At 42.2% G+C, this 288,358-nt stretch overlaps 1 protein-coding gene across 3 annotated transcripts; it reads right to left on the bottom strand.

The window, feature by feature from the left end:
• Positions 1 to 71,512: 71,512 nt before the first annotated feature.
• stard8 (StAR-related lipid transfer (START) domain containing 8) lies at positions 71,513 to 269,240 on the bottom strand. Of its 3 annotated transcripts, XM_048544637.2 has the most exons (17): positions 269,124 to 269,240; positions 239,075 to 239,186; positions 232,550 to 233,247; positions 201,563 to 201,596; positions 130,686 to 130,757; positions 125,354 to 125,435; positions 118,576 to 118,639; positions 108,787 to 110,135; positions 103,133 to 103,306; positions 100,059 to 100,218; positions 94,485 to 94,683; positions 92,472 to 92,682; positions 87,594 to 87,708; positions 86,688 to 86,909; positions 82,179 to 82,396; positions 76,386 to 76,562; positions 71,513 to 75,736 (listed from the first exon to the last, which is right to left on the bottom strand). In XM_048544637.2, the coding sequence occupies exons 3-17, from the start codon at positions 233,108 to 233,110 to the stop codon at positions 75,622 to 75,624; spliced, it is 3,753 nt and encodes a 1,250-aa protein (XP_048400594.2). In that variant the 5' UTR covers positions 233,111 to 233,247; positions 239,075 to 239,186; positions 269,124 to 269,240; the 3' UTR covers positions 71,513 to 75,621. The 3 variants fall into 3 exon arrangements, with proteins under 3 accessions (XP_048400594.2, XP_048400595.1, XP_048400596.1); XM_048544638.2 differs by lacking the exons at positions 201,563 to 201,596; positions 232,550 to 233,247; positions 239,075 to 239,186; positions 269,124 to 269,240 and adding an exon at positions 181,171 to 181,573; XM_048544639.2 differs by lacking the exons at positions 201,563 to 201,596; positions 232,550 to 233,247; positions 239,075 to 239,186; positions 269,124 to 269,240 and adding an exon at positions 141,640 to 141,755.
• Positions 269,241 to 288,358: the final 19,118 nt, after the last annotated feature.

The following is a 288,358-nucleotide window of genomic DNA, read 5'->3' as shown; positions in this document are numbered from 1 at the left end:
CTGGATGAACACAACAGGCCCAGCAGCATCTCAGGAGCACAAAAGCTGACATTTTGGGCCGAGACACTTCATCAGAGAGGAGGATGGGGTGAAGGTTCTGGAATGAATAGGGAGAGAGGGGGAGGCGGGCTGGAGATGGAGAGAAAAGAAGATAGATGGAGAGGAGAGTATAGGTGGGGAGGTAGGGAGGGGATAGGTCAGTTCAGGGAAGACGGACAGGTCAAGGCGGTGGGATGAGATTAGTAAGTAGGAAATGGAGGTGCGGCTTGGGGTGGGAGGAAGGGATGGGTGAGAGGAAGAACAGATTAGGGAGGCAGAGACAGGCTGGGCTGGTTTTGGGATGCAGTGGGGGGAGGGGAAGAGCTGGGCTTGTTGTGTGATGCAGTGGGAGGAGGGGAAGAACTGGGCTGGTTTTGGGATGCAGTGGGGGGAGGGGAAGAGCTGGGCTTGTTGTGTGATGCAGTGGGAGGAGGGGAAGAACTGGGCTGGTTTTGGGATGCAGTGGGGGGAGGGGAAGAGCTGGGCTTGTTGTGTGATGCAGTGGGAGGAGGGGAAGAACTGGGCTGGTTTTGGGATGCAGAGGGGGAAGGGGAGATTTTGAAGCTGGTGAAGTCCACATTGATACCATTGGGCTGCAGGGTTCCCAAGCGGAATATGAGTTGCTGTTCCTGCAACCTTCGGCTGGCATCATTGTGGCACTGCAGGAGGCCCATAATGGACATGTCATCGAAAGAATGGAAGGGGGAGTTGAAATGGTTCGCAACTGGGAGGTGCAGTTGTTTCTTGCAAACCGAGCGGAGGTGTTCTGCAAATCGGTCCCCAAGCCTCCACTTGGTTTCTCCAATGTAGAGGAAGCCACACCGGGTACAGTGGATGCAGTATACCACATTGGCAGATGTGCAGGTGAACCTCTGCTTAATGTGGAATGTCATCTTGGGGCCTGGGATAGGGGTGAGGGAGGAGGTGTGGGGGCAAGTGTAGCATTTCCTGCGGCTGCAGGGGAAGGTGCCGGGTGTGATGGGGTCGGAGTGCAGTGTGCAGCGAACAAGGGAGTCACGGAGAGAGTGATCTCTCCGGAAAGCAGACAAGGGTGGGGATGGAAAAATAGCTTGGGTGGTGGGGTCAGATTGTAGATGGCAGAAGTGTCGGAGGATGATGCGTTGTATCCGGAGGTTGGTGGGGTGGTGTGTGAGAATGAGAGGGATCCTCTTTGGGCGGTTGTGGCGGGGGCGGGGTGTGAGGGATGTGTTGCGGGAAATGCGGGAGACGCGGTCAAGGGCGTTCTTGACCACTGTGGGGGGAATGTTGCGGTCCTTGAAGAACTTGGACATCTGGGATGTGCGGGAGTGGAATGTCTCATCCTGGGAGCAGATGCGGCGGAGGCGGAGGAATTGGGAATAGGGGATGGAATTTTTGCTGGAGGGTGGGTGGGAGGAGGTGTATTCTAGGTAGCTGTGGGAGTCGGTGGGCTTGAAATGGACATCACTTACAAGCTGGTTGCCTGAGATGGAGACTGAGAGGTCCAGGAAGGTGAGGGATGTGTTGGAGATGGCCCAGGTGAACTTGAGGTTGGGGTGGAAGGTGTTGGTGAAGTGGATGAACTGTTCGAGCTTCTCTGGGGAGCAAGAGGCGGCGGTGATACAGTCATCAATGTAACGGAGGAAGAGGTGTGGTTTGGGGCCTGTGGAGATGCGGAAGAGGGACTGTTCCACGTAACCTACAAAGAGGCAGGCATAGCTGGGGCCCATGCGGGTGCCCATGGCCACCCCCTTTGTCTGTAGGAAGTGGGAGGAATCGAAAGAGAATTTGTTGAGGGTGAGGACGAGTGCGGCTAGGCAGATGAGGGTGTCGGTGGAAGTGGACTGGTCGGGCCTGCGGGACAGGAAGAAGCGGAGGGCCTTGAGGCCATCTGCATGCAGAATACAGGTGTATAGGGACTGGACGTCCATGGTGAAAATGAGGTGCTGGGGGCCAGGGAATTGGAAGTCCTGGAGAGGTGGCGGGCATGGGTGTTGTCACAGACATAGGTAGGGAGTTCCTGGACCAGAGGGGAGAAAATGGAGCCCAGATAGGTGGAGATGAGTTCGGTGGGGCAGGAACAGGCTGAGACAATTGGTCGACCAGGGCAGGTAGGTTTGTGGATTTTGGGAAGGAGATAGAAACGGGCCGTGTGGGGTTGGAGGCTCTGGGTGGCAGGTCCCCTGAGGTTATGAGGTCATGAATGGTGTTGGAGATGATGGTTTGGTGCCCGGTGGTGCGGTCATGATCAAGGGAGCAGTAGGAGGAGGTGTCGGAGAGTTGCCGTTTGGCCTCGGCGATGTAGAGGTCAGTGCGCCATACTACCACTACGCCACCCTTGTCTGCAGGTTTGATGGTGAGGTTGGGGTTGGAGCGGAGGGCTGCCCGTTCTGCGGGGGAGACGTTGGAGTGGGTGAGAGGGGTGGAGAGGTTGAGGCAGTTAATGTCTCGACGGCAGTTGGAGATGAAGAGGTCAAGGGAGGGTAGGAGGCCTGGGGGTGGTGTCCCTGAAGGTTGCAGGAACAGCAACTCATATTCTGCTTGGGAACCCTGCAGCCCAATGGTATCAATGTGGACTTCACCAGCTTCAAAATCTCCCCTTCCCCCACTGCATCCCAAAACCAGCCCAGTTCTTCCCCTCCCCCCACTGCATCACACAACCAGCCCAGCTCATTCCCTCCACCCACTGCATCCCAAAACCAGCCCAGCCTGTCTCTGCCTCCCTAATCTGTTCTTCCCCTCACCCATCCCTTCCTCCCACCCCAAGCCGCACCTCCATTTCCTACCTACCACCTCATCCCGCCTCCTTGACCTGTCCGTTTTCCCTGAACTGGCCTATCCCCTCTCTACCTCCCCACCTATACTCTCCTCTCCACCTATCTTCTTTTCTCTCCATCTTCGGTCCGCCTCCCCCTCTCTCCCTATTTATTCCAGAACCCTCACCCCAGCCCCCTCTCTGGTGAAGGGTCTAGGCCCAAAATGTCAGCTTTTGTGCTCCTGAGATGCTGCTTGGCCTGCTGTGTTCATCCAGCCTCACACTCTATTAACATGGAAACTTACTCTGGAACAATGACAAGGGGTTGGAGATAAGAGAAAATAATCACCATTTCGGAGCCCATTTCTTGTATTTTTATTTCAAGAAATGTGCAGAGAAATCCAGTTGTTTTGTTCCTATTGTTTATCAATTATTTAAATCATTACCCAGTCAGTCAGCATTATCCAAAGTTTAGCATTGGGAGTCTCAATTGCTCTCGCTGTAGCACAGTGCAATCTGTATGCATTCAACTTGCCCCATTTGTTCGTATTAATAATTGATAGATAAATATCATAACCCATTTCTTTTGGCTATTTTTCCATCTCATATCTGCAGGACTCTTGGGGTTGAACTGTTCTTTTCCCACTGAGGTATAAGATCTGTATATTTTAAGAAAAGACCATGTAGCTTTTCCACATGTAATATGAGCTCTGTGTAGTGTGCAATACTCCTTATTGTCAGGTTATGAAGATATTATCTTTGAAAATCTGAGAACTGTATTTACAATTAACCTAGACTCATGGGATGGACATTTTTATTTTTGCTGGATGTGGAGGGTCCTCTCCAAAATAAAAATTAGTATCTTAACTATGTCTATCATTCTTCACCTGCGCTATACAGTCCTGATCTGCGACTGCTTGATGAAATATATACGGGGAGATTTTATATTTATTTAGCTTATGCTATGCTTAACCTGAAAGCTTGATGGAAGAACACAACTAGAGTTTTTGTTCTGTCACTAGTCTGACTGTCCCGTTAGCTTTGGATGGGACAGAGTTGAGTAAACTGAATGATTAACCCTAAGTCATAACCTTAAGGAGGTTTGATGTGATATTATAAGAAATGTTCTACTCTACAATTAACCCACGATTTGTCTGTTTTAGTGTCTCTTTCTACAATTTTGCTTGGCCTGGAAGTACTTGACGATTCGGCATTTGAAATTAGGAAATGTTCCATTCTGCAATATTATCATTCTTAACCTGGATGAATTCAAAATTCAAGGAGAAAGTATAACTTTGAAAACAAATCAACCATAACATTTTGGGTTTCATATTTAATCTCTAAGGTGTAATAGTTCATGCTGACAGATAGAAGTTACTCATCTTCATATAAAATATGAATTAGCAAGTCAGGATTAAACCTAAAAAAATTTTTCAATTTATTAGATGCAATTATGGATATTCAAGACCATCTTGGCAGTTCATTTTTTTTTAGCCAGTTAACTATAGAGATTACAACACAGAAAAATCAATCCCCTGGCAGCTCTCTGCAATAGCAAATTAGGTAATCATATAACCACCCTACCCATGTGGCCGATAGCATTACACTCTGTTTATTCAAAGATTTGTCACAAGATCACTTAGCATGCAGGTTTGTTACAGCAGTTAAACTATTTTTGTTATAGGAAAACACTGCTATGCTGTTTCAGACTACATGCTACAAATTAGCCTGACAATGGCAATGAATCACATGGCTATATCCTGGTTAGTTGCTTATTCTTATGTTCTCACTTAAAGTGATATCATAATAGGAGCCAAGTCTGAGTGTGGGTGGGGAGGGGACAGTGAGTGGACCTGAATATCAGTGTGAGGACACTAGGAGAGCAAGTAGGGGAAGGAGGCTGATGACAATGTGTACATTGTAAGGAGAGAGGTACTGAAGGCTGTAAAAGAAAATTTTATTTGATGTTTTATGTGGCAAAGTGATCAGAATTCGTTAACTTCATTTTTCATTTGTCACATTTTTGATTGGAAACTCCTGGCCTCAGTCAACATCTACAAAAGTTAGATCATTCAACCTTGTCACATCAGGTTCTTTCATGTTTCCAGTATCTGAATCAATCAATTGAAAAAGTACTTATAAAATGGATGAGGAGAATTCCCTGAAGCCAATAGCAATAGAGCTTGGTTAATTTTCATTATGCATAAAAAGAACCTTATCAATGTTCCTTTGGTGCATCAAATCTCTGATACATTCTAGTTTGAATGATCACGTGAGGAGATGCGTTAGCTCGGGAAAAGTCACTGAGATATGAAGTATATGTGAATGAAATCATTCACTACCCAGTAGTTTGGTGATGCAGAATTAATTTGTATGCACTCCTCTTGAAGCACAGTTGGACTTCTAGAATTCAGTTTTCTGACCCTAATAAACTTGAAATTAGCAGAACAAAATGAAAGAATACTGGAGCGTTTTAATTGCATGCTTTTAACTTTTAAAAAGGGTTGTGAAGCTCATTCTCAATAAGCTACCCTGTGCCAAGTAGTTAAAATTTGAATTTTGGAAACATTGTCTGGGCAATTTGCTTAAATAAATCAACAAAAGAATCTTATGTATTGATTTCAACTTGAAAGATTGAACAATACATGCTCATATATATCTTTGATATTTCTGTTAACAACCTGCAGAAAAAGCTTAAAACATTTGACACAATTCAGAAGGCAATGTTACAATGTGATCACATCATATCATAAAGAAATTAGCAACAATGGGAAAGGAGATCTTGAAAATCAATAAATAGCCCTAGAGAAAAATCTCACAAGGACACCTCGAAGAAACAAAATCATTTTGATGCCTGATGTCATGTACGAGTTTTTCTTCAAGTCGCTTTTAGTTCTTTTGCTAATTATCATGGTATCTGTTCCCTGGATCTCAGCTCTTCCAGCAATGAGAACTGAAGGTTTTGCCTTTACTCTCTCTTGATACCTCACAATTTTTGATACTTCTCTCAAATCTCCTTTATCTTCTTTCCTTTCAATCTTCCCTTGAAGAACCCCATCTTCCCCAATCTACTTACATAAGAGAGCTCCATCACGGTACCAATCTCTTGAACGCTTTCTGTAGTGTCCCTAGAGTCTTTACAGACTTCCCAAACTGAATTCCAGAATTAGATGCACTACTACAGTTGAGGCTGTTTTATAAAGGTTCACCAAAAGAGATACCCAGAACCTCTGTTTTTAAAGTTCAGAATCCCATATGCCCTTTTAACTGTTTTCACAAACTGCAATGCCACCGTTGATAAGTGTTGACATATATCCCTTGTTGTCTCTAGTCCTGTTCTTGATAGAATTGTATTTTTCAGTTTGTATTGCCTCCCCGTGTATTCTCAATTGCCTCACACTTCTTGCAGCTAAATTTCATTTGCCACTTGTGTGACCAATCTCCTGTTCAGTCTGTGTCCTCTTCAAGAGTATCACTATTCCCCTCATAATTGACAATACTTCAAAGTTATATACAGTGTTTCTTGCATTATCGTACAATATACATAAGTTTAACAAAAGGGTGCAATTTTGAATGGCAAAACATTCTACACTTTCATGGAGTTAGATGAGAACTGTAGGCTCAAGAACACATGCCCACTTGCTTTGCCAAGAAACCAAGCAAAACCCATGTGACTCACCCTGAGAAAGAAAGAAAAATCGAGCCAGCAGCACCTTTAGGTTGTGAATCATGTACCTCTCCACAGTAGACATTGAAGCTTGAGGATTATATTTCCTATGTTGCTCATTTATTTGGCATTTGTACAGCTCCAGAGAGCCAAAAAGGCCAAGATGTAAAACCATGTTAAAAGCTCAGTATTCCAGCAAATTTCTGGGTGGGATCCACAATTGTTGCATTTGATCATTTCTGTCTTTTAGCAGCTACAATGCAAGATTCGAACACAATGATGGTACACTGATGAATTTCATGAGCATAGGTTCTAAGCTCACCCATGTCTATTCTTTGCATGTGATTGCCACCAAGCAGAGTTACAATGTCAACACAAGTATTTTCCAAGATTACTGGATAGTTTTCAGGTGTCATTAACTTGGCTAAGTTTTTCCACCACCAATTCTAAGGTGTAGAAATTAATTGCATGTTTTTGGTTGCTGTCAAAGTTAATATTGGGGAATGCAGGATTATTCAGAGATGAAATATGAGCTATTGAAACATTAGCAACTTTTTCATTCTGTTTACGTACGATCTACTTAATAGCATTGTCGATTACCTCAGGTTTTAATACCGTACAGCTTGCCTGCCCCAAAGCAACATGCTTGGCATTTTGTTTATTTTGTAAATAGATATAATTCTCTTGACAGCAGAAATTCTAGCATTGAGAGTTCATAAAATGAGCTAAAGGACTCTTTGATAGCACTGGCCATTTTGCATCTCAAGCTAAAATTCCCCAGCTGGATTTCCCCTGCCAGGTCACCAATGCTTGTGTACAAATAGAGGTTGGATAAAGCAATGATACTACGACCATAGCCTTCTGTCAATTCCCTGTGCAATGTTTAATCATACATCTGAACAAAGCTAGCCTTCAGGCAAGAGAGCTCATCTGCAATTCACGGGAAAAAAACCCCTCAATTTTGCTTTTTACCAACAGAAGGGGGGGAAATCCAATAATTGCAGTGATTTTTTAAAAATATTGGAATCACTTTAAAAACACCCCATGAGAATTCAGAATGATATATCTTTGTCATTGGGTCCTCGCTGCCGAAAATTGTTCAAACCAATTATTTTTTTTTTCACTTCCATCATTGTGTTTTTAATCTTCGAAGACTGAGTTCTCTCCTAGGTCAGCTACCATGAGACTGACAGCATTAGGAACTGTCCTGGGATCAGTATTTTTAGACAGTTCTAACCTTCACTTTCCCCCATTCAATCATAAACTGCATCCCTGCCTTATGTTCAAGATACACCATTACATTTGATTAACAATAGTAACAAAAAAGTTTGAGGTGTGTTTCTATAATGTGTGCGCATTATGTGACTCAAATTTGTGAACAGTAAAACCAATATCATGTTTAGATATTTGAATGTATTATGATTTATATTTAAAATAGATATATTCCCAAAGCATTAGTCCTTCCATTAAGCAACCTGAATGCTTTACCTTTAAAGGAGGTCACTAACATTGTCCCATTAGTAAAATAATGTATTAATTTCACTACCTGATTTCAGTGGGTAACCTTGTTTAACTTTAACAGACTAACTCTTCCACCTTCTAGCTTACAGCTAAGGGGAGAACCTCAATCCAGTTTGCTGCCTTTTCACATCTTTTTGCCTGAAGGTCTGTGTAGCCTACTGTTAACAATAATCAGATTGCTGTTTAGGCAATTCAATCTTTTTATCTCCCATTTCACAGACAAAAGAAGATATCAAAGGGTTTTTCAAGTGAGAGTATAAGAGCTGTTTTCCGATTATCCAAACAAACTAATGAATCATTTCTTGGCTTAGAAACATAGGAACAGGACTGGACCTTTCAGCCCCTTGAGCCTGATCCATCACTCAATGACGTCATGGCTGATCTGTGCCCTAACTCCATACACCCACCTTTGGCCCATATTCCTTATTACCTTTGCTTAACAAAGGTTTATCTATCACAGATTTAAAGTTAACCCAGCATCCACTGCCATTTGTGGAAGAGAGTTCCCAACCTCTACCAAGTTGTGTGTGTAGAAGTACTTCGGAACATCTCTCCTGAAAGATCTGGGCCTAATTGCCAGGCAATATACCCTATTACTAGAATCCCCAATCTGTTGAAATATTTTATCTTTATCTACCTTGTCTTTTCATGTTAATGTTGATCAGATCGCCCATTAACCTTCTATGTTGTTGAGAGAAAAGGTCTAATTCATAAAATATCTCCTCAAAACCTATCTACTGAAGTCCAGAAATCATTCTTGTAAACTTTATTTGTACTAACTGCAAGGCCAATGCATCCTTCCTAAGGTGTGGTGCCCAGATCTTCTCACAGTGCTCCATGTAGGGTCTTACCAGAGTTTTGTATATTTACTCACTGGGTAAAATAACTTCTCATTGTCACTCTCCACAGGGGCTGATATCCCATCAACAAGTCAACCTTTATTTACATGTGGAGCATCCTTGACACGAATCCAGCATCTTCAGAGCCAGCTCTCAGAGTGAGCAGAACCTCTGACACTCCTGTTTATATCAGTCAGCCAGGGCTCCCTGATTGGACCAGATTAGCAGCCCCCATCAGGGAATTCATAAACCAAAGGTCCACCTAGCTGACCCCATGACAATCACTACAACATCAGAGATGTTAACTATAAAGTATTAAAATAAATAATGTAATTTTTTTCTAACTGCAATACACTAATCTGTTACAAGAAGTGATGACATGTCACACGGTCTTGCCCTCTTATATACACACTTGTGGTAAATTGTGTTCCAATATTGTTAGTGTTTTCCTTCAGCAGATTCTGTATTAGCCAAAAAAAAACAAAATAAAGATAAGTGAGATAGGTAGGGACATTTACTCCCAGGACGGGTAAGAGAAGTGTTCAAAATTGTGAAAGCCAATACCAATATATCTCCAATTTGCGGTTTTAACAGAGAAGAGTTGGGATTTAGGTAATTAATCTGCTTTCCAGAAGTGAATCCTTCATCTGAATATTTTAATGAGGCTGTGTTTCTCAAATTTTAGTTGGATTTTAAATGTCAGGGTTACATCTGAGTTTCCAAAGTCTTGAACAATCAAGCAGTTGAAAGAAAACAAGAAAGGCTAGATCCAAAAGATAAGTGTTTTCCCAAACATTGTTTGAAAGGACAGACAGGAGGAAGAGGGGCACTACCCCTCAGCTGCCAAGCTACCCTTCTGCACTCTACAGAATCAGACATCCACAACCCACATCAGGCCCACACAATTTCTCCAAGGCAGCCTCTGAACTATCAAACCTCCAATTGTTCCGCAGCCATCACTTCTCTACCGTTACCTTTAATCCACAACTTCTCTGTGGGCATTCACTCACAAGGAGTTACTTTTATTGGTGAATCTTTAAAAGTGACTTGTATCATCATAATCTTAAAAAATCAAGTTGTCAGTCAAAGATCACAACATAATATCACTTTGAACTGGTTGGACCGAAGGGTCGGTTTCCATGTTGTGTGTTTCTATGACCATTATTATGTCTATCACTAAATGAGCCCAATTACAAACATCTTCCCAGATACTATCACAGAAATAGAATAAATGGTGCATTTTGAAGTTGCAAACCTCTAAGAAAGACTGTTGTATTCTATCGAGAACAATGTTCAAAATCCCATAAAAAATAAATTTCCCCATGTGCAGGGTCAATCCAATTTGTTCGTGGAAGCATTAGCATCCTTCAAGCAGTAGTTCCCAAATATTTTTGGTTGTGTAGCTTTACTCAGGTCTATTGGGCAGAATCTCATAGGGGCCTGAACAACATGGGTAATCGTGATAAAGCTGGGACAATTTCATGAGAAGTTGGGTGAGAAATTTCTCAACGTTGGGGTCGACTTGTCGCATTTTCAAACAGAATTAGAAGTGCTGAGGCAAAAATCTCACTAGGCAGCAGCAAGATGCTTATGAATGGGGATTATCATCTGTTAAAGACATCATCAACAATGAATGGCATCTCATGAATAAGCAGCTTCCTTCCTTACCATTGGCTGCAAGAAGGCTAGACGTCAACATCTTCTGACATGAAAGTCAGAGTGTTACGTGGTGACGTCAACATCTTCTGACATGAAAGTCAGAGTGTTACGTGGTGACTTTAGTTCGCCGTGTCCTCATCCATCTTGGACACACCACGGGTGCCGGCATCCAACCCTCATGGCACCTCTCCAGTTCACTTACAGAATGAGTTTGTATGTTAAATCTGCACTTTGCAGAGCACCAGTATTGAAGTGCTGCTGCAAGGACCCTGAGCACAGGGACAGGCATCAACATGCTGAATTGAATCAGGCTGCAGCTCAGGGCTGCTTACTTATTCTCTTAGTATTCACTCACTTAACACCTACCTGCATGCTCACAGCATCCTTGTCATTGCCTTACCTGTTAACATTTTGGTGCTTCAACCAAAGACTAAACACTCACAAAATTGCCGTGCTGGCTGACTATTTAGTGCAAACAGAGAGCCAGGCTGCCTATCATACTTGTCAGTAGTGATCAGCTCAGGAGGTGGTCACCATGATGTATGGTACTGTGAGAGATCAAGCTCACATCTAAGAATAAGCAAACTGCCTGCACAGCAAACGCAGTGCATTATTTTTCATCTGACGTCCCTCGCTCAAAGTATTTTGGGGCGCCCTCCATTAAGTCAAAGGTGACCTATGGGGGTCTCTCAGTCATGAACCAGCAAAAACATCAGGACAGTGAATTAATTCATGTCTGTAAGATCACATCAGTTAATTCTGTTCCCCAATGATGATGTGGCTTCCCCAGGAGCAGGGTGTCAATGACTGTACACACATGGTATTGAATATGCTGTAATACAACACTACAGAAGCAATGTTGTTCTACTCTGTTTGGAATCCATACCGTCCAGTCCGTCATGTCACTGCTTGAGGACATTATTGAAGATTGCTTGGAGACCAGATGGCTTGTTCATTTTTGTTGCTATTCATTCATATGCAACCATTGAAGAAGAGTTTAATTGATTTGAAAATGTTAGAGTAGTTTCTGGTTTTGTTCTGTATGGGTTTGAATATGGGGTCTAATTCTAAATGCTTGTTGATTGCATTATGTGTTGAGAACCAAGCCTCTAGGAATTCCCGTGCATGTCTATGTTTGGCTTGGACTAGTATGGTTACTTTGACCCATTTAAACTGATGGTTTTCATTGTCCAAGTGTACTGAAATTAAGGACAACTCATTGTATCATTTTGCTGAAAAACCAGAAATGCTAGTACTCTCCGTAATGGATCGGGCAGTATAGGTTCCAAGTGGAGTAGAATAACATCGCTTCATCAGAGACATCACTGATAATGTTACCTAGCATGGCGACAAAATGCCTGAATGAAAACAAACTAGCTCAGCGAGCAAGTCAACAACCTCACCCACAACCCGAGCTATAAATTATTGCTAAAACCTTCAAGGCAATAGAGCAAATTTGGGATGATATGGTATTAAATCTTGCCGGGCTTCACAGACAGAAATCATCTGTGAAATTCAATTCAATTGGTACTTAACCAAAATTTCATAAGATTCAGCCCAATAAGTTTTTGTGTACCCTTACAAGCAGTTTCTTCTATTTAAAATGTCCCTGCCAATGGCCAAAATGTTTTAAATCATTATAATTACATAGTACATGTAAATATGCCTAGAATAATAATAATTTACTTACCATTAATGTAATTATATGAGCTTGTTTATTGGGGCATAAGCACATAAATTTGGGAAAAATGGATGACAATTTCAGATACAAATTGTTTTCAGCATACTTAACTGTGACACTACTTTGATTTCATTCCACTGAGTGCCAAAGATCCAAATGAATACTATGGCAAGCAGCGTCAGAACTTCATCAATGCTGTCTGATGACTGAGAATAATCTGCTTGCATTTGGACCCAAAAATCTGCCAATTGCTTTTGATAAAACTCAATCTCGTTGCACCATTAGTTGCTAAGTTCAGGTGGTTCTCATTATTTTACAGTCAGGTTTTATGATGTTGGAACTACAGGAAAGTTTGAGAACGGGTAGCAAACACTGTTCTTTGTTTTATCCATCAGTAGCCGTGCTTGATATTACTTTTAAGACCATCCTACAAATTTAGCCCATTAGTTGTCAGGATTTGTGCAGACTAAGAAATATTTCAATGTTCCTGTCCTCCACATAAGGAGGCCAAACCAGCTTTTTAGTTTTGTCCTGACCAATAAATATTGTCACCTTCAGTTCTTGGAGTCCAATATTCATTTAGATGATGGAAAATATCTGATAAGTAGCCCTGAAGTTAGAGGCAAGGTGTGTCATCCAGATATGCAGAGAGTGGGCATGGGTCATTTGTGAAGAACAATTTCAGCTCAAGCACATTTCAAAGAACCTGATCAATATTTTACCACAGGAAACTCAGTGAATGTCCTTGTGACCTAATAGATTAACATGCTCATTTCTTATTCATCATCGAAGGGATTGGATTTTATTAAGTTTATTCTTACAGAAATGTCTAGTACTTCCCTTATGCTGGCTGTCATGTTCTTAGTGGCAAGCTGCAAATCACCCAAGTTGCATTTGGGATGAGTATTTTCACACACATCACCATTCTACAATGCAAACATGTCTTGAGTTAGCTCCAGCAATGCAGATTCCAACATCCTTTGACCACAAAATTCCATGTTCAATGATGAAGAACTGATTGAAAATATGTGCAGCTGCTGTTCAATTAGGCAGTAATTTACAAATTAAAATGCTCTCTTTGTACTGGCCCTTCATATATTTCACATAAGCTAAGAGATCAGCCAGGTTTGCAGAAGTCTCATCCATTTGCTGAGCAAAATACTTGTTGCTAATTGTTCAGTTTACTAACTGAACCAGAAAGCATACACCATGTCATCAATGTTGCGTGACAATGGTACAATTCGAATGGATAGTTGTGATGCTTGCAGCTTAAGTCTCATCACTGGTAGTTTCTCTTTAACTCATCCTGTTAGCCATCTGTTATTTTCCATGTAGTTAATTTACCCTCTATAAATAGAAAAATATACAACCGAAAATCCTCTAATGGGACAAGCTGTTTGGTGCCATATTGTATACTCATTAGATGCAGACAGTACATATTTATGCTCTACATTCATTGTACTTTTATTGATACATTTGAAAATAAATAGATTCAGATTTTACTTGTCATGTGCACTCAAATACAGAAATACAGGAGTACTGCGAAAGTCTACAAAGTAACCGTTATCCGGTACTATCTCAGTATACAAAAGACAAGATTAAAAACAGAAGCAGAAATAAAAGAAAGAGCCAAAAAGAAAGTAAACATCTAGATTGCTCTCTGCCTCTGCCTTAAGTCCTTGCTGCCAGAGAAGGAAAGCCACAAACTCCATCCCTCAGCCTGTGAACACTCAGATGGCCCAAATCCCTGCACATTGCTGCAGCCCGATCACCACCACCTTTGCTATTTGGTACGTGGGCCCAACCACAGCCTGGAGACATCCCACCGCTGACGGAAATATAATGCTTTAACAGTGAAGAAGCTGAATGCTAAATTCTGATCACCATGTTGTGAAAATGCTCGGTAGTTATACAGTAAATAAAGTGGTAAAACAAAGTCTGCTGTTACACAATTTCTCTTGAGTACCCCCGAGAGATATCTGCTGTACTCACAAGGATACAGGTATTCCACTTTGGTATCCACTGTTTTAGAAGATTATTGATGATTGCTTGGAGACCAGATGGTTTGTTCATCTTTGTTGCTATTCATTCATGCACAACCATTGAAGAAGAGTTTAAATGATTTGAAAATGGCAAGAGGCACAGAAGTATATGGTTCATAGCAACTGAAAGCAGCTGAGCAAAGAGTCAATTTTCCAAGATCTGAAGCACATTTAAGTATGATTGTGCAATGGATATCAGTTTTGAGAATACATGAAAATCTACAAAAGTTGATGTTGCTGCTGCTCTTTTTCCATATGTTCATGAAGCTTGGGCATCACTGGTTAGGCCAGCAATTATTACCATCAGTAATTTCCCTGGAGAAGGCAGTGGTGAGCTGTCTTTTTGAACTGCTGCAGTCAATAGTGGATAACAAGGTGTAGAACTGGATGAACACAGCAAGACAAGCAGCATCGAAGGAGCAGGAAAGCTGATGTTTTGGGCCTAGACCTTTCTTCAGAAAAAAATGTGGGTTAGTTACACACACAGCTGCTAGCAAAGCAATTTCCAGGACTTTGACCCAGCAACAATGAAGAAGTGGCAATATACTTCCACGTCAGGATTGTGTATAACTTGGAGGGGAACTCCCAGGTGATGGTGTTTTCATGTATATGCTGCCTGTTTCCTTCCAAGTGGCAGATATTGCTGGTTTGGAAGGTTCAATCCGAGGAGCCTTAATGAACATTACACAATCATCAGCAAAAATCCTTATTTCTGACCTCATTGTGGAGGAAAAGTAATTGATGAAAGAACTAAAGATGGTTAAGTCTTGGATACTATCCAAGCAAACTCTGGCAGTGACGTCCTGGAGCTCAGTTGGTTGACCTCTAACAGCCACAACCATCTTTCTTTGTTATAGGTTTGACGCTAAGTAGTGGAGTGTTTTCCCCCAAATCCCATTGGCTGTACTTTGGCTGGGGCTCGATTATACAGTGGATCAAATGCTGCCTTGACAGAAGAAAAGTTACTCACAAATCACATCTTCAGTCCAGTTTTAGACCAAGACTGCAATGAGTTCAATAACCCAGCAGTATTTGCCTCTTGAGAGCACTGTTGATAATTGAACACTTTGCTGATAATTGTGATGAAAGATGCATTATATATCTACTATTATCATTTGAGATTTGGATTTTAAGATAAAAAACAAATTAATTTTGATCAGATCTGTGAAAATTTGTTTAAAATAAATTAGAAATCATTTGTAACAGTGGCACAAATGCATAACTTCCAAGAAGACATGACACTTCAGTTAAGTCATTTGCATTTGTGGTGTTAATGGATGAAATGTATGAACTGATGAGTTTATGGCAGGACAAGAAAACAGATCACAGCCATTAGTTTTATTTTGACTTCAGAGCAGAAAATTGAAGGTTTCATTTGAGAAGAACCAGTCATCCAAGCAGATCTGATGTTAGTTTGTGAATCATCCAAATTGTCATAGTATGTAGAAGTGTTCCAACTATCCAAACTGAAAAGAGGTTTAGGCATCAGGTTGAAAAAGCTTAATCATAGAATCCCTAGAGTGCGTAATCAGGCTCTTTGGCCCAACAAGTCCACACTGACCCTCACAATATCCCCCCAAAATGCATCCCCTTAATCTACACATTCTGAACGCTACAGGTAATTTTGCATGGCTGGCCTGCACATCTTTGGACTGTAGGAGGAAACCGAAGCAAGCCCACACATACACAGGGAGAATGTACAAACACCACACAGACAGTTCCTCAGGGGTGGAATTGAACCCGGGTCTCTGATGCTGTGAGGCAGCAGCCACTAACCACTTATTCACCATGCAGCACGTCAGACTTGTGAAGAGATTGTAAAACTGTCTCGGCAGTCCAAAGTAAAGAACTCAGAAGCATAAGTTAAGTAAAAAATGAAAGATTTGAGTAATGTTTCTCTTGAATGTCAGTATCTATAATGGATATTACTAGAAACCTAGCTGAAATTTTGGTTTGCTGTCTCTGTTAATATTTTCTAAACTGTATTATTTATACAGAATTTTTGTGCAATAGACTTGTGTTCTCTTGTTTGGCTCAATTGTCTAGATGGTTGACTTGTGAAGCAGTGTGATACCAACAGCATGGATTCAATTCCCATCATCAGTTGAGGTTACCATGAATGACTCTTCTCAACCTCACCCTCCCTGAGGCATGGTGGCCCTGAGATTAAATCACCACCAGTTGTCCTTCTAGAATGAGAGAGCAGCCATATGGTCTGGTAAGACTATAATTACATAACAACAACAACAACCTGCTGCAGTTTCAGCCTAACTTCCCTTTACACTCTTACCGCCCACTGTCACTTCCATATGTCTGTCAACATTGCTACCATGTGGTAATGTGATACCTACACTCTTTTGAGTGAATAGCATAACAGAACATAACTACATACAGATGGCACCAGTGCCAGGGATCCAGAACCTAGTAGTTGCAAGAACATCAGTCTATGGCAAGTGCAAGAATACAAGGAGCAGAGCCTTATAGTGTATTGGCGCACAGGTAGTGAGGTGAGATTGGGATGATGGTATGAGAAAGCACACTAGGCCTTACAGAAAGAAACCCTCCATAAAACACACCAAAAATGATACTTAGGCCTGAATCTTACCAGAAATTAACTAAATCCTGAGTGATTTAATGTCAGTAAGATGAAGATTCAAAATAGAGAGGCTGTGGAAGAAGAGTTTCAGGAATGCATGTTAAGAATAACTGAGCTGTGTGAGCAGTTTGGTTAGGGAGCACATGAAGTGTTGTTAACTAAACAAGCTAGCATTAAGTGATTGTGAAGGTTTGTGCGAAGGAAACCAACCACTGCTGTGTCACCTGAAGAAGGACCTCTCAAATGGAAAACAGAAGAACTTTCACTGAGGTCGAGTATCTAAAAGGTTGTTGTTGAGGGTGAAAAGATTAAATATTTATTTCTGATGTTTGAAATTAGAGTTTTCAACAAGCTCTTGTATATTTTGAAATAGTTGATTTTTATTTTGTGTTCTATAAAATTTAATATTACTTTGTTAAAAGCACATTGGCAGCCTCCTGTGATCACGTTCAGTGTCTGACAACCAAGGTAAACAACCTGCAAAACTAACATATATGGTCTCATAAGCAAGAATTCACTCTGGGATCTGACTTTTCCTGTATTACAATCACCTGAATCAAAACACAAGTGGCTTTAACTTTTTCTTAGTATCTGCTCCTGCCTTCGGCACACAGTGCCTTGTGAATCCTGATTTTGGGTAGTTTTTGAATCAATCTCATTTAACACAACTGGAGTGCCCCACAACATGATGGACAGTATCCTCAGTGTGCGAATGGGATTTCTGTGACAGGTAGATTGGTAGGAATGAGAATAAGTTGGATTTTCTCTCTTGCTGGTTCCTTCAGAACATTCTTCAAGACCAACCTGGCACCAGTATGTTTTATGAGTCACCTAGTTGGGTAAGTAGTAGAGCCCCCAATGTTGATGGGCATTGAAGTCTTCTATACTGCGTACACTTTATGGCCTTGCTCCAGTCTTTACTTCTTCCAGATGAGATCCAACATGGAAAATTATAGTAAATCTGCAGACGGTTTCCTTGCCCATGTTTGAGCTAGTATCATGAAACATAATGAGGTTTAGATCAAATGTTAAGGACTCCCGGGAAACTCCCTGCCAAATGTGTACGACAATACTATGCCATTTGAAACATTGAGCCAAGTAAGAGTTCTAGGAGGAGGGGACATGTGTAGAAAAGAATATTTGGATCTTGATATAAATGTCTTCAACCCAAACTGCTCTAATTTGCAGTATCATGCCCGATGTTATCAAGGGCTAAAAGTGCTAATTGGATTGTAGAGATGTGCCCATCAAACAATGATTCATATTAAACAAAAACCCGTGGATTAGCTATATATTTAAGGAGTATTTAGCCTATATTTTCTGTATCAAAATGACCTACACCAACTGCTCCTAATTATCTGAAGCCATTTGTCCGTGTCATAACTTTCCCTCTCAATTTACTTAGAAGTCAAGCTAGAGTTTGGAATGAAAGCCTGAAACATTTTGTTTTTCTTTAATTTTGAAATTGTTTTACTTGGCTAGCGAAACACCAGAGTGCCCTCCCTTATTGGCAGACAGCTTGCAGGGGTCAATTCATAGAGCCACAGTGGGAACGAAAGCCAAGTTCCTGAAAATGTATTCAGGAAAGAACAGGAACTGTAGTGTTGATGTTTTTCAGTCAACGAGTAGACATTGAAGGGAAAGAAATCTATAACATATTAACTAATTTGTGATCTTAAGAGCCCTTTTTTGGTTACATATCATCTCACCTTGTGGTATATTTCTGTTGCATTTTGTCTCAAGGAGGTTACTGTGAAATGTTATTTTATGAGGCTAGTCACTACTGAGTGCTTACTTTAATGGAAGATTAATATGATGTGCCCATGTTCTTTTTCCTTTATTCATTCAAGTGATGTGGGCATCACTGGCTAAGCCAGCATTTACTACTCATCCCAAATTTCCCTGGAGAAGGTATGCTGTGTCTTGAATTGCTGCACCCCTTGGGATATGGGGATATCCACAATACAGCTCTCTTTATCTCTGTCTTTCTCTCACACACACATTCTCTTCTGCTCTTCCTTAGTTTAGAAATTAGAACTGCTAATATGAGCATGCAAAAACTAAACATATAATATAAAAATTCACAAATGGTAATTTTAATGTAGATGCTTATTAATTTAAAATTTTAAAAAGTTGATATCTTTATTAAAATAGTGGATAGAGAAATGTCATTCTACTACATGCACATTTTATTCATCAATAGATAATTTGTAACCTTTTACTTCTGCCTCCAACTCTGTTTCTGTCTCTGTCTGCATCCCCGACTTTGCCTCTATCTCCCTGTCGTTTCCAACACTGGAATACAATTTCTCCAGGTTTTCCTGATCACCTGCCATTTTAGTTGAAGACTAAGGCAAACACTAGAGGAAGGGCAACTAAGCTGATATTCCACCAAATTTACAGCAGGTTAGGAGAACACCTGCCAAAGGTCTACCATAGTATCTCTTACTAGTGATTTCCTCAAAGCCTTTCCCAATTGACCAATATAACTTCAACTAAAAATCAGTAGAAACTCCATCTGTGTGGTATATTTGAGGTTTTCTCCAATATATACCCAAAAAGATCAAACTTGCCTCACTAATCTCAATTTTTCTTTGGTCTCCCATCTTGCTTTCTTGTTATTTTAGGTATGGCTCTTTTATTTCTGTCTTCCTGTGAGACCATTTCTTTACCTGTCAATTCTGATATCTCAGTCTTAAATTTAATTACATATTGGACAGCATTTGTCACTCGTTTCCCTGCAGAAAGCACCAACAGATCTACACTCTCTAATTATACTGTAATCATTTGAAAATCACTAAAAGTATCTTCTCAGTTGTGAACATAAAGTCATGTTGACCTCCAGTCATTTTTCAGACTCCATGCTTGGACATGACAGAAGGCTGAAACATCCATTGCTCCTCCAGAAAATTACGTCTGAGCCAATGAGAAATCTTGAAAACTTTCAGCTTACTCAGAACTGCACTATTTCTTGTTCCTGTGCTTTTGATTCACAGCTCCTCAAAGACCTAGAGGCCAGGAAAAAAAGGCAGTTTCAAGAGGATTATTGCAACAGTTTATATTCATTCACATATTGCAAAACCAGATTATAATAGCAACAGCTTGTGTGTATATAGCTCCTTTAACATAATAAAAAGTCCTAAGATTCTTCACAAGAGAATAATCAAATGAAATTTGGTGACAAAACATGTATGGAGTTACTCAGGCAGATAACCAAACACCCATTCAAAAAGGGTTTTAAGAAACTTCTTTAAGAAAGAAAGAGAGATGCAGAAGTTTAGTGAAGGATTTCTCGAACTTATGACCTTGGAGCTGAAAGCATGTCTGCCAGTGATGGAGTAATAAAGAACTTGGGGATACTCTGCAGATTTAAACTGGAAAGGTATGGAACATCAGAAAGTTTTGGTGTGGAGAAAATTACAGCTATTGAAAGAAGTTAAAAAAGGGAAGAACTTGAAAATAAGAACAATAAATTTAAAAATTAGGATTTTCATGACCTGAAGACAATATTGGCTGACAAATACAAGTGTGTTGGGGCGTGAGAGATGCATGCAAGTTAGAAAAAGGGCAACACAGTTTCAGATGATTTGAAGCTGAGGTAGGAAGTAGAAGACCAGCCAGATGTCCATTGGAATTAAAAGCTGTTGCCTGATAGGTTGTGATGGATGTCTTCTCACTGCTTTCGTCTTAACTCTAACCTATAACTCTCATTTTCTCCATTACTTTTCTTGATTCTCAATTTTATCAGTATCGCTGCTATCATAGCTCTCTTAATTTTCTATCTTTCTGTATTTAAGCTCTAAATGTACACTTTGACACAAGTCATATCCTTCCTACATTTTCACGGATTAAAATCAGGATTAATTGCAACACCTCCCAAGCTCCCATTAAAATCATAGTTTGCTCATTCAACCAGAGGGTTTGAGATGTTTATATTTTTGACGACTTAATAGAGAAATTGACCATCTAATGTATAACATGATTTGAGTTACAGTCCTGAGACTGTGCTGCAAATAACTAGAATTATTCTTATTGCTGATTAGAGAAGTTAAGGAATCATCCAAAGGATATCAATCTGATCACTACCCTGTGACCTTACTGAGATATGCAAGTGGTTAAGGACAGAATGGGTCCTTCTCTCAATGTCACCAATCCTGTGATGTATTTTTATCCAATTTAACACATGACAAATTGTCATTTAACTCATGGATGGAAGACACTGCCAGCATTATATTCTAACACAAAACAGAGCCAGAGGTTTTGGGGGCAAAAAAAAAGAAAAACGTATTCCAATCTGGCAATGATGATGCATGGTGTAGTATCACTGCTTGACATCACTCTTAAGTGGTCATATTCACTCAAGTCGATTAATCATTTGAGCATTTTGCCTTATTCACTGATGGTCTTTGGTCCAGCCACTTATCTGCCTTTGATGTTCAGTTCTGATGAATATTTCATCCTCATGCATTTTGTCAAATTCTCTTTGTAGCCTCACAGCATGATCCCCCTCCCACAGGTCAATAGAATCATCTCTAGAAAAGCATGTGAATTTCAAAAATGTTGCTTAACCATTTTTAATTGTGAGAGTATGCTCTTTATTCCTGAAAAAGCGCATGCTTTTGTTAAAAAAAAAATTTAAAACCTCAAGTCTTTCACACTTCTGAAGTTTTCTCTTATGGAGTGTTGACTTTTTTTTGTTTATTCACTCACAGGTTGTGGGCATTTCTGGCTGGGCCAACATTTATTGTCCATTACAACTTGTTCTTGAGAAGGTGTTGGTGAGCTGCCTTCTTGAAATGCTGCAGTCTATTTTGTGTTCATGCTTCACAAAGCCATTAGAGAGTGTGTTTCAGGATTTTGACCCAACAATATCAAAGGAATGGAGATATATCTCTATATCTGGATGGTGAGTGGCTTGGAAGGGAACTTGCAGTGGGTGGGGATCCCATGCATCTGTTGCCTTTGTTTTTCCAGATGATAACGGTCGTGGATTTGGAAAGTGCTATCTGAGAAGTGTTGGTAAATTTCAACAATGCATCATGTAGTTGGTGCACATTACTGTCACACAGCGTCAATGGTAAAGGGACAGAATATTTGTAGATGTGATGCCAATCAAGTCGGCAGCTTTATCCTGGATTGTGTCAATTTCCTGAGTGTTATTAGAGTTGCACTCATCCAAGCATCCAAGGTGTATTCTATCACACTGCTGGCTTGTGCCAGGTAGGTAGTGGACAGGCTCTGGGGAGTCAGAAATTTGCTCGCTGCAAAGTTCTTAGCCTCTGAGCTTCTCTTCTAGCTACAGTATGTATACAGCTCATCCACTTCAGTTCTGGTCAATAGTAACCGATAGAATGTTGATAGTGAAGCATTCAGTGATGATGATGCTATTGAATGTCAAGGTGTGATGGTTAGATGCTCTCCTGTTGGAAATGGTCATTGCCTGACACCTATGTAGGGTGAGTGTTAATTGTTATGTGTCAATCCAAACTTGGATATTGCCCAGACCTTGTTGAATTTGAATATGAGATAGTAGGAACTGCAGATGCTGGAGAATCTGAGATAACAAGGTATAAAGCTGGATGAACACAGCAGGCCAAGCAGCATCAGAGGAGCAGGAAGGCTGATGTTTCAGACCTACATCCTTCTTCAGAAATGGGGCAGGGGAAGGGTGTTCTGAAATAAATAGGGAGAGAGGGGGAGCCGGATAGAAGATGGATAGAGGAGAAGATAGGTTGAGAGGAGACAGACAGATCAAAGAGGTGGGGATGGAACCAGTACAGGTGAATGTAGGTGGGGAGGTAGGGAGGAGATAGGTCAGTCCAGGGAGGATGAACAGGTCAAGGTTAGTAGGTAGGAGGTGGGGGTGGGGCTTGAGGTGGGAGGAGGGGATAGGTGGGAGGAAGGACAGGTTAGGGAGGCGGGGATACTGGTTTTGGGATGTGGTAGGGGGAGGGGAGATTTTGAAGCTTGTGAAGTCAAAATTGATACCATTGGACTGCAGGGTTGCCAAGTGAATTATGAATTTCTGTTCCCGCAACCTTCCGGTAGCATCGTTGTGGCACTGCTGGAGGCCGAGAATGCACATGCCGTCTGAGGAATGGGAGGTGGAGTTCCTCTCAAAGCCACTCACCTCCCAGTCGCGAGCCATTTCAACTCCCCCTCCAATTCCTCAGATGACATGAGCTTGGCTAGAGGTGGGGCAAGTTCTGGAGCACATGTCTTCAGTTCTATTGTTGGAATGTTGTTGAAAACTGAAGCCTTCACAGTATCCAATGTCTCTAACCATTTCTTAATACCATGTGGGTTACAATGGCTTGGCTGAAGTCTGAAATCTGTGATGCTGGAACCTTTGGATGAGGGATATGTTTACCTGTAATAGTGTCCTGCGAGCATCAGAACCCCTTAGACGTCTCAACCAAGTGGTAATTCTTTCCATCTAACAATTGACAGTGGGACTACAAACTTCATTCGCATTTGCACAGAGGCAGAAATGAATTAGAAATTGGGTCATGAGACCCTAAGAGGTCTGAAGAGGCTGCCCATTGCTAAGTCAAATTGCACAGAATCCCTACTTCAGAGTTCCAAAATAAGACTACAAAAAAACATTTATTCAGCCCTCATCCCTCACATCCCCTCACTCTCAAACATTCCCAATACCTGGTCCATGTCAACCCATACCACGCAAAGCCCTCTACCCAGTCTCATTGATCCTTATACCCATTACTTCACTCTATTCACCTCGATCCAACCTCCAAGGCCCCTTATTCCCTCGGACTACTCTCTGCACAGTGGCTGCTGTGTGTCTCATCGACACAATGCAGCAACTGCTGTCATTTCATACCTGGAAGATCAAAAACAGCAGGTACATGGGAACAATATCATCTGCAAGTTCTCCTTGAAGCCATACAGCATCCTAACTTGGAACTGCATCACCACTCTGTCACCGTGGCTGGGTCAAAATCCTGGAATTCCCTCAGTAGCAACACTGTGCGTGTCCCTCCACCCCAATGACTGCAACAGTCAATGAAAATAGTTTACCACCAGCTTCTACAGCACAATAAACTATTTACTCTGAAGGAATGTGAAAAAGATACCCCTTTATCCACCCCCCAAAGCCCATCCTACTACCACGTCAACTTAATGTCAATTCATACTTCCTCCCTTTCTCTCTTCACCTATGATGTCAACTCAATTATATCTATAAATACTCAAGCACTTCTTTGAGAAGGTGACCAAACAGGTAGATGAGAGTAAACCAGTTGATGTGGTGTATATGGATTTCAGCAAGGCGTTCGATAAAGTTCCCCACAATAGGCTATTGTACAAAATGCGGAGGAATGGAATTGTGGGAGATATAGCAGTTTGGATCGGAAATTGGCTTGCTGAAAGAAGACAGAGGGTGGTAGTTGATGGGAAATGTTCATCCTGGAGACCAGTTACTAGTGGTGTACCGCAAGGGTCGGTACTGGGTCCACTGCTGTTTATCATTTTTATAAATGACCTGGATGAGGGCGTAGAAGGATGGGTTAGTAAATTTGCAGACAACACTAAGGTCGGTGGAGTTGTGGATAATGACGAAGGATGCTGTAGTTTGCAGAGAGACATAGATAAGCTGCAGAGCTGGGCTGAGAGGTGGCAAATGGATTTTAATGCAGACAAGTGTGAGGTGATGCACTTTGGTAGGAGTAACCGGAAGGCAAAGTACAGGGCTAATGGTAAGATTCTTAGCAGTGTAGATGAGCAGAGACATCTCAGTGTCCATGTACACAGATCCTTGAAAGTTGCCACCCAGGTTGACAGGGCTGTTAAGAAGGCATACAGTGTTTTAGCTTTTATTAATAGAGGGATCAAGTTGCGGAACCAAGAGGTTATGGTGAAGCTATATAAAACTCTGGTGCGGCCGCACTTGGAGTATTGTGTACAGTTCTGGTCACCGCATTATAAGAAGGATGTGGAAGCTTTGCAAAGGGTGCAGAGGAGATTTACTAGGATGTTGCCTGGTATGGAGGGAAGGTCTTATGAGGAAAGGCTGAGGGACCTGAGGCTGTTTTCATTAGAGAGAAGAAGATTGAGAGGTGACTTAATTGAAACATATAAAATAATCAGAGGATTAGATAGGGTGGATAGGGAGAGTCTTTTTCCTAGGATGGTGACGGCAAGCACGAGGGGGCTTAGCTTTAAATTGAGGGGTGAAAGATATAGGACAGATGTCAGAGGTAGTTTCTTTACTCAGAGAGTAGTAAGGGAATGGAACGCTTTGCCTGCAAGGGTAGTAGATTCGCCAACTTTAGGTATATTTAAGTCGTCATTGGACAAGCATATTGACGTACATGGAATAGTATAGGTTAGATGGGCTTGAGATCGGTATGACGGGTCGGCACAACATCGAGGGCCGAATGGCCTGTACTGTGCTGTAATGTTTTATGTTCTATGTTCACACAGGAGAAAAACAAAGTTCTGTTACTTAAAATTCTATATCACAGACTACACTCTGTTGAAAACAGAAGTCTTATTCATAAAAACATATTTTGAGAGCTCTTGACAGTTCTTGAGAAGTTTGACAATTCATGAAAGTTGTTGACAAGATATATAGAGCATCTTTACAGTTCCAATGTGCTAATATATCTTTTAGGCACAATTATCGCTACTGTTAATAATCCCAAAAATTACCTGACCTCCTCGCTTCAATGCAAGCTGAGACTCACTATGCCCACCCCTTCTAAAGCTGTCCCAGAATCATATCCATCGGAGAGGTAAGATATCCTGCCTACCCAAATGTATCCACACATTTTAGACCTGCTTTGGATTTGACACGACATCCTTATTCCAACCTCAGTGGAAGAAGCTGGTAATCTAAATGTTTTTCCTGATATGGCAATCCTCAGCAGAAATTGCTGGAAAAATACAACAGGCCTGACAGCATCTATGGAGAGAAAGTGGAGTTAACATTTCCGTCTGGTGACCCTTTTTCAGAATTGATAATAGCCTGGGAAAGTTTGGTAGAAATGCCGAAAATGGGATGGGGAAGTGGGAGGAGTAAATGACAGATGGAAATAGAGCTCAGAGATAGAGAACAACACTTGGGGCAGACAAAGGAATGGGTAAAGGTCAGCCTGGAGGAGTCAATAAATGGGCATCATTAGTAGCTGACAATGGGTTGTTTGTGCTAGCAGCCGATGTGATGACAAGGCCTGGTGTGTTGGGGTGGGGTGTAGAAAAATTGGAAAGGGTGTCCAAGCTCTAAAATTATTGAGCTTGATATTAAGTGCAGAAGGCTTCCCAAGCAGAAAATGAGATGTTGTGCTTCTGGCTTTTCACTGAGCTCTGCTGGAGCACTGCAGCAAGCCTGAGAGAAAAATGTGGTGTGTTGAATTGACAGGCAACTGGAAGCCCAGGGTCAGTTTTGCGGATGGAACATAAGTATTGTTCAAAGCAGTCACCCAGTCTATGTTTCATTTCCCAACTGTAGAGCAGACAACACTGTCAGCTGCAAATGCATTACACTGGATTAAGTGAAGTGCAGGTAAACTGGAAGATGTATCTGCGATGGTAGGGATGGAGGAAGTAACCCAGCAGTTGTTATATCTTCTGTGATTGCATGAGAAGGTGCTGTGGGGGTGTGGGGAGATATTCAGCATGGGGGAGGGATGGACAGCCAGAGGCAACGGTCCCTGTAGAAGGCTGACAAGAGAAGGGAGGTGAATATGCATCCGGTGGTAGCATCCGGTGGAGGTGGTGGAAGTGGCAGGTAATGATCCCCTTGATGTGGATGCTGGTGGGGTGGTAGGTGAGGACAAGAGGAACCTATCATTGTTATAGGAGCGAAGAGAGGTGGTGAGGGCCAAAATACACGAGATGGGTCAGACATGACCACGGGCCCTGTCAACTATGGTGCTGCGGAATCGTCAGTAGAGGAAGAAGGTGGACATTTCACAGGATCCCTTGCAGAAGCTGAGATCATCACAAAAGATGGAACGTAGACAGAGAAACTGGGAGAATGGAACAGAATCTTTGCAGAAAGCGAGCTGTGAGGATGTATAGTCAAGATAGCTGTGGGAGTCAGTTTTTCCAGTAATTTCTGTTTTTGTTTCTGATTTCCAGCATTCATAACTCTTTTTTTTTGGCAATCTTTGTGTTGTCCCTTGTAACATGAGAAACTTGTTGTGGATGATGTCATATTGAAAGATCCATGAACAAAATTGGACACAAAGCCACGAGAAACGAGTGACAAAAAGTTTGGAGAAAGATGTATACATTTGGAGCATCTTAAAAGTTAAAAAGAGAGGCAGAGAGACCAAAAGCTTTCGGATAAAACCGACAGAGCTTGGACCTAGTTGAAGGCACAGGCGTCACTGACAAAGAAATAAAATGGTGTTTATATAAGGAAGTAGAATTAGAAGAGTATGAATGTGTAGAGAGCTTGAGAGCTGGAATAGGTTAGAAAACTAAGGCACAAGACCTCACAGATATTTGAAACAAGGATAGAACCTTGTGTTTAAAATATTGCAGGATGAGGTAGCAACCTAGTTGGTGAGTACATGGGTGAACAAGACTTGCTGTGATTTATGATATGGGCAATGGACGTTTAGATGAATGCAAAGTGATTTATGCCAGAACTTAGGTAGTGGGCCATGAGAGCGTAAAAATATCCGTGCCTCAAGTAACAAAAGTACAGATGTGGGTTTCATCAGCAGATGAGCTGAGACCAAAGCAGAGTCAGGCAACAGTGAGTGAATAACCAAAGGGAGGGATGGTAATGGTTTAACTGAGGCCAAGAACATCAAAGGAGAGCTGAGACTGTACATGAGAACATCAATAAATGCAGAAATATTTCAGTGAACAGCGGGCCAAAGTCTAGATAATTCAGAATTTGAAAGAGGAACTATAAATGACTTGGGGGAGAGCTTTATCCAGAGATGATCACAGCAGCAAGTGTTGTTAGAAGGGGGAAAGGGAGTATGTTTGGACAGAAATGTAAAGAATAGGTCATTTAACATAATGGGATTAGAGAGCATATGTGAAATAGTGAGATCAAAGAAATGGCCACAACATTGGCTTTGTGAGTTTATGTATGACAAAAGATTAGGTGAGGTTGAGGGAAAACTGAACTGATAAGACTGATGAGTGAACTGGAAGTGAAGTAACCAAGAACGAGAAATCCCTTAATGGAAAAAGTAATGAAAGTGTTTTAATGTAATGTTTGATGTGGTATTTGGGCAATAGAGAATAACAGATGAGATTTATGTAATGATATGAGATGGTCAAAGAAAGTGAGCGTTCCAGAGAAGTGGCAGGACAGTCTAAAGTCTGATTCAATGATTTTTTTTTATTCATTCATGGATTGAGGGCATCGCTGGCCAGGCAGCATTTATTGCCCATCCCTAATTGCCCAGAGGACAGTTAAGAGACAGTAATTTACCACTCATCCAGGTTTCAATCAGGTCATGCTATGTATACAAGCATCCACAATAAACTCACGGATGGCATGGGTCTTGTTCTAAAGTAAAAGAATATTCTGGAGGAAGATGTGGAGCAGAGGAATGATTTGCTGTCAGAACTCGGACAGCTCAATGTGACAAAAAGGGAATTGACAAGAACAGGTTCCAGTTTGTGAGCAGATCAGTGGGAGAATTGAGTGAGGCTGTCAAGATTGATTCTCACAAAGAGATAGCATAGGGCACCTCGGTGGTCCTTTCGGAATGTGTCCAAAGACACACAGAGGGAAGACATAGGCTAATCTATGAGGGAGGCAAGCTTGGTACTACAGCACAACAGCTGGAAAATCTAGGAGAGCTGAAGGGTTTGGATAAGGATTTGAACATATAGTGCATTCAGGATGAGAAAAGAAGAAAGAAATGTGGCAATGTCAGAGGTGGGAGAGATTGATGGACAGGGGTGAAGAGAAAAGAAGAAAAAGATGGGAGAAAGAAAATGTTAGCATCATTGTGGAACAAATTATTTTACGATCCTCCACGTACCGTTACAAAGTTATGCTTGCAAGTGACATAAACTATATTCCATTATCCTTCTTAACTTGCACCACAGAAATAAAAGTGGAATTTGTTTTAATGGAGAATGCTCAGTATCATGCTCAGTTCTATGTGAAGGTTGGCCATTCATCTCCAATGTTCACTGCCTACAATGCCCACCTCTCCCTAGGGTCAGTGGATAGTGATTAGCAACAGTAACTGAATTAATTTTTCTCCTTATTTGTTAACCCAAATATTTTATCTTTGGCGACAATTGACCAACTCAGCACAGAACAGGGATTAAGCCTAGGATCTAGCTGAATTATTGGGCCAGTAACAATTTGACTGGCACATTTACCCATTGACTCTTTGCTCAAGAATTTCCAAGTGCAACAGTTTAGCATGTACACTCGTGTAAAGGAGTGATATGCTGAATTCAACACACCAGTGCATGGAAGAAAGAATTATATGTATCATTGGAGTAATGGTATGTTCAGCATGTCACTGATTTCCTGTGTGAGAATGCATCAGACTCAAAAATGAATTAGCAATTTCTACACGGTCTAATTGTAATTGCATGAAATTCTCATACTTTGTCCACTTGAACTGTGAAAGCAGTACAATTATGGACTCAGTCCTTCAAATACAGCTTATGTTTAGAAATTCAAAGCACTGATTTGAAGAGCTGATGTTATAAGTCTGTTACTGGTGATAGCAACAGTGGTGGTGGTGATAATTAAGGATGTTAAATTAGAAACACACTGAAAGCATTCAAAAGATGGTTTTGGTTTAAGTTTCATTTTCACATTGATGCTAATGCATATTAAAATCCTCAGCAGCAATGCTACTGCACAATTAAACTGATCGGCCATTTTCCGATCACCAGTCATATTGGTACATGAATGATTAAAAACACTGATGCTGGGAAATCAGTTCTGCATATTCCAGATGCCATACTGAAGCAGAAGTTACTATTTTAGAGGCTCCTTCCATGTCATGAAATTATTTTAAAATATTTTTAAAAAGCATTAAACAAAAGGAATTCAATTTGATCCATCAGGCCTGTTTCTTTTCTACATAATGTGCTTCACCATTACATTATTGCTCCCTAATCGTCAACATTAATCAGGTGAAATCCAAGGATTATTAGTCCATCATCATATCGCTTCCATTTCTGGCATTCTGCCATCTGTTCAACCCATCCCTCAACTCCAGCCTCAGCAATACAGGATTATCCTGGTTGACGTATTTGACGTTTCTTTCTTCCTCCAAATCTGACAAAAGCTGTTTAAGCTGAAATGTTACCTCTTTCTTTCTGTGGAGATGCTGCCAGACCAGTTGCTCATTTCCAAAATTTTCTGTTTTTATATTCAGTGTTCCAGCATCCACAATATTTCACTTTTTAAGTCCATATCTGTTCCTACAATCTTTAATCTTATTCACAGCCTTTTTTTTTTGGTTTGATAACCATTATCAGAAAAGTAAAATTCATCAGGCCTTCAACTTCTAATCTCACAGATTACCCTTAAACTCCCTGAATCAAGTTCTCAGTGTGGCACACGGCAAGGTCTGCCTGTTGTGCTTGAGAGAGCCATTAATACTGTCAACTAGCAGATCCATCATCACACTGTGTAAATACAGCAATCTCTATCTCAGAACTGCTCAAATGATTGATTTTTCTTTCTTCAGTTTGTAATGGACTTTTTAAAAAAAAGTAGCTGTCATTTTCACTGAAATATATAGCACTTTGATTGCTGGATGAGTGTTTCTACAGCAAGGCACTGAGGGTGACTGAACAAGCATTCCTCAATTCATCATCTAAATTACACCATGCACTAAGCTGGCACACTGCAGCTCAAGTCAGGGCTTAGCGACTATTTCAGCAATTATCTACGTAGGCATGTAATTGTGCTGATCAAATTGATTATTTTTAAATGTGTCTGGTCATCACTGAATTACTTCTTCCACTCAACACACAGGGAGAATGTAACGTAGCCCGTTCAGAAAATAAAATACTGAGATTTTTGCTGGAATGGTCAACCTCAACAGTGATAGAATGTCATTTGGTCCAGCCAAGCGTTGTACAACAAAATTGAATACAAGAAGGGATACAAATCATGAAATTTCATACAGGAATACTAACATGGAAGGATATGGAAGATTGTAATGCTGTACAACATGTGTGAATTTAGTTCACTCGGATGCTGCTTTAATCATCAGCATTCTATAATTTGGGAGAGCATGGGAAGGGTTTTTGCCCAATCAAGCTCCATGCAATGGGATCAGAAAGTGATTTGTTTGTTAGGATTTTATACAACGCGAGTGAATTAGAAATGTTTGGATTTTGGGATTCTATAAAACAGGAGTGAATGTGAGATTTGAAGACAGAATATCAGCAACTAGTGCTGATCCAGTACATACAGCTGTCTAAAAGTACTTTACCAGGCTGCATAAAGGCAACATATATGACCATGGAGGAGCAAAGCAAACAAAATCTTTTAAAAATGGGATAAGGAAAGAAGACACAATTGAAAACTAGAGTCTGATGAAGCTTGAGAAATCAAGGAAGGAGGCAATAATGCAACGTGATATAAGGAGGGTTACCAGAAGACCAGACACAATGACTAAAAGAACAAAAACTGCAGCTAAAACAGGTATTGTGCAACAATAAATAGATCAGTGTAAGAAGAGCAGAACAGACATTTGTGAGCTAAAGCTGGCATAGGTAGCCAAAGCCTGGGCAATGGAGGGATTTGCATTGATGACAAGGGTAACATGGGCAATTTTAGCTCATATTGCCAGGTGGAAACAGATGATAGTGAGTTAGCTGAGGACATATTAAGAGCAGTAAGTACAGTTTATAAATCCGAGGGTGTAAACATGAGTCATGCTCTCATACTGTGAAAGTATTTGAGACTCCCTGTAATATTTTCTGCAGGGACTTTGGATCATCCAATCAGAAGAACAACTGAAAGTAGAGGATGGTGAGCGACAGAGAAGAGAGTAATAAAGGCAGACTGGTTGGTTAGCCAAACAGGCTTGAGTATCAAAGCTGGAAGAAGCATGTTGAATGATCCTTTCAGTCAAACAAAGGTAAAAATACATATAAGAAGGACTGAATGAGTACTACATAAGAATTATATGAATGCCAAAGTAAAAATTGAAACAGCTATGACAGAAGTCATGTCATCTTAATAATATGGTAGAAAGAATACTGCACATGAAATAGCTTGATTGTATAGGATGCCTCTACTCTGTAAGTCTTTTAAGGGATGATTGTACTTTGTCTGTAAATGGCTACAGCAGCCTTATGGGTAACAGTAGAAAACAAAAAATCAGCCAGGTTAAAGTGTGTCCTTGTAATGGAATATGCTCATTTTTTCTAAGCGGTCATTGCACCTGAATGAAAACCCTGAAAGATCTCCTCATTAATGCATTCTCAATACAGATAGATAAATTATTTTAAAGGTTCCTGTTGTGCTGCTCATGGCTGACTAAATTAATTGATGCACCATTCACTACACTGGAAAAAACCCTATGGTCAGAAGAATGATATTGATACTGTGGTATCATAGTCATTTCACTGTCTCAAACTCCATACGGGTACCTCACTGCTGGAAGCACAGAATTAGGTAACTTATTATAGAAAATCAAAACACATTGCAAAAATTTATATCAGTGGAGTCCCAAGAGACCATAAGGTATAGGAGCAGAATTAGGCCATTCAGCCTATCAAATCTGCTCCACCATCTGCTCAACCACATTGTTGAATGTTTCTCATTACCATTCTCCTGAATTCTCCCTTTAACTTTCAATCCCTTTACTAACCAAGAACCTATCCATTTCAGTCTAAATATATTCAATGACTTGGCCTCTTCAGTCTTCTTCGGAAATGAGTTCCACAGACTTATCACCATCTGCCTGAAGAAACTCCTCTTCACCTCAGTTTTGATGAGTCTTTCCTTCACTCTGAGACTGTGCCGTCTGGTCCTAGTCTGTCCTACTGGTGGAACATCTTCTCCACATCCACTCGATCCAGACTTCGCAGTATACTGTAAGTTTCATTCAGATCTCCCCTCACCCTTCTAAACTCTATTGAGTAAAAACCCAGGCTCATCAACTGGTCCTCACATGTCAAGCTCTTCACCCTGGAGTCATTCTTGTAAACCTCCTCTGAATCCCCTCTAAAACCAGCACATCCTTCTTCAAATACCGGCCCAAAACTGTGCACAATATTCCAAGTGCAGTCTGACCACAGCCTTATGCATCTCTGGTCTTGTATTCTAGCCTTCTCAAAACAAAAGCTAACATTGCATTTAATAAAATGTGAGGCTGGATGAACACAGCAGGCCAAGCAGCATCTCAGGAGCACAAAAGCTGACGTTTCGGGCCTAGACCCTTCATCAGAGAGCCTCTCTGATGAAGGGTCTAGGCCCGAAACGTCAGCTTTTGTGCTCCTGAGATGCTGCTTGGCCTGCTGTGTTCATCCAGCCTCACATTTTATTATCTTGGAATCTCCAGCATCTGCAGTTCCCATTATCTCTAACATTGCATTTGCTTTCTTAACTGCCAACTTAACATGCAAGTTAATCTTAAGATAACCATGAACCAGGACTCCCAAGATGCTTTAGTGATCCAAAACCTTTCGCATATAGATGATTGTCTGCACCTCTATTTTTCTTACCAAAGTATAGAAACTCACACTTTGCTACACTATATTCCATCTGCCACTTCATTGCCAAATCTTCTAGCCTGTCCATGTCCTTCTGCAGCCTCCCTGTTTCCTCAACACTACCTCTCCCTCTATCTATCACAGCATCATTTTGCTTTCTGCCAGTCATCCAATCCTCTATCCATGCCATTGTCCATAACACCATAGGTTCCCTTCTTACTTAGGAACTTCCTGTGTGGCACCTTGTCAAAATTGTTCTAAAAATCCAATAGTATATGTCTACTGGCTCTCCTTTGTGTAACTTGCTGGTTACCCCTTCAGACAGATTTGTCAAGCATGACCTCCCACTGATAAAGGTGTGAAGACTCAGCCATATTTTACCAAGCACTTCCAGGTATTCTGCAATCGCATCCTAAATAATGGAATCTAAAATCTCCCAACAATCAAGATCAGGCTAACCGGCCCATAGTTTCCTATCTTCTGCTTCCCTTCCATCTTAAATAGGGGTGTTACCTTAGTCATTTTCCAGTCATCTGGGGACTTTCCCTATCTACCAGTGATTCCTGAAACATCACCACCAATGCCTCCACAATCTCTTCAGTTTTTGCTTCAGAAACTCTGGGGAGTAGTCCTTCTGATCCAGGTGATTTATCTACCTTCAGATCTTTCAGCTTCCCCAGCACCTTCTCCATTGTGATGACCACTACACTCACCTCTGCCTCTGACTCTCTTGAAGAATGGTATGCCATACCAGCATACCATATCTTCTGGTATGCTGTTGGTGTCTTTGACTGTGAAAATGGATGCAAAGTACTATTCACTTCCTCCGTCATTTTTTTGTTTCCCATTACTTTTTTTCTCCTGCCTCATTTTCTCGTAGTCTAATGTCCATTCTTCCTCTCTCTTACCTTTCAGATTTCTACCAAACTTTTGCAACCTTCTTTTATATTCCGAGATCACTTACCCTCATATTTCATCCTCTCCCCCCTTATTTGTTTTTAGTTATCATCTGCTGGCTTTTAAAGCATTCCCAATTCTCTGGTTTCCCACTAGTCTTCACCACATTGTATGCTTTTTGTTTTGCTTTTATGCTGCCCCTGACTTTCCTTGTCAGCCATGGTTGCCTCATCCTCCCTTTAGTATATTTCTTCCTTGGGATGAATTTCTGCTGTGCCTCCTGAATCACTCTTAGGAACTCCTGCCATTACTGCTGTAAAATCTTCCTTGCTGGGTTCCACTTCCAATCAACTCTGTCCGTCTCCTCGCTCATGTCTTTGTAAGCTTTATAGCCAACCTTAGAAGAATTATTGCAACATAGAAATTAATGACACACAGAGATGCTGAACAGGGAGCAAATGCTTTTGATTGGTTCTTGGGAAATTTGAGACATTGAACAGAATCCAATAAGGGCCTGAGCAACATGTGCTATGGTGAGATGGCAGAATCAGACAGAAGTCCTGCAAGGCTCATCTTGTTCCATCTTTAATGGTTTCAACACACAGGGTGACAGGTTTCTTGCTAGGCAGTGGTGAGTTGCCAACTGATGGGGACGGTTGTAATTTTAATACCTTGTTAACAGCCCAACTCACCTCAATAATACTCACCTTTCTATCTTATCAAATACAACAAACTTACTTACTAAGAAAACTTAACATAAAATTCAGAGCTGCTTGTTCTGAAGTACCTCCAGGGTGTGTAGGACCAAAGAGCATCTCAGGGTACAATCTGTGGCAGCCTCCAATGGTCCTTGATCTACAACCATTGGCATCGGCATTTGCCAGCTCCTTACCTCCTCCTTAATGCACTTGCAGACCACACACAACACAGAGACCTGCACTGCAGGGGGCACCAGCAACTAGCATTGAAAGACTGCAGTGAGGACATTCTGCATGCGTTCACACGGACCCAGCTCATGCACTGAACCAGGCTGCAACTCAGGGCTGCTTCACTGCTTTCAGAGGACTCATTCATTTAGCACTTACCTGTGTACTCTCAGCGTCCTGCCATGCCATGCCATGCCAATTGTTGCAGTCGCAAAACCAGACAGCTTGCTTTAATGGCAGCAGTGTTCAATCAAGGGGCGTACATCTTGCTATATGGGCCTGTGCAATGTCAATCTCACAGCTCCCCCAGTTTATGCAGCAAACATTTGCATGTGCAGCAAGCAAGTAAACAATCACGTCTCAAGTTTTAGGCATTTGTCCTTCCTGAAGTCCAGGGAGGCATCCATTAGCCAGTAAGTCAGGAGCAGCCTCTTCACACTAGCCTAGGTGATTGGCCACATTCAGATGTCCAGTTTGGGTATTTTCAATTGGGAGTCCATGATTCTACAATCTGGGCTGTGGGTCTTGGTGAGTCTATAAAGCTATAAGATCTAGAAACAGAATGAGCAGAGGCGCACTGTTCCATAGACAACATTGAAGAGGGAATCCTAGGGAATTTAAAATTTGAATCTGATATCACTTGAAGAGAACATTAGACTCATTGTGAGTCCTGACCCAGAGAAAATGGCAGAAAGCAAGAATCATTGGGAAAATTCAAATTGGGACCTGGCACACCTCTACTCTGGCCCTCGCAATCAGGTTTTCTGTGACTCTGGAGACAGAAATTCAGCCCAAGAATCTTTAACAAAAGTGAAAGATAAATATACTTCCTGTTTGTGCTATTTAACCAATAGTAAGATGAGATCCATTATGGTTGTGTCAATTCAACAACACTGCTTTACCATGTAAAAGGACAGGGGTTACCAATTCAGAATATAATGAAAAGTATCACATATCAGGTACAAATAGGTCTGCACATGGTCCTCCACTCTATTGAAAACTGTGTGTGTCATATCCAGTTGGGTTTATCAAAAGCATTATTAAAATTGCACTAATTCAGTGTGTGCTCTTCCCCCAACAATCATCAACTGATCTTACATCTTCAATCTCTCTTCTAATGTCTGCTAAAGATATACCCATCTTGCTACAAACGCCCATCAAAACCATGTTAATTATTGATGCCATCTTCACCCTGGATGACCCAATGGAATCGCAAAAAAGTTTGTAATGTGCTTCATCCAAGGAATTTTCATTTATTTATCAAAAAAAGACAGTAAACATTTAATTTTTGGATTCACATTATAAACTCTGTCTCCTCACCTAGATCTCAGGCTTTTAAAAAGCTACAGGGAAGAACAGCGTAAGTCACATGTCTTAAAATTCCATTACCTGCTACAATGAAATTTGAGAATGATTAATTTCAGACAATTAGGATAACTTGTCCTAACCATGGGCCTAGTGTCCAGTAGAACCAAAATAAGCTAGGATTTGAGTTGTATGGCTTTTAGACAATGCCCCTGTGGGATAGCTTCCTAGGCCCTCACCTCCATCTGTTCAGTTTGTTTACTGTATCATGTTGCCTGACTTAGAAAACAAAATACAATGTGATTTGCGGCTTTAACACAGGCACATCTTGCCTTACACCTTTTTGAGGAAGGCTTAATTACTGAGTGTGACGGAAATGGTGTCCAATTGCACCCAGACCAAGTGCTGTAGGCATTAAACTCAAACACACACACATACACAAGTAAAACAGGGGAATTACGCCTAGCTATCAGCAACGGTTTAGTTCAGATTAAAGCTCGCAATTTTTTTTAGTTTTGATCCACCTCCTGTAAGGTAGTCACTTCCCTCAGCATTAACGAATAGAGACTCAAAACTGGGTTTCATCTCAGCCCAGTTTAGACCGCAATGATCTTGTCATATTTGTCTGTGAACACATCTGAACCTGCCTCAAAATCAAACACAAAGACAATATTGCAAAAAGCCATCTTCATAGAAGCAGAAATTGCAATTCAGATGTTAACATGAGCAGAGGTTAGATTCAAGGCTATCGCATTTTAGATAAACTACACCCAGTACATAAGTTCAGAGAGATGTTGCATTGCTAGTGGATCATCATTATGTCTGCAGAACTGAGTCATTTAGTCTCAGAGGATCCAACGTTCATCCCTGATCTTAACCAGCACAGGATGCACAAAAGTTGACCTTGGCATCTTAATGATGTGGTTCACTAATACCACAAGGACTATAGAGGTTCAAGCAGTCAGCTCGCTAGCACCTTCTCAAGACTAATAAGGGGTGGATAATAAGTACTGGACCAGCCTGTGACACCCACATCAAATACATGTATAAATAAAATGTTTGCTCTCCTGGGCCTATCCCACTGTATCTATTGGAAAATACACATGTAGGGAATCAAATGGAACAAGGCTGAGCCAGGCCAAATGACTGTCAACAGATATTGTCCAGATCAGCGTTTGGGAGAAAAGCCAGAACGCTGATTACCATGAACCTTTACTCCAACATTACAGCACCTTCAGGAGAGTGTGATTAAGGGTGAAACATCAGAGGGAAAATTTGAAGTACAATAAAAGACGATCAGTTATATTTATGAACTGACAACAACTGAAATGAACACGGGAATCAGCTTACTTTGCTATTTTGATTCGCTTCCTGTCCCTTATCTTTTCTCTGTATTAGCTTTATATTCATTTTAGCTCCATGGAACCAGGTTTAGATCCAGTTTCTCTTCTGGATATTTGAACAGAGGTACCACCTACTTCATCAGACTTCAACCTATTCCAGGAAAAATAGAATCCATAATGGTCTTCAAAATATTCCCAACCCAGACATGCTTAGTAGATGTGAATTAAGCACGTAAAGGACTGCAATTGGTCTGAGTACAGGAAGTCTTTACATTTTTCCTCTCTTCCATGGCCAGAAATGGGTGCAACAGTGAGGCAGGAAAGGACAGATTTGCTTCTTTGTGCTTGAGGGCAAATAATTTTCAGAACAACTCAGAGGATAATCAGTGCGAAGGACTGCATGCCTGCAACAGAAGTCGCCAATTACCATCCGTATGTCCAGCCAAAACTTATTTAGGACAAAGTGCAAAAGACAAAGATTTTCTACAAAATGCAATTGAAATTCTAATTGAAATAGTTTTGCCTTAAAGAAATGAAAACTTTACAGTTAGCAGTCTAAGTTTAATGATGTTGCACATTTTATATCTGTCTAAAACATATGCGACATTAGCCAATTTAGTGAAGCTGAGACCACACCTAATCTGCACTAGAAAGGGAGCCATTGCTAAATTAGTGGCTTTTTTCCCAGGTAATCTTGCCTGCTGTTGAAATTGAAATAAGACCCCACCATTTTTTTCAGACCTGTACCCTACATACACTTCAGCATAGTTGGTGCTCATAATGTACGAACTCTTGACTGGTAATTCCAATTGTTGAACAGCATCAAGAATGTCCCCAGACTTGGAAAGTATTTAGTATTTTTTTAGCTGCTGCTGGATTGTATCGCCTAACTTCAGAAAACAAATTGACAGTCATGATTCACCCTGTCCCTGCCCCTCTCAATTGTCTCCCCAATCCATTCCTCCTCTCAGACATAGGGTCTGGGATTCAGCACAGTCTAATTATCCTTGTTTTGCCAACAGCCAAAAAAATCAGGCTTCAAAATGTTTTACTTTCCACTCATACTAAAGGTTTGTCACATACAATCAATTACTTTGAAGCACAAATTCTGCTGGCCTGACAGGAGGCCGTCCCCATGTTCCCAGTTTTTATTCAAACAAGAGAAGACCTACCCATGCCTGATCTATCACCAGGAGGAAATTAACGCAGATAGTGGGACAAATTTGCATAGGGATTGCGGTGAACAATTAATCTGTGTTCATTCATCATGTTGCAGGCAGAGGTTATTGCTCTTTGAAACTATTGGTGAATGCAGCCAAAGCTGTTCCCTGGCTGCACAAATCAATCAGACACTCAGTGTCCTGAATGACTAGCAGTATTTAACTCACCATTTGTGGGGTTACATCTCTCCCAATTGAAGCTAATGGAAACAAAGTGTGAGAGACACAAAACAACCTGTCAATTCCCATGACCTCTGCTAATATTATTGCCAAAAGTCAAAATTACCTCCAGTTAGTTATATTTAAGGAACATGAAATACAATTAGCAAGTGATGGGGCTCCTGTGGTGCGCTAGTAGTGTCCCTTCCCATGAGCAAGGAGGTCTGGCTTCAAGTTCCGACTGCACCAGAGTTCGATGTTAACACCTCCAACAAGGTTGACTAGAAAATGTTTACCATAAGTAAGTGGTAAGGTGGGTTACAAGTCACCAAAAAGGATTGGGCTTGCTTGGCATACTTTTCCTAAAAACAACTCTATAGCCGTATTCCACCCACTACCTGCAACACCACCCACCCCACCACCCCACCCACCCCACCACCCCACCCACCCCACCACCCCACCCACCCCTCCACCCATTTGAGTGGATTGTTATTGCCCAATAATGTACTCCCTTTAGCGAAGGGAAAGAAGAATAAATGTGCAGAAAGATAGAGTTAATAAATGATTATCTGCCCTGCCCAGTGTTCATCTGTTTTCAAAGAACTTCCTCCCATTTCAATGTGTGTCCTTTGTAACCTTGAGCTCAAGCCAATTACAAGCCTCCCCTCCAAGTTTACAGCTGGTTTAAATAAGAACATAAGGGGTAAAGACTGCAGATGAAAACACTCCGATCCCAGGCCAGGATCACAACTTCCACAAAAAGATAAACAGTTTGGGTATTACAAATCCTCTTAACCCTCTCAATACTGCAAGACCTTTCCAGCTTTCAAAGTAAACACTACAATTGTTATCATTAAACATCTGCACAATAATTATGTCATTTTCTCCCAAGCTTTTCTCCTCCCTCCTCCTGAAGGTATAGATCTTTACTGGGACAGCATTTTGTAAATGCTGGCAGTTCTCCAACATTGCATTCAAGCTATCATTCTTTATACCTGAACCCAGGCAGTATGGCCTATATTATTCTGTTCGAGCAAGAATCCCACTAGACTGGAAGGGGTACTCAATAGAAATTGAGCAGACAGTTAGCCTGGTCAATAACTTACCTGCTGCAATCCCATTACTTCCCCATGTGCTGTACTCTGACGCTGCTCTCCTGATCGAATGAGAATCTGTGTGATAGTCAGCAGGGCAGCATAGTGCAGGGGACAGATGAGATCAAAATTGTTTCCTGGGACCCAGAAAAGATCAGGAGTCCCAGTGCAGGTCTCACAAGGAAACTTTGGGTCTTCTTTATCCCAGGCTCTTTACTCCTTTCCTGCCTGCAAGTCCACCCTGAAGCACTTCCCAACAACTGGCCCACAGGTTGAAGGATACATCGTTTTGAGCAATGAAAGGTGAACATTTACCCCCTGACATCCTGGTCCGGCTCACCAGCTAGCTGCTGCATTCTGGCAGGAAGCATTACCAGGAGGTCAACGTTCGGGCCCTGGAGTTAGTTATCTCCTAAGTCTCAGATTGTGAAGCCCTGGGCAGTTTTCCATTCTCTTCAGCCACCTTCCAACATGGCTCCTGCATTGTGTTAAATTAATCCCCAGAGGGAAGGTAAATCTCCACCTCCCTCCAATTTCGTGGCATGAGATTCTCCTATGTTCTTTTCTTCACACACACCTTCACACCCGATATTCCAGAAGGTGGAAGTCGCTTCACTTTTGTTCTGACAGAATGTTAATAAAACCTGGGAGCTAGATAATCTCTAATGATAGGGTCTTGCACTTAAATAGAAACATAGAAGATAGGAGCAGGAGGAGGCCATTCGGCCCTGTGTCTGTAACACCATCCTTCATGATCACGGCTGATTGTCTAACTCAATAGCCTAATCCTGCTTTCTCCCCATAACCTTTGATCCCAGTCACCCCAAATGCCATACCTAGTCGCCTCATGAATACATTCAATGTTTTGGCATCAACTATTCCCTGTAATAATAAATTCCACAGGCTCACTGCTCTTTGGGTGAATAAATGTCTCCTCAGCTCTGTCCTAAGTCATCTACTCTGAATCCTCGTTCTGTGACCCCTGGTTCTGGACACACCCACCATCGGGAACATCCTCCCTGCATCTACCCTGTTAGATTTTTTTAAGTCTCAATGAGATCCCTGCATTCCTCAGAACTCCAGCGAAAACAATCCCAACCTAATACTTCACCCAACACTAAATTAAACCCAATAGACAAAGACACACAAAAAAGTTAGTTTTAAACAAAGTTCTGGCAGGCACGTTTTCTAAGTAGCAGATAAGTTGTGATGAAGTTTATAGTCATCTATTCTCACACCTCTGGTGGCAGATGTAAATGGGCCTGCACTGAGGTTAAGATGCCATCACACTCATTGTTTCACCATTAACTAAAATGTATCCAGAATCCTCGACATAGCACGTTCTCGACATCTGAACGCTATAAGGGAACACAAAAACAAAGCTTGAGCAGTTTCGTACATTCCGGTACAACCTGAAAATTTCGCTGCTCTACGGTAGTGAAACTGCAGGCTTACAAGCCAATATACCAAACCATGTACAAGGGCTCCCCCCTGTGGATCTAGTAGGATACAAACCAAAGACCTCACACATTCAGCAGCTAGGTCGTCCTGAGTTTAGTCCATTGCACCTCCCATCTACTCTGCCCTCTGGGTTTCAATCTTGTAAATATTAGCAAAAGCCTGTTTATAATCTGAGTTATCGTTTAGAATATTCTCTAGGGTCAAATGTTTCTTCCAGAAATTGTTTGTGGCTCAGTGAACATTTCTGATGCAGCCAAGACAGAAAGGAATTTACAGAGTAGTCACACACTCAGAGCACAGAATTGTTGCATAAATACACCTGAGCTCTTTCTGAATGCATCACTTCTTTTAAATCTCTGACTGACCATTTCCCCATCTGTGTCTGTTAAACACTGTTACCTGAAACTAACTGAGTGATATATTGCTCATCTCTTAACACCTAATATTGATATCATGGAGCCTGTTGAATAATTGCAGCAATGAATGTCAGCTTAGCTCAGTTAGTAATTGAATCACAAGGCTGTATGTTCAAGACCCATAATAAGACTTGAGCACCATAATCTAGGCTGACATTCAGGGCACTGTTGAGGGAGTGCTGTGCTGGTTGAAGCGTTCTCCCCTTAGATAATAAATCAAAGTTTCATCTGACTGTTCAGGTGAATGCCAAAACTCCATGTTGCTACTCATAGAGAAAGACAGGAAACCATTGCTGGTTGGTCCCATTATACAGAAAACATCATATTCAAGAGAATGAAGGTGGGGTTTGTTGGGCATTGGTCAGTGGGATGGGTGGGGAAGATAGGTGGGAGAGAAGATGGGCAGATTGTGTCGAGTCAAGGAGGTGGGGATGATAGGGACGGTTAGACGTGGGATGATGCCGGGGGTGGGGAAGTTTTACAACTGGTGAAATCTATGTTAAGGCCATTGGGCTGTAGGTTCAAGAGGTGGAATATGAGCTGTTGCTCCTCCAGTTTGCGAGCAGCATTATTGTGACATTGAAAGAATCCCGGATGGACATATCACCCAGGGAGTGGGAGGGGAGTTAAAATGATTGGCAACCAGAAAGAGTTGTCGTTTGTCTCATACAGAGCGCAGATGCTCTACAAAACAGTGCCCCAAGTCTGCACTTGGTCTCAGCAATACAAAGGAGGCCACATCAGGAGCAATGGATACAGTAGGCCACGTTAGAGGGTGTACAGGTGAACCCCTGTCAGATGTGAAAAGCTTGCTTTGGTCCTTGAATGGAGGTGAGGGGCAGGTGTAGCAATTCCTGTGTTGCAGGGAAAGGTGCCAGGGGTGGTGGGGTTTGCAGGGAGTGTGAAATGGATGAGTTAGTCACAGAGCAAGCGGCCCCTATAAAAAACACTTAGGGTTTGGGGAGGAAAATAACTCTTTGGAGGTGGGGTCGGATTGTAGGTAGCAGAAGTGGTGGAAAATGATATGGAGGTTGGTGGGTGGTATGTGAGGACCAGAGGATTTGGCCTTTATTTTGGTTGGGGGGGTGCGGATTTGAGGGCAGAAGTGCAGGAAATGCAAGAGATGCAGTTGAGGGCAATTTTGATCACTGGAAAGATGATGTTGTGTTTCTTGAAATAAGAGGACATCAGGGATGTTTGGGAGTGGAACGCCCCATCCTGCGAGCAGACATGGTGAAGGTGGAGAAATTGGGAGTAGGGGATCACGTTCTTGTGAAAAGGTGGGTGAGAGGAGATGTGGTGCAGGTAGCTGTGGTAGTCGGTGGGGTTGAAATAGGTATCAGTGTTGAGGCAGTTATTAGAGATGGACACAAAGAGGTCCAGGAAGGGGAGGGAGGTATCAGAGATGATCCAGGTGAACTTAAGGTTGGGGTGGAAGGTGTTGGTGAAGTGGATGAACTGTTCGAGCTCCCCGTGGGAGCACAAGGCAGCGCTGATACAGTCATGAATGTAACGGAGGAAGAGGTGAGGGATGATGCCAGTGTAACAGCGGAAATGTGAATGTTCCATGTATCCTACAAAGGGGCAGGCATAGCCTGGACCCATGCAGTTGCCCATGTCCACCCCCTTTGTCTGTAGGAAGTGGGAGGAATTGAAGGAGAAGTTGTTAAGGGTAAGGGTGAGTTTTGTTATGTGGATGAGGGTGTTGGTGGAGGAGGAGGATTGGTTGAGCCTGCCAGAGAGGAAGAAGCGAAGGGCCTTTAGGCCATCCATGTGGGGAATGTAAGTACACAGGGATTGGATATCTGTAGTGAAAATGAGGTGTTGGGGGCCGGGGAATTGGAAGTTTTGGAGGAGGTGGAGGGCGTGGTTGGCGTCCTGGATACAGGTGGGGAGTTCCTGGTCTTGGGGGGGAGACACAACTGAGTCAAGGCAAGCAGAGATAAGTTTCATGGGGCAGGAGCAGGTGGAGACAATAGGTCAGCTGGGGCAGTCAGGTTTGTGGATTTTGGGAAGGAGATAGAAATGGGTGGTGTGGGGTTGGTGAACGATGATGTTGGAGGCTGTGGGTGGCAGATCACCTGAGGTGATGAGGTTGTGAATGGTCTGGGGGATGATGTTTTGGTGGCTAGGGATGGGGTCATGATTAGGGGGTGGTAGGAAGAGGTGTCAGAGTTGGCTCCTGGCCTTTGCAGTGGAAAGGTCAGTGCGCCATACCACAAGAGCACGCCCCCTTTATCGTGGGTTTGATAGTGATGTTAGGGTTGGAGTGGAGGGAGCAGAGAGCTGCACGTTCTTTGGGGGAGAGGCTGGAGTGAGTGAGAGGAAGGGAGAGATTGAGGCAATCAATGACATGACTGCAGCTGGAATTGAAGAGATCAACAGAAGGTAGGAGGCCTGGGCTGGTGTCCTGGAGGAAGGGGTACGTTGGAGTTGGGAGAAGTTGTCTGTAGAGGGTTAGTTAGACTCTCAGTCAAAGAAATAGGCAGGGAGGTGGAAACGGTGAAAGAAGTGTTCAACATCCAGCTGTGAAGGGAATTCATTGTCATGTGGTCGCAGGGGAAGGAAAGGAATCAAAAGTACCCTCAGCTGCATCGCTTGCATTCCCCACACTTCTGCCCTCAAACCCGCTCCCTCCAACTAAAATAAAGACAGAATCCCCCTGGTCCTCACATATAACTCCACCAACATCTGCATCCAGCGTATCATTCTCTGCCACTTCCACCGCCTACAATCCAACCCCATGACCAAAGAGATATTTCCCTCTCCACTAGAGACCACTCACTCAGTGAATCCCTCGTCAGCTCCTCAGTCCCCAGTAACCCCATCACCCCCGGCACCTTTCCCCGCAATCGCAGGACGTGCTACACCCACCCCCACACCTCCACCCAAGACCTAAAGCAAACCCTTCACATCAGATATGGCTTCACCTATACATCCACCAACTTGGTCTCTTGTATCCTTTGCTCCAGATATGGCCTTCTCTACATCGGTGAGACCAAGCGGAGGCTCGGAGACCGCTTTGTAGAGCACCTACGCTCTGTACGAGACAAACAACAACACCTTCGGGTCACGAACCATTTTAACACCCCTCTCACTCCCTGGGTGACATGTCCATCCTGGGCACCCTCCAGTGTCACAATGACATCACCTGCAAACTGTAGGAACAGCACCTCATATTCCACCTCGGGAGACTACAGCCCAATGGCCTAAACATAGGATTCACCAGTTTTAAAATCTCCCCACCACCAGCCTCATCACATATTCAAACATCCCTCTTATACTCGTCTCCTTGGCCTGATACATCCTGTCCATCTCCTTCCCCACCTATCCACCCTACCCTTCCTGCTGAACAATCCCCACTACCCCCTACCTGCATCCAACCTATCAGCAACACACCTACCTTTCCCCAGTCCTACCCATCCTCCATCTCGCCTCCTTGACCTAACACATCTGTCCATCTTCTCGAACAAAAACCAAAAGAACTGCGGATGCTGTAAATCAGAAACAGAAGTTGCTGGAAAAGCTCAGCAGGTCTAGCAGCATCTGCGAAGAAAAAAAGAGTTAACATTTCAGGCCCGGGGACCATTCCTCTGAACTGGAGGCTGTTCTGAGTTTCGGTCACTGGACCCAAACCATTAACTCTGATTTTTCCTTCACAAATGCTGCCAGACCTGCTGAGCTTTTCCAGCAATTTCTGTGCTTGTTTCTGTCCAACTTCTCTGGCACCTATTCACCCCACCCATCCCACTGACCAATCCCATCACTCCTTACCTGCATTCGCCTATCACCATCCCACCTACCTTCCCCAGACCCATTCTCCTCTCTCTATTTATTTCACAGCTCCCTTTCCCCTTCCCATTTCTGAATAAGGGGTCGAACCTGAAACATCAGCTTTCTGTTCCTCTGATGCTGCCTGGCCTGCTGTGTTCCTCTAGCTCCACACTGTATTATGTCTGATTCCAGCATTTGCAGTTCTTGGTATGTCCGAAGAGAAGATATGTGTCCCAAAGATTTTCCAGGTATTTATTTCAGGAGAGCTGAGAATTTTCTTGGAATCCTGATAAAAATTCCACTCTCAGCAAACGCTACTAAAAGTAGATTAGCTCGCCAGGCAATCGTCTAATTGCTATTAGTGGTATCGTTCTATGAGTCAAAAAAAACACAACAGCGCTCATTGCACTGCACTCACTGATTGAATCTCACTGGAACAAGCCAGATGTGTACACCCAGTACAGAAACTATTTCCTCTGGTGCCGGAATCTACAACAAGGGGGTACATTTTAAAAATGAAAGCCAGAACATTTTCCAGTTAGAGCACAAAGCTATTTTCTCACCCCCACAAAAGAAGCAAAGTGGAAATCCGGAATTCTCCTATCCCCAAAGACTGTGGAAGTTCAGTCATATGAAATATTCACGGCCGAGATGAATAGGCTGTGATTGGGTATCAAGAGATATGGACCAAATGTGAGTAAGTGGAGTTAAGGTGCTAATCAACCTTCAATGACAGAACAGTGTAAAACAATCTAAATGGCCTCTTCTTGTTCACATTCCCATGCTTCTGCTGCACTCCATGCACTGCTGTGGTACCTTCCACAGGTACCCACTATCATTCAATTCCTCACTCAAAAATAAAACAGTGTATCAGTGGGATATTTAAGCGCAGGTTGAATCACAATAAAGATGGCTGTTGTTCTTGCCGGCTGTTCACACGCACACGAATAGGAATCTGAAGGAAAGTGGCTTTTTGTTTCCATATCACAGACCGGAGTGGGGGGTTGTTTGAGGCTAATTGTAGCACCTCATTGGCTGAGATCAGCTGAATCTGCACAAACCAAGTTGGAATTAGGACTTTCCTGCCCTGAGGGGCTTAGTTACTCACAGGGCAGTCAGGAAAGCTCCAGTGTTTCATTTTTTTTAGACATTTGGTTTATAAAACATTTGGCAGTAAATGGATTTAACATCTGGTAAATGAGTTCAGTATTCCAATGACATTTTAATGTCTAAAGTCCTTGACTAGGCACAACTTCATATCATATTTTCCGAGCAATTTGAATAGTTTAGACGAAACAGAAATATTAACTGTAGGAAATGGTAGGTGTCGCATTAAAATACTCCTGCAGTCTTTTGCCCAACAGTAAAACTGCTGGCATCTGTTATAAACCAGGATGGTGTGTGCCCCCACCCAGTTCCATCCCTGAAAACCCAATCTCACTCAATCCCTGTGAAGTACATTAGAAATGTTTTGCCCAGCTTTATTTCCTCTTTCCATTAACCTCCTTCCTGTCTGAGAGACATTGTTCCCCTCACTGGGATAGGTGCTCACAGGAAGCCCACATCCTCTCATCCCTTAGTCAAGGACTAACACATAGTGAGTAGGTATTTATTAGACAATGCAGGTGTCAGTGCAAGGGCTGATATTATTAGCCACATATGTCCCTACATCAGAGAAGGTTGAGAAGAGGTATGATGGAGGTGTTTACCATCCTTAATAGTTTTAAGCAATGGGACCAGCTTCTAACTGAGAACAGTCATCACAAAGCTTGTAGTACAAAGGCGCCATCTTATGGTAGAGCATAGAACAGCAGCTTGAGGAGCCCAGATTTAGAGATGGAACTTAAGAGATGGAAAAACGAACTGCAGATGCTGGAAATCAAAAAACTAAAACCCTGAGGACTGTTTCCTCCTGGACACCCTGGTCCACTCCTTCTTCACTCCCAACATTCCTCCCTGCAGCCCCATGGCACCGTCTCCTGCATCTGCAGAAGGTGTAACACCTGCCTATTTATTTCCTCACTCCCCAGTATGCCAAGGGCCCATACACACCTTACAGATGAAGCAACACGTTAACTGCACCTCTCACAATCTAGTGTACTGCATTTGCTGCTCACAGTGTGGTTCCCTCTACAGTTGGGAAACAAAGCAGAGACTGGGTGGCCACTTCATAGAACATCTACGTTCTATCCACAGAAGAGACCGTGATTTTCCAATTGCCTGCCACTTTAACACACCAGCTCATTCCCTTGACAACATCTCTGTCTTACGCCTGCTGTAGTGCTCCAGTGAAGCTCAGCACAAGCTGTAAGAACGACATCTCATTTTCTGCTTGGGTGCAGCCCTCTGTACTCAATATCAAAATCAACAGTTTTAGGGCCTGAGGCACCTTCTCCAACAACCTCACTCCAACCCGTACCCAACAGGCCTTGTTATCACATGGGTTGCTATTATACACAACCAATTGTTAGCTCCTGTTAGCCCCTTTTAGTAGCTAGACTGACCTTCATCCATTCTTTGGTCTGCTTGACTGTTCTCTCTCTTGGGGCTCTATTTCCACCTATCATTTACTACTTATGTACTGCCACCCTTCCCCACACCCAACACTTTCTTCTGCTTAAAAAAAGGAACTCTTTCCTAGCTACCATCAGTTCTAAGGAAGGGTCACAGGGCCTGAAACATTAGCTCTGACTTCTCTCCAGAGATGCTGCCAGAGCTGCTGAGCATTTCCAACAATTTCCATTTTTGGTACTTACAGATGGAGATGGATTGATACATAGCAGTGATGGCCGAAGGTAGAGACAGACAGACAGACAAAAGAGAGGAATGGGCTAACTTAAAGAGAGATGGTGAGAAGGTCAAAGATTAGGACACAAGGAAAAAAGATAGAGCTGGTTTCAAACACGAGGATTTGAATATTTAATAATCCCATTGTCCAGTCAAGGTGATGCAAGCAGAGCACAAATTTCATGGCGTTTGCATATAACTCAATGTTAAATATGCTGCTGACTGGCTGTTCAACCATGAGTTCATGTGCATGCTGAAGCAGCAAGGGTAAAACTAGGCTGCACTGCTTAAAGAAGAGGTGTATTCTGATTGCAGTACAGTACGTGGTGAAACTGTCTCCAAAAAGTCTCTGAGGAACAGGAAATGGATTAGACCAGAAAAGGACTGACAAATTCGCCAATGAACCTCTGAAGGCGTTAGCTCTGCTGGGGTTCAGGCAAAAATTATGAAAGGGATGGAAGTGGTTGATCGCAGCTTCATTCGAGGAATGTAGCCCCATGGACCTGCATACAGATCTGAAAAAAGCTTGGTGGCCTCACAGAATTGGCCAAAGTCAGTGATTGCAACCTTTCACCTACATATCTAACACCAACCTCACCCACCACTCATTGTACCACAGCCAACTCATGCACACACAGCAATCTTTAACTATTAAGACATTGTTAGGAGGAACAGATATAGGCTACATCTTAAATGGTGGAAGGTTAGAAAGTGTAAGTGAACAAAAGGACCTGGATGTCCAGGTCAATGAAGGGTAATGTGTAGGTGCAGCAAACTATTGTAGAATGTTAACCCTTACTGTAAACAAATTGCAATACAGAATTAATGAAGCCTTGCTTCAATTACATAGAACTTTGGTTAGACTGCACCTTGGGTGCTAGTGCAGATTTGGTCTCCTTATTTCAGGAAAGAGATTATTGCCACAGAGGTTTGTTAGATTTTTTCTGGAGAATGGCAAGACTGTCCTACAAAAAGTCATAGGACACACTCAGCCTGTATTCTCTAGAGTTTCAAAAAATGACTGGTTATCTCACTGAAACTTACTAAATACTTAAAGGTATAGACAGGGTCGATGCAGGGATGAGGTTTCACCGGTTCTAGAGTCTAAACTGGGAGGAGAATTCAAAATAAGAAGAAGCATAGGAGATAAGGATGAAAAAAATTATCCTATTTATTCATTGGGTTATGAATCTTTTGAATTACCTATCCCAGAAAATCCTGTTCTATTAAGTATGTTTGAAGTAGAGATTGACAGATCTCTGAATAACAAAATCAGCAAAGGATCTGACGATGGTTTGGGAAAATGTATGAAATTGGATGATCAACCATGATCATGTTGATTAGCACAGTAAGCCTGATGGGCTGAATGGCCTACTCCTACTCCCATGTTCCTATCTTCAGCTGAGATGAGATGTTCCCAAATCCACAATGGCTCCCGTCCAACCTGAGGAATCTTCCTCTCTTTTTTGGTCCTCTTGCTCCTTTATGATTCAAGACGCGTATGTGAAGTCTCCTCCCCTTATGTATTGCCATTTGTACCTCAGTGTTGCACAGAGAACTGAGAGCTGTGCACCAAGGTTGTCCAATCTAGGAGTATCCTAATGTGATGGGATTGAGAGCAACATTAATGTGATGGCCAAAGACAGCACTGTCCTTGGCCTGCTCTTTAACTGCAGGTCCAGTGGGAGAAGACCCAACAGTTCAGTTACCACCTCTTTGATGAATTGTAGCCACCTCAGGCACTGTCCCTAGTTACAAAGCAAGTGGAAGCAGTAGTTTCTGAGAATCCTAGATGGGCACTGACTGCCCACGCTATATCCCTGTCACTTTGCAGCCTTAGAATATCCTTCTGACTCCAACAATTTGTGACAGCCCCTTGAACAATCCAATATATGTTATGTCCCAGTAACTTGGCAGCTATAACAATGTTAAAAGTACCTGGTGCCTTTAAGCTGCTTGAGCAGGGGTCCCACACACGGACAACAGACTGGGAGTGTTAGCAGAGGGTGGTAACATGACCTGCCAATTCCGACATGGAAGTTCAGGCAACAAATCAGAAGTGGACACTGAGTGATATCACAGTCTGCTGTTTCTGAAGCTGGTACATGCCTGGCATTCCAAACAGGTAAGACATTGGACCCATGCTGGAAGTGGCTGGAAGCATTTCACCCACTTCTTTGACCTTTTATTCCAATCCCCTAATGTTATTCCATACCCAGTAAGATCACGTCTGTGTTTCTTGTCACTGGGCTGAAAATTTCAAGTTTATCGAATCTTTCCTCACATCTCAGGTCTCTTACACCAGGAGTCAACATAGAGTTACAGAGTCACACAACATGGTAAGAGAACCTTTGGTCCAACTCATCCATGCTGACCTCGTTTCCCAAATTAAATTAGTGCTGTATGTCTGCGTTGGCCTATATCCGACTAAATCTTTCCTATTCATGTACCTGTGCAAATGTCTTTTAAATGTGAAACTATACCTGCATCTATTACTTCTTCTAGCAGTTCATTCCACATACAAGCCATCATCTGTGTGAAGAAATTGCCGCTCACGTCCCTTTTAAATCTTTAGAACATAGAACATAGAATAGTACAGCACAGAACAGGCCTTCGGCCCACGATGTTGTGCTGAACTTTTACCCTAATTCTAAGGTCTATCCACCGCTACCTTATACTATAATCCATATGCCTATCTAATAGCCGCTTAAATGCCCCTAATGAGGCCAACTCCACTGCCATCTTTGGCAATGCATTCCATGCCCCGCTCACTCTCTGAGTAAAGACCCTACCTCTAACATCTCCCCTATATCTACCTCAAATCTTTCTCATTGTCTCCCCTATATCTTTCTCCTCTCACATTAAAAATATTCCCTACCCTAGGGAAAAGACCTTTGCTATTCATCTTAGTATTCCCCTCATGATTTTATAAAGATCTATGAGATCTCCTCTCAAACTCCTAGACTCCAACGAAAAAAATCCCAGCCTCTCCAATATAACTCAAACCCACCAGTCCCAGCAACAAACTTGTAAATCTTTTCTGAACCCTCTCCAATTTAATATTATCTTTTATATTTATCAGAAAACAGTTTTTCCAGCACTGACTCTTGGAGAATCTCAGAATCAACCAGCATCCAGTCCAAAAAAACACCCATCTCCACAGCTCATAAATAACAAGAACTGCAGATGCTAGAGTCAGAGGCAACACAGTGTGGAGCTGGAGAAACACAAAAGGTCAGACAGCATCAGAGGAGCAGGAAAGCTGACGTTTCAGGTCAAGACGCTTCTTCAGAGCATTTCCACAACTCTTTTTTGTCCATAAGCATATCGAACCTGACCTCACAGCCTGTTCTCCATTGTATCCAACACTTGAATCTGTCGACTTTGCTCTTGGGAGCTGGATGGGTGACTCAGGTGCTTTTTGAGATGAACCTTTTCCAGTCCTCTGGTATCTTTCCTGTGCCCAGACAAGATCAGAGCAGCATGAGCAGCTGTTCCATTTTCTCCACTCCAATTTCCTTTTACATCCTGCAAGGCAACTGATCCAGACCATGCCATTTTCTACCCGAGGTATACTAGCCCATTCAGTATATGTAACTTACACCTCGTCCATTACTTCTACTGTCTACATTATTTCTGGTTTGAAGAATTCACCTGTAATGTATAATGGTTTCTTCTATAGTTTCATCACATTCTCTAATTCCTTCGCCATCCTAGCTTTGGTTTTCCTACCTTCTATCCTCAACGGGAAGCACAAGCTTGTAGCCAAAATATCTTTGCAAACAAAAGTCTAATACATTGTTTTTTCTATTCATTGTTGGTTCTATTTTATCTGGTTAGATTCACTTGCATCTCATCAAAATTGGTTGTCTTCCATTTTTAATTTTCTACTTTAGATTGTTCCTGACTCTTCTCCATTACAAAACTAAACCTTGTGATCACTTTTACCTAAATGCTCTCCCACAGACACCTGGTTGATTTGGCCTTCCATATTTCCTAGCGCCAGACCTAACAATTGCTCCTCCCTAATTGTACCAAGAATATATTGGTCAAGGAAATTCCACTGATCGCATCTCAGAGATTCCTCCTGCTCATTATACCTTAATTTAGCATTATCATAATCAATATTTGGATAATTAAATTCCGTCAACATGAGGATGCTATAGTTCTTGTCCATCTGTGATTTCCCTGAAGACTTTCTTCTCCAGCTTTCTCATCACTTGTAAGCTGATAGGGTACCCTTCACTCATGTGATCATATACTTTTAGCCCTGATGAAATGGATACCAACCTTACTCCCCAAAAGATACGAAATTATAACACCATTAAACCATATGATATAGGAGCAGAATTCTGCCACTCAGCCCATTGAGTCTGCTGTGCCATTTGATCATGGCTGATATGTGTCTCAACCCCATTCTCCTCTCTTCTCCCCATAACCCTTGATCCCTCACTAATCAAGAACCTATCTATCTCTGCCTTAAAAACCCATGTGTGACAATGAGTTCCACAGATTCATCACCCTCTGGCTGGAGAAATTCCTTCTCAATTCAATTTTAAAGGGTTGTCCCTTCACTCGGAGACCATGCCCTCAGGTACTAGTCTCTCCTACAAATGGAAGCATCTTCTCCATATCCAGGCATCTCAGTACTCCATAAGTTTCAATTAGTTCCTCCCTCATCCTTCTAAACCCATTGTGTGCAGACTCAGAGTCCTCAATCACTCCTCATACGACAAGCCCTTCATTCCTGGGATTATATTCGTAAACTTTCTCTGGATTCCCTCTAAGACTGGCTCATCCATTCTTAAACATGGGGATCGAAAACCCACAGTATTTTCCAAATGTTGTGTGATCAGAACGTTATACAGCTTCAGCAGTACATCCCTGATCTCGTATTCTAGCCCTCTAAAACAAATTCTAACATTGCATTTGCCTTCCTAACTGTCAATTGAATCTGCATATTGGCCTTAAAGGAATCCTGAACTAGGACTCATAATTCCCTTTGTACTTCATATTTCTGAAGTCTTCTTGTACCAAAGTGCATAACCTCATATTTTCCCACATTGTATTTTGCCTACCAATTCTTTGCTTACTCTCCTAGCCCATCCAAATCCTTCTGCAGCCTCCCTCCTTCCTTAAAACTACCTGTCCCTCAACCTATCCTGGTGTCACCGCAAACTGAGGAACAATGCTGTCGATTATCTGTCCAGATTGATAATGTATAACGTGAATAGATATGGTCCCAACACTCACCCCTGTAGGATGCCGCTAGTCAGCAGCTGCCATCATCAAAAAGACCCCTTTATCCCCATTCGGCCTTCTGCCAGTTAGTAAATCCTCTGAGAGTGCCACTACATTGCCATTAACATCAATAGCTCTTATCTCATTTAGCAGCTTCCTTGCCAACAGCCTTCTGAAAATCCAAACTGATCACATCCACTGATTCTCCTTTGTCAAACATACTCATTATTTCCTCAAAGAATTCTAATGGATTTGTCAGGCATGGCCCCCCTAGATGAAGCTGTGCTGATTCCATCCTATTTTGCCACGCACTTCCAAGTGGATTGCAATCTCTTCCTTAATAATGGCCTGTAACGTTTTATCAACAACCAAGGTCAGGCTAACCGGCCTACAATTTCCCATCCCTGACTCCCTTCCTTCTTAACAGGGCTGTTGCATTGCCATTTTCCTGCACTTAGGGAACGTCCCTGATTCATCTGATTCCTGAAAGATCACCATCTCACCGGCTTACTCCTTATGACCCTGGAGTATGATTCATCCCGTCCAGGTGATTTAGCCCCCTTTCAACTTCCCCAGTGCTATCTCCTTAGGGATGACCATGAAACTCACCTCTACGCTCTGACTGTTAAAGTGCTGGTACGCTACTGGTATCTTCTATCACGAAGACTGATGCAAAGTAGTTATTCAGTTCCTCCATCATTTATTTGCTCCCTACTACTACTTAGCCAGTCTCATTTTCTAGCAGTCCAATGTCAATCTTGCCTTCCTCTTCTCACTAAACTTCACAACATTGTATGCTTTTGCACTGACTTCCCTTGTCAGTCACATTTGCCTCATTCTCCCCTTATTATACTTTGACTTTCTTGGAATGAATTTCTGCTGTGCCTCCCGAATTACCTCCAGAAACCCCTGACATGCTGCTCCACCATCTTCCCTGCTCAGCTCCCCTTCCAATTAACTCCGGCCAGGTCAACCATCATGTCTTTAAGGTTACCTTTACTCAATTGTAATACAGTTACATCTGATTCTAGCTTCTCACTCTCAAGCTGCAGGGTGAATTCTTTCATATTATGGTCACTGCCCCTTTGGGGTTCCTTCTCCTTCAAGGTCCTAATCAAGCCTGCCTTATTACTCATCACCAAATCCAGCATTGCCTGTTCCCTAAGTGGCTCTAACTCAAGCTGCTCTGAAAAACCATCTCATAGGCGCACCACAAATTCCTTTTCTTGGGATCCACTACCAACCTGATTTACCCAGTCCATCTGCATATTGAAGTCCCCCATGATTATCATAATAGTGCCTTTCTTACTGCCTTTTCTATCTCCTGATTTATTTTCTGCCTGACATCCTGACTACTGTTAGGAAGCCTGTATGTAACTCTCATCAGGGCTTTTTCTCCTTTGCAGTTGCTCAACCCTACCCGCACGGATTCTACACTTTCCGAAACCACATCAGCTCTTGCTATTGATTTAATCTTATTTCTTTCTAACAAAGCAGCCCTACTTCGTCTGCATACCAGCTTTTCTCTGGGCATTTAGGTCCCAACCCTGAGCCCCTTATAACCACGTCTCTGCAGTGCCTACATCATCATACCCACCAATTTCAATCTGCACTGCAAGCTCAGTTCCCTTGTTTTATATACATCGCACATTTAAGTGCAACACCCCCATCAGTCCTGCATTGGTTGCCCCCATCCCTAATCTCATTGCTGTGCCCTTACCTGCTGTGTCCGAAGTTAGACTCCTGACCTTTCCACATTCGATGCCCTATTCCTTATTTTGGCTGCTTTAATCACTTCTCCTGATCCCTCCTCTCTTTCTGAAAGTGAAATTTCTTCCCTAATTAGTACCACCACCCTACCTTCCATTTATCCTCACCGATCTTTTCTGAATACCTCTATCCTTGACTTTTAAGCCACTTTTTCACTATTGTCACTGCAGCGTATTACTATATGGCTAGCTGTGCTTGTACTTCACCAGCCTTAACCACTCAAATAAAAGCAGAATGCTGGGTTGGCTGCTGGAAATCTGAAACAAGCACAGAACATTGTGGCAAAACTCAGCAGGGCTGGCAGCATCTGTGGAATATTAATATGCGGTATATTAGTGAGACCCTGTGGACGCCACAACAATGAACGAATGGACACCGTACAGCAATCAGCAGACAGGGAATGCTCCCTCCCTGTCAGGGAATAATTCAGCGTTCAAGGACATTCAGCCTCCACTCTTCAGGTAAACAACCTGCAAGGCGGCCTTCTAAATACATAATAATGCAGAATCACCTAACAGAAACTGATAGCCAGCTTCCATAGCAAGGAAGACAGCCTCAAGCGTGATCTTGGGTTCATGTTGTGCTACGTATGACCTCCCCCCCACCACACTGTTCTGCATCTGTAAAATCTTCCTTACTGTCCTGTTTTGACACCACCACCTTGATAAATTATTATGGTCTCTCTATGTTATTTGGTTTGTACAATTTTGGATTGCTTATTACTTTGGTTAGACACTCGACATATGGCTCTTACACCTGTCATGTCATGCCAGACATTTGGTTTGCCTCCGGCATCACTTTACTTTTTAATTTCTGACTCATTTAATCAGATTATAGGTCATTGCTAGGCTTGTTATTCAGCTTTTAACACTTTACTCACACCGTCTGACAGTTTTGATCACCTGCAGAGACTTACTATTCGATACTCCACTCACACTATTTGCATCATATTTTGATCTCTCTGGCTATAAGTTCCATGTCTGTGTGCTTCTAGCTCATTTCACCCAATGAAGGGGCTACGCTTTGAAAGCGTATGATTTCAAATAAACTTGTTAGACAAAAGCCAGTGTCATGTGACTTCTGACTTTGCCTCAGTCCAACACGGGTACCTCCACATCATGGATACCTTAAATCTATGCCCTTTAGCTATGGACTCCCTTACACTAGGAAAAAAACCTTAGCTATTCACCTTATCCATTCTCCCCATGATTTTACAAACCTCTATCAGGTCACTCCCTCCGCCTCCAACACACCAGAGAAAATAGCTTCAGCTTATTCAGCCTCTCCCTGCAGCTCAATCCCTCCAAACCTACCAACATCCTTATAAATCTTTCCTGCACCTTTTCATGTCTCATGGCATCCTTCCTATAGCAGGGAGACTCGACCTGAATATAATATTATAAAAGTGGCCAAAACAATGTCTTGTACAGCCGCTACATGACTTTCAAACTCCTCTACTCAATGCCCTGACCAATACTTCTCTTATTCCACCATAGTCTTCTCAATCCAATATGATGTCATTTCCTTTTCTTGAAATAGTCAAGACACTCTTTCCTTGTTTTTTTAATTCATTCAGGGGATATGGGCCTTTCTGCCTAGGCCAACATTTATTGCTTATTTCTAATTGCCCTTGAGAAGATAGTGGTGAGCTGCCTTCTTGAGCCACTGAAGTCCTTATGCTGTAATTGACTCATAATGCTCTTGAGGAGGAATTCCAGGATTTTAACCAAATGGCAGTGAAGGAACGGTGATATATTTCAAGACAGGTTGGTGAGTATCCTGAAGGAGAACTTACAGGTGGCAGTGTTTCCATGTATCTGCCCTTCTAGATGATGGTGGCTGTAGATTTGGAAAATGCTGTCTAGTGGGACCTGGGTGAGTTATAGCAGTGAATCGTCTTGAAAGTGTGTGCTACTGTTACTGTGTCTCAGTGGTAGATGGGGTGAATGTTTGTGCCTGTGGTGCCAATCCAATGGGCAATCATTTCTACTGATGTGCAGTACAAATGTTACTTGTCCCATGGCTAGATACTTCATGGGATTTTTATGAGTCATTATGAGTAATTTATTGTCACATATATCTACAAAGATACAGTGAAAAGCGTTGCCACAAACGGGTACCATTTTGAGTTACAAAAAGAATAAAAAGAAATTGGATAAATAGAGATAGTAGGAAGTGCCAATGCTGGAGAATCTGAGATAACAAGGTATGGAGCTGGATGAACACAGCAGGCCAAGCAGCAGCATCGGAGGAGCAGGAAGGCTGAAGTTTCGGGTCGAGATCCTTCTTTAGGAAAAGGATCACGACCCGAAACATCAGCTTTCCTGCTCCTCTGATGCTGCTGCTTGGCCTGCTGTGTTCATCCAGCTCTAAACCTTGTTATTGGACAAATAGAATTCAGATTCTGTCCAAGGGATGTTCAAACACAGCTCTAGGGCTTCTGCAAAGTCTCTGCAAGGCATCCCAAGCCTCAAGGAGTCCCTGTGTTTCAGGCCTACTGTAGCCAAAAGTCCCAGCTCCAGACACCACCACTGCCAGAGATGGCTACCCATCATCTCCATGGACGATAACTGGCCAAGTCCAAGAGTCCATGCTTCAGGCCCACCACAGCCAGGAGTCCCTGCACCAGGCACCATCACCACCAGAGCTGACAATCCACCAAATTGCGCCAAACTCTCCACAATGTCAGGAGATGAAGAAAAAGGAGAAAGAGAAAGATAAGACAGGAGAGAAAGAGAAGGAAGTGGCCTGCCTGGAGCAGGCAGGCTCAGGAGCCTTAATGCTACCTATCATGCCAATGCTGCCATCTTGAAATTCTGGGCCTGAAACGTCAGCTTTTGTGCTCCTAAGATGCTGCTTGGCCTGCTGTGTTTATCCAGCTTCACACTTTGTTATCTTGGATTCTCCAGCATCTGCAGTTCCCATTATCTCTGATCTTGAAGTTATTGCTGTGTTTGGACTTGGACTGCTTCAGTATCTGAGCAATTAGAGTGGTGTTAAAATTTCAGCAATCATCAGTGAACATTCCCACTTCTGACCTTACTTTGGAAGGAAGCAGGTCAAGATGCTTTAGCTGAGAATACTAACATGAGGATCTCATGCAGAGATGTCCTGGAGCTGAGATTACTAGCCTCCAACAACCTCCGGAACGCTAGGCATGGCTCCAACCAGCAGAGAGATTTCACGTTTCCCATTGGCTTTAGTTTTGCTGGTGCTCCTAGATGTGAAACCATGTCAAATGTGGCTTTAATGACAAGGACAGTCATTCTCTGGAATGTCAATCATGTCAATTACTTTCACTTCTGGTATTCAGCTCTTGTCCATGGGCAAAAGGCTGTAATGAGGTCAGGAGCTGAGTGGCGCTGGTGCAACCCAAACTGGGTGTCATTGAGCAGGTTATGCTGAGGTTGTGTTGCTGGATAGCACTATTGATGACACCTTCCATCACTTTACTGATGATCAATAGTATGTTGATAGGATGGAGATTGGCCAGGTTGGATTTGTCCACTTTTGGTGTAAAGGACGTGCCCGGGCTATTTTCCACATTATTTAGTTAGAATTGTAACTGTACTGGAACAGCTTGGTGAGGGAAACAGCAAATTGCAGAATATAAATGTTCAGTACAATAGCAGGAATGTTGTCAGGTCTTTTGCAGAACCCAGCGCCACCAGTTGTTACTCGATATCGCAACTTGATTGGCTGATGTCTAGCATCCGTGATGCTGGGGACCTCTGGAGGAGGTTGACGTGGATCATCCACTCAGCAAGTCTGACTGAATGTCCCTGTAAACACTTCAGCATTTTCTTTTGCACTGATGTGCTGGGCTGCTTCATCTTTTGAGAATAGGGATATATGTGGAGTCTCCTCCGTGAATCATTTCATTGTCCCCCACCATTTACAACTAGATGTGGCACGACTGCAGAACTTTGATCTGATCCATTTTTAATATATTGGCTCACTCCAGCACTTGCTGTTTATGCTGTTTGGCATGCAAGTAGCCCTGTTTGGTAGCTTTGTCAGGTTTACACTTCATTTATAGCCAGGCCTGGTGCTGCTCCTGACATATTATCCTGTATTGTTCATTGAGCCAGGGTTTCACATGATGGTAACTATAGAGTACAGGATATTCCAAGCCATGAGGCTGCAGATTTCATTGACTACAATTCTGCTGTTCCTGATGGTCCACAGTGCCTCATTAAGGCCCAGACTTGAGTTGGATCCATTCAAAGTCTGTCCTATTTAACATGGTCATCCACACGACTCAATGGACAGCATCCTTAGTGTGATAACAAGACTTAGTCTCCACAGAGACTGTGCAGTGGTCCCTCTTACTGATCCTGTCATGGACTAGTGCATCGGCAGTAGGCAGATTGTTGAAGGTGAAGTAAAATATATTTTCCTTTCATTGGTTCCCTCACCAAATGGCTCAGACCCAATCTACCAGTTATATTCTTTGTGTCTTGACTGGCTTTGTCAATAGCATTATTGACAAGCTACACTTGGACATTGAAGTTCCCCACCCAGTAAATCTTGTGGCCTTGTCACCCTCAGTGCTTCCTCAATGTTCACCAACTGAGGGAAGGCAGTGCATCATAATCAGCAGGAGGGATTCCATGATCATTGTTTCATCTGGTGTCATGAGACATTATTGAGTCTGGATTCAATGTTCAGGTCCTCGGGCAACACTCCCCTGAATGTATAACCATTGTTTCATCTGTCCTACTGATGGAATGGGACATACCCAGCAATGGTGATGGCAGTGTCTGAGAAATTTTAGGTCAAGTACCATGGTCAGACAAGTGAGAATGACTATGTCATAAACAAAATCAGAAATTGCTGAAAAAATTCAGCGGGTCTGGCAGGATAAGTGGAAAGAAAGCAGAGTTAAGGCTTCAGGTCCAGTGACCCTTCTTCAGAAAATGACAATGTTATTTTGTTGCTTGTCTAGTCTGTGACACGGCTCTCCCAATTCTGGCACTAGCCCCCAGATGTCAGTAAAGAGGACTTTGCAGCATTGACAGGACTGTGTTCGTCGCTGTCATCCTGGTGCCTTAGCCGTTGCCAGGTCATCCACCAGATTCATTTCATTTTTTAAGTGGCTAGTGCTCTTTTTAAAGACAACCTAGCGGCTTGCAAGGCCATTTCAGTGTATAATTAAGAGTCAACATATTGCCATGGGTCTTGAGTCATCTGTAGGCCAGATCAGGTAAGGATGACAGATTTCCTTCCCTGAAGAACATTAGTGAAGCAGATGGGTTTTCACACTAATTGACAATGGTTACACTGTCATCATTAGTTGCCCTTGAGAAGGTGGTGATGAGCTGCTTTCTTGAACGCCTGCAGTCCATCTATTATAAGTAGGTTCAAAATGCCAATTCAAATTTCTTTTTTTTTCAATTTCCCCTCTAATTTGTAAAGTCTAAGTCTAGGACCCCAACACAATCCCTCTGTATATTGTTGGTATTTTCAAGTACAACTTCTGTCTCTCTCCCTTCCTCTTGCAGCATATTTTTCACCATTTCTGTGGTATCACTTACCTGGTGGCAGGGAGTGTGACATTGATGATGACACTTAGAGAAAGACCTGCCTGGCCCTATCCCCCATCCCCTAACAATGAAATCTTGGAGATCTCCAATGATTTTAATTTCTTCTTTTTGCTGGTCCTTTATGTGCAGTTTCTTGCCTATTTGTGCCATGGTGTGGGCTGCATTTTATTGAGATGCCACCATTCCCGACAGTCTCCGATGCTGATTATCTTGGGTTACACACACTATGAAGACTCTTGTAACTCCTGCCTCTTCTAGCTCTCCTGGATTGCCACTCATGTACCATCTTGACCCACTTCCTGGAGAGTACAATCCAGGAAAACCTTACCCTCCCTGAGGCACAACAATGGCTTCAGCTGTCACTTCAGCACAGAAACCTGAGCTCAAATTCAAATGTTTAAAGATACTTCCTACACAAATGACCAGCTATGACATGTGGAATATCCTGGAGTTTCATTTTCAGCAGAAATTGCAAACGAGTCTCAGATGTCAGACCTTAAACTAAAAATATGCACTATTCCCTCTGTTAGAAACTAATTAGCATTTTGTTTTAAGTATTTGAATTAATGCTTCTGGATCTGATCGGTGCTATTGCTCTCATTAACTCATTTACCTCACACTGAATGAAATGTTTAGTTTTCTGTCTCGAGTTTGACGTAATGCCCTCGTTTAGAGAGGAACAGAGAAATGCTTAACAAACACTCACTTATCTGTCATCCAGTGTTGAGATACCAATTATTTTTCCTTGATAATAGTCAGTCTGCTTAAAAAAAAACCGGAAGAACTGCAGATGTTGTAAATCAGATGCAAATTGTCTCTGGGGAGACATATTATCACTGGACTGTTAATCCAGAGACCTGGACAACAATCTGGGAACCTGGGTTTGAATCGTGCCACAGCAAATGGTGGAATTTAAATTCAATTAAAAGAGAATCTGGAATTAACAGTGTCATGATGACCATGGCTCCATTGCAGATTGTCAGAAAAACCCATTTGTTCATTAATGGCCTTTAGGGAAGGAAACTGCTATCCTTACCTGGGTCTGGCCTACATGTGACTCCAGACCAACAGCAATGTGATTGACTCTGAGCTGCCCACTGGGCAGTTAGGGATGGACAATAAATACTGCCTGGCCAGTAACACCCTCATCCTGTGAATGAATTAAAAAAAACAGAAGTTGCTGGAAAAGCTCAGCAGGTCTGGCAACATCTGCGAAGAAAAATCAGAGCTAATGTTTCCAGTCCAGTGACCATTCCTCAAAACAGATGGTAACTAGGAAAATGTTGGTTTATATGCAGAAGAGTAGGATGGGGGAGGGGTTCAGGAGTAAACAGTAGGTGGGGATAGAGCCCGAGAAGAGAGAAGAACAGTTGGACAGACAAAAGGCACAGATAACAATCTAGCTAGGAGGGTGAATAGCTGTTAATGGAGATTGTTAGCGGCTAACAAAAGGTGGTGAGTAACGGCAGACTATGTGATAACAAGGCCTGGTGTGTGGAGTAAGGGACTAGGACATGGGAGAGCTCAGGCCTAAAATTATTGAACTCAATATTGAGCCCAGAGGGCTGCAGGGTCCCCAAGTGGACAATAAGGTGTTGTTCTTCCAGCTTGCGCTGAGCTTCGCTGGAGCACTGCGGTAAACCTGAGATAGAGATGTTGGCCAGGGAACTGAGTGGTATGTGAAAGTGAGATAACAAGGTGTAGAGCTGGATGAACGCAGCAGGCCAAGCAGCATCAAAGGAAATTTTCTGAAGAAGGGCCTAGGCCTGAAACGTCAGCTTTCCTGCTCCTCTGATGCTGCTTGGCCTGCTGTGTTCATCTAGCTCTACACCTTGTTATCTCAGATTCTCCAGCATCTGCAGTTCCTACAATCTCTGGTATGTGAAAGTGGCAGGTAACTGGAGTCTCAACATCTTTCTTGCAGGAAGAACATAAATGTTCTGCAAAATGGTCACCCAGTCAGTCTGTATGATGTGCTGAGTGCCTTATACCTCGTCTCATTCCCACTGTTGCTGATGAATAAATATAGAAAATCAATGACAGCAAGTGCCTTTGGAAGCTCTTTCACGCAATCCAGATTGTTTTCATCCTTCAGGAATCTATTAAGATTTACTAATGAGAAATAACTTCAAAGATTAGGCAAGTTAAACAGCAATGACCACAAAAGCTACGCAGCTTAAAACTATCACCCAGTTGCTGGGTGCAGTTGCCATGCTTCACATCAGGTGGCAGCAGAGATCCATTCCTGCTTTTGGGAAAGTAGCCTTTCCAACAGGCTCAGGCTAGAGCCAGAATGGCAGGCAACAATCGCATTGTCAATCTGTTTCTTGGCTAAGTCTGAGTTGCGTCAAGTGTTTTGGAGAAATTCCCATCACAAGGCCTAGCAAGCTCTCTGACATCTCTCTGGCGTACTGACCTCTACATCGCCGAGGCCAGACGCCAACTCTCCGACACCACCTCCTACCGCCTCCTCGATCATGACCCCACACCCGAGCACCAAACCATCATCTCCAACACCATTCATGACCTCATCACCTCAGGGGACCTCCCACCCACAGCCTCCAACCTCATTGTTCCCCAACCCCGCACGGCCCGTTTCTATCTCCTTCCCAAAATCCACAAACCTGCCTGCCCTGGTCGACCCATCGTCTCAGCCTGCTCCTGCCCCACCGAACTCATCTCCACCTATCTGGACTCCATTTTCTCCCCTTTGGTCCAGGAACTCCCCACCTATGTCCGTGACACCACCCACGCCCTCCACCTCCTCCAGGACTTCCAATTCCCTGGCCCCCAACACCTCATATTCACCATGGACGTCCAGTCCCTGTACACCTGCATTCCGCATGGAGATGGCCTCAAGGCCCTCCGCTTCTTCCTGTCCCGCAGGCCCGACCAGGCCCCCTCCACCGACACTCTCATCCGCCTAGCGGAACTCGTCCTCACACTCAACAACTTCTCTTTTGACTCCTCCCACTTCCTACAGACTAAGGGGGTGGCCATGGGCACCCGCATGGGCCCCAGCTATGCCTGCCTCTTTGTAGGTTACGTGGAACAGTCCATCTTCCGCACCTACACAGGCCCCAAACCCCACCTCTTCCTCCGGTACATTGATGACTGTATCGGCGCCGCCTCTTGCTCCCCAGAGGAGCTCGAACAGTTCATCCACTTCACCAACACCTTCCACCCCAACCTTCAGTTCACCTGGGCCATCTCCAGCACATCCCTCACCTTCCTGGACCTCTCAGTCTCCATCTCAGGCAACCAGCTTGTAACTGATGTCCATTACAAGCCCACCGACTCCCACAGCTACCTAGAATACACCTCCTCCCACCCACCCTCCTGCAAAAATTCCATCCCCTATTCCCAATTCCTCCGCCTCCGCCGCATCTGCTCCCACGATAAGACATTCCACTCCCGCACATCCCAGATGTCCAAGTTCTTTAAGGACCGCAACTTCCCCCCCACGGTGATTGAGAACGCCCTTGACCGCGTCTCCCGCATTTCCCGCGACACATCCCTCACACCCCGCCCCCGCCACAACCGCCCCAAGAGGATCCCCCTCGTTCTCACACACCACCCTACCAACCTCCGGATACAACGCATTATCCTCCGACACTTCCGCCATTTACAATCCGACCCCACCACCCAAGACATTTTTCCATCCCCACCCCTGTCTGCTTTCCGGAGAGACCACTCTCTCCGTGACTCCCTTGTTCGCTCCACACTGCCCTCCAACCCCACCACACCCGGCACCTTCCCCTGCAACCGCAGGAAATGCTACACTTGTCCCCACACCTCCTCCCTCACCCCCATCCCAGGCCCCAAGATGACATTCCACATTAAGCAGAGGTTCACCTGCACATCTGCCAATGTGGTATACTGCATCCATTGTACCCGGTGCGGCTTTCTCTACATTGGGGAAACCAAGCGGAGGCTTGGGGACCGCTTTGCAGAACACCTCCGCTCAGTTCGCAACAAACAACTGCACCTCCCAGTCGCAAACCATTTCCACTCCCCCTCCCATTCTCTTGATGACATGTCCATCATGGGCCTCCTGCACTGCCACAATGATGCCACCCGAAGGTTGCAGGAACAGCAACTCATATTCCGCCTGGGAACCCTGCAGCCATATGGTATCAATGTGGACTTCACCAGTTTCAAAATCTCCCCTTCCCCCACTGCATCCCTCAACCAGCCCAGTTCATCCCCTCCCCCCACTGCACCACACAACCAGCCCAGCTCTTCCCCCCCACCCACTGCATCCCAAAACCAGTCCAACCTGTCTCTGCCTCCCTAACCGGTTCTTCCTCTCACCCATCCCTTCCTCCCACCCCAAGCCGCACCCCCAGCTACCTACTAACCTCATCCCACCTCCTTGACCTGTCCGTCTTCCCTGGACTGACCTATCCCCTCCCTACCTCCCCACCTACACCCTCTCCACCTATCTTCTTTACTCTCCATCTTCGGTCCGCCTCCCCCTCTCTCCCTATTTATTCCAGTTCCCTCCCCCCATCCCCCTCTCTGATGAAGGGTCCAGGCCCGAAACGTCAGCTTTTGTGCTCCTGAGATGCTGCTTGGCCTGCTGTGTTCACCCAGCCTCACATTTTATTATCAAGCTCTCTGACTGTTCATTCACAAACTGGCTACTTGTCCAGCACAAAAGCTGATGTTTTGGGCCTAGACTCTTCATCAGAAAAGGGGGAGGGGGAGAGGGTTCTGAAATAAATAGGGAGAGAGGGGGAGGCAGATTAAAGATGGATAGAGGAGATAGGTGGAGAGGAGACAGACCGGTCAAAGAGGCAGGAATGGAGCCAGTAAAGGTGAGTGAAGGTGGAGAGGTAGGGAGGGGATAGGTCAGGTCGGGGAGGACGGACAGGTCAAGGGGGTGGGTTGAGGTTAGAAGGTAGGAAATGGGGGTGCGGCTTGAGGTGGGAGGAGGGTATAGGTGAGAGGAAGAACAGGTTAGGGAGGCAGGGACGAGCTGGGCTGGTTTTGGGATGCAGTAGGGAGAGAGGAGATTTTGAAGCTTGTGAAACTTGTCTATCTCCTCTCCACCTATCTTCTCCTCTATCCATCTTTGATCTGCCTCCCCCTGTCTCCCTATTTATTTCAGAACCCTCTCCCCCTCCCCCTTTTCTGATGAAGGGTCTAGGCCCGAAACATCAGCTTCTGTGCTCCTAAGGTGCTGCTTGGCCTGCTGTGTTCATCCAGCTCTACACAGATTCTCCAGCATCTGCAGTTCCCATTACCCCGGCTACTTTACCAAACTACTTTGCCACTATGACACAGTAAGAACCACCAAAGCTGGAGTCAGAGATAACAGTGTGGAGCTGGAGGAGTACAGCAGGCCAGGCAGCACCAGAGGAACAGGAAAGCTGATGTTTCGGCTCGGGACCCTTCTTCAGAAATGGGGGAGGGGGAAGGGAGCTGTGAAATAAATAGGGGGAGGAGGAGTGGGGCTGGGTAAGGTAGGTGAGATGGTGATAGGAGAGTGCAGATAGGGAGTGGTGGGGATTGGTCAGTGAGATGGGAGGAGTGGATAGGTGGGTGAGAAGACGGACAGGTTGCATCAGGTCAAGGAGGCAGGAATGGGGGGGAGGGGTGGGTTGGACATGGGATGAGGCTGGGGGTGTGGAGATTCTGAAACCGGTAAAGTCCACATAGAGACCATTGGGCTGTCAGGGCACAAGGCGCTCCTCCAGTTTCTGGGTTGCGTCATTGTAACACTGGAGGAGCACTGGAGGGTGGACATATCATCCAGGGAGTGGGAGGGGGAGTTGAAATGGTTCGCGACCGGAAGGTGTTGTCATTTGTTGCAAACGGAACGCAGATGCCGTACAAAGCGGTCTCCAAGCCTGAGCTTGGTTTCCCCGATGTAGAGGAGGCCACATCGGGAGCTGCGGATGCAATAGACCACATTGACAGATGTGCAGGTAAACTCCTGTCTAATGTGGAAGGTTTGTTTTGTGCCTTGGATGGAGGTGAGGGGGGAGGTGTAGGGGCAGGTGGAGCACCTCCTGCAGTTGCAGGGAAATATGCCGGAGGTGGTGGGGCTAGCAGGGAGTGTGGAGCAGATGATGGAGTTGCACAGAGAGCAGTCCCTGTAAGAGACAGATAGGGATGGGGAGGGAAATATATCCTTGGTTATGGGGTCGGATTGTAGGTGGCGTAAGTGGCAGAGAATGATACGTTGGATACGGAAGTTTGGGGTGTACTTTGTGAGGACAAGAAGGATTCTGTCATTGTTTTTGTTGTGGGGAGAAGGTGTGAGGGCTGAGGTGCAGGAAACACAAGACATGTGGTTGAGAGCATTTTCGACCACCAAAGGTGGGGAGTTGCTGTCCTTGAAATAGGAGGACATCTGGGACGTTCAGGAGTAGAACGCCCCAACTTGGGAGCAGATGTGGTGGAGGTGGAGGAATTGGGAGTAGGGGATCGCATTCTTTCAGGAAGATGGGTGAGAGAAGGTGTAATCCAGGTAGCTGTGGAAGTCGGTGGGTTTGAAATAGATGCCAGTTTCAAGGTGGTTACCAGAGACAGAGATGGAGAGGTCCAGGAAGGAGAGAGAGGTATCAGAGATGGTCCAGGTGAACTGGAGGTTGGGGTGGAAGGTGTTAGTAAAGTTGACGAACTGTTCAAGCTCCTCTTGTGAGCATGAGGCAGCACCAATACAGTCATCAATGTAGTGGAGGAAGAGGTGGGGGATAGTACCAGTGTAGGTACGGAAGAGGGACTGTTCCACTTTTATCCATAGCTTGGGCCCATGCGGGTTTCCATGGCCACCCACTTAGTCTGTAGGAAGTGGGAGGAGTTAGAGGAGAAATTGTTGAGGGTAAGGACAAGTGTGGTTAAGCAGATGAGGGTGTCAGTGGAGGGGAACTGGTTGGGCCTGTGGAAGAGGAAGAAGCAGAGGACTTTAGGCCATCTGCATGGGGAATGCACGTATACAGGGATTGGATATCTAAATCTAACGGATATATATTGGATATCTAAAGATGAGGAATTGCAGGCCAGGGAATTGGAAGTCTTGGAGGATGTGGAGGGCATGGGTGGTGTCCTGGATCTAGGTAGGGAGTCCCTGGACCAGTGGGGAGAAAACAGAGTAAGCAGAGATAAGTTCAGTGGGTCAGGAGCAGGTAGAGACAATGGGTTGGCCGGGACAGTCGGGTTTCTGGATTGTGGCCTGAGCCATTCCCAGAACAGCTGACTACTCAAAAGTTACCCACCAAAAGACTGGCATCCCTTACACTAGCACCACCTTTGAAATGCTGCTGTGCACCCTGTTTCTAGCAGTGCTGCACCTCTAGAGAACAGCAAGTCATGACTGGGAACACAGCTCACTGTGGACACCATCAGCACCAGGCTCTGCCTGATCACCAGCTACCCCACCCCGAGTCGAACTCCCAACACCTCCCCACCCCCCGAAGAGCCATGTCCCCTTTTACTTTATACAAGCCCAACAGCCCATTTCAAACTATTCCCCTACCATGTAGTGACCCACTACATTGAACTTCACTTAGAACCATCCGCTCCCCCCTCCAACCGCTTTCCACCACCCACCCCCCGCCGCACCCTGGGCACCTCTGTTCCATGATAATGATGCCCATCCTGGTTCTCTATGCTACCCTGAGGAAGTCACGGTGCTGGCTATCGTCATTAACTTCCCCCCTTCGGTAGCCTGTCATACCTTCTAATGTTGTTCCACAGACCATCCTCCCCGATATAGAAATTTCCTCCTATCTTTACCCCCACCGTTATAAATGCCACTGCTTTCCACCCTTCCCAGCCGTGATTCCCCAATCCTTTGTGGCAGTTTCCCCCAATTGCTGCCTCTACAGCCCCTTCCTGGAACATTCCTAAAAGATCAACAGAAGGCCTTCCAGGACTACATGCACTCCCGACCTCTGACCAAAAAACAAAAGCAGTCCTAGATATGCCTGACCACTGTGTATGCAGTTTAGTGGCTAATAATATAGTATCCCTTAACAACTTGTGCTCTCCCTCAGGATTGATTCTGAACATCTCTCAGACTGTCCTGACAGATGCCCTGACTGAGTATCCCAGGAGGGTGACTGACCCGCACTGTCTGCACACTGTTCCCGCAATTGATGATACCAGGGCCCCAAACAACAGCAGCCTTCCTTTGACTGGACTGATGACTAGCACTCACCAGTTTCTGACATGGCTATTTGGTGGAATTAACGTGCAATGTGTTTGACACACAAGCAGCTGGCATGTACTGTAGATATTAATGTGCCAGTGTACCCTTCGTCAAGATGACTCCACCCCACCCCTCCTACCCTGATCCCTACGAACAAGCATAACATCCCAGACTGCCTGTGTTCCTGCACCACAAAGAACTTCAATATCACAGCAGTAACCAGAACTAAAGGCTGTCAATCAGCCAATGTACAGCAGGCAATGCAAGGTTAATGATGAATTTGCCACGTGCTTGCCCTAGTTTCCATTAAAGCCCTTTTTATGGACATCTAGTTTGTTAAGATAGGAAACTGAATATTGATAGGGTGAGTTGGACCATTAACAAATCTATTTATATGTAGGTAAAAGGAATGTATACAAACATTGCACCAGCTGCAGATTGTATAATACTATACTTCCCTTGTAAATTTAAAAGCTGTGCAGAATTTCTTTCTGAATTGACAACTGCTGAGCTCTATCTCACTCACATTGGAATTTCTGATGACAGTGGATAGGCACCTCTACCACAGACAGATATAAATAGCATTTCAAACAGTTCCAATGCTGACTGGCATGGTTACCAGACCCTTCTATGAATGCCTGCCATTGGAGGGTAAATAGAGTTTTCCAGGAATCATACCCAACTGCAGTGGTGAACCTCCTGACCCTTGGGTAAAGGAGTGAGCCTTTAAATTCCAAATTCATATCTCCACTGATGCCAAAGGGACCCAACATTTGTCCTGGGTGAAGACCTTCATTGGGCCTACCCTGGTCCACTGCCACAGTGGGCTATTCACTGTGCCAATGCAATGGGACTCCTCCAACAGAGTGCCCACACCAGAGTCTGACTCAATATTGTCATTACGATCCTAAGGGACAGACAGGGAGAAGCTCCTCCCTAACAAGGCTGGCTGGAAACCTCAGAGCAGAGACAATGGTACAACCATTGTTCATAACTTTTCCAGGGCAACTCAAATGAGGATTACAAACTTTTTTTTAACAACTTTAATGTTAATTGACTGTTCTACTAGGACTGGATTTTCGTTTTAATGTAGGCCTGAAATCGTAAGGCAAAAGCTCACTCTGCAGAAGTAAAGCACGGTGAAGCCAATTGTTGAATTTTAAAGCCTTAGTTGTAGTGGGAAGGAAAAAAGCTTTTGATAAGTTTACTGTGAGGAAGTATAAAAAGGGCAAAAAAAGTTAATAAATAAAGAAAAAAACTGGCAAATAGTTTAATGAGATGAGGGTGTTGCTGGCTAGGTAGCATTTATTGTCCATCACTAATAGCCCAGAGGACAGTTAAGAGTCAACCACATGGCTGTGGGTCCGGAGTCACATGTAGGCCAGACCAGGTAAGGATGGCAGGTTCCTTCCCTAAAGGGCACAAGTGTTTTTCCCGACTATCAGCAATGGAGTCACAGTGTCCATTAGATTCTTAATTCCAGATATTTTATTGAATTCAAATTCCATCTACTGTGGTAGGATTTGAACCTAGGTCCCCAGAACATTATCAGGGTTTCTGGATTAACAGTCCAGCAATAATACCACTCGGCCATCACCTCCCTCTAATTGCACCAAGTCAAAATCATCCCCACTGAAGGAGATCGAAAATTACAATTAAAATCCCATAAAAAATAGGTTAGAATAGTTGACTGTGAAGTCACTCTGTTTTAATGTATTGAACAATGCAGAGCAAAGGAACCTGCACTCCTCACTAATTTTACTTGCTTTTGACAGCAGCTAGGATTACTGTTGTCCCCACAGCACCACACAATTCAGATTTCTTACTTTCACGCAGACCAGGTTAAGAATTTTTCCAACCACGTTATTGCAATGTCAGGAAGCTTAGTTAAAATAAGTAGGCAAAACATTTCAGACATTGTAATTTGAAGTGATATTTATTGAAATGATATGTACATTTGACAAATTGTCAAAAATATAAATTTTAATACACAGCATAATTTTTGTTTTAAAAAGTTCATACAAATGCTTCACATTGGATAGATTTTATAGAAATACAATATATACAGTTGGCAACAAAAACTCGTAACAAGTTAAATACCTGAGATCAAAAATATTCAATATTAAATAGAATCTGTGCCATTATGTATCTCTCAAGGTCTTCCAATCCATGAATACTCAATCACACACATTCCCTCCGCATTACTATAAATCACTGGGCACAGGTAACATCTATTAACACACAAGAACCTGTGTTGCACATATGCATTCTTCATGTCTCTCTTCTCTCAACATAAGAACACAATGCCTTGATATAAACAAAGATACAACTAAATAAATTGAGGGTTGCTCTCCACATTTTTCCAACCAATGATCATGATGAATGGAAAATTATATAAAACATACTTCTGATTTCCAAAATACTCTCCTGATGGATTAGGCTGTTTGCCTGAAGCACAACCCTGTAATAATCACCCCAATAATGTTGGTTAAACAGCATTCTCCCTGACATCCCCATACATAATGCCTTTTGGGTTTTTTCTTCACCATACAAAGAAAAATTGGTATCTTCAGAGGTCAGAGAAAGGAGCTTTGAATACAAGAAACCAGGAATTCGAAAAATGTTCATTCTGCCACCCTATGTGAAGCTTCTGCAAACCTTTAATATTTTGTTATGGCCTATCCAGCCTAGTCATTCCATCTCCTGATGAAAAGGCCTGTATAAATATTAAACAAACACAGGGAATGCTGGAGAAACTCAGCAAGTTTGGCTGCATCTGTGGAGAGAGAAACAGTTAACGTTTCAAGTCTGGTATGATTTTGGTACGCTGCCAGACCCACAGAGTTTCTCCAGCATTCTGTTTGTTTCAGATTTCCAGCATCTGCAGTATTTATACATTGATTCCCAAAAGGGAATCAGTCAGAACTCCAGAATATTTAACCATTTATACGTCATATATCTTTGCTGCATTTCTTGGTTTGACATATCAATGATTCTATCAGTTTGCAAGTCATTTTTACAGTACTTAATATTTGATTAGAAGATGAAGGTACATACTTTGAGTCTCAATGCAGACCTTATTATGAGGCTCACCAGTGAAATTTCTATGCTACATTTCTATTCATGAAGATAAATAGTTTTTGCAGTTGGTTGCTGTAACACATCTGGGTTGCAGATCATTTATACTCACATCACTGCTTGTTGTTTTATTTATTTCCTTTCCCACACCCTTCCTGTTCCAGCGTCCTATGACAAGCATATTCCATCTTTTAAAGTCAAGAGCAACACCTCCCTTCCAACCCAAAATAATTTATCCCTGCCATACTCAAAAGAACAGCTTTGTTGATCTTGCGGTGCATTGTCATTTTCTGGCTCATAAATTGTCTCAATCTTGTGATACAGCTAAGAATTGCTATAAAAGGCTCATCATTCAGATTTTCAGTCACAACACAACTCAAGCAATTGTCATATCTCTTTTACCCTAGGACTTGAAGTCAACTATTATCAAGTCCTGTTAAAAAAAAACGCCTGCAAAAAACCTTTAGATAGTGATCAAAATCTTATAACTGGCACCAACTTTATTCTTGTGATTAAGTAAAAATTTCGCAATAAGTGGTACGTGGAAGAAATGTAAAGATAAAATGTGAAATGTCGTAATTGAAAAGTGAAGATTTCTGAAGAAGTTTAATTTTGCTTTCTTCTTTAACAATTAAAACATGAAACTGTTTCACCAATAGTTCAGTAACATTCAAGCAAGAGACCACACTAACTCTAGAATAAAACAATTTCTTCTATTCTCTAAAAAGTTGACATTGTAATGTCCACTAAATTGGATCCACTGATTGAAGACATGACTGTTCAGCTTACGAAGCATCATCTGCTCACCATGGTATCATTCACAAATTTCTAATGCTCCTTCAACAAGGCTCCTCAAGGTCAATGCAGACGCATGAATCATAGACACCAAAGCTAAAAGGATTTAAAAGGTTTGCAATGCAACAGAAAAAAAAGTGTCTGAATAGAATGTAACAATTAGTAGTCAATGTTAAAATGTTGGCATTCCAGCCAAACTATCATTCCACTTTGCCATAAATTGGACATTTCTTCGGTTTCAGTCAGGCTCATTGGTGTTGCCAAGGTGAAGTGAGTGTGCTGGACCACAGAGAAAGGCAAATACTAACAACAGAGCTATAGAGCAGCACAATCCATACATCAACATCATGATAATACAAATGTCAGATTACTTCCAATACTGCACAGTGACCAGCAGCAATTAGTCTGAAATCAAAGCACCGGGTAATGACAATGCAATGCATGTATCTACCTTGACTAGAAATAGCATCAAACTGATGCAAAAGAAAATAGTGACAAACATTCTTAGACACACCAGACAATATAAATTAAACACATTGACTTATTTGTAGTTGAAAGGATTGTTTGTCTTAAACTGCATTTTAAAAATCATGGTTTTTACATCTATTTTAAATCAAATTGTATTTTTAGTAAGTGGAAATGGAGGATTATTATCAGAATAGCCCGGATTAAAAATAACCAGTAATGTTCATATGCTATCATATCCACTGGGTTAGACATCCAACCAACTAGGATGTATCAAGCTCTTCCCTTGCATGGTGCTAAAAGTCCTCAAACAAAATTAATACAAAAGCTACCATTTACAAGGATTATATCATGGAAAATAATAAATTGGAATGGAGGGTGTTAAACCTAGTAGTATGGGATGCTAGAAATTTCATCTCTTTATAGATCTAGAGTGGAATGGCCTATCCAGACTAGTTAAAACAAAATAAAATTTGATAATTAAAATAAATTCAAAGCAGAGAAATAAATATTGAGGGAAATCACACATAAGTTCCATCAATGCCCTCTTATGAAAGGCTTCCAGTGCATCATTTGACATTGTTACTCTATCGTGGCAAAAGAATGGAGCACATCTAGAGTTGCCAATTCTGGTCGGAATATTCCTGGAGGTTGCATCATGATTGATCTAGTTAAAACTTATTCCTGTACTCCCTTGCAACATCTTCCCACGAACAACTGGAAAGGGAACAAACTGGATTTATCTGGATTGTCAATGAGACAGTCTTCCTCCTACTTCCAGCTCCAATCTTTTATATAACTAAGACAAGAAGTAGTCTATGTAAATGCTAGGTATTTACACAGTACAGGTTCACAGTGCACTGCGTCTTGTTAACTATCTTATTTGTGCAGCAACTCAATGTAGTGCACTACAGAAATATGCAAGGTCAAGTGTGAGCATGAGATTATAAAAATAACCTCAAATGGTATAAATGTTTATTCTTGACACAGCAAGAACCTACAGGCAAGACAGTCAGCAGCAACCCACACAAGTTCCCAAAAACACCATTCTACTTCAGCTCAGCAACCAATTCGCACACCCTCCCATCAACATCCCCAGCACTTCCCCATACACAGTAAACACTTCTCTGAAAGTTAACAATCATACACCTCTCATTTCCTTATTCCATTGTTTAAGGGTCTCCACTCCAAATTGCAAGACATTTCCTTGCATTTATCTTTTCTGCTAACTGAATGTGTTGGTTGAGAATATCATTGTGAACAGATTTACAGACATTGAACCAGTCCAAAACAGTAAACTTTCAAAACTTTGAACACAAATCGAAATGAGACCTTCCTTTACCCCAGATGTAGGGGTGCAAGAATGCCGCAGCAGTTAATGGATTACAACCATACAAATAGGCAAAAGATTAAAACCAAGACACTAGACAGAGGAACAATGTCTTTTTTAATGCATCTCACCGACTCATTTCTACGTTGATGCTAAAAATCTATCAATATAAATGATCAAATAACAATTACTTACTTTGAGTAATGTCAGGAATGATACCTTTGCACAAAGTATGGTAGTGGCCAGGAAGTAAATATTTGGATATTATAAAGGGATAACAGAAAAACTCATATTGTAAATAAACACTGAGCAGGCTGAAGATTTCTCGTGATGCATCTCATCTGGTTAGGGTAGATAGAAGATTGACCATTTAATGCCAGTTGTGAAGAGAGAATATTCATTAAATACATCTTTCTTTTGCTTGCAGTGTCAACTCATTTCATATGTAGACCCCGTGAATTTTGTGCCAGAAAAGAATCCCGTATTCTAGCAACTTCTACCGCACAGAGGTACCCAGATACCTTGTTGTACCATTCTGGAGTCCGACCCCTTACAGGAAAGAAAAGGAAATGAACGTAACAAAAGTCAACGTGGAAAAACTATTCAGTCCATCAGTCACCTAACTCTCCTATTATAATATTCAGCTTGATTTCAAACATCTCCAGTAGCTATCACTGCTACTCCAAGCAAATTATTCTAAACATTTTGTGTAAAGGACTACTTACTTGAAATGAAAGTGTACCCTATTAACATTCCCATACCCTGAAAAGGTCCCTATCAGCCTCCTCTTTGTAGAAAACAGTGTACTTTATACAATACACAGATCAAAATAGAAGCTTTCTTCAGTAGCTGACTGGAGCAGAATTTTCATGAGAACTGTCTGATGCCCCATATGCAGCACTGCCACCCAAGGTGAAAATTTGTCTTAATGGGAAACTGGTATTGCATTATTTAATTCAAGGTTAGACTTGAGGTTTTCAGTTGATCAAAATAGCTGTTATAGACAGAGCATTTTTCACTCTGTTTAGTAGCCCACATGAGAATTCTTGAAACTTAACCAACTAAGGCGCTTGGGTCTGTATAAAGGGTAACCCCAGTGACTAAGAATGAGAGCCACCAGGACAGCTCTCTCTCGACTGATGCTCACAATCCTGCACAGTTTAATCTCAGAATGGAGGAAACAATGTGAAACACATACCTCAGGTCCGTCCTGGAGATGTACGTGAGTCTAGACCGGCCTGAGCCGCAAGCCTCAACCAGGTACTGTGAGTTCAGGACTACTGCTCTCACACCGCCTTCTAGGTGCACTGCATCATGCTCAACAGAAACTGCTACCAGAACGCATGCTTCCTTCAGTAAGTCAGTCCGCCATGCCCTACATCCGAGATAAAAAAAAACATACATTGTGACAGTGGATTGGACACTGTGCTATTAACCCTAAAAATTCATCACAAAGTAAATACACAAAAGTAAACTGTAGTCATTGGCTGTAGAGACACCATATAAAGCAAGTTTGGTGCTTATTGAGAATGTGCCAACATGATGCAATGACTGGTAGAAATCACTCAATAAGAAAGAATGAGACACATTACACCTGAGTGGTGTGGGCTCAGTCAGAGAAACATCAAAGGTAGGAGCAGCAGGAGACCATTCAGCTCCACCATTCATCATGATAACGGCTGATTGTCCAACTCAATTGTCTAGTCCTGCTTTCTTCCAATAACTTTTAATCGTATTTGCCAATGCCAGTTGGAGTAATAGTTAACAAAATACACACTCTATAATCTGTTATTACAGTTAATCAATTCCTAGATGATTAGAATGTTTCTGAATATACAAGTATACTCAGGTTAGTCGCTCGGCAATAAGTTTTTAGTGAATCAAACAAAATGGGAAGTATCCTGCTATGTAAAGCCTTTAATTTGTAACTTAATCTTGGTGGTACCAGTAGATATCCATGGGTGGTATCAGTAATAAGAGAGAGAGATACAAAGAGCAGATTTTTCACATTTCTCCACTGAACATACTGAATTGTCTGAACAGCCAGCCAGACAGAACTGCATTTTCATAGCAAGAAGTCTGCCTAATATTCCAACCAGAAATTTCAGTGTTAAGAACATTAGAATAGATTTTTACTTTTAAATATGTTATGTCCAGCAATCAAAATATACTTGCAAAGAAACGGAAAAATCTGTAAAATGGGCTTTTAAAAAAACTGTATCAAATGTGCCTTTGTTGAGAAACACAGAAGCTAGGAGCAAGAGCAGGCCATTCAACGCCTCATACCTGCTCCTACATTCAATATGATCATTGTTGATCCTCTACCTCAGTGCCATATTCCCACTTTCTCCCTTTACTTATCGATATCTCTAAAATCTAACAAAAACCTTTCTTGAATATATTCAGCGGCTTGGCCTCCACAGCTTTCCGTGGTAAAGAATTCCACAAGTTAACTATCCTTTAAATGAAGGATCTTTTCCTCATCTCAGTCCGAGAGAATCTGCCTCGTATCCTGAGACAGTGCGCCCTGGTTCTAGATTCCCCAACCATGGAAGCAAGGAAAACTTCATCCTCCCTACATCTTGTCTGTCCAGTTCCATTAGAATCTTGCACTTTTCAATCAGATCCCTTCTCATCTAAACTCTAGTGAATATTGGCCCATTCAAACCAAACTATCCTCATAGGACAGCTCTGCCAACTCCAGTGTCAGTCTCATGAACCTCCACTGTACTCCCTCTATGGCATGTATATTTTGTTCTTGGGTAAGGAGACCAAAATTGCACACAATACCCCAGGCATGGTCTCACCAAGTCCTTGTATAACTGCAGTTCACATCCTTACTTCTGAACTCAAATCCTCTTGCAATGAAAGCCAATATATCATCTGCCTTTCTAGTTCCTTGCTGTACCTGCCCATCTACTTTTATTGACTAGTGTAAAAGGACAGCCAGACCCCTTTTGTGTGCCCACACTTGCCAAAATATCACCATTTCAATAACACTCTTCATTTGTAGATCTAGCCACAATGTAATGCATCTGCCATGTGTTTACCAAATCACTGAACATGTCTGAATCATCTTGAAGCCTCCACACATCCTCCTCATGACACTCAATCCACCCAGGTTTTGCATCATCAGCAAACATGGAATTGTTACATTTGGTTCCCTCATCCACATAAGTTATATTTATTGTGAATAGCTGAGGGCCCTCTACTGATCCTTGAGATACCCCATTAGTCACTGCCAGCCACATGGAAAAGATTCATTTATTCCCGCACATTGTTTGGCAACAATTTCTCAATCCATGAAAAATATATTACTCCCAGAATGAGAGGAAGAAGAGGTTACTTAGCGAAGATACTCAAACTCTGATTCTCAGTAATTGCATAAATGAAGCTGAAGGATCAAAAACTGTGGGGAATCAAAACCTGGGCTGAAGCTTGAAGCTGAGGTGAAAGAGAAAGAGTGAGACAAAGACCCAACCCATTTTGGGGAACAGCTAACAACAAGAGCCCGAGGCTGAAGACTACCTTTGGAGAGTAAGGAACAGGATCAGATATTGAAGGATATCCGCAAACAATACTTTCAGAAACAGGGCTGAATTACTAAGCATTAGTTTTAAATTAAACAACTAAAGTTAAAAAACTAGTGGTCAACAGGTGAATGCCAAGATCCAACAAAAGTCAGAACTCAGGCAGAGGCTACCAATTTAGACTTACTATACATGGCATTGACACACAATTTCTACACTCAGACATTTTTAAAATATGCTCCTGGTAGCAGAATTACATAATCAAAGCATAGGAGGAGACCATTCAGACTTGTGTTATCCAATCATACCTATTCAACTGCACTTTACCCAAAGCCCTGCAAATGTTTCCAATTCAAGATGCCTGTCTGAAATTTACTGTTGAATCTGCTTCCACCACCCATCCAGATCATAAAGTGATCAGATGGATGGGATCATTGGCTTAGCCAAAATGACACCAGAAGCTAGAATCTTAAGGTCCCTGGACCTTATTACAGGGGGAATTAGAAAAATTCCCCATCTCTGTCCTAAAACGGAAACAGACTTATTTCTTAAATATAAAAACAGTATCTTCTAGTTCTAGAGTCACCCACATCTTTTCCACATTCACCTTGTTTGAATGCTCAGGACCTTACAGGCTTCAATCAAGTACCTCCTCGCTCTACACTCGAGCGGAAGTGAGCCCTTCAGTCCAATCCTTCCGCATAAGACAAGCAATTCATGAAGTTAGTCTAGTAAACCTCCGCTGAACCACCTTCAAAACATTTAGATTCTTCCTAAAAAATGGGGATCAAAGCTGCACACCAGATTCAAGATGCGGTTTCACCAACATTGTGTAGAACTGAAATAAAACTTCACTTAAAAGTTAAATTTCTCTTATTAAAAATTGACATTCCATTCATAACTTTCTGTATCTACATATCAACCTTTTGTGATATGTACTGGCAATATCTACGCCTCTCTGTACCTTGGATTTCTGTAGTTGTTCTCCATTTAATTACTACCTTTTTAAAATTTTCCTGTTTAACAAAGTTAACATCTTCCCCACATTCTACTCCATCTGCCAGACTTCTGTCCATTCACACAATCTATTCATATCTATCTGCGTCTTCATGTACTTATTACAACACACTTAACGGCACTGGGGAGCATGCTACTTGAAAAGGTGGCATGCAGTAGTAGCTGCTGGAGATGAATATTTGCAGTAGCATAAAAGAACAGATGGTTTCAAATATCAGAAATAAAATTCCTAATTCTGCTGAGTTAGCAAAAACTAACAAAGGCCTACCAACCCATTTTAATGTTCCCCATTCATATTTTTATGGACTTCCAGAAGGCATTTAACAAAGTCCCACATAAGAAACTGTTAACTAAGGTAAAAGCCCATGAAATCGTGGGAAGATTACTAACATGCCTAGGAAATTGGTTGATGGCAGATGACAGAATGTAGAGATATTGCGTTAAGTACTCAAATTGGCAGGATGTGACCAGTGGGTGTCCCACAAAGGATCTGTGTGATTTCCGCATGGAATACTTTCCAGATGACATAAAGTTAAACATAGTGGGTGATGTCCAAAGTGGCTTTGAGTTTAGGTGCACTGATTTTTAAAATGTTATGAACAGGTGCAGAAAATAATCAAGAATGTTAATGGAATTCTGGCCCTTATGTCTAGAGGACTGGAGTATAAAGATGCAGAAATTATACAGCAATTATACAAAACTCTGCTTTGACCTCATCTGAAGTAGTGAGCAGATCAGGGCACCACAACTTCGGAAGGATATACTGGCCTTGGAGGGAGTGCAATGTAGGTTTACTAGAATGGTATCTGGACTTCAGGAGACAAATCATGCACAGTGATTGTACAAATTAGGCTAATTTTCAGGAACATGGAAGGCTAAGGGGTGATCAAAATCTTAAAGATTTAAACATGAAAAGTCAGGATAAATAAAGATAAATTATTTCCATTAGTTGAGGTTTCAAGATCTAGCAGTTACAATCTGTGAATCAGGGCCAGACTGCTCAGGATACCTATAGTTTTGAAGCAGGCCATTCAACCCTTACTGACTCTCCAAAATGCATCTCACCTAGACTAACTCCAAACCCTATCCCTGTAATCCAGCACTGGCCATGGTTAATCCATACAGCCTGCACATCCCTGGGCACCATGAGCAATTTAGCATGGTAATCCACCCAACCTGTATATCTTTGGAAAGTGGGAGGAAACCCACAGAAATGGGGAGGATGTGAAAACTCCACACAGACAGTTATCCAAGGGTGAAATTGAACCTAGGTCCCTGGCGCTGTGAGGCAGCAGGGCTAACCACTGGCCCACCATGCTGCTCAAGAGAGATGTTAGGAAGCACCTCTACACACAGAGGGTGATAGGTGTTTGGAACGTTATTTTACAAATGGCAGTGGATGCTGGATCAGTTGTTAAGCTTGAATCGGAGATAGATAAATTGTTGATAAGCATGGGCCACCGATCAGCCATGATCACTTTAAACGGCATAACAGGCTCAAGGGGCTGAATGGTCTACTCCTGCTCTTACATTATGTTCCTAACAATCCTCTCTAATATTGGCATTTCAAAATGAGACTGCCTCAAGATTACAATAACATTGTACAGACTTGCTGTATATTCCGCTGAGTTTGCAATGCTAATGGATATTGTGACTGAAGAGTTTAAAATGCCAAAAGAACCTAAGATCCACCACAATGTAGTGAAAAACAAACAGAACTGCTGATAATTTGAATCCTAAGCAAAACCTGAAGCAGTTTAAACTTGCATATATTTAATGAGGAAATGCTTTCTGACACTAAAGTAAAAGGCACACACAAGGTAACTTTATTCAAGATCATTAACAAAAATAAATGTGTTTTTGATTGATTATTTAAACACCAAGTCTGCCATTCATATACATTTTTTTGGCAGCCTCTGCATCTTTAGGAAGACATTATAAATATGCTCACAAAGATTTTCTCAAGTCACTTGATCCAGAAGAATCATAAATGTACTCAATGAGAAAATACTGAGCAGAGGAAATCATTCACATAGCATGCTTGGCCTTGGGCCCAAATCTAATTATTCTCATTCAAAAAAAATCTGTACCCAAAGACGTACAAATTTCTCTCTGGCCATTGAACCCACTGCAAACTATTCATAACCACAAAATGACTTATGAACATAAAACATGTTTCAACAATTTACTCTAACTAATTCCTATCATATTGATCCTACACATATGCTGAGAAATAAACATCAAGCAGCTTAACTGCTTTAACTATTACGACAATGTAACAATTACATTTTATTTGATTATTTTATACATAATATTCAGGAGATTGCAACAATTACAAGGTTGCTCAACATTCCAATTAAGAGTATTTGTGAATTACAATGCTACACTTTAGACATGGACAAATTTTCATGAAGGACTACTGCTGACCCAGTACCTAGTCTCACCTCAGAACAACAAAGTCTCGCCTGGGATGTGGTGCCATGCTGTCCAGAACATAATGGCAGATCTCCATATTTTTATCCAATTGCTCCACAACATTTACGACCAGGACATCATCATCCCAAAGGTGGCGTTCTCTTAGCAGACGGTTTAATACAGAATTAGGAGTTGCTTCTATCTCGGTTGCCACTTTCCATAAACGAAGGGGATGTCCATCACCAACCTACCAATGCAGGGTAGATCAGAAAAAAAAAGGAGTTAGTATATTACAATGTGAGAATGTCATTCCCTTGCTCTGTTAGGCAGGGAGCCAAAAACAACAGCATCCCAAAGGTAATTGGAACTGCAGATGCTGGAGAATTCCAAGGTAATAAAATGTGAGGCTGGATGAACACAGCAGGCCCAGCAGCATCTCAGGAGCACAAAAGCTGACGTTTCGGGCCTAGACCCTTCATCCTAAAGGTATTTTTTTTTAAAAATCAGGGAATTCCAAGAAATATCCTCATGAAAACTAGCAACCAAATTTGTTATAAGGAGCTGTAGAGCTGGATGAACACAGCAAGGCCAAGCAGCATCAGAGGAGCAGGAAAGCTGATGCTTCAGGCCTAGACCCTTCTTAGAAAAAAACAAATTTGTTTGATCATTCCTATTTCGAAACTACTCCCTAGCCCAATTCCAACATTCCCACTCTACCAATACTTAGATCACTTCTCCATGATATTACCTCATACAATAAGGAAAACTCTGCTCTATCACCCAACCACATCTAATTAAAGAAACCACAGGATTGTGCAATATTGGAGGAAAAGGTGCATAAAGTTGCCAAAGAAAATGGTAAGTTTGGGGATTTTGATGATTGTTGAATTCTGTGAAGGAAGATCTTTAAAAAGAATTAAAGAATAAATAAAATGAAAATGAATGAAAACAAACTGAAAAAGCTTCCACGGGGATGTGAAACAGCTTAGCAAAAACAAACATGAGTCCATTACAAGCAGAGTTAAGAGAATTTATAATGGGAAATAAGAAAATGGAGAAACAAAACAAACACTTGGTTTCTGTCTTCACAAAAGGAACTTACAAAAAAACTCCCAGAAATAATGGAGAATCTGACAACTAGTGTAAATTATAAACTGCAACTTATTCATATTGGTTAAAACAATTAATAAGACCTGATTATCTACAGCAATGTTGAAAGAGGTGCTTATAGACATAGTAGATGAATTAGAGATCATCCTTCAAAATTCTAGAGACTCTGGAATGATCTCTGCAGATTGGAAAGTCATAATTGCTATTTGATCCTATCCATGCTACTATTTAAGTGGAAGGGTCAGTGTCATCATGAAACTATGAAAAAAGATTATATTTTACAAACTTCAAGTTTTTCTTGAGGATATAACAGAATAGATAAGAGGCAGTTGACGGAGGTGGTGTATTTTTTCAGAAGTCTTTCATAAAGTTCCACACAAAAGGATGGTAAATAAATATACAAATATTTGAGATAAGGGAGAATATAGTGGCATGGATTGCAAACTGGTTAATGGACAAAATACAGAAGTAAATGGGTTCACTGCCAGGTTGGCAGGCTGTGATTATTGAGTTAGCACAGGATCAGTGCTTTGCACCCACCCCTCACCCTGCTATTCATGATCTAGATCAAATGACCAATGATCAAAATTAAATGTAATGTTTCCAAATATGCAGATGATATAATGGGGAGGTAATAAGTTTTATATATTAGTCACCCAAAGTTAACATGCAGGTGCAGCAAGCAGTAGGAATTCACATGGTATGTTGCCCCTTATTATACAGCTAATTGAACATTGGACCAGAGATGCCTGACTGTAATTTCATAAAGTCTCAGTGAGACCATGGAGTTCCTACTATCTCTGGAGAAGTAGTGTACAGTTTTGGTGTCATCATATAGGGAAAGATGATTCTGATATAGAAGTAGTGCAGCAAATGTTCACCACACTATTCCTGGAATGAAGAGAATGTCCTTGGAGAAAAGATTAAATAGCCTGGCTGATATTCTATGAAGTTTAGAAGAATCTCATTCAGACATAGAAAATTCTCACAGGGATCAACAGGGTAAGGCAGTAAGAATGCTTCCTCTACCCGAGGGGTCTACCACCAGGGGACACAGTCTCAGGATAAAGGCAAGCCATTTTGAACTGAAACAAGGGAAGCTTCTTCACTCAGAGGATGGTAAATCTTTTGAATTCTCCATCCCAGCCAGTTTTAGAGGCTCAGTCATTGAATATGTTCAATGCTGAAACTGATGGGTTTTTTTAATTGTTGAAATCTAAGTAGTATGGAGATAGTGCAAGAGAATTGTTTTGAAGCAGATGAGGAACAATGGTGAGTTCAAAAGTGCTGCATGACCTACTCCTGCGCTTATGTACTTATGACTTATATAATGCTTCAGTAAAAAGCAGCTCCAGATGTAAGACATTAATCACATAGCTTTGCAAATTGTTAAATTTGTTGCACTGTCTGAAGGCAGGCATGAACAGCTACAAGCAACTGTGTTACCAATAATCCTCCTCACCAACTATTTCAGTCACAGATTTGATGATTCAGTGGAACACTTTAACTTGTGATACCAAATGGGATAGTTCTGCTCGGCTAAACTAACCAACCTCATTCTTAATCGTAGAACAGAAAAAGTCTGGTCCCTTACGTATTCACTATCTACAGACAATTTTACTTTCCAACAGCCCATGATTTTATCTAGAGGATTACACATCCTTAAAAAAAATCAATCAGTGGCTGAGATCACAATGTCTAGCCAGATAGATTAGCAAGAAAAAGCTGGAAGTTGTTTAAACACACTTTTATAGAACAGAATTATTTCAGAATTATTATTATAAATAACCAGCAAATACCACACACATTTATCTCTTAGGCAGACTGAAGTTTTTAACCGATTTCCTCTTTTCTGTTAGTTTCTATATAAATCATTTGACCCAAAGCTCTGCTGTTGGTTGAGACAGTTGCACAGTCATCAAAATTTTCCCAAAAAATCCAGCAATTGCAAATACTTGTGACCAGTGATTAAAGAAATTGCACAATATTTAGCTGTTAGAAAAGCTAATGAATTGTCACATCAGCCTCTTGAGCTATAAAGGAAAAACTGAATCAGCCTGGGTGACTACTGAAGCGCATGGTTGAGTGGATGTGTGGTTGAGTGGAAAACAGATTGACTATAAAACTGATCCACCCCTAAAGTGAATAGCCTACAGACTTTTGTCTTGCTGAAGGGATGGGAGTGTTGCCCTGCAAGGTCAATGTTTACCACCAATTCCTCACTGTCGTTAAAAAGGTATCAGCACTCAATCTGAACACCGCAGGAAGCTGAGAAAAGGTACTCTGGTTTGAATCTGGCTCTTCAGGACAGAAGCAGGAAAATGGAGGTTAAAATGGATTGAAGTTTTAAAAAACTGGCTGACATATTTAAGCGGTTGGTGTCATCTTTCGGTAGAAGCATGGGTTTCAAATTAGAACTCTAGGCAGCTCAGTGGAATTGGCAATCCCAGCAGGAAAGGGTTACCCACACATATCTCAGCCAGTACAAGGCAGCATTGATAAACTTGAACACATTTGCAGTCAAGGTTGGTGTGTGGCATAGGGAGACTAGAGGGCACAATATACACAATCCGAACATTTAGTCCTAACATTTATGAAGATCATTTCATAAAATACAGATCACATTAACACTAACATACAATTTTTAATTCTATGGAAAGCAAGAAACAATTTTATGGTATAACATTCACTATCATTTTAAGGAAATAAATCTAAAGTACTATCATAACAGTAAAGTCACCATTGACCTATCAAAACACAGGACTCCTCTCTCATTAGAAAGAGACCACTGATGGTAATTTAATCGGAGGGTCAACTGGTCTCAGGCAATGGGACAGGTTGAGAAGGACAGTCCTTCATGGAAACCTCAGGAATTGAACTCACTCTGTCAACATTACTCTGCATGACAAAAGTGGGTGGCATGGCGGTTCAGTGGTTAGCACTGCTGCCACACAGCGCCAGAGACCCAGTTTCAAATCCACCCTTGGGTGACTGTGTGCAGTTTGCACATTCTCTCAGTGTCTGCACAGGTTTCCTCATTCAGGCCAGGTGGATAGGCCATGGGAAATTGCCCATGGTGTCCAGGGATGTGTAGATTAGGTGGGCCTGGATGGGATGCTCTGACCCTCTGTGTGGACTTGCTGGGCCGAAAGTGCCTGTTTCCACACTGTCAGGATTCTATGATCTATGAAGCCAACTGGCCCCTATAAATGGCAAGCACAAAATTAGGTTATACATTCATGTGAAGATATAATTCAAGTGTAAATGAAAGTCCATTTTTTTTTTGTATTTTGTCCACTCCAGTCCAGATAGAGCAACCATTTGGTGAGTAAAATTTGGCCTAAACCTAGCCCTGAAAGCACATTCAATGTACTGTAAGATGTCTATTCATTTCAAGAGTCTAAATTTGAGAAGTTTCATTAAAATACCTTCTTGTAAGAAAGTTCGGTGTTCACAGGTCCTTGGATGTTGGTCCAGCCTTTGAATTTTTCCCCAGCGTCCCTTAATAAGTCCTGGATAATGTCTTCCATGCAGATCATATAGTCCTTATCCCTGCCTTCATGATGTCCCCTGAATCCTTCCATGGGCAGAGGATGTGCATCAACTGCAATATAAGAGTTTCGGGACTGCACCATTATATCATGTGGGATCTGTCAAAAACAAAATCAATAAAATTTTCAAGGGTCAAATTAATGCTCCACTAAATACTTTGTCTAGATTTGTGATAATCCTTTGTATAAATGCTGCAAGTACTTTATCTTAAAAAGTGTGCCTAATATTTAACGATATAATGACAAAATTTGTTGAGATTAGACATTGAGCCTTTCTCACAGTCATAAAGACATACATATTCCTTCAATTTTTACAAAAGCAATGAAAACACTTAAGACAAAAAATTCTCTAAGCCATTTTAAGTTACACATAGCAAGAAAGCTTGCAGAACAACAGATAACCACGTTAGGATACCCACTTTAATTCAACCTGTCCGAAAAGGCAGATCTGGGCCTCCCAATATTTCTTGGTTTCTTTACCTCTCACCAAACATTATTAAAGACTCACTGTTTACACTGATTGTTTCCCTTCAATAGGTTACTCCTTAGGATGGAGGAACTATTTGAGGAAGAAGAAAAGCAGGAGCAGGAGACTCGGAACAAGGACAAGCAACTGGTTCCCCTGTTAAAGTGTAGCCAAGGGGAACCACTCAGAAAAGGACATACCCACACTACACAAATACAACAAATTTTACACATTTCGGTTCTAATCGTTTCTTCATCATTCTCTTTCACTCCCAAGTGTTGTCAAAAGATTCAAAGTATGAGCCCCTTTGTTTGTACCTGGAATAGTTTCTTGCACTCTGCAATCATGTGACCCAATCCCTCAGTTGCTGCCAGATTTTCATTGAGGTCCCTCTGATCAGGTTTGCTCAGTACACCTCTTTTTCGAATCACCCTACAAACAAGGTCAAGAAAAAGAAATCTTAAGATGACCCATTAACGTTACATAACAGATAGGCGCATAAACTTCACTATTTTTGTCTCGATCTGCTGTGTCACAGTCCCACAGAAAGCAGCTAAACAGATGTAACATTGAGCTACGAGGCGAATCTTCATGTTTTATAGTAACCAAATTCACTTCGGCAATGGAGATGAAGGTTGACTCGCTGATCGAGACTTTAGTTCTGCAGTGACACAGATCTCTTTTTTGTCTGTTAATGTTTCTAAATGCTGCGATGTTAGTCATTATTTCCAAGATCAGCAAAGGCAACAAATTGAAAAAGGAAATCCTTAAGGGCGGCACGATGGCTCAGTGGTTAGCACTGCTGCCTCTCAGCACCAGTGACTGGGGTTTGACTGTGTGTGCTTTTTGCACATTCTCCCCATGTCTGTGTGGGTTTCCTCCCACAGTCCAAAGGTGGATTGGCCATGCTAAATTGCCCAATATCCTGGCAATGTGCAAGTTATGTGGGTTAGCCATGGGAAATGCAGGCTTACAGGCTTAGGAAGGTGGGTCTGAGTGGTTTGTTCTTTGGAGAGTCACTGTGGACTTGATGGGTTGAATGGCCTGCTTCCACACTATGGGGATTCTATGATCCTATGAAGGGTGGTGATCTCTGGATTATTATTGGAACTTCATGCCAATTGACAGAGGGCACATAAGATTCGAGAAATGACTATGTAGCTTGAAGACTGGTGTGGGAGAATTGGGTTCCATTCGGGTGGCACAGGTTTCTGTACAGTGTCATACTCATACAATACAGAAATAGACCAACTACATTTCCAAAATTAGTCCTACTTCCCTGAGTTAAGCTAATATCCCTCTAAACCTTTCCTATTTATGTATCTGCCCATATATTGTGTACACTGCAACTATACTTGCATCTACCACTTCCTCTGGCCATTCGTTCCACATACAAACTACCCTGTGTGAAAACATTGCCCCTCAGGTCCCTTTTAAATCATTTGCTTTAAATCTCACCTTAAAAATATAGCCCTCATATGAACTTCCCAACCTTAGGGAAAAAAGCCTTTGGTATTCACCTTATCTATGCCCCTCACGGCTTCATAAACCTCTACAAGGTCGCGTCTAAGCCTCTTATGTTCCAGTGGAAATGTCTCAGCCTATTCAGCCTCTCTTTATAACTCAAACCCTCCATTCCCAGCAACATCCTGGTTAATCTTTCATGAACCCTCTCAAATTTAATATCATCCTTGGTTAATGACTTTAAAAAACTGCAGATGCTGGAATCCGAGGTGGGCAAACAGGAGGCTGGAAGAACACAGCAAGCCAGGCAGCATCTGGACGAAAGCAGCAGTCAATGTTTCAGGTATTATCCTTCGCCAAGCTGCCTGGCTTGCTGTTTTCTTCCAGCCTCCTGTTTGTCTACCTAATATCTTTCCTGTAGCAGGGCACCAGATTTGCACACAGTACTCCAAGAGGTGGCCTCACCAACATCTTGTACAACCTCAACATGACATCCCAACTTCTATGCTCAAGGTCTGAGCAATGAAGGTAAGCATGCTAAATGCCTTCTTAACCATCCTGTTCACCTGTGATGCAACTTTCAAAGAACTATGTACCTAAAACCCTAGGTCTCTGTTTGACAACACTACTAAAGGCTTGACCATTAACTGTATAATTCCTTGTTCACTTTACCAAAATGCAATACCTCGCATTTATCCAAAGTAACTCCATGTGCCACTCCTCAAACTATTATAGGGGGCTATATCATTGGTCTGCATCTGAAGCTTGCTGGACTGGTTTTCTAGAAAATCATACAACTAGGTAAGTATGAGAGGGATTTAAACTAAACAATGTGGACAAAGGATCAAGTCTGGCTAGATGTGACAAATTAAAATTGCAGTAGGAGATCAAACTAGTAATGTCGGAAATAAAAGGTCAGGGAATGGCATGAATAGACGGAAAACGAACCTATGACTATTTCAATGGTTGAGGCTTGATGTTACAAAGACAGCAAGAAGACAAAACCAAAGTCTCCATATTTCAACATGCATTGCATTCATAACTATGTAAACAAATTTATAGCACCAACTGAACTAGATTATGATGACCTGGAGATAAATGTGGAGGCAGGGTTGTACGTTGACATGGATTCGATCATGAATATTGAGGGATGTAAGACAATCAGGAATAAAAGAATCTGAGTAAATGTGGAAGGGAGGTACAATGCAATAATTAGAGGTGACCTTGATTCAGGAGATAGAGATGTAGAATTAGTTTCATTGGAGCAGTAGGGGAATTAAGTTACTAGTGGAGTGGTCTACAGGCCACCGAACTATAACCACAATGTTGAATAAAGCATACAAGAATAAATAATGGGTGCTTGTGATTGATGTGAACTAATGGCCAATTATTAAGGATGATGGCACTCTGCCTGCGAACAAATGTGATTGGTTGTCAAGTAGCTGAATAGCTTGGGCTATGAACAAGACAGAGAAGCCAGTCAGACCAGATGAGAAACCAAGAGGTGTGGAGCAGCCAGAAAGCACTCTGCAGTAGAGAGATAATGGGAACTGCAGATGCTGGAGAATCCAAGATAACAAAGTGTGAAGCTGGATGAACACAGCAGGCCAAGCAGCATCTCAGGAGCACAAAAGCTGACATTTCGGGCCTGGACCCTTCATCAGAGAGGTTCTCTCTGATGAAGGGTTTAGGCCCGAGACGTCAGCTTTTGTGCTCCTGAGATGCTGCTTGGCCTGTTGTGTTCATCCAGCTTCACACTTTATTATCAACCACTCTGCTGTAATACACTTTAAACCAGAAGAAAGCAAGCTTATCTTTCCTTCAGCCAATGTTGAAAGGTGTGACTTTGAATCGGGCAAGTCAGAGACCTTTCATAAATAAATCAGCATCCTGTGCCACTTGCTGAGCCAAAGACTTCTCCTCACCCTTTCTTTTCCAGAGTGCTTCCACTAGTCTGCAACAGCCACAGAACAGATCTTGTGAACAAAGACTATGGAACAGTTTTTCTAGCCTTCCCTCTAACCGTTTTTTTGTCCCCCACCGTTTTTATTTGTCTGTGTGCATAGGGGGTGTATTTATAAAAGAATTAAGATTTTTATTTGTTAAGGTTTTTAGTTTAGTTTGACCATTTACAGTAGCTAGAATCTAATTAGCAGTCCTAAATAGCATTTCTTGCTCCGTACTTCTTATCAACCTAGGTCAGAAAGTAAAGTAGTTTGGGAATTTTGCATATTTCTTTTAAAAAAATTTAACTTTACTGATGACTCTGGGAATAGCCAGACTTATTTTGCAGTGCACACCCTCAATGAATCGTGACATGGAAAATTCCAGAAGTAGGGGGTATTGTTTAAAAATTAGGCATTACTCTTTTAAGACCCATATTTTTCACTAAGAGGGTTACTCAACTGTTGAACTCTGCATTAGAAAGCAGCAGTAGCATGGGTCATTGAATATTTTTAAACTGATAGTTCATAGCCATTGGGACTGAGTGGTCTAATCCTGCTCTTAATTCACATGTTCGCATATGAAAGGCATGGGAGACAATTTAGTTCTCATGCTCATTTGCAATGGCCCACTGATATGCCTTTGGATTTACAGTCTAGCTTTTTACCATCTATTTCCTCTCTTCCTTAGTTCTCTGTCTTCTCCACATCTTTCACTTTCTTTTGCATTATTGGAGTTAATTCATGGAGGATAATTTGAATACAGCTCAGATGAGGAAAATGAAATAGAACAGGGTGGTAAATTGATGTCCTTTAGTTTTATTTCTGGGGTACCAATGGTCAAAAGGCAAACAAGCAGATAGTTATAATGTGAATATTGTTTCTCTAGTAATTGTTCAGCCTCCAACTGGTAAGAGACTTTTCTTGGTCACTAACACCTTCTCGCTCGATTCAAAGTCAAATGACAGAGCACAGCTACAAGACCTAAACTCAATCTAGCTCCACAATCCAAAGGATCGCCAAATTACTAAGGCATCATCCTCCAAGTGACATGTTAAAACAACCTCCTCTCTATTTGTTCAAGTTGGCACCAAACATCCCATGTCATATTTAAACAAAAGCAAAGGTGTTCAGTGTCTAAAAGCAACAACCCTCCCTCAAGCAACAAACAGATTTGACTATGATAATAAAATGTGAGGCTGGATGAATACAGCAGGCCCAGCAGCATCTCAGGAGCACAAAAGCTGACGTTTTGGGCCTAGACCCTTCATCAGATCAGATTTGACTGCTCATTCATTTCATTTCTATCTGTGGCACAAAGCTAATTTACAACAGCAGGCTCATTGTCAACACCAACCAGAAATCATGTATTCCAGTGGTAATCATTTGTGGATCAGGTTTTTGGAAATATGGCCTTTTGTCAAATCACTATTATTTTCAAAGCTTACATTTCGTAATTTTATTCACAGTCAACCTAGCATTACAACATGGCTCTTCATAATATTGAAGCCTGACCATAAACAATTGACAAAATAACAATCCCAAAAATCCCCTTCCCACTCACTTTTAATACCAGTTTTTGCCACTAGAAATGAAGGTAGAAATGTCAGTCCAAACATGATGCTAACTATTTCTCATGGCTCTGATCCTGCTACTTGCCCAGAATATTGGAGCCATCAGTGAAGCAGAAAAGACTTCATCAGCCCTCAACCAAACACATAGAGATCACTGGAATGCTCACTCCCAAAGAAATTTAATAATGAAATGACTGGGAATTGCAAAGCTCACCTTGGTGAGGAAGCTTCTTTTTTTGGCACATTTAGATGGAACAGTGATGGAGCAAGACAGACAGCCAGATTTCCAGCAGTCATTTGGTTCTCTTGCACTGACGCAATGTCACTCAAGAAGTACAATAGCGACTGAAGTACCTCACGGTTCTCATCTGGCAACAGCACAATTGCAGCCTGAAGGGCTTGGAGGCGTTGGTCCCTTGGAACATCTGAGACACACAAATGAGGAATCACACAAGGAACACTATATTGTTGCTAATTTAACATTTGAAAAATTCTAACTGAAACTCCTACCACAGTCTTAAGTACTATCGAAAGGACTAACTTCATGTAAAGAGTGAGGGCATAACTTTTTTTAAAACTTTATTCGAGGATGAAGACATCACCGGCAAGGCAGGAATTTATTATCCACCCATAATTGCATACAAAGTGCAAACAAATAGCTTACCAGACCGTTTCAGGGGGCAGTTGTGAGTCAACTACATTACTTTGAATGTATAATTACATCTAGGCCAGAATGAATAGATAGACCTAGGAGGACACCAGTGAACCAGATAAGTTTTTGCAACAATCCAATAGTTTGGTGGTCAACTGATACTAGTTGTTTCTTTTTCAAATTTCAGGTTTATTTCCTTTACTGAATTTAAATTCCCCAGTTGTCTTGATTGGATTTGAATGCATGTCCCAGAGCCAATGGTCCACTTATCCGGACTAGCAATCCAAAACTGCACTGTAGCAACTTCCCAAGGTTCCTTTGACACCATCTCCCAAACCTAAGATCTCTACCCTTTAGGCAAAAAGCCATAGACATAAAAGAACACCATGACCTCCAAGTTTCTCTATCAGTTACACTCTAACCCAATTTGGAAGTACTTCACTGCTCCTTCATTATCAATGGTGCAAAACCTTGGAACTTCTAACCAAACAAATATTGCTAAGTGACTACCTTCACTGCACAAACCAGTAATTTTCCCCATCGTCTTCAAAACCAGTAAGAATTCACCAATAAATAGTTGTCCTGTCCCCGCATCACATAAATGAATTTTTAAAATTCTCAAAAAATCTATGCACCAGATGCCATCACAATAATTGTAAACATTAAACTTGAGGGTATGTTTAGTTCTTGAGATTCAGAGCACCTCAAAAAAGTCCTGTCTACAGTGGTGGGGTAACAGGTTGATGATTTAAACTGGTAAACAGACTCATCATTAGAAGTGATGGTCCCACCATCATAAAAACAGCTCAACTTCAGGGATCTGGATAGCAAAACAAGTTAAGTACTGGAATTACAAAAAATTGCATCTATGTAACACCTTTCATCACAGCCAGGTGTCTCAAATGACTTTAATTATTGAATATTGCCCAAGAAATCAGGAGATAACTTCCTGATCTTCTTCAAAATACCGCATCGGGATCTTTTACATTCTTCTGAGAGGACAAAATAGCACTTTGGTTTAATGTCTGTTCCTAATGATGCAATCTGTAAAAATGTACTGAAGGAGTGCTGCAACAGTGAAGAGTCATATTTGAGTTTTGTGCTCAAGTTCACGAGTGGGACTCGAACTTTGCGACCACTGAGTCACAACTGATACACAATAACTCTGTGTTATGATAGCCAGCTGAACTGGCAGAATGGTATTCTCTTGGCCATGTGATCTACACGAATGGAGTATCTCATTGTACTGAATCATCGCAGCACAGTTTCTAATGGGCATGGTCCAACTGAAAAATTTGGCAGTACATGAACAATTTCTTTCATAAAGTAGCAGGTACAAAACAGAAATCTCACTTTGGCACAAAAGGTGCATTCTGGTTTCAATGTAAAGGAAGCTTGCTCTGCAGATTCCTGAGCTGTTGTCAGCATGAATATACTTACATTGACTCTTGGTAATCTAAATGGGAAAGGATTTTACTCCTCAGCATCATAATAAAACTCATTTACTGAGAATAAAACATTATAATACATAAGAAGGAATGTGGAAAGATGCATTTTTTTTCCTATTTCACTCACATTGATAGATCTGCAGAAATGTTTCTGTCAGTTTGTTGGTGAAGATGGGCTCTGGGAGGTCCCGGAAATATTGCTTTAACATGTCTGCTACGTCAAATGTTGACTGACCATGGTAATTAACATTGTCAGGGCTGTTTTCATTCATTTGCCTCAGAGCCTGGATTCGAGATTTTACCCCTGACTTCCTGAAGATGCCAACCTGTTGAGAAGACAAATAAAAATGTTTCATTCCCATACATACATTTCAAACCATTCTTGAGTAAGACATTTTCTAACTATACAACAAAGGCCAACATTCATTTCAAAAGAGGTATCCGATATCCAGTCATTACAACAGAAAGGACATGCTGCAAGACTGCAGAGAACCATCCATGTGAAATAAATTAGACAGTAGTATATCAGAATAAAATGTCTGGACCTGTCACAGAGAAGAAAAGGACACAATCTAAATGAAAAGATAGGGATTTGGGCACTTACATCATCAGTGGCTGAACCAGTCTAGCAGACAGCTGCAGGTTCATCTGAAAGCCCAGCATAAAGGTGCAAATAGCACGAGGGTGAAATGACTTAAAAATACATACCAAGGTAATTAGATTACTGTATCTTAGCCACTTCTTTACTGGTTTAGTGTTAGCTGTTCCTTTTTAAATTGTAATGGGAACAAACTAGACAAATGAGATCTGATAACCCACAGCTGAAAGCAGGTACCTGAATAAATACAATGTACTTATGACCAGCCTCACGGTGTCATGCCACTTCTGTGATTCTGTAGCTGCCTACGAGCAGTGAAACTACTAAACTCAATACCCTGCTCCATCTAATGGCAGGTAATTGGCAAAAAAGGCAAATGATTTCCGGCTGTTTCTCTTCAAAGTAATTTCTCCCAGTTCCTCCTCTGGTCTTTGTGAGTCACTCATTTGGACTCCAATTAAGATGTACACGTCCAAAGCTCAGTCTGGGTCATTCACAGCACAGCCACTTGGAGATATATAAGTTTCGCCAAATGACGGACTTAAGAGGGCAACCTTAGGGGTTTATAAAATCATGAGGCATGAGTAGGGTGAATGGGTAAGGATATTTTCCCTAGGGTGGGGTTGCGGGGGAGGGGGAGGTGAGGGAGTCCAAGACCAGAGGGCATAGGTTTAAAATGACAGGGGAGAACAAAGAACAAAGAAAATTACAGCACAGGAACAGGCCCTTTGGCCCGCCAAGCCTGCGCTGATCCAGATCCTCTACCTAAACCTGTCATCTATTTTCTAAGGATCTGTATCCCTCTGCTCTCTGCCCATTCATGTATCTGTCCAGATACATCTTAAATGATGCTATCGTGCCCACCTCTACCACCTCTACTGGCAATATGTTCCAGGCACCCACCACCCTCTGCGTAAAGAACTTTCTCGCTTATTTCCCTTCAACTTTTCCCCTCTCACCTTGAAATCATGACCCCTAGTAATAGAGTCCCCCACCCTGGGAAAAAGCTTCTTGCTATCCACCCTGTCTATACCTTTCATGATTTTGTAGACCCCAATCAGATCCCCCCTCAACCTCCGTCTTTCTAATGAAAATAATCCTAATCTACGCAACCTCTCTTCATAGCTAGCACCCTCCATACCAGGCAACATTCTGGTGAACCTCCTCTGCACCCTCTCCAAAGCATCCACATCCTTTTGGTAATGTGGCAACCAGAATTGTACGCAGTACTCTAAATGTGGCCGAACAAAAGTCCTATACAATTGTAAAATGACCTGCCAACTCTTGTACTCAATACCCCGTCTGATGAATGAAAGCATGCCATATGCCTTCTTGACCACTCTATCCACCTGCCTTGCCACCTTCAGGGTACAATGGACCTGAACACCCAGCTCTCTCTGTGCATCAGTTTTCCCCAGGACTTTTCCATTTCCCGTATAGTTCACTCTTGAATTGGATCTTCCAAAATGCATCACCTCACATTTGTCTGGATTGAACTCAATCTGCCATTTCTCTGCCCAACTCTCTAATCTATCTATATATCTATATTCTGCTGCATTCTCCAACAGTCCCCTTCACTATCTGCTACTCCACCAATCTTAGCATCATCTGCAAACTTGCTAATCAGACCATCTATACCTTCCTCCAGATCATTTATGTATATCACAAACAACAGTGGTCCCAACACGGATCCCTGTGGAACACCACTGATCACAGTTCTCCATTTTGAGAAACTCCCATCCACTACAACTCTGTCTCCTGCTGCCCAGCCAGTTCTCTATCCATCTAGCTAGTACACCCTGGGTCCCAAGCAACTTCACCTTCTCCATCAGCCTAGCATGGGGAACCTTATCAAATGCCTTACTGAAGTCCATGTATATGACATCTACAGCCCTTCCCTCAATCAACTTTGTCACTTCCTCAAAAAATTCTATCAAGTTGGTAAAACATGACCTTCTCTGCACAAAACCATGCTGCCTATCACTAATAAGCCCACTTTCTTCCAAATGTAAATAGATCCTATCCCTCAGTATCTTCACCTGCGGCTTCCCCACCACTGACGTCAGGCTCTTTAGTCTATAATTACCTGGATTATCCTCGCTACCTTTCTTAAACAAGGGGACAACATGAGCAATTCTCCAGTGCTCTGGGGCCTCACCCATGCTCAAAGATACTTGTCCACCCTAATGCCCTTTAGAATACTCAACACTTCCCCCCTCCTTATGCTGACTTGACTTAGAGTAATCAAACATCCATCCCTAACTTCAACATCCGCCATGTCCCTCTCCTCGGTGAATACCAACGCAAAGAACTCATTAGGAATCTCACTCATTTTCTCTGACTCTTCGCATAACTTCTCTCCATTGTCCTTGAGTGGGCCAAACGTTTCTCTAGTTACCCTCTTGCTCCTTATGTATGAATAAAAAGCTTTAGGGTTTTCCTTAACCCTGTTTGCTAAAGATATTTCATGACCCCTTTTAGCTCTCCTAATTCCTCGTTTCAGATTGGTCCTACTTTCCCGATATTCTTCCAAAGCTTTGTCTGTCTTCAGTCACCTAGACCTTATGCATACTTCCTTTTTCCTCTTTGCTAGTCTCACAATTCATCTGTCATCCATGGTTCCCTAATCTTGCTCTTTCTATCCCTCATTTTCACAGGGACATGTCTGTCCTGCACTCTAATCAACCTCTCTTTAAAAGCCTTCCACATATCAAATGTGGATTTACCCTCAAACAGCTGCTGCCAATCCACATTCCCCAGCTCCTGTTGAATTTCACTATAGATGGCCTTCCCCCAGTTTAGAACTCTTCCTTTAGGACCACTTTTGTCTTTGTCCATGAGTATTCTAAAACTTACAGAATTGCGATCACTATTCCCAAAATAATCCCCTACTGAAACTTCAACCACCTGGCCGGGCTCTTTCCCCAACACCAGGACCAGTATGGCCCCTTCCCGAGTTGGACTATTTACATACTGCTCCATACAACTCTCCTGGATGGTCCTTACTAATTCCTTTCCATCTAAACCCCTAACACAAAGTGAATCCCAGTCAATGCTGGGAAAATTAAAATCTCCCATCACCACCACCCTGTTGCTCCTACATCTTTCCATAATCTGTCTACGTATTTGGACCTCTATCTCACGCTCGCTGTTGGGACGCCTGTAGTGCAGCCCCAACATTGTTACTACACCCTTCCTATTTCTGAGTTCTGCCCATATTGCCTCACTGCTCGAGTCCTCCATCGTGCCCTCTTTCAGCACAGCTGTGATATCCTCTTTGACCAGTAATGCAACTTCTCCACTCCTTTTACCTCCCTCTCTATCTCACCTGAAACATCTATATCCTGCGATATTTAGTTGCCAATCTTGCCCTTCCCTCAATCAAGTCTCAGTAATAGCAATAACATCATACTCCCAGGTATTAATCTAAGCCCTAAATTCATCAGTCCAAAGATGTGCAGGCTAGGTGGATCGACCATGCCAAATTGCCCATAGTGTTCAGGTATGTGTGGGTTATAGGGTAATGGGTCTGGGTGGGATGCTTCAAGGGGCGGTGTGGACTTGTTGGGCTGAAGGGCCTGTTTCCACACTGTAGGGAATCTAATCTAATCTAATCTAATCTGCATTATCTACTACACTTCTCACACTAAAGCGAATGCACCTCAGACCACCTGTCCCTTAGCGTTCATCATCTGCTCTCTGCCTACTCTTCCGCTTAGTCACATTGGCTTCATTATCTAGTTCCTTATAAGCTTTAGTTACTACATCCTTACTGTCCACTAATCTCCTCGTTTGGTTCTCATCCCCCTGCCTCATTAGTTTAAACACCCCCCAACAGCGTTAGCAAAAGCACCCCTAGGACGTTGGTTCCAGTCCTGCCCAGGTATAGACCATCGATTTGTAATAGTCCCACCTCCCCCAGAACTGGTCACAATGTCTCAAAAATCTGAAGCCCTCTCTCCTGCACCATATCTCAAGCCACTCATTTATCCTGCCTATTCTTTCATTTTTACTCTGACTAGCACATGGCATTGGTAGCAATTCTGAGATTACTACCCCTCAGGGCCTACTTTTTAACTTGGCTCCTAACTCCCTAAATTCTGCTTCTAGAACCTCTTCCCATTTTTGACCTACACCACTGGTGCCTGTATGCACCACGACAGCTGGCTGAATGATTTATAAAAAAAGACACAAGGGGGTAATTTTTTCACAGAGGGTGGTGTCTGTATGGAATGAGCTGCCAGAGATGGTAGTGGAGGCAGGTGAAACAACAGCACTTAAAAAGACACCTGGATGGGTATATGAAAATGAAGGGTTTAGAGGAAGATGAGCCAAATGCTGGCAAATGGGACTAGGTCAGATTGGGATGTCGAGTCGGCATGGACAAGTTGGACTGAAGAGTCTATTTCCATGCTACATGTCTCTGACTGAGAAATTTCTCTCTTCCTGCCAAATTTAGCTCATGATTTACTAAGAATGGAGATTGTCAGTTCATCATGTCAAAACTCATGTGCAACACCTTCTAAAATACATGCATTTGAACAGCACATGTTGCACCACTGCACAATTTCATTAAGAAATTTTCATCACCAGAGCCTTGCCCAGCATGAAACGAAGGTGTCAACAATGTAAGGTTATCACAGCGCTTATCAAATCTATGAAGGAACAGCTGTAACTATTAATAACATTTCCCCAGTATTCCCTACAATTTTGTCACGACTTTTCTGACTCTCCAGTAATATGGAGTTTCTCGGGGATCTAACTGAAACGAAATTTAAGGTTATCTTGTTCTACGTTGCAAAGAATAGTGTCAACTATTCACAACACTGCTAACAAAAACAGACCTCAAAAATTCCAGAAGCCATCTGATTACCTGAGATTGTGGATCTCATCACAGAGCACCACTACCACCCCCAATTCCCCCACCACACCTGCTCCCCTCCCCCCCCTCCACCCACAAATGGTTCAAGCATCCAGCGAGAAAACCCTCTAAACCTCTTGGTGTCCTGTTCTGAGTAACATCAACCCAGAAAGTAAACCAAACAGAAACCTCTTTGAGACATTACAACAACTTTGTCTTGGCATCAGAACATTAAAACCCACCTGGCCCATGCACTGGCTGCGTAGGTAGCGCATGGCTTGCTGGATGCTTTGAGGGATTGGTTGACCTGACCTCTTCACATTTACAATTGGTGGAACACCAAACACATTCTTGCTTCTGTAATCTGGTTCCTTGCTCCTTTTCATGAACTTGGGAACACCCCTGTCAAAAAGGACAAGAATTAATAATATACCAAACCCTGTCTGCTGATGACAATATTTAAGAGTAAAATTACAGTCAGTCTAATTATTGACAATTTTCAATGAATTTGTTCTTTTTAAATTGTTTCCTCTTAGCCTCATGATCTAAGGTGAAATTAATGCTTTGAATGTTTCAAACAGAAATGGACCATTCTTGCATTTTCTATTTTTTTCTGAAAATTATTTGTTCATTTCTCCTAAATTGGGTCCAAATTTCCTCCTGGCCAAGCGCTCAATAGATATCTGTTCAGGCTGAGCCAAGGCCAGATTTAATGAAGCCTCTCATGGACTAAGAGTGCCACTAGATCATCGCAATATGTAGAGATTTATGTCTGCGACAGAAAGTGGTACATGGCAGCAGGCCTGTGCAACCCAATGGTCTTTTGGAAGCTGAAACCAAAGTATTCCACTTCCCTATCATCATGTCAGCAAATCTGCCTGAATGGATTCACTGAACATCAAAATAGAAATATTATATACATTTCTAGGAGGAGCTAGTCAGCTATTAGTGTGGGTCAGTTCTACAGCCAATAGCCATGAAGTATATACGTACTTACTATCCCTTAGGAGCTAGCAATTTCTCTTAACTATTAGTTAACTACATTAACAACCTTAAACTGATGTAGACTTATCATATTATTGTGAAATAAACTACCTATTACCCAGGCATGTGCCTCTTCTGCTCAAGACTTAACATGGTTAACTCTTCACCATTCAATATTAGTAATCTCTCCAGAGTCAGTGGCAGCATATTTATCCCAAGAAGGTCTCATTGCAACTAACTACCAGTAGCAAGCATCTCTCTGGAGTTAGGACTCACACAGAGACAGAAAGAACTGCAGATGCTGGAGTCGGAGGTAACACAAGATGGAGGTGGAGGAACACAGCAGGCCAGGCAGCATCAGATGAGCAGGAAAGTCGATGTTTCGGGTTGGGAGCCTTCTTCAGAAATGTATGAAGACCCAAAAAGATCTTTCTTTTTGAAGAAGGGTCCTGACCTGAAATTTCCTGTCTTGTCAACTTTCCTGCTGCTCTGATGCTGCCTGGCCTCCTGTGTTCTGCCAGCTCCACACTGTGGTACCTCTATGGAGTTAACTTTTGCTTAGACCTATCTGAGACTCCCAGTACAATGCTCAACACCAGTTATTTGCATCTAGTGTTCCTCCTCTGTAACTACAAAGGCACTGAAGTAGGACATTGAATATCCTATTCTACTTGGTGAACATCTGAACTCTGGTTCAGCACCTACCATAGATGAAAATTTAGTTCTACCCACTTCACCCAATTCTTACTTCACCCTCTTTCCCGACTTCAAGAGAAAAATTTTGAGGTATCTGGCAAGTGACCAATTCATTATCAATCATTTTGCAGTGCTACCAAAGTTGAATTTCACACCCTAAATCTTGCTTTAGGCTTTTGATTTCTGTATCCGGTCCTCCAGTTCTCATTTTGCTTTCCAAATTCCTTCCCTTTGTTTACCTTTCTTCACAGTATACCGCTCTTGTTTTGTTTTTGCACAAAGAATTTCAATCTGTTTCCACCCTTTGTGAGTTTTTAAACTATTCACCCAGAGCCCCCAGCCCCACAACCAAGCTTATTATCCACATTTCCTCTCCTCGCTCACTGCTGTCATATGATATAACCTACATCCATTCCCACAGCTGCAAGGAGGAAACCATCTGCAAAGTTTGGAGGACCAAAGGCTGCAGTTGGACTACCTCCAAGACCTGTGGATTCCTGTTATTGTGTATTCTGTGTCTGGTTACAGTAAGTGTGACAAGACAATAACAGGATTCACTTCTAATCGGATGCTTTTTTATCTTCAAGGAAACATTAAGGATGAATCTTCTTGATCACTAGTATGCAGCCCAGTAACAGTGCACTACCACCTCCTGAAATTACTAAATAGATTCCAGTTATCGAATGCACAAGGGAGGGGCTATTTTGGCAATCTATTAACGCAAAATATCTGATTTTGCTTCAGCTCCAAGGTCACAAGTTCAAATTCTGCTGAATACGAATGGGTTGTTCGAAATGGAACATGGACCACAATTCTAACAGAGGCAGAGTCAACCTTACACCATTCTCAGACATTTCCTGGAGGCTGGATTCACATCCTTAAAGGAAGGAATTCTGGCAGCTTAATTTCCATCTGACCTGTCGACCAAAGCATGACAGGCCCAAACCAAAGACAACAACAAAACAATCACAATCTCACAATGTCTCAAATGAATATAGTAGATAGAACTAAGCCCACCACAGAAGTCTTACATGCCTATGCTGTGTTGAATGAAATGATATCAACTGGGGTGACTACAAAAATGCTATAATTGATTAAGCAGAGCAGAAAAATATAATACACTTTATCACTTTGCTGAGAACTGTGCCTGCATGACATTCCTGAATAGAGGGGCGAACACTGAGTACTTAGCAGTTTCATGGATGAGCATGCCTTACAACAGCCCTCATAATCAACTAGCCAATTTTCTGAACTAGATTCTTGGCTACAAGTAACTTCTGGCAATATGCTTTTTGACAAAGAAACCATTTAAAACCATCAACTGAATTTCAGTCTGCAACTCATTGATTTTTAATTCCTTTGCATGGAATTATCTGCATGTTAGATTTTGTTACAGACAATTAATATTGTCCTTAATAAGAAATCTAAATGTCACTTTTCACATTTGTTTTGAACAGCATACAGTTCATATCTAATCAGAACCAGTAACAGATTTAGCTCTGATACAGTACAAGCAGTGGAGAGATAAACATTGCAATTTCTCTCCTGACCAGAGAGCCCACAAGAATAGGACAAATATAGCAAGTGAGAAAAAAAGTGAGACCCCATTTTCGCTGCATGAACTTTGGGTACTGACCAGTTCCAGCCCTGCTTGTTACGGACAGCATATCTTTCCATGATGGCAGTCAGGCGCAGTAAAGAAAAACGTTGCAGAAGGTTCAGCTGAGCTGCTGACTGTCTGTTGATTTCCAATGAGGCAGAATTCAGGCTTGGGCGGTGGGAGTTCTGGAAACTGTGCCAGCGAAGCTTCCTGTGGAACAAAAATGCAGCTATTAAGTTGAGCTACCAGATACTGAGGCTGCCAACACATGCAAGATAATCAGGATCAAACTGCCAGCGTAAATCATAGAAGGCAAACAATGCAAACCTCTGTCACTGACCATATTCAAGCATGGAAGGCAGAGGAAAGCTCCCAATTTAAATATTCCAGGTGAGTTCCTGGATCATTACAGGGAGCAAAGCAGAAGTCACAGACAGTCGTGATACCAGCATGAAGACAGACTGCCACAAAGCTTTTCAGTTCCCTTACAAAAGGATCTATTTTTCCCAGGCATTGTCATAATTAAACTATGTCCAAACCAGCTTACTTTCACATTACAATTTGATATTGTGCCCCTTTCTGAACTGGTGCAAAACTCTTTCTGTTACGCTCAATTTACTTTGTGTGCAGGTTAAGTGAAAGTGAACTGCCAGTCAGAGAGGGATGAAGAATAACAGAATAATTTTACTCCAATTGCAATGCACATCTGACCAAGCTTTGGGAACAGGGGAGGCAGTAAACATAATAGTTGCATCAAGGCACCATGTCCTTATTTAATAACCTTGCAAGGAAATGCATGTTAGAAAGCCATGGTTACAACAATAAAATATTAGTTCTGCTCACTCTACACACACGAGCTAGGCAGGCCACTAGGAGGATCAGTACTTGGACTTGAGCTACTTACTAAAGGAGTTAACTAGAAAGTGAAATAAGCCTTTAGACCTTCTAGATTTGACCGTAGAACAGTAAAACCACTCACGCAGATGGAGAAATCTCAACGGCCAAAACAAAACCCAGTAAGTCATCAGCATCCTGGGGGTTACCACTGACCAGAAACTGAACTGGTCTAGCCATATAAACAGTGGCCACAAGAGCAGGTCAGAAGTTGGAACTCCCACAAGTAATAACTCATTTCCTGACTCACCAAAGCCAGTCCACTATTTTTAAGACAAGTTAGGAACTTGACGGAATACTCCCCACATCCCTGGATGGGTGTAGCTCCAACAACACAAGAAAACTGGCAACATCCAGGACAAAGCAGCCCACTTGACTGGCGCCACATCTACAAGCATCCAAACCCTCCACCACCAACACTCAGTACCAGCAGAGTGCACTATTCACCAGATGCAAAAATTTACAAAGGCACTTTTGAAACACCTTTTAAACCCATTACTACTATCTAGATGGACAAGGGAAGCAGGTACATGGGTACACCACATCACACAAGTTCTACTCCAAGTCACTCAAAATCCAGATTTCAAACTACATCACTGGTCCTTCACAGTCACTGGGTAAAAATCCTGAAAATCCCTTCCTATTAACATTGTGGGTCTACTGCAACAAATGGACTGCAGCAGTTCATGATGAAAGCTCTCCTACACCCTCAAGGCAATTAAGGATAGGCAATAAATTCTTGCCTAGTCAAAGGCCACACCCCATGAATTAATAAAGTTTTGTTGAGCTGTGTTTGCTCTTCATTAAGAAGTAACTCATTTTTAATCCACACTAACTTTGACCCAACTGCAACAATTCCAGTTCCTCTCTTATACAGACTCCAACAAAACAGTGCAAATCCTCAACTCCATCTCAGAATGCTCAGATGATGCACTGATATGTTTGGAAGGGAGCCCTCTGGTCTCCCAACAGCTATCTCTGTATGGCCTAATGGCTTCAGAAGGAGGCAGGAAACAGAATACATTTGTATTGAAGAGTTATGGCTGTTCCCAGGAGCCCTTCGAGGATAGTTGTGATCATGATGATCGCTCGGATGGGACTGCCACCCAGTCCTTCAAAGCAGAAGTCCTCTTCCAGTGGACAGCAGCTGGAGATGACAAACCAGAACATCCTTAAATCAGCATCGGCACAGGCAGACAGTTGAAGCAAATGACAGCATGGCCTGTAGGTGCAAGGTCTCATAGTTCTCCCCTACCTCCATGGTCAATCTTCACCTGTTTTTGCTTCCGCTGGAGGTTGTGCAGCACCCAGTGGGGTTGTCAGTACTGCTGGGTTTGCTGACAAGGTTGTATCACAGAATCCCTATGGTGTGGAAGCAGGCCATTCAGCCAGGCAAATCCACAGTGACCCTCTGAAGAGCATCCCACCCAGACCCATCCACTACCCCATCCCTATAACACTGCATTGACCATGGCTAATGCGCCTAGCGTGCACTTCCCTGGACACTGTGGGCAATTTAGCACGGCCAATTCACCTAACCTGCACAGCTTTGGACTGAGGGAGGAAACCGGACCATCCAGAGGAAACCCACACAGAAATGGGAGAATGTGCAAACTCCGTCCCGACAGTTGCCGAGGGTGGAATCAACCCCAGTTCCATGGCACTGTGAGGTAGCAGTGCTAACCCCAGCCACTATGCCACCTCGGTTGTAACAGAAATCTTTGTATCTTTTAACATTTTCTTTGGAATAGTGTTAAAGCCAAAATTATGCCAATAACAGCATGCTCCATGTAAGGTCTGTGAGCAAGAAATAAAAGCGAAATCTAGTCCACATCACACACCATGTCCTTGAATACTTACAAGTCAATGCTCATAAGTTTCCATTTCTAAATGCTTTTCTAATTACAGTGGCTTAGCTGATAGGACAAGCATACAATTATTAAGCACAAAGTAATGATGATTGTTTGAGAGAATAATCTTTTATTTTGCTTTCAAACAATATGAATAACCTACTGAAAAAGAGACAAAATGAAGCCAGGTGGGTAACACTACTGAAGGCATGATTACTGCCAGGTCTTAAATTCATCAAGTATTATTCTGTTCAGAGAGATAAAAAGCAACTAACTCCATGTACTTTCCACAAAGTCAGTCACTTTGTATTATTGTGCTGTTAACTTTCAATCGAACTTTGCAACTTTGTTTCTGCACAAGTGACATGCACATTCTGCCTGTGATGCATGAACTCCCCTCCCATCCTTCATGTTCCCTTTTGACTTGCACTCCTGTGGGTCCTGTGACCTTTCAGCCATCACCCAACCCCCTCACTCGCTTTTTCCAGGTGAGCCTTAAACACAACTATTAATACATGCCTACTTTACCCTCAGAGTCCTTGACTTTAGAATTTTGTCTCTCTTTTTTGGCCCTACATCTAGAGGCCAGAGTTACTGTAGCCAATTTGAGCCCTTCTCCATTCCAGAGCTCTCAGTTCCTCGCCAACTCACTTTGAGCTCCCAAACTATTTTCAATTATCCCTATCACTGTCACCCTTTCCCTCAGCACCCCAGTACATTAAAGCCTGGAGTTTCCCATTTATCCTTGGTCACCATGGACTTCTCCCTGATGGTCATCCTGTCCAATAGTGATGAAACATTCGAGGCCTAGGCTGACACGGTTGGTTCTGACTGACCACAGTTCACCGTCTGGAATGGCATCTCAACAGCATCCTTAAAGGCCTATCTGTAATTCCCCCAGCTGCTTGTATAGGACCTTTTGGGCTGACTGCAGCCTGATCCCCAGACAGTAAAGAACATGGGTTCTCAAATGTGTAGGATCAGTGACCGTAGTCAAAACCCCGGAAGCCTCCAATTAAACAGTAAAGTGAATGAGTGGCAAGACAGCAGGTTAAGAGCCCTAAGATACATCCAACATAGATGCATGAGATGCGTGTTCCCCATGTGCACAGGTCTACCTGGCAGATGCATGCAAGTCATGTGTCCCTGATCTCCAATGTAAAGTGTTTGAAGGGACAATATGGCACATGAGTAGGCCAGGAAAAAGCATGATGAGGTTGGTGGCTTGCTGATTCCAACTTATATAAAAGTTCAGACAATGGTAGACACAACGCTTGCAGATTTTGGGACAAAATACCACAGACGCTGAAAATCTAACACTAGCACAAACACAGGAGAAACTCAGTTCTGAAGAAGAATCACACCAGACTCAAAACATTAACTCTATTTCTCTATCCACAGATGCTGCCAAACTTGGAGTTTCTCCAGCTTTATGTTCATTTCTCCAGCTGAACTCCTTCCTTCTTGTTCCAACACAGGGAAGTGGCAGCCAATTGCTGTGCCATAACGGATGTTTTGAGCATAGGTCAGGATCCAGATATTGTCAAAACATGTTTACATTTGAAAATTGATGAATTGATGCAAATTACAATTATGAAAATCTGTACAAATATTCAGAAAGAATGGGATACAAGAAAGCTTTGCATTCTGAGAGTACATCATTTCATTCAAAGACTTCTGAAAATGTTTCAGAGTTCATGTACGGTGACTGCAGCTATGAAGACAAATGCAGCAACTACTTTCCATCCAGTAAAAATTTGTTCTTTTTATATCTGTTGTATAAGATAATTCATTTTCAACAGCTTTTGTGACATGAATGTTGGACAGAGCAAATTTTACTTTGAGAACTTCAACCGAACTACCAAAACAGGATCTCAATCTATCATCTTATTTGAGGAATAAAATAGCAGTGATCAAACAGAATATCAATTTCCAGTCTTTTTTTTTGAAACCAGGAACAATTTTAATCACAAGTGACACACAGATGATCTACTTCTAATGACACAACACAAAGTCTCAATCAGATTTGTCTTTGCGCTGTCAAGTTCAGTCCTGCAAATCTCCCACCAGGTATTCTTTTCTCGTCTCTACCCAGACAACGGACAATACCTGAGTTGCAAAATGAATACCCCCAAAGGTGGCACAAGATTGTGCACAATGATCCAAGTACAATATCCAGTCTTTCTGAAGATCCCCCTTCCCTCAGAAGGGAGAAAAGGTCAGTAAATGACACGGTCTTCAGAAGCAGACCAAGAGTTCGGATTTAAAACCAAAACAAAACTGTGCATGCTGTAAATCATAAACAAAAACAGAAATTGCTAGAAAAAGCTCAGCAGGTCTGGCAGCATCCGTGAAGAAAAAAAAAACATTTAACGTTTCAGGTCCAGTGACCCTTCCTCAGTTCCCGAAACTGGACCTGAAACGTGAGCTCTGATTTTTTTCTTCACAGATGCTGCCAGACCTGCTGAGCTTTTCCAGCAACTTCTGATTTTGTTCAAGAGTTTGGATTCCTTATCTGTACAGAGATAACTGATTTCAGCCCAGGCTGATAAGGACAGTACAAATAAGTTCCTTTAAACTGGGACAGTGTGAAAGTACTCGAGCATTAACCCCACTCCAAAGCAATTCTTGTCGTGAAAGCTTCAGTAATAGTAACTAAGCATTTATCCGAGGAATACATCAGAGGTGACTTCTTCTTCTCCTTATCCAATGCTCTCACACGTACGATTACAAGAAATTTGAAAATTTACAATGTTTAAAAATCAGAAGGGTTTTATAGCAGACTGGAGAACATCTACTGCCACCTTCAGGGCAAACCAGTGATGAGCAATAAACTTCCCTAATCTTCTGAGGTCAGTATCACAAGTGAGTGACAAAATAATCAAACATATTGTAACATATTGATGACCCAGACAATACATCAAATAAAAGTTAGAGATAACTAACCTGTTTGGTCGGGTTAATGAAGCCCCTACTCCAGAATCTCTCCGCTCCCTGATCTCTATCTCTTCAGTTTCAATTACAGAATTCCCAGTGCTGTCAAAATCACTTGCAGAGGTCCCCACGTCAGACATAGAGCGGTCTTCAAAATTCAGGCCTGGCAACGGAAAAACTGTCTCACCTGTAGAATCAGATTCTGTGTCATTAAATTCTGTGTCATTAAATTCTGTGCATATAGTTTTTGACCAGAGGCCCACAGACTCCTGTAACCCATTGACATGCTTCAGAACGTCATCTAATTGTTTGAAGAGGTCCTCACGCCCAGCTGCATCATTGTATGGATGAGACTCAGGCACATTATCATAAATACTCTGCTTGCTCCCAATGGAGCTACATGAACCCCTTCGTCCCTGAAGCATGAGTCCTTGTAAGTTGCTGATGCTACTGCATGCAGACATTCCAAAGGACAGATTTTCTGATTTCCAGTTCACTAAATGATCATCTGCACCTGGACATAGGCTTTCTATGGAAAGGGCTTTGGGAAAGGTCCCTACTTTGTGGTTTGCCGGGATGCGGACAACATAGTCTTCATGAGAATAAAGCTCATCTTTTCTGTTATGGTTGGAGGCCATAAGCCTAGTTTCACAGTTCTCCAAGAATAGTCCACTCTGCAATATGCTATGGCTGCTTCGAGAGTTGAAGGCCTTAGTGTGTTTTCTGTGCCCAGAGTCAACAAGAGGTGCAAAATTAGATCGAGATACATCCTCTATTAAGCCCTTTGGGGTCTTATTCAGTGTTTTCAAAGGACTGGTGGTCTGTAAAGGTTCATTCTGCTGTTGTGATACTGTCCTGACACTTCTTCGTTCTTTGCTCTTTGAAAGGGTTTTGTCTTTACCCCGAAGCGTTCTAAATCGAAGAGATTCAATTCGTCTCAGAAAGCTCTTAGTCCTGTGTTTCCTGGGGTTCTCCAAGAAGTCTAGCGTAGTTTGTGTTCCAGTGGAAACAAAATTGTCACTTGAGCAATCATTATTCTTTTGTGTTGCTTGAGAATGAACCATCTCAACACTCCCTGGACTTTCCTTTGGTTCCAGCTGACTGCCTGAATAATGACCTAACAACTCATCTTGGATGCTCCCAGCACTGCCGTTGCTGCAATGCTCAGAACAAGCCTCAGGATCACTAAGGTCAGACAACATACTCTCCCGACTGGCTGACTCCTTCATTGTCGAGCTCAGGATCTCAGCGCGGTTTGACAGGAAGTCAACAGTTGTCAGCCGAGACCATCTTTTGCTATCTTGCTGAAATGCCCAACGATCACTGATTGCACACAGATCATCTTCTTCAGAATCATCACCCTAGAAAAATAATGCCACAGTAGTTACAAATAAAGTCACATGAGGGGAAAAGCACAGAAGAAAGCCCTGCCTTTAATTGTGCTCCACCCGGGTCCCAAATACCAATTGTACCACAAATGCTGCTCCATTTCCCTTCTGCAGCAGAAAACACAATCATGCCTCACAGCTTAGTGGTATCTGTACCTGGCTATTTTTGGAGATAACAGCAATAAAAATCACATGAAGGTGAGACCTTTGCACTCATTTCTTTTAACAATTGCAGATGCAAATCGCTTTGACATATTTTGCGTCAACTAACTCAAGGAATAGACGAATAGAGTTCACAGAATTTGTTGTTTCTAATAATTTGTACTACATTGACTGTGAAACATTTTAGCATGTCCTGAGGTTATAAAACTGCTTTTGTCTTCAATTTTTGTTTTGTTATTATTGCTTTGCAGAATGTCATTAGAGATGGAGATCACATTCAGTACCTTGTTACCTTGCACTCCATAGTCTTTTGCGATGTGTTTTATTTGATACTACATTTGGGCAACAACCATAAGCCCTCCTTGGACAGCTACTGAAAATCATTTGTCTCCCCTTTCTTGAACCACTAAACAAAAAATCTCTCTTTACCAGACAGCAGGAAGCTCCCCTCCTCCCGACTGCCACCACACCATAAATAAAGAGAAACCTCAGTCAAACCAGGCAGTTTGACTTTCATGCTATCATCTTAGCACCCACATGTGGTTTTCCTCTGTCTCACCTAATAGCTTGGCGGAACAATGCCATGTCATCACTAACTCATGGCAGAGCAATCTACTGAGGCAGGTGCTGAGCTCTTGAGATGCTGCCAGTTAATTTTGAATGTTTTTGGTGACCCAACCTAGCAAATCAAAGGAATACTTGATTAAGTCTGAAGAGGGACAATAAAATTAACATCAAATCTTCCATACATCCTACTTTCAGGTCTTCCATCACTGTCATTCATCGATGATCTTTGCCATGGTTGGTAATTATCCTCTATGCCAAAGTTAGATTTGAATGGAGAATTTTTACACTGGCACAATAACCTGGGTGGGAGAACTCCTTGTGATCTGCAGGTGGCCAATGAGTGTATGTCCTATTACACAATCCAGGGAATCAGGTTAGAGGACAAGAGATAGGGCACCTTCAGACGGGTAAGGAATTAGAGGGTGTAACAGTGACATTAGGTTAGAACTCAGGATGTGGAGCAGGGGTTCTTTATTTCTGGTATAAGACTCAGCAAAGAGATGGTCAGTGTGAAGGAGACTATAGCTTGAGAGAGACAAAAGGCCAAATGAGTGCACTGCCAGAAATTTGGTTCAAAGTGGAAATTCAATGGTATTTCCTTGTCAAGTTCAATTTTAAAACTAAACTTAGATTAAAACAACAGCCTTTAGATTCTTTTTCATTCAACCTATTATGACATGCCTGAAGCATGGTGGGACTTGAACCCAGGCCTTCTAGCTCAGAAACAGGGAAACAATAGCCTTCAAGTTATAGCAGCTCAAATAAAGAAAGTAGTTTCTAACTGCGGGAGTGAGAATTCAAGCACCTAAACTCGTCTGTCTAAATGAGGTAGTGGTCGCGGCAACTAAGAAGCAACGGAGTAGATTCATATAAGAAAGGTATTTCTTGCACCACTCAGCGAAGAAGGAGCATGGTTCACGTGCAGGAGATCTCAGCTTCAGGCCGAATCAATATACTGCTGGAAATTTGGTTCAAAGTGGAAATGTAAAAAGGGGAACACACATTGGTAATAGAGATAATAGGAACTGCAGATGCTGGAGAATCCAAGACAACAAAGTGTAGAGCTGGATGAACACAGCAGAGCAAGCAGCATCTTAGGAGCAGAAAAGATGATATTTCTGGCCTAGGGCCTTCATCAGAAAATCTAAAATCAAAATTTTTCTGATGAAGGCTCTAGGTCTGAAACATCAGTTTTTCTGCTCCTAAGATGCTGCTTGGCCTGCTATGTCCATCCAGCTCTACACTTTGTTGTCTCTAACATACACTGGTAGTAGTGTATAGGACTCCAGCAGTGGTTTTATGGGTGGACAGAGAATGAATCAGGTGACAACAAAGGCATGTTTAAAAAAAAGACAGTACAGTAACAATGGGTGACTTCAACCTTCATAGAGATTAAAAATGTCAGATTGGCAGAGATAGCTATGCCAAAGAATTTACAAAATGTATTTAGGACAGTTTCTCAGAACAACATATTGTGAATCCAACCAGGGTTAAAGCTATTTTGAAACTGGTGATGTGTAATAAATGTTTTGAGAACAAAAGATCACCTCGGAAATAGTGATCATAACATGACATAAATTTACCAATTTAAGGGGGTCCATCTTCTCTTATTAATAACAGAGACATGGGTTTCTCATGGGCTGGAATGGTTGCTGGATATTCCAGGGTTTAGAACATTTAAAAAGAATAGGGAGGGGGGAAAAAGAGGAGGGGGTGTAGCACTACTAATCAGAGAGGGTATCACAGCTACAGAAGCTTCCATTGTCGAGGAAGATCTGCCTACTGAGTCAGTATGGGTGGAAATTAGGAACAGCAAGGGAGTAGTCACCTCGTTAGGGGTTTACTACAGGCCCCCCAATAGCAGCAGGGAGATTGTAGAAAGCATAGGTCGACAGATTTTGGAAAAGTGTGCACGCAGTAGGGTTGTTGTAATGGGTGACTTTAACTTTCCTAATATTGATTGGAACCTCCTTAGAGCAGAAGATTTGAATGGAGCTGTTTTTGTAAGGTGTGTTCAGGAGGGTTTCCTAACGCAGTACGTTGACAGGCCGACGAGGGGAGAGGCCATTCTAGACTTGGTGCTCGGAAACGAGCCGGGGCAGGTATCAGATCTTGTGGTGGGAGAGCATTTTGGTGATAGTGACCATAACACTCTCTCATTCTACATAGCTATGGAGAAGGAGAGGATTAGGCAGAATGGGAGGATATTTAATTGGGGAAGAGGAAACTATGATGCGATTAGACACGAGTTAGGAAGCATGGACTGGGAGCAGTTGTTCCATGGTAAGGGAACTATAGACATGTGGAGATGGTTTAAGGAACAGTTGTTGGGAGTGATGAGTAAATATGTCCCTCTGAGACAGGCAAGACGGGGTAAGATAAAGGAACCTTGGATGACGAGAGCGGTGGAGCTTCTAGTGAAAAGGAAGAAGGTAGCTTACATAAGGTGGAGGAAGCTAGGGTCAAGTTCAGCTAGAGAGGATTACATGCAGGCAAGGAAGGAGCTCAAAAATGGTCTGAGGAGAGCCAGGAGGGGGCACGAGAAAGGCTTGGCAGAAGGAATCCGGGAAAACACAAAGGCATTTTACACTTACGTGAGGAATAAGAGAATGGTCAAAGAAAGAGTAGGGCCGATCAGGGATAGCATAGGGAACTTGTGTGTGGAGCCTGAGGAGGTAGGGGAAGCCCTAAATGAGTTTTTTGCTTCTGTCTTTACGAAAGAAACGACCTGTGTAGTGAATGAAACCTTTGAAGAGCAGGTGTGCATGCTGGAATGGATAGAGATAGAGGAAGCTGATGTACTGAAAATTTTGTCAAACATTAAGATTGACAAGTCGCCAGGCCCGGATCAGATTTGTCCTCGGCTGCTTTGGGAAGCGAGAAATGCAATTGCTTCGCCACTTGCGAAGATCTTTGCATCCTCGCTCTCCACTGGAGTCGTACCTGAGGACTGGAGAGAGGCAAATGTAATTCCTCTCTTCAAGAAAGGAAATAGGGAAATCCCCGGCAATTATAGACCGGTAAGTCTCACGTCTGTCGTCTGCAAGGTGTTAGAAAGGATTCTGAGGGATAAGATTTATGACCATCTGGAAGAGCATGGCTTGATCAAATACAGTCAACACGGCTTTGTGAGGGGTAGGTCATGCCTTACAAACCTTATCGAGTTTTTTGAGGATGTGACTAGTAAGGTTGATGAGGGTCAAGCTGTGGATGTGGTGTATATGGACTTCAGTAAGGCATTTGACAAGGTTCCCCATGGAAGGCTCATTCAGAAGGTCAGGAGGAATGGGATACAGGGGAACTTAGCTGCTTGGATACAGAATTGGCTGGCCAACAGAAGACAGCGAGTGGTAGTAGAAGGAAAATATTCTGCCTGGAAGTCAGTGGTGAGTGGGGTTCCACAGGGCTCTGTCCTTGGGCCTCTACTGTTTGTAATTTTTATTAATGACTTGGACGAGGGAATTGAAGGATGGGTCAGCAAGTTTGCAGACGACACAAAGGTCGGAGGTGTCGTTGACAGTGTAGAGGGCTGTTGTAGGCTGCAGCGGGACATTGACAGGATGCAGAGATGGGCTGAGAGGTGGCAGATGGAGTTCAACCTGGATAAATGCGAGGTGATGCATTTTGGAAGGTCGAATTTGAAAACTGAGTACAGGATTAAGGATAGGATTCTTGGCAGCGTGGAGGAACAGAGGGATCTTGGTGTGCAGATACATAGATCCCTTAAAATGGCCACCCAAGTGGACAGGGTTGTTAAGAAAGCATATGGTGTTTTGGCTTTCATTAACAGGGGGATTGAGTTTAAGAGTCGTGAGATCTTGTTGCAGCTCTATAAAACTTTGGTTAGACCGCACTTGGAATACTGCGTCCAGTTCTGGGCGCCCTATTATAGGAAAGATGTGGATGCTTTGGAGAGGGTTCAGAGGAGGTTTACCAGGATGCTGCCTGGACTGGAGGGCTTATCTTATGAAGAGAGGTTGACTGAGCTCGGTCTCTTTTCATTGGAGAAAAGGAGGAGGAGAGGGGACCTAATTGAGGTATACAAGATAATGAGAGGCATAGATAGAGTCGATAGCCAGAGACTATTTCCCAGGGCAGAAATGGCTAGCACGAGGGGTCATAGTTTTAAGCTGGTTGGTGGAAAGTATAGAGGGGATGTCAGAGGCAGGTTCTTTACGCAGAGAGTTGTGAGAGCATGGAATGCGTTGCCAGCAGCAGTTGTGGAAGCAAGGTCATTGGGGTCATTTAAGAGACTGCTGGACATGCATATGGTCACAGAAATTTGAGGGTGCATCCATGAGGATCAATGGTCGGCACAACATTGTGGGCTGAAGGGCCTGTTCTGTGCTGTACTGTTCTATGTTCTATGTTCTATGTTCTAAACCATAAGAAAACGGAACATGAGTAGGCCATTTGGCCCCTCAAACCTGTTCAGCCATCAACAGGATCCTGGATGATCTGACATTGCTCATATCTACTTTTGTGCATTTTCCCCATAATCCTTGGGTTTCCCTACTGGTCAAACATCTACCTATCTCACCTCTAAATATATACAAGGATTCTGCTCCCCACAGCTTTTTGCGGCAAGGAGTATCAAAGACCCTGAACCCTCAGAGAAGTTCTTCCTCATCTCAGTCTTAAATTGGTGCCCCTTTATTCTGAGACTGTGCCCTTTGGTCCTAGGCTCTCTCATGAGGCGAACATTCTCTCAGCAGTTACCCTGTTAGCCCTTTAAGAATCCTACATGCTTCATAACATCACTTCTCATTCTTGAGTTCCACCGAAACCATCCCTGTTTAGCCTTTGCTCAGAAGACAATCCTTCCAAACTAAGGGTCATCCTAGTGATTTTTTTTATGGACTGCCTCCAATGAAATGATATCTTTCCTTAAATAAGGGGAACAAAACTGCTCACAGTACACCCAAATGTGATCTCACCAATACTTTGTACCATTGCAGTCATACTTCCCTACTCTGATTCTCCAACCCCCTTGAAATAAGGGCTAATATTCCATTAAGCTTCCTGATTACATGTTACAACTATGTACTAGTTTTTTTTTGTTTCGTGCTTAAGTACCCCCAATGTCCTTTGTGCTGCATGTTTCTAAAGTTTTTTTAGGTTTGGATTTTTTTTTGTTATCCTTTTCAAAATGAACAATGTCACATTATCCCACATTATACTCTCTTTTTAACTTTGCGCTCACTTACTTAACCTATCAATACCTCTCTAAACCTTATGGTTTGCATTCCTCTCCCAACCGGCTTTCCCACCAACTTGTGTGTATAACAGCACTAAGCTTTAGTAAAAGGGGTGATTACAAGGGAATAAGGGCAGACCTAGCTGAAAAGGATTTAGCAAGAGATAGTAGGAACTGCAGATGCTGGAGAATCTGAGATAACAAGGTGTAGAGCTGGATGAACACAGCAGGCCAAGCAGCATCAGAGGAGCAGGAAGGTTGATGTTTCGGGCCGAGACCCTTCTTCAGAAAAAAAGTCTGAATCAGAATGCAGAAATCATTTTTTTCTGAAGAAGGGTCTAGCCCAAAACGTCAACCTTCCTGCTCCTCTGATGCTGCTTGGCCTGCTGTATTCATCCAGCTCTACACCTTGCTATATCAAGGATTTAGCAAGGTCATTTGAGGAATAATAGCAGATGTTTAAGAAAACAGTTCATGGCTCACAGCAAAGATGTCTCCCAATAAGAAAGGGGGTGGTCTAAGAAGGGGATAAAACTGTTAACCCACAAAGTTAAGGATAGCTCAATGTATGTTCTTCTTTTAATGTGGTGAAGATGAATGGTAAGTCAGAGGATTGGGAATGTTTTAAAACTCAACAAAAGACAACAAAACGAACTAAAGAGAGAGAAGATAAATTTAAAGATAAGTTTGCAAGTAATGTCAAGAAGGACCACAACAGCTTCCTTAAATATATAAAAACAGAGAAGTCCAAGTTAACATTAGCCCCTTAGAGAACAAGGTGAGTAATGGGAACCAGGAAATGGCACAGGAGTTGAAGAATACTTTGCATCAGTCTTCACAGTAGAAGACACTAATAGCATTCCAAAAACGCTGAATAATCTGGGGGCAAAAGGAGGAGAGAAAATAAATAATAATGACCATTAGAGAAGAGGTCATTAGCAGGGCTAAAAACTGATAGGTTCCCTGGACCTGATCGGATACATTGAAGGATATAAAAAATCAGCAAACTTTTCTCTAACTGGCACCCTCTGAACCAGCACTCTTGATAAACTGGCAAAAGTTATATACCTCAAATACCGGAAGCTTGCTGTATTATGATCTCCGCAATGTCTGAGTAGTCAGTTAAGAATGCAAGTGAGAAGGCTCTCTGCCTGTTGTCTTATAGAAGGCAAAGTTGTACAATTATTTAAGTGATTTATGTTCTATGTATAACAGGGATATACATACCCGCTACATTACTTAGTGTGTTTTTACATTGCTCAAGTGGTCCACATTATCAACAGTACACTCCTGATCCCATTGGGACCAGTTAATAAAAGAGATAGCAGAAGTAATAATACTTCAAGAGGAATTATATTCTGGAAACATCCCAGAATATTGGAAAGTTGCCAACTTAACACCTTTATTTAAAGAGGGAAGGAGGGAAAAGAAAAAAAACAGGTATTTACAAGCCAGTTAGCATCCATCATGGGAAAACATTAGTCTATTATAAAGGATGCAACAGAGGATTTAAAAATAAACAATACAATCAAGCAGAGTTTGCATGTCTTCATAAAGAGGAAAATATACCTAAAATTTATTAGGACTCTTGGCAAAAATAGGGAAGGCAAAGTGGTGTGAATGAGATGAAGGTTGCAAAGAAATATAAAACAATTAAGCAAAAGGGCAAAACTTGGCAAGTGGATTATATTGTGGGAAAATGTGAGGTAATGTACTTTGGCAGGGAGAATAAATGGGCTGAATATTATTTAAATACAGAAAGTTACATCAGACAGGGATTTGGGATTCTACATGCACAAATCACAAAAAGCTAGTATTCAAGTTCAGAGGGTAATAGGGAAGGCAAAAGGAATGTTTGCCTTTATTTTAAAAGGAATAATGAATAAAATAGGGTGGTCTTGCTAAAACTACACAAGATATTTGGCATAACACAGCTGGAATATAACGAACAGTTCTGGGCAGAAATGAGGAGGAATCTCTTCTCTCAGAGTAGTGAATCTGTGGAATTCTTAATTGCAAAGATCTGTAAGACCGTGCTGTTAAGTATATTCAAGGTCAAGACAGATTCATTTTTTATCAGCACGGGAATTAAGGGTTATGTGGAAAGGCTGGAAAATAGACTTGTGGATTATCAAATCGGGCATAATCTCATTGAATGGTGGTGCCGACCTGAAGGGCTAACAGGCCTATTTCTGCTACATCTTATGGCCTAAACCATTGGTCTCTAGGCTCTATAAAGTGATGTATTCCTCATGGAAACAGGATTCAGGCAGTATCATTTACACCAGACGCTTCCCCTATCAAAACTTTTTCTCTGAAAAAATATTAGCCAATGCAGCTATGTCAAATTATGCAAAACAATATGAAAAAAGTCTGTCTCATTTTCAAAAACTTTGTAACTGGCAACTAGGCCTCTAACCATAAAAAAAACAGAAAAGTTGTTGCCAGGAAGAAAAGTGACCAGTAAAATTATTCAAGAATGCTTACCAACTTCCTGTTGATATTGACATCAAGCCTTATAGAAGCATACTTGTTTAGGGTCATCAGCCGCCTGAGGAGAAACAAAATTAAATTGAGCTGTTTTATCCACATGTCGGATTCATAGTATCAACTTTTCAACCTCATCTATAAATCCTTCTTCAAACTCAGGTTTATTTGCCAGGGTATAAAATGTAATGTCAATCAGCAGCCTCACTCCTGTAGCACTGACATTTCCTCCACAGCAACTCCCCCGATCTTTTCATGTAGATTTCCTCTGTCCTCTCCTGATGGTGTTGACTCTGTACAATTAAACAGTACCAGCTGTCTTCCAGCACCTAGCCTCTGTTTCCACACTCAATCAATGGATAAACACTGAATTGGGTCATAACTGAAGCCTACAGTCTACACCTGACATTTACTTTCTATCAAGACTCACTGAAGTGATCAGAAACATGAACTGGAGCACAGTTTGCAGGTCTAGCTCAGGGGCATTCTGGAACTACTGAGACTGGATTACTCGCACAGATGCAGAATCAAACTTAGTATCTTTCCTCTACATCACGCAATGTGCCAGAAGCTGAAACTTGCAATGAAGTGCTTATCCTAGCACCGTAACCATCCAAATTACATGATAACTGATATTTGTCCATCCACCACACAAACAGGCATCGCAGTTAAGGGAAACATCACCACAGACTGCAGCAAACTGGAAGGACATTGTAAGGATGGCAGATAGGAGAACAGCAGATTATTTCTCAGAGTCACACAGAAGTGCTGGAGTGCCAGATTTTGAGTCAAACAACTTTGTAAAGTGGTCAGGTTGAGGTGACCTTGAATGAACTTTGAAACACAAGATCACCATAAAGCAGATGATACTGGATTTTGCAATAATTAATGCAAATCTCTTGCTGACTACAACAGCACCACAGACATGTTCCACATGACAAGTCTGCAGACCTTTCCGGGAAGGGAGTTATTTTTGGTTCTCATTCAAAATCTGGTCCTCTGCACAAAAAGAAACCACTGAGATCCACCATATTAATAAACATGTTAAATTAGCCTGTGGAAACTGAAGCCATCATCAATGGCTTGCACTGATGAATGTGCCTGTTAAACTATCCCTATCCATCCTGCTGGCCTATCACCTTGCCAGCCTACCTACTCACTGCATATTCATTTAACATTTACTCACACACAGAAAAGCTATTTCAATATCCCAAAGCTAGTCAGTGCATTCATGAGTGAGGCTTTCTAGCATATGGCAACTAGTGCTGTTGCATAGAGCTGTGATTTTTTTCCAATGATCCTGTGCCACAAAGAAGGAATCCTATCTAACACTCTACATTTCTCTGAAAAGGCCGGCTTCAGAAATCTTGGCCAAAAGCATGAAGTTCTATCACTGGGTGGAAACGCAGGTGCTGAGTGGCAACCACTGGGGACTGCCACTCCTCAGAAGCTTTGGCCCTCTATCTGAGGACTACTTGAAAAAGATTTTGTTTTGTGCATTGAATTGGCTTCTAGTAAATACTTAGGCACTAGAGGCTATCTGAAATGGGTGCAGAGGCAAAAAAAGTTAGGCTAGAAGCATCAACTGTTGAACCAGAGTCTGCTTGGCACACATTCTGTTAAACAAAAGGAAGAAAAATTGGGTTGGCTCAGCTATTGGTTATTGATTAGCTGTGACAGTAAGTAGCCCAGTCATTGACGGAGTTAGTATACTACTCAATCCCAACCACCCATCATTTCAAGTCCAAGTTTCAAATAGATAGTTGAAGTCTCAGCTGAAGAGAAGCATTTGATTTTAATCAAGCGTGACAAAAACCATGAAGGACTAGTTACTGACACCAACTCTCTGCAATTAAAAAAAAATCTTTTAAGGTAAACCAACTTTAAAGCAACAGCTATACCACTAGAAGTCTACTGCACAAATGCAAATGACTCCAAATGCAGACAATTAAAATCGGTCAGAAATTGTGATATTGACACAGTTTGATGGCACAGTCCTGAGAGGAAGATACACAAACAATGTTGGAAACTCACTAATGTCAAGGATATTTGAGATACAATGAAGTTTCTTGAGATCTCAGATTCAACAAGAATGTTGTACAAATCCTTCTGCACTAGCTTAGACAAAGGGCAGCAGCAAAGCTTGGCAATGCAGTGTCATTAGTTCACAGAGCAATGTAGTAACGGTTCAGGAAACGGCATGGGCACTTAACTGCTCCTAAGCCAACATGTTAATGCAAAAAAAAACTAATGTCCTGACAAGAAAGGCAAGATAAGAGGAGTTGGTGATACCTTCCAAGAACATACTTGGAACAAGAATGTCTGTAAATGATCAATCCACGCTGACCATTCTGCTGAAACCCTTGCTCAAAATGTCCAGAAGGCACATGTTCTCAGCTTTCACTTGTTAGTGGTCATTTATTATTTACAGCCTTATGTTCAATCATCCCAATTTAGATGTCACTTTGAACCTATTTGCTGTATGTATTTCAACATTTGTGTTACAGGAATCAGATATTCATTATGGGTTATTGCTATCGCACAAGAATCAAAGATCATTCTCACTTTTCACGTTCATCTGATGCCGAAAACAAGCCACAACACCAGAATGAGAACAAACCTTCTCCTTCCTCTCACCAATCAGGGAGGAAGCTCTGCAGATACGAGGGAAGGAGGCCATACATAATGGTAGAAATTGGGAACTGGTAGAGCAGCTGCAAATTACAAGTTCCTGATTGTATTTCACTTGGTTCATAAACCGTCAGCAAATTATACCATGGATGCATCATACCACGTCAGTACAGTTGAAAGTCACACATCAACACTGTTCCTCATTTCTTCCTCTAGGTGCATCAGAAGAGGAAGAAAAAACAAACCCCAAATTATCCGCAAGGTGATGGTGTGGTGAGAATAACACAGGATTAGTCATTCAGAGACCTGGCTCTAGGAGCCGCAGTTTGAATTGCACCATAAGAGATGGTGAATTTTGAATTCAAATCCGGAACTAATTATCTAATAATGACAATTAAACTGTTGCTGATAGCCATAAAACGCCATGTGGTTCACCAATGTCCTTTGGGGAAGGAATCTGCTTCGTTACTTGATCCAGCCTACATATGACTCCCAGCCCACAGCAATGAGATTGACTCTTAAAATGTCCTGTAAGCTGCGTCTAAAATGACAAAACATCTCAAAAAAGGAATGAAACTGGACGGAACAGACCACATGGCATGGGCGAGGAAATGGAAGCGGCAAAACACAACCCTGCCGACCCTACTAAGTGCTCCTTACTAACATGTATGGGTTAGTGCTAACGCTGGTCAAGCAATATCCTGGCATTGCCTGTAAGATACAATTCTGAGGCTACAACTATTCCCCACACAACATCATCCCTGTTCCACCAACTGATGAATGATGAGGAAGCACCAAAGTGGCAAGAATGGAGAACGCACCCTGGGTGGGACATGATAACAGTCATCACCAAGAAGGGGCCAAACAACATTATTACTGGCCAAGCTGGTAGAGTCCTAAAAGATAAAGCTGCCAGAGTAAGTCTGTGACACGTGGTAAAGGGACAAAGAGTGAAAAACACACTTGGCCTCACTCTCTCCATCTGCTCATGACAGTTTCAGAAGGAGGGACCATGACACAGTCATTAAGGGACAAGTCTTGCCTTCAAATTGATAATACCCTCCACTGTGTTATGCAGCACTGCCATCATGCTAAACAGGGCAGATTTTCAACATATCACGCCATTCAAACCAGGGCATCCTTGAGGGACTGTGGGCCAGCCGTAGCAGCTGAAAAGCACCCGCATAATCTGAAAACTCATGACCTGGAATATTCCTCACTCTTATCATTAGCCTCAAGCCAGTGATCAACCCTGGTTCAATGAACAGAGTAAATGGGCATGCCCTGAGCAACACCAAGCACTCCTAAAAATGAGTTGTCAACCTGGTGAAGCCAAAAGCAGGAGTGTATAACCAAATAGCAAGTGATAGACAGGGCTAAGCAGCTCCATGACCAATCGATGATCAAAGGTCTGTAGTTGTGAATGGTAGTGGTCAATGAAACAACTCCTTGGAGGAGTAGGTCTCCACAAACATGGATGTCTTTAATAATGAGGACAATTTTGTACATTAGTGCAAAAGACAGGGCTGAAGCATTCACAACAATCTTCAGCCATGAGTGCCAAGTGGATGATTCATCTCAGCCCCCCCAAGAGATCTCCTACTTCATATATTTCAGTCTTTAGCCAGTTTGATTCACTCCACATGATATCAGGCAGTGGTTTGCACTGCTGCCTCACAGCACTAGGGGCCCAGGTTCAATTCCATCCTTGGGTGACTGTCTGTGTGGAGTTTGCACATTCTCCCCGTGTCTGTGTGCATTTCCTCCTGGTGCTCCGGTTTCCTCCCACAGTCCAAAGACGTGCAGGCTAGGTGGATTGGCCATGGAAAATTACCCATAGTGTTCAGCGATGATGAGGGGAATTCTTCTGCATGGGATACTGTGAGAGTCGGTGTGGAGTTGCTGGGCCCTACACTGTAGGGATTCTATTCTATGTTAAATGATTGAAGGCAGTAGGTACTATAAAAATACAGGGTCTGACAACATTCTGGCAATTGTACTGAAGGTGTGTGCTCCAGAACTTGCAATGCCTCTAGTCAGGCTGGTCAAGTACACACACATGGAAAATTGGCCAACTATATCCTTTACCCAAAAAGCAGAATGCATCCAACCTAGCAAATTACAGCCTTATCAGAATCCTCTCAAACATCAGTAAAGTGAAAGAGGGGGTCAATATCAATAAGCAGCACTTGTTCAGCAATAACTTGCTCATTGACACCACTTGGTTCTGCCAGGTCCACTCAGCCCCTGACCTGATTACAGCCTTGGACCAAACACAGACAAAAAGAGTGACTGCCTTGATATCAAGGCTGTATTTGGCTGAACGTGGCAAAGAGCTTTAGCAAAACTAAAGCCATTGGGAATGAGATGGGCGTCTCTGCTGGTTAGACTCATTTAAAGGAAGTTAGTCATTGGAGGTCAATTATGTCAGCTCCAGCAGGAGATCTCTGCAGGTGGTCCTCAGGGTAGTGTCTTAGGCCTAACCATCTTCAGCTGCTTCAATAACCTCCCCTCAAATAAATTCAGAAATGGGAGCAATCACCGACAATTCCACAATGCTCAGCACATTCATGGCTCCTCAGATACTGAAGTAGTCCATGTTCATTTGCAGCATGCCTGGCTAATATCCAGGCTTGGTCTGACAAGTGGCAAGTAATAACACTTGGCACACAAATGCCAGGAAATGACTCTTTCCAACAAGAGAATCTATTCATCACCCCTTCAATGGCATTGTTACCACTTATTCATGCACTAACAACATCCTGGACATTACTACCAACCAGAAGTAGAACTGGATTACCCTTTTGAATACAAAGACGACAACAGCAGGTCAGAGGCTAGGAATCCTGCAATGAGTGTGACACCATCCAGAACAAAGCAGCCCACCTGACTGTTTGTAGGTCTGATACCACACCTTCTACCAGTTGTAGCATTGCGTACTTTCGACAAGATTCACAGCAGAAATTCAAGAAACCTACTTAGACAGCATTTTCTAAAGCTATCACCACTACCATCAAGAAAGACAAGGGCAGCAGATACCATGGGAATACCACCATCTGCATTTTCCTTCCAAGCCGCTCGCCATCTGATTTAGAAATACATCACCATTCCTTCAATGTCACTGGGTCAAAATCTTAGAACTGCCTCCCTAACAGTGTTACAGATGCTCTTACTTCAAATGGACAGCAATGGTTCAAGGTGGCAGATCACCATAATCTTCTCAAGGATAACTACGGATGCTGGTCGAGCCAGCAAAGCTCATACTCTCCGGAACAATTTTTTTAAAATCTGGCCTAGCTAACACTTAATTGTACACTCAGTCCGTACCTCCTAATTACCTTTCAAAAGGTATCCACACCAGTGGTGAATGTATTATGTGATCCACTGAGCCCAAGGTAGCGAGGGCAGTTGAAGTGTTAGACCCCAAGAACGAAGAGGTCAATGGCAGAAAACAAACAAAAGAAAATGACAGATAACAAAGTGTGAAGCTGGATGAACACAGCAGGCCAAGCAGCATCTCAGGAGCACAAAAGCTCCTGAGATGCTGCTTGGCTTGCTGTGTTCATCCAGCTTCACACTTTGTTATCTTGGATTCTCCAGCATCTGCAGTTCCCATTATCTCTGATACAAGAGAAAATGACAACTCGATATTGAAACGCCCACCGTCACTCAATTTTTAAAGAAGCGTGCATCAAATCTACACGTATGTCCTTGGGACCATGTCAGAAAGTCTGTTGTAGGTAGAGAAGTCATCAACCATATTCAGAGTTTTATATGATAGATAACCTTGCAAAACAACAATCTACACCTGGTATATATTGGAGGTAGCTACCCTCAGAGCAATCCATGCATCAACTCCAGGCTTTCAGTTACCAATGCCAACCCAAAATCCATTTACCAACCCTGACCCAGTTATAGTATTCTTATGCTGTGTCACACTAACATTATTGTTTCCAATTTGGATGTTGCTTCCGTATAATCTAGAAAAGCCACTCATGGATGGAGTAAGTCAAATCTGGCCATTATTGGACCCAGTTAACCTCACTACTGGAAACATACCTTAGCAAGAGTTGGCATCTTTGAGGAAAAATGGAAGGAAAGGTGGGGGGGTGTCAAAATTGTAAAGACTCAGTTTTAAAAACATTACCTGCACAGGGATTTCACAGAATCATTGTCGAGAAAATCATGATCCTTCTTGACAGCCTCGATGTCGATAGGAAACTGAGAATCTGCAAGAAACAAACATTTACAAATCACCTCCTCATATACTCCACCTATCACTGAAAATCAGTCCATTTTTTTTTCTTTCTCAAATCGTACAAAGGATCACTACAACCCAAATTCCTCATTTCCTTCAGAGTTTCTGAAGAACATTTTCAGCATTTTGTTAAATTGTTCCATCAGGTGCTGGGTATTAGAGGTTCATTTCAATCTGCAAAAGTAGCACTTTAGAAGAAGAGTCCTGACCCGAAACATTGGCTTTCCTGCTGTTCTGATGCTGCCTGGCCTGCCGTGCTCATCCAGCCTTATACCTTGTTATCTCATCTTGTTGTGCTCTGGCAGCTTAAATTCATTGGACATTGCAGACATAGACTCAGCTCAGTGAGGGAATAGCCAAATAATTCTGAAGTACATCCTCAGAAAAGAATCGTAAAGAATGAAAGATCCTTTTGCAAGGGAAGCGATGAGGAGACACAGGAAAAGCTGAGGCCAAAATAAACCAAGTATTGGACAGAATCTCCTGCTTGAAAGTGGCAAGAGTGCATATTCAGCAAGGTGGTATGTACATAACCTTGCTGCCATCTTGCTTCCACCAGAATTAAGTCCTGGCAGGGAGGCCTAAAGCTAACCTTCCTGTTCCACTACCAACTACCGTGGTCAACTGAGTAATCAAGGATCACTTAAGGGGCTCTGACTGCTATCAGTGAGTACAACCCTGTGGCACATGGGCCTGTCATCATGACATGTTCTTGATAACTACTACTCCTTGGGCAACTTGTCACCTTGAAGGACTGGACATCTGGTTGGCGGATTACTTACCCACTGGAAGCCACCAACTGTCTCTCTGCACTACTGTATCTTTAATTAGGTTAGATTCCCTACAGTGTGGAAACAGGCCCTTCGGTCCAACAAGTCCACACCGCCCCTTGAAGCATCCCACCCCGACCCAGCCGCCTATAACCCACACACGCCTGAACACTATGGGCAATTTAGCATGGCCAATCCACCTAGCCTGCATATCCTTGGACTGTGGGAGGAAACCAGAGGACCCGGAGGAAACCCACACAGACACGGGGAGAATGTACAAACACAGCCAGTCACCTGAGGCTAGAATCGAACTCACGTCCCTGGCGCTGTGAGGCTGCAGTGCTAATCACGGAGCCACCGTGCTGCCCAAATGTATCACTCCCTTACTTCCAATGTATCACTCTGCCCCTGGCCACCAGCCCAAGAACCATCACTCTCCCTTTGCCCTGGGTTCTCTGCAATTCTTGGCCACCGAAGATGGGGTTGCATTTCCTGAAGCAACTATGGCCTTCACTGTGGTGCTGGTAAGCAGAATAGGCACTGGCTTCTGCTGGGCCAGCTGCTGTCACTGGGTTGGATTTTCATGTTAAGGCTCTCCATGCGAAAGGAAAGCACACCAACAATCACTGCTGTCTGATGGTGAGTGGTTTGGGTCTTCCGCGGGGAGGTAGCATGGGTCTTGCTAATTCTCCAGCTAACAAGCAAGCCATCCCAACAAGATTATCAACCGTCTCAACAGGATTCTGTCAACATTTCACTACTTTTGGTGCACCCAACAGTGGCTCCAAGCCAATTCAAAGAAGAGATCTATATCACAAGAAAAGGAGGCAGTAACATTTGGGATTTTTCTGGGATGCAATCGACTTTCCTGACAGAAGCAGTAATGTATGCTCGCAGTGGGGCCTGAGCTGTTAGCCTGAAGGTGAAAACTGATTAAAGGAAAGGAGACTTGGCTGAAAAATCATTTGCTCTACTTCCAGTAATTGTTCCCTGTCAATCCTCCCAGGATCATTTAAAAGTTGCAGTCAAACCACTTTAAAAGTTTAATTAAAGTTAAATGTTTAAGTACAGACTTACGGTGGTTTTGCACAGAATGCTAAAGCAGGAAACTCCATTACAAGAGATAACAAATATTTAAAGTGAAAGTATATTTGTAAAAGTTAATCTTTTGTGACCTCAGCCACGTTTATTAACAGTTTATGAATTCCAGAAATGCAAACATGACAGAGTGCACGTATCTGTTCAGGTGGTCCCCATGTACGAATGACACTGGTACTAGGATCATAACACACTTGACTGAGAATCAGACACAACTAGGGATGGTAGTAGGAAATCAGGCATTTCTAAAGCCTCTAAAGAAGCTTTTACTGCACAACTTAAAAAGGAGATGTGCACCATGCTGCAGAGAATGCAGATGGCAAGAGCTAGGCTCACAGCTTCTCCAATGTCATTCCAGGCTGAGGTGCCTTAACGTAAGGAGATTAGCTTCCAGGATTCAGTCAGGTTACAGCAATACTGAGGAAAGTTTAGCTCATGATGGTCACAGGGGAGATTGCAGTAAATTGGAAGATGGCCAAAACTGTTTCCAGATCGATAATAAAGACAAATCTTGTTTTGTCAAGTACCCAAACCCATTAATCTTCATAACTTTCCATGTTAAGAGCATGAACCAGGAGCAGGAGTAGGCAATTCAGCCCAAGATAGCCTCCTCTGTCATTCAATACAAGCATGGCTGATTTCATCTCCACTTTCCTGTCCATTCCCCATAATTCTTCAACTCATTAGTTTTTTTTTAAAAATCAGTCCATCTCCCCTTAAATTTACTCAATGTCCCACATTCACCACAGTCTGGGATAGCGAAATCCACAGATTTAACATCTTTTGAGAGGAGTATTTTCTCCTCCTCTCAGAATCACAGAATGCCTATTGTGTAGAACAAGGCCATTCAGCCCTTCAAATCTTCACTGACCTGCCAAAGAGTATCCCACTCAGATCAGCCCCCTACCTTATCCCTTGTAACTCTGCATTTCCCATGGCCAAGCCACCTAGCCTGCACATCCCTGGACACTACGGGCAATTTGGTGCAGCCAATCTACCTCGCCTGCACATTTTTGGACTGTGGGAGGAAACCCACGCAGACAGGACGAATGTGCAAACACTACACAAACACCTGAGGCTGGAATGAAACCTGATTCCCTGGTGTTGTGAGGCAGTAGTGCTGACCATTGAACCACCATGCCACCCCACCGGATGATTTTTTTTTAATATCCCCATGCCCCCACCAAACTTAGAGCTTTTTAGAGTGAAAGTTGCACACCCATTTGTGAAAAGTGCTCATGGACTACACCTCAAACGGCCAACCTCTAATGCAAAAGTTCTGCCTCCTTGTTCCAGACTCATTCCACCAGCAGAATCAGTTCTGCTCTATCCTCCTCTTGAGTCCTCTGTCTAAGGCAGGTCCAACCCAAAGAGCTGGCCCATGGGTAGTGCAAGGGGACAAGTACAGAATCATCCCTCCTAGAATGGTGTCAAGCTCCCAGACTGATGCTCAAGAGCTTGGAGACAATAAGGACTGTAGATGTTGGAGGCCAGAGTGCATAGCTATGAGGCTGGAAAAGCACAGCAGGTCAGTCTGACCTACTGTGATTTTCCTGACCCACAGCAGCTAACTGGCTTCCTGAGAAGTATGAGACACCATGGCAACATCCATGCTATAGCCCGGAGCTATGGATATTGATAGTATTATACTGTACTCAACTTAGTACTGAGTAACCTAACAGAATTAATTAAGATCCTAAGACTTAAGGAACCTGTGGGTCTTATGATTGAATCTTACATACAGTTTAAAAGGGAAAACAGTGGGTCTAAGATTAATGTACAGACTTAGTCTCTTTTCATTTCTGTTCTTTTTAAAACTATGGACTGAAATGAGAAAGTCCAGAGATTTACAAGGATGGTAGAATGTTTTGAAAGCAAGCTAAGTGATACCTCTTATGAACCCTGTTTGTGTAGCTGTGAGATATAGCAACATGCAGTGATGAGCACCAATCTGTTCTGGCTTGTCCACATCAACACAACAGTCAAAAAAGCAGACCAACATTTCTACTTCCTCAGCAGGCTGAGGAAATTTGACATGTCCACAAGGACTCTTTCAATTTTTAGAAAGCTTTCTATGGTGCATCTACTTCTGGATACATAAAAACATGGTACAGCAACTGTTCTTCCTAAGACTTGTTATTAATCAGCCCCATCACCAACTTACAACCTAACTGTCTCCTTTAACATTGATTCTTACTTTCCCACTCCCCTATTTAGTTTAAGCTATTATGTTAAGCAATTGGATTAAACTGGATGGTCACCTGTATGAGAACCATCTCAGCAAAAAAAGTAATATGGATTCAGAAGAGAGATTCTGCCTGACAAACATCTTCAGCGTGTTTTGCAGAAAATGACAATTACAGTGGACTACAGGAAATTTTACAATGTGGCCAGATTTACAACAAAACTTTCACAGATGCCCATATGAAGGCTAGTGAAGGGGATACTCAATGAACGGCCATGGTAGCAGTCAAAAATTAACAGAAATCCTATTTGCAAAAATTTCTGGGGTTTTGTACATCCTAACATTCAAGTGATCAATCAAGAGTGTCCCCAGGGGAAGTCTCAGGACACCTGTCAAATTGTTAGTAGTACAACTTATGAATTAGATAAATGTGGGATTTCCAAAGAACGAACTGTTCTTGTAAAGGTTGTCCAAGATTCTTATCAGTATAGGATATTACCACAAATTAAACCATGGAGTAGAACAAAACGGCACACAATTTCAAACTAGTAAATTGTGATGTTAGGACTATTTTTGAGAAATTCTTCTTAACAGTGTAAATCAACATTTTAAGGAAAGTACCAAATGGAGGCAAAGCCTTGGAAAATTTTCAAAAATAAGTAATGCTTGGTGGTCGGGTAGTGGGGGCAATGTGTTAGAATGTCTTTAGTTGGACAGGTTAACTAAAGATAAATGACCATCCTTACCCATAATTACCAAGGTGTTGCAAACAACATTCAAACAAATACTCACAGGGAAAAATAAAGATGACAAAGAGGAAAGACCCTGTTTTCAACTCATTTAGAGGGACAACAAAATCAAGTGTATATCCCATTTTGTATCCGCACATGCCAGACCTATAGCAAATTTCTCAACGTCAGAAATCACACAACACCAGGTTATAGTCAAACAGGTTTATTTGAAAATACAAGCTTTCAAAATGAATCTGGTGGACTGTAACCTGGTGTCGTGTGATTTCCAAACCTTGCCCATCCCAGTCCAACACGAGCATCTCCACATCATGGTAAATTTCTCAGCCAGAGTCTCTCGATTGGCCTGGCCTCTCCTCCCATATTCTTTACAAAAACCAACTTAAAATAAATCAATAAGGCACAAACACCACACCTACCTTCATAGAGCTGTGCATACTGAGGAAATCCTGCTGCCCGCAGCCAATCACACACTTCCTTAGCCTTCAGCTCTGTAATAGAGTTCATTAAATTAACTCTTGCTGAGTCACAAAGTTGCAAGTTACAAGTTAATGATGTGAAGACAAACAGCAAAGCAAAAAAGGACTTTATTTTAAAACACAAAGTTACAAGGGATCTACAGCACAGAATCATTTTATCCAATTTGGTCCATGTTGGCAATAATGTCCTATACCAACTTCCTCCTGCCCTTTCTCATTAATCTATTAGCATAGCTTTCAATTTGTTTTCCACGAGTTCATCCATAAACTCCCTAATTGCACCTATACTATTTGACAACTTGTAGCTGCATATTCCATATTCTCAACACTCTGGTGCAGAGGTTTCTCGGGAAATCCCTTTTGGGTTCAGTTGCAACTATCTTACACATGCAGCTCGTAGTTTGTTTCAGTTGACTCCAATTGGCAACACTTTCTCTATGTCTATTTTGTCAAATCCCCTACTTCATTCTGAAGACTTGTAGCTGGTCACCTCTAAACCTTCTATTCTATACAAAAGATCTCACTTTTTTTTGGATAGTTATAAAGTTTCTTTATTGTATTATTAGATAATTATTTTCTCTTACTCCAATTCTACCTTTCCCTAAACCTGAATAATTTCCTTTATCAAAATTTCTTTTAGTTGAATAATGTACACATTTTTAAAACCAAAACTTGATATTACTTAGACACGAATTTCTTGTCATTTGCTCTTTTTTTTCAATGTTGATGGTCTCTTGCAAAATAGGCCTTAGCACTTCAACTTTGGCTGAGAAACAAAAAAAATTGGCTAAATTGTTTCCTCAAATTAAACAATTGCATTTCTGAAGAATAGGACCCTTTCCATTCAGCATCAACATTAATCCATCGAGTTCTCGAAGGGTCAAGGTGTGCACCAGATAGCCAGAATAAAGCTTTGTCTATCTTTTAATCTAGTGAGACAAGAATTCTACAGGTTACTACAGAGTGTAACATTGTAAATACACAAAATAAGTTGTCCTTTTGATATCAATAAATTTAACATGCCTGAAAGAATGTGGTGAGCATGCAGAATGATAACTGGGAGACTAAAGTAATCCTCAGAATTATTAAACGTGCAGTACAGTTGGAGATATCAGAATCTAGACAATGCTGTGCAGGCAGAAACCATGGTCTGGTCAGTGGCATCTGAACATTTTTAACATTTTTGCAGCTTTGCCTCCTCCTTCTGAACTGGCTGACTGATACAAGATGTAGTTCGAACACGCCAGACATTCCCATTTCTTTTCTTTGATCAAGTGTGGGTGTTGTTGGTAAGGTCAGCATTTGTTGTTCATCCAGAATTGCACTTCAAATGACTTTGAATGAGTGAAATGATGTATGCATTATCAAGGTAATGTCAGCTGAATATTCTTAAACCTTTGCTGAACAACAAAGATCTAGGACTGAGTTTCCCTCCTAAGAGCAAGGACATGGGAGCAAACAATTGATCTTAAATACCACAAAAATCAGAAATTGCTTTAAAATTTTAGAGCATCTGTGGAGAGAAAACAGAGTTAACATTTCAGGTCAGTGATCCTTTTTTGGAATGCTGCCAGACCTGCTGAGTTTTTCCAGCAATTTCTGTGCTTGTTTCAGAGTTCTATCATCCACTGTTCATTTATTAGTTTTTGAGCCTAAACACCAGCCTGGTTCACACCACAGCAAGAATAAAACATGGGCACTTTTGTGTGTAGCTCAGATTCTGCTTACACAGTGCACAACATCACTGAAGAAACTCACATTTTCATTCCTTTGAAACGTTCAATGAAATTGATTTTTTTTCCCTCTAACACATTTCATACCCATTCATTGTGTGGACGCAAACATCACATGTCATAAGCATTTTTGGGTAACAAGACGCATGAGCTGCACAAAATGAAGCTTTTTTAAAATCAATCGTTATCAAAACAAAAATAAACTTGTGCAGAGATGTTATCACACACCTCTGGAGAATATGTTTGTGCTTGGGCCTCTTGGCTCAGAGGTAGGGACACTACCACTGCAGCACAGGTCTCCTACTCAATCATTCTCTACTCACCTTAAAAACAGAGAACATCTGTATCTCAATGGTCTGTGCTCAGTGCGCATCCAACATTCAAGCTGGAAAAAGAATCACACCAACACTGAGCTGGGTACTTCCAATGTGTGTCTTCTCTGGAGGCAGGGAATGTTTGACCTATCACTGACTGAGCTAAGAGTAAGCAGGCTCACCCCAAACTGATGTCTCAAATTAATCCCTCAGATAAAATCACTTCAACTGTTCAAACTGACCTCAAACAACATAATCCAACCTTTATAATTATTACAATAAATTATACAACCTCTGCAATATAAAAATTAATACACTTCATACAGGATCTGAATTGCAGAGTATATCCCAAAAATGAACCAAAGTTTCAGCCAATTGAAGACTGAGGAATAAAGATACACAAGTAAACACTGGCAAAGGCCTCTCATCTACTTGTACTGAAAAGCTGCTAGCAGCTTCACTGAACCAAGTGGAAAATTTAGGTCATTAACTTAAACTTTTACTGTTTTATTCTCCAACATGTTACTTGACTTAGAGTTTCTGGGAAATCTAGCCAGGTCCTGCCAGAAGCTGGTGGAGGGGCCAGGATTTACAGCACTATGGAAGGAGGGGAAATTAGAGGGGAGTAACACTTTGGAAGAGGGGGGCTCCAACGGGCTGAACAGACCTGTTAAAGAACACAGCCCTTTCTGCCGCTAGCCTCTGCAGGGAAAGCTACAGGGTTAACAGTGAGGAATGGGTCTCTGCTATAGCTGGTGAAATCCTGACTGTGACAGGATGAGGCCCCTACTTGGCCCCATTAATTACTCACTTGAGTACCTCAATTATCCCACTTTTGCATCAACCACCCATAACTAGCCTTGTTGCTGGTACACTTGAGGTGGGGGTGCATTTTCAAACCTTAAAGCCTGCCAACAGGAAGCAAAAACATCTAGCCTTAACTTTAATGTACCAGAAATCAGACATACTGAGTATTTTCAGCAATTTTAAAATTCATTTTGAAATACTACACAGGCTGCTGTAAAAACGAGCCTGTGGGTTATAAAAGTTATTTGTTTGCTTAAATTAATACAGTTCTGAAGCTACAGGTGAGATTCTTCATTTGCAAGTACTCTGCACAATGCTAGGTTGACTGTCATGCATTATTTGTTTTGCAATCCTTCAGAAAAAATGAGAAGTGAAACCTTCCTGACTTCAGCCTCTCTATCTAGAATTCATAATCACCATGGGTTTCCTGTTTACTCCAAATTTCAGAAGGAAGCAGATTTCAGTTATCTACCAACTGAATGGGCAGACCTTCCTCAAGATGCAACCTTGTACTGAAGGTGAGGAGCAAAAAGGAGGTGAGGGTATATGAAGGAGTAAGGTAGCTAGGTTACACTGAAGTCTAAAGGAGCCAGAATTACAGCACAGTGTAAACTAAGGGAGGGGATGAGGAGCATAGTAACGTGTAAATTATGGAGAATAGGGTCACAGCATAAATCAATGATCACTTGGAGGAGATGGGGAAGGGCATTCAAATAGCATTATAAAAGCTCCAAGGAGAAGCTGGGAGGAGGAGGAGGAGGAGGAGCTACAGCATATTAAACTGTGCCAGAAATAAGGCTGTAATGAAACAAAGGCTAGGACCTAGATGAGAGCACAATAATAAACTGGGAGGGGTCAGTTACAGTAAAAATTGAGCAACAAGTCTATAAAACAATGAGGACTCAGAGCAAATGAAGTTAGAATGCAGTGTTAACCGGAATTGACAGAATTCGAGGTGATAAAACCACGCATCTTGAAAAATAAACAGAAGTTCTAGTTTTCATTCATTAGAATTAATTGAAAGATCCTATTATTAAAAAAAAGTACCACATACAGATTTGTTTGGGATGGGGGAGGAGAAATATGCACAACTGCCAACATAAAATGAATCAAGAAACCTCAATGCTTTCTTGCTTAAATTCTAAATAATATTCCAATAAAAGCCCCGAAGTATAAATATCACAATCCTAGTTTGATTCTAGCATAGGTGCAGTGAACAGTGTGCATGAACTGAAACGTACTGTCCACATGCAACATCCCTACTTGGAGCAAAGTGACCCATCCTTCCATCCAAGAAGCCATTCATCACTAAAAACCTGAAAAAGACTGTTAATCACATGGGGATTGATGCTGGTTCTAAGTGAAAGTCTCTCTGTTATTAAATAATGGTTTAAGCACTTTTACGGAGAAATTCAGGTAGCCTCATCTTGAGGTGGATATTGACCTACTTAATTTATTTTCTATGTAAACAGATTAACATGTTAAATAGGACTAAAATCATCGCTTTCTTACAACTCCAGCCTGCACAATGTACTTAAACCAGCATCACTGCTTTTCAAAATCACCCAACTTTTTTTTAGAATGAGTTGCACCTGAAACTCAAGCTCCAGGCTAACATCATTTGCAGTATTTTCAACCCCACTGAAATGTGCAGTGAGGTCAGAAGACACCGCAAATGGATCACTCATCCTGAAATATTTTCTAGCCAGGATATTTTTCTGATAAGATAGATTACTGGGTTTGTAGACTTGAGCTCAGAATAGCTCATTTTCTCAATAACCAAGTATGCACACCACTGTGGATGCAATGAATTTCAATAAATGGCATCAGCCAGGTGGCATTTTATTAAATGAAACCCAGGTTTCTCTTGGCAAGGATTCTGTGGAAAAAGGAGTCATAGTTTTTACCAAATCCTACACATAAAGCAAACAGGTTACCTCATTTCACCCGAGAATGCCGTTATTCATCCCATTTTATTCCCCACACAGTGCAAAGTACAGTCAATTAATGATGTAAAGATTACAATTCCGAGGAACTCCCTAACGGTGGGGTCTCAACAAATGCAGAAGCAAATCTTGCTAAAATTATCCAAGGCACTAGTCAGACCATACCTAGAATGCTGTGAACAGGTTTGGTCCCTTTTTCTGAGTAAAGATGTAATGGATTAGAGACAGTCCAGAGAAGGTTCCTGTGGTTGATTCTGGGAGTGGAGGAACTGTCTTATGAGGAGGTTCAGTAGGATGGGACTGTCTTCGTTGGAATTTAGAAGAATGAGAGGCAACCTTATTCAAATGTACAAGATTCTTGGGGGACTTGAGAGGGTTGATTTAAAAAAAATTGTTTCCTCTTGTGGGAGAGTCAAGGACCAGAAGGCAGAATCTCAGGGTAAAGGGTTGCACGTTGAAGAGACAGAGAAGGAGGAATTTCTTTTCTCAAAAATGTATTGAATCTGTGGAATTAGTTACTGCAGGAGGCTGTAAAGACTGGCTCATTAAGTACATTCGAGGCTGAGATTGATTGATTTTTAATCAGGAAGACAATCAGGGTTTATAGAGAAAAGGCAGGAACATGGAGTCTAGGATTATCAGATCAGCCTTGATCACATTGAACAGCAGAGTAGGCTTTATGGGTCAAATGGTTTTATGGTCTGAAGCAAGTTTGCTGCTTTCCTCATATCACTAATAACATGCACAATATGCAACACTGGGGAAGAGATCCCACTACAGTAGAGTCTAATGAGAATAAAAAAGAATGGATGACAAACTCAGCAGTGTAAAAGTCCATGCCTGATTTGTGTACACCATTGTTAATTTCAGAGGCTCTTTGTTTAAAAAGTATGTATGGGCTCCAATTCAATATCACCCCTTTAGATGAATTAGATAAATTCATCTGTAGGGAGTACGAATATTTGGGTTAGCATATAAAGCCATCTTAATTATCTGGCATGTCTTGCAATCTGTAACGAATAATGCTACTGTTGCTGCGTGTTTAGTGCAGCACAACTGAGAAATGCGTGGATGTCCCCCAGTCAGGCTTATGGGAGGGAAAAACTGTGCTGCATGAAATATGCAATTATTAATAAAACTCTGTCTAGATTGGATTAGGCAGCCTCTCCAGAATGATCCAAGCAACCAACGCCACTGTGTTTGATAAGGATTCCAACAGAAGTAAGTTTGTATGCACAACTTTAAGTATCCTTTGGTACCAGGTAGCTACGTTAAGATTGCTGTACTAATGGTGTAACACGCAGAAAAGCAATCAGCATTAAAATAAAAACATCATGACAGACCACTGAAAATTCAACAAGCATGTAAATGCTGAAAGGTTGCAAATGATCTGAATTTTCACCGACTGAGCTGCAAGTGTTGCACAAAGCTAAGATGTCATTTGACACCAAAATAATCTTTCCAGGTCCTGAACAACATGAGACATGGTGAGAGGGAGGGAGAATTGCTTGAGGAAATGAGTGAGGCCTTCTTTGACATACAAAATGCAACTTGTTGCTCCCAAACTAAATTCTGGACATCGAGAAAAGATTCTCACTAGCAAACAGCAAGGTCCGTTGACAGGGATTATCAATCATGATTACCCTTACTACTAGTTAATCTCAGATCAGTAATATGTAGGTTCCCAATTTACCACTAAACTAAACCAGCAGTCAAGCATCCCCAAATATGAAAGATGGAGTGAAAGCTCTTCCTCTGGATGTCCATCTTGGATACACAGCACATGCATCTTACAGTGTGGTCCACAGGCAGCAACTACATGCACCTCATTCTTTGGACAACATTTGACATGGGTCATTTATCCACACCATCATGAGACACCACCAGTCCACTTGCGCAATACTTTTGCACAATAATACTGCTCTTTGGGACACACCAGCAACTATCACTGGAATGCTACTACATGCAGGAACAAGAATCCTGCTCACAGATTAGATCAGGATGTATCTTAAGGCTGCTCACTTGCATTCTTCATACTCACTCACTTAGCCCTTATCTGGATGCTGACAGCACCCCTGCCTTGCCTTGTTCTTTAGCACTTTGTTCCCTCAGCCACAGATAGCAGGCTGACAGTACTTAAAAAATGTTTACTTGCTTTTCAATGCAAACACAAAGCCAAGTAGCTGGTCATGGTTGTCAGCAGTCACCAGTCAAGGGGATGGTCACTTTGCTATACCGTACTATTATTTCAATCTCACACCTGCACCATGTGCCAGCAGCAGAATGACAAACAACATTCCCTCCAAACTACACAGTGGCTCCAATGATTCATGCACAGCAACTGGTGTGCCAGCACCATTCCCAGTTCCTGAAATCTCTGCCATGCACAGACCTCAGAGGTCTAATGCAGATGAAAACAAAATTATTGGGAACACTGATAGCACACACACTGCATGTTCTTCAAGCAAATGGCTATGTCTCAAAGTCTAAGGCAAGTAGTTTTCAGTCAAGGAAGATAGCATTCAGTAAGCGGGTCCCAACAGTTAAGGGCAGCATTCAACATCAATCCAGGGACTTCAACAATTGGCCAACCACACAGGGTTAGAATCCTCTCCTCATGGAGAAATGTTGGGCACCTGCTTTCGGTCCTCCCCACTGCCACTCCCACCTCGGTAGATTATCTTCTCCTGGACTGAAAGAAAAGGCAAAACCGAATGAGACGAATGTGGGTTACATAGCTGTCACTGCTGGTGTGTTGCACTAAAAATGGAGAGGGGCTCCTAGTGAGCGAGTAGGCAATGTACAGGCCATTGCAGGGCTAGTGGTGTAGGGGGAATATCAAATGGATAACAGTAAATGAGGGAAGACATTGTCTGCAATAGTGAGGATACGGGATGGGAGGTAGGTGCAGAAACTCACTAGGCAGTATCTTACTGATAGTGACTGTGGCCACCCAGATTCATTTTCTAGTCCCTGCACCTTGGCAAAGAGAGCCACTGTCAAACTGTCCTGCTGTTACCAAGAAGCTACACTAAAGCACATGGACTGTGGCCCAATCTTGCATATAGCATTTATTGATTGCTATTTGTAACCTCACCTGAAACTATGCTTGGTCATTACCAACAGAAAGGCATTACTGAAAATAAAGATAATAAAGTGTGAAGCTGGATGAACACAGCAGGCCAAGCAGCATCTCAGGAGCACAAAAGCTTACGTTTCGGGCCTAGACCCGGGACTAGAGAGCCTCTGATGAAGGGTCTAGGCCCGAAACGTCAGCTTTTGTGCTCCTGAGATGCTGCTTGACCTGCTGTGTTCATCCAGCTTCACACTTTATTATCTTGGATTCTCCAGCATCTGCAGTTCCATTATCACTGAAAATAAAGGTTGGAATTTTACAACAGTCTGAAATTATTACCTAATCCCATGAAACAACTTAATTGCTAGCTATGTTAACAGTTTATGAGCCATACAAGCCAGAGGAATCAAAAATTCAACCCCTAGTTAGTGCTCATTGGGCTACCCTATTGGTATTAGCTAAAGGGAATGGGAGAGATCTTGGGCTAAGACAGGGAGAAGGATGACCAAGCCTGATTATTATGTAGCGCTGAATTGTGCAAATGGATGCTTAAGGAGTACACAATCAGTATTAGCTCTCTGCCTGTTGCAATTCAACATTCCACTGAATCACCAGTTAGCAATATTTTAAAATTGGTGTTAGTAATACAGATTGGAAAATCTAACTTTCATTCTACAGGGTCTCATAAGGAATATGGGGGGTTGCTACAGGAATGGCCTTTAAGAACCATGGGGAGAAAACAAGGCATCAAAACAATGATCTCCATCAATACACTCCAGCAGGAACAGACTCAAATTAAACCAGTTATGAACAAACAATGGCCACCTATATTTTAAGTCCTTTTTTTAAAAAAATGTCACAAAAACAGGGGTAGGGAGCTAGCTTCCTGCCTCCCCCACTTCAAGTCTCACATTCAAGAAACAGATGTCGTGGGAAAGGAAGCCACACATGTTTTTGTAAGATTATAAAAGGATGCAAAATTTTTATCAAGGGATGGTTGAAGGCAGCTGAGCACACCACAGTGCTGCTTAGAATACACTATGATGCAAAATTCCAATGATTCAAACAGCAGGCACAAGTTTTGACTTTAGCATTGTAATAAGCTTGCAAATCTTCACTATCATCAGCTTCCCACTCCAAAGTCCTTCAGATTACCTTTTCTAGCCTCTTCCCCAACTCAGAATTGAAGAATAAAGTTCGCCCATCTGAGGCAGGCGGAACGAGAATGATCACTGGATTCATTGTTTTAAAATAAATGCAATAATTGTCATACAAACCACAGTAGTAGTCCATGAGTTACATACAACACTGAACCTCCAACAACAGCTCAGCATCAAGCATTATATTTTCCGTTATCTGGCACATAACCAAGGTCTCAAATGACAAAAAAATGCATTGGATTTATCACAGTGTTATTTCCTTGATCCTTTCTGTATCTTATCATTTTTTTCACTTTTTTATTGGCTTCAGTTTTCTCTCCACGTTCATCCAGCAATGGAAACAGACAGAAATCAAGAGAATATTTATGGTTGGAGAGATAGCCCAACATCCATGTGAAAGATGAAAAAGACCTCTACCAAATCAGCTTGCAATTTAATGGATCACTTTCAGGGATGTGTTAGTTTGCTTTCACTGATGTTGGGAATATCAGCTCACGCACACATACCAAGGGGCAGGAGGAAGGAGTGTGCAACCTCGCACTAGTCTTGTAAACTTCCAAATGGGGGACTATTGTAGAATTGATATGATTTACGAAAGGGAGACTCAGGCTATGAAAAAAAAGACTGAGATTATGACATTTTTGTATATTATTAGAATGTTGCAGCCATGGTGCGCTGTAAACAAGGATTAGTGCCCATCAAACCGGAATCTGAAAACTACTGTGAACACAGAAGATTATGAGAAAGTTGTACTTTGGGCAAACAAAGAAATTACATTACCCAAAACTCAAAAAAGGTGCAGCCCAGCAGTTTTAGTTCAATAAATAAGCAAAACATAAGGAAGCATAGCTATTTTTTAAAAATCCAGCTCATCAGTGCCATTCTTTCTACAGATTACGAGCAATCTATTGACTCTCTCTCTGTCCCCACAGATGCTACCTACTGGGTATTTCCAGGATTTCCTGATCTAATTTCAGATTTCTAGCATTTGCAAGATTTCTGCTTTCGGCCTAGTTCTTATCTTTCATTGTTACCCACATGTTAACATATCCTTTAGTAAATCATTCAAATCTGGTCTGAATTTCCAATCTTTCCTATTTTTGTTTGAGTCTGAGGATGACAACTTGTTGACAGTAATTTTGTAAACCACTGTCTGACTGCCTGCCAGACTAGACTTTCTATTTATAGCTGCAACTATTTGATTGTCAGCAGATGCGACAAAATATACTGCCAGTCAGGCACATCCAGAGTAACGTGTTTCTGTGACTGCAATTCTTTGCTGGTCAAATATCCTTTCAAGCAGGCAAGCATCATAACTTAAGATATGTGGTCCCTGTTTGGTGGCTGAGTGCAAAAGATGTCATTCAGCAGAAAGCTCAGCACCCAAATGATGATGGGCACTGTGTACATCTGCACTGAACCAGGTGATCCGGGTCAGGGATTTTGGGGGCTATAACTGACCGTGGTGTCTGGCGCGGTCAGCAGAGGATGGAGACATGATTTCCTCTCCTGATCATCACCCAGTAATGGAGAATGCATCTAGAGGTGACCAGGGTCAGATCTGAGCGCAGAGGTGAGAAAGGAGACTTGCAGCTGGAGATCTGTTCCTTCCCCCGGACACAATCACAGTTTCCACTCTTCATAAACTGGCTTGCTTGATAGCCATGTTTTACTGACACCTGTCTACCCCATCCCCAGTCTCCCGGAAAGCATCTACGGTGGGTATTCATTCATGAAACAGATGAGGTCTCACCCACTGAATGGGAGAAGGATTTTGCCCGGATTCTGTCTGGCGACCCATTATTCGGGTACAAATCTCATCAAGAATAGTTCGGCAGCTCCCTCACATCCGACTTACCACAGCTCGTCAAAATCATCCCAGCACCCAAGTTCATCGAGCAAACAGCCCTGAGAACAAGCCCCTCTCCCTCCGGGCTCCGAGCTTTTAATCCCGTTCGATCCGCACACTCAGACTACGGGACACGGAGAGAGAGGCGACTTCAGGGAATGCCAAGGGATTGAGCAGCTGCAGTGGGAGTGACCTACAGCTGCTCACACACACACATACACACACAGAAACAGAGCGAAGCCTATTCACCCTGGTAACCCACCCAGCATCACCCGACATCAAAGTGCCGCGGGCCGCTCCTCATATTGCGGGGGCGACAGGAGGAGCGGGAAGGAAGTGTTTAGAGACTTGAATTTTACATTCAGCTTCAATGGGGCTTGGTCTCATTTTGGTTCTAGGATTTTTGCAAGTTGGCGTGGGGGAAATTTGAAATTTTAAAATGATTGAAGTGGAGGGTCATTTTTATGAACACGCAGTCTTTTTAAGAAGGGCAATTCATCATAACATCCGATCTTGTTCCCTTTCTTTGATTAAACATAAAATCACGATGGTTTATAGGATGCACTAACTCAAAGCCCGCTGTCGTCCAGCGTTCCATTCCGGTGCCATTACTCGGTTTCGTTTTCACGACTTAACCACACACGTACGGCGTATAAAAATTGTACTTTCTTCCTTTGTTTTTTTAAAGGAAGTCTTAAATTAGTTACCCATTCAGCATACTGTGGGAACAGTTAAACTCATTTATCTAAATCCTTGGAGTTTGAACATTGGGAAAAATATGGACTTATTAGTGATAGGTTTTGCGTGGAGGTGGTCGCGTCTCCACTTAATCAAGTTTTTTGCGGGGGAAATGACAAAGATGATCAATGAGGGCACTAGGGTGGATCCAAGATAACAAAGTGTGGAGCTGGATGAACACAGCAGGCCCAGCAGCATCTCAGGAGCACAAAAGCTGACGTTTCGGGCCTAGACCCTTCATCAGAAAAGGGGGATGGGGTGAGGGTTCTGGAATAAATAGGGAGAGAGGGGGAGGCAGACCGAAGATGGATAGGGGAAAAGATAGGTGGAGAGGAGACAGGCAAGTTAAAGGGTGCGGGGATGGAACCTGTAGAGGTGAGTGAATGTTGTCTACATGGACTTCAACAATGCCTTTGACAAGGTCCCTTACTGCAGGCTTGTTCAGTTACAAAGTCACATGGAGTACAGAACTGGCTTGATCATGGAAGACAGTAGCACTGGAAGATAATAAAATGTGAGGCTGGATGAACACAGCAGGCCAAGCAGCATCTCAGGAGCACAAAAGCTGATGTTTCAGGCCTAGACCCTTCATCACTGGAAGGGTATTTTTGAGATGGGAGAACAGTGATGCTCTAATACATAGGTAAGGGGAGCTGTGGATAGTGAGGAGGATTGCAGGAACAGACAGCAGGATATAGATAAGCTGGAGAAATGGCAGATGGAATTTAATCCAGAAGTGATGCACTTTGGAACATTAATGCAGGCGGACGCATAGAGAAATGGCTTACCAGGATGCTGCCTAGTTTGAAGGGTATTAGCTATGATGAGAGAGAAATTGGACAAACTTGGTTTGTTTTCACTTGAATGTCAGAGGCTGGAGGGGGGGCATCCTCAAAGACATTTACAAAGTCATGAGGGGCATGGATAGGGTGGATAGTCAGGGTTGTTTTCCAGAGGGTAGAATTGTCAATTACTAGGGAACATAGGTTTAAGGTAGAAGGAGGAAGTTTAATTGATTATGAGATGCAAGTTTTTTTAAAAAACACAGAATGTGATAAGTGACTAGAACACACTGCCAGAGGTGGTGGTCAAAGCGGATACAACAGCAATGTTTAAGAGGTATGAATACATGATTAAGTAGGAAAGAGGAATATGGATCATGTAGGAGAAAAACGTTTTTAAGTTTAGAAAAGGTCGTGTGTCAGCACAGCATGGTGGGTTGAGAGCCTATTCCTGTGCTGTACTGTTCTTTGTTCTTTTTATATTTTAGCCATATTTTTTCTGGTTTAAAGAATACCAGTTTCTCGAAAGTCTCTTATCACCAATTTCATGATTTTCTTCTGCACTTTCATCATGCTCAATCTGTATGTACAGAATATAACATTAAAAATAGCTATATAATAGTGGAGAGTGATGCACTTTGTATACGCATATTAGTCTGCACTGCGTGCCTAATAGATGCAGCACTGATTTCCTTTTCCGTGCTAAATTACCAAGAGATACTGCTGAAATATGGTAAACATGCTTAAGAGAATGCTCAGCAAATGGGTGTTCTCAAAAGGCATAATACTTCTTTAAATCATCTTGGAAGGATGAAAGATAGATTAAACCCTGCAGAATTATAACCAAAGATCTTCAGCTAATATGACTTCAAACTTTGACCTTCTCAAACTGATCTGCATTTAAGACGCAAACTTGAATTAAGGGATATCAAGTTAACTGAAAAAGGTTCTGTTGAAAATTTCAATGAAACTTGAATTTGACAATACACTCCAAGCGAAAGTACAGTGTGGCCGCTTGGCTTGGCCTTCTCATTTCATCATCATAATGATGGAAATGTTGCTCCATTTCCTCGCATCCTTCAACAGCTCCCTCAGCAAAGAAATGACACTCAAAAACAATTGGGTGAAAAACAGTACAAAACGGCAAAAGGTGACTTACAAACCCCTGATTACACAGCATGGTTGTAAGCCACAGAGGAAAGCAAAAACAGATAGAGGTCTCTGCCAGCCTTTTTTTGACAACAGAAAATTTCTGTCATTCCTAATATCTGTAATAATGCTGTAGGTTGCAGATGACATCTTAGATTTAGCCTTACAGATGGTTCTGAGTTAGGAAATTCGAACCCAGATGCAAACTCTGCCAGGGTTTTCCACTCCTAATTACATTAGGGACAACTGAAAAGCAAAGTGTGCTTTAGGTGAAAATCATCGACCAACTTGGTCAATTGGCATCGCTGTGCTGGGCAAGAAATTTAAAACTGGACATTGACTTTCACTCATTTAAATTGTGTCTATCTTTAGGAATATGTACAGTTTCAACCCATCCCAACTAAGACTACATGTAAACAGTAATCAAATGTGTCTAATCAAACTCTCAACTCTACTGAAATCTACTATTTCATGCAAAATTCTGACAGTCATTAGGTAAATTAGTTAGCAAGTCATTTTACATTGATCATTTGCTAACTGTAAAAGGTTCCATCTCAAAAGGGTACAAGAAAATCTGAACACAACTTCTACTACGAGTCCACAGTGTAAAACTGATCATAACGGGGCATCAACTGATACTAAATTTCTAATTTCATATGAGTAACCACGAAAATAAAAGAGAAATGAAAATGCCAGTTTGATGCAATTGGGACATTCTAGCACGTCAAAATGCTTCGTTAGGAGTAATATAGAGAGAACTTTACTCTCTATCTACCCACAATGACTGCTATGAAGGCACTATCTGGACAGCAAAAAAAAAGCATTTTTACCAGCATAACCTAACAACTGCTCTACTGACATTGAAGCACAAGAATAAACAATGTCCCATATTTTACCAGAGTAGGTAACAAACACAACTGCATAGGTACGTGCTCAGTTAACCATTTTCCTCACCCTCCACTGCCAAAATTTCATGTCATGTAAGTTGTTGTCTGTGCAAAGTAACATTTGGACATCTGGAATTTTGGCAGATGCCAGGGCCAATAGTCTTGCTGTTTAACAACTGCAATTTCAGGATTGAGTAAAATACAGCTTGTCAGAAAAAAGGGTGATTGAAAATCAAATTAAATACTGAGCGAGATAAACGAGAAGAAAATCAGTAATGTAAAGTCACACATTTTAAAAATCTATAAATTCAGTTTAAATTGTACCATTTTTAGCACAAGTACAAAACCGATTGCAAAAGGTATCTGCTCTACAAAGTGCCAGCTCCAACTCTCTCAAGTAAGATTAATTGACAATTAATGTCCAAATTTAGCAAGATAGGCAAAGGTGACTAATAGCAATGTCACTGGACTAGTGAATAGGGTTGAGGGGCTGTGTAGGCGAATACTCTAGGGATATGGATTCAGACCACTATGGCAGCTCCAGGCATTTAAATTCAATTAAATTTTAAAAAATCTGTAATTGAAAACTAGTCTATGAAACTGTTATCAATTGTTATAAAAATACATGTCATTGGCAAATGCCCTTTTAGGTGAGAAAACTGCCGTCCTCACCTGTCTACGTACAAGTCCAAACCCACAGCAATGTGGTTGACTTTAACTGCCTTCTAAAATGACCTTACAATCCACTCACTTTTAGCAATTCCCAGGGATGAGCAACAAGTACCATTTTCATCAGGCTGGCAACAAGGCAGCATAAATCATCCAGCAATTTGCAGTGGTCCACAATTTAGGGGGTCTCTCTCTCTTTCATTTCACATTCCAACATCTACATTAAACTAGCCATTAGTTTAACAGCAGATTCTGCATTATTATCCATTCCACCACTTTGCTAGGTGTAAAAATTCAATAAAATGATAAACGAGTGCCTTCAATCATTTTACATGATAATAGTAAATGTCAAAAGCGACACATGCACAACTGAAAACTGACTGAACAAAAAATTATTTTCAGATAGTTCCACAAGTCTGTAAAATGAAACTTTCAAGCAATATCGCCATCTTTAAATAATCCTTTGAATTGTGCACTCCATAGGCTGCAAGTGGCTCCACACAGAATTCTTTAATTAATGCCTTAATAAAATTCAGTATTCATTTCTTGAGAGGTGAGACCCACCAGCTGCTCCATTTAATCAAGCAATTTGTTTTATGCTTCTTCCTCAAAACTTTGAGAGAGTGACCTACACAGTGAATGGAAGGAATAAGAAGTTTTACAGGAACGTAGTCATAGAATCTTTTTTCATATAGCTTGTTTCTAATTACTTGGGCCATCCCGGCGCCAGTGCTGAAACCCGGCCCAAAGCAAGCAGTGACCTAGAGTTTAAATTTAGATCGGCAGCAACCGCTCTGAACAGTGAGCACACACGCCATTACGTAATACCAGAGGAATTTTTAGGAACAGGAAAGAACTAATAGGTCCTGCAATCCAACAAGCCTTCATTCTGAAAGATCAACTCCACCCAAGCCTCCTGTCAATCCTTTCGAATTGCAGAAAGTGGCTTTTAGCATCCCCTCCCCAATCTGGCTGTTGGCTCAATTGGGCTCTTTTCAAGTCAATTAACAACATTTGCACTCCGAAACCTCGACAAAGCATTAATTCTTCCTGTGAGCCTATAGATGAGAAAAGAGATTAATCGTAAAGGTGGAAAGAATTCCACCTAATTCTGACTGTGCTGTACCTTGGTCTGGATTCTGTTTGTGGTGGCATCATGACAGGGTGGGCCTTCCGCCCATACAGTCATTGCCATGACCACCAACCCATTAAATTTTTTTTTGCTCAGAGCTATTTGCCATTGAGTGGGGCTTCTGACAGATTATTCTACAAAACAGGCTACCTGCTGCTAAGATCTGGTGTTATTATGGCATCACCACAATGCAGCACTCTCAAAATGGCCAACAATTTAAAGGCAGGCAAAATATCCCCAAGTTTCTAAAGGTATAGAACTCAGCTGACACTGTGGCATAAGCTGGTCATGAAGATCAAAATAGGAAGAGTTAAAAGAGTTCTTTACTCACCCTCTATTAGAAAGGATTTGGGGCTGACCACCCCTTTGATCATATTGGTTCTGAGGAGCAGCAGTAGGAGTGGCACACAGCAGCACAGCTAGTCAATGAGGTTAAGCCACAGCCTTTGCCAATCTTTACATGAAGCACATGGTAAGTGTCAATCACAGCAAGACAATAGACCATGGGACAGAAACAGCAGACTAGGTCCATAATAAAGGCCACCTGATGTATCTCCTGCTGCTGAAGCAGTGCAAATTCACACTGGCTAGCAGAGAAAAATTTAAACTCTTCACATCTTCAATATTAATCAGGAATGAAAAATCGAACTATAAATTTCCCCATCTGTCCAAATGTGTTAAAAGCTCAAAACCCTAGAATATTTCAATCCAAAATCAACTAATTTACCATAAATCCCAGATTTAACCTAGGCCTTTCTTAGTCTTTGTAAACCAGGACCAGTCTAGATGGTGCTTTACCCAGTCAGCCATCAGGAGAACAGATAAGCCCATTTATAAAAAAAAACAGAAGAACTGTGGATGCTTTAAATCAGGAACAAGAGCAATTCTGAGGAAGGGTCACCAGACAGAAAGGTTAACTCTGATTTTTTTCTTCACAGATGCTGCCAGACTGGCTGAGCTTTTCCAGCAACTTCTGTTTAAGCCCATTTATATTGTCCGCTTCAATAATCTTACTATTTATTAAATTAGTTGCTACTAACTTTGAATTTTGAAGCTCCACCTGATCACAAATTTAAGAGCAGTTACTCCGTTTCTCCTGGGTCTGCTCAAACTTTCGAAAGTAATGGCTGGAGACTTGGGTCCTGTGCACAGTTTACTTAATTGTCTTTGAAAAAAAAATCAAATGCTGCAAATTAAAACAGAGTAAGAAAAAGCTGAAAGGTCAAAAGACAAGCTTGCATTTCAGATGTTGAAGTGAAGGACGACACACGAAATGCTAAACTTGTCTTCATTCTTTTCAAATGCTGCATATTTCAACCACTTCCAATTTCAGTTTGTTTACCAAAATATATGAATCTGCTACTCCAATAACTAACTTCTCCAGAATAATCCCTTTAAATAATCTGTTTTATAATCCAAAAGAAATGATCAAAACCAATCATTTTAACAAATATCATGGCAAAATTGCACCCAGATATTCCTTCAAAATAAAATCATTAATTCATATAGAACTTTATCATTTCAATATTTCACATGCACATTGACGTAGAGAGCAGAAACTGTTCTTAAATTCACATAAACACCATTTTGTTTTCAGTTAGACCTCTCAGATGGTGAAATAGTGACTAGCTACTAGTAGCCTGTTTTCAATGAAATGAGAGACTATTGCTCAAGCTATCGACAGAATTCACTGCACATCTCAAAAGTACCACAGAATCCTCACTACTTTTGTCATTTGCATATATGTTAATATCTCTGTGACATATGCATTAGTATTTGGACACCAGTGTACAAGAAGCCAAATATTTCCAACTGGAACTGTTTAGATCAGGCTGTTCACAGAACTGAAACAGATTTAAAAATCCTCTTACAAAAAGGGTTGCGTCCTTTTAAAAATTGAAAAAAGTAGGAAGAAAAGATCTTGATGTCCTACCAGAACGGACAAGCCTTCCCAAGCTGCTTCCTTCCTTGCTACCTCATACACCAGGATGAGGGTGGGTAGGGGACAGGAGAGGAAACTGGTCAGAATACTTTTGGCAATTATTTTCAAGTTAACTATCCCATGAATTACAGATCTCTGGAAGTGTACACTGAAGACAAAACTTTTCATATATAGGAAACAGCCCTGGTAAGAAGGGTTTTTTCAAAGGCTAAATGCATAAGAATTTAACTCTTCAGGTACATGCAGCAGCTTCACTCATTCAGCAGCATTCAAAAAACTGATGTGATTGCCTACGCAATATGCACTTCAAATGTATTCAAGCACTTTAAAATGTTATTGAATTTATATTAATCCAGATCCCATTTTTCTCTTTTTCCTGAGAAAAAAAACAGCAGTAGATCAAAAGGTCACACGTACCTCACAATGTCACTTCATTTCATTTTGTTTGACCAATATCTAGAGCCCATTCCAATCACTGGAATGAGAATATGGTAGGATCTAAAATGGCCAGGCAATCTGCGCCATATACAACTCGTACATAGTGAAGATAATAAAGTGTGAGGCTGGATGAACACAGCAGGCCAAGCAGCATCTCAGGAGCACAAAAGCTGACGTTTCGGGCCTAGACCCTTCATCAGAGAGGGGGATGGGGTGAGGGTTCTGGTATAAATAGGGAGAGAGGGGGAGGCGGACTGAAGATGGAGAGAAAAGAAGATAGGTGGAGAGGAGAGTATAGGTGGGGAGGTAGGGAGGGGATAGGTCAGTCCAGGGAAGACGGACAGGTCGAGGAGGTGGGATGAGGTTAGTAGGTAGATGGGGGTGCGCTTGGGGTGGGAGGAAGGGATGGGTGAGAGGAAGAACAGGTTAGGGAAGCAGAGACAGGCTGGGCTGGTTTTGGGATGCAGTGGGGGGAGGGGGAGGAACTGGGCTGGATTTGGGATACGGTGGGGCAAGGGGAGATTTTGAAGCTGGAGAAGTCCACATTGATACCATTGGGCTGCAGGGTTCCCAAGCGGAATATGAGTTGCTGTTCCTGCAACCTTCGGCTGGCATCATTGTGGCACTGCAGGAGGCCCATAATGGACATGTCATCGAAAGAATGGGAGGGGGAGTTGAAATGGTTCGCGACTGGGAGGTGCAGTTGTTTATTGCGAACCAAGCGGAGGTGTTCTGCAAAGCAGTCCCCAAGCCTCCGCTTGGTTTCCCCAATGTAGAGGTAGCCACACCGGGTACAATGGATACAGTATATCACATTGGCAGATGTGCAGGTGAACCTCTGCTTAATATGGAAAGTCATCTTGGGGCCTGGGATAGGGGTGAGGGAGGAGGTGTGGGGGAAAGTGTAGCACTTCCTGCGGTTGCAGGGGAAGGTGCCGGGTGTGGTGGTGTTGGAGGGCAGTGTGGAGCGAACAAGGGAGTCACACAGAGAGAGTGGTCTCTCCGGAAAGCAGACAAGGGTGGGGATGGGAAAATGGCTTGGGTGGTGGGGTCGGATTGTAGATGGCGGAAGTGTCGGAGGATGATGCGTTGTACCCGGAGGTTGGTGGGGTGGTGTGTGAGAACGAGGGGGATCCTCTTTGGGCGGTTGTGGCGGGGGCGGGGTGTGAGGGATGTGTTGTGGGAAATGCGGGAGATGCAGTCAAGGGCGTTCTCGACCACTGTGGGGGGAAAGTTGTGGTCCTTGAAGAGCTTGGACATCTGGGATGTGCGGGAGTGGAATGTCTCATCCTGGGAGCAGATGTGGCGGAGGTGGAGGAATTGGGAATAGGGGATGGAATTTTTGCAGGAGGGTGGGTGGGAGGAGGTGTATTCTAAGTAGCTGTGGGAGTCAGTGGGCTTGAAATGGACATCGGTTTCTAGCTTGTTGCCTGAGATGGAGACCGAGAGGTCCAGGAAGGTGAGGGATGTGTTGGAGATGACCCAGGTGAACTTGTGGTTGGGGTGGAAGGTGTTGGTGAAGTGGATGAACTGTTCGAGCTCCTCTGGGGAGCAAGAGGCGGTGCTGATACAGTCATCAATGTAACGGAGAAAGAGGTCGGGTTTGGGGCCTGTGTAGGTGCGGAAGAGGGACTGTTCCTTGTAACCTACAAAGAGGCAGGCATAGCTGGGGCCCATGCGGGTGCCTAAGGCCACCCCGTTTGTCTGTAGGAAGTGGGAGGAATCAAAAGAGAAGTTGTTGAGGGTGAGGATGAGTTCGGCTAGGCGGATGAGGGTGTCAGTGAAGGTGGACTGGTTGGGCCTGCGGGACAGGAAGAAGCAGAGGGCCTTGAGGCCATCTGCATGCGGAATACAGGTGTATATGCTCCCAGGATGAGGCATTCCACTCCCGCACATCCCAGATGTCCAAGTTCTTCAAGGACCGCAACTTTCCCCCCGGCAGTGGTCAAGAACGCCCTTGACCGCGTCTCCCGCGACACAACCCTCACACCCCGCTCCCGCCACAACCGCCCAAAGAGGATCCTCCTCATTCTCACACACCACCCCACCAACCTCCAGATACAACGCATCATCCTCCGACACTTCCGCCATCTACAATCCGACCCCACCACCCAAGACATTTTTCCATCCCCACCCCTGTCTGCTTTCCGGACAGACCACTCTCTCCATGACTCCCTTGTTCGCTCCACACTGCCCTCCAACCCCACCACACCCGGCACCTTCCCCTGCAACCGCAGGAAGTGCTACACTTTCCCCCACACCTCCTCCCTCACCCCTATCCCAGGCCCCAAGATGGCTTTCCATATTAAGCAGAGGCTCACCTGCACATCTGCCAATGTGATATACTGTATCCATTGTACCCAGTGTGGCTACCTCTATATTGGGGAAACCAAGCGGAGGCTTGGGGACCGCTTTGCAGAACACCTCCATTCGGTTCGCAATAAACAACTGCACCTCCCAGTCGCGAACCATTTCAACTCCCCCTCCCATTCTTTGGATGACATGTCCATCATGGGCCTCCTGCAGTGCCACAATGATGCCACCCGAAGGTTGCAGGAACAGCAACTCATATTCCGCTTGGGAACCCTGCAGCCCAATGGTATCAATGTGGACTTCATCAGCGTCAAAATCTCCCCTTTCCCCACCGCATCCCAAAACCAGCCCAGTTCGTCCCCTCCCCCCACTGCATCCCAAAACCAGCCCAGCCTGTCTCTGCCTCCCTCACCTGTTCTTCCTCTCACCCATCCCTTCCTCCCACCCCAAGCCGCACCTCCATTTCCTTAATACTAACATCATCCCACCTCCTTGACCTGTCCGTCTTCCCTGGGCTGACCTATCCCCTCCCTACCTCCCCACCTATACTCTCCTCTCCACCTATCTTCTTTTCTCTCCATCTTCAGTCCGCCTCCCTCTCTCTCCCTATTTATTCCAGAACCCTCACCCCATCCCTCTCTCTGATGAAGGGTCTAGGCCCGAAACGTCAGCTTTTGTGCTCCTGAGATGCTGCTTGGCCTGCTGTATTCATCCAGCTTCACACTTTATTATCTTGGATTCTCCAGCATCTGCAGTTCCCATTATCTCGTATATAGTGAAAATAGTTTTATTCAATTGAAAGTTTCCAATATCATCTGGTACAGAATGAAGTAACTGAACAGAAAACTGAAAACCCCAACAATGACTGTTTGGAAATGGAAAAGAGCTGGTCAATACAGTTTGTGCTTAGCAAACTGACGACAGAATGCATTGACAACCAAGGAAATAAGGTCCTACGCAGAAATGTGAATCAGATTTTGAATATTTTAGTTCAGCCTTTGCATTCATACAAGATATAATTCAGTTCTATTATGGGATCAGTCACAAACAAAAGTTGTTAGTGTAAGTTTTACACATGCAGTTCACCATTCTGAATCAATCCTATATCACCCAAAGTGATCCAGGATAGAAACTGTATTATTGAACAAAGTTGCTGAAAAAGCTCAGCAGCTCTGGCAGCATCTGTGGAGGAGAAAGCAGAGTTAACATTTCGGGTCCGGTGAGTCTTCATCAGAACAACGTTCAATGTATTATTGAGCTCAGATTGGCAATTTATAATGGGAATTTCCTAAGGCCTTGAGACCAACTTATGATATTTTTAATGAACTTTTTCAGAAATGTTATGATGTGCCTCTGGAGCATGTGGGACGTGAATAAGGGCCTTCTGATTCAGAAGTAGGAATACTACCACTGTGCAACCAAAGGCTCCTGTAACCAACCTACAGTTTGCTGAAAACTTTAGCAGCTTTTGAATGAAACCATACAGGAAGAGATGATCAGAAAATTCCTCAAATACTAAGAAGCAGAAAGAACAAAATGTTGTTCTAAGAGATAATGGGAACTGCAGATGCTGAAGAATCGGAGATAACAAAGTGTGAAGCTGGATGAACACAGCAGGCCAAGCAGCATCTTAGGAGCACAAAAGCTGATGTTTAGGGTCTAGACCCAAACGACAGCTTTTGTGCTCCAAAGATGCTGCTTGGCCTGCTGTGTTCATCCAGCTCCACACTTTGTTATTTAAAAAGTTGTTCTAATGCAGATTCACATTTGTGAATTCTTCATACTATTGCTTTAATGATTTTGTGCACTCTTAATTCATCTTCAGATGCTTTTTGCAGTCCATGTTGAATGGCTGTAAGACCCACTTCAGCTATTTACGGTATTCCTATCCCACAACAACTTCACACAGAGCTGAAAGAAATGGAGAAAGGGAAGGAAAAAGCAAGGGGAGGAAACAGAAGAGGGAGGAGACCATGAGGTGAAAAGGAAGGTGAAGAAGAAAACAAAGATTCAACAGTGGACCTGGGGGAAACAGAGATGAATGTGAAGGGATGGAGAAGCAAAAGAAAAGTAGAAAGAAAATGAGAAAAGGAAAATAGAAAAAGAATGGGGAAGAATGAGAAATGGGAGGAAAGGGATAAAGAAAGGAAAATGAAAAGGGACATCAAGATTGTGAGGGAACGGGGGAGAGAAAAAACAAAATCAACAAACAAATAGAACAAGCAGCAAGACAAATGGGTCAGTAAGTTGTGGTAAATGCACGGGTCCCAGATGAAAGAATGGTAACCACTGATACTCAAGTTTCACTCCTGGGGCTTGTTCTTTGATGATATTTATATATTGAAATTTCTAAATGATACCTAATTTAGAAATATGGCAGACAGTGTGAATGATACCAAATTAAGTAATGGATTGGTTTGAACTAACTGGAAAAAAACTGCAGCAGAGTGTTCATGATGGAAGTGTAAAACTAGACCAAAAAAACTACTATGCAATTGACAGCCTGCCCTTGTTGTGTAGCCCAGGAACCCAAGCACTATAAAGAGAGGAATAAAGAGAGGAACAGATACTTTCTGAATTAACCTGCTCAGAGGTGAAATTACACACCTCTGGAGCAGGTGGAATGTGGACCCAGGCCTTGTGCCTCAGGAGGTAGGGACATTACCACTGTGTCTTGCGCGCCTCCCAAAAAAGAGGAGCAACAACTGGATACCAATGAGATGAAGATGCTGAGATGGATGTATGTAGTAATGAGAGAACAAAAATCAGCACTTCAGGGGATTGGTGCAGATTGTAGGAACACCAAAAAAAAGTTAAGAGATTGAAATGATATGGTCAAGTGTTGCAGAGAGAGAGAGAGATGAAATGTTATGAGACAATTAAAAGAGATGGAACAGACAAGGAGGAGGAATATCCATGGCCAGATGGAACAATGTGGTGGTGAGTGATTTAAAATGCAGAATTTGATAAGAAATGGGAGACTGCCAGGAACAGATGGAGAAGGGTAATCAATCGAGTGTGATAAACCAGGAGCAAAAAAGGAAGCAGTTTAAAACAAAAGGAAGACACAAAGAAAAACCATTTCTACCAGCTGATGTTACAAGGACAGGACACAAATTTAAGATTTAGGCAAGAGATTTGGGGGGAATGCAAGGAAGAGCTTTTGAGTGATAATGACCTGAAACTTGCTGCTTGAGGCTGATGGAAGCAGAGATAATCAGTGATTTCAAAAATAAACTAAATAAGCATGTGTGGGAAATAAACCTGCAGGGCCACAGGTTATAGCTGGAGAATAGGACAGGTTATCTAGTTTCAGTCAGTCTGCACAGACTTGCTGGGACAAACGGCAACCCTCACTTGGTAGGACTCTGTGACGGAGGGAAATAAAAGGAATGTAGAGAGATAATGGAAAGATGAAACATGAGAAGTGCCCAAATCATTTAGCTCCCTTCCAAATCACAAATGCTGTTCAACTCAACTTATGCACAGACCTAATATATAAATTTTGTGGAATTTTGTATAAATTCCATGACAAAAATAGTTTCAATTCTCTTCCATAATCAGTTTAGCAACTCTCTCAAAACATGCAACATTGGGGATAAGTGATTGAAATAGAAATCTGGAAGATGCTCCATTTCCAGCTGTACATAGTGAAAAACAATGGCCTTGATATTGTTAGATTTTATAACCGGGATACCAGACACCAAGTGGGTGCATACAAATGTATTACCAACACAGGAACTGGCTCAGTGTATGTGTACACGATCAAGTAGTGGAAGAGTACCATGTGAGTCAAGAGAATTAATAAACTACATATCAAAGATATCTAAACAAAGTTGTATGTATTTTTAGGACCTTGTGATAGGACCAATGAGAATTAACTTATGCCCCCAGTTTAATTCAAAATCTCTAGTTATGTTAGCTACCCAACCAAGTTCAATGACTCTCACATTTAGCTGGAATACATAACTTATTAATTACCAGTGGAATGCAGAGGCTAGCAGAGAGGTTATCATGAGAAAATAAGAAACATTGCATTTTGGAGAAATTGGGTTAATATGCAACAAACTCCTATAATAACTCTAATGAAAATATTCATTTTCTAATAACACTCAGTACAAGTTCACATGAACCTTCACCCTGCTGTATAAACAGCAATGCCATGTAGCCACAAAGTTAATAGCAACAACTTTCTTTCTGAAAAACATTGTAAAGATACACAATGAATACCATTACCCTATTGAACATTATCACTATACAGTAAACAACGCTTATGTTGATTGAGTAATTACTCGGCATAAATGGAAAAAAAATGTTATTTTATTATAATGAATTCAATTTCAAGTGTCTAACTAGCCCAAACCTCACTTTATAAACAGCAAACTGTAACTGGCTATGCTTGGCACCAGGATGAATTCCATAATGTCTTGTAAACAGGTTGGTTAAAGGGAAGTATTCTAACATTTCAGGATTCATATTTGAACACCTTCCAGGTAAATCAATGCAACCTCACCCAACCTTAAATCTATTGCTTCTGCACTTACCATACAGATTCACGACATAAAAAAGCATCATCTATGTCTGTTCAAATTAATAACTGAGATTTTAGAGTTAACTCCCTACAAAGAGAGGAGAACAGAGAGAAATATATTGATTAATTTGTGATTATGTGATTGCTGCAGCCATTTTAGATCAATGTTTCTGACTTCTAAAATCAGTTTAGTCCAAAGGTCTCAGCTGTAACAATCTGACAATGGAAGTTTAAATTCAATAGTCCATATTTAGCACATAACAGCCCAGATCTCGATTTCTATAAAATATTCTCAAGTGTGGAGGATAGTTACGAACGGAATCTGGCGTATATTTTGTTCCTCAGAATACTCAATGTGAGAAGCAGTTTAAAAAGAGATTAGAATTTTAATTTGTAGCGCTCTACGCTGACATTTTATAACTATTTACTTGGAGCTAATGTCTAACTACTTGTAATAAATAGTTATTTTTGTTAAGTACAGAAAACTGATCCATGCTTTCTATCAACCATGATGTGAAAATCAAGTGAATTAGGGAATTTTTATACCTATTTTAAAGGTTGTAACTTTTGTAACAACTTCAGGAACAGCAGGAATTTAATTTCCAGTGCATTACTACAGTGAGTCTTGACATACAACAAACAGAGGATATTCAGCATACTGTCTCTGCATCAACTGACAAAACTAGCTGACCATTCCAAGTGGAGGAAATGGCCTAATGGTATTATTGCTGGACTGTTAATCCATAGACCCAAATAATGTTCTGTGGTTCAAATCCTGCCATGACAGATGGTCGAATTTGATTTAAATAAATATCTGGAATTAAGAATCTAATGATGACCATGAATCGATTGTCGTAAAAACCCATCTGATTCACTAATGCTCCTTAGGAAAGGAAACAGCCATCCTTACCTGGTCTGGCTTATACATGGCTCCAGACCCACAGCAATGTGGTTGACTCTTATCTGCCCACTGGGCAATTAGGGATGGGCAATAAATGCTTTCTAGCCAGAGATGCCCTCATCTTGTGAATGAATAAAGGAAAAAAAATCTCAGTTACCAGCATCTATGCCACAGACCATACAGGTTAAAGATCCAGGTTCCTTAAAAATGAATTGATTGTTTGCCTCACACACCAAACTAGGCAGTGAATTCTAAACACAATCTTCTAGATGAAAAGTTTTATTCTCACATCTCCTGCAATCATCAGTTATTTAGCTGCTTGAGTGCTGTCATTGTTCTTTAATGGAAATTACAGCTAATTATGTTACTGAAAAAGCTTTCTACCATTGAGACTAATAGTTGACTCATTATAACCTGTGGTGTCATAGCAATGTACATGGGAGTACATGCTCCTATTGATCAGACTTTAAATTACATATATACTTTTTGTATGTGCCTGTACAAAACACTGAAGAGATGTCAAAAGTTTAACCTTTGAAGATATATTTTTATTGCCCATGACAGTGAAACTGATTATATTTTGCTACTGTGGTGCTTTAGAATCAGATGCAGAAAAATTGCTTTAAATTCATTCTTTTCTCCATGCTATGCTGTAGATCAGCGGTGCTTTCATTCACTGAATTCTCATTTCCATCTGTATTGGTACAATTGATAGCTTTTTCAGAGAAATTTTACTTTTTTCCCCTTTTTAAAATTTAAAAAAACTAGTTCTATTGGCTGGACGGCTGGTGAATGGTGCAGAGCAACATCAGTGTGAATTCAACTTCCATACTATCCGAGATTACCATGAAGGGGTTTCCCCATGCCTGAAACATGGTGAGCCTCAGGCTAAACAACCATTGGTTCTCTCTCTATTATGAGGCCTGTCCTACAGTGTGGTAAAACTATGGCAAATTTATCTGCCTAAACTATATAGCCTCATTGACAAATTATTTGGTACTACATTCTTCCTCACAACTGTCGTTGATTTTTTTAACCAATAATGCTAGCTCCCAATCTTAATTTTTACATAAACTTTCTTTGTCCTAGCTGAAAATTCTGCACCCAGGATGTTGAGCTGCAACCTTGCCCTTCAAGTAAAGTTTCAATTTTCATAAATGATATTGTGCTGGTAGTGTTTATTTCGTGACCTCAGCCCAGCTTGATTACTGCTAGATACGTATGTAACTTGTTTGCTTCAAGGACTTGTTCATCTCCTTGACTAAGCCCTAAAATAGAAATTTCAAGAATCTTAAGAGTTAGCAGGCATTCAGTTGTTGTTAGGCATAGAAATGAAACAACAGCATTTGGGAAACACAGTCCAATAAAAGGAAACAGAGAAAGACATTTGGGATTAGAGACATTGGAAATACTGCAAAGACAGAATTCAATTTTAAGAAAGCACCTCAATATTGATGCATCAGATACAATCAAACAAAAATTCCCACTGGAATGTGATATGGAGTGCAATGAGCAGCACTAGGAGAATTCTTCAGGTTGGCTAAAGTGAACAAAAAGGAAGTTCCTTGCAAGATCACAGAGATTAATGCAGAAGGAAAACAAGTAAGACTTCCCTGAGAAAAACAGCAATTGTACCATTACAGATGGAAAGGAGAATTCAGAATGAAAATACTGATGGATTGTATAACAACGAGAAGAGAATGATTTTAAAGTAATTTTACTGCCTCTCATTCTAAAGCATTATAATAGTAAAATTTAAAATCACTTTCATTGTCACTGAACATAAAAACCCATTGTCAAAGGTTAAACTTTTCGCACAAACACACATAAACATGATGCATGTATAGTGTTTAAAATCTGATCAATAGAAGCATGGATTCCCATATGCATGGCAGTGACACTGAACCTGTTGGACTATAACCTGGTGTTGTACGATTTCTGACACTGCAGTGACACCATAGGTTATAATGGGTCAACCCCTACTAGACTGTACAGTAATGGGCCAACTATTAGTCTCGATTGTGGAAAGCTTTTTCAGTAACATTATTAGCTGTAATTTCCATCAAAGAACAATGACTGCACTCAAGCAGCTAAATAACAAGCACTTTTGTATTGGAGAAACCATGGCAAAGAAAAATTGACAAAAATGGAGAAACAGGCTTATCTTTAACCACATGGTAAACTTTGCGTAGACTCAAAGGTCTTAACCTCGGATTAGACCATAAGACCATAAGATAATAGATCAATAGATGATTAATAGATCATACAATTTTTATCAGATAAGAAATGAGCCAAAATTATTCACCCACATGACCAAACAGAGTTATTGCATTCAAGTGGCTCATTGGAAATATTTCAAAAAACAAATGGTGACATCACAAATTAAGCTAATTAGTGAACATTGGTAAAATAGTTTATATTTATTGATGTATGATGTCTCTTTTTCATGCAAGCATAAATTGCATTCTTTTGTGGTGACCTTTTGACTGCAAAGAAATTAGAATCAAAGAGACCACTCATGAGCTAAACTTCTTGCAGGAAACTGGAAAGAGACACAGAAAGAGACTGCCTGTGAATTGCATATCGACAGGATATGGGAACAGGGGCCACAGTGTGTGAAGCCAATGACGACGACTGCCTGTTCATTCCTTTAGTTTCTGAGAGCCTCATTGTTGGGCACAGCCTGAGTAATGAGTAAAAGGCAAGTCAATTTGATAGAAAGAGAGAAAAGATTCTGTTCTGTGACTGACTCAAAAAAAATATAATGCACCATCCTCCTTCCTACTCATTTGATGGAGTCTTCGAGTTGATTACATTGCTCAGAGCCAAGTATGTGCAGAACGAAAGTATTAAAAAAATTCTAGATTGAATTTGTGGTTTAAAATCAGATTTCAACTACATCAGCATTAATGTTACACTCATTTATAGTGCTGGTAAATGGAAAAATAGCCATGTCTATTACTCTGATTAGATTCCCTACAGCTTGGAAACGGGCCCTTCAGCCCTTCTGCTCGCTATCCTTACTGAAAAGGAGGTAAATAAATCTTGCTTGCAAATAGAATTGGGTTGAACTGAGGGGTTAGGGTATCTGAATTTAGAGACAATATCGATTTTATATGAGGAACCACCCACTTTACTGGAACTGCAGGAGGGTATCCGATACTGAAATAAGGATCAACATTTGAGGAGGAAACAAAAAATCCTAATTCGAATCAAATTTATCCAAGATTTAGATTACGTTTAGCAGCACAATGGCCCTAAAGTTAATGAAACAGACAAGTGTTCACTCACCAGGTTTAAACCCTTCTCATTCTCAGCTGTGACATGGAAGTTTCATTTGATTACCTCATAGACATTCATCCCGTTTCATCACAATTATTCAGTTTTCATTTGGCATTTAAAGCGTCACGTGAAATGAGTATTAACATTCTCAACAAATTGTTAACAGCAGACAGGGGCACTCAATGCAACTACATCCCTAACTTGACACTTCAGTCAAGAATGATTTGTGCAAGAAATAGGCATAATGCAATAGGAGGTACTGTTCAGAAATGGTCATTGTTGGAAAGCAACTTTAAATTAGCCCCTTCTATACTTGACTGAGCAGTGAGTGATGATAATACTCAAAACAACTACATCTTGTTCATGCTGCTCAATGTGACTTTGAAGACAAAAATAACTTAATTTGAAATGTCAATTCTTCATAATGTTAGCTGTGCTTAAATTGTGTGTATAGACCACGTAACAGAAGCCTCCGTGATGTTAAGAATGAAGGAGACCAACTTCAACTCTGTCTTCCTGAGTCTCACCACAAATGCCGTGAATTATTCTACTTTAACCATACACATTTCAAATACAATGTAACTGAATTCCGCATATCATTGCAAGTAGTGGAATATACTCTGAGCAGGAACACAATGCATACCTGTGACATGCTCATATACTAACTACTGCCTGTTACAAACCTTAAGTTAACCTATTTCTAATATTTTTAACATTTTTCAATATTCCATTTCTGAATACCTTCTATTATCTTGTGTTTATTTTGTGGAGTTGTTCCATGAATTACTTGACTGAGGTGTCAAATTAGGGATTCAGTTGTACTGTGAACTCATGTTCACTGTAACAATTTCATTAGATACAAGGTTCACAAAACTGAGCGGCTTTGCATGTATTTTCTTTAAAGTAACCCATATGTGATTATCTCTATGTACAGTATTACATTAAGGTTCAAGAAAGAATATCACAAAATCTACCAAAGGTTACCTCCAGCCACTTGGGAGTGATATTGGGCAGTCGTGATTATTTATTAAGCTGGAATTAGTCAAGAAAAAAGAATGTAATTTTCAAAAAGACCATTGGATCCAATCACTTATAAATTCAGAGGGAATCAGTTGACAATTTGGATTATTTAACATCCATTCTGGGACCTAGTTTTGAATTCAGTCAAAAGAGAAAAAGCTTCCTCCCTTGTGAGATCCAAAAAGCATAACTGAAGATGAACTTTGTGTAGGCTCATACCATTTCCAACAACCATAGACTTAAAGCAAATAAGTTATTTGCAGAACGGGCTGCTTTCCTAAAGCACAACTAGTATGGTGGAACCTTTCATCGGCACTAAATCCGGCTTCAAAATATGATGGCACAGCAGCAAAGAGCTTTACTCTGCATATACCCTGTGCTAAAAGTGTTCTAAGTCTTGTGCTGGCACTCAGGGATCAATTTTATCTTAACTAGCCAGTGAGAAACCTACCTGATTGTGTGGAATACCAGTTTTCACCAAGCCATTAGTTCTCTCCATTGAGTTCACCAGAGCTTAAATTGGATCAAATGTAAAACGAAATTTCAGTTATTTCCTGACCAGCGAGTTAGTTAACATTGCGCCCCAGCATCCAAAAGAAAAAGCGCTTAATTCCCTGTACATCCCTCACTCTCTAGTGCAAAATTCCCAAAAAAAAACAAACTAGAGTATTACAGTCAAATCTGAGTTTTCATCAGTCCATAATTAGTTCAAGATTGATGGCCTGTAGAGACATTTGTTTCTTATTGAATATCTAACAAAAAAATTCAGACTTTTTTTCCCCGTTTTCATTCCCAACAGTTAATAGCCCAAATTTCTTACTTTTTGGAGTTGGCTCCCAGAATATGGCAAAAAGTAAGACTTTGAAATATATTTCCTTTTTGAATAAAAGGTGGTGTGTACTTTATCTCCATTTCTCTCAACGATTACATTCCAAAACAAAAAAGGTCTCTGTTTTCTAATTGCAATGTAGGCATGAAAATGGCTGGGTTACCAATGGTATTATGATCAGCAAATCTAGGCAATGACTTTAAAGTGGAATAAAGTTATAAATGGCCTATTTGTAATGTACACACAAGGAAATCTAATTAAATTTGCAAGTTGCTGAGAGACCAAAAGCCCACATGTTTAAACAAGATAAATCAGGAACTACAAGCTTGAGTTTTAAAATCCTATACACTGTAGCAAAGATGAAATGTTTAAAATGAGGAAAGGAAGAGACTTGATTGTGAAAAAAGTGAGAACTAACTGTACATGCTGTGTTTTCAATCTAACGGAAACAAGGAAGAAAAATGATCATCGAACAGTGATAGAAAAAAATTGAAACCAATAAATACCTACATACTATCAATACAGCCCCAATGTACTTTACAAAGGCTTAAACAGATGACAATGTGCAGAATCCCACCCTGTATCCTGGGTACAAATACACCGTGGACTGCAGCAGGCCATGAAAGTATCTCTCATGGGCAATTAGGGATGGACAATAAATTCTGGCCTAGCAAGCACACCCACACTTGCAAACAAAAATAAAAATAGGTTGCAGGGAGGGGTGGGTTGCAATCAAATGCTTGATCAAAGAAGAGGGGTCTGAAGAAGAGCTAGGCCCAAAACGTCAGCTTTCCTGCTCCTCTGATACTGCTTGGCCTGCTGTGTTCATCCAGCTCTACAGATTCTCCAACATCTGCAGTTCCTACTATCTCTTGATTAAAGAAGTAGGCTTTAAGGTATTGAAGGGGAGAGGAAGGCATCAATCAGAGGGAATCACAAAGGCAATTGTATGTACAGCCACCAACAGGGAGGTAAAGGATGGAAGAAATACAAGAACATTTGCTAAGTTGGAAGAAAATACACAGCTGTGATTGGACAAAAATCAAAGGATTTAAATGCAAAAATAATGATTTTTAAAGTGGAGAAACTTGATGATAGGGAATGAAATGTTGGTCAAAACAATAAGAAAAGGGGTTGGGTAAGATTTGGTGGAAGCCAAGATGAACTATAGTGTCAATATCAGCGCAGAGCCATTCAGTCCATCAAGCCCCTGCCTGCTCCCTGTGAAACAATCCAGTCAGTCCCTATAGCTCTGCCAATATGTTTTCCTCAAATGCCTGTCCAATTTCCTTGAGAAACCATTGGTTGCTTCCATATCCACTACTCTTGTAGGTACCAGATTTCAGGCCATTACTACTGCATAATAACATCCTCTCCCTCATACCCAAAATCTTAAATGTGCTCTCCAGTTCCTTATGCAAATCAGCTAAAGAGAAAAGACTTCCTTGTCTACCTTGCACACAAAGTCACAACAGACTTTGCCACCTAAGAAAATCTCCCCTGGATCTCATGTGTTCCAAGGAGAAAAAGATACAGCATTTTGAACTGAACTTCGTATCTAAAATTCCCCATCCCTGGAACCATTCTGGTAAATCTTTTCTGTACTTCCTTAAAGACTTTCATATCTTACTTAAAGTGAAGTGACTAGAATTGGATGTTGTGGCCTAACTAAAATTTTATAAAGGTTCAGCATATCTTCCTTACTGTTGCACACAATGCTTTTATTTATGAGCAAGATTTTGATTGAAACCATTGGATAGAATTGGACACAGTCTGATCTGGCATTTACGTCAAAAGTTACTGAAAGCACAACACCAGATGTAGCAAAAAAAAGACTAAACATGAAAAGGGAACTGATCAGGCACTAAACCACTCATTTCTTCCCACTCAAAGGAGGAAGAGCAACTAGTGGTGAGGATGACAGAAAATAAAGTATTGGCTCAAATCTTTCATTTAATTTTCTTTTTAGGGGTTGGCTTTTTTTGGAAAACGTCATATTGGGAGTTACAGCACTTTATTTCAGGTCATTTCTTGTGACTAAACAACAACAGGCAATTCGATCTGAGCAGAATCACAACAAAGTCCTACCATGCTTAATATGAATGTTGCACATTAGCGTTGGATACTGATCAGGAATCATAGCTCCTTTTACTTTCTATCCTTAGCTCAAGGTGCACAGGCCAACCGTATCAGGCTCACAACCACTCAACTTGGTGCAAAATAGGGTCCTAAATTTGAAGTCTGTATAATTGATCAGTTGATTGTTGCTCAGTGTCAAATTAGGAGCAGATTTTAATGAGGAACAGCTGCCCTGCAGCTATTTAACACTCATGGTGTATTAATCAGTTGGATATGAGATTTCCATGATAATAAAATGTGAGGCTGGATGAACACAGCAGGCCAAGCAGCATCTCAGGAGCACAAAAGCTGACGTTTCAGGCCTAGACCCTTCATCAGAGAGGGAGATGGGGGGAGGGAACTGGAATAAATAGGGAGAGAGGGGGAGGCAGACCGAAGATGGACAAGAGAGTTGCAATGGGAGAGAGATTCCCTGAGGTTGGTCCGGAGGGAGGAGGGTAACTTCTTCAGGTTAGGCATCCCTGGAAGAGGCTTCGCAGTGAGGTTAAAATAGTATCAGAGATAATGGGAACTGCAGATGCTGGAGAATTCCAAGATAATAAAATGTGAGGCTGGATGAACACAGCAGGCCAAGCAGCATCTCAGGAGCACAAAAGCTGACCCTCCTCCCTCCGGACCAACCTCAGGGAATCTCTCTCCCATTGCAACTCTCTTGTCCATCTTCGGTCCGCCTCCCGCTCTCTCCCTATTTATTCCAGTTCCCTCTCCCCACCCCCCTCTCTGATGAAGGGTCTAGGCCCGAAACGTCAGCTTTTGTGCTCCTGAGATGCTGCTTGGCCTGCTGTGTTCATCCAGCCTCACATTTTATTATCTTGGAATTCTCCAGCATCTGCAGTTCCCATTATCTATGAGATTTCCATTCCTTGCTTAAGCTGTCAGCCTGTCTCAGACAGCTACAGCCAAACTTAGGGGCCAGCAACTGTGTAATCACAACAGCATCTCTAAGAAAAACACATATGCCAACATCATGCTTCACAATAAGGAACACAGTTTCTCACACAATCTGTTGAGTTATCAAACATTCAGTAGCATGTTTTAGCAATGAAGCCTACAATTGCTTCAATTTTACAAATTTGAGTGCAACTCTGGAACCTGATTTTATTCCTGTAGAAATTGATACATTTTGAGTGAACTGGAGTAAATTTGGGTGAGCATTTCAGTGGGTACTATCAGCCAGGGATGAGGTCATCAGAAGGGGCCATTAAAGATATTCCGCGCAAAGCAAAAATTCCCCAAATTTTCCAACATCAAATAAAAAGGAACAAAAAGTAATAGAACAGAGAAGAATAAAAACGATTTGTTCTACAATATTTTACTGTGGGACTGGATGGTCCAGTCAGTGACCGTCCAATTCCTACCTGTCATCTTTGGGAAATGTCAAATGAAACACTCTCAATCAATCTCAAGGAAAGAAAAGTTTAGTCATACCTCACGTGTTGAACACAAGAACACTTAAAAATCAACCAAAACTTAATAATGAAACTTAAAGGGATTTTGCCAGTTATGATGGGCATCTTCATAACAGTAACATTAAATGGTGCATTGTGCATAACAAAAGGAACGTCATTTTGAAGCTAATACACAACAAAGATTAAATCAACCAACAGCCTCTCGAAAGAGTGGCATAACTTTAAACATATATTGATAGCCTTATAAAAAGGACAAAGTGCAGCAAAGTCATTAAGCCGAAGTGTGGATTTAACAGAATTTATAACTGACAGCCACACGCAGAGTAGCATTTGTAATGGAATTTGTATTAAAACTGACAGCCTTGTAATGGAATGGGTGTAACAAAAGGCCTATAACAGAGTTCTAGGGCAAGATGGGAACAGACATACTATGATAAACACCATTAGAAGTCCATCTTAATGCTATCCAGTAACTGGGCAGTAAAACAGAATTTACTTATTCCCATCTGGAGCAATGTTAACCCACAGAATTAAGCAAACAAATGAGTCATATGCCTGAAGCAGATGAGAGGTATGTAAAATTATACAGACTGGGGTCCTGTTACATCAATTCTCCAATGCAAATTAAACCAGGGCCTCAATGGGAAAGTGACTTTCAATTTTAATAAAATGTGAGGCTGGATGAACACAGCAGGTCAAGCAGCATCTCAGGAGCACAAAAGCTGACGTTTCGGGCCTAGACCCTTCATCAGAGAGGGGGATGGGGGGAGGGAACTGGAATAAATAGGGAGAGAGGGGGAGGCGGACCGAAGATGGAGAGCAAAGAAGATAGGTGGAGAGGGTGTAGGTGGGGAGGTAGGGAGGGGATAGGTCAGTCCAGGGAAGACGGACAGGTCAAGGAGGTGGGATGAGGTTAGTAGGTAGCTGGGGGTGCGGCTGGGGGTGGGAGGAAGGGATGGGTGAGAGGAAGAACCGGTTAGGGAGGCAGAGACAGGTTGGACTGGTTTTGGGATGCAGTGGGTGGGGGGGAAGAGCTGGGCTGTTTGTGTGGTGCAGTGGGGGGAGGGGATGAACTGGGCTGGTTTAGGGATGCAGTGGGGGAAGGGGAGATTTTGAAACTGGTGAAGTCCACATTGATACCATATGGCTGCAGGGTTCCCAGGCGGAATATGAGTTGCTGTTCCTGCAACCTTCGTTGCAGGTTGCAGGAACAGCAACTCATATTCCGCCTGGGAACCCTGCAGCCATATGGTATCAATGTGGACTTCACCAGTTTCAAAATCTCCCCTTCCCCCACTGCATCCCTAAACCAGCCCAGTTCATCCCCTCCCCCCACTGCACCACACAACCAGCCCAGCTCTTCCCCCCCACCCACTGCATCCCAAAACCAGTCCAACCTGTCTCTGCCTCCCTAACCGGTTCTTCCTCTCACCCATCCCTTCCTCCCACCCCCAGCCGCACCCCCAGCTACCTACTAACCTCATCCCACCTCCTTGACCTGTCCGTCTTCCCTGGACTGACCTATCCCCTCCCTACCTCCCCACCTACACCCTCTCCACCTATCTTCTTTGCTCTCCATCTTCGGTCCGCCTCCCCCTCTCTCCCTATTTATTCCAGTTCCCTCCCCCCATCCCCCTCTCTGATGAAGGGTCTAGGCCCGAAACGTCAGCTTTTGTGCTCCTGAGATGCTGCTTGACCTGCTGTGTTCATCCAGCCTCACATTTTATTATCTTGGAATCTCCAGCATCTGCAGTTCCCATTATCTCTGACTTTCAATTTTGTTTGGTTTTGCAATCGAGTAATCATTATGGCTTAGAGTTCTTAGCTTCCCATTTCATCATTCAAGTGCAACGTATGTGCCCATACACTCATTGACTACAGCAATGACCTCAGTGTACCTCAGCACTGCTACGTAATTACCAGAAGACTGACTATGTAGTGGAAACTCAGATTTTGTGATAGGTTTTGAAAAGGTCTCTCTCAGCTTCTAGAAGGAACAGATGAGAAGTAATGGCAAAACCTTCAGAGAATTAAGCAACAAACTTTTCTAACATGTAGGCTCTAAGTAATTCTAGAAACTGTGAGCAAAACACAGGCACAACGTTGTTGTGCATATAGGACAGACAAGTTGAAGTCATATTGAAAAGAGTAGTGGTTAATCGCTCCTCCACAACTGCTACATCAACACCTCAGTGACAACTAACCTAGGCGAAGTTGCACAACCCATCTTATTGAAAAGATAAAAACCACAAAGCCTGTCATTACACACCCCCTGTTGTTAGTCACTAACAGTCCCCATTAACAACTATTCACCCTCCCAGCCTGATCGTTAGCAACTCATTTGTCTGTCCAACTGTCTCTATCTTTTTGGGCTCTATCCTATCGTTTACTCCCTACCCCATCCACCTCCCTATTTTCTGCATTTAAACCGACCTTTTCCCAGCCACCACCAGGTCTGAGGAAGGGTCACTGGACCTGAAACGTTAACTCTGTTTTCTCCTTCACAGATGCTGCCAGACCTGCTGGGCTTCTTTATATGTTGGCTTCTTAACCAAGGTTGCCAATGCATGTGTTGTTAGTAATGCAACAATGAGCCTCTCCCAAGCTAGAAAAAGCACAAGCACCAACATCTGATAATTCTCTATTTAAACCACCACTTTGAGCCCTATGAACCTGAGACTTGGATTTCATAAGTAGACATTGGATTCCTTTTCTCATTCTGAGGATTTGAATTGGATCATGATATTGGCTAAAATGCATATAATAAGTTTTAATTACTGAGAAATCACTGAGTAATGCAAAATTGATCAACAGGAACAATGATAAATTGATCCCAATTGGGAGCAGGGGACTCTTCTATGATAGAAGAATAATGGATAAGAGTTAGAGACCAAAAGGTCAATAGGTTGGTGCAGAAAAAAATAGTCAAGATGTAGCCAGTCTGGCCAATTAGCATCCCATCAAGCCAGTCCCAATCAAAGCAACAGAAGGTGTAATTGACAGTGCTATCAAACATTACTTATTCACTCACATCTTATTACAGTCATGATTAAAACAGGAACAAACAGCAGAAAAGCAGAGATGAAAATGACTGCTATTGACTAAGACATTGCACATCATTATGAAATGAAAGTCAATGAGAATTGGGGAAATCTCTTGCTCAAAGTCAGACCTAGCACAAAGGATGGTTGTCAGAGACCAATTACCCCAGACCAAAATATCATTGCAGAAGTTTCACAGAGCAGTTATACCATAAGACCACAAGATATGGGAGCAGAATTGGACATTTGGCCCATCACGTCTGCTCCAACATTCCATAGCAGCTAATATATTTTTCAACCATGTTGTCCTGCTTTCTCCCCATAACCCTTCATCTCCCTACTATCAAGAACCTGTCTTAAATAAGCTCAGTGACTTAGCCTCCAGAGCCTTCAGCAGCAATCGATTCCGCAGAGTCAACATTCTCTGGCTGAAGAAATTTCTCCTTATGTCAGTTCTAAAGAGTCGTCCCTTCACTCAGAGGCTGTGCCCCCGGATCTTAGTCTCTTCTACTAGTGGAAACATCTTCTCCACATCCACTCTATCCAGGTGTCTCAGGATTCTGCAAGTTTCAAATCAGATTTCTCAATCCTTCTTAACCCAGCAACCTCAACCATTCCTTATATATCAAGCCCTTCATCCCTGGGATCATTCTTGTAAAACTTCTCTGGATTCGAAAGGGCAGCACAAAAGTGCTCGCAATATTTCAAATGCAGTCTGACCAGAATGTTATACAGCCTCGGCAATACATCCCTGCTCTGTACACTAGCCCTCTCAAAATTAATGCTAACATAGCAGTTGCCTTCCCACCTGCCAAATGAACCTTAAATGAACCCTGAACCAGGACTTCCAAGTTCCTTTGTGATTTATATTTCCAAAGCCTTTCCTGTTTAAAAAATATATATGTCTTTCCTTTTTACCAAAGTGCATAGCCTCACACTTTCCCACATTGTATTCCATCTGCCACTTCTCTACCCATTCTGTCTGGCCTGTCCAAGTTCCCCCCACCTCTTCAAAGCTACCAGTGCCTCTACCTATCTCTGTGTCATCTGAAAACTTAGTAATAATGACCACAATTCCTTCAACCAGATCAAAATGCATAACATGAATGGTTGTGATTCCACCACTGACCCAGAAACTCCACTTGTCACCAGATCCCATCCTGAAAAAAGATCCTTTATCCCCATTCTGCCGTCTGTCAGTCAGCCAATCCTCTAAGCCAGTACCTTGCCCCTAACACCATGGGGGTCCCATGTTATTTAGGAGCCTTCTGTGTGGCACCATGTCAAAGGCCTTCTGGAAATCCAATAGATCACATCCACTGGGTCTCCTTCATCTAATCTACTTGTTACCTTCTCAAAGGATTTTAACATTTATCAGGCATGGCCCTCCCCGACAAAGCCATGCTGACCCTGACCTATTTTACCATGTATACTTTCAAGTATTCCGGAATCTCACCCTTCATAATGGTCTCCAAAATCTTACCAATGACTGAGGTCAGGCTAACAGGCCCATAATTTCCAGTCTTCTGTTTAGGAAGGGAGGGAGACTGGAGTGTTACATTAGATGTTTTCCATCCTCTGGGACTCTCCCTTGATTCTAGTGATTCCTGAAAGCTCACCACAATTATCCTCAGTTATCTCCATCAGAACACTTAGGGTGCAGTCCATTCAGTCTGGGTGATTTAACCACTGTCAGAACTTTTAGCTTTCCTAGCACCTTCTCCTCAGTGATGGCCACGCCACTCACCTGCCTGGCTCTCATGATGTTCTGGTATGCAACCTAGGACATTATCTTCAAGATGGTTTCCTCCATTAAGGTCAAAGATGAGAAGCTAATTTATTATTTATAGTGCTCACTTACATTTGCAAATCTGCAGATAACGAAGTGGTCAGTGCTTAGATGATAGAACTGGACAGCATTCAGCTTTAGTGAAAATTAGTAAGTAATATTTGTGTCACACAAGTCTCAGGCAATCATCTTCTCCACAAGGATCCACCACCTCAAAATGTTCACTTTCTTTCCCATTAATGCACTGTGGCTGCATTTTATAACATGCAGTGCAGTGGCTCAAGTGGGCTGCTCAAAAGCATCTCCTAAGCCTGGCATGTATATACCACTAAAATGCCAAGGACTTCATAAGAAACTGTTCAGCTAAAGTTCACAGATTGAGGAAAAATATTAACCATTGAGGAAATTGGCTTTTAAGCAGAAGACACAGAGTAGGGAGAATGGACACGACTGGCAGTTAGTGACCAGTGGCATCCACCAGAATCCGTGATGGGTCCAAACTAATCACCAAATTTAATAGATGGTTTAGGAAACCATATCACCAAATCTGCTGATGACAAGATGATAAGTTAGAAGGATACATTAAATTGCAAAGAAATAGATAAAATGAGTGGGACAAAATATTCAGACAATCTGTCATCAGCCAGTATACTGTAATTTAATTACATTCATGTAATGTGTCTGATGACATGTGTGCTCCCAGTCTAGTCAACCACCCACCAGAACTCAATAAGCCACAATTCTATCCATTACAGAGTTAAAATCATACAGCACGGAAACAGACCCTTTAGTCCAACTCACCCATGCCCTCCAGATATCCTAAACTGATTCAGTTCCATTTGCCAGCCTTTAGTCCACATCCCTCTAAACTTTTCCAATTCATATATCCATCCAGAAGCCTTTAACTGTACTTCTACCACTCCTTCTGGCAGTTCATTCCATACATGCACTGCCCTCTGCATAAAAAATGTTACCCTTCAGGTCTTTTTTAAAATCTTTCCCCCTTAAACCTCTAGTTTTGGACTCTCCCACCCTAGGAAAAAACGACCTTTGCTATTCACCCTACCCATGCCCCTAATGATTTAATAAACCACTACAAGGTCATCCCTCAGCCTTCGATGCTCCAGGAAAAAAGCCCCAGTCTATAACTCAAACCCTCCAATCTTAGCAACATCCTTGTAAATCTCTTCTGAACTCCTTCAAATTTAACATCTTTGCTACAGCAGGGAAGCCAGAATTGTACATGGTATTCTAAAAAGTGGCCTCAATGTCCTGTACAGCTGCGACATTACCTCCCAACTCCTGTATTCAGTACACTGACCAATAAAGGCAAGGGTGCCAAACACCTTCAAAACCCCGTCTACCTGCAACTCTGCCTTTAAGGAAACACACATGTGCACCCCTAGGTTTAGCAACACCCGCCAGATCTTACCATTAAGTATATAAGTCCTGCCATGATTTGCCTTTCCAAAATGCAGCACCTCATATTTATCTAAATTAAGCTCCAACTGCCACTCCTTAGCTATTTGGCCCATCTGATCAAGGTCCTCTTGTACTGAGATAACACTCTTCACTGTCCATTGCACCACCGATTTTGATGTCATCTGCAAACTTACTAACCGTGCCTCCTATATTCACATCCAAATCATTCACATAAATGGCAAAAGCAGCACAGCCAGCACGAATCCTTGTGGCACACTCTGATCACAGGGGTCCAGTGTGAAAACCAACCCTCCACCACCACCTTCTGTCTCCTACCTTCAAGCCAGTTTTGCAACCAATCTAATGGCTTCCCTTCGATTCCAAGTGATCTAACCTTATTAACCAGTCCATCTTGTAAAACCTTGGTAAGCACCTTGCTGAAGACCATATAGATAATTATTTCAATTGTATCAATTTCAAGTGCTATCTTCAAGCACATGGTGCTTTTAGAGTGGTGAGAAGGAAAGAAACACATTGGAATGTGCACAATTTACGAATGAACAGAAGGATGTCATGGGGAGGAGAAGCAAACAGACAAAATGGTGACAGCCGAAGACAGCAGAACTTTACTTTCCAAATATTGACTGGGAACACTATAGCTCAAGTACTACAGATGGGTCAGTTTTTGTCCAGTGTGTGCAGGAGGGCTTCCTGACACAGTATGTAGATAGGCCAACAAGGGGCGAAGCCACATTAGATTTGGTACTGGGTAATGAGCCCGGCCAGGTGTTAGATTTGGAAGTAGGTGAGCACTTTGGTGATAGCAATCACAATTCTGTTATGTTTACTTTAGTGATGGAAAGGGATAGGTGTATACCACTGGGCAAGAGTTACAGCTGGGGGAAAGGCAATTACGATGAGACTAGGCAAGATTTAGGGAGCATAGGATGGGGAAGCAACTGCAGGGGATGGGCACATTAGAAATGTGGACCTTATTCAAGGAAAAGCTGCTTAGTGTCCTAGGTAAGTATGTACCTGTCAGGCAGCGAGGAAGCTGTAGAGTGCGGGAGCCGTGGTTTACGACGGAGGTGGAATCTCTAGTCAAGAGGAAGAAGAAGGCTTATGTTAGGATGAGATGTGAAGGCTCAGTTAGGGCACTTGAGGGCTACAGGGTAGCCAGGAAAGACCTAAAGAGAGAGGTCAGAAGAGCCAGGAGGAGACATGAGAAGTTGTTGGCGGATGGGATCAGGGTAAACCCTAAGGCTTTCTATAGGTATTTAAGGAATAAAAGAATGACGAAAGTAAGATTAGGCCCAATCAAGGATAGTAGTGGTAAGTTGTGTGTGGAGTCAGAGCAGATAGGGGAAGCGCTAAATGAATATTTTTCAACAGTATTCACTCTAGAAAACAACAATGTTGTCGAGGAGAATACTGAGATATAGGCTACTAGACTAGGAGGGATTGAGGTTCACAAGGAAGAGGTATTAGAAATCCTTCAGAGGGTGAAAATAGATAAGTCCCCTGGGCCGGATGGGATTTATCCTCTGGGAAGCCAGGGAGGAGATTGCCGAGCCTTTGGCATTGATCTATAACTCGTCATTGTCTACAGGAATAGTGCCAGATGACTGGAGGATAGCAAATGTGGTTCCCCTGTTCAAGAAGAGGAGTAGAGACAACCCTGGTAATTATAGACCAGTGAGCCTTACCTCAGTTGTTGGTAAAGTGTTGGAAAAGGTTATAAGGGATAGGATTTATAATCATCTAGAAAAGAATAAATTGATTAGGGATAGTCAGCACAGTTTTGTGAAGGGAAGGTCGTGCCTCACAAACCTTACTGAGTTCTTTGAGAAGGTGACCAAACAGGTAGATGAGAGTAAACCGGTTGATGTGGTGTATGTGGATTTCAGCAAGGCGTTTGATAAGGTTCCGCACAATAGCCTATTGTACAAAATGCGGAGGAATGGAATTGTGGGAAATATAGCAGTTTGGATCGGAAATTGGCTTGCTGAAAGAAGACAGAGGGTGGTAGTTGATGGGAAATGTTCATCCTGGAGACCAGTTACTAGTGGTGTACCGCAAGGGTCAGTGTTGGGTCCACTGCTGTTTGTCATTTTTATAAATGACCTGGATGAGGGCGTAGAAGGATGGGTTAGTAAATTTGCAGACGACACTAAGGTCAGTGGAGTTGTGGATAGTGACGAAGGATGCTGTAGGTTGCAGAGAGACATAATAAGCTGCAGAGCTGGGCTGAGAGGTGTTTAATGCAGACAAGTGTGAGGTGATGCACTTTGGTAGGAGTAACTAGAAGACAAAGTACAGGGCTAATGGTAAGATTCTCAGTAGTGTAGATGAGCAGAGAGATCTCGGTGCCCATGTACACAGAACCTTGAAAGTTGCCACCCAGGTTGACAGGGCTGTTAAGAAGGCATACAGTGTTTTAGCTTTTATTAATAGAGGGATCGAGTTCCGGAACTAAGAGGTTATGGTGAAGCTGTACAAAACTCTGGTGCAGCCGCACTTGGAGTATTGTGTACAGTTCTGGTCACCGCATTATAAGAAGGATGTGGAAGCTTCGGAAAGGGTGCAGAGGAGATTTACTAGGATGTTGCCTGGTATGGAGGGAAGGTCTTACAAGGAAAGGCTGAGGGACTTGAGGCTGTTTTCATTAGAGAGAAGAAGGTTGAGAGGTGACTTAATTGAAACATATAAAAGAATCAGAGGGTTAGATAGGGTGGATAGGGAGAGCCTTTTTCCTCGGATGGTGACGGCGAGCACGAGGGGGCATAGCTTTAAATTGAGGGGTGAAAGATATAGGACAGATGTCAGAGGTAGTTTCATTACTCAGAGAGTAGTAAGGGAATGGAACGCTTTGCCTGCAATGGTAGTAGATTCGCCAACTTTAGGTACATTTAAATCATCCCTGGATAAGCATATGGAGGTACATGGAATAGTGTAGGTTAGATGGGCTTGAGATCGGTATGACAGGTCGGCACAACATCGAGGGCCGAAGGGCCTGTACTGTGCTGTCATGTTCTATGTTCTATGTTCTAATTTCCAGGAGCTACAGAACGTATTTCATGGGCTATATTTTCAAATAAAAAATGATTCCAGAGCATTGTACCTATGTCCAATCACAAAGATACTCTCCAAACATATGCAGAAACTGTCTTTTATGCTGCAGTCTTCCTTATTGCAACATCAATCCCTTGCAAAGACAACCAATTAAAGACAAGCAGAGACTGCCCTTAGGTATAAGAACTCTGCTGAGATACAGCTCACACTGAGATCATGGTGGTCTTTGGTGCTGACATTACAAGACATATTGGTTGGCATTTCTCAAGTCATGCCATTTGGTTTTCATCTGTTAATCAAATACCCAATGAAGTATTCACCCAGCATGAGGAGTCTGGCAGGCAGACCGCCACAGATCAAGCTTCTTCCAAATGGTGAGTTGCAATGGCAAGATCCAATCAACCCCCTTGTCTGATTTAGGGGTGGAACCAACCATTTGTCTTTTTCAGGTCAGAAGCTGCCAAAGGCATTCGTCACCCATTTCAGTCCCACACAGTTCAAATATACAAAGACCTCCTTTATTTCAGACACTGAAGTGACAACGACAATATGTTCACAATCAGAAAACATTTATATGCAATGTGGAAGCAAAAAAGGAGGAAGTAGCAGTGCACAAATTTGGAATTTCTATGGTACAAAATAATGAATCTAGGTGATTTGATTTGATTTATTCTTGTCATATGTACCAAGATACAGTGACCAGCACTGTTTCGTGTGCTAACCAGACAACTCATACCTTTCATAAGTGCATCAGGGGAATATAACAGAATGCAGAATATCATGTTACAGTCACAGAGAAGGTACAGAGAAAGATCAACTCTCATATAAAAAGTCCATTCCTAAGTCTGATAACAGCAGGGAAGAAGCTGTTCTTAAATCTGTCAGAAAGTGCTTTCAATCTTTTTTTTAACCTTCTGCCTGATGGAAGAGAGTATAACTGGTTTGGGAGTGGTGTTGATCATTTTGGCTACTTTCCTGAGGCAGCAGGAAGTGTAGATCAAATCAGTGGAAAGAAGGCTGGTTTTCACCATCAAATGGGCTGCATTCTCAACTCTGTAATTTATTTTATTTCAACTTCTTAACTACATTGAGTATTCTAACAAAGGCTGATGCGTCACTAGGAAATTCCACAATATTACACAACTGACCTTTTGGTATTGTGGACAGGTAACACCAAGTAAAAATGTTAGATGTAGATATATCCACAGGTACATGTATACAATACTTAATTGCATAAAAAATGTATCTTTACAATTGTAGTGAAAATTGGCAATATTCAACATTCATTATTTGACATTAAAGTACCTGAAAACTTTTCATGGACTGAAAAGGGACACTGCTGACCTAAAAATGGTTCCCCTGAAAAGCCCATGCAACCCGCATGGAATATGAACAGTTTCTTCACATTACCATTCAAAATCAAGGAATACTAAACTTTGAGGTGCCAAGAAATAAGCATGTCTCATTTTACTTTTTTTGCATAATAACTGCACAGAGAGATGCATACTACTATCCAGCTTGAAATGAAACAATGACAGACACCAGAATGGGACAATAGCAACGGCCTTTGAGCAAACATAGGGACAAATCAAAACGGATGGATAACAAGTACATTAGATGTTTATTCTGTCTAAATTTCACCCTTGGAAACCAATGCCAGTAAAAAGACAACTTCATAGAAGCCCAATCAGCCTTTCTGGTCTGCACTGACCCTCCCACCTAAACCCACCCTTTCCCTGTAATCCCACATTTACCTTGGCCAATCCTTGCACATCTTTGGATTGTGGGAGGAAGCTAGAGCATCTAGCACAACCACAGAGAACATGCAAACTCCACTTAGACAGAGTCGCCAAAGGCTAGAATTGAACCTGGGTCCCTGGCACAGTGAGGCAGCAATGCTAACCACTATGCCAGCATTGCCACCTAAGTTGGAACAAAAACTAAAATCAACATTTGCCAAAAACTCCAGATGTGCAAAACAGGACAACAGCTCATCTGTTGGACTCCAGTTTTTTGATTCCCTCATTCCATGGGACTCTTAAGATCTAGAACTACATTTGCCTTTACCTTCCTTCTGTTCAGGGAACGTCCTTCCCTACCCCTTTCTTTCCAACCTCATTGTCTGTGTGTATTTGGTGTTGCATTTTTTTCAGGGTTATAGGTAATAAAACACCATTCTCTGTCAATCAAGAAAAGCATTGGAAGTGGTTCTCCTTCATTTCTGATCTAGTTAACAAAATTTACTTGAAGTGTGATGACTGTATGCTTTAAAAAAACTTTGCTACTGATTAAGAGGGGATTAAAAAGTAAAAGGCTTGACTCACTCTTATTTGGCTGTAACAGTACTTTCAAAACAGAACACTTCAGGCATCTCTTGGAACACAAATTGGATAATGCTTTGGATTGTTCTTATGTTTCTAAAAAAAAACTTTTAGCATGTCTTCCTTCCTTTCATGCAGTAGTGACCATCTCACCCAAAAGGATGCAAAAAGCAGTACCCACCATTAATACCAATGATGAAGTACACTGATTGAATCCATCAGATTGAATCCAGATGGCAGGATGTCATCTTCAGCATTCCAATGATAATGTAAACAAATATGTAGACCTTGATCCCCCTCAGTGTTACAAAAAGAAAAATCTTAACCAGGATTGCAAAGCATGCTCCACGACTCCAAGAAGCAACTAGTTTTTTTTTGATGATTGACAAAGAGCAGAGCTGATTCATTATTACTACACCGTTGTAAATAGCAGTGTGCCTCATATTGATGTGCATAATCACATGTCTGTGGTTACAGCCTAACTACATGTTTAGAGACTGGTATTCCTTCCTGTTCATGTAAGTCACCATATCTTCTAATTGTGCTTTGATAGCCATGTGCTCAATCCACAGAACCTTCTACTTTTGGGAATCCCACATTTTAAAAAAATCTTACATTGACCAAAACTGCATCCATGGAGATCAAGTTAAATCGTGCATCATTACAATAGTAATTATGCAGTAGAGACTGCATTCTTGCAAAGATCCCCTAGGTTCGACTGAAAGGACGCTGTTGCATAAAATTTCATCTCCACAGAAAAAGGCAATGGAATTATTTGAAAATAGCTTCATACCCTGCTTAATACTTTATGCACCCTTTGATCTCTTAAACATCAACCATTATTCTCTTATCGCCAGAGAGAAGAGTTGTGCACTCTGGTGTCTAGATAATTCACACTCCCCATTCCCCATTGACGTGGTCAGAATCATCTCTGACCTCACTGCTCTTCCTCACGATGATGATAACAGGCTTTATAAAGAGAAATGTCCAAAGATAACATCATGCTCTCTCTTATCTCAAAAGTGAGACAATAGAAACTATTTTTACAAAAAGAAACTTTTGTTGTGAATGCACAGTTTTATATTTCAATTGTCATGCAGCTCAAGATAAATCCCACAGATCTCAGGCGCAAAAACAGAATCCCCAGATGAATCCCCAAGGATCAAGTTAGGATTGAGTATTAAATTTAAACAGACACTTAAGTTTGTCACCAACTTCTTCCACTGAAATTTATATTACAAGATCTAAGACTTATTTATCTATTTTAAGATATCCTTTGAACTATGTTTGGACAGTAGAATAGCAAGAAATAGCATTACTGAAGTCATAATGTCCTACCCCTCATTTGAATCTTCTCTACTACATTTCTAAAAATCTTGGTAATGTTATTTTCAGCAGCCAATAAAATTTGACAGATCAGTGTTTGGACAGAGATTCAGTGTAGTGCAAGATGAAGTCATTTTCTTTGTGCGTTCACTTTAGATAGAAAGGGAAGAACATCCAAGCCTTTCTCAAACACCTCACCACCTTCTTCCCCTCTTCAGCTTTTATGCTTCAAAATGAACTTAATCATTTTTTAAAAATCTTTACGTAACACCTTTCAAAACAATCCAAAGCACTTTGCAGCCAGTTAAGTATTTGTGAAGTGTAGTCACTCTATTGCAAAAAGTACAGTAGTTGACTTGTCAGTGTAGATTACCCAAAGAGCAACATGATAATTTGTTTGCATCATATTGATTGGGGGATAAATAATTGACAGGACAGCAGGGATAATTCTCCTGTTCATCTTTGCACTTGTGTTTTAAGATTTTTTACATTCAATTTAGAAGCTGGCAAGCTTTGGTTTAACAACTCAACAATGCACCACTCCTTCAGCACTACATTGGAGTGTGTCAGTTTTGATTTGACCTCTGGTCTGTAATGCAGGACTTAACCCTATAACATTGCAACTCAGAGGCCTTATCTTAAATCAGCTAATTAATTGTTGAATTACCACATGCATACAGAGCCTCTAGTTTATCTTTCTTCACGGTGGCGTCAGCCAGAGTTAACTTCAGGATCAATCAGCATCTTCTTATTCCTGTACTATTAATTGTTTGAAATGTGGCATTCTTGCCTTTGTACTGATCAGTGCAACAATCATGGAATAGAATCCATACAGCGCAGAAACAGGCCATTCAGCCTAAGGAGTTTGTAGTGACTGTCTGAAGAGCATTCACCCAGACCTAGCCCCCAACTCTAACCCTGTATTTATCATGGCTAACCCTCCTAGCCTACAACATCCCTGGACCCTGTGGCTATTTAAATTGTCCAATCAACCTAACCTGCACATCTTTGGGTATAGAAACTAACAGCAGGAGTAGGCCATTTAACCCTTCAAGCTTGTATTACCATTCAATATGGGTCAATTCTTCTCTCGTTTCGACAACATAGTTATTCTCAGAAAAGTAGATACTTTTAAATCTCCTACTTGACGCACCTTCAAACCAAAAACAACTTATCTTCGTTCATATTGACGTAAACTTACCAGAAACTGGGAATGTGTCTTGTCAATTAATGTGTGCCCACCGTAATGAACGATCAAACATATTGATGATAGATGCAATAGGTCACCCTTCCCAATCCAAAGAATCAGCTTTCCTGCTCCTCTGATGCTGCCTGGCCCACTGTTTTCCTCCAGCTCCACACTGTGGATCACAGCTAAGCTGTTCTTACCCAGCCATAAGATACAAAACTTCACTACAAGTCTACAGATAACAAAGTGTGAAGCTGGATGAACACAGCAGGCCAAGCAGCATCTCAGGAGCACAAAAGCTGACGTTTCGGGTCTTTGTTCACTACAAGTCTCTCAGGTCACCCAATAGTGGTCAACTGAGATTGCTAATTCTCTCCAGGGTTACCTAAACCAAGGATAACCATTGAAGAGCTAGCTCCCTATCTGAAATCAGACAACTGAACAAAATTATTTTGAGAGTACAGAAAACTTTTGAAACACTTTTTTTCAAACAATATCAGTCAATATGATGTGAGCACTTTTCAGTTCACTGGCACTCTCCATTTTGTCAGTTTCACAATGAAATTTATGATCAGTGAAATCTGCCGGACACTGATTAACCGTCTACCCCGACAAGTTTCTACCTGTGGAGTGGCGGGGTGGGGGGGGGGGGGGGACATTCAGATGTTCTAGTTTAAATCAGTCTCACTTTATAAACCACTCAACTTCACATTTCTAACTCTGAGTTTTGAATTAAAAGAAGATTTCGACAGTACGCGGGGATGCGGGGGAGGCGATCATCACGTGGCACCATAGTCCCGGAGAAAATTAACTCTGGTACTGCATTAACATCAGATCGATTGTTATTAATCCAATATCACAGCCTTATTTGTTTTATATCGGGCACGGGAAGTCAGACCTACACAGCAGCAAGCATCTCACTGCTCGCAGTTGTGCAACATTGCCGCACTGTACACCATGTAGAAATTCGCGGGGTTTGTCTCAGGATGTGGAACTACAGTATTTCTGTCTGATGTTGCACAGAAATGGAAACGTTCCGTCCAGAAAATAAAAGACGTTCAAACTAAAAAAAACCTTTGTGCACGTACACACTCCCTTCCAGTACGCCACCCCATGAAACGTGTTGCGGTGTGTACTGTATACAGTTGTGTACACTCGGGCTCTTTCAACAACCAAATCAACGTTTTTTTTCTTCAGAAAGAGACACATCTGTTCTCACCTATCACCCGTCGGTCGCTGATTTTATTGAGGAATGTTCTCAAGCTCTTGAAGTGGAAACTCCGCGACCTCCTGGGGACGGTCAGGGGGTCACAACCATCCATGGTCGCCGGGACTGGAGCCCCCGACAGGGACGTGTGCCTGCTGGACGTGAGATGGTCCTGCCAAAGGCAGCGCTGGGCATCCTCCGAGTGCAGGCTCCCCAGGGCACTGTCTCAGTCACGCTGAGTGAAAACTGGCAGGGAGGGGCTGAGTCACCGTGCTCTAACTCTCTCGGTCCCCGGCTCACTTCACTTCTTCACTCTGGGAGGAACAAATGGGTTTTTATTTCCTTTCCCCCCGCAGCTGCGGGAAGTTTGCAGCAAAGCCACAGGTTTGAAAGGCAGTCGCTACTCAAAATGAGATCATGGATTATTTATCAGCCTTAGCCTCCTACATTTTTGGGGGATGGGAGGGGATTACCAAAACAAACTCAGTCTGTCCCGAGTTTATCATACGCCACAAACTACTGAACAAGAGTCAGCACGTAACGCCTTCTGTGCATTTCTTGAAACCACTATCGTTTCATTCATCATTTTCCTCCAATTTCACGATCTAAAATTCTTTCCACACGGTTTTAAAACATTTCCTCCTTTCTTTCCGGAAGATGCAGAATCCTTCGGTATAGAAATCCATAAATATGGAATACTACGGACATGGGAGAAATGACTGGACGGAATGAGGTCGTACTCAAAGCCAACATCGACCGCTAATTTTGGCACATGTTATCCCCTCATTAAGTGTTAGCGTTATTTTACACATTCACCAGATATCATCAGCGTTTCAGTAACCTCTGTTCACAGGGAAGCCTGGTGATTAATAATAGGAATTTCCCAGGTGGGGAAAGCAAAAAAAAGTATCACAACTGAATCCAACCCTGATATCCAGAGTCGAGCAAGAGTGGCCGAGTAGCGATCGATTAATTAATCATCCCGTCCTCACACCTCCACCAAGCCCAGGGTCACAGAAGTAATTTTAATTAAATTCATTTTCATGAGCCGTTATTGGACTGCTCCCTCATCTTGAGGAACATCCAAAACCTACACGTAATGTGCTAAATTTCATGTACTTCCTGCCTCTGTTATTAGGACTGAGATTTTACTTCGCTCTATTCGTCACTAACATTTGGACTCAGGATTGTTACTTCAAGTTCAACAAACTAAGTGTTTGACGTGAATGTTATGCATTGGATTTCTTTTGTTTCGTGTATACACAATGTCCCCTTCTTGTTGAATTGTAGAGACTAGTTTCTCAGTCAAAGTTCATGCAATGTTTCTTTCCCTCAAAATAGCGTGAGACTTTTCAATCATCGCCGGAAATCAAACCCAGGCCCATTCTCAACTCCTCCAATTGACGTGAATGGCTCAGGGGATAGCACCCAGAACACAAGCTGATTTTTAATCCCCTGGGACCAATCGGTCGTAGTTATTTTCAGTCAATATTTTCAGGCAGCTTCTTACACACCTCTGCAGCAGGTGAAAGTTAAATCCAGGCCTTTTGGCCCAGAAGTAGGGACGTTACTGCTGCACCACAGATTCTACAGTCTTCATTCAGTCGCCTACCACCATCTCGTCTTGATATTTTTAATCACCTTTTTAAGATGTGTTGTGACACACTCCTGGTGGACGTGATCATTGAATCCGGTCCTGCTGCCACAGAGGTAGAAGCATTGCCACTGTGCCAGAAGAGTCCTCCTAGTTGTAGCATCTGTACTGAATCTCTAGATTTGATCAGCTAACTTAACCATTCTAATCATTATTGTCTCCCATGTTTGTACAGACCGAAGCAGGTGCCATTATTCCCTATGTGGTCATGCTGGACCTGGCGATGAATGGCTAAGCTAGTTGCACACTATTTTCTCCAGAACCTGTATCTGTTGGACATGAGGGATTTGAGATGAGGGCCATACCAGGGGCAGAAGTCAGAATGAGAAAGAATAATGGTTTTAATGGGGAAGAAGTCATTCAAAGTGGAGGTAAGGGTGGTGTGAAGTGGAATAATAGCTTCAGAAATGTGAACAGATGACCAAAGGATAGACTAAGATTTTAAGAGTATGGCTGTAAGTGAATTCGACAATTTATGGTGGTCAGACTTGTGCCAAGAGTTGTGTATACTGATAATTAACAAAAGCCCTATCTTCCCCTGTGTCTGCATGGGTTTCCTCTGGGTGCTCTGGTTTCCTGCCACAGTCCAAAGATGTGCAGGTTAGGTGGATTGGCCATGCTAAATTGTCTGTAGTGTTCAGGGATGTGTAGATTAGGGGGATAGATCTGGGTGGGATGCTCTTTGTGTTGGTGTGGACTTGTTGGGCTGAAGGGCCTGTTTCCACACTGTAGGGATTCTGTGATTCTATATGTTTCAGTATTACACAGTAATCCATTTACTTACGAGGTTATTTAGTCATATATTCACCGAGGAAAAAATGAAATAGTTGAAATATTGTTTGCAACACAATCCAATGATGCATTAAATATCTTGTCCCTTTTAAGGAATGCCACTGTCATGATTTATCTCCCTCCTAAACTAAACAATGTTTTCTTTCATAAACACAATATGTGTTTCAAAGTTAACTTGCTTAATTTGCTTTCTCTAACTCCCACCCCTACAGTTTCTCAACTCTTCAGCAGAATTCTCTGGAATAGACTGAAGTGCTAGCTGATATTCCCTTACTGCTTCAAATGAGATTGCTGAACACCAGACAGATCACAACATCCACCTTCCGGTCCTTTGGCTTTGATGTCACACGAATAATACATTATCTACTCTGTGATTGGCACTAACATGGCTAATAAACTGGCATCAGAATATCTCACAATTTTGAAGGAACAATTAAGACTAATTCTGAATAGCAGAGTCCACATTAAAGGAAGAGTCCATTGGACCCAGCTGGTCTTTAACAACATCTATGTTCTGTGCAAACCTGTCCCACCCCTTTTCATCTTAGCCAATCGGTATATATACTTCAATTCCTTTCTCCATCATGTACTTATCTAACCTTCCCACATGTACTTCAGAGGAAGTCAGATAAGTTACATCAGTTACTAATGGCACTACAACTGGGTAGTTTCAATGATAATGATGTAAACACTAAGTATTCACTCACTAAGCTGTTTCAGTTATCTGTAACCCAGCATGTGGGCCTTCTGACTTTCTATCGTTGAAAGGACCTGTTCGTAATTACATTAAAGCTTCTTTAGTTGTCAAAAGAGAAGCTGCAAAAGCACAAATGAGTGATATAGCATACTTTTTGAGACCCAGTACTAAACTATGACAGTTCAAATCACAATCCTTGCTCAGCTGACTTTATTTATATGCTTTGCAATTACTCCACAGATCTCTTCAGGACGTGACATCAAGACCTCACATTGGATAAACAAAAAAGGACAGGGCCTTGTTATGCAATTGTAGTGTCCCGACCTCTGTGTCTGAAGGACTGGATTTGAGTCCCACCTGCCACAGAGGTATGTCATTATATATCCAACCAGATTAATTAAAAATCCTACAAAGAAATGGATTGTCATCCTACCTGAATTGTACTGCCTGATGGTCAGTTTCACAGTGATATTGACAGCAAGAACAGAAAATCAATGCAATAATTAGGAACGATATTCACACTGGCGAGGCTGAATCTATATGTGTAGTATTAGAAGCACCAACGGCTGAAAATGATAGTTACGGTTGTATATAGACTCCCAAACTAGAGTGGTCATGTTGGGGAAGGCATTAAACAGGAAATTAGAGATGCAAACAATTAAAATACAGTTATAATTATGGGCTATTTTAATCTGCATATAGATTGGGTGAATCTAATCAGTAAAACTGCCATGGAGGGGGAATTGCTAGTGTCTACAAAATAGTTTTCTGAATCAATACCTTAAGAAACCAACAGTACAGGCAATCCTAGATTTGGGGATTGTGTAATGAGAAAGGAGTAATGGGCAGTCAGGCTGTGTTAGACTCCTTGAGAAAGAGGGACCATAATATCTGAGAATTCTTCATTACGATGGACAGTGACATAGCTGATTGACTTCTGACTTTGTCCACCCCAGTCCAACACTGGTACCTCCACATCATGTCTATAAAAGAAGGTAGAGAGAAAATGGTGAATTATGGACCAGCTAGGCCAATACCAGAGGAAATGTTTGCATCAATTATGAAAGGCTTAATAGCAGAGAAGTTGGAAAACAGTGACAGAATCGTACAAAGTTAGTGTCAATTTATGAAATAATGGTTGACAAGTCTGGAATTTTTGGAGGATGTAACTAGTAGAGTTAATAATGCAGAACCAGCGAATGTGGTTTACCTGGACTTTCAGAATGCTTTCAATAAGGTCACATATAACAGGCTACCATGCAAAATTGAAGGATGTAGAATTGGGTGTAGTGTACTGACATAGACAGAGCGCTGCTGGACAGACAGGTGAAAAAAAAACAGCATGAATAAATGTCAGGCAACGACTAGTGGTATATCGCAGGGACACAAGCTGTTGACAATGTATATCAATGACTTAGATGAGGGAACTGAATGTAATATCTCCAACTTTGTAGACAACACAAAGCTAGGTAGGAATATGAGCTGTGAGGAAGATGCAGAGATGCTTCAATGTTATTTGGACAAGTTGAGTGAGTGAACAAAAACATGGGAGATCAAGTATAATGTGGATAAATTTGAGGTTATCCATATCCACTTTGGTTAGAAAAGAGGAATGCAGCTTATCATCTAAATGGTGATAAATTGGGAAAGGCAGGGTGCAACAAGACCTGGTGTCCCTGCACAGAAATTGCTGAATGCAGGTGCAGCAGGCAGTGAAGAAGACAAATGGTGTGTTGGCCTTCATAGTGAGACGACTTGAGTACAGGAGCAGGGATGTCTTGCTGCAATTATATAGGGCCTTGATGAGACGACACCTGCAGTATTGTGAGCAGGTTTCATCTCCTTATCCGAGAAACAATGTTTTAGCTATGCCAGGAGTGCACAAAGACTTACTGGACCGAGTCCTGGGAATGGTAGAACTGATGTATGAAGAGAGATTGGATTGCTTAGGATAATATTCAATGGAAATTTCGAACAATGAGGAAAAGGTTGATACTGATGAGGGACCGGGTGAGTCCAAAACTAGGTAAACTAGTTAGAGATAGCAAAGTGTGGAGCTGGATGAACACAGCAGCCCAAGCAGCATCTTAGGAGCACAAAACCTAATGTTTTAGGCCTAGACCCTTCATGAGAAAAGGGGAATGCCGAGAGGATTCTGCAATAAATAGGGAGGGGGGGAAGGCGGACTGAAGATGGATAGCGGAGAAGATAGGTGGAGAGGAGACGTACAAGTTAAAGGGGCGGGGACGGAGTCTGTAGAGGTGAGTATAGGTGGGGAGGTAGGGAGGGGATAGGTCAGTCCGGAGAGGACGGACCGGTCAAGGGGGTGGGATGAGGTGAGAAGGTAGGGTATGGAGGTGTGGTTTGAGGTGGGAGGAGGGTATAAGTGAGAGGAAGAACAAGTTAGGGAGGCGGGGACGAGCTGGTCTGGTTTAGTGATGCATTGGGGGGAGGGGAGATTTTGAAGCTTGTGAAATCCACATTGATACCATTGGGCTGCAGGGTTCCCAAGCGGAATATGAGTTACTGTTCCTGCAACCTTCGGGTGGCATTGTTGTGGCTCTGCAGGAGGCCCATGATGGACATGTTATCTAAGGAATGGGAGGGGGAGTTGAAATGGTTCACAACTGGGAGGTGCAGTCGTTTATTGCGAACCGAGAGTAGGTGTTCTGCAAAGCGGTCCCCAAGCCTCCGCTTGGTTTCCCCAATGTAGAGGAGGCCACACCGGGTACAGTGGATGCAGTATACCACATTGGCAGATGTGCAGGTGAACATCTGCTTGATGTGGAATGTCTTCTTCGGGCCTGGGATGGGGGTGAGGGAGGAGGTGTGGGGGCAAGTGTAGCACTTCCTGCGGTTGCAGGGGAAAGTGCCGGGTGTGGTGAGGTTGGAGGGGAGTGTGGAGCAGACAAGGGAGTCACGGAGAGAGTGGTCCCTCTGGAAAGCAGACAAGGGTGAGGATGGAAAAATGTCTTTGGTGGTGGCGTCGGATTGTAGATGGCGGAAGTGTCGGAGGATGATGCGTTGTATCCAGAGGTTGGTGGGGTAGTATGTGAGGATGAGGGGGATTCTCTTTTGGCGGTTATTGCGGGCATGGGGTGTGAGGGATGAGTTGTGGGAAATGCGGGAATCATGGCCGATGGTGTTCTCAACCACTGTGGGGGGGGGGGGGAGTTACGGTCCTTGAAGAACGAGGACATCTGCCAATGTCGTATACTGCATCCGCCGTACCCATCTTGGCTTCCTCTACATCAGGGAAACCAAGCAGAGACTTAGGGACTGCCTTGCAGAACACCTACGCTTTATGCGCAATAAACAACTGCACCTCCCAGCCGCGAACAATTTCAACTCCCCCTCCCTTCTTCAGATGACATGTCCATCATGGGCCTCCTGCAGTACCACAACAATGCCACCTGAAAGTTGCAGGAACGCAACTCATATTCTGCTTGAGAAACCTGCAGCCCAATGGTATCAATGTGGATTTCACAAGCTTCAAAATCTCCCCTCCCTCCACTGCATCCCAAAACCAGCCCAGCTCACCCCTGCCTCCCTAACATGTTCTTCCTCTCACCTATCCCCTCCTCCCACCTCAAACCGCACCTCCATTTCCTACCTCCTAACCTCATTCCGCCCCTTTGACCTGTCCGTCCTCCCTCCGTCCTCCCTGGACTGACCTATCCACTCCCTACCTCCTCACCTACACTCACCTCTGCAGGCTCCATCCCCACCCCTTTAACTTGTCTGTCTCCTCTCCACCTATCCTCTCCTCTATCCATTTTCGATTCACCTCCCCCTCTCTCCCTATTTATTTCAGAACTCTCTCCCCATCCCCCTTTTCTGATGAAGGGTCTCAGCCCGAAACATCAGCTTTTGTCCTCCTAAGATGCTACTTGGCCTGCTGTATTCATCCAGCTCCACACTTTGTCCTCTCGGATTCTCCAGCATCTGCAGTTCCCATTACCTTTAAACCAGTTTGAACTGAGTTGAGAAGAAACTCATTCACCCAGAAATGGGAAGCCTATAGAATTTACTACTATAAAAAAGTAGTTGAGGCCAGAACATTGAATATTTTCAAGAAAGTGTTAAAAATGTACTTCTTAAGTCTAAAGGGATCAAAAGGTATGGGAAGAAAGCAGGAACAAGTTACTGAGTTGGATGATCAGCCATGATCATATTAAATCGCCAATGGCCAATGGTCTACTCCTGCCTCTATTTCCAGTATTTCTATTTTGCTAAAAATACACAGTCACAATATGAGATGGCTATAGAGTACCTGACAAAGGAAGAGGAAAGTTTCACAACTCTTCAGTAAATTTTCAAGTTTCAGTTCAGAACATGTTTCAATAAGTTATTTTGCTAGACTGATGCAATGCAAAGTTTATAACAATCAATAAAGCACAAAGTAAAAGCCCACTAAAAAGCTAAACAGTGCACTGAGTGGATTAATTCACTCTCACTGGGTAGGTGGGGTCTTCATTGTACTTTACATTTAGTGTGTTGTTTAGTCTATGATCCATTTGCCATGGCTTCAAGGTTCAGGTTTCCTTTCCTAATTGATTAGAAGATACACCATTTCTAGTATGTTGACAGCCAGCAGGAAGCAAGGCCTCAAACCAGACTCAACTGAGGTGAGAGAATATGACATGAATTCCAGCATTACATAAATAAAAATCCCACACTTTCATTCTGCATATGGTCCTTCTGAATACTTAAAAATCATGTTGGTGCACTGCTTGATTTAGAATGAGTTTATTTAGCTCATCAATTTGTTAAGGAGTCAACTAGTCCTTCAATCTCATCCAGAAAATCTTTCTTCTTGTGGAAACCCAGTCACTGGTTGTTGGGAGCCTAGTTGCCAAGAGAAGTTGTGAATGTTGAGCCCAATTCTGCCCTCACCCAGTGGTGAGATACTTGCATTTTCCAGTGGGCGTCATCAGAGTATGCTGATAATGAGAGTGCTGATAATGGGAACTGCAGATGCTGGAGAATCCAAGATAACAAAGTGTGAAGCTGGATGAACACAGCAGGCCAAGCAGCATCTCAGGAGCACAAAAGCTGATGTTTCGGGCCAAGACTCTCTGTTGAAAGGTCTAGGCCTGAAACGTCAGTTTTTGTGCTCCTGAGATGCTGCTTGGCCTGCTGTGTTCATCCAGCTCCACACTTTGTTCTCTCAGAGTATGATTGCTGGCTGTTTTTCTGCTCTTTTGTCTACAGTGCTTTGGGTACTTTCCAAAGCCCAACTGAGATAACTAAAGTAGCCTATCCCAAGGATAAAACCATTCTGTGTTAATCAGTTCCACAGCATCTGATGCTTTTACTTTCTTCAAATTGTTCAAGACTAGTAATAAAAGTTTCATTAAGCATTAAGTGAAGGATTACATCAGTGTGTGATAGGTGTAGTAATTAATTTGAAGGAACTCAAACTTCTTTATCAGGCTTGATTGATTAGTCTCAAGAGTGATGAGTGCAAGATTCAGATCAGACTTTTCCTGTGCTTGAGATAAACATGTTTGTTCTGTTTCTCTCGATGAGCATTCAAATTCATAAATGCCTTTTGGACTGTTCCTTGTGATTTGTTTATCCTTCTGACAATGCAAAGAATTTTAGAATTTCTGAGGATGCTAGGTTGCTCCTTTACTTTTCAATTAACTATTTATTTGAATGAGTTTTAAAATCTCAGGCAATTAATTATATACTAAATCTGCAATTGCCAAGACAATCATAACTCTATGACTCTGATAGTAAACACTCTTGTCTAATACAAGGAAATTGACTGGGGAGGACACATTGGGCTTCCAGAGAGAAGCGTTCAGTCTTAAAGCAAATGGGCCCACAAACGGCAAACTTGGAATCTTAAAAAAAACCTTGAATGCATGCAGTGTTTCCGTAAAATTCTCAATGTGTTTCATGTGTAGTGAAACTAGTTTCAAACTGGAATGACTGCTGCTGCATTGGTAAATACAGCTGACATTCAATGCTCTATTGCTGCACAAGCATCATTAAATGAGTAGTTTGATTTTGGTGGTGGTTCTCGAAAGGGAAATACACACCAGAACATAAGGAAAATCTCCCCACTTCTACAAATTATACTACAGAACATTTAACTAATAGACAGGACCTCGCAATTATACAATGCAGCATGAAGGATAGCACCTGCTAAATGCAATCCTTCTATGAAACTGCTTATGACTTCCAGTTAAAGAAATGGCCACAAGGGAAAATTGTAGAAATATAAAGTTATATCTTAATCTCAGAACTCTTGGATTCCATGTGCAAGCATTTAAGGACTTTTCCATACATGACAGCTAATTATTATATAACATACAATGCAATGTTCCAACAACATGCAGAACCAATGTGGTTTACAAAAGACCATGCAATGACTGCTCCAAATATTGCATCGGCCAGATAGGAAGGAAACTAGCCATCAGAATACTTGAACATCAGCTAGCAGCAAAACTGCGCAACAAATTCTCCTTATTATCGGTACATTCAGACAATGAAGGCCATCAATTTAAATAGAGCAAGGTAACCCCAGCAGCCCAAGCCAAACATAGACACAGACAGGAATTCCTAGAGAAATGGTTCTCTACCCATACTTCAATCAACAAATATACAGAATTGGACCACTTATATAAACGCATACAGGTCAAAACCGGAAATGACAGTACTCAGCATAACGTACTGGACAGTATAAATACCAAGCAGAGTAGAATAACATCGCTTCATCGGTGGCTGCACTGATGATGCCACCTAGCATGGTGACAAAATGTCTGAACTAAAACAAGCCAGTTCGGCTACAAGGTCAATAATCTCACCCACAACCCGAGCTACACGTCTTTGCCAAAATCTTAAATGTACAATACAGCATTGAAACAGGGCCTTTGGCCCAACAAGCCTGTGCCGATTCCTAACTCTTACATAGAGATGCTAATTATTACCCATACACAGTTTCTATCCCTCTGTTCACCTCCCAGTCATGTTTCAATCAAGATATGCCCTAAACGTTGCTAAAATACCTGCTTCCATCACTCCCACTGGCAGTGCATTCCAGGCATCCACCACCCTCTGCATGAAACATTTTCTCCACACTTCTCCCCTAAACTTTCCCCCTCTCACCTTGAACCTGTGGCCTCTTGTAGCTGAACTTTCTACCCTGGGAAAAAGCCTCTGACTATCCACCCTATTGATGCCTCTCATAGGTTTTAGACCTCGATCAGGACTTCCCTCAGCCTTTACCTTCTTAGTGAAAATAATCTGAGGCTATCCAACCGATCCTCATAACTAAAATCCTCCAGACCAGGCAACAACCTCTCTGCCAAACTTACGAATCAGAGCACCTGCATTTTCCTCTAGATCATTTCTATATATTACAAACAACAAACAACAGCACTGATCCCTGCAGAACATCACTAGTTACTGATCTCCATGCACCTTTCCACCACTACTCTCTATCATCTATGACCAAGCCAGTTTTGTTTCCAACTAGCCAGCTCACCTCAGATTGCATGAGACTCGACCTTTATTACCAGCTTTAAGGTACCCTTCTCATGGCTATATAGGCAATATCCACTGCCCTTCCCTCAATCATTCTTGCCAGATCCTCAAAAAACTCAATCAAGTTAGTGTGTCATGACCTTCCCCACACAAACCTATGCTGCCTGTCCCTAACAAGGCCAATTGTTTCCAAATGAAACTAAATCCTGTCTCTCAGTAACTTCTCTAACACCTTCTCCACCATCAACATCAAGCTCAGCAGCCCATAATTACCTGGATTATCTTTGTTTCCCTTCTTAAAGGAACAACATTGACCATTCTCCACCCCTCTGGAACCTTCCCTGAGGCTAAAGAGGAGGCAAAGATATCTCTTAAGGTCCCATTTATTTCCTCCCATACCTCTCACAATATCCTGGGATAGATCTCATCTGGCCCTGGGGAATTGTCTACCTTAATATATTCCAACACTTTCTCATTCGTAATACTGACCCGCCTAAGAATATTCATTTACCTTTCCCTAACCTGAACATACCTCACATTCTTTTCTTGGTGAATACCAATGCAAAATACTCATTAAGGTTCTCACCCATTTCCCCCTGGCTCCACACATAATCTCCCTCCTTTATCCTTGAGTGACCAACTCTTCCCCTCGCTACCCTCTTGCTCCTAATGTATGTACAATTACACACAGCTGATGGGTAAAAGTGGCCTATTTGGAGCTGCTCTAGATATGTGTACTGCTTCACCAATGGTTTGTGCTACATGTTACAAATAAAGGTCAGCCCATCTTGCAGCCCATAGATCTTGATAAATAAGTGTATTAATTTATTGGCTAATTATTTTCAGTGGCAGTACAAGGCACCCTTGTGGCACAGTGGTGATGTTTCAACATTTGGTTTAACAAATTAATTAGAAATTATCTTCAGAGATGTTATGACTCACCTCTGGAGCAGTTAGCACCAGAACCCAGGTCTCTTGGCTCAGAGGTAGGGACACTACTACTACACCTCAAGGGCCCTCATAACACCACTGAACAGCTTAAAGAATCTATCAAGAAAGCTTCTTTTCTCTCCCTGTAGCATGAAACTGTGCAATAGTGCAAACCGAGACACAAAGAGAGGTCATGTACCTTTAAGAACAAAGGCATCTGAAAGAAAAAGTCCTCACTAACTATGTTTTGTTTTAATCAGCGTTGAGTGACTGAAGGGTTAGCTACTTGATTGATATCATTTGCCTCAAAATTGAAATTTTAAAGAACCTAACAAAGAAAATGGTTTGGAAGCTCTAAAATTCTGAGGTGTTCCTGGGTCACTTAGAATTATAACAGTACAGAAAGAAACCACATAGCCCATCATGCCAGTTTGATGCAAAAGCAAATCAAGTTAGCCTGCTCTTTAACCCTGCAATTGCCTTCCCTTTATTGACTTAAAGCCACAGTTGATTCTGAACTCCTCAACCTGTCCAGATTACAACAGCTTGCTGTGTAAAAAGTTTTCTTCTTAAGTTGATTTATGTTGTTATTTGCCAATTATATGCTGTTTAGTTCTAGAAAGCAATAGCATAGGGAACGAGAATCTTGTAAATTACTACATAAGATCGCCCAAAGCTACATTAATTGTGTTAGTCAGTGTGGCATCTTTGGTCAATTTCTTATCTGAAATGCCCTGAAGATACTGTCTCGCAATGGGAAGTGAGTGGGGATGAAGTCCTTAAATGGCTGTTAATTTATCTTATGGGCTTCAATATACGAGACACATTTCCCCTGGTAACATATCAGACATGTAGGGGCGGTTGTAAATGGTAGCAAATCCATCTGCTTGACATTACCTGTCCACCTGCTATCAAACCTACCAGTACAGAAGTGTAAAGGCTAGCCCAGTGAACCCTTAATTATGCAGTTACTAGCAGAAGGATAAATCTTGTGATAATCTTCCCGTCCTTTATTTAGAAGCACTTAAAATATTCTGTACAATTATGCTTACCACATTACAAACTGAACATTGGAGCTATTGTAAGAAAACAGAAGACAGTAACAGAATGACTGGGGGCCTGAAGCTTTTCAATTGAAATTACAATGGAGCAATTTGCTTACTGGAAAACAAATGATTGAATGATAATATAACTGCTGTTTTTAGGATTCTAAAGGAACTAAAAAATGCGTATCATCACAATTTATTTCACTTTGTGCTGGATGGTGTAACTAAAGAACATTGACTACGCTTAAAGAAGGAGAAGTTCAAAACTGATCTATGAAAAACTTTTTCAGAGAATTATTCGGGCATTTTTGTACCTGCAGATTTGGTTATTCCAATGCACTCTTAGCACATGTCCAAAATGCTACTTCCTATAACTTATAAAACTCTCTTTTGTGAAATATCCTGTAGCCTAACTCACATCTAGATCTATTCACCTACTATCATCACATGGGCTGCTACCACAACCATCCCAATGTCAGCTACCTATGGTCCCAATTAGCAACCCCAGTCTAACCTTTACCCATTCCTTTGTCTGTCCAACTGTTGTTCTCCTTCTCTGGGGTTCATCTCAACCTAGGGACAAATTATTGCAGATGCTGGAATTTGCACTGAAAGTAAAAAATTCTGGAAATCACAGTGGATCAGGCAGATGAAGAGTCATCTAGACTCAAAACATTAGCTTGCTATCTCTCCACAGATGCTGCCTGACTGCTGTGATTTCTAGCATTTTTTTCAGTTCATCTCAACCCATTGTTTACTCCTTCCCCCTCCCTACCCCACCTTCAGCATAAATACCAACCTTCTCCCAGCTACAATCACTTCTGAAGAAGCATCATTGGACATGAAACATTAACTCTGCTTTCTCTTCACAGATGCTGCCATACCTGCTGAGTTTTACTAGTAATTTCTGTTTTTATTTCCAATTCTTTAGGTTTATTTTGGTCCACTTACCTATTACCTTGCGGTCAGTGACAAACATTGGCTCCTGGTCAAGCAATGTCTTCATTTTTAACACGCCCATCTTCTTTTCCAATATCTCCATGACCTCCCTGTTGTACTCACCTCCAACCCCGCAATCCTTCAAGATATCTGAAATCATCTAACCCTGGCTTCTGGAGACATCACAGTCTTAATGTCTCCACTGTTGGTAGCTGTCCCTTCAGTTGCCTTAGCTCTAGACTCTGCAATATTCATCTGATACCTCTCTAACTCACTTTCTTAATTTAAGGCAATATATAAACCATACATTTTTAGCTAAGCCTTTGGTAACCTGCCCTAATATCTTTTTTTGTAGCTCAGTGCCACATTTTGTTTCATGGTCTTCTTGTGATATATCTTGGGACATTTAATTACACTAAAGACATGATATAGAGACATGACATGAGTCAAGTATGACATTAAGGTTGCTATCAACTTGGTTCATTAAACATAAAAAGGGGTCTTTTAGATTTTAATAACTTCTCCAGGAGCCAGATTGTCCAAACCTGCCATTTGCATTTTAACGCTTTTTCCAGACACAAAGATTAACTCAGGAACCTTATAGCTCCATGAGTACTGGCTGATCTCAAAAGATCACCTGAACTTTCAAGCCCATTTCCATTTTGGTTTAAAGTTATGGGCCAATGTTGAATGAATTAATCCACATTGATTCTGTGCAACAGATAGGGAAATTTTCCCTGCAGCCTCTATTCAGGGCACGGGTTAAAGTTACCATTGGGTCGTTATGGTGCTCAGTCATCATAATTTAAGCAGGATTTCTCCACTTTCTTTGCAGGTGCATTGCTTTAAACTGAAAAGATCGGATTAATATTTGGATCTGGTAGAAAGGCAGCAGCACAACAGGATGCAGTCTGTGTCCATATTTTAACTACCTTTCTGCCCAGTTTCCACGATAAAATCAGGGCCTTCGTCATGTACAGGCATCTGGAGGTTCTCTGTGTTGGGTTACTCAGGGGAGCCTGTAAAAATAGGTTTATTTCTCAAATCTGGGGATGACTTTGTTCAATTTAATTGCCTAGTAGGCATTTGACCAAGTAAATGAAATAAGGAGAATTCTTGATAACTCTGCAAGGTAGATAGCATTTCACCCTAGGGCTACTGAACCTCATGCATTCAATGATGTTAACCATTGGTCAACTGTAAGGTCCATATCAAAAAATTGCATATTATTTCCCTGTAGTCCTAAGGCCAGGTAACCCAAGATTCTTAAGCCATTGCTAACATTTCCAGAGGCTGTGAATGAAAGGAAAATTACATGAAACTGCATACACTTCCTGCAATACTTATCATTCCAGGCTTCAGACAGACAACACATTATTGTAATGCTGTATTTTTCACATTTTCTGCTGGGCAGGGGAGGAATCTCTTGGGTTTTCATGTCAAACCACAAAGGGAGTCATTGGTTTGGGTGATGTTTTTTTTCATTGTAAACAGCAAGTCCCACAATTTATGACCAAGGGTAAAAGAAACGAAAGAAAAATAAGGGATTCAAAAGGTGACACATGACAGTATGCTTGGATTAAAATAAAATTTACAAATTGTAGCCAGAATAGTAGTGCAATCAAAACCTCAAGGTAGTTCCAAGAAATGAAGATCATTTCTCCCAGCATTATTCATCAGTCCCAAAAAGAAAATTCTATACATTTGATAGAATTCAGTTACAATACTACTTTGCCAACCACACCCATCTACCTAACCAGGTATTTGCTGCAAGAGAAGGAGCTCCATGGAATTGAGGTCATGGGATGAATTAGGTTGGTATCCTGCTTTAATTGTGATTTGGATGTAACTTCTATTTGCAAATATACTGGTATCCTAATATCATAGTGCTCTCATCACATCATCAGATAATTTATTTTTGTTTACCACCTTAGAAAGTCTTCCAGAAAAATCTCAAATCATTTCACACTATTATTTTGAAATGTAGTGGCTGTGTTGTTTTGAAGGCAACTTTGTGTTTGGTCCATAGTTGTATTCAGCTCTGTGGGACTAGATTGGCCAGGACCTGCTGGAGGTGTAAGACAGTTTGCTTCTGGCAGGCACCATGAGGACCACCCTTGTCTACAAATGGAAGGGGAAAGAGGGAGGAAATTAGAAATTAGCAGCTGATCTCAATACTGAACACAGACTATAAAATCCTGTCTCAGGTCATCACCAACTAGGTCAGATCTGCTCTGGGATCGGTGATTTGCCCTGATCAAACCTGTGCTGTACCAGGCAGGACAATCTCTGAGAGTCTTGTGCTTCTCAGGGATATGATTACCTACATGCAGAATGGAGGGGTGTACGCCTGTCTCATCAACCTGGACCAGGAGAAGGCCTTTGACAGGAAATCGCACACCTGGATGTGGGATGTGCTCTTTAAAATGGGCATTGGAGAGGGAATAGGCAATTAGTTCCGACTGCTGTTCACCAACATCTTCAGTGCTGTCTCCAACAATGGGTGGGAATCAGAAAGCTTCCCGATCAGATATGGAGACATGCAGGGCTGTCAATTCTCCTGTCTTATTTGTGTGTTATATAGAGCCTTTTGTTGAGTCCTTTGGGAAGGATGCAAGCCTGAGAGGGGTGAGTATTGCAGGCAGTGGAGGCATGGAGGTCAAAGCCTCCTAGTACATTGATGACATTGCCATTTTCTGCTTGGATCTGTTGTCAGTGCACAGACTCATGGGTGCCTGTGACCAGTTCAAACTAGCTTTGGGTGTCAGGGTAAATCAAGGCAAGAGGGAGGTGATGCTTTTGGGGATCTGGGCTGATGGTTCCTTCATTCCCTTCACTGTCAGGACAGATTACCTGAAGGTGCTGGGAATATGGGTCAGGGGGGCTGGGGTGTGCACAATATCTTGGGAGGAGCCCATTGCCAAAGTAAAGCAGAAACTGGTCCTTTGGGAGCACCACTCCCTCTCCATTGCAGGTGAAAACCTGGTCATTAGGTGTGAGGCACTCTCTGTCTTGTTGTACATAGAATGGGTGTGGCCCATCCCCCAAAACTATCCTGTTTCAGTCACCCAAGCAATTTTCCACTTCATCTGGAAGCCCAAGATAGACAGTGTTTGCGGGGACTCCATGCATAAAATTCTGGATGAGGGGTGGAGAAAGTACCCAACATTGTTCTCATCCTGATGGTCACCTTTGTGTGCAGCTGCATCAAGCTGTGCATTGACCCTCGGTATACAAACACCAAATGTCACTACATGTACTGAGGTTCAATGTCTCCCTGGTGTTGCGAAGGATGGGACTGGCCTCGATGCCGTGCAACACTCCGAGTGTTGGACCGTTCTGTATCACCTGTATGTCCTACAAAAATTTGCAAAGAAAAGCACCTTTGACCACGAGTCCATCAGGAAGTGGCCAGTACGTAGCGTCCTCAAGACCGTGTAGGAAAAGGAGAGGATGGATCTTGTCATGTGGTTCCCTGAGCAGACTGCCAAAGCCATTTGGCAGAATGCCTCCTCATCAGAACTTTCTAACAAGTACCAAAAGATCGCTTGGCTAGTGGCGAGAAGGGCTCTCCCTGTGAAATCATCTATGTACGCCTGGCCAGCCTGCGCCACTGCATGCTGCCCCCAAAGTGGCTGTGGGGAAGTTGAGACTCTCACAGATCTCTCTCTGAATTGTGCTTTTGCAGTGCAAGTCTGGAGGAAGATGCAATGGTTTGTGTTGATGTTCGTCCCGAGCAGCTCCAGGATTCAGGACTCTGCTCTACGGAGTGTTCCCTGGGACACACACCGAGACAAACATCAGCTGCACCTGTAGGACCATCAACTTAGTGAAAGACGCTCTTTGGTCGGCCTGAAACTTATTGGTCTTCCAGAACAGGGAGTTGACACATTCCACGGTCGAGGAGTACATGCTCAGGAACGCACTAAAGCTTGGAGCAGCTGCCACCAAGGCTCAGTGGGGAATGATCATGGTCTGAGGTCTTCCTGCTGAAGGTAAATGAGGGTCCATTTGGTCATTGGACACTCCCTGTGTGTCAAATATATGCGAGTATTAGTATTGTAGGTATAAGAGAGGTATTTGGTTTTGTGTACAGTCAAACGCCAACATTTTGTGTGTTTACTTGATGTGCAGCTGTGCAGAACCAAACTGCTTTTATGCCAATGTATATATTTCAAAAATTTTTATGAATCAAGTGCATTTTTGAAATAAAAGAAGAGGATACATCACTGTAAAATATTTATTCTTATATAGCAAGAACGTTATTGCATTTTAGCAAAAAATACAGCTATTGTTGGTCAGCTATAATTATTAAAGACCTCCAGAAGCATGAACAGATAAATCTGCTCCCCCCAAAAGTTAGATTAGAACTTGTCTTCACTCACAGATAATGAATGACATGCAGAATGGGTTGAGCCAATGTGACAGAAACATTAATTCCTTTAAAGCCATTATTTTATACAATAGAGAGATTGGCAGCATTGACATGAAGGGCAAGCATTGGACACAGTTAAATGTGGAAAACCATCCAGGAACCTGCAACCACCCTAACAGGATTTACTTCCTGATTTCCCAAATGGTGACTTCCTGGTCCATTTTATTACCTGAGGTGGCTTGTATGAGGTCCTTAAATGGGCACTAAGCATTTCCTTCCTGGACTTAACAGGGACATCAGAATATTCTACTCTTTAGGCCATCACATCAGGTGTCCCCAGGGTATGGGATAGAAGGGTACTTGACAGCTCTAGGCAGCCCACCATGCTAGGGTTGGTAGAAGAGCCGCTGTGCTTGAGTCAGAGGCAGGGGTTGGGGTCTTGAGCCAGGAACAGCCTCAAGGCCCATGATTTCAGTCCTTCATTTGAGTGTTCCACCAGACATCGATATTTCAACTTTATATTCAGTTAAAAATCAATGAAGTAACCAGGAGCAGGAAACATTGGTTAAATTTTTTTCTTCCTTTGCCTGCCACAGATCTAAATGTGAGAGTGTTTATTTAATTCAAAAATTCTAACTGATCATTTGATTCTAACCAGTCATTCTAACCAGTCATTTGAAACAATCCCCACTCCCAGCACCACACGCTCCCGTCGCCAAACATGAGCAGATTGGAACCCAGACATCTACATGTATTTATCATGTTTCTCTGAGAAAAATCACGCTACATTCACCAGCTATAAATATGTTGAACTGAAATTGTTCTGAGGAATCTAATTAGTCCACTTATGTAATGTATCCAAGTGTTGTAATGTTTAAAAAAATGGCACAGAGCCATATAAGGAGCTATTAGATCAAGTGACCAAAAGATTGGTCAAAAAAGTAGGTTTTTAAGGACCATCTTCAGCTAGAAAGTAAAGAAAAAGGGCAGAGAGGTTTAGGGAAGAAATTCCAGAACTTAAAGCTTTGACAATAAAGGTACATCAACCAAGAGTGATGTGATTAAAATCAGAGATACCTGAAGAGGCCAGGAGGGAGGAGTGCAGTAGCAATGCCAAATTCTGCAAAAGAGAGACTCTGGGTGGCAGAGACATTAGTATCAATGGAACCCAGCAAGATCTCAGATCTACAACAGATGAAGAGGCAGAGTAAGGACAGGGGCAATTGTACTATTGATACATTCTTCCATATGTCTCTACGTTACTTTGTAAATTTCTCAGAATTTAAGACCAAGCAATATGTTGTGTGTAGCTAATTTAGACATGTTTCTCTGATGGTGCTGGACATAGAATGTAGAACATAAAACATAGAACAGTACAGCACAGCACAGGCCCTTCAGCCCACGATGTTTGCTGACCTATTATCCTGCTAAGATCAAACTAACCTACATACCTTACATTTCACTATCCACCATGTGACTGTCCAAGTGTCACTTAAATGTCCCTATTGTATCTGACTCCACTACCACCACCGGCAGCGCATTCCACGCATCCTCCACTCACCTACCTCTGACATCTCCCCTATACCTTCCTCCAATCACCTTAAAATTTTGCCCCTCGTAATAGTCATTTCCGCCCTGGGAAAAAGTCTCTGGCTATCCACTCTATCTAGGTCTCTCACCTTCTAGTACACATCTATCAAGTCACCTCTCATCCTTCTTCGCTCCAATGAGAAAAGCCCTAGCTCCCTCAACCTTTCCTCATAAGAGCTGCCCTCATTCCAGGTAATGTCCTGGTAAATCTCCCCTGCACCTTCTCTAAAGCTTCCACTTCCTTCCTATAATGAGGTGACTAGAACTAAACACAATATTCCAAGTGTGGCCTAACCAGGGCTTTATACAGCTGCAGTATAACTTCATGGCTATTAAACTCAATTCCCCTACCAATGAAAGCCAACATACCATACACCTTCTTAACAACCCCATCAACATGGGCAGCAACTTTGAGGGATCTGTGGACATGGACCCCAAGATCCCTCAGTTCGTCCATACTGCCAAGAATCCTGCTATTAATCCTGTATTCTGCATTCAAATTCGACCTTCCCAAATTAATCACTTCACACTTTTCCGGGTTGAATTCCATCTGCCATTTCTTAGCCCAGATCTGCATCCTGTCAATGACCCATTGCAATCTACAACAGCCCTCCACACTATCCACAATTCCACCAACCTTCATGTCATCGGCAAACTGAGATGCAATGCAACCACTCATTCAAAAGTACAATGCATGGAATCATTGAACACTGTTGACTATAAGCAACTCATCAGCATCAAAAAAATCTCACTAATGCCACGACGTAGTGTCACCAACCTATATGAATCTCTCTGGCATTTTCACACTTCATCAGTAACACATTAGGCTATTTTCATGCACTTTAATTATACAAAATGTGTAATAATTGTTGAAAGATCCTTACCAGATATAAATCTATCTGTCTTCCATGGCAGCATCTAAAAAAGAAGAAATGAAATGGATAAAGCATTGAGATTATATCAAATGAACCTATGTTGAGGATGGGGTGACTATCCCATGTTTCAACGCTATGATATATGACACATCAGGCATTGCAACTTTGAGAAAGACCCAAGAAGAGAGTATCATTTGCATTATCAGTCACCATGGGTGTTTGATGGTATCAAGAATAATGTGAGTGGTGGAGGGAGCAGGAGATGGATCTCGTAGATAATGAAAGCTTGGAAAAGGCATTAGGGAACAGAAGAGAAACCACAAAAAGCCAATTGGAATAGGTGGAAAACTGTTGAGTGTTTTGGTTCGGTGGGCATGGAGAAGGGGGAAACAACTAAACTGGTGTCTCGATCATAGTGACTTAAAAAGTCCATTCTTGAATTATTGTTCAATAACAATGAAGAATGAATGCATATTTAACACTCAGTTCTACCCAATCTGAAGATGTCGCACAGTCTTTGGGTGATAAATCATGCAGTGTTGTACAAGATCCTGATAGGATCAGAATCGATACACCTGGCTCTTGATAGTCTTAAATCAATGTAATAAGCCAATTAGTCAACTAATTGTATCCATCGCTTTTGTACAACAAACCTCCTCTTATTGTGTCTGACGGGAAGTTCTCCTTGAAAAGTCTAGTGGTTTTTCTTCTACTACTGCTATTTAGATTGTTCCGCATACACTGTGGGAAGAGAATTTGGGGCTCTTATAATGCAGTGATAATGTCCCCGCATCTGCCATGAAGCCTGGGTTCAAGTCGCACCTGCTCCAAAAGTGTGCAATATCATTCTGAACAAGTTAATTAGAAAATATCTGCAAAAGTTTTGTCTTTATTAACAGGGATAAGACATTTAGTTGCAACCTATTTAAATCACAGTGTGTTCATTGGCCGTGGGGTAATATTCTCACTTTGGATCACAGTCTTGTGTAGCAGTGATGGCGTCTCTCACTCTGAGACAGAATCCCTGGGGTCAAGTCCTACATGGTGCACAGGTGTGACATGACATGTCCGAACAGGTAGCTTACAATGAACTAGGCAGGAAGATTAGTGGCAGCACTTTACCTCACAGCTCAATGTAACACTCAACACAACTCTTGCTGGTGGTCAGGATGGAGGGAGCAGAAAAACTGGTTGGTTGTTAAAAAAAAGAGTGAGCATTATCTTTCCTTTCAGAATACTTGTAGACTTGTAGGCAGTTTTGGGAGTGAGGCCTGCTTAGGCTGAGCCAGTTATGAGCCAGGTATGCTCAGCCTGCAAGCATTGGAATTGGAGATTGCAGACCTTCAGCTTATGCTAGGGAGAATGATCAGGTGGTGACAGAGTAAAGGCTTTACAAATGGTCTGAAAGAGGTAATCAAGGGGTTCAGCTGATCCATAACTGCGGAGGTACTCAGCAAATGGAAGGCCATAAGCAAAGAAGCAAAGGTATTGAGTTTAAAGGAATAGTAATGGTGATTGATTTTGATCTTAACTAGTGTGAAGTGACACAAATATGGAAAACTTGCGAGATTATGGGGAGACGTCATAGAACTGTTTATCATGAACAAAGTAAGCTTTTTTTATTAAAAATAATTTGCAAAACAATGCAATTCATTTCCATGTTTAGTGATTCAGACATAAAAAGCACATTTACATTCAAGAATAAATTAGGCTCATGGAGAAAGGAAAAGAGCATTAAATGTCTCAATGGGATTTAACTATTGTTCACAACGATGGGCAACACTGGTATGATCAGGTTGGAATGAATGCCCGATCTCCATGTCATAACTTCCTTATCCTTCTATTTGTCCCTGTAATATTACAGTAATATACCATACTTTCTACTCTCACACATTTTAAGAGTATACCTCCTCACTTTAACACTTGACAAAATACTCTGGACTATTTCTAATGCACCAAGTTGTTGCCCTAACTTTAATCACCTAATTCTCAAGAGCATGACTTGGTAATTTTATTATACGAATTTAGCATTACATCTGCTATGCATTAGTTTACCCAGCCACCAGAAGATTCAGGCTATGCATCAAAATTGCAAGACGTAATGGCCCTTATGGAGATGAATGACGTAAATTCGTTATTGATGGAGTCAGGAACTTTGACTAAGTTATTGAAGTGAGTGCTTATCCAGCTTTCGCTTTGTTCTTTACATCTTTGCATACTAGGATATTCAATGTAATCTCAGCGAATGAATTACTCAAACTGTCATGTTTCACTATATGCCTCTGATGAAGGGTCTAGGCCCGAAACGTCAGCTTTTGTGCTCCTGAGATGCTGCTTGGCCTGCTGTGTTCATCCAGCCTCACATTTTATTATCTTGGAATCTCCAGCATCTGCAGTTCCCATTATCTATGTTTCACTATATGATTTTTTCCCTACTCCACCTCTATGCAGGTCAGACATGTTACTGAGTTTCTAAATGAAAGCATGCACTGCCAGCTTTCAGTGTACAGCAAGAAAATGGAAGAAGCTGGATTTCCTCCAAAGTGAACAACTCCAGGACAGAGAGAGTACTGTGCACAGATTCCATTACTACATTTTTAATAGGCTACGTATTGGAGTAACAAAAAATAATAATAATAAACAGTTCAGGATGAATTCTTGCTCAATGAACATACCCATTAAACAGCAAGGACACTGTGAAGCAGGAAGTGAACTCCATAGTGCAAATATTCAACATCAATGTTTGCATTCTCAAAGGAAATAAACCTGGAATGTATACATGTATACATTAGCCCTGTCAAAAGTTCTTTTTCTTATATTTTAGAAAAATTCAGCATAATGATCTGAAACTTTTTTCCATAGATGCATGTCACTAATTATTCAATACTGGAATAGTTACAGCACAGACAGAGGCTATTCAGCCTGTCATGTCCGTACTGGCTCTCTACAAGAGAAACAGCCATTCACACACCTCTGACACTCCCCCATTGTCCTGCGTTATGTTTTCTCTCTTCAAATGCTTATCCATTCCCCTTTTTGAAAGCCACAACTAATTGTGTCTCTACAACTCTCTCAGGCTCTAACCATTTGCTACATGAAAATAACTTATTATTGGTGACATTATGGGTTATTTTTTCAATCACCTTGAATCAGTTCTTGATCTTTTACCAACGGGAATGGTTTCTCTACCTACTCTGTCAGGAGTCTTCATGAATTTTTACGTGCCTATCCAGTCTCCTTTTAATTGTCGCTTTTATAAAGTGAACAATGCCAGATCCTCTGATCCATCCATTTAAATAAAACCTTATATCTTCAGAACTACTCTCAAAACTTTTTCTATGCTCTTGCTTAAATAACTCATATTCTTCCTAAAGTGCTTTGCCCAGAATTAGGCATAATGCTACTACTCTCAGACTATGATGAATTTCCTAGTCCTGACCTCACTCTTCTTATAAAGGGGAGATCTTCCCTAAACTGGCCAACTAAGAGATAGTTTTCAATTTTTCCATCAACTTAAGGAAGGTGGGTGGACCTGAAGCTGTGGTCCAATCAGAGGTCTACAATCTTGGAAGGATAGCAGTCCAAATTTTGAGAAGTAATCACAACCACTATTCAAGGAGAAAAAAATTCCCTTCCCCAAGACTGGCAGCAGTGTCCCACTGATGGCATAGACCATTTATGACTGAGAAGATGAGAAATTTCTTCACCCAGGGAATGGTGAGCCTGTGGAAGTCCCTGGCACAGAAAGTGGTTGAATCCAAAATATTGAATATTTTGCGGAAGGAGTTAGAGGTATTTCATAGGACTAACGAGATCAAAGGGTGTGCGGAGAAAACAAATCATGAATTAGATGATCAGCCATGATTACATTGAATGACAAAGTAGACTCAAATGGTTGAATGGCCTACTCCTGCTCCTATTGTCTATGTTTCTATGTTGTGGCTCTGGAGAGGGATAGGAGAGGATGTGGAAGGGATGGGTTTAAAATGAGAGACTGCACGCCCATGTGCAAAGCAAGATTCTGTAGATGCTGGAAACCTGAAAGAAACACAGAATGCTAGAGAAACTCCACCAGTCTGGCAACAGCTGTGGAGAACAAAACAGAGTTAACAGTTTGAGCCCAGTTTGATTTTTCCTCAGAACTTCCTCAAACAACTACATCAGCATTATTAACCCTTTCTTATAATAAAAGCAAAGTGCTGTATATGCCAGAGATTGGAAATAAAAACAGAAAGTCCTGGAAAAAAATCAGCAGGTTTGGCAAAAATTGAGTACAGAGAGAAAAAGGATGCATGCTTCAAGTCTAATATGACTCTTTTCCAGGATGAGAGGGAGCTGAAAAAGTGATGAGCAGGAACAAGTGAAAAAGGTAGTAAAAGTGCCCAAGAGCAACAAGCAAAGAGTGTGCTAATAAGAGTGGTTAAGGAGAGATTGGGATGGCAAGTAGCTGGTGGTATAAAGTGCATTTAATAGAAAATAGATCAACTCTATTGAGGTGAAACATATTAAAGATCTAAAAGATATTAGAGAGGAGAGGGAGTGGGCACATCTTCCTGCCCTGCAAAATCCCCAACAGGACTGCCCTGGCTGATTCATCATTTCAGCCAGTTCCTGCCCCAACAAACTTATTTTTTTCATCTCAATTCTATTTTTTCTCCCCTTGTACAGTCTCTTCTCACGTACTGTCATGATTCTTCAGACACTGTAAATCGCTTCCACAATTTCCAATTTCTTGGCCACAGCCGCCTCTCTTCAACGTCGATGTGCAATCCTTCTATACCTCCAGCACCAGTTAAGATGGTCTGAGGATCCTCCGCATAGCTTGATCTCACTTCAAACAATTTCTCCTTTAAATTGTCTCATTTTTCCTATGTATGAGTAAGCACATGGTCCTAGTTATACTGTCTCTTTGAGGGTTTAGTGGAACATTCCTTTCTCCAGTCTTATTCTAATGCTTCCCATAACTCTTTATCTCAAAATTCAATAGTGCCATTACTCCTGTTTCCTGCACTCATCCAGAATTAGAAAATCCATCAATTTTGCATCCAATTTCTACCCTTCTCTTACCTTTATTTAGTCCATTATTGACTCTTCCCTTCCCTTCCTTGACTTCTGTTTTCACTTCTGCTAACCAAACTTAATACAATTCATCAACTGCTGCAATGAATTTGGTCATACTTCTTCACACCTTGCTTTCTGTGAGGAATCCATTCCATTCTCCTAGTTTATCAATTTCCCTTGCATCTATTCTAGTGATGCCACAGAAATAACTCCACAGAGGTCAGCATCCCATCACCAAGTCACCCTTTGTTTACACATGGAGAATCCTTGATATTGATCCAGCTCCCTCAAAGCTAGCTCTCAAGGATGAAGAGGATGTCTGACACTCCTGTTTATATCTGTCAGCCAGAGCTCCCTGATTGGGCCGGGTTAGCAGGCTCAATCAGGGAACTCATATTCTATGAAGGCCACCTGGCAGACCTTATTTCAATCACTACAGCTGCATTCCACAATCACGATTCTTATGTGTCCTTTATCTCAACTGAGGAATTCCCCCTCCCAGAATGATGGACGGGACTCTTAGCTGTGACAACCCCATTTTCCAAAAATCTACTCTCACTCTTTTCGATCCCTCGTAGAACAATGATAGGATTCCCTTTGTCCTCACTTTCCATCTCACAAGGCTCCATATTCAAATGTTCTTCTTCAACTATTTCCATCACCTCCAAACACATCTTCCTGTCCACTCTACTGCCCATATTCTGCACAGAAAACATCATCTAGGACCTCCTGGTCAACTCCTGTGCCACCACCAACACCTCTTTGCCCTTACTACGGCACCTCCCCATGCAATTGCAGAAAGTGTAACATGTTCCCTTTTACCTCCTCCTCGTCATTGTCCTAGGCTGCAAACACACCTTACAAGCGAAGTAGGGATTTTCCTGTATTTCATTTAGTCTTGTGTGTTCACTGCTCACAATGGTTCCACATTCATGAGACCAAACACAGACTGGTTAAATACTTTCAGGAACATCTCATCTCTGCGGTTAAGAATGACCAAGTTTTTCCAGTTGCTTGCCATTCCAAAACACCATCTTGCTCTCATAGTAACATTTCCATTTTGAGCTTGCTGAAGTGTTCCGACAAAGCCGGGTGGCACAGTGGCTCAGTGGTTAGCACTGCAGCCTCACAGCACCAGGACCTAGGTTCGATTCCAGCCTCGGGTGACTGCCTGTGCAGAGTTTGAACATTCTCCCCGTGTCTGCATGGGTTTCCTCCAGGTGCTCCGGTTTCCTCCCGCAGTCCAAAGTTGTGCAGGCTAGGTGGATTGGCCGTGCTAAAATTGCCTGCAGTGTTCAGGCATATGTGGGTTATAGGGGAATGGTTCTGGGTGGGATGCTCCAAGGGTCAGTGTGGACTTGTTGGGCCGAAGGGCCTGTTTCCACACTGTAGGAAATCTAATCTAATTTGGGACGTTAAATGTCTTCAAGGCAGAGATTCATAAATTCTTGACCTCACAAGGAATCAAGGGCTGTGGGGCGAGTGCAAGAAAGTGGAGTTGAAATGCCCATCAGCCATGATTAAATGGCGGAGTGGACTTGATGGGCCAAATGGCCTTACTTCCACTCCTATGTCTTATGGTCTTGAAGTCCAGTCCAAGCTGCAGGAACAACACCTCATTTTCCCATTGAGCGCGGAACAACCTTCAGGACTCAACATCAGGTTCAACAGCTTCAGGCCATCAACTCTGTCCATTTTGATTACAACCCTCCTCCCACGCCCACTTTCTGCCCTCACAGCCTGTGTCTTGATTGTCTTGAGTTTGCTCTCAATAGAGCTGATCTATTCTCTGCCATTAAGAACAACTGTTGCACCCACCCTCCAGCAATAGTTTCTCTACTGCCATAAGCACTGCCTTTGCCTTTTTCTCTGGAGTACGGTGGTTATCTATTCCACTTGCTCATCTTCCCTCCTTTCTCAACAACATAAACTGCGTCACTTTTCTAGCCTCCATATGCTTTGAAAAAGAGTCATATTAGTCACAAAACATTAACTTTCTCCCTCCATCACTGTTGTCAGGCCTTCTAGGTTCCTGCAGCACTTTCTGTTCATATAACCCTTGCTGTGTCCTCATCATTAAACTTAAATCAATTTGGTCAAATGTAATTTACCTTTAACAAATCAATACTGTGTTTTCTTTATTAATCCATACATGTCTAAGTGACAATTAATGTTACCTTGAATTGTTATTTCTGAAAGCTTTCCCACTTCCAATGTAAACTAACTTATATTTGCTGGGCTCACTCTTGCATCCTTTATTGAACAAGGGGGCAACAATTGAAATTTTCCAGCCCCTCAGCACCACCTTACAAATAAGGAAAACTGAAAGGTAAGTAAAGTTGACTTAGTCCCAGAGGACCACAGGGCTGCAAAATACCTCCGCAATACCATCAGAGCATAAGATATAGAAGCAGAATGAGGCCATTCAGCCCATTGAGCCTGCTACAACATTCATCTATGGTTGTTAGGTTTCTCGACACCATTCTCTTGCCTTCTTCCTATAACTCTTGATCCTCTTATTAATCAACAACCTATTTATCTCTGTCTTAAATACGCTCAATGGCACAGTCTTCACAGCATTCTGCGACAATGAGTTCCACAGTTTCACTACTTGAAGAAATTCATCCTCATCTCAGTTCTAAAGTGTTATTTCCTCACTCCGAGGCTAAGCCCACAGATCCTCATCTTTCCTAATAATGCAGACATCTTCTCCATGTCTACTCTATCCAGGCCTTTCAGCATTCTATTAGTTTCAGATGCCCCCCCTCACGTTCATAATGCCTCTTCAATTCCCACACTTGTTTGCTTCAACATGCGTGAATGAATCCCAACTGGTGACATCAAATTTTTAGCACAATCAGCCTTTTTGTTACATTCAGTTTATCCATTTTTAGTCCATCTGATATCTCAACTAACTCATCTTTCACTAAAAGGCTGATTGTGCTAAAAAAAATGTGAGAATCTACAACCAGGCATCACAATCGCAGGATATAGGGTAGACCATTTGGAAATGAAATGAGAAAAGATTTCTTCATTCAAAGGAGAGCGAACCTATGAAATTTGCTTCCACAGAAGGCTGTGGAGACTGATTTACTGAATATATTGAAAAGAAGATACATTTTTAAATATTAGTGGCATCAAGAGGTGTGGGGAGAGAACAGGAAAATGATATTGAGATAGAAGACCAGACATGATAACATTGAATGGTGGAGCAGACTCAAAGGGCTGAATGGCCCACTGTTGCTCCGAGCTTCTATGCTCCGTTGATGATTTGTGTTTTGGTGCTGGATTGCTCCTCGTCCTTTCTCAAAAATAAAAATGTAATACCGTGATTATTGTCCCCTAAACTTTCCTCCCACTGACACTTGATCTCTTGACTCACTGATTTCTCAGGATCATACCTCGGCCAGAAACAAACTAATGAGGAAATATCTCCAGAAACATTTCCCATCTTACCCTTCACACAATTACTATTCAACTTTAGAAGAAGATAACTATTACCATTTCTCCATAGTTGTTGCACTTCTCTAATTTCACTACATTTTTAGATTCTTTTTCCGCTTTGTTGGTGACCTGTAGTATGTCTCCAGTATTGAAATGGTCCCCTTTTGTTCCTCACCTCTAACCAGGTTCCCGTCCTTGACACCTCCAGGACATTCTCTGTCTGCAGCACTATAATATATCGCTTAAATAATACTGTCATCTCTCCTAGATAACAAGGTGTAGAGCTGGCTGAACACAGCAGGACAAGCAGCATCTTAGGAGCAGGAAGGCTGACGTTTCAGGCCGAGACCCTTCATCAGAAATGGGGGAGGGAAAGAGGGATCTGAAATAAATAGGGAGAGGGGGGAGGTGGTTCGAAGATGGATAGAGAAGAAGATAGGTGGAGAGGAGACAGACAAGTCAAAGAGGCGGGGATGGAGCCAGTACAGGTGAGTGTAGGTGGGGAGATAGGGAGGAGATAGGTCAGCCCAGGGATGATGGACAGGTCAAGGGGGCAGGATGAGGTTAGGAAGTAGGGTATGGGGTGCGGCTTGAGGTGGGACGAGGGGATAGGTGAGAGGAAGAACAGGTAAGGGAGGCGGGGATGAGCTGGGCTGGTTTTGGGATGCAGTCGGGGGAGAGGAGATTTTGAAGCTTGTGAAATCCACATTGATACCATTAGGCTGCAGGGTTCCCAAGTGGAATATGAGTTGCTGTTCCTGCAACCTTCGGGTGGCATCGTTGTGGCACTGCAGGAGGCCCAGGATGTACATATCGTCTGTGGAGTGGGAGGGGGAGTTGAAATAGTTTGTGACTGGGAGGTGCAGTTGTTTATTTCAAACCAAGCATAGGTGTTCTGCAAAGCGTTCCCCAAGCCTCCGCTTGGTTTCCCTGATGTAGAGCAGGTCACAACGGGAACAGCAGATACAGTATGCCACATTAGCAGATGTGCAGGTGACCATCTGCTTGATATGGAAAGTCATCTTGGGGCCTGGGATAGGGGTGAAGGAGGAGGTGTGGGGGCAGGTGTAGCACTTAGTGAGATTGAAGGGAAAAATGCCGGGTGTGGTGGGGCTGAAGGTGAGTGTGGAGCGGACAAGTGAGTCATGGAGAGAGTGGTCTCTCCGGAAAGCAGACACGCGTGGGGAGGAAAGAAATGCCTTTGGTGTTGGGGTTGGATTGCAGATGGCGGAAATGTCAGAGGATGATGCGTTGGATCCAGAGGTTGGTGGGATGGTATGGGAGGATGAGGGGGATTCTTTTTTGGTTGTTATTGTGGGGACGGGGTGTGAGGGATGAGTTGCGGGAAAATGCGGGAGACACAGTCGAGGGCATTCTCGACCACTGCAGGGGGGGTAATGTTGCAGTCCTTGAAAAAACGAGGACATCTGAGATGTATGGGAGTGGAATGCCTCATTCTGGGAGAAGATGCGGCGGAGGTGAAGGAATTGGGAACAGGGAATGGCATTTTTGCAGGAAGGTGAGTGGAGGAGGTGTATTCTAGGTAGCTGTGGGAGTCGATGGGCTTGAAATGGATATCGGTTTCTAGGTGGTTGCCGGAGATGGAGACAGAGAGGTCCAGGAAGATGGGAAAGGTGTTAGAGATGGTCCAGGTGAACTTAAGGTTGGGGTGGAAGGTATTGGTGAAGTGGATGAACTATTTGAGCTCCTTGTGGGAGCATGAGGCGGCGCCGATACAGTCATCAATGTAACGGAGGAAGAGGTGGGTTTAGCGTCAGTGTAGGTATGGAAGAGGGACTGTTCCACATAGCCTACAAAGAGGCAGGCTTAGCTTGGGCCCATGCGTGTACCCATGGCCACCCACTTTGTCTTAGGAAGTGGGAAGAATTGAAAGGGAAATTGTTGAGGGTGAGGATGAGTTCAGCTAAGTAGATGAGGGTGTTGTTGGAGAGGACCGGGCAGGCCTGCGGGACAGGAAGAAGCAGATGGCCTTTAGGCCATCTGCATGGGGAATGCAGGTGTATAGGGACTGGACATCCATGGTGAAAATGTGGTGTTGGGGACTGGGGAATTGGAAGTTCTGGAAGAGGTGGAGGGCGTGGGTTGTGTCACGGACATCAGTAGGGAGTTCCTCGAACAAGGGGGAGAAAATGGAGTCCAGATAGGTGGATATGGGTTCGGTGGGGTAGGAGCAGGCAGAGACAATGGGTCGACCGGGGCAGGCGGTTTGTGGATTTTGGGAAGGAGATAGAATCAGGCCATGTGGGGTTGGGGAACAATGAGGTTGGAGGCTGTGGGTGGGAGGTCACCTGAGGTGATGAGGTTGTGGATGGTTTGGGAGATGATGGTATGGCGCTCGGGGGTGGGGTCATGATCCGGGGGCGGTAGGTGGAGGTGTCTGAGAGTTGACACCTGGCCTCAGTGATGTAGAGGTCAGTGCGCCATACTACAACTGCGCCTCCCTTGTCCGCATCCCTCCTCTTTTCCTTCCCTCCCTCTCATACCTGAATAGCTAATATTCAGGAATGTTTTAAACTCAGGCCTGCCCTGTGTTTGTTACTGCCACAGCATTAGATTCCCTGGTGATTATTTGCATTTGTAACGTACCACCCACTGTGAAACTTATTTGGAATTTATTTCATTCCCTGCTAGTAAGGTATTTTGTGGAGTAAAATATTTCTTACTGTGATTCTATCTGTCTACAATCTTTTGTGCACCTTATTTCTCCTTCTTAATGCTAAATCTCAATTCCTAATCACCCTGTCAAGTTAGTTTATACCCTCTCTAACAATAATAGCCTGTGAGGACATTGATCCTGGCTCTGTTATGGTGAAACCGTATAATCCAACTATCGTCCCTATGTGCAAAAAATCTGAAGTCCACTTTCATGCACCATATCTTAAGCCATGCATTAATTTACTTGAGCTATCTAGCTCTATACTCACTAGTGTGTAGCATCAGAAGTATTCTAGAGATTACAACCTTTGCAGTTATACTCCCTAGTTTCTTTACTAGTTCCCTAAAAACTGCTTGCAGGACCTCACTCATCCTTCTCCCTGGACCATTGGGGCCAATGCAGCCATGACCATGGTCTCCCCGATCCACCTGCTCTCAAACCAACTCTGCAATCAATGGCCACTTCAGTGACATCCTTGACCTGCTTGCCCGAAGCAACATACCACCCGGAAATTGCACCTGTGGCTGCAGAAACATTTGTCTGTTACCCTAACTATATCATTTCACATTGTTATTGTTTTCCCAACTTTCCTTCTATCCACAGAAAAGGTTAGCCTTCAATAGTGGCATGAACTAAGCTCTGATTGCACTGTCCAGGGGTGCCATTGCCCTTACCAGTGCTCAGGAGTGAATACCAGTTAGAAAGTGAGATGCACAGAGGGAGCTGTGTACTGCACCCTCTGATTTGCTGGACTGGATAGCAGTCACCCATTCTGTATCTGTCTGTACGTTCTAAACTACTGGGTGAAAATCTCTGGAAATGTAAAATGCATGAAGCTTTCCATTTGTAGTTGCACCAGAGCAACAACAGCTTCTATTCAAGTGCCAAAATCTAGAGTTTGAACTGACAACATGCCCTGTATATGCAATTATCTTGGATCCTGGAATTCCCACGCAGAGCAGGAGGTGCTTCCAACAGGTCTGTGGTACACTGTCATACATCTACCTGTTGGTTCAACCAAATTTATGAGAAAAAAAACTTTACAATTTTAAAAGCAACTTAAGATTTCAAACAATTTATAACCACTTCATTATTCTAGTTCCTTTCTTCAATTCTTACCCTCAACGCTGAACCAAGCTTCTTTGCATTCTGCTGTGCCTTTATCTCTCTATCGATTCCGACCTCACTAAAATGTGACTCTTTCAATTATCACTGACGATTTCTGTGACAGGTTCACTCCAAAACCCACCTCAAATGTTGCGAAGTCAGGTACAACAGAGGGTTGAGAGGTTAACTTACATAAAATTATTTCAGAGACAGTAGGAACTGCAGTTGCTGGAGAATCTAAGATAACAAGGTGTAGAGCTTGATGAACATTTCTGAAGACGGGTCTGGGCCCGAAACGTCAGGTTTCCTGCTCCTCTGATGCTGCTTGGCCTGCTGTGTTCATCCAGCTCTACAACTTGTTATCACATAAAATTATTTAAATTGTACCTTAGATTGATAATGTGACACAGGAAAGACATAGAAGCAGGAGAGAATTCAGAAGTAGCTCCCAACAAATCTCAGCACAGATTACATGCAGAGCAAAGTGCTACCTTCACCTTCTCCGGTCATTAAGGTAATTGATTTTTTTTAGGAATTTACTCAGCTTATAAAATGAAGGGTATCTAGTAGGCATTAATTTCCCAAATTGTGTTAGAGTGGTCAAAAGATCTGCTCCTGTTCTTTTTTTACCTTTGTGTTCCCAAAGATGCACATGCAAACAGTAAAGATACCCTTATGAGTAAATAAAATTTATCAAATCAGAGATTTGAACTATGTTATGAAATTTTTATGAGAATGAAAGCTGATAGCGGCAAAACCAAAATGGCAGCATGAAAAGAGGATTAGATGAAAGAGAGAAAGCATGGAAACAAAATAACATCTATTATTTCTCAATGTGCAATATCATTGGGCACAGGTCTGTGCCAAATGAAAATATTCCCCTCAGGAATAAATGCATGTTCCACAAATTGGCAAGATTTAGCCATTGGGTTCCTTCTGGAGCAATATGGGGACCAGCTTTGATCTCCACGTAAGTAAATGATAATGGGCAAACTTCCTTCATGGCTCTCCTTGAAACTTAATTCTGTTGTTCTTAACATTCCAGGGAGTAGAAGAAAATTTGTAATTTATGTAAATATACGACTTGCAATGTGAAATGTTCTCTGACAGTCTAATAAATGCAGTGCAAAGGTGATCCATGAGGCTATGTCTACCAGAAAAAGATGAAGAGACTGGTTGGCTTTTCTCTTATAAAGAAAAGGCCGCGCTGCACCAGTGACTTAATAGTGGTTTTGAAATTATGAAAGATTTCGATAAAGTGGATACAGAGAGAATATTTCCACTTGTGGGGCAGAGCAAAGCCAGAAATCATTGGTTTAAGACATAGCCAGCAAGAAATCAAGTGAACAATCAGAGGAAAAATTTTAAACCTAGGAAGTTGAGATACTGTGAAACATTGAGATGAAGAGTATAGATCCAAGTAAGAGGAAACTAGATAAGCAGATGAGAGAGAAAGAAATGTAGGCTTGCATTGATAATGATAGATGATGAAAGATAGGAGGTTCATATGGAGCATAAACACCAGCATCAAGTAGATTCATAGAGTAATACAACATGGAAACAGGCCCTTCGGCCCAAACTGGTCCATGCTGCCCATGGTGCTCACTGAGCGAGTTCCAATTGCCTGCTTTTGGTCTGTAACCCCCTCAACCCTTCTTATCCATGTGCCTATTCAAATTTTTTTTTAAAATGTTGCTGTTGTACCTGCCTTAGAACGTAGAACATGGAACATGGAACATAGAACAGTACAGCTGATTTCAGGGAAGTTAACAAATAGATAATGTTAAGAACAGAAATCCAAGCAGCAATATACTCAGAACTTTTAACTTACAATCATCCACATTATACAGATTTGCTTTTAAAAATGTTTTCAGATACAATCAAACGTGTGTCACTTCACTGCAGCAATCAATAAAAAGGAGCTACAACACCCAGAAGCTCATGCAGCAGTAGCTTTCCTCACATGAACTGGTTGAAGCATTGGCCTCTTTCTGTGCTGCATATTCTCTATAATTCTATGTACAGCATGCCTAATGTCTAATAGGAAAACGGTGGTTAAATGAAAATGTGCTAAAAATAATGTTGGTATCAGAAAACACATAACAAGGTTGTTTCTATTTCTGCCCTAGACAAAGCCCAGTCCACTGCCTTCCTCTTTGCTCAGTACAACAATAAAGAATGACCCAAGAAAACACAGCATGTGTTGCCTTGTATGTGACGCCTTTCCCTTACTATCAATTAATCTGCATAGGAAATCCATTAGTCTCCATCTTTCATAGTCAATCTTGAACAAGTCCCTACTTTCCTTTATAGACAGAGAGAGAGAGGTATATTGCTTTCTTTTATTTTTCTCCTCTGCGTGTGTAAGCAGCAGTTATTTTTTTAAGAAAACTGAATCATTGAATCATTTTGTTCCATGAAATGTCCTGTACAAATGCGAACCAGTGTCACCTTCAATAGATTGTTGTGTTATTTTAGGTCATCTTGCTCAGAAATATGCATCAATGGCTATTTTCAACAGCAATAGGAAGTGGCCAGAAATCTTCCTTGTTAGAGTGGAAACATGGTCACAGAACTAGGAATGGTTCTCGCTGTCAGAAGGTCAGTTCCTAATTGAGAAGATTTCTTCAATTTGGGGGACTGGACTAATAGCTGATGCTGCAGGTCTCACGCTGGCAACTGGTGATGAACATCAGCCTGGGGCCTGAACAGTGTCCCTCAGTACCTGCACCAGGCCATAATGACATGTCCCTGGTCACTTCTTGCTGTTATTACTCACAACCTCTTTGATCAAAAAAAGGTCTGTCCAATAATAGCCATGAAACCATCGTCAGTTGTTGTAAAAACTCAAAGGGTCACTGGATTCAAAGCACTAACTCTATTTTTCTCTCCACAGATGCTGCCACATCTGTTGACTTTCTGCAGTACTTTCTGTTTTTGTTTCAGAACTCCACCACCACAGATCGTTGTCTTGTTTTTGTGTCGTAAAAACTCATCTGGTTCACTAACATCTTTTAGGGAAGAAAATTCTGCAATCCTCATCTGATCTGGCCTAGGTGTGATTCCAGAAGCACCGCAATGTAGGTATCTCTTAAACACCCTTTTTAACATCTCACAAGCCACTGCATTGTATCAAACCTTTATAAAACCTGTTAAAAAGAATGAAACAGAACAGACCAACTGACATCACCAAATGACAATGGCACACATAGCCCTGTCGACTCTGCAAAATTCATCCTCACTGACATCTGGAATTTGTGCCAAAATTGGGAGAGCTGTCCAACAGACTAGTCAAGTAAGAACCTGACATAGTCATTCTTACCGAATCATAACTTACAGGCAATGATGCAGACGCAACAATCACTATCCCAGGGATGTCCTGTATTACTGACTTGACCAGTCCACAAGAGGTGGTGACACAGTGGCATACACATGGTGGAGGGGAGTTCTCCTGAGAGTCCTCAGTTTTGCCTCTAGACCCCATGAGACCTCATGGCAACAGGTCAAACATAAGCAAGGAAATCTCCCAGCACAACCTGCACATTCCAGCTGATAAATCAGTTCTCCACCATGTTGAGCACCATTTAAAGGTAACACTGGGGTGGCAAGGACTCAGAACATACTTCGGCTGGAAGAATTCAATACTCGCCACCAGAATTAGTTCGGCAACACCACTACTGACAATGAGTTGTCTGGCAGGGGTACGGGCTTGTCTTCTTAAAACTGGCAGAGGCGGCTCCACCAACACCTGTGTATCTGTTTGGGACAATTCCTGGTATCCCTCTAATTTTAGGAAATGGGGTTTTGGATAGCCAGTTCTCCCATTCATCCAGCAGTGGTGCAGGCTTATAGCTTGTAACTTGGGGTAAGGCAAGTCCCTCACTGCAGTCTGTCTGGGAACTTACCAGGTCTCCCTCTAAATGTGGAAAGCTTTCAGTGAGCCAAACTTGCCACACATCCAGCTACAAGCTCTTTCTTTTTAAATCGGGGGAAGGCAGCTTTCTGAGCAGCCATTGGGCTAATTGGAAACCTCTTTGGTTTCCCTTTAAATGCGGAATGATCTTACTCCTGTGATAACAATTTCCCCATATTCAGTTCTGCAGGAATGGGTTGGTCCCTATCTTGTCCCATTATCTTCTGGGACACCTTGGCTCATCTGAGCTGTTTAGTTTCTATTGCCCTGCTAAGTGGCTCTTTGTATGTGGTGCCTTTCCCTTACTATCAATTAACCTGCATAGGAAATCCATTAGTCTCCACCTTTTATAGTCAATCTTGAACAAGTCCCTACTTTCCTTTATAGACGGAGAGAGAGAGATATATTGCATTCGTTTACTTTTCTCCCCTGTGTGTGTAAGCAGCAGTTTTTTTTAAGAAAACTGAATCATTGAGTCATTTTGTTCCATGAAATATCCTATACAAACATGAACCGGTGTCACCTTCAATAGATTGTTGTGTTATTTTAGGTCATCTTGCTCAGAAATACGCATCAATGGCTATTTTCAACAGCTACTGCTAACTGCTGAGGATTTCAAACAAGGGATATTTAAAATCCTTGTGAAGATGTCAATGTCTGATCAGCAGGTCACCATCAAAGTCGTCAGAGACCCACGAGCCAAGCTCTGAAGAAATTGTCTGTCAATGAGCAGCAAAGAGAATTATTGAGTGAGGTAACAACCCAATTCTTTAAAAACAGCTTGCTCAATGTCTCTGAGATAATGGGAACTGCAGATGCTGGAGAATTCCAAGATAACAAAATATGAGGCTGGATGAACACAGCAGGCCAAGCAGCATCTCAGGAGCACAAAAGCTGACGTTTCGGGCCGAGACCCTTCATCAGAGAGGGGGATGGGGAGAGGGAACTGGAATAAATAGGGAGAGAGGGGGAGGCAGACCGAAGATGGAGAGTAAAGAAGATAGGTGGAGAGAGTATAGGTGAGGAGGTAGGGAGGGGATAGGTCAGTCCAGGGAAGACGGACAGGTCAAGGAGGTGGGATGAGGTTAATAGGTAGCTGGGGGTGCGGCTTGGGGTGGGAGGAAGGGATAGGTGAGAGGAAGAACCAGTTAGGGAGGCAGAGACAGGTTGGACTGGTTTTGGGATGCAGTGGGTGGGGGGGAAGAGCTGGGCTGGTTGTGTGGTGCAGTGGGGGGAGGGGACGAACTGGGCTGGTTTAGGGATGCAGTAGGGGAAGGGGAGATTTTGAAACTGGTGAAGTCCACATTGATACCACATGGCTGCAGGGTTCCCAGGCGGAATATGAGTTGCTGTTCCTGCAACCTTCGGGTGGCATCATTGTGGCAGTGCAGGAGGCCCATGATGGACATGTCATCTAGAGAATGGGAGGGGGAGTGGAAATGGTTTGCGACTGGGAGGTGCAGTTGTTTGTTGCGAACTGAGCGGAGGTGTTCTGCAAAGCGGTCTCCAAGCCTCCGCTTGGTTTCCCCAATGTAGAGGAAGCCGCACCGGGTACAGTGGATGCAGTATACCACATTGGCAGATGTGCAGGTGAACCTCTGCTTAATGTGGAATGTCATCTTGGGGCCTGGGATAGGGGTGAGGGAGGAGGTGTGGGGACAAGTGTAGCATTTCCTGCGGTTGCAGGGGAAGGTGCCGGGTGTGGTGGGGTTGGAGGGCAGTGTGGAGCAAACAAGGGAGTCACGGAGAGAGTGGTCTCTCCGGAAAGCAGGCAGGGGTGGGGATGGAAAAATGTCTTGGGTGGAGGGGTCGAAGTGTAAATGGCGGAAGTGTCGGAGGATGATGCGTTGTATCCGGAGGTTGGTAGCGTGGTGTGTGAGAACGAGGGGGATCCTCTTTGGGCGGTTGTGGCGGGGGCGGGGTGTGAGGGATGTGTTGCGGGAAATACGGGAGACGCGGTCAAGGGCGTTCTCAATCACTGTTGGGGGAAAGTTGCGGACCTTAAAGAACTTGGACATCTGGGATGTGCGGGAGTGGAATGTCTTATCGTGGGAGCAGATGCGGCGGAGGCGGAGGAATTGGGAATAAGGGATGGAATTTTTGCAGGAGGGTGGGTGGGAGGAGGTGTATTCTAGGTAGCCGTGGGAGTCGGTGGGCTTGAAATGGACATCAGTTACAAGCTGGTTGCCTGAGATGGAGACTGAGAGGTCCAGGAAGGTGAGGGATGTGCTGGAGATGGCCCAGGTGAACTGAAGGTTGGGGTGGAAGGTGTTGGTGAAGTGGATGAACTGTTCGAGCTCCTCTGGGGAGCAAGAGGCGGCGCCGATACAGTCATCAATGTACCGGAGGAAGAGGTGGGGTTTGGGGCCTGTGTAGGTGCGGAAGAGGGACTGTTCCACGTAACCTACAAAGAGGCAGGCATAGCTGGGGCCCATGCGGGTGCCCATGGCCACCCCCTTAGTCTGTAGGAAGTGGGAGGAGTCAAAAGAGAAGTTGTTGAGTGTGAGGACGAGTTCAGCTAGGTGGATGAGAGTGTCGGTGGAGGGGGACTGGTCGGGCCTGCGGGACAGGAAGAAGCGAAGGGCCTTGAGGCCATCTCCATGCGGAATGCAGGTGTACAGGGACTGGACGTCCATGGTGAATATGAGGTGTTGGGGGCCAGGGAATTGGAAGTCCTGGAGGAGGTGGAGGGCGTGGGTGGTGTCACGGACGTAGCTGGGGAGTTCCTGGACCAAAGGGGAGAAAATGGAGTCCAGATAGGTGGAGATGAGTTCGGTGGAGCAGGAGCAGGCTGAGACGATGGGTCGACCAGGGCAGGCAGGTTTGTGGATTTTGGGAAGATAGAAACGGGCCATGCGGGGTTGGGGAACAATGAGGTTGGAGGCTGTGGAGATGGCCTCAAGGCCCTTCGCTTCTTCCTGTCCCGCAGGCCCGACCAGTCCCCCGCCACCGACACTCTCATCCGCCTAGCTGAACTCGTCCTTACACTCAACAACTTCTCTTTGGACTCCTCCCACTTCCTACAGACTAAGGGGGTGGCCATGGGCACCCGCATGGGCCCCAGCTATGCCTGCCTCTTTGTAGGTTTCGTGGAACAGCCCCTCTTCCGCACCTACACAGGCCCCAAACCCCACCTCTTCCTCCGGTACATTGATGACTGTATCGGCGCCGCCTCTTGCTCCCCAGAGGAGCTCGAACAGTTCATCCACTTCACCAACACCTTCCACCCCAACCTTCAGTTCACCTGGGCCATCTCCAGCACATCCCTCACCTTCCTGGACCTCTCAGTCTCCATCTCAGGCAACCAGCTTGTAACTGATGTCCATTTCAAGCCCACCGACTCCCACAGCTACCTAGAATACACCTCCTCCCACCCACCCTCCTGCAAAAATTCCATCCCCTATTCCCAATTACTCCGCCTCCGCCGCATCTGCTCCCACGACAAGACATTCCACTCCCGCACATCCCAGATGTCCAAGTTCTTTAAGGACCGCAACTTTCCCCCCACAGTGATCGAGAACGCCCTTGACCGCGTCTCCCATATTTCCCGCAACACATCCCTCACACCCCGCCCCCGCCACAACCGCCCAAAGAGGATCCCCCTCGTTCTCACACACCATCCTACCAACCTCCGGATACAACGCATCATCCTCCGACACTTCCGCCATTTACAATCCGACCCCACCACCCAAGACATTTTTCCATCCCCTCCCCTGCCTGCTTTCCGGAGAGACCACTCTCTCCGTGACTCCCTTGTTCACTCCACACTGCCCTCCAACCCCACCACACCCGGCACCTTCCCCTGCAACCGTAGGAAATGCTACACTTGTCCCCACACCTCCTCCCTCACCCCTATCCCAGGCCCCAAGATGACATTCCACATTAAGCAGAGGTTCACCTGCACATCTGCCAATGTGGTATACTGCATCCACTGTACCTGGTGCGGCTTCCTCTACATTGGGGAAACCAAGCGGAGGCTTGGGGACCGCTTTGCAGAACACCTCCGCTCAGTTCGCAACAAACAACTGCACCTCCCAGTCGCAAACCATTTCCACTCCCCCTCCCATTCTCTAGATGACATGTCCATCATGGGCCTCCTGCACTGCCACAATGATGCCACCCGAAGGTTGCAGGAACAGCAACTCATATTCCGCCTGGGAACCCTGCAGCCATATGGTATCAATGTGGACTTCACCAGTTTCAAAATCTCCCCTTCCCCTACTGCATCCCTAAACCAGCCCAGTTCGTCCCCTCCCCCCACAGCACCACACAGCCAGCCCAGCTCTTCCCCCCCACCCACTGCATCCCAAAACTAGTCCAACCTGTCTCTGCCTCCCTAACTGGTTCTTCCTCTCACCCATCCCTTCCTCCCACCCCAAGCCGCACCCCCAGCTACCTACTAACCTCATTCCACCTCCTTGACCTGTCCGCCTTCCCTGGACTGACCTCTCCCCTCCCTACCTCCCCACCTATACTCTCTCCACCTATCTTCTTTACTCTCCATCTTCGGTCCGCCTCCCCCTCTCTCCCTATTTATTCCAGTTCCCTCTCCCCATCCCCCTCTCTGATGAAGGGTCTCGGCCCGAAACGTCAGCTTTTGTGCTCCTGAGATGCTGCTTGGCCTGCTGTGTTCATCCAGCCTCACATTTTGTTATCTTGCTCAATGTCTCTGTTTCATTTGTTTCTTCCATCTCATCACCAATCCAGTTATTTTTGCTCCTCAAAAAATGTACACTCTTAATGTGAATGCATAAATATTCTGGTCAACTTCTCAATAGAACACTTTTTCACCTGAGTGCTAAATAGTAAATATTAGAAGACTCAGTAAGTGCGAGAAATAAAGCAGCCAAGTCTGATACAAGTGTTAGCCGACATTCATCTGCACATGCACTTTCTATAAAAATGCCATTGAATAGTAGTCATGACAGAAGTGATAAACTAGGTACTGTGAAATATGAACGATTTGTAGGAGGACAACAGATTGGTATGATATACAATGGTGCAGCCGGAGAGCACTAAATAGTCATAACCTTGCTGGGACATTCTTCTGAGTCACTACTGGAACAAAATGCTGATTAACCTACCAGCAGGTGCCTGAATATATCACCCACACAGTTCCCTCAAATGCAGCACTCAAGGTCTGGAACCTGGGGGCTGGAGTTTTTTTCTCCCCAAGAACTTTGATTACAAAGTTGATGACAATGTCATGACAAGAAATATCTCTTCTTTCCTTCACTTTTCCTGTGCCTCACTTTTCTCCCTCCATCTTCTCCCCCATTCGTTCTTCTGCATTTTTGTCCCCCTCTCCTCCCATTTTCTTTCGCTAGAATGTGCATTTCTCCACTTCACCTTTCCTAGTACCTTTTCTCAGTCAGTATGCCTCTCTTTGCCCTTCTGTCTGGTTCGTCCCCCTCCTTGTTTCTGTGTTTCCTTTTACATCTTCTTACAGCTTCTCTCTCCCTCTCTTTCTTGCTTCCTTTCTCCACTTGTGAGCTGCTACTGGCTAATTCTCTGAAACTCTTCTCCTTCCAGGGGGAGTTCATTGGGATATCATAGGCAAGTTCCAGATCATAATGTCCACTAAAATGCACACAAGCTCTGAGGTCATAGTATGAAAATATAGCTCTAGATTGACCAAATTAACAAGCATGCAGTAGAAATAACAAGAGGTTAGTGGTGATAGACTCGCATAAGGGACAGCCACACAGACAAAAAGAAGAAAACTAGGTTACATCTACAACCATACAAAACAACATAACCTGTTATAATACGAGAGACAGACACCTGATTAGATCTGGAATTAGCGTGGCCAAATTATACCCAGAGTTAATAAAGAGCACATGATCAGAGACATGTGCAGAGTATGAAATAAGGATCTGATTTTAAAAACAGGAAGGAACTAGAATAGTAACAGTGAGAAACTAGGACCAACTCTCGACCATAGGGCCCTAGGTTGGGGACCTACAGAACAGTAGCACACTTCAAACCAGAACCTGACCAATTCTGCTTTTTACTGGCAGTATTTGGTGCAAGAAGCATAGCTTGTAGATTTGTGATTCTATTAGTAGTGTTGTGTAACTGATATTGCCACTGAGTATTTATCTGATTACTACCATTTCACTTTGCACAATGGATGCTCACAACTTCCATAACCTCCAAAATAACAACTTCCCTCATATAGTGCCTCCAACACAATTAAACATCCCAAAGCACTTCACAAAAGCTTTATTAAATAAAATACAACTTTAAGCCACATACGGAGAGATTGAAGAAAACTGAAAGTACTGCAGTGTTAGGTCAAACCCTTCCTCAGAACTCAATTGTTGTGTGTGGAGGGATTGAGTCTGATGACAAACTTTTGGTCAAACAGATAGATTTTAAGGAGTGTCTTAAAGAAGGAAATAGAGGTAAAGGGGTTTCAGGAGGGCAACAAGCCATACCAACATAGATGGCTTCTCCACGGTGCAGGGTACTACGAACTGTACACACTTGCCTTAACAGCACCAGGGCATAACACAGCATGTGCCATCAACAGAAGAAGATTCTATTCAGTCAATGCACAAGTCACCCGTGATCATCAGTATCTCATCCCAGGACTTAGGGCCTAGGCAGCAGTAGACATGTCCAACAAATGTGAATCAAATGCTAATGATGCTAGATCAGAGGACATTACAGATATGGAGGGGGTGGGACATGGAGGCATTTGAAAAAAGAGAGAATTTCAAAATGTGAGGCTTTGTTTAGATGGGAGCACAGGAGTGATTTATGCACTTAGTATGAGTTGAAAAACAGATGACTGAATTTGGATTACTCCAGGTTTATGGAGTGTAGGCAGTGGGAGCTGGGATTAGACAGCACTAGAATAGTCCTAACTAGTATCAATAAAGGTATGTATGAGGTTTCAGCTTCAGCAGCACAGTTGAGGCTGGGAAAAGACAGATGACGTAGAGAGGTGGAAATAATTGGTCTTGGCAATGGTGTACAAGGGAACCTGAAAGCTTAATCGGAGTCAAATATGACACACAGCTTGCAAACAACCTGATTCAGACTCAAATAATTGCCAAGGAGAGAAAAGGAATTGGTGGCAAGTGAATGGAGTGTGCAGAAGGGACAGAAGGCTTTGGCTTCAGTCTTCCCAACAGTTAATGCAGGAAACTTCTGCTCATTCAGTAGGATAAAGGATCTGATAACCTAAGGAGTTGAAAGACTTAGAGGTGGGTGCCATCAATGAACAACTTAAAGTTTCCATTCTGTTTTCAGACAATGTCCCTGAAAAATAGCCTGCGGATAAGATATGAAGTGGCCGGGGGCGGGGGGAAGAGTTTCAAGGGTTGAGCCTCGCAGTACATCAGAAGTAACTATGCAAGAAAGAAAAGAGAAGCAATTCTCTGGCTATGATCAGACAGGCAAGAATTGAACCAAGCAAATGCAGTCCAACACAGCTGGATAACAGTGGCTAAACATTGGAGTAGAATGGTGTGATCAATGGTGTCACAGGCAGCATGCTGATTAAGGGAGGAAGAGAAGGGATAGTTTGCCTTTGTCACAGTCAGACAGGGATTATTTTATGAATTATATTTTTTTTTAATTGTATTTCTACATGCCCATATAAATATGCAAAGCAAGCTCAGTGGAGGAGATCTCATAAATTAAGTACATTATGCACTTAATCATGGTGAAATGAACTTGACACAGCAGAGCACCCATATTCCCAGGCGCAACTGTTTGAATCCAAATTCTCCAAATGACAAGATATATGGTTATATTATTTATTTTAAGAGAACAAAACATTTTGGAGGAGTTAACAGTGAAAAATTGTCATTCTGAATTGTGCAATTTTACAAGGCCGATGTAAGACACATACTGACTCCATTTCTAAGGTACTTGATTGGTTGGAAAGTGCTGGAGAAATTGAGACTATCCATGAAACTTTAAATCTATTCTTTTTAAATTCATTATACCACACTGAGGTAACTAAATCTGACGAATGTTAGTGGAAGAATCAAGGTGCCATGATATTTTCATCACCTGTTTATTTAGAAACATTTTCACTGACAATAAACCACCAAGCCATAGATATATAAAATTGCTATAGGACAAGAAAATTTTAACAAAATGTAAGCTGGAAGAAGCTGTGGAGTGAGAGATGATGGGAACTGCAGATGCTGGAGATTCCAAGATAATAAAATGTGAGGCTGGACGAACACAGCAGGCCAAGCAGCATCTCAGGAGCACAGAAGCTGACGTTTCGGGCCTAGACCCTTCATCAGCTGTGGAGTGGATTTGTTTATAATACTATGAGCCTTCAGTTTGTAGATCTCAGTGTAGATTATTAGCTCTGTACTGCAGGAATTGTGGAGTTAAAACGAAATCCAAATGTTGAGCCAACTTAAACAAATATTGTAATATTTCTGGCCATAATTAATTTTACTAAACCAAATGAGATAGATTGCAGGAAGGGCAGAAAAGTTCATAATAGTCAAACAACCATTAAACCTAAAAAAACTCCGAATTTCACAAACTAATTTGTAACAATCTTTTTAGCTGCCAGAAAACTGAGGAGACTAGCGACTGTCAGATTGTGATATGCAAGAGAAATATGATGGCAGCAATCGTTCAACACTGGTCACGCTGTACGCTGAGCAGCTATAACAAGGAGCTCATAAACAAACCAATGAGCGATATTTGTTCGCGAGAGAGAGAGACTGATAAACTGATAAAAGCAATGACAAAAATAAAGTTGCTGCAAAAGCTCAGCAGGTCTGGCAGCTTCTGTGGAGGAGAAAACAGAGTTAACGTTTCGGGTCCAGTGACCCTTCCCCAGAACTGTTCTGTTTTCTCCTTCACAGATGCTGCCAGACCTGCTGAGCTTTTCCAGCAACTTTGTTTTTGCTCCTGATTTACAGCTTCCACAGTTCTTTTAGGTGATAAAAGCAGTGATAGAGAGTAAGACAATCGTTAGCAACAATTCCTACAAATGACAGAGGCAACAAGGACGATAGCAGCGAGACAGTCTTAAGCAAGACAATTATGAGTGGCTGCAGTTCTGAAGAGAAACATAAGGAGAACTGTTTTTGCTGCTAGCGACTGACAAGAAAACAGTAGTCACTCTCGCACACCAAGTGACAGGCTAGGTAGCAAGAGCTGTGGAAAGTGACAGATGAAACAGTGATATCAGCTACAGTTGTAGAGAGTAACTCATTTGTACAGGAAGTCTTAGTTTCCACTTCGAAGAATAATTGTGAACAAAGAAAATCACTTGTTCCATCTAAGGAATGTTGAAACAATTTCATCGCTCTGGACTGGAATATCCCTTTAATTAATTTCCTGGCCATGTTCTGTGTTCTCTATTTAAACAGTTCTCTAGAAATGAGGGTGGATAATTGCCGGTATGCCGGAAGTGTGATGAGCAAGATATGAGGCCTGAAGGAGAACTTATTTCCATTTGATATGTTACCAATGTTCAGAAAAGACAAGCAGACGGGTGTACATTAATCTCTAACGGCATTAGAAATTCCTCTGTCGATTTTATCAGTACATTGCTTGCAGTATCCTGTGGACCTGAATCAGAAATTGAAAAACATTTCTTTAACACAGGAGATCCAGAGTTACGGTGGCAATTCCAAACTGGAAGGAGGGATTCCCAGGTTCCACACGTTGATTTTGTTTCTCTGTTGCGCTAATATGGATAGCAGCAAGAATGAATCTGACAGTTCAATGCAGGGTGATAGAAGCTGCTCCTGTACGCTACCTAGTGGTTGAAATCAGAGCAGTGTGGCAAAGACAATGTCATCGCTGCCTCTTACAGTGTGGTTTGAAGACAAAAGAAAGATAGCAGTTAGATTACGTGATAATAAAATGTGAGGCTGGATGAACACAGCAGGCCAAGCAGCATCTCAGGAGCACAAAAGCTGACGTTTCGGGCCTAGACTCTTCATCAGAGAGGGGGATGGGGTGAGGGTTCTGGAATAAATAGGGAGAGAGGGGGAGGCGGACCGAAGATGGAGAGTAAAGAAGATAGGTGGAGAGGAGAGTATAGGTGGGGAGGTGGGGAGGGGATAGGTCATTCCAGGGAAGACGGACAGGTCAAGGAGGTGGGATGAGGTTAGTAGGTAGATGGGGGTGCGCTTGGGGTGGGAGGAAGGGATGGGTGAGAGGAAGAACAGGTTAGGGAAGCAGAGACAGGTTGGAGTGGTTTTGGGATGCAGTGGGTGGAGGGGAAGAGCTGGGCTGGTTGTGTGGTGCTGTGGGGGGAGGGGACGAACTGGTCTGGTTTAGGGATGCAGTTGGGGAAGGGAGATTTTGAAACTGGTGAAGTCCACATTGATACCATATGGCTGCAGGGTTCCCAGGCGGAATATGAGTTGCTGTTCCTGCAACCTTCGGGTGGCATCATTGTGGCACTGCAGGAGGCCCATGATGGACATGTCATTAAAGAATGGGAGGGGGAGTGGAAATGGTTTGCGACTGGGAGATGCAGTTGTTTGTTGCGAACTGAGCGGAGGTGTTCTGCAAAGCGGTCTCCAAGCCTCCGCTTGGTTTCCCCAATGTAGAGGAAGCCGCACCGGGTACAGTGGATGCCGTATACCACATTGGCAGATGTGCAGGTGAACCTCTGCTTAATGTGGAATGTCATCTTGGGGCCTGGGATAGGGGTGAGGGAGGAGGAGTGGGGACAAGTGTAGCATTTCCTACGGTTGCAGGGGAAGGTGCCGGGTGTGGTGGGGTTGGAGGGCAGTGTGGAGCGAACAAGGGAGTCACGGAGAGAGTGGTCTCTCCGGAAAGCAGGCAGGGGTGGGGATGGAAAATTTCTTGGGTGGTGGGGTCGGATTGTAGATGGCGGAAGTGTCGGAGGATGATGCGTTGTATCTGGAGGTTGGTAGGGTGGTGTGTGAGAACGAGGGGGATCCTCTTTGGGCAGTTGTGGCGGGGGCGGGGTGTGAGGGATGTGTTGCGGGAAATATGGGAGACGCGGTCAAGGGCGTTCTCGATCACTGTGGCGGGAAAGTTGCGGTCCTTAAAGAACTTGGACATCTGGGATGTGCGGGAGTGGAATGTCTTATCGTGGGAGCAGATGCGGCGGAGGCGGAGGAATTGGGAATAGGGGATGGAATTTTTGCAGGAGGGTGGGTGGGAGGAGGTGTATTCTAGGTAGCTGTGGGAGTCAGTGGGCTTGAAATGGACATCAGTTACAAGCTGGTTGCCTGAGATGGAGACTGAGAGGTCCAGGAAGGTGAGGGATGTGCTGGAGATGGCCCAGGTGAACTGAAGGTTGAGGTGGAAGGTGTTGGTGAAGTGGATGAACTGTTCGAGCTCCTCTGGGGAGCAAGAGGCGGCGCCGATACAGTCATCAAAGGACCGGAGGAAGAGGTGGGGTTTGGGGCCTGTGTAGGTGCGGAAGAGGGACTGTTCCACGTAACCAACAAAGAGGCAGGCATAGCTGGGGCCCATGCGGGTGCCCATGGCCACCCCCTTAGTCTGTAGGAAGTGGGATTTATAGGCTGGATGAACACAGCAGGCCAAGCAGCATCTCAGGAGCACAGAAGTTCATAGGCTGGATGATTTATTATCTTGGATTCTCCAGCATCTGCAGTTCCCATTATCTCAGTTAGATTACGTGTAGGTTTCAACAGTCTTCTTCATTGTATATTTTAGTTACTTTCACCTTGGCTGTGAAGGTGCTCAAATCTCATCTGAAAAAGAGGGCGGTATTTTCACAGCCCCTGCACAATGTGGGCAATGGCAATACATGTTTATATCAGAAAAATGAGGAACTCAACATTGTGAAAAAAAAATGATTTTGTCCTTGAGACTTGAACAATGAGATGAGAAGCTTGTTAGTGAGCAGTGAGGAGACCCTATCTGCGTACGTTTACATTGTATTAGCGCCTAACCTCGAACTAATTTACACACAATCACCGATTCTCCCAGGCGCTGAGGGAAATTGGATCATGTCACCACGGCAAAAAAAAGTCTGAGCAGTTACCTGCCACTTGCTCATGCGGGGCCACACAGGCACCTCCAACATTCCACAGGCAGTAGCTGCAGCACCATCTGTTATAGAATCCCCACGGTGTGGGAAGAGGCCATTCAGCCCATCGAGTCTGGACTGACCGTCCTAACAGCATCCCTCCCTTCACCCTATCCCGCGCATCCCTGGACATAACAAGTCAACTTAACACGGCCAATCCACCTCACCCGCACATCTTTGGACTGTGGGATGAAACTAGAGCACCCGGAGGAAACCCGCTGGGAGAACATACAAGCTCCACGCAGCCCCCATCGCCCGAGGCTGGAATCGAACGTGGGTCCCTGGCGCTGAGAAAGAACAGCGCTAATTACTCCGTGTGGCTGTGACAAGATGATAGTTGGTAGGCAGAACTGAGCTGCAATGCCAGAGCTCGGAAGCAAATGTTGGGAGATAAATTCGTACATGAAAAGGATTGAGTGTGAATGCGTGGAAACTTAGAATTGGAGTTGACAGGGTATGCTAGGACAAAGCAATACAAAGTCTTGGGGATGCCTTTGACCACCAAGCTGACCCTACAACTCACTCTGCCAAGTATAACTTGCGTTGCCTTCCACCCTCATACACATGAAATACATGCACTGTCAACTGTGTGGGATAGAAATCCTGGTCACAAGCAATCGTGACCATGTCATTGGGCATTGCAGATTAATCACAGTCATTTCTCGAAAGCAGATGGAATTGTGGGTGACCTGAAAACGATCACCTGTAGCTGCAATACACAAAGACAGTCCATGGTCACTGAGAGTTCTTTCCCTCACAGATGCTGGCAGACCTGGTGAGCTTTTCCAGCAACTTTGTTTTTGTTCTTGATCACAGAGATAGCACAGAGGTACAGAACTGATTTCCTCTCGCTTGACCTGTAACTATTAGCCAAAATGCTTCTTGGATGATATCACAAGACTGTTCCGCATACCCGCCATTCACCTTGAATATGCACCCCCCCCCCCCAACCTTCCTCACATCGCTGTCCATCTCCCACTTCTGGAAATGCTTCCACTTTACCATCTCCCCCTTCCCAAGGCCTGATTCCCCAAACCCTATCAGTGATCCCTTCCTATTGCCCCTACAGGCTGCCCTTGCACTCAGCAGAATGATCGATGGATGAGCCCCCTGGACTTCAGACCTCTGACTGAATTTGGTAATTACCCCCGAGATGTGACTAATCAGAGCCCTGACAATTGCATTGGCAGAGGGTGGTGAGTGCCTGGAACGCGTTGCCAGCGGAGGTGGTAGACGCAGACACGTTCGCGTCTTTTAAGATGTATCTGGACAGGTACGTGGATGGGCGGGGAGCAAATGGACACGGACCCTTAGAAAATAGATGACAGCTTAGACAGAGGATCTCGATCGGCGCAGGCTTGGAGGGCCGAAGGGCCTGTTCCTGTGCTGTAGGTTTCTTTGTTCTTTGTTCTTCTTGTAACCCTGTGCAAGCTCGACACACAAACAGTCACCCAAGGTTAGAATCGAACCCAAATCCTTAGTACCACGGGGCAGCAGTGCCAACCACTGAGCCACTGTGTTGACCTAGTGCTGTAAGAACAAGTGAGGAGCCTTAAGATGCTGCTTGGTCCAAGTTTGAGCTAGGTGCCTGTCCAGCCATGTGAGGATGCGATTGAGATTGAAAAGAACCACAGCAGTCTTCTGAGGAGACAGAGAGGAGGACATTGCACAAAATGAACATCATCTTCACAGCAGTTCAGTATTGGACACAAGAAGCCAGACAGGACTTAAATGATACCAATTTCTAATCGGTGAGAACTGGTTGCAGTGATCTCTCACTGACTGTAAATTTGTGGCTGCTTGAAAGGCAAGCAGTGCCTGTCACCAGAAACAATGCAGCAGTTTTAAAATTTTTTGTCCTTTGTCCACTTCTGTTGAACAACAGCAAAAACAATTTCAACTGCTGAAGCCTGTCCAACGTGTGATCCTCCTACCTCGAACAATGACACAATGTCATGCGATGCTGATCATTAGGGAAAGAGTAGCACTACTTCAGCCAGTGTTCCAACATCGAACAGCATGAAGACTAAGTAGCAGCTGTAGCTTGATTCTTGTAGCTGCTGTTACAATTAACATCGATCAGAAAGATGCTGAAGTAAAATCGCAGTACGTTTATGGAATATGCAGTTCTGTTTGCCAATGAAGTATCAGCTGTGATAGTTGTGTGCCATTAAAAGTTGTTCTTTTTATTTCCCTCCCAGTACATGAATGGTGAAGAGACAGTAATGTTTGGCAGCGATTAACCTAGTGGTCAGCTGAGGTTTAAATATTATAAGGCGGCTGAAATCTAGGAAGGTCCCAGCAGTGGCAGATAAATCTATAACTGGTTAGTGCACAAAAATTCAAGTGTGGCATTTTAGAGGCATAGTGTATATGTAAGGGACACAGCAGTGTGAAACTGAGATAACCTGCTGCAGCTCATGGGGAGAAACCCTTCAAGACATTCCCTAAGATTGACTCTTAACCAATTTTTGCTAAAACTCAGCCCAAATTATTTTATGAATGACTAGCTTACTCTCCCATGTAAGAATATGAACCATGTTTTGTGATTCGTTCTGGATTCTTATCCTACATACCTTCTTTGTGACCCAGAATATTTACAACAGGAACATAACTCTGCTACCAGACCCTGTTCTATGCCACTTAAGAAAACTCAGCACTGATATTAAATGACAAAACATATTTTAAAAAAGGTTCAGTTAAAGTGTACTTAAACTAATGAACATAAAAATATCAAGATTAAAAGAATTGATGAGATGTTACCAGGCTAGAATTATTATTATCCTCATTGTCATGCCTTTGGTCCTTGAAGTTGTCAGGGCAGCTCTGTGACCTTGAAATTCTGTCTTCCAAGTTATGTTGCTGTCCAAGAACTTCTGAAACATTTCCACCCAAAATGTCTGTCACAATCATTGGGTTTTCCTTGATGTGTATGTTGCTTAGATCCTTTTGCTTTATCTGAAACACTTCTTCAGTCAAACTTGGATGTGTCTCAACAACATACAGCTCCTCATCAGTATCATTGTTGTTCAGGGACATAAAACAATTTCTGGAGAAGCAAATGACACTTGGCGTATGTTTAACAACTTTAAAATATCGTCTCTGTACAGTTTCTGGTTTGGGCCTCAACTCTTGAGAAGACAGAGACTCCTGTTGACTCAATGTGAAGTCACAACCATCTTTCACAGTCATATCGCTCAAGCTCCTTCCTCTGGGAAGCACAGAAGTGTGAGTATAGTTTTGGTCAACGTATTCAATGGGAAAATCAACAGTGGTAGTTTTCTCAGGTGGGGCCAATGCTGGTGATGTGACCTGGTGAGCCATGTCTTTACTTGTATTTTAATTCTGTCTTCAGAGTTTGTTTTGAATTAACTGTGGATCTTCTGCCAATTCAAATGAATTCAGATCTCAAGACTTATTTTTCCCTTAGAAAGTATTCTTCTTGCAGCCTCTCAGCAAGCCTGTTGAAAAAACAATATTTTTAATTCTAAAATATATCCTTTCAAGTTGTTAAAAAGGACACATTCAGCTGGCCAACTCATGCTCTATGAATGACAAAACTGAATAGAAAGTCTTATTAGTCATTTTTACAGACAGAATCTCATCATCTGGAATATTTTTGGTTTGATTTATTTCAAAGGAACCAGAAGTGTTGTTTCTTTGAAAGGAGCCAACACAGACTCTCTCGCACACATAACACACATATACTATCACTCTCATACTGACACCATAGACTCTCTCTGACACACGTATGAGAGACTGTGCGAGTAAGTGAGACGGGAAGGATGTGGGTATGTGGCTGTGAGAGGGAGAGGGGGTGTGTGCATTCATACATGTGACAGAGTGAGATTGAGAATATTTGAAAGTGTGATAGAGAATCTTTGAGCGAGAGTGAGAGACAGGGTACGTGTATATGTATCGGAGAGTGTGCATGTCTGTGTGTGTGAGAGAGAGAGAGAGAGAGGGAGAGACAGAGAATATATGTGTGAGTGACTTCAAAAGAGAGGGTGTATGTAAAAGAGAGTGTCTCTGAGAGAGGTAAAGAGAAAGAAAGAGATGGTGTGCATGTCTGAGAGTGAGAGTACTGAGAATGTGGGAGAGAAAATATATGTTTGTGTATGAGAGAGTGAGTATATGTGTCTGTGAGAGAAAGAAACACAGGATGTGTGTCAGTCTGCATATGTATGTGTGTGAGAGGGGCTAGTTTGTGAAGGGCAAGGTGTGAGTTTGTCAGTAAGACATAAAAAGAAAAAAATGTGAATGTGTGTGAAAGAGAGAATGTAAGAGATAGGGGTGAGAGGCAAGAGGGAAGAAAGGAGGTGTTTATATCTGAGAGAGATCGATGAGGTATGTGTGTAAGAAAGCGCATGTATAAAAGGTTTTATGTGTATGAAAGAGAGTTTGTGTATGAAAGAGTTAAAGTGTGTGTGGAGAGTGTGAAGAGAAAGTGAGAATTGTGTGTCTGTAAAAGAGAAAAAAATGAGTGTAACTGCGTGAAAGAAAGAGAGAAAAAAACACAATGTGGAATTGGGCAAGAAGTCTGTTATTTCTTTCCACAGATGCTGCCAGGCCTGCTGGGTATCTTTTTGTTTTAGTGTAAGAGAGATATGTCTGTTTGTATGTGGAAGAGAGGCTGTCTATGAGTGGGAGTGTTATAAAGAATGTGAGATTGAGCATGAGAGAGAGAATATGTGACAGTGGGAAAAAGAGTGAGAGAGAGAGAGAGAGTACGTGTGTGGGATAGCATCAGAGAGAGAGTTCAAAAGAGAGAGACAGTCTGTGTTTGAGTATGTGTCTTTGTTATGTTGTAAAGACCATACCTTTGTAGTTTCCTGTACTTCTGATCATAGGGTGAATGGGAAAAAGGGCTATTTTTAAAACCAAAGTTGTAGAAAAATTAGCTGCAGTTTTAAAAAGTGAGTTGCTGAACCTCATTCTAATTCATGTTTAAACTGTTGTTTTGATCTAGCAGTGGGGAAGCTGTTTATAGATGGACATCTGTGTACAGTAAGATTCAGTCGGGCTGTGGAGTGGCTTGTGAAGTTGTGATCAGTTGTGGATGATAAAGGCCATCAGTCAGTCAACAGCTTGGCTTGACTGGTCACTGAGTAGCTGAACAGCTTGTGGGTATGAACAATACTGGCAGAAGCTGTCGGACTCATTACAAAGGAGTAGTCAAACCTCTCTGATAATTAAAACAGAAGCCCCCAGAGAAGCTCACCTCACCTTGTAATCTGTTAAAAGAAATGTGAAAAAGTGGTATAACCCGCCTCTCGCATCACAATCTGTTTTAAAGGAGATGAAATAAAATGAACTTCTGACAGTCACTCTACAAATCAACAAGTAACAATTTATCTAACTCTTATAGTTAACAATTAACAGAACTACTAACAAACTGAAGAATTCCACCTTAACTGCTAACTATTTCCAACTAAAACAAAATTCTAATGGTATGTTGTTCTAATAGATACAAGTACCATGTATATAAACAAAATTAATTTAAAAATATTAAAACTTAGTCTCTCAAAGTTACAAGGCTAAGTCTTCCAGAACTCTCTATAGTCTCTCCACAGTCCTCCATCAAATTTTTATCAGGAATATTAGCTAAGAGTGCCATAGTACCTTTGTTTAAATAGGGCTCACTATGACAACTTAGAGATTTCTGTGACAGCCAGTGATTTTCCCTTTCTTTAGAACTGATGGCTGTTGAGAGCTGTTCTCTTGACAGATGGCAGTTTGCTCTCACACTGATTTTCAAATGCCTTCTTCTTTTATACCCTTGATGGCCTATTAGTTTCTTACAATAGGAATTGTCCAAAGTTGTCAAAACCATCAGGTTTAAATTTAATTTGGCTTTGGTATTTAGGGCCTGGTTTAAATTTATTGGCTAAATTCAAAAACCTGTTGTCTCAGTAAAAATGCTGATTTACCTGCTAACAGTAGAGCCTTTTGATACAATGTTTCAATTTTAAGAACTCTCTGTGCAGCTGCTGCTGCAGCAGTCTTTTGTTTTGATCCCCAGCCTTAAAAAACACATCTTTTAAAGGGACCACGCACTCTTCACCCCATCATTTTGCAAACAAATTCTAACACCCTGCCTTCCAATCCACAAGTGCTATACCAATTCACAATACCCTGCTGAAAAGAACAGATGGTGTACTTTTCACTCCGATAAAATACCTAAACTTGAAGAAAGCCTATATATTTTCTTGACTAGTTTCTGGAAGGTCTGGCCTTTAACCATTAACTAAAAGGTTTTGCAGTTAGACTTTTGCTGCCAACTGTGTCACCTACAAATAAGTGAAAAGAGCTGGAGTAAAGAGATTGAAATACAAAAAAAATCCTCAAAAGCTGAAGCATTGTCTCAGTGAATCCTGTGGTCTGGGGCCATTGAACTGCTTCCCTAATGCTTCTTTCCTTTCTCACAAAAAAAGTCTTCTTTTGCCTGTATGTAGGGAGTGGAGGATGTTGTAAGGGGTGTAGAGTTATAACTAGTGTTATGTGTCGGTAGTTCATAGCTGTTTACCTATGGCTAAAATCTATTCATTTGACATATTAGTAGCACTTGTTAAGTACAGAAACCTGGTCTGTGTTTTCTGTTATTTTGGGTCTATCCAACAGATAAATTGGAGTGAGAGTTAGAGAGTGAGAGAAAGGATGTGTGAGAGTGAGAGTATGAGAGTGTGTGAGTTTGTGTGTGTCTGAATGAAGTAGGTTTGGGACTGATGCAAGTGTGGCAGAGGGACTGAAAAAGTGAGTGTGCCATTCTGAGATTAATTGCACGAAAAGCACACCCACCTTTCCCTCCTCCCTTTTATCGTCATCTCCAAAGACCTGTCCACAAAGCAAGTGAGGCGAAGCAAATCTGAGGCTGATCCCCAGTTCTGTGCAAGTGCCACCGAGGCCAAGTTCAGAGAGGTGACCTCTACACCACCCAAGGCAAAAGTAATGTCACCATTAGTTGAACTAAACTTAGTTTGATCCCGATTTGCACCCTTTTCCTTTGTATCAAGACATGGAGCCTCGTCTGTCTCTCTTGCTACAGGTTTGCTTCTTCACCAAGATGGCAAAATAGGAAGTTTTATTAGTTAGCTCTAATATTCAACTCTTGTAATGATCATTTTTATCAATTATGCATTTCATTAAATTATCAATTAATTGCTTTTGAACTGTGTTTTGAATTCACATTTGCCTTTGTGCCAAAACATACCTTTCAGAAATTTGCTCACCTGCATCCCAAGTATGGAAAAAATTTAAATGTGTCCCATATCTCCCCTCCCTCCACCCAAAAGATTTGGACAACCCTGTTCTGGATGGAACAAATATTTGTTTATTTCATAAAAATGACCATTAAGGAGTGCTAAGTAGTAGATGTGACTAATAACATCTTTTCTTGCCATCTTCTGTTTGCCTACAGAAGTGGGTACAAAGGAGACCATAGCATGATTTGAAGTAATGCAGAACATCCTCCTGGTTTCCTAGCCATTGTTCCTCTTTCAAATAGTAAAAGTGCAATTACACTATCTGGTCTTTCAAACATTCATTCATTTGTAGGTTAATTCAATGTTCAATCTGCTTGTTGCATTTGCAGATACTGCAAAAATAATTTTGATTGTAAAATATTTTGGGAAATTCTGAGAAGATGATGAAGCGTTACAAAAGATCAGTCTTTGGGTCCTGACCCAAAACGTCAACTTTCCTGCTTCTCTGATGCTGCCTGGCCTGCTATGTTCCTTCAGCTCCATACTGTGTTCTCTCTGACTCCAGCATTGGCAGTTCTTACTCGCTCTTTCTTTGGTTCTGGGCTAAAGAAGAAAGCATCAAGCAAGGCTCTATTATTGATCACTATCTGAAGTCTTCTGACCTTGTGTTTGCGTTGAAAGCCAGCAGATTGGGCTATGGTATGGTATCATTCATAAATAAATGGCTTACCAACATTCACTGAATAAGTTAGTACGTGAAGAATAAGTGGTCTGTTGATTGATACAGATTGAAGAAATAAACAAAAATCAGGAGCTGCAACTTGGCAAATGTTGGTACTTTCAGGAAGGGAAGGGTGAAAATCAAAACAAAAAAACTGTAAATATTTTGAGGTCACGCAGAGCATGTGTTGAAAGTGATAAATTTGCCCCAGCATTGTCCTTAAAATTAATGCTAATCTCAGGGCCTTTGGGAAATTGAACTCTGCATTTCTGATGGCAGGAGTAATAATGCCAACAACCAGTATTAAATACAATGCAATGCCTTTAATGTTGTAAAATGCCCAAAAGAACAATACAGAAGCATTTTCAATAAACTTTGATACCAGGCCACGGAAGAAGATATTAGAACAAAGGACCAAAGGTTTCATCAGCAAAGTAGGTTTTAGAGTAAAAGCCTAAAGAAAAAGAGAGACATATACGGCTTAAGGGATATAAGAGTTTAGGAGCAAAGGAAGTGAAAGAACTACTGTCAAGGCAGCAATGACAAAAATCAGAGATGCAAAACAAGCCAAAATTGAAAGAATGAAGAGATTATGGAGATTTCTAGTTGGAGAAGGTTACAAAGGTAAGGAGTGGTGAGACCATGGAAGGATCTTAAAACAAAGATGAGATTTTGAAATTGAAACATCACCAGATTGGCAACCAGTATTGGTAATTGTACACAGCAGTGATGCATAAACAGAACACGTTAGGATACAGGAGACCTGTGAGAGCAGCATCAAAACAATTGAGCCTGGAGCTAACAAAGCCGTAGATGAGGGCTCAAACAGGGGATAAACTAAAACAAGTTGAAAACAGGTGATGTTATGGAGGTAGATTAAGCAATTGTGTTGATGGCAATAGTATAACGTTAGAAGTTTAGATGGGTCAGTTTGGACACAAAAGTTGCAAATGTTGTGGTTAAGGCTCAGACAGTGACCAAACTAAGTAAACCTGGATACCATTTCCGCAATTTCCTTTGGATAATATACAAACACTGAAGCTGACAATGGGGGATGGAATGGGATTGGGATTACATACATTTTCTCAAAAAAAAGAAATTTCAAGCACTAACAAACTTCATAACAATCACACCAGATTGCATTTTGACACTAGTCTGAAACATGAAGACGGATTGGAGAAAACATTGGGTTGAAAATTCATCTTGACAGTAGCTCAAATTGGGCAGTAACATCCATCCCCCATTATACCTGCCTGATATTCAGCTCCACTAACTTCAATGGATGACCATGAATCCATTATCAATTGTTGGAAAAACCCCCCTGGTTCACTAATGCCCTTTAGGGAAGGAAACTGCCAACCTTACCTGGTCTGGCCCACTTGTGACTACAGACCCACAGCAATGTGGCTGACTCTTAACTGTCCTCTGGGCAATTAGGGATAGGCAATAAATCTGCCTAGCCAATGACGCCTTCATCCTGTGAACGAATAAAGGAATAAAGAAATGGAAATGAATAACAAGTGGGCCATAAAATGTACAATGCTGCTCATATTATGCCACTGAAAAAGATTAACTTCTATGTCTTAGATATTGAAGCTATCAAAGGAGACCAAAACAAACCTTCTAAAGTAACAGGTGGTACCTCCATAATGCAGCAGCCTCTGGATCAGACCTTTCCCGGATGCCAGAAGATCATGGTTCAGGGTCAGCATGGAAATTTTTAAATGCATTTATAAAGCACTGATAACTGTTCCCTGGAGCATTCTCCAAGACAAAACCTTGAGCAATCAGAGTCCACTTGTCACCTTATCAACACCCAACTGACTCAAAACATTATCCTACTTTCTCTCCATGGATGCTGCCTGACCAACTGTGATTTCCAGCATTTTTTGTTTCCAGCACCCACTTCACATTCAGTGTAAGCTATTCTCTTTGAAATGTGGGATTTTTGTGTTTGTCCTGATTAGATTAGATTAGATTCCCTACAGTGTGGAAACAGGCCCTTCGGCCTGATGAACGCAAGATGTACAATTTGACAAAATGTCTTCTTAATCAATTGTCAAGATTTGTAGACTAATTTTCAAAACAGTTTAATACCTTAGACTCTATTTTTTCTTTCTTTCTTTCCAAATACTAAACTGCTTGCACTACTTTGCACAACATCATATCAAAAATTGTACAAAGCTGTAGGCTTCTATCAAATGCTCTTCAACTTTAAATGAAAATATTTCAGATTGCCAAAAGATCAAAGGTTAGGGACCACATATGAAGGCATGTTTTGCCTTACTATCTTGCATCTAGTTTCTACTCACAGATATGATCAGAGATAGCAGGATGTACTCTGCATATCACTGATGTGCTGCACTACATGAAATATAGCAGCAATTTGTTTTTCTTTTCACAATGTTTTCATCAGCTCCATTTGGAAAAATAATGGAATATCAGTAGACCAAGGCAAACAAGAAACATCTCTTAGAAGAGAATAGCACAATGATAACCAAATTTAAAATAATTTTAAAGTTTTTTCAGAAGGCTTGTGGTTCAGGTTGTAGATGGGGTTGTTGACTTGTTTGCCGAGCTAGTGGGTTGGTTTGCAGACATTTCGTCACCTTACTAGGTAGCATCATTAGTGCGCTTCCAATGAAGCATTGTTGGTCTGTCACGCTTGTTATTTATTTGGCCTGGCTTGATGGGGTGGTAGGCCTCATTTTGTGGCTCTGCTTCGTAGGGCTCTATTTCCCCGCGTTTGTTAACAGAGTTCAGGATTGAGTACCAGGCCGTTAGAAATTCCCATGCACATCTTCAGTTGGCTTGTCCCAGGATGGTTATGTTGTCCCAGTCGAATTGGAGGCCTTCTTTGTCCCAGTGTATGGACATCTGGTTAAAATAATTTTAACCAGGTCCTAAAATGAACCCAACATGAGCAATGGAGCTTGTAATGAACAGACCGACCATCTTAGCACCTTGAGAATGTACACAACTTCAAAATACTATTGCGACTTTGGCCCAAAGTTCAAATGATACCAAACAATAAGCTTCCTCTTATAAACATAACATTGTCTTTCACCAAAAAACATATTTCCTAAACATCTGTTTTATTTTCCAGATACCTCTAAATGTCGAAGAAAAAACAAGCTGCATGATTACAAATGGTTTCAACATTTTCACGACAATGAGCAAAAACAGGAACTTTAACACCCAGGTAATTAGCAAAGAGCACACAAAGACAACAATGTTAAAATTAAACCCATTTGCATCCACTTTCGAAGTAGATTGAAATATAAAAGAATCTGAGGTGATCTTCTTATGTAAGATCCTGAGAGAATTCGATAGAATGAATAGTGAGAGGATATATCCTCAGTAGGGGACACAAGAATCATGAAGAGAAAGGTTAAGAGTTAAAGGTTTCCCCTTTAAGATGGGATGAGGAGTTTTTTTCTCTCAGAGTTTCAATAATCTCTTGAAACCTCTTCTCCAGAAAGTGGAGACTGGGTCATTGAACTGTGACAAACAAGGATTCAAGCATTATGGGGAAGAAAGGAAAAACCACAATCAGATCGGCCATGTCTTATCAAATGTCAGACAAGACTTAAAGAGCCGAACGTATTAAGTGAGAATAAAGTGTGGTTTGAAAGATAGCTTGCAAGTGGTGATGTTCCCATGCTGGCTCTGTCCTTCTAATTGATAGAGATCAAAAGGTACTCTTGAAGGAGACTTAATGGATTGTTGTTTCCATCTTTAAGATGGTAAATAATGCATCAATGGTGAAGGGAGTGTGGAGTACCAATCAAGTGGGCTATATTGTCCTGGATGGCATCTAGTTATTTGAGTGTTGTTAGAGCTTGTTCAATGAAAAAGGGGAGATTATTCCTTCATACTCCTGACCTGTGCCTTGTGGATTATGGCCAGGCTTTCTTTTTTTGCGGGGGGGGGGGTGCGTGAGGGTCAAGAGATAAGTTACTCAATACAGGATACATAGTCTCTGACCTGCTGTCGTAACTGGAGTATTTAGAAGGCCAATCCAGTTCAGATTCTGGTCAATGGTGGTCCCCTCTGGATGTTGGACATGGACTAATTCAGTGCCTGAGACATGTTAAATAGTGATGAGCATTGTGCATTATTTTAAATTCATTGACAAGGTGAAAGTGTTGTTGGCTAGGCCAGCATTTATTGCTCATCCCTAACTGCCCAGACGACATTTTAAGAGTCAACCACATTGCTTTGAATCTGGAGTCATGTTTAGGTCAGACCAGGTAAGGATGGCAGTTTCCTTCCCTAAAGGACATTAGTGAATCAAATGTGAACAATGGTTTCATGGTTATCATTTACTCTAGATGTTTGTTGAATTCAAATTCTACGAGCTGCCGTGGTGGAGTTCAAACCCAGGTCCCCAGAGTCAGTCGCTTCCTTTCCCCATCCCATTTGCCCTAACTACAGAGTTACTTGAGTGTTGCAGGTGTCCAACATCCTTCCTTGCTGTTGCTATGTCAGCACTGGGGTATCCATGGCTTGCTGGCCTTATTGACATTTACAGGAGATGTAATCTTGTGCAGGCAATAGGTATCATTTCAACTACTGGTGGGACTGCCCCAACATCTCTCTTTTTGGAAGTCCTGCAACATCATGTGCGCTCCTGGTACTCGAGAGAGCAGCAGTAGATCTTCTGAGGATCAAAGACACCAGGGGCAGAGATCCCACCCACTCAGAACTGCCAGCCTCTCTGTTAAACATCCGCATCATCAGGGGGTGAGTGCCTGCTACTATCCAAGATCTCAGATCATTGCTGGATCCCATATCAGAGGTAGATGATGGCAGGTCTGGGTCATAGACAGAAGTCAGGGCTTCCAGTTGAGGGATGTCAGCAGTCAGGAAAAGAGTTTTTTCAGTGGACACTCTCAATTCTGAAACCGGGTCCCTTGATCTGGCATTGAGTGCCTTTGAACATGGGAGCACCCCCCACCCCCCACCACCCCCCAACCATGTGCCTGCAAGTAGAGTTTGCTTGGTATATTGCCTACATAGTGAGTTCCCAATCCACCATTGGTGGAATTGCCAGCAGTGACATGATGAGGTCTTTAAAATAGCCATAATTTGCTATGTAGAAGCTCAATTAGCAGCAGGGTGGGAATGCCAAAGGCCTTCCTACCATGGGTTTAAATATTCTGGAGGTGGCAAGGAGATGGAGGTCCCCTGCAAAACGCTTCAACCTTCCTCCTGTCTAATTAAGTGCACCCTGCCTCCAAATATTCCATACACAAGGCATGAGATTCCACTATTGAAGCGTACTGTCCATTATTCTGTCAGATTGTGCAGCCAAAGTATTCACAAATACAGCTGCAGCCGAGAAAACTCAGTTATGACCAGATCACAACCTTGTGTCTGAGCCCCATCCATAATCTTGGCTGATACTTACTTCAAGGCAGTACTGAGAAGGTTCCACATTAGAGATGCCATTCATTAGGGCAATGCTCAATCTGCTTGTTACAATATTTCCAATAGACAATAAAGCTTTATAGCAGTGCTTGAAGAAAAACTGTGATTCTTTGAGCCTCCTAACTAAATAAATGCCACCAAATGTGGCACGGTGGCTCAGTGGTTAGCACTGCTACCTCACTGTGCCTGGGATCCAAGTTCAATTCCACCCTTGGGTGGCCATCTGTGTGGAGTTTACATGTTCTCCCAGTGTCTGTGTGGGCTTCCTCCTGGTGCTCCAGTTCCCTCCCACAGTCCAAAGATGTGCAGCTTAGGTGAATTGGGCACACTAAATTGTCCGTAGCTTTCAGGAGTGTGATTAGTCACGAGAAGTACAGGGATAGAGTGTGATGCTCTTTGCAGAGGCCATGTCGGCTGAACGGCCTACTTTGACAGTGTAGGAATGCAATGATATTTGGGTTTTTTTCCCCACTGTCTGTGGAAAATCACTGTTCCTTTTCCCAGTATAATATGTTTTTCACAATTATTTGTTGTGCTTTTGAGTTTTTAAACATCTTATGGCAAAATGAGCACAAAGTGTAATTATTTTCACCCTGCTGATGGGAGTGCGTCATGATAAGCACTTCTAAAACAAATATAAAAGTGAATTAAGTGAGAAAATCCAACCAAAATGTGTCAATTTTAAGTTTATATTTAAAACTAAACATGAAACATTAGTCAGAAATTTCAGAGCTCATCTAGAGCTTTTGGAAGGGAGGGCAGGGGTGTGGGGAACTTAACTGAGTGGGAGGCAAATATTCAGTTTCCTGACGACAGCTTAAAGTTTAAGTTTATCTATTAGTTCTCACAATCTTCCAGGAGGTTTGGCTTTCCTCACCTTTATCATCGGCAACTTACTTTACATTCATGGGCATTTCATGAATACTCATTCACACCACAGCCCAGCATATTCCCAAAGCTGAGTAAGTGATATATATGAGAGATAGACCCGATGAGTAGACATCTTCCTCCAAGCCCCAGTAATTGCAAACCTCTTCAGTTACTTGATTCCTTCATAAGCAAGCTGTTTCTTTGCATAAATTTTGCCAATCTTAGGAGTGAAATCTCTCCAAGTTGATCAGCTCAAGAGAGATCATGTACCATCTGGCTTGTCATTGATAAAGGGATAAAAAGGTTCGGAAGTGGATGGACACAGCAGGCCAGGCAGCATCAGGGGAGAAGGAAAGCTGACTTTTCAGGTCTGAACCCGATTTTCTGAAGAAGGGTCCTGACCCAAAACATCAGCTTTCCTGCTCCTCTGATGCTGCCTGGCCTGCTGTGTTCCTCCAGCTCCACACCTTGTTATCTCAGACCCCAGCATCGGCAGTTCCTACTACCTCTTGTCATTGATAAAGTAAGGGGTGATTCCTTACTGAGCCAGCTAGCCTGCCCAAGGGAGGCAGCTACACTGATTAATATCTGCAAACCTGACCAAGGCAAGCAAGCAGGGCTGAACTCAAAAGACTGATCAACTCAAAAGGCCATCATTTGCAGTTGTATCTGTATCCAATGCAAGTCTTTGGTGAAAAGCGTTGTGTACCTTCTCTTAGTGACAATGAAAAGCCAGTGTGCATGAGCTGCTGAGTGTTGGAGCTCCTTCTATGTTTTAAGTGTGAACCCAGGCAGTACTACTGATATATTGGTTACGCTACATTGAAAGTTGCAATGAAGTGACAGACATTAATTACACAAGCCTGGCACCCAACCTTCCGTAAGTAGTCCTGTGCAGTAGCTACTTTGTGAAGCTAACCCACAGTCATGTTGCAAGTAACACAAACTCTGGAGGAGTGCAGTATACATCTGCCTGCTTGCAGCCCTGCAGCCAGGTTCTCTCGAGCTACCAACGGATGCCGACTTCAACAGCCACCTCTGATAGATGTTCTTGTTAGGCAGGATTGCCTCCTGCTATAATTGTAGGGAAGAGATCCACCTTCCTCTCATGAGCAGCTTTCTGAAGAACATCCAGCAAGGTGTCACTAAAACAAAGTGCCACTTTTTGCCTGATTTTAGACATCTCCAAGAGTGCCTAGGGTGATGAGCAGAGGTCAAGTGGTACCCCTGGTTTGCAGAGAGTGAAGTGTTGCCCAGGTTATTTTTTAAATATGGCATTGAAAGCACTGGAGAATTTCCTAACCACCCACCCATAAAATTTACCCATTTATATGTAATGTGCTGAGAAAGCATTATCTGATGAGGAAACCTGACCTCCCCCCATGCTAAAGTCTATCCCACTCTGAGAACCACCTCCACAATTAGTACCAGGGCTGGTAATGATGGAGAATTTTCTTTGAGACTAAGTGCAACAGCCCTCTGATTGAAATATCACAAAAATAAAAATATTCTTCATTCCTTTAATCCCCTGAAAGCTGTTCACTCAAATTTAGATACTGGTATTCAAGCACAGACTGCTGCCCAATGGTTGACACATAACTGTGTAATAATTGAGCTTCAACCATTATCCACAACTGCAACCCCCAACAGTTGTCACTGGGCAGAAATCAGGAATGTGAACCTGTTCTCAGATTTCGTCTCCATACTCAGATTAATAGTCATACTCAATTCATCTGTGATCAATTAGTTCAACACAGGCTAAGAATCAAAACTGAGTACGTTCTTGTCTATACTGTTTAATTCCAACATTTGTACATCATTCAGTGAAAAAGTAGTGAGCAGCAATGATGAACCAAATAAGCTACTCGCTGTATTTGAATTTTTGCCCTTAAGAATTACCAATGGCCAAAGTTTTTTCCCCCCCAAAAAGCCAATGTCTGCAGGAAATTCTTTTGTTCTTCTCTGAAGAGTTTGTCCATGTGCTTTGGGGATAATTAGAAGAATAAGCATTTATAATTTTATATTACTGACTGTTTTTGATAATCAACTGTGGCATCTCTACTGAATAAGATTTATTATTTTGTTTATTAAGAAACCTTGTCGATCGATTTTATCATTTAAAACCTGATATAGCTAAGGTATTTACTTAGTCATTGTGGTAGCTGGGAAAAGCATTTTTATTTTGTATTTAAAACAACAAATGCTGGAGACCACAGCGTGTCAGACAGCATCTATGGAGTGAGACCAAGCTAACGTTTCGAGCCTAGTGTTGACCTGTGGATTAATGGGACCAGAACCACAATGCAATCCTCCAGCCACAGTTGGGACAAAGTGAGTAATTAAACCAATATCGTATACTTAGATTTTGGTAGAAATTTTACTGCTGGGATGTTGTTTTACAAATGTTATTGCAACAATAGTGCAAATTTTAAGTGGTAGTTTAGAAGTGTGTCAGCACTGGCATTTGCTTGAAGTAATATTCTGTGTTGCATGCAGCCTCAGTTACAGAGCAATAAGTAAAAACAAAACTTTATGTAGAGAGTGTCCATTTTATAGATGTTCTAGAGAAATGTTGGGTAGCCTTAACTGGGCAAATTTTCTGAGGCTGCCAAGCATATTAATTTGCTTCCAGTTTCTCTGGATATTGAATGCCATGTAAATCTGTTGTATCATCTCCTCCTACTCACTCCACATGGCTTCCCATAGGGCAAAATGCCAACTCCTTTATCTTTTTGCAGTAGAATAGTGGTATTTCACAACATTGGATTTTTAGGCTATGTGGAAACCAAAGACTTTGGATCACAGATATTATGATTCCGAGCAAAATGAATAAATGCAAATACAGCAAAGAAAGTCATAGCAAATTAAAAACCAAAAAAGAATTGGCAGCATCTGAAGAGAAGATCAGAGTTAGAATTTTGGGTGCAGTGAACCTTGCCATCTGCAAGTGGTGACTTTGCAGGGCTTCCACACCCAGTCCTCTGCACCGTCATCTCAATAATGTGATTTCATGCTCATTAGAGACAACTGGCTCACCATAAATAACTAGCAAACACGATTGCGAAACTTTGGGTAACATCAGATACTTCCATAAATATGCAAGTGCAAAGTGGGTAGTGCCTAAGCATTGCAACTCAAAATATTCTCTTATATTTACATTGTACGTACCAAGCACTATAATTTGATCAAAGTCCCACTGAAGGTGATCGACTCTAATGCAATAGTTGCAATCACACTTAAGTATACGATCAGATATTTTTACCCCATACCTTCGATTGAACTGCGCAGTCAGGTTAAGACATGTGCTTCTAAGGAACATATTGATCTATGGAGTTAATTTTCTGTTGATTCTGACCTCTGAAGATCTTTCTGATTCACTCTGCAGTTATAAAGCAATTCAAATTTTCAAAAAGCAATTAACTTTTAGGATTTGGAAGGTTTCTGTACAACTGGAAGAGGTCAGGCATTTGTTTTTGGTTGTCTTCCTGAAACATAAATCCAACTTCCAGGAAAGTTGGACTTCAGTTGAATGAGAGATTAAAGTTACACAAGATAGTAATCTTTTTCAACTGTAAGTCCTTTTAAACTGGAAATAATTAATTCCACAGTCTTGCTGTTCTAACTCCACTAGAGTGCACAAACCATCTTGCTACTGCCATTCCACTACATCACTTTGTGAAGAGGCAGAGAAGCAGCTGATCCCTTCACCTTAATCTCAGCTAAAAGTTATTTCAACGGCTGGGCATCATTTAAAATCAGACCCAGTAACTCTCCACATATTATGTGGAGGTGCTGGAAAGCAGAAAAACAGATTTTTCTAGTTCCAGTCCTCCTCACGTGTATTTACTGACAGATAGGCCAGGAGTATTGAAGGAAGTTGGAGTGCCTTCATATTTACTGACTGAGGTCAACAATCCCAGAGAAATAAAATCCAAAAGTTTTGCCCAAGTGAATCAGTTACATGCTGGCATTACTAAATGGGGTACTGGAAGGGGGAGTCATGTCCTCGTGGTATTATTGCTGGGCTGTTAATCCAGAAGCCAAGATAACATCCTGGGGATCCAGGTTCAAATCCTGCCTCAGCAGATGGTGGAATTTGAAATCAATAAAATATCTGGAATTAAGAATCTAATGATGACCATGAATCCATTGTCAGGAAAAACCCATCTGGCTCACTAATGTCCTTCAGGGAAGGAAACTCCCATCCTCGCCTGGTCTAGCTAATACGTGACTCCAGACTTTCAGCACTGTGAACTGCTCTCAAGGCAATTAGGGATGGGCAATAAGTGCTGGCAAGCCAGCGATGCCCACATCCTGTTAACGAATAAAGGAAAAACAATAACCTAGAGCTATGAATTTCTTTTCCCAAGCCATCCATTCCGATGCTTAATCTACAAGATTTAATGAATGTAGAGCAGCTGGTATGTCTAGTATGATGAGAGATATCAGCCTCTGTAGGGTTCATGTGGATGCCACTAAGCAGATTAGGTTCCTAAATAATTTACAAAAATAGTTTGGTTTCTTTCTCAAAGACAACCAAATTGTGTCTATAACTTTAAAAAGAGAGGGTCAGATGAGAGCCAGGGATAAGCGGGCACAGCTAGCCTGAGGTTCCCAACATTGCTGTGACTCACAAGTGACTAGCCTTATGCTAATGTATCCCACTGCAGCAACTGTGTGGAAACTGGCTCTGATCTAAATTGGCCCAGCCACTAAAACAGATGGGGTGATTCCACTTTCAGAAACCCACAGGCTGTTGAAATCCAGGCCAGAATCTTGATTGATACCTAAATACAGTGCTGAAGGAGCACTGAACTACCAGGGATGCAGTCTTTTGGAATGAAATGTTAAACAGAATGCCTGTCTGCTTACCAGAGTAGTATTTAATGAATAGCAGGAATATTCTTCCATTCTGCCTGACCTACTTATATTGTCAACAGAAGCCCGCTATGGGGTTGACCATGACACCATCCAAATTTCACTACACATGAGAACTACTCAGGTTCTAAAAGATTTCAGTGAACAACAATGATGATTAGGAATTTTAGCTCATGTCAGCTCCGTTGTTAGAACAAATTGTTATAACTCCAGTCCTACTGCGGTGAAAATCAAATAATTCAGTTCAATCTAAAGACCAAATCTGAGACCTACTTGAGTCTGTGGCTCAATAGAATGCCAGATTGTGCATGTACCAAGTTGAATGCTTTATTTAACAAAGCAAAACCAACAGCATTCGTACTAAAATATTTTACATAGGATATCCTCTGCACTGTAACAAGTGCTCTATGAAAGTACACTGTTTGTGATTTTGTCACTAGCAGCACACCTCTACTTATCAGCATCCTTTCTGTAATGCTTCGTGACCTATAATATAATAAACAAACATTCATTAGAAATCTGATTATCTCCACTATTTGAAGTTGGGTGGAGATAATGTGTTGCACCTGTTGCTGTCCTGTTTATGGTAAAAAATACCCCAACAACTATTGGATGGAATTTAACAAAACCTTGCATGGATATTGGGGATACCCAAGTAAGAACTGACAGGTTTCTGGTAATGATACAGATTCCAGTCCAGATCCTGCGATTTCTATAAATGTTGAGAGATTAGGAGATTTCTTTTTTAAAAAGTGTTATGGATCATTTTAGAATTTTGTGGATTGCTGAGGTAAATTCGCCAAAACTGACAAAATGTGAGCAGAGTTTTCAAAGCAGTTTGTTGAATACAGATTGACCTAAGGACTCCTCAGTGAGGTGGAAGTTATTAAATAAAAATCTTTTTCAGCATTATAGACACAAAGTATCAACCAGGCAGAGGAAATCTTTAAGGATGAGCCATGTAATAATAATAATGTTTGTTTAACTCTGCATGGTAGATGTATGCCCACTGCTGAGTACCCTTCACTTCTTAATAGTGAAAGACACAAATTTACTTTGTTATATTGCATACCTATTCACTACTTTGCCTTTCTGGAACTTCCCTGATAGGTCCCTCAGTAAGTGTGCAACCCAGAAGGTTGCATTTCATTAATGGTTACACCTAGTTGACTGACCCAGTTATGGGGCTAGTGAAGCACTACAAGCAGCATTTACATCCTGACCTGAGCGAAGGAGGATAAAAGTGAACCAGAATCCATAATCCTAAACCCTTTTCATGGACACTTGCTTTGAAATCAGAATCAAGTTTGGTTCTATACAAAAAGTGAAAGAACTGTGGATGCTGTAAATCAGGAACAAAAGCAAAGTTGCTGGAAAAGCTCAGCATTTGTGAAGATGCTGCCAGACCGGCTGAGCTTTTCCAGAAACTTTGTGTTTGTTCAAGTTTGGTTCTCATATCACAAACAGTTGAATAGCTTACTGACCTCTGCTGTTTAGGCTTTCCTTTAAAGAATGATCATTTTTTAAATAAAAAAGAACTGGAAGCCTAGGACAGATCATAGATACTTAATAGTGTCACAATAACAGATCATCACTCACAGAAGCATTGAAATTTTAAGTAAGACAGGCTATTTTTCTTCATTATTTTAAGAATGTACTAATAAACCAAGGTTGACCAGAGTGCAAATGCTGAGAATGTAATTCAGCAACTGTCTGAAAACATTCTGTAGGAATTATAATGCTGTCTCAAGAGAGACCCGTGGAATGTTGCATTTAGACTGTATCAAAGAACTTCATACAGAAACACCTTAAAGAGATTGGTGCAATGTAAACTCTGAATTGTAATCTCCTGTACCTGTAGACATATTGGAGGTTGATTAGCACCTCAGAAGATAACCACATCCTGTAAGTTATATCTCAGGCTGTGGACATGATGTGTACTCAAGGTAAAACCAGCTCCAGGATAAAGGTATGCTTGTGTTTTCCTCTTCCAGGAATACACAAAAGGAGTAAAAAAGGCAACTGATATCACAGTGTGCTTCTCTGGTGTTCTATATCTGCAGGAGCAATATGTGCTGCAAAGCTCGGACAGGAACATCTACTGAGCATCTCTGAACTTAAGAGTACAGGAAGAAGTCTCTGCTTCACTAACTGTTGAAAGCAAATTGCCAATCCACAAAGCCACTGCTGAATAAGAAAAAACAACCACATTCCAGAGGCAGCAGATCTGAAACCACCCAATGTAACGGCCAACACATTTCACCATCAACATATCACTGGCAAGCCAAAGATTGATTTGTATATCTTTTTTCTGTTACGCGTTTGCTCATTTCTACTGTGTATTGACATTGCATTTTATTGATTTTCCTTACATTTCAGTGACTAATAAACACACACTTGCCTTAACCCAAGAAAGCCTAATGAAAATTACTCCTTTTAAAACATAAATAACCTTGAACTGAGAAATGTATCTATAAAGGAAGGGAATCTCAGTGTCAGTTTAAACTATTACATTTAACCAAGGTGAAAATAGAAGGGGATTTTTGTGTTTAGTAAGTGGGGTGGACCATCACTGTAACAGCCTGATCACATGACATCATTGGCCATTTTGGGGAAAACAGCTTATTTTAACATGGATTTCTGCAAAGAGAACACCTGCATAATAAAACTGCTGCTGTTGTTAAACACTTCAGCCCCCAGTCCTTCTTGACTCATATCACAAGATGAGAACTAGCAATAAGGATTAAAACTGCTTCAAGGTCCATTGGGAAAACACAGAACCATAGTGCCCACAGCAGATCCCAGAGACACTTCAATACAAAAAGAAGAAATCAAAAGACACCATGACTGTACCAAAACATCTACGTTCAGTGAAGAAAAGAAAAATCAAAAGGAATTCACCCAAGAGATGTGAAAAGTGCAGAAGAAACTTGCCACGTGCTCCACTCTGAAGGCCCTTCCCTTTTAAAACAAAAGCAGGGAGTTATGGCTGTATGGGACTGTATGACAAAAATACAAATAGCTGGAACTCCTTGCACAGATTCCACCATTTTGTTCAAGCTAACAAAATCGAAGCAGATATGCTTATGCCTTTGTTCCTGAGTATTATCGGAAAATGAACTGTGCACAGACAGAGCAATAGGCTTTAGGAATCACTCTGGCGTCAGATGATGCCACCAAAACCTGTATGGCCAGGAATTTACCTGACTAACAGACCACAGACTGTAATACTTCGGTTTCATATAGGGATATCTTCTCAACAGCAAGCCGCATGCAGAGGAAAATTTTGTTACTATCAGTTCATACATTTACAATTAAGTATCAGCAATCCAACTTACATGGTAATGCTTATGTGCCCTCTGGATTCGCCTTGGTAAATCAGTCATTTATAAACAGCCCTTACTTAAAACAAGTAGTGAACACTTCCGTAATGGCAGGATAGTCACATTGGAAATAATGCACTACTATCAAAACTGATGGACAGAGTACTCCTTGGAGAGATCACAGGAACAACCCCAAACTAAAGCCATATGTCACATGGAAGCTAGAACTATCTATACAAGTAAGATCTCTCCAATGGTGAATGAAGGTTATCATTCCACCATAGCTAAAGAAACATGGTTAAATCAACTACACAAAGGTCACTGTGGCATTATTAGAGTGAAAGAGAAAGCCAGAAGCTACTTTTGGCAGCCCGAAGTCTAAAATTAAGAAAGAAGTGAGAATATTTTCAGTTTGCATAAGTATTTGCAACCAACTTCCATTAGCACCATTACACCTATAAAGAAAGAATAAAATATATTTTTGAAGAAAAGGATTCTCCCAGCATGTTGCCTTTGAGGCAGCTGCAATGGGAAAAGAGATTGCTGTCCACCTCTCTTTGCAACGTGTCTTTGCAATGAAGGTCTGGAAAATGATAACTTTTTTGTCAAAGTTTATCCCATGCAGTTTAATAACACTGGACTCTGTGCTCAACAGACTGTTCCCAGAGATACACGCTAATATAAACATCAAGTTTTATTGGAGGAGCGTCAACTTGATCTGTCTAAGATTTGATGGTCAGCCAGCACAAAATGCTGTACTGATTGTTACAAATTGGCACATTCCAAGGTCCTTCTGAGTTACACACGAAAGCTTGAGTCAATAAAAGCTCAATGGGGAAAGGCTGTTGAATAAAGGCCTCCCATTCTAATATCCCAAGGATCTGTAAATATCAGACAGAGTTTGATATGGACTGTGCCATATGCTAGAAATGCATATCCTGTTTGAATTTTTAGGCTGTTGTGGGTGTGAACTCAGCAACAGGTTCTATACAATTCCATCTTAGAACATAGAACATAGAACAGTACAGCACAGAACAGGCCCTTCAGCCCACAATGTTGTGCCGACCATTGATCCTCATGTCTGCACCCTCAAATTTCTGTGACCATATACATGTCCAGCAGTCTCTTAAATGACCCCAATGACCTTGCTTCCACAACAGCTGCTGGCAACGCATTCCATGCTCCCACAACTCTCTGCGTAAAGAACCTGCCTCTGACATCCCCTCTATACTTTCCTCCAAACAGCTTAAAACTATGACCCCTCGTGCTAGCCATTTCTGCCCTGGGAAATAGTCTCTGGCTATCGACTCTATCTATGCCTCTCATTATCTTGTATACCTCAATTAGGTCCCCTCTCCTCCTCCTTTTCTCCAATGAAAAGAGACCGAGCTCAGTCAACCTCTCTTCATAAGATAAGCCCTCCAGTCCAGGCAGCATCCTGGTAAACTTCCTCTGAACCCTCTCCAAAGCATCCACATCTTTCCTATAATAGGGCGCCCAGAACTGGATGCAGTATTCCAAGTGCGGTCTAACCAAAGTTTTATAGAGCTGCAACAAGATGTCACGACTCTTAAACTCAATCCCCCTGTTAATGAAAGCCAAAACACCATATGCTTTCTTAACAACCCTGTCCACTTGGGTGGCCATTTTAAGGGATCTATGTATCTGCACACCAAGATCCCTCTGTTCCTCCACGCTGCCAAGAATCCTATCCTTAATCCTGTACTCAGCTTTCAAATTCGACCTTCCAAAATGCATCACCTCGCATTTATCCAGGTTGAACTCCATCTGCCACCTCTCAGCCCATCTCTGCATCCTGTCAATGTCCCGCTGCAGCCTACAACAGCCCTCTACACTGTCAACGACACCTCCGACCTTTGTGTCGTCTGCAAACTTGCTGACCCATCCTTCAATCCCCTCGTCCAAGTCATTAATAAAAATTACAAACAGTAGAGGCCCAAGGACAGAGCCCTGTGGAACTCCACTCACCACTGACTTCCAGGCAGAATATTTTCCTTCTACTACCACTCGCTGTCTTCTGTTGGCCAGCCAATTCTGTATCCAAGCCGCTAAGTTCCCCTGTATCCCATTCCTCCTGACCTTCTGAATGAGCCTACCATGGGGAACCTTATCAAATGCCTTACTGAAGTCCATATACACCACATCCACAGCTCGACCCTCATCAACTTTTCTAGTCACATCCTCAAAAAACTCAATAAGGTTTGTAAGGCATGACCTACCCCTCACAAAGCCGTGTTGACTGTATTTGATCAAGCCATGCTCTTCCAGATGGTCATAAATCTTATCCCTCAGAATCCTTTCTAACACCTTGCAGACGACAGACGTGAGACTTACCGGTCTATAATTGCCGGGGATTTCCCTATTTCCTTTCTTGAAGAGAGGAATTACATTTGCCTCTCTCCAGTCCTCAGGTACGACTCCAGTGGAGAGCGAGGATGCAAAGATCTTCGCAAGTGGCGAAGCAATTGCATTTCTCGCTTCCCAAAGCAGCCGAGGACAAATCTGATCTGGGCCTGGCGACTTGTCAATCTTAATGTTTGACAAAATTTTCAGCACATCAGCTTCGTCTATCTCTATCCATTCCAGCATGCACACCTGCTCTTCAAAGGTTTCATTCACTACAAAGTTCGTTTCTTTCGTAAAGACAGAAGCAAAAAACTCATTTAGGGCTTCCCCTACCTCCTCAGGCTCCACACACAAGTTCCCTATGCTATCCCTGATCGGCCCTACTCTTTCTTTGACCATTCTCTTATTCCTCACGTAAGTGTAAAATGCCTTTGTGTTTTCCCGGATTCCTTCTGCCAAGCCTTTCTCGTGCCCCCTCCTGGCTCTCCTCAGACCATTTTTGAGCTCCTTCCTTGCCTGCATGTAATCCTCTCTAGCTGAACTTGACCCTAGCTTCCTCCACCTTATGTAAGCTACCTTCTTCCTTTTCACTAGAAGCTCCACCGCTCTCGTCATCCAAGGTTCCCTAATCTTACCCCTTCTTGCCTGTCTCAGAGGGACATATTTACTCATCACTCCCAACAACTGTTCCTTAAACCGTCTCCACATGTCGATAGTTCCCTTACCATGGAACAACTGCTCCCAGTCCATGCTTCCTAACTCATGTCTAATCGCATCATAGTTTCCTCTTCCCCAATTAAATATCCTCCCATTCTGCCTAATCCTCTCCTTCTCCATAGCTATGTAGAATGTGAGGCAGTTATGGTCACTATCACCAAAATGCTCTCCCACCACAAGATCTGATACCTGCCCCGGCTCGTTTCCGAGCACCAAGTCTAGAATGGCCTCTCCCCTCGTCGGCCTGTCAACGTACTGCGTTAGGAAACCCTCCTGAACACACCTTACAAAAACAGCTCCATTCAAATCTTCTGCTCTAAGGAGGTTCCAATCAATATTAGGAAAGTTAAAGTCACCCATTACAACAACCCTACTGCGTGCACACTTTTCCAAAATCTGTCGACCTATGCTTTCTTCAATCTCCCTGCTGCTATTGGGGGGCCTGTAGTAAACCCCTAACGAGGTGACTACTCCCTTGCTGTTCCTAATTTCCACCCACAGCCGATGTGCCTACTTTTGGTTGTCATCCACCCCTTGCCCATATTCCCCAAAGTGGGACGTGTAATGGCTGCTTAAGACTTTTAAAAAACCTAGTTAAAGCCATTGTCAAGGCCCACAGGATTTAGTCAGCCTCTAGGAGGCAACAAGGAGCAGGCCAGTTGCTGGAGGGGTAGCCGCCAGGTAGCTGAGTAGTGGCCTGTGCTTAAGTGGACTTCAAAGTCCTCCCCAAAAGCCTATTTGGCTTCAGCTGCAGTCATCCACCACCTTAATTTAATAGCAAGTCCAGCTTTGAGCCATGAATTTTTGGACTTGAGGAAAACCATAGCTCCATGACTGTTCTCCAGTGCATGCTTCTAACCTCTACTGGACCCTCATGTCAGAGTCTTAAGCCCCACAGAGAAAATAGGACCCAACAAATTTTGAAAGTGATGGTAAACTATTTCTAAAATTGTTTCCAACTATAATTTTGCAAACTGAAGCAGATCCTCACAAGCAGCTTCCCTGTTGTTGATCGTTGGCCATGACTCAATGGGAACAGACTCTGAATTAGCAGTTCAAGCCCCACTGCAGTACTTGAGCATGCAATCTATATCGGCATCTCAGTACAGCATTAAAGGAATGAACAGTCAAAAATTCTTCCAGTGTCTTAAATAACCTTTATCTCTTACTTAACACAGCCTGCAGATTATCTGATGGGGACAAATTGACTGCATTAGTTGTTTGCAAAACAACAATTTCAGTGGCTCTAAAAGAGCATTGGAATGTCCTGAAGTTGTGCAACTTGTTTTTAATCTAATGAAAGTGCCATAAAGATCATGAATTAAGATAAGTACAAAGTTAACAGGAAAGGATTTTCTTATTTCACACACATTTCAAGACAATATCATTACAATATGCAATATCCTTTTCATTGTCGCATGTACTGCATTGTAGGAGTACTGTGAAAAACTTGTACAATGTCTGCCTTCTCATGGCAACATCTTAGGTACAAGTACCTAATAACTCCTGGATGCGGCAGAGGAATAGATGTAGTTGCTCAATTACAGAATTGAAAACAAGTTAAAAAGAGGAGAAGGTTAAGGGGCTAACATTACAGAGTTTTGAGACAAGGTTGTTCCCTTACATTGGTCTCCATCCAGGGCTTGCTGCTCCAGGGCCTCTTCCCCACACTGCACCAGGCCCGCAGCCCATGTGCTGCTCCAGAACTCAGTCCTTTAAGACATATCAGGAAAGTTTAAAAAGGAAAAATGAACCAAGTATCAACCTGTTTGAACTGTATCACAAGCTCCCCTCCCATGGCCAACAAGCCCTAGATTGAGATTTGAATGTTGAGCTCCCCGTCTCAGAGGCAAGGATGTCACCTATTGAAACACAGCCTGCAATTGCACTAAATTGGTATTTTAAGTGTTACTTTGTTAATCAGCAACCGTACAGGAATATTATTCAAAGCTAATTCAGTTGCTAGATACTGAAGATGAGGTTCCCAAAGTTATAATGTTTCCAGATGGAATATCTTAAATAATTCACCTCCCAGGTGAGGAGTGATATTCACTGACTTCTCTGTTTGTCACGACAAGGCTAATTTAAAAAGAATTCGAACATAGAACATAGAATATAGCACAGTATAGACCCTTCGGCCCACGATGTTGTGTCGCATTTTTACCCTAATCTTAAAGGTCTACCTAATCTCCATCCCTACCTTATACTATCATCCGTATGCCTACCTAATAGACACTTAAATGCCCCTAATGAGGCCAACTCCACTACCCTCTCTAGCAATGCATTCCACACCCTGATCACTCTCTGAGTAAAGAATCTACCTCTAATGTCTCCCTGATATCTACCTCCACTCACCTTAAAACTATGACCCATCGTAATAGTTACCTCCACCCTAGGAAAAAGTCTCTGGCTGTCCACTCTATCTATACCTCTGATCATTTTGTACACATCTATCAAATCACCTCTTATCCTTTGTTGTTCTAAAGAGAAAAGCCCTAGCTCTCTCAACCTCGAAAGACCTTTTCTCCATTCCAGGCAACATCCTGATAAATCTCCTCTGCACATATTTCCTGCAATGAGATGACCTGAACTGGACATAATAGTCTAGGCTTTTGTATAGCTGGAGCATAAACTTCACAGCTCTTGAACTCAGTCCCTCTATTAATGAAAGCTAACACACCATACACCTTCTTTATAACTCTATCCACCTGGGTGGCAGCTTTCAGGGTACTGTGGACATGAAACCCAAGATCTCTCTGCTCTTCCACACTACCAAGAATCTTTCTGTTAACCCTGTCTTCAGCTTTCAAATTAGTCCTTCCAAAGTGAATCACCTCACACTTTTCAGAGTTAAACTCCATTTGCTACTTTTCAGCCCAGCTCTGCATTCTATCAATGTCCCTTTGTAACCTAGAAAAGCCCTCCACACTATCCACAACTCAACCCGCCTTCAACTCTTCCGCAAACTTACTAATCCACCCTTCCATTCCTGCAGCCAAATCATTTACAAAAATCACAAATAGAAGAGGACCCAGAACAGATCTTTTGTAGATACCTTTCTTCCAGACTGAAATAACTGCACAGAGGCCAATATCCCATCACCAAGTCGCCCCTTATTTACTTGTGCACAGTACACTGGCTGTATCCAGCCAGGTTGGAGTCAGTCCCCCAGACTGGGGAGATTCTAAATCTCCTGTTTATGATGGTCTTTTCTAATTGGGGTTGTTAACCTGGGCCAATCAAGGACCTTGTAGTCCAAACATTACATCCCTCCCCCACTAAGTCCAGGGATGAAGGCCTAGTCTTTCTCTCCTACCTTTTCCTTCGACATTTTCACTCTGGGTCTGGCTCCTCTGATTCAGACTCTGACACGGGCAGCTTATACCGGGCTGTAGCAAGAGGTTAACTTTACAGTTTTTTGAGGTAAGGATTGTTCCCTCACACCGGTCTCCATCCAGGGCTTTCTGCCTGTGCTCTGCTCCAGGGCTGCTTCCTACATGCGGCCTCTTCCCCACACTGCAGCTAGAGCATTTCTTGCAGCTGGAGCATCGTGGGAGAGCTTTCTCCTCTTCTTCTGGCCGTAACAGTATTGAGGCTGCAACCATCTTGGACTCTGGGGTTTCCTCAACATGAGACAGAGGGGGAGAACCTACAGCTTGTGACAGGCCTTCTGGCTGTTCCGAGGGGCCAGGTATGTTTTGATCCTGCCCCATTTGTGAGGCAAGATCTTTCCGTTGATCCACATATTTGTTCAGGACTATATCACCTAAACGCACTTCAAAAGTCATGGGACCTGACCTCGTGTCAACCACACCTCATACCCATATAGGGCCATTTTCATTGCTCCAGCACCTAACCTCTTCCCCCAGATTAAACTGTGTCTCTCACTTTGAGGAGGCATGTGGTCAGCATTGACATTCCTGCTGCCATTTCACCCTCACCCTCAGATCTATCAGGTTTATCCTGGTGCAGAGTCATAGAGTCATACAGCGCAGAAACAGCCCCTTCAGTCCAAACAGTCCACATCAAACATAGTCCCAAACTAAACTACTCCCATGTGCCTGCTCCTAACCCATATCCTTTCAAACATTTCCTATTCACATATCTATCCAAATGTATTTTAAAGATTTTAATTGTATCTGCATCTATCACTTCCACGAGAAGTTCTTTCCATACGATAACCACAGTGCAAAAAATCTACTTCTCATGTCTTTTTTAAAATCTCTCTACTCTCATCTTAAAAAGTGGACAAGGTCAGAAATCAGACAGGTTCGTCACCAGATTATAGTCCAACAGGGTTATTTGAAATCACAAGCTTTCGGACCATTGCACCTTCATCCAGTGAAGTGAGAGAGAAGCACACAGGCACAGGATTTATAGGCACAGAGATCAATAGGCAGAGAGATCAAAAGATCATACAAGTGGTCGGAGTGGAGCGGCGACAGGCCAATTAATAGGTCTCTACTAGTAATTGAGAGTCGGACACTGGAAAAGGACACAGGTTAATGATACCCCAAATGGCAGTCTTGTATATGGATATAAACTCTTAATGGGTATTGACTGTAATGCACTTCAGGGACTCTTTATCCAGTCACAACTACAGGTGGGCATGGCTCATGTCCAGCTTTGTGTACAAGTCTTCTGAACAAGGGTATTTATCCAGCAGTGAGAAGCGGTTTACTATTTGCTTAACATCCTCACAAAGGCAAACTTAGCCATCGGGCTCCACCATTGGTATAACCGGTGTGGCCCATTCTGCAAACTGCACTGGTTTGATGATTCCGTCACTCCCCAGCCTCCTGACTTCCGCCTCTACATTTATCCACAAGTCAAATGGCACCAGTTAGACCTTGCAAAATCACAGAATTGCCTTCTGGTCAACACGTAAAGTGGCTTATAACACTGTGTGGAGCTGGAGGAACACAGCAGGCCAGGCAGCATCAGAGGAGCAGGAAAGCTGACATTTCAGGTCAGGACCCTTCTTCAGAAATGGGAGAGGGGAAGGTGGCTCTGAAATAAATAGGGAGTAGGGGTTTGGGCTGGGGAAGGTATGTGGGATGGTGATAGCAGGTAGGTAGTGATGGGGATCGGTCAGTGAGGTGGGAGGAGCAGATAGGTTTTGTCCCCTTTGAGAGTCCCAAGCTCTTTCTGAAAAGCTGCTGGGTACTTCACTAGGACTTCACTAAGGCAGCCATTTTCTAATTGAAAAATGTTGTGCCAGTCCAGATGAATCTTTTACAACCAATTCCACCCCAATAGGTTTGGGCCCGAGCCTTTAACTACCATCAGCTGTAACTCCACCATCTGAATCACACCCTTAATCTGTAATGGCTCCCCACTGTACATTCAGTCTGGGTGAGATCTTACCCAAACTTAAGAGTTGGAGTCCTGAGTGAATTACATTAAAAAACAGCTTCTGCAACCACAGATACAGCTGCACCGGTATAAACTCCACCGAAACTGCGTGACCAATTAACCAAACAATTTTAATCAGTTCTGATTTGAACATCGCTAAGCAATTTCATTGTTCCAATCCCCATGTATGGATCTTTCCAGGGTCTGCACTCTCCTGAATACCAGCCTATGAGTTTTCTCTTCAAGTCGGGTGTCGTAGGACTCCTTTGCTGTCTTGAGTCTGCATACAGGCAGCAACTACACTGGTTTGCCAGCCCAGATCCTGAAGAACGTTTTAGCCACTTGGCTAAGGCCCAGTTTTGTTGTGGGCTGACCAAGGGTCCCTCTGGTCAGGATATGCCCCTGTGTGAGGCTCTGCGATTGCCTACACTCAAGTGGTATTCCCCAAACTCATTCGGACAAGTGAGGGTGCCCACTTCCACTGGGATGCCCAATTGGTCTCATGCTCTACCTGCTGCATTTTCTAATGACAAAGCCAGTTGCAGTGCCTGTTTGAAGTCCTGTTGGGCATTTCTACATGGTTATGTCATTAATCCCATATGCAAAAGTGGTCTCTCAGCATCTCATTCACAGTTAACCCAAAATCACATGCTTCTGCATGTCAGCTTGACCTTGTCAAAAATTCCAGTATGGATTCTAACAGCCAATAGCGCCTCATAATTAGAGGAGGTTTGCAGTTGTAATATTCCTTATCTCATACTCGTAACTTCACCGAATAACATGGGCTAGGACGAGAAATCAAAAACAAAAGAAAAGTTGCACGAGAAGTCCAGTGTGGCCTTGTCGCTGGAGGCAGAGTTTGTAAGGGCCCAATTAACGGGGTTATTGCTTGTTGTCATCCTCATTAACTGCAAATCTTGCCTCATTAATACACAGCTTCCCATTGTACAACAGAATAGATAGAAACTAGATGCCAAGAAATCTCAACATGTAAAACAGAGTGGTACTTAGTAACTCCAGCTCACCAAGATTTCAGCTCATAAAAGTCTCAATTTTGTTTAACAGAAAAGATGTGAAAGTAAAAGATACACCTGTGAATTTAATAATTGAGTTAACTTTATCAGGCACAGCTACTTGCCCTTAGGAATCGTACTAATATCTGAATAGTTAAAGTAGTTGGTACATCATACCTGTGCCTATGCCAACTGAAGTATCCACCCATTTTTCACCCCTTTACCTGGAATCTTCAACACTCAAATTTACTTACTTTCAAATGTCACTGGTCTTTATCAGTAACAACCATCACAAAGTACTTTACTTTGTAAGTGCTTATATATGAGTAAGCTATAAACAGGAATTTGATTTTTCTTTATTGTTGGTGAATCATTTTACCAGGTCTATGGGTTTAAACTTGCCATTCCCTTGCCCAGTGCAGGAGAAAGCCACACCCCAGGCTTTAAGGTGATAGTTATTTATTTGGACAGAAACCTACAACTGGCATCCTGTCAAAAAGAAAATCACAAATGATCACAAAATGATTTGCATGAATTTTAAATACGGCATTTTTCCTATTAACAGATACTATTTTATAAGTTAGACACTTAAGTGTTGGCTACAGCCACTCACTAGTGGGATGTTACTGCATTGAACCACACAGACCAGAAAAAAAAATAGGTTCCAACCCTGTTCTGTGCTAAATTGGACAATTTCACGCAAGTTGTGGCAACTAACCACAACATCTCAAGGGAGGGGGAAAAAAAAATCAATCAAGTTGACATTTCTAATCCCTATCCCGTAGGATTGGAAAATGGTTATGCGGCAGTGTTCAAGAAGGACATGAGGGGTCAATAAAAACTCACCTTGTAGGTACAGATTTGAAAACAGTCCATTTGTAGAGCTAAAGGCAGTGCAACCAGTGGAAGAGGGAAGGATAATTTAAAGGGAAAATCGTATACTTCTGGAATCATTTGTCATGTGGGCTCCTGGCATTGCTAAATTTAGTCTACAGCTGCAGGATAAGCAGAGTGAAAATAAAGTATTTCATACCCTCAGTAATAAATATGAAACTTTGAGTGTTAATATTAAGAAAGTTATGTCTTGTCCCTGTTGTAGTTTATAATATAATGGAAGCTGCTTCGAGATCAATTATCTATGTAACTCAACCATGTTTGCCTAAGCAAAGAACATTAGCAAAAAGGAATGAAATATTCTTTCTCTCCACACCCAATGATTGTGTACCATATCCAGCAGAAACCGAAACAATGAGCCAGAGGCAAGTCAATGTTTATCATTCATTACCAGAATACTGAGCTGAATTTTTTTTGTCCTGAAACATTGCACATAGCAGCATTCCACCTGTCTAAGGCTACATTATCATCCATGTCTAAAAGGTGAAGGGTAAGGTTCAAATTCAGATGGTGATTTTGTTTCTCCATCTTTCTCAAAGCCACTATTTTCTGCAGATCATTGGAAAGTGTCAGAAACAGTGAGAACTTCATCCCAGCTGGATGTGCTATCTTATGAAGTAGTTTTAAATTAAGGTACCTGATGTTACACGTGTTATTTATTTCACACTGCACTCAATCTTCAACATGAGAGTGGTAATAGATTCAGACTAAAAGGACAAAGAGCTAGTATGTATCAAATGAAATGATAAGGAAGCAGTTTCTACAACTGGTGAGTAATTTACTCAGTAAATTTATTACAAAGTGGTGAAGATGAAAAATGTTCTAATAGCAAAGCATGGAAAACTTGGTCTGTATTTGAATTTAGGACCACTAATGGAAGAAAAAGAAGGTTGGTGTTCACTACATTAATAAAAAAAAAGAGAGGTCAAGGCATGAACACTTCAGACTTTGAACACAAAAGCAAATGAAAAGTGCTCAAACTATAGTTAATCCCAAAGTGTAAATGTGAACAAATTCCCTGATCTTGAGGTGTCACCATGTTTCAATCCATTGCATCATCTGGTAAATGAAATAAAGTTGTCTGAGGGATATGGACCAAATAAGGGCAGGAGGTTTGTTTTTTTTTGTTTAGTCAGGATTTGACGATCAGCTAAAAAGGCTGTTGCTGTGCTATACTTCTCTTGTTCCTTTTTGTTCTTCTGAAGGAACAATTTTTCCCAAGCTTGTGTTTAATTGAAAAGGTGCAATTGTCTCGAAGCTATACTTATTCATAGTCAGGCAAATTCTGTCAGTCTGGGTCAAAAAGACAGGCAGAAAGTCCAAACATTGGCGTGTCTTTAACTCAGTAAAGGCTGGGATGGGGTTGTAGAGTGCTACGCCCTGGGGCGTGTGTGCTCATGCGATGGCAATGTAACTGAACCAGTAACCAGAATCCTAGGTTATTGTTCTAGGGGCATAAGACTGAATTATGTGAAAATCCTGGAATTAAAAGCTAACCCATTGGTAACCATGGAACCTGTTATTTATTGTAACAACAACAACTTGTTGACAGCTGCCATCTGGCCCAGCCTACATGTGATTCCAGACCCACAGCAACCTGGTTGCTGGCTGAGCAATAGATGCCCACATCCCATGACAAAATAGAAAAATATGTAACGTTCCTGTGGCATAGTGATGGTGTCCCTCTCTTTAGGCCAGAAAACCTTGTTTTAATTCCCTGAATGAACAGATAGTTTAAACTAAGTCAACCCTCATGGCCCATCTTGATTGGAGATATACTATGTTTAATTTTGAATCATAACTGTTCCCTTGGGTTTTCCATGTCAATGCCTCAACAAATCAAAGACCTGCTTCAATGAATTCTTGGTCCCTTTGACATTTTGTATTATTGGGTGGAACCTGGGCATGGTGGCCAGCGTTTGGCTTGCATTATGGAGCCTGTGAAGACCATAACTTTCTATTGTCTGTATTTCTGATTGTGGACTGAAATGGGAAAAAGATCAAATAAAAATCATATACCGTGGAAAGGATTTTTGTATCTTTTAAAAAACAAGCAGCCTGACACTAATTGTGTGTGCTGTTCACACTATTCTTTATCTAGCTGCAGACTAAATGGAGCCAAGGGATGTGTATGAATGGAAATTCAGTTGGCAATAAGTAGCTGATTGGTCTATGGAATGGTGACCTGTTTTCAATGGCAAAGGCCTTTGCTTTCCAATAACAATGTGAGTAGATAGCTGAACAGCTTGTGGGTTTGGTTGCTCATCAGATTTCCAAAAAATGAAGGAGCTGTCCTTTCTCTGCAGCAAAAAAAAACGCTCAAACTTTAAGAAAGTCAGTTTATTTTCCCTCATCAGTTGTTGTATGTTGTGTCCTTTAACCAATAAGTTATGAACTTGCCCTGTGCCCCCGGGTAACAAGTCAAATTAAGCAGGGGGAGCGGGGGTGCGGTGAAGAAGGTCGAGGAGCAGCAAGCCCTGACAGCTAAAAAGGACCACTTCAGTGAACTTAGTGGACAGACACCATTGAACTGCCTTCCCAATTTCTCCCCCTGCTCATGAAACCTATGAATTTTTGTGTCTGTCGACAAAATATACAGGGGGCGTTTCACAAGGGGTTTAAAGTATTAAATCGTACAGTTACAGGTCAGGGGTTCATAACTGTCTATCTGTAGCTAGAATCTATTTATTTGTAATAAATGCTAATTCTTACTGAATGGAGAAATCTGATCTGTGTTTTCTAGCAACATTAGTTTAAACTGGGAATTTTGCGTTATTTCATAATTTTTTTTAACCTTTTTGTGATGTGTCTAGGAATCCCAGGACTTGATTTTCAGCATGCCACCCTAGTAAAGTATAACAAGGTGCATTGCAGCCTCTATTTTTTTTTTATTTGCTGTATGCTTCCATTGGCTCACGTTTGGAATTGTCCAAAAGCTTGCCTGTTTGTGATGTTCCTCTACTAAATGATGATAAGCTGTATGTGCCCAGCAGGCATTGGGTTTACAGCAGGAATGACTCAGACAGGATAGTTAAATGGGATGTAGTTAAGGACAGGTAAACCAGGTGACCCAATGATTAAACAGTGGGTGGGGTAAGAAAGTAGGGTTGTATGTGCAAGGCAGTGCCATAAACAATGCGGCTTTGCAGCTGCTGTGCTATGATGATGTCGGTGATGGGCAATGCCAGATTGCCAACACTTGTCTGGGTACGCCGCAGCCTTTTAAAGATGACTTTTGTGCCAGGGAAGTGTCTTTCAGAAAGACTGAGAGGTGAGTTATGTTTGGAACAGCAAGCAGTAAAATGGAGACATAATCCGATGAAATCTGATTATCTCAAGAGGGTTGGAATATAAAAGCAGCGATGTGCTTCTGAGATTTTATAAAGGTCTAGTTAGACCCCATTTAGAATACTGTGTCCAATTTTAGGCCCCACACCTCAGGAAGGACATACTGGCACTGGAGCATGTCCAGCGGAGATTCATACGGATGATCCCTGGAATGGTAGGTTTAACGTACGATGAACGGCTGAGGATCCTGGGATTGTATTCATTAGAGTTTAGAAGGTTAAGGGGAGATCTAATAGAAACTTACAAGATAATGCATGGCTTAGAAAGGGTGGACGCTGGGAAGTTGTTTCCTTTAGGTGGGGAGACCAGGACCCATGGGCACAGCCTTAGAATTAGTGGGGGTAAATTTAAAACGGAAATGAGGAGACATTTTTTCAGCCAGATTGGTGGGCCTGTGGAATTCATTGCCATGGAGTGCAGTGGAGGCCGGGACATTAGATGCCTTCAAGGCAGAGATCGATAAATTCTTGATCTCACAAGGAATCAAGGGCTATGGGGAGAGTGCAGGGAAGTGGAGTTGAAATGCCCATCAGCCATGAATAAATGGTGGAGTGGACTCGATGGGCCGAATGGTCTTACTTCCACTCCTATGCTTTATGGTCTTATGGTCTAAAGGGACATCATAAGGGCCAGGATAGGTAGTTAATTAGATGAGTCTGGCAAGACACAGCAGGGGATCTTGCTAAACTAGAATTGGAAATGAGTCAAAAATAAAAACACCTCAACACAACAGTCTCTGTCCTGATGACCACACAAAGCTTCAACAGTAGTTTTCTTTAAATCAGTACTCAGTTTCTGTTCTGTCAAATGACCTCCACTTGTCTGTCTGAGATTTGCTTCAATAGAACTGTAATTGCCATTAGTAAATAAACACAGTTCAAGATAGCTAACTGCAGGCTTTGGTTTGGTTGGAGATCAATGTCTCACACTCTCATGGCAGCAACAAAACAGATTATTTGCAAAATAAGGCTTATCTCAAATATTCCTATCTGGCACCCCTCCGGGTCTCAGGTACAACATTGGTTAAATTCAGGGACAACTGCCATTGGCCATATCCCTGAAGTTTTAAAGTAAGATATCTGACCATATGAACTTTGTCTGGTTGCCTTGTCAAAGGTTGCGTGCCCTGTGGATTTTTTTAAAAATTTCTTTATGGGATGCCTGCCTCCCTGGCAGAGAGAGCATTTATTGTTCATTTCTGATTGCCCTCGAGCAGCTAGTGGTAAGCTACAGTCATGTGGTGTGCTGTTAAGGAGGGTGTTCCAGGTTTTTAACCCAGTGGCACAAAGGGGCTGTAATATAGGATTGTGTGCTGTTTACATGTATTTGTCCTTCTGAGTGACAGAGGTTGCGGTTTCAGAGTATCCTGATCATACTTCAGATGTGGAGATACTCCCAACTGCTGCCTACTCAGAGATCACTGGATGACGGTTAAAGCCTGTAATGGATTCAGCTGTGAATAAATTGGCTGCCACTTTCATTGTATACAAACATAGAAATTAGGAGCAGAAGTAGGCCATGCAGCTTGTCAAGCCATTCAATGCGATCAGATTCCTGGCTTACCCCAATAACATTTCACCCCTTCCTTATCAAGGATCTCTTAACATCCGCCTTAAAAATATTCAAAGGCTCTGCCACCACTGCTTTTCAACACAGAGAGCTCCGAAGTCTTACCCACCCTCTGAGAAAATATTTTTCTCATCGCTTTCTTTAATGCGTTCCCCATCATTTTGGGACAGTGATTTCCAGCTTTAGATTCTCCCAAGGGAAACATCTACTCCACACACAGCCTGTCAAAATCCTTCAGGATTGTATATACTTCAATTAAGTCACTTCTCAACCTCCTAAACTACAGTGGACACAAAATTGGCCTTGTCTGTCTTTCCCCAAACTACCTTCCCATTCCAGGTTTAGACTAGTAAACCTTTTCTAAACTGCTTCCAATGCATTTACATCCTTTCTTAAGTTAGGAGACTAACACACAGCTCTGGATGTGGTCTCATTGACATTGTGCACAACTGAAGCATAATCTTCATTTAATTCACTTCACAACAAACAATGATATTCTTTTAGCATGTTTAGTCACTTGCAGTACCTCCAAACTATACTTTTACAAATAATGCACCACTACATCCAAATCAGTCTGTAGCTGAGCTCTGCAATCTCACACCATTTAGGTTATACATTTCATTTATATCCTGGACAATTTCACATTATACTCCAATTGCCAGATCCTTGCCCATTCACTTAAATCAAATCTATATCTCTTTATAGCTTTCTTATGTACTCTTCACAACTTTAAATTTCCTACTTATCTTTGTGTTATCAGCAAAATTAGCAACCATACCTTCATCCAAGTTATTTATTTAAAATTAAGCAGAGATCCAGCATTGACCCCCGTAACACTCTGTTTGCTACATTTTGTGAACCCGAAAATGATTCTAATATGTCTGTTTCCTAATATGCAGACACTCTTCTATCCATGCCTATATATTACCCCACACACCATGAGCTTTCACTTTCTAGGATAACCTTTCACATGGCACTTTTTCAAATGCGTTCTAGATATGCAAGGACAATACTTCCTGCAGTGCTGCTTTACCCATGGCACATGAAAGTTCAAAGTTTAAAGGGTAAAGTTCTCAAAGAACTAGAGTAAATTTGTAAATAGACATAATTAAAAATGATCAATAAATATGATTTCCTTTCACAGAACCATATTATATCCGCTTGCTTACCTTGATCTTTTCTAAGTGCTCTGCTGTAACACATTTATTATTTGCTTCTCAAATTTTCCCTATGACAGATGCTAATTTGATTTGCCTACTAATTAGCCATGGAACTGAAGGACTACCAATGCCTGTGGAACCATATCCAACAAGAATTAGTTGTTTTCAGGACAGCAGGATATAAATATTGATGGGAAAATTAATGAACATGTTTACTTTCTTGTGCTACATTCGTAAGTACTCCAGTTGCGACCCAAGTATTTATGTTCTCAAAGCTCTCAGGAGAAAACAGGAACATGAGAAATTAGTCCACAGCAGTCCTTGATCATGGCATTAAAACAAATGTAAGTGCAGAAACTACCACTTCAATTATCAGCAGCCCTATCAACTCAAACACAGTGCTCGGTCGGATTTAGTCAGAGCAAACCGAGTGCCTTCACAAGTTCAAGCTCTCTTAATTAAAAATGTAATTTGAAAAGGTATTTACCTCAATGTGAACCTAAAGCAGAAACTCCTTGACGGTTGTTATTCAAGAAACGTCAGCACATGTGAGAAGGTGACCTTTCTCTACAAGACATTTTCACCCGCCAGTTTAAACTGCAAATATTCAAAGTCCACATTCTCCACTGGCAAGCAGCCAAAGTTTGCTACTTTTAGAAGGAATGGATCCACGAGGTGAGTGAGCGCTGTCTCACTTCCCCCATGACATCATCAGCCACACACCTGATTGCTGACATCTGCATGCATTTGACAAAAGACAGGAGAAAATCAGATACAGAGGCAGGCAGCAAGAAAATCCAATACTTAACCCTTTTCTATCTCACATTCAAGACACAGCATTTTGATTTACAGCTACAGGCAGTTTTAATCCCACCAGAGCAGGCGCTAAACCTGGCAGAAAATAAAACAAGCAAGTCGCAGTTCTTCTTTCACTGCTGAAAATATCTACTCCTTTCAGGACATGGACACAGACAACACTTTTATACCAAATCAACAATGCTAATTAGCCGAAGTGATATTAACATGAGACAACAGGGGTAATATTATTGCAGAGGTAGTAGGAACTGCTGATGCTGGAGAATCTGAGACAACAAGCTGTAGAGCTAGGTGAACACAGCAGGCCAAGCAGTGTCAGAAGAGCAGGAAAGCTGACGTTTCAGGTCTAGACCCTTCTTCAGAGATGGAGGAGGGGAAGGGCATTCTGAAATAAATAGGGAGAGAGGGGGAGGCAGATAGAAGATGGCTAAAGGAGAAGATAGGTGGAGAGGACACAGACCGGTGAAGGAGGTGGGGTTGGAGTCAGTAAAGGTGAGTGTAGGTGGACAGTTAGGGAGGGGATAGGTCTGTCCAGGGAGGACGGACAGGTCAAGGAGTCAGGATGAGGCTAGTAGATAGGACATGGGGGTGGGCCTTGAGGTGGGAGGAGTGGATAGGTGGGAGGAAGGACAGGCTAGAGAGGCGGGTACAAGCTGGGCTAGTTTTGGGATGCGGTAGGGGGAGGGGAGATTTTGAAGTTTGTGAAATCCACTTTGATATCATTGGGCTGCAGGGTTCCCAAGCAAAATATAAGATGCTGTTCCTGTAACCTTCGGGTGGCATCGTTGAGGCACTGTAGGAAGCCCAGGATGGACATGTCGTCCAAGGAGTGGGAGGGGGAGTTGAAATGGAAACACACTGCAACTTCACCATCAGAGTGGTTGAAAATGCCCTTGCCCGTGTCTTTCACATTTCCCGCAACTCATCCCTCACATCCCCTGCCCACAATAATAACCAAAACAGAATCCCCCTCATCCTCACGTACCACCCACCAACCTCTGGATACAACGCATCATCTCCGACACTTCCACCATCTACAATCTGACACCACCACCCAAAACATTTTCCCATCCCCACCCTTGTCTGCCTTCCAGAGAGTCCACTCTCTCTGTGGCTCCCTTGTCCGCTCCACACTACCCTCCAACCCCACCACAACCGCAGGAAGTGCTACACCTGCCCCTACACCTCCCCCCTCACCCCTGTCCCAGGCCCTAAGAAGACCTTCCACATCAAGCAGATGTTCACTTGCATATCTGCAAATGTGGTATACAGTATCTGCTGTTCCAGATGTGGCCTCCTCTTCATTGGGGAAACCAAGCAGAGGCTTGCAGACTGCTTTGCAGATCACCTACGCTTGGTTTGCACCAAACAACTGCACCTCCCCATCATGAACCATTTCAACTGTCCCTCCCACTCCTTGGACGACATGTCCATCCTGGGCCTCCTGCAGTGCTACAATGATGCCACCCGAAGGTTGCAGGAACAGCATCTCATATTCGACTTGGGAACCCTGCAGCCCAATGGTATCAATGCGGACTTCATAAGTTTCAAAATCTCCCCTCCCCCACTGCATCCCAAAAAGAGCTCAGCTCATACCCGCCTCCCTAACCTGTCCTCCCGCCTCTCCACTCCTCCCACCTAAAGCCCTGACCTATCTCCTACCTACTAGCCTCATCCTGCCTCCTTGACCTGTCCGGCCTCCCTGGACTGACCTATCCCCACCTGCACTCAATTTTACTGGCTCCAGCCCCGACTCCTCCACTTGCCTGTCTCCTCTCCACCTATCTTCTTTATCCATCTTTTATCTGCATCCCCCTCTCTCCCTGTTTATTTCAGAATCCCCTTCCCCTCCTGCATTTCTGATAAAGGGTCTAGACCTGAAGCATCAGCTTTCCTGCTCCTCTGATGCTGCTTGGCCTGTTGTGTTCATCCAGCTCTACACCTTGTTGCGTCAGGGGTAGTATTAAAAGACATTTCAGGAAGTCTGGTACCCATTCTTCAAGTGTGACCAATTATCAAACTGTGAGGAAGCATAATCACCTATCCCAATTTAGTACACATCGCTGTCCATTACAGATATGAGAGGTATAGGATTTCTTGCTGATGTGCAACTTTCCGAGCTCAGGACACTGAGGCCATTTGTAGAAATCTCACCAACTCTCTGACTGTGACCAGAAACCAAACATGAGGACCTTACTGTTCTCAAATTCTCAATTAGTTTAAGATAATTGATTTCACATCATAAATTTTACTGCTCACTATGAAAGGTTTCACCTAGGTTTCTCATCATAAATTTTACTGTTCAGTACTGAAATTGAGAATTTGAGAACAGTAAGGTCCTCACACTTGGTTTCTGGTCACAGTCAGAGAGTTGGTGAGATGGCTGAGGGGGCCTGGATTGAGAGTATAGATTACCAGGTCCAGGGATAGGATGGATATGAAGAAGCTGTTCCCCTTAAAGAGTCAATGAAAGGGAATATAACTTTAATTGAAAGGCAGGTGGTTTTTCATCTAGGCCATCTTTCCATTGAGGACAGTGGTGGAAATCTGGGATATACAACCTGGAAGAGTAGCTGAGGGGTGAAACCTCACAACTTTTAAAAAGTACTTGGGTGAGCACTTGAAATGTCATAGCATTCAAAGTCATGGGGAAAATGCTGGAAAGTGGGACTAGTGGATTTAAAGTAACATTTTTGTCAGTGCAGACTCGATGGGCTGAAGGGTTTCTTCTCTACTGTATTATTCTATGATTCTAACTCAAAGAAAAAGTAAAACTGTGTGGCGTGCTTTTTGCTTAAACTAGGTATTGATACATTTATGATACCTGCTGGCATGTCTCTATGACGGAGAAAAGGTAACAGCTCAGTACCTGCTTATGAATTGGTTTAATTACAGCTTGTCACAGAAGTGAGATAGAGAGGAGTTACTGGCACACAAATCTCTAACATACTGGCCAGCAAGTCTCCCTCTCTGACTCACTCTAAGTGGGAATTAAAAAACATTGCCTAAAAAAAAACGGCTAACTAGAGTCCAGTGATAACCATGAATCCATTATCAATTGCCAGAAAAACCCTTGGTTCACAAATTTCCTTTAGGGAAGGAAACTGCCATCCTTACTCAGTCTGGCCGACCTGTGACTCCAGACCCACAGCAATGTGATTGACTCTTAATTGCCTTCTGGGCAATTAGGGGTGGGCAGTAAATGCTGTCTTAGTCAGTGATGCCCTCATTCTGTGAATTAATATTAAAAAAACTCAAGCCAAAATGTAGGTCCAGATGACTGGCTATCGAATTGAGGCTAATACAGTCAATTGCAATGTGATATTAATGAAAGAAACCCAAAAGTGAAGTGAGAGAAAGTCATCTTATTTCTGTTTTGTGGTTTGAACACTAAATCACAGACTTTGTGCCATTTTGGTTATATTTTTCCACCCCCAACATTGCTGGAAGAACTACTTATCTCATCTGTCCTGGCTGTCCCATGTGTGAATAAATGTTTTTTTCAATTTATACAGTTTAAACTTACATATTAGTAAATAAATCTATTTTTTGCTACATGTTAGAGGATAGATTTGTTATAATAAATTAGTTTCCTTGTCCAATGTTAAAACCTGTTATGATTTTGTTTTATTTTACATAGTGGTCACAGTCAGACATTATCCTAGAGATAAATTTGCTCATATTTCAGATTGTGATGTCTTGTGAAATGGAAGAGAGGCTTGATTTCACGAGCACTATTCCCAATGACTCAACTTTCTGGACATTCCAAAGCAGACTTGCTGATGTCATGTCTGTCTTAATGGAGAAGTAGTTCAGGTCTGTCATATTCCTGCCCTGCCACTAGCTATGAAATTAACAGTGGTGATGAACTTCTTTGCTGCTAGGTAATTTCAAGGTGTGGCAGCAGACCTGTGTGTGTATTGTAAGGAATTGTCCATTGTAGCATTAGGCAGGCAATAGATGAGTAGGCATTGTAGTAAACTAATTTCCAGATGGATAGGGCCACTCTGACAATGGAGGGTTTGCTTTATCTCTTTGGCAGATTTCACTCATGTACAGGACATGACTGATGGCACCAATATGTCCATGAAGACCCTAGCCAAGCAGCCAAAAACCTTATCAACAGAGAATTTAAAGATTCCTATCCTGAAGTTTTCCAGCTAAGTCACTGTGAGTCAACTCCAGCATAGCCTAAACTCAATATCAAAGTACTTAAGGAGCCTACTATTTCCTTAGACCTTGTTACACTACTCTGCAGTTTGATCTTCCAAGTGATGTAGGTGATGAATAGAAGCAACACCAACACTAGATTTTTAAGACTTCAGTAGGCATCTTGGAACATAGTGAGCAGGGCTGGTTTGGTAAGAATGGTAGAGAAATGTCTTCCATTTTCTCAAAGGAAAAAAACTTGCACATGTAATCTTTTTAGCAGCCCCACGGTAAACAACCAGACCTCAAGCCTATAAAAATGCTAAACACATGTCCCAGCTTGCCTAAAGGGAAATGTAGAAGATTGACGGAATGCAAAAGCTGACGAGGTGGAACACCAAACAGAGAAATGATCCAGTTTTTCAGTGCATTGAAAGAGCATACATGCTTCCCATTCCCACCACAATAGTTGCTCCTATTTTAACAAGAAACTAATCACTTGAGGTAACTCTGAAGCCACTTGTGGTGTGGTGTCCCTACCTCTGAGTTAGAAATCCCAAATTCAAGGGAAATAAGTATAAAAATGGGGAATAAAAGCAAAATATTGCAGAGACTGGAAATCTGAAATAAAATTGCAATAAAGAGAAAAACACTTAATGTTTTAAGCCTGATCTGAGTTTTTTCAGAATTTGAAACAAAGTCATATAGGACTCAAAACATGAACTCTCTTTTTTTCCCCTCCACAGATGCTGCCAAACTTGATCAGTTTCTCAAGCACTTTATATATTTCAAATTTCCAGCATCTGAGGGATTTTGCTTATTTTCCCTATTGTCATACTCACTTTCATGTGAAAGAAAGGCCAACACTCCATTTGCATTCCTTACTACCTATTGAATTTGATGCTAGCTTTGAGATTTATGCACAATAACCCTGAAGTCCCTTTGTGCTGAAGTGTTCTACAGATTGTCTGCACTTAAATATTTAGCTTCCTGTTCTCCCTGCCACAGTGCCATATTATATATCACCTGTCAAGTTTTTGCTCATTTACTTAACTTGTCTGCATCCCTCTGTAGGGTGTGTCATCATCACCACATGCCTTCCCACTTATTATGTAATCTGAAAACTTGACAATAGTATATTCATTTCCCTCAAAGTCATTAATATACATTCCAAATTGTTGTCGCTCCAGCACAGATCCTTGTGGCATTCCACTAGTTACAGGTTGCCATTTTGAAAATGCCTACTTCATCCCAACTTACTATCTCCTATTAATTAGCCAATCTTTGATCCATGTTAATAAATTACCTCCAATACCATTGGCTCTAATTACGTAGCCTTACACGTTGTACATTTTGAACACCTTTTGGAAATCCAAATGTATAATATTGGAGTTTCCCTTCATCTAGCTTGACTTTTAACCTCCTTTAAGAATTCGAATAGATTTGTCCAGCAGTCTTCCCTTCCATGATGTCATGCTGACTCTACTTGATTAAATTATGTACTTCTAAATACCCTGCTATTACATCTTTTATAATAGATTCTAATACTTTCCCAACATCAGATGGCTATTTGGCCTAAAATAGACCTTTTTTTTGCTTACTTTTCTTTTTGAGTAAAGATATTACATTGGCAATTTTCCAATTCTCTCAGACTTTTCCTGAATCTAAGAATTCTTAGAAGATTACTGGCAGTGTAGACATTATTACTGTAGCTACTTCCTTTAATATCTGATGATGCAATCTATAAGTACCAGGGGACTTATCAGTCTTCAGCGACCATTAGTTTCACAAGCATTTTTCTTCAATTGGCCATCCTCTGGACAACTTCATAGATGACTTCCTCCTACAATCAGTGTGGTTTGTGAACTAACTATAACACAATGGATATCATCTTTACTGAAAGGCAACTATTCAAAAAAGTGCAGAAAGCAACATCAGCATCTAAAAATGCTGGTTATTGAAATAACCAAAAAACTTTTTTTTTTACAATCCAAGTAATCAGGTCTAGGTCACTCGTTCTCCAAGCTAGGATTTCCAAACAGATTTATTCAGATCCTGCACCCACTGAATTGTTAAGGTGACAGACTAACACCTCAAAGTATTTGTAAATAATTTATACTTCTACTTGAAAAATGTGTTTCTTTACAAAAAACAGGACTGCTATTCAAAGCAAAACTGTGGACACTAATTCAGTGACTATGTGGCAAAGTCTGGTGAGAGGCCTGTGGAATGTCACACCTGCAAGGAGTCAGGAAATCAAACAGAGAGAAAGTTAAGGTAGTTGACAACAATTTCTGGAAAAATCTGATCAGCAGTAACCAGGTAGCGCTTACATCACCTCCTTGGAATATCACACTCCTTGCATTGTGTAGATATTCCAGGCAACCCTACAGAGGAACAGTGGACAAGGAAAATACTTCTGTCAGTTTCGAACAAAATAAATAATTGAAACACATTGTGCATGAGATGACACTAATGGCCTCCACAGTTATCTCCTGCAATACACAATGGCTTTTGATGAGGACATTAAAATCATCTCCATCAAATCATTTGAACAGTCTCAACCAGGATAGACACTCACAGAATCATAGGGACCTACAGCATGAAAACAAACCCTTCGGTCCAGCTCATCCATGCTGACCAAATAACCTAGGTAAATCTAGGCTCATTTGCCAGGATTTTCCCCTTGAATCCCTCTAAACTCTTCCTACTCATATATCCATCCAGATGCCTGTTAAATGTTGTAATTGTACCAGCCTCCACCACTTCCTCTGGCAGCTCATTCCATACACAAACCACCCTCTGCATGAAAAAGCTCCCTCTTAGGTCACTTTTAAATCTTTCCCTCTCACCTTGAACCTATGCCCTCTAGTTTTGGACTCCCCACCCCGGGGAAAAGGCCTTGTCTACTTAGCCTATCCACACCCCTCATGATTTTATAAACCTCTATAAGGTCGCCCCTCAGCCTCTCCCTATCGCTCAAACACCCCAACCCTAGCAACATCCTTGCAAGTACTTCGAAGCCTTTTCAAGTTTCACAACATCTTTCTGATAGCAGGTAGACCACAATTGCATGCAGCATTCCAAAAGTGGCCTAACCAATGTCCTGTACAGCCGAAACATGACCTTCCAACTCCTATACTCAATGCACTGACCAATAAAGGCAGACATACCAAATGCCTTCTTCATTATCCTATCTACCTGTAATTCCACTTTCAAGGAGTGACTGAAACTGCTGGATTATTTGAATAGCCTTTAATCAACTTCATTCCTCAGGAATATTTTTTTACAATGGCCCAATCAACAACAGAATAGCTTCCAGCTTGGCTACAGTCTGCCTTTAATTTCAATTTCTCCTGAAGCTCTGGTTTGATAAAGATCCCTATGTTTCACCAGATAAGAGAACAGATTCCATTTCTACAAGAATTATATTGCTTCAACTTTAATTTCCACCAACCACAACTGAGCTCGTATAGAAAGGAATTCTACCTGACAAGTCAACCACAAGAACATCTTGAACATTGACTAAACAATTTCTAACTGTAATTAAAGTTGTAACTTTTGTCCTTATCTTTCTTTCTTTCTTTCTTTCTTTCTTTCCTCTTTGCATGCTTCTGTGTGTGAGTGTAAGACAATAGCCATTCTCTGTGCAGCTGCCATTCTGGGTTTTGAATGCATGTCAACCCCGCTGTATTTTAGCTCTAAAGAACTTGTATGGATCATTTTTAAATTTAAACTTCATAAACAGGGTTTTGGGAAACATGCCAGTGCCGATTTAAAAAGCAAAAAAAAACAGATATCATCTCTGGTAGGAGAACGGTAAAAATCAAGTTACTTCTTGTCTGTAACAGAGTAAATGGAAACATTACAAGAACCAAAATGAAATGACCAATGCAGCTCTGCCTGCACACAACAATTTCTAAAGTGCTCCCAACTACCACATGGCTGAAGCAGAAGTGGAGAGAGGCTGATGGTTTGTGCCTGCGTGTGGCTGAGACACTAATATGGCCTGTCCTCTGTGCCACAGAATCAGTGGGGGCACTGCCACCAATTTGCTCCAGTTACTCACTGAAGAGGTAGCTTGTGGCAGCTTGTCATGATCTTCGGTACAGTGAAATGAACAATTCCATCTCCAACACAACTCTTTTCCTTCTCTCTGTGTACTCATTTCCACAAAATCAAGAGTGAGAAAGTCAAAACATTGGTGCTGTCTATCACCACACCCTGCAGCTCACTCACATGTGACATCCATGACATCAGCATTACTTTCCAAAGTGCTTGCATTGTGAGCATTTCCCATTGCTCAGGAATGCAGCTGGCGGATGTATGTGGGTGTTTCTGAGCACCATGTACTCACAGGCTATTCTGTTCATAGGTTTGCTGGTGACTCCTGGCCTGGTTGAGAAATGCACTCACCCCAACGGATCCCGGATCCTGCTGCTCACACTGTGGCTGCTCATCTCCTTGGCCACATACATGGTACCATTTTGACTGACAGACCTCATCCTGCTCCTCTCCAGAAACAAAACTGTCTTCCAAGCTATCACTATTAACACCTCCAGGGGGAAATTAGCAAACCATGGGGCTTGCCATGTTGCTGCTCCACTACTGTCCAGCCTCTGCTGCATTCATAAGGCCACATTCAGAATCACGACTGCTACAAGCCCTTCCAAATGGGCCCAGCATATTTCCATGCTATCTCTCCAAAGCTTTCTCATGTCCTTAATCAGGTGGTGAATCCTTCATTGGACCATTAATTGGCCTCCTCTTTCAAAATAGCATCAGATATTAGGTATCGACATAGAACAGTGTTGACGCACATGAATGGGTCTAATGTCAAGGCCCCAAATCTGGGATGAAGATTCAGCCAATTAACTTGATCTGTCTCTCTCCCCACAATGCTTCAGAGTCTTTTGTTTAGTTAATTTGTTCAGATTTCAAACATCCACAGTGGTTTAGTTTAAGTTATCAGTATTGTCCCAGAACATTGTCAATACCCTCTACAACTGACCACAAGGAGGCACTATGGGGCAACTAGGCCTGACTGCCCTCTGGCCCAATTTCCCATACAGAAAAATTGTAGCCTCTGCAGATGATGTTACAATATGCTCATGCAATAAGAAATATCCTTCCTGATGAAAGAGTTCCACGCAGCTGCCTGTAATCCAAAAGTGGATTACATAAGAGCAGCTGCTAAAAGGCTTGAGTCAAAAATAAGTCCACTAATCATCACCTGTCCTTACTGAATCCAAGCTATGTTTTCTTTTAGATTACTGCTAACTGTATGAAACGTTTGCATCAGTACTCAGCAGTACCTGTGCGGATATCACAAAATACAGAAGTTCAGGCTTTCCACGACAATCTTGTCTGTCATACACACATTGCTGTATTTAGTGGGGAAGGATCTTATCTCTTCTCCACAGGGTTAGAGAAACTAAGAGTGGATTTTAACTCCCACAGGGGCTGGGTTCAGTGGTGGGCAGGTGCTGATAATAGCCCCATTGAGCTGCAGGCCAGCTCTGCAGTTCCAGGTCTTATTTGTAAAAGATGGATCATGGGACAACAGGTTGAACGTACTCACATGGGGATGTTAGCTGTCATTGCTTACTAAATGACTAACTGAGGCCAACTGGAATTTCCCATGTGGAGTGTTGATTCCTCCACAAGTAGGGGGCCAGTTTAGGTTTCTGAGCATATGCACCAGGCAGCTGATGTGGGAAGAGGAAATAGCAATAATACAGGTTACTCTAAAGTTCTTGAGGAAGGGTCATTAGACCCAAAACTTTAACTCTGACTTTTTTTCTTCACAGATGCTGCCAGACCTGCTGGGCTTTTCCAGCAACTTCTGATTTTGTTCCCGATTTACAGCACCTACAGTTCGTTCTGTTTTTATCCTAGAGTTCCTTTGTGCCAGAGTGCAGGGACAGTCATAGGCTGCCTGTAGAGGGCATTTTCCCCACTGAAACCTGTTCTAAATGTAAAAGGTTTCAAATTTCTGCACAATCCCAGCCTCATCACTTCCTTTCTCGATGGATTGTACTGAATAAGACTAACACATGTTCAGCTGTAGGCAATCATTTTTGAACTAACTTATACCTTCCCAGCAGAGAGGTCAGTATTCCCAAATGCTTAGCAATTACAGTATATGCTTTTCCCTTCCCACTTCAAAAAAACTGGCAGAATGTGATTAGCAAATTACGCAAAATCAGAAATCAGATCAAATCTCTGCAAGAATCCAGAAATTTTAAAAGATGCTTCCCAAAACAATACTTGAAGTTCCTTGAAACATGAGGAAAGGACTGGAACACTAATTGAGTCATGTAAATAGCCTTACTATAAGAAACAACGAAAATATATTCATCCAGACAACCATACAAAATAAAAATAAAATCCTGCAGATGCTGAAAACTTGAAATAAAAACAAAAATTGCGAGAAATAGTCAGTATATTTGGCAGCATCTGTGGAGAGAGAGAAACAGAGTTAGCATGTCAGCTCAATGATGTTTTGCCAGAACTACTTTGTCTCCATGGAATAATTTAACACAGTAACTCCCAAATCAATGCGTCAACTGAAAGTTTAATGACTAGTGATCTTAATTGTTCCAACAATGGCAAAACATCTGCTTTGGCCATTCAGAAACAAGCTTTCCAAGACACAGCTGCCTGGTGTAATTTTCAATATGTTATCAGACAATCGTCATTGCAATTTAAAGATAAAATATCTGACTTTTGCCTAAAGGTCAACCCCTGCAGCATATTCTCAACCCTCAAACCTGTCCCTGCAAAAACTGAATTTTTACTCAACTTTGCTTTAAGACTTCACATCATGGCTTGGTCAGTCACACAGAATTCCAATTGCATTCCTGACTGGCCATTACAAACTTCTTAGCCCACAGCCTCCTGCAGCACGCCAATTAAACTTTTTGGAATGAGGCACATTACAGCCTTCTAGACTCAACGTTGAGTTTAAACATTTCAGACCATACTCTCACCCACAGTTTGTTTCTTCTTTTCATGAAAGTTTTGGATTTCTTCTTTTTTTTTGTTTTTGGATGGCAAGTGTCTATCATTCCATCAATGAACTCTTCTAGATCCATTTTTTATTTCTTTAATTGGCTCATTACTGCTCTGTTTGGCCTTGTACCCATTCCTGCCCATTTAATCTCATGGCCTTTCACCTGATCACAGGTCTTCCCTTTTGTTCTTTATCCCCCTTGCATTCGCTTAAAACTTATGACATCCTAAATTTCCAGCTCTGATGAAAGGACGCAGATCTGAAAGTGTTAACTGTTTCACTCTGCATTAATTCTACCTACCTGTCCACCGTTTTCTGTTTCTAATCAAATTTAAAAACAAGCTTGGGTGAACAATAAATATGCACAATTTACTGGAAAGTACCGTGCTTTCAAAAATTTTCTGAATTTTACCTGAAGAAAGTTTTCCATTGCATGAAGAGTGTCTATGCAGATGAGTGTAAACAATAATATTACGTAAGTACATATGAATTTAAAGAAGGGGTTTCCATTCATTCTGATACATAATATAATGATTAGAGATAATGGGAACTGCAGATGCTGGAGAATCCGAGATAACAAAGTGTGGAGCTGGATGAACACAGCAGGCCAAGCAGCATCATAGGAGCACAAGGATCTAGGACCGAAACGTCAACTTTTGTGCTCCTAAGATGCTGCTTGGCCTGCTGTGTTCATCCAGCTCCACACTTTGTGCATCAAAGAAAAGCTGTAATCATTATAACAATGTCAAGAAAGCATTAGGATCCCCAGATATCTTAAATTCAGGGCCAACGGGCTGTCAGCCTGAGGTCAAAATGCTTTTTCCAGAACCAAAGGTAATTACTATCCATTCCAATCTGGTATATAAACTGTTTATTGTGTGCAGTTGCCAAGAATTCAAAGCAAAGCTAACTGATTGAAAATAGGCCTCAGCAAACAACAGCTAAAGATTAGGAGATCTGAATTTTAGACTAAACACTCACCTTACATTCATTGTAAAATCTGGTGACTAGCTTCCAGAAAGCTTCTAGTTGTTTTACATTTCCCAATTTGTTCTTTTTAATTTGTTTTTCTGGATACAGTTTGAGAAACACTGAATGTCCCCTGCGTATTCCACCCCAACAACTGTTCATCTTGATTGTGTGACTGGACGGTTAAGAGTTCATTTTAACCCTAGCTACCCATTGGAAACTAGATAAGTGATCAGTTAAAGTCAGTTAAGTAATTTGCTGCTGGCATACTGCACCAATCTTGCCATTTTCCACTTTAAAACAGTTCTTCCGAACAGCCAGATAAATGTGAATCAGCAGAAGGTCTGAAGCCAGCATGCCCCATATTTCAATAGGCTCATCAGTGTTCAATTTCTGTTTTGGGCCCTAAATTCCATTCTAACTGTGGCCTGTGGGGAATGCAGAATGACTTCTCCTCAAATGTGAAAATGGGAAGAGAATCTATTGTCATAAAAGGTGTCGGCATATGAGGTTTTTTTCCAATTTCCTCATGTGCTAGAAGGAACAGAAGTGCTTTTCCAGGTTCCATGATACAAGGTATGAGGTCCCATTGCTTGTGCTTCTGGCAAGGTTCACTCCACAATTTACTAATCGCTACCAATAGTTCCTATTGTGCTGGTTGGCAAACTCCTGCCATCCACTGAAGAGCTGCCTCTTCCCACTAGTTCCAAATGGCAATGTGACCAGCAACATGCAAAATATTAACATCGACTGGACCTCAAATTTTTCAAGATCAGGGGATTTAACACTCACATCGTCTCACCTCCATGCCACCCAATTTAGGCACCTCATTAAAAGTGGGGCTTGTATCGGTCAGTTGATTTGCTGTGTAAGTCTTACAGACAGGCCAGACCTATCACTCACTGGTAACACGTCTGCACCGACCAAAACAGTTCAGTAGTCAGTGATCAGAATCTGAAAACCTAGCTGATACTTCCGAATTCTTAGGCCAAGGATTCTAAAACTACTTGTAACTGTTGCACTCTTAAAATATGTTTATGGATTGTGCGCATTGATGGCTTGGCCGACACTTATTGCCTATCCAGTATTTTCCTTCAGAAGGCGGTGAGGAGCTGCCTTCTTGTTGCAGGCTTTGAGGTTTAACATACTCACCACACTACATCCCAGGATTTTGACCCAGAGGCAGTAAAGGGAGGTAATACAGTGCTACATCAGAATGGTGTATGACTTAGAGAATAACTTAAACATGGTGGCATTCACGTATTCAACTACACCTCCCAGTCGCAAACCATTTCCACTCCCCCTCCCATTCTTTAGATGACATGTCCATCATGGGCCTCCTGCAGTGCCACAATGATGCCACCCGAAGGTTGCAGGAACAGCAACTCATATTCCGCTTGGGAACCCTGCAGCCCAATGGTATCAATGTGGACTTCACCAGCTTCAAAATCTCCCCTTCCCCCACCGCATCCCTAACCAGCCCAGTTCGTCCCCTCCACCCACTGCATCCCAAAACCAGTCCAACCTGTCTCTGCCTCCCTAACCTGTTCTTTCTCTCACCCATCCCTTCCTCCCACCTCCATCTCCTACCTACTAACCTCATCCCACCTCCTTGACCTGTCCGTCTTCCCTGGACTGACCTATCCCCTCCCTACCTCCCCACCTATACTCTCCTCTCCACCTATCTTCTTTTCTCTCCATCTTTGGTCCGCCTCTCCCTATTTATTCCAGAACCCTCACCCCATCCCCCTCTCTGATGAAGGGTCTAGGCCCGAAACATCAGCTTTTGTGCTCCTGAGATGCTGCTGGGCCTGCTGTGTTCATCCAGCCTCACATTTTATTATCTGGCATTCACGTATATCCGCTTCCCTTCTTCTTCTAGCTGGTAGTGATCGTGGGTTTTGAAAGCATTGTTGAATGTACCTGGATGAATTTCTGCAGTACATCTTATAGATAATACTCCCTGCAGCCATGGTGATGGAGCAAATGCTGTAGGTGGTGGATAGGGTGCCAATCAGGCGGGCTGCTTTCTCCTGGGTGGTGTTGCAAGTCTTGAGTGTTATTGAAGCTGCACCCGTCTGGGCCAATGGAGTTTATTCTATAACACTCTTATGTTGTGCCTTGTAGATGGTGGACAGGCATTTAAGAGAAAAGATCTGAGTTATGTCACTGAATACCCAGCCTCCTGGCCTGTTCCTGTTTTCATTTTTATCTTTACGGTGTTTTTATGGCTGGTCAGGTTAAGTTTCTGGTCAATGGTGAACCTTCCCCAATGTCCCCTCCGCCTACCCCCACACCATCACCTCCCAGGATACAGAGAGGATCCAGTGATGGTAATGCTATGAAATGAAGGGGCATGGTTAGAATCCCTCTTGTCAAAAATTGTCATTGCCTGGCACTTGTGGGTGACAAATCTGACTTCACACTTGTCAGACTAAGAATTTATCCAAGTCTTACTGCACTTAACTACAGAACTACTTCAATATCTGAGACATCTGACCTTATCAGAAGTGGGGATGCTTGTCCATGTTTTTGCTGTAATCAGGTCATTGATGAAACAGCTGAAGATAGCTGGGTCGAGCATACTTCCCCTGAGGAAATTCTGCAGATATGTCCTGGAGCTGAGAAAATCAGCCTCCAAAAATCATAACCATTTTTCTTTGAGCTAAATATGCCTGCAACAAATGGAGATTTGATTCTTGTTTTGCTAGGGTTCCTTGTTGCCATAATAGATCAAATGTTTCCATCACAGTCGAAATCAGCTAACTCATCTTAGATCGAGGTTGAAGATTAATAAATTATGTTTAATTGGCAACACAGCTTCCCTCGGCATGAAAATATAACACCTTTGTTTTTGACTTCTAATATCTTCATTCTTATTTTGATTCCATCATGTTTGCATTCATTTAACAAGATCTCTCTGTAATCAGCACTGCTACTCAATTCACAGCATTGAAAACTCCAAGATAATAAAATGTGAGGCTGGATGAACACAGCAGGCCAAGCAGCATCTCAGGAGCACAAAAGCTGACGTTTTGGGCCTAGACCCTTCATCTGGTGGATCATCGGTCTAGGCCCGAAACGTCAGCTTTTGTGCTCCTGAGATGCTGCTTGGCCTGCTGTGTTCATCCAGCCTCACATTTTATTATCTTGGAATTCTTCAGCATCTGCAGTTCCCATTATCATTGAAAACTCCAAGTGGTTTTCCAAGGACCAGAAGGCTAACTTCTATGAATTCGGATGTCCAAATTTGTGTTTATATTGATGAAACATAAGAAACAGCTCCAATCCCTCAAGAGCAAGTTCAGAAAATTTCAAAATCAATGTTTGTGTTGATAAGATTAGATGTTAGTAAAGAATTGAAAAAAACCTGTTAATTTGGCTATAGCAGTGCTTATTCAAAAATAAAAAGTTTCCTTCTGTTGAGTATCAAAAGCTCTTTGACTACAAGTTCGTAAAGTATTAATATACTCCCAATTTAGTTCAAAAATATCAAAAATAAATATCAAAAACTAGAAATTGCAAGAGCTGCAGATGCTGGAGTCAGAGATAACAAAGTGTGGAGCTGGAAGATTATATGAAGAAGGGTCCCGAACCATAATTCAGCTTTCCTGTGCCTCTGCTGCTGCCTGGCCCACTGCATTCCTCCAGCTCAACACTTTGTTACGAAAAATTGGAGGCATTATTAGGAAAAGATAGGATAGCTGAACAAAAATAATCCATTGTTCTATGCTTTCCTGCGCAAATGGAACCTCTCTACATGTTAACCAGTTACTTTATGAATTGTGTAACTGTCTATCTATAAGTTTAATGAAAATACCAGCTAAGACCAGAATAGAAGGAGTTAAACATAATTAACAAAATAATTTTTAAATGTTCTGATATAGTTGCCAATACAGAAATACCTAAGGGTCAGATAAATATATGCAACATTTTGGCTGCTTTCTGCTTGCAGACAGATAAAGCTCATTTACTTTTCTCTGAGAAACTGTTCTAATTCAGCCAACTAATAAAGTATGAAAATAATATTTGTGGGACTATGTGACCTCAAGTAAAGAAAGCCTTGCGATAATTTTATATAACTGTTCTGTTTCTGATTTTCTTTATTCTTTGATATGTGTGTTTACCTCCATGTCTCATTATGCTTTATCTGACATTTGGACAGGTAGGGACTCCACACAATCTCTTATTACATATTTACCGGGCACCTTCTAGAACATAGAACATAGAACATTACAGCACAGTACAGGCCCTTCGGCCCTCGATGTTGTGCCGACCCGTCATAACAATCTGAAGCCCATCTAACCTACACTATTCCATGTACGTCCATATGCTTATCCAATGACGACTTAAATGTACCTAAAGTTGACGAATCTACTACTGTTGCAGGCAAAGCGTTCCACTCCCTTACTACTCTGAGTAAAGAAACTACCTCTGACATCTGTCCTATATCTTGCACCCCTCAATTTAAAGCTATGCCCCCTCATGCACGCCGTCACCATCCTAAGAAAAAGGCTCTCCCTATCCACCCTATCTAACCCTCTGATTATTTTATATGTTTCAATTAAGTCACCTCTCAACCTTCTTCTCTCTAACGAAACCAGCCTCAAGTCCCTCAGCCTTTCCTCGTAAGACCTTCCCTCCATACCAGGCAACATCCTAGTAAATCTCCTCTGCACCCTTTCCTTACAATCCTGAACACATGAGCCCTGGGCTCACTTTCCCATATCCCAAGTTCTGATTCTGCCCAAACACACTACATTTCGCTCCCTACTATGTCATAGGTCTACTCTCAGACTACATTACATCCAATATCCATGTGAAAGGAAACTGGCCTGTACTATGTTTTTCTTGGACTCCATGGGTGCTAATAGTTTTAAGATCGAGGTCAGTAAACATCATTTAGCAGGATCTTTGACCAGCTGTCCAGAATATATATTAGAATCTTGGCATTGTTATGGAGCAAATGTAATGATTTCAGAATTGCATTAAAATAACTTTAGCAGCTCACAGCTGGTGCATATTTTGAAAAAAATTTGGTAGGTTTTCAGGACATCTGGTGTCAGCTGCACAGCATGTATTCAATTATTAACAGTTACTAAACACACCCAGGATCAGTGAAGACTTTGAAGAAACGTTGACTGACATGAATATGCTCTCTGCTCTAAACAGTTGGTCCCACACAAATATGTTCCCTCCCCACCCTACCCAAAACCTATGTGGTCACTTGAAGGAGATGGAGAATCAAATCAAAATTCCAGTTAATTTAAAGGAGAGAAATCTGGGAACTTGACCTCTCATCACCTTAAATGATCAAAACCAGCCCAGTAAATCTCTATAGCTCTGATGGTCCTTAAAATATCAACAATTTTTGGATTGTAACATCTGTCCCAAACAGAGGGAGGTCCAGCTTTCTTGCCTGAAGAATTCAGCAAATAAGTATTCACTACATGAGGTGGCAGCCTGCTGCAGAGATTCTCAATTTGCTGTAAAAACATCTAACCTGGATCTTGTACAGTTCAACATTTTGATCCTGCTCATCCTAAGTGATAACCTTCAGCAAAACTTTGCAGCTTAGTGTTGATGGGGACATGTAACAACATTAACAAGCTGCTGCAAACCATTTGGTGGATTTGTCTGTCTCCTTGCAGGACTGTAGCCCCCTTCTTCCTTCTCTTTCCTATCCTAGTAAGGGAAACTGATGCTAGGAGGTGATCTGAAATCAGGGCTTGCGCACAAGGAAATGGCACCCAGACGATAAAAACAAACAGGGCAATCAAGAAGAAAGTTATAGAAAGAGCCAGGGACCCGTAGCTGGAGTGCATTGGTGATGGTGAGATGATCATGCAAGGTGTTGAGGAGATCTATGATGTGGTGCTGAGGGGAAGGATGCTACCAGTGTGTGACACAACATTCAAAATCATGCCATGTATTTGGTCATGTGAAGGCCTCAACCCTCAGGATGTGCCAAGTTTATTTCTTATTTCTCATTTCTTCTCATGTCTCACACAAGTTCTAGTGATTTCAAGGCATCACATCCGTCTGTCGAAGGACTTGCCTCAGTAGACCAGAGCCCTGGCCAGACTTAATATGAAGTATGGAATTCCAAGTGGGCTCTAGAATGATACATTGATCCTGGAGGGACCATAGCACAGATTCACCAGGAGTCTACCGAGGTTTAAATGGTTAAATTATGAAAGCAGAGCAAATAATCTTACATTATACTCAATGAATGGCAAGACACTAGGAAGCTGAGAGGAAAAGGTAGATCTTGGGCTGCCTGTTCATAGATCCCCAAGGTGGCAAGACAGTCTAAATCAGGTGGTTAAGAATGCATACAGGACACTCACCTTTAACAGGTATGGTATAATTTACACAAGAAGCAATGTTTGGTTGGAGTTGCACAAAACGTTGGTTAGGCCATAGCTGGAGTAGTATGAACAGTTCCGGTCACCACACTATAATAAGCACGTGATAAGTGGAGCAGGTGCAGAGGAGATTCACCATGATGTTTCTGGGGCTATTGCAGTTTAGCTATGAAGAGATGCTGGATAAGCTCAGATTGTTTTCTTTGCAGCAAGAAATTGTATGAGGGGCATGGATAGGGTGGATAAGAAGCTGTACCCCTTAGTTGAAGGGTCAATAGCAACAGGGCATACATTTAAGATTAAAGGCTGAAGTTTTGGAGGGGATTTGAGGAAAATGTTTTTCACCCAGAGAGTGGTGGGAATCTGCAATGCACTGTCCAGGAGACCAGTTGAGGTGGAAAACCT

Source organism: Stegostoma tigrinum, chromosome 15 (assembly GCF_030684315.1).
Source record: "Stegostoma tigrinum isolate sSteTig4 chromosome 15, sSteTig4.hap1, whole genome shotgun sequence".
Taxonomy (NCBI): Eukaryota; Metazoa; Chordata; class Chondrichthyes; order Orectolobiformes; family Stegostomatidae; genus Stegostoma; species Stegostoma tigrinum.
Note: the sequence above shows the minus strand (reverse complement) of the source record. Positions and strands in the feature narration are given on the sequence as shown.

Bases quoted from the DNA above. Each gene is read 5' to 3' on its own strand.
- stard8 (XM_048544637.2), bottom strand. From the start codon at position 233,110: ATGGCTCACCAGGTCACATCACCAGCATTGGCCCCACCTGAGAAAACT. The intron at 82,397-86,687 runs GTATTTTAATGA...CTGCATTGGTAG, and splicing joins CCGAACTTTCTTACAAGAAG to GTTGGTGATGGACATCCCCT. The intron at 75,737-76,385 runs GTATGTGTTTCA...CTTTCCTGTAAG, and splicing joins ATCTCCAGGACGGACCTGAG to GGGTCGGACTCCAGAATGGT.